Source organism: Ochotona curzoniae, unplaced genomic scaffold, assembly GCF_017591425.1.
Source record: "Ochotona curzoniae isolate NIBS_2020 unplaced genomic scaffold, NIBS_Ocur_1.0 contig_3037, whole genome shotgun sequence".
NCBI classification, from domain to species: Eukaryota; Metazoa; Chordata; class Mammalia; order Lagomorpha; family Ochotonidae; genus Ochotona; species Ochotona curzoniae.
In genome coordinates, this window is record NW_024465699.1 from 4622710 (window position 1) to 4911067 (window position 288358).

The 288358-nt window shown below is 41.1% G+C and overlaps 2 protein-coding genes across 2 annotated transcripts; both read left to right on the forward strand.

Moving 5' to 3' along the window:
* The first annotated feature begins 9549 nt into the window (after positions 1 to 9549).
* PTPN4 (protein tyrosine phosphatase non-receptor type 4) lies at positions 9550 to 180422 on the forward strand. Its single transcript, XM_040979127.1, has 27 exons — positions 9550 to 9658; positions 44612 to 44766; positions 61216 to 61323; positions 76852 to 76894; positions 76993 to 77071; positions 80484 to 80528; positions 80786 to 80838; positions 81178 to 81298; positions 83807 to 83894; positions 105675 to 105763; positions 116360 to 116423; positions 119238 to 119410; positions 127248 to 127316; positions 132804 to 132929; positions 133625 to 133783; positions 141129 to 141288; positions 144386 to 144469; positions 144550 to 144606; positions 151315 to 151471; positions 156735 to 156901; positions 157834 to 157924; positions 158002 to 158063; positions 161190 to 161336; positions 163599 to 163727; positions 166317 to 166465; positions 168167 to 168302; positions 172871 to 180422. The coding sequence occupies exons 2-27, from the start codon at positions 44629 to 44631 to the stop codon at positions 172952 to 172954; spliced, it is 2778 nt and encodes a 925-aa protein (XP_040835061.1). The 5' UTR covers positions 9550 to 9658; positions 44612 to 44628; the 3' UTR covers positions 172955 to 180422.
* A 21772-nt stretch (positions 180423 to 202194) lies between these two features.
* EPB41L5 (erythrocyte membrane protein band 4.1 like 5) lies at positions 202195 to 260308 on the forward strand. The gene is made up of 16 exons (XM_040979129.1): positions 202195 to 202374; positions 213947 to 214051; positions 229174 to 229216; positions 230056 to 230134; positions 230890 to 230934; positions 231119 to 231171; positions 234157 to 234277; positions 234435 to 234522; positions 239322 to 239410; positions 241523 to 241592; positions 245024 to 245193; positions 246768 to 246874; positions 248730 to 248757; positions 255359 to 255398; positions 255803 to 255918; positions 259348 to 260308. The coding sequence occupies exons 1-16, from the start codon at positions 202195 to 202197 to the stop codon at positions 259526 to 259528; spliced, it is 1515 nt and encodes a 504-aa protein (XP_040835063.1). The 3' UTR covers positions 259529 to 260308.
* The last annotated feature ends 28050 nt before the right edge of the window (positions 260309 to 288358 follow it).

Sequence of the window (288358 nt, forward strand, 5' to 3'; positions counted from 1 at the left end):
GCAGGAGCTGAGTAATGCACTCCAAAGTTGTGAAATTAATGAAGATTTTCCAACCTGATGAAAAGCCACTACGGACAAAGCCAACACATACCAAAGAAGAGCACACACCCATGACCCTATGGCATTCCCCTACAAATGAAGTGAAATTTATACACCAGGCAGGGATGCAGCCCATGTGTCCTTTTTCCTAAAACCATTATATCCAATAATACTTCATTTAATGGGAGATTATTCTGGCTAATGTCTCTGAGTTGATTAAAGAATCCACCCGATGCCTCAAAGTGTCCCCCAAGTCTAATGAACAAAATATAACCCACAAGAACTTTTTCCTGTCCAAAGTTTGTCTTCATGGTGAACATTCCTGTTAGAAGGTACAATAGGAGAAGTGCTGGTTGTCTGATCATCCACTGCTTTCCCTAGCACTCAGTGCCTACCCTATTCATTTACTCACCCAAGGACAACACTTGAGGGTGAATTCTGTCTGGGAAGGAATAAAGGTGAATGCAATTACAGCTGAATCTACATGTTACCCCTTCATTATATTCTGAATGATCTATGTATCTTCTAATTCTCACTGCAGATCAGAAACTCTCAAACTTTCCAGACCCAAAACTAAACAATAACAACAATATTTTACAGCACAATCCACATACACACAAGCACATAACCATACAATTTCATGATACAGCGCTTACCTTCACAGTGTGGAAAATTTTAACTCTATTCTTCTTCATTTTTCTTTTCAAAATGCTGATCATGATCTGTTCAAGTGACCTACAAGCCACTCACAAGCCATACTCCTAAAAATAAAAAAATGCTCACCTTAAGGGGGAAAGCTACCTGTATTTCCAATACCTAGCAAAGGGAAAATGAACCATACATGGTTTTTTAGATGCACTAAAATTATGAAAACCAACTTGCATTAACATTTAAGAAGACCTAGATGCAGGTTTAGTTGGTTAGCACATGCATACCCATATGCGAAGAACATACTTCTGTGCACAAGTTATATTCACATAAATTTACAGGGTAAGTTTCAGATAATATACAGATTCTGTGCTAGGCATAGCATATATGCTGACGACATCATGTGCTGCAGTTGCAATCTGGGGTTCGCATATTTTAAACTTCTATAATTAAAAATATGTTCATCTTAGAAAAAGATGAGGAACAAAGCACTCTTTTGGGTATGAAATGTTGCCTTACAAAGCAAAAGGTACTTTCCATGAAGGGTGATGTTGAGGATTCTGAGATGGAGATGTTGCCCTAGATTGAACAGATCCAATGTGCTCACAAGGATGATAAAAGCAGGGCGAGAGGCTCAGAGAAGATGAGAAAGAGATTTGAAGATGCTGCAGGGCTAGGTTTGAAGGAGGAAGGGATCATCAAGGAATTCAGAGACTTCCAAATGTTGAAAAAGTGGGGAAAGAGGTTTTCCATTTTACAGCCTCCAAGGAACACAGCCTCAACTCATTTGGGGCTTTTTCTTTTAAGATTTATTTTATTGGTTTGAAAGGCAGGGTGGGGGAAGAAATAAAACAGGGTGGAGAAAAAGAGAGAAGAGAGTGAGAAAGAGAGATACCATGTGCTGGTTCACTCCCCAAATGGCCTCAAAGACCACTCCTGGACCAGCCTGAAGCCAGAACCCCAGAGTTCCATGCTTGCCTCCCACGTGGATGGCAGGGGTCCAAGCACTTGGGCCATTCTCTGCTGCTTTCCCAGGCACATTAGCAGAGAGCTGGATCAGAAGCAGAGCAGTGCGAGTTGAATAGGTGTTAGGAGCTACGGGTTTACAGGCCTTAGACTTTGTATGCCTGACAACCTGCTGCACCGCAATGCCTACCTTGGGCAAGGAGGGCCACAGCAAGCAGGATATTGCAGCTAGAACATTCCATGCAAAGCAAGCAGAACAGAACATCCATCCTTTTTTCTGTTCAAATAATTAGTTCCTCCCCTGTTTCAATATAGATGATTAGTTCCTTCCCTGTTTCAATGAAGATAATTAGTTCCAGGAAACCCCCTCCTCATCTCCTCCTCCCCTAGAGAAGAAGGTATATATACATGAGGAGTAAAATAAAGGGCACTGGCACTCTCTTTCACCAAGTACGTGTGTCCGTGTGTTTCTTGGGCCAGCAGGCCTGGGGCTAGCAGCCTGGCATTCCCAGTCCACCCTCATGGTTTGTGCGTGGTATCCTGCAGGTCGGGACAAATAGGCACTCTGCCCACCATGTCACCACACCAGCTCCAATCTGGGCTCATAGTTTCAGCCTGGACTAGCCTTGGCTGTTGTGCGCATCTGGGTAGTGAACTAGCAAGTGGAAGATCTCTGTCTTTCCTTTCTCTCTCTCTCACTATACCTCTCAAATAAGTACATCCTTTAAAACTTTTGAGAATTTGGCATATGACAGTTATTCATCAGATAATTATATAAGTGTGATGGATTACTGAGTATTTTGAAATGAAGACAACTGTGTAGCTATTAAAAATTAATGTGGATCCTCATCCTTTTACACTAGAATTACTCTCAAATGGAACATAGATGTAAGATTTAAATAAAACAAACAGGCATGAGCATTTGACCTAGTAGTTGTCAGTTGGAATGCTACATCCTATATCGTAGGTTGGAATTTCAGCTGTGTTCATGATTCCAGCTCCCTGCTAATGTGCATCCTGGGAGGCAGCAAGTGTTGGCTCAGGTACTTGGGTTCCTGTTTCTCCTGTGCAATACCTGGAGTGAATTCTCAGTTCCTGGCTTCAGTTGCTTGCTCTTCCTTTCTTCCCTTTCTCCTTTCTAAAAGAAAGAGAGTGAAACAGAGAGAGATTTTTCCATTTGCTGGTTCACCTCCAGATGGCTGCAATAGCTAGAGCTGGGCCAAACCAGAAGCCATCTGGGTGTCCCATATGAGTGTAGGGAGCCCAAACACTTGCGGTCATCTTCTGTTGCTTTCTAAGGCACATCAGCAGACAAGTGAATCGGAAGCAGAGAAGTAGGAACAAACCTGCCTCTGTGGTATGGGATACCACTGTCACGGGCAGTAATAGTTTAACCTGCTGCATTACAGTGTCAGTACCACAGCCCTGGCTCCCATCAGCATCTGAGGAGTGAACCAGTGGATGGGAGCTCTTCCTATCTATTTCTCTCTCTCTCTCTCTCACACACACACAGGATTTTAAAATACCTAAAAGAACTAGAAGAGAATATGGATAGTTTCATGTTTTAAATTAAGCAGATCGTTAGAAGATTTATTTATTTTTTTGAAAGCAGAGTTACAAAGAGAGTAGGAGAGACAGAAAGATCTCTTCTGTCTACTGGTTCACTCCGTTAAGTGGCCACAACAAGCACAGCAGGGTCACACTGAGGCCAGAAGCCTGGGACCAGGAACCCAGTTTAAGGAAGTAGGGAGTTGGATTAGAAGTGAAACAACTATAACTCTGATCTGGGATATGGGGCTGGCTGCTGCACACTGTGACTTTACTGGCACAACATCTGATAGAGAAAAATGCAAAACTAGAAACGCTTTGAGGAAGAAGTGGATGAAAGAAGTTCACAACATTGTCATTCTGACAACGTTTATTAAAATTAAACATGCCCCTATACTTCAACCCTGCAAATTCATTTCCAGGAATTTATCTTGAAGAGATACTTTGTTCTGTCTAGAAAGCTTTATGATGAATGGCTGCAAACAGCCTAGGCACTCATTAATTAATTAGAGGAGGTCAAACACTTTACATGCAGAACTTTGGAAAGAATGGAGTCAAGGTTCGTGGTGCTAAGAATGATTTCACTGTGCATTTGCAAGTAAAATACGGTATGTAGAATGTGACTCTCTTGTGCAGGAAGAGACCTACAGGTAGCTTATAGGTACGGAGGAAATTCTGGGTGTGTTCAAGAACTGCTAATAGCGCTTCCCTTTGGCAGGTGGCACTGAGAGTGGGAGGAAGCCTAGATTTGAAAACATTTCCATTCTCTGTATAGTTCTCAATCTAGGATTGTTAACTTTGGTCTTCTGCTCCTGCGTGGGCAAAAAAAACCAAAAACCAAAAAACCAAAAAACAAAGGGGAACGAGCAAATCGCTGGCAATTGCTGAGGGAGACAGCCATGTTGACAGTGACAAATCGGGGTGTATGTCTCAGAAGTACACACTATCTGCTTTTAAGACAACCTGGGGATCACAGGAAGCCCAAGGTACAGAAATCTTAGCCTACTGCAAAGCAGGTAGGGCCCTTCTTGAAATTCTTTCAGTTTCCTTGCTTTTCTTTGCTCTGCTTTAACTTATGCATAAGGGTTCCAGTTTGGTAAAAACAGCCCATCTTCCCCCCCCCCCCCCCAGCCCCTCCACACCTCCGCCTTCGTTGTCTGATTAGCTCCCTTAAAGGTGGCTTTCAGCGACCAGTTTAAGACTGTATTCTTTGGATGGCCCACCTGGCCAGTTTAGGCAACTTAATCTCGTCCTTTTGACCAGGTGCTTTGTTCCAAGTTGAAATTCACACCACTCCGTGCCCCAGCAAGTGAGTGAAGGTGTGCAGCTTCCCCCAGAGGTTCTCTTTCCTGGATCGCCCCAGGGATTTCAGGGTTACTCACTTCTTCCTGCTGGGTCCTCCTTTCCAGGGGATGGTCCGGGTGATGAGTCACCCACAGGACTTCAGCAAAGTGTCTCCTGCTCAGACACTGTTGGGCTCATTGCCAAGACTTAGGCAGCTTGCCTTGGCTGCACAGGCTAGAACAAATCCTAGTCCCTCCTGGCTGTAGCTACCCTGGCTTATGAGAGGTTCTACCAGCAACCACATCATGGGAACAGGCCAGTCCCAGCCTGGCAACAGTCTCCCAGGACCAATACAACCCTTGCTCTTCCTTCCTAAAGCAGACCCAAGGGCAGGCTGCAGACAAGGGGAAAAAGTTAAAGGCAACAGTTCTGCCTGCCAACAGCTAACAACGTTTGAGGCTGTTTTTAAATGAAAAAGAGAAAAAAAAAATATGGCTACATCTCAACCGCTATACTATCTTAATTAAGTCTGTTAGATATGGATCAATAGTGGATTAGGTATAAATTTTTTATTCTTTACAGCTTTCCACATCTTAAGCAAAACAATTTTATTTTTTTCAGATTAAATTTGCAAAACCTAAAATTCAGTTGCTGTGATAGAAGCAATGTGGTGGATGAGGTTCGTGGGAGCAGTTAGATTTCTCTTGAGATGAGAATTTGAACCTTGACATTGTAGAATGGGCAATTTGGTTTCACATCCTTATGACTGACTTAATTTTCTCAACAATTTTCTCTGTCTGAACATCTAGTAAATTTTTTTTTAAAGATTTATTTTACAGGAGTGGTATGGTAGCCTAGCAGCTAAAGTCTTCGCTTTGCATGTGCCAGGATCCCATATGGGTGCTGGTTCAGGTAGTGCCAGCCCCGCTTCCCTTCCAGCTCCCTGCTTGTGGCCTGGGAAAACAGTGGAGGACGGCCCAAAGCCTTGGGACCCTGCACCCATGTGGGAGACCCAGAAAAGACTCTGGACTCCTTGCTTTGGATTGGTGCAGCTCCAGCCATTGCGGCCACTTGGGTAGTGAATCAATGAACAGAAGATCTTCCTTTCTGTGTCTCCTCCTCTCTATCTGACTGTTAAATAAAACTAACATAAATCTTAAAAAAAAAGATTTATTTTACTCGAAAGTCAGAGTTACAGTGAGAAAGAGAGACAAAGAGAGATCTTCCACTTACTGGCTCAGTCCCCAAATGGTCAAAATGGTGAGAGCTGGGCTTATGTAAAGCTGGGAGCCAGGAGCTTCTTCCAGGTCTCCCACAGAGTGCAGGGGCCCAAGGACTTGGACCATTTTCCACTGGTTTCCCATAATAAGCAGGGAGTTGGATCAGAAGTGAAATAACCAGGACTTGAACTGGTGCCCATATGGGGTGCTGGTGCAGCGAGTGCAGGATCAGCCTATTGACTATGCTGGCCCCTAAACTTTTTGCTTATTTATTTATTTAATTTGTTTGAGAGGCAGAAAGTTGGTGATGGGAGGGGCCAGTTTGACACAGATGGAGAGTGAGGTCTTCCATCTCCTCATGGCCACATGCTAAGGGCTGGGCCACACGGAAGTCAGGAGCCAGGAACTTCATTTTGACCACTCATATCCGTGGTGGGGGCCCTAGTACCTGTGCCATTTCCTGCTGCCTTCCCAGGCTCATGAGAAGTGGAAGGGTCATGACTCAAATCAAAACTCTAATTGGGATGCTAGTGTGGTTAGTGGCAGCTTAACTTGCTGTGCCATAGCCCCTCTTTAAATTTGTGCCATGAAGTCGTTGAATCTTCATGTGCATAGAACGCTGTCATCCACAAGAAGCATCCTACCCTTTTCCTTATAGCCCAAGAAAATTAGTTATGGTTGGTGCCAATGTAAAATTGAATATAACATTGAGTTGCAAGGTGGTCATCTCAGGATTTAGAAATTCCAAGTGAACATATTATTTTCTCATAAATATAACATACATGACAGCAAACATTCACATGCTTTTGTAGAGAACTTGCAAACAGATATTCTTAGACTCCAGTTTAAGACATAGTGGCCTATTTATGGGAGACTCCAATGTGATCCAGCCACCACGGAGCTTGTTAGAAACACATGATTTAGGCCCCTCTCCAGACCTAATGGATTAAGACCTGCATTTTCTTTTTCTTTTCTTTTTGCTTTTTAATGTGAAAGCCAGAGAAAGGGGTGGGAGGTGTGGGAGGAGAAACACGACTAACTCTTGTCAATCCTCAGCTGTCTACAATGACTAGGGCTCAGTTGGGCAGAAGCCAGGTACCAGTAACTCAATCTTAGCCTCTCTTATAGGTGGAAAGTGATCAAAATTTGGGTTATCATTGACTATAGTAAAAAGCCCAGGTATATAGAGTTCTTGACCACTACAGATCTTGCCTTTTTGGGGCCAGTACATTGGCTCAACAGACTAATCCTCAACCTGTAAGCGCTGGGACCCCGTATGGGTGCTGGTTTGTGTCCCAACTGCTTCACTTCCCATCCAGCTCCCTGCTTGTGGCCTGAGAAAGCAATGGACTGGCCCAAAGCCTTGGATACCTGAACCTCCATAGGAGACCTGGAAGAAGCTCCTGGCTCCTAGCTTCAGACCAGATCAGCTCTGGTTGTTACAGCCTTTGGGGGAATGAACCAAAAGATGGAAGATCATCTGCCTTTCCAATAAAAATAAATAAATAAATCTTAAAAAAAACTTGCTTTTTAAACAAGATCCTAAAGTAATCTGTAAGCATATGGAGGTTGAGTTCTACTTATTTCCTAGTTTATTCAGCTAGCCTGCAGGGATACGGGCAGAGTTTATAGTATATTTTTCTTTCTCTTCTAATTAAGATCGATTGATTTATTTGACAGAGTTATAGAGAGAGGAGAGAGAGAGTCCTATCCACTGGTTCACTCCTCAGTTCGTAGCAACAGCCAGGGCTGGCTGTGCCAGGAGGAAGCCAGGAACAGGACTTCTTCCAGGTCTCCCAAGGGGGTACAAGGGGCCCAATTACTTGGATCATCCTCTGCTGCTTTCCCAGGTCATCAGCAGGGAGCTGGATGGGAAACAGAGCAGCTGGGACTTGAATTGGCAGTCCCATGCGGATTTCTACAAAGAAAGTTCTATTTAGGCATTTTTGTGTCTGGCTTTACAAAAAGAAACCAAACATATTGTATGAAGTGTCCAAAATAGGCACATCCACAGGGAGTAGAAGGCAGGTTTAGTGGTTGTCAGGGGCCGGGTGAGGAGGGAATGGAGAATGACAACTAATGCGTACAGAATTTCTGTTTTGGTGTGGAATCAGAGGTGATCATCTTTGAGATTGAATAATATCGTGGTGCTGCTGCACAACTTCACACCTATGCTAAAAATCAGCAAATCTGTACAATTCAAGGGTGTATTTTATGGCATGTGAGTATATTTCAGCTGTTTGAAAAGCGACCTTCCCACAGTCTTCTGCAAGAAGATGGCTTTGAGGTTCAGATTTGTTTATCTCAAGAGTGCATCCTGCAGAGTTTCCCAAAACAAAGGACATCCCCTCCTCCAGCCGACACTCATGTGGAGACTCAAGTTGTATTTATGTTACATGTCAGATTTCTATTCTATAAAGGTCACTGTGGAAGACGGATGGGTGTGGAAGGAACAGACTGGAAAAGGGAGGAAGATTCCGGAGATGGAAAGATAGGTGAGTTGACTCCCTAGAGTTCAGTAGAGTTGGCTTGGACAAGATGAATCCCACTCTGGGACGTGGCTGAGTGTGAACCTGCTTCAAGTCCTCTTCCTGAACCCTGAGCCGTGAAAGGATTCAAGCATATTGCTCCAACAAACTTCTTTCTGACCAGGTGTCTTCTGGAGAAGGTGTGTATGGGGATGGGGGGAGGTGGACTCAAGGCCAGGCTCTTGCTTGCCAGAAGCTGTTAAGGCCAAGCGCATGAATGGCAGTTGCAATTACACAGGGCTAAGCATTGTATAACAAGATAGACACTGTGATAAGGACAGGGAGAAGGTACAGACCTTCCTAGCAGTGTCATCTTGACCTAGGGCAAAATTCTCACCGTGTCTTTGGTCGTCCGCACGGGCTGACAGGTGGCGGCGGATGAGGAAAAGGAAACAGCATGAACAAGGCCAGGCAGAATGGATGGCCCAGGGCAGCGGAGTGGGGGCGCTGGGGGAAGCCTGAAGCAAGTCCTGGCAGCCACATCCCAGCACCTCGTGCAGGCAGCGTCTCCCGACTCCTCGGTAACCCTCAGGCTTCTCGGCCCTTCCCGAGCGGGGGCGGGGTCTCCGTCCACGCAGCCAATCAGAAATTGAGGGCGGGGCCCGTCGCTCCACCTCGTCTCCGCCTCCACCGTCGTCTGCACCTGCGTGTGCCTCCGCGTTCGGGGCGCGAGCCGAGGGGGCGAGGGGGTGTGGCCTCGCCTCTCGCGAGACCGCCTCCTGGGGCTGGCGATGGGGCCCGGGTGCTGCCGCCGTCGCTGACTGGCCGCGCCTGCGCAGCCGCCATGTTCGGTTGCTATGCTGCGGCCTAGGAGACCGGGTTTACTGGCGGGAGGAGGAGACGGAGGAGGAGGAGGAGGAGGAAGGGGTGGAGGAGCAGGAGGGGGTTGACGGAGCGCCTACTGCACACTCTCACACACACAAACGCTGCTCAGGCTTCCCCGCCCGCTGCTGCCGCGCTGCGCGCTTTTCCGCTCCTCGCGGCTCCCCCACATTGTTCTCCCGGGACTTCTGGGTCCACAGGGGCTGACATCGGGCCTGAGCGGAGGGGACTCGGCGGTGGCCGGAGGGTCGGAGGCTTCGGCCCCCACCCCAGCCCCTCGCCTCGGGCTCCCCTCCCCCACGCCACTTTTTTTTTGGGGGGGCGGGTAGGTGTGGATTAGCTCATCCTCGCAGGGAGGTGGGAGCCGGCGCCGGCTGCCCGCCTCCCCGGCCCGCCGCAGCCCCGCAGGATGAGGTGGTGCCGGCGGCTCGGGACCGTGGCGCGGCCGCTGCGGCGGCGGCTGCTCGGGGGGCGCTGAGGGAGCCCCCCGGGGCGGCGCGGCGGACGCGCTTCTCTCCCCGGCGCGCGCCCGGGCCTCGAGGCTTTTTTATTTTTTATTATTTTTTTTTCTTCAGCCGAGAGGACGCGGCTGTGATAACGAAGGTAAGAGGCTCCTTCTCTTCCCCCAACCCCACGGCTTCCCCGGATACCCCCCAACCCCGCCACCTCCACCAGCCCGGGTTCCCTCCGGCCTCTGGGCCCTGCACGTTGCATGCCCCGCTGTTACCTGGGGCGCATGTGTGTGTGTCTTGGGAGGTGAGCCAGGTAGGGCAGGCGGAGACACCAGGTTGAATTTTTTTATTAAAAAAAGTGGGGGTGGGGGGCTAAGAAGACGGTTTTTCCCCTTTCTTCCTGGGACCACTGGAGTTCCTGGGGTTTAGATTCATTAAGGGGCTGGGATGGAACGGCGATGGAATGTTCTGCACCTGAACTCTGGGTGAGGCTTATAGAATCTCCCGAGTTTTCCATTGCCGGTGGAATTTCCTACTTTGTAAATAATAATAATAGGCTCGTATGAGCGCTTACACACTGCAGTTTGTATCCCTACCATGGAAGTTTTAAGCCCCTTAGGCTCCTGACAGTATAGACCCGTATTCAAGAATCCGTAAAAGGAGGGGGGGGTCCCCTTAAAAAGTTGTGTTGTAACTAAATACGAGTAGGGTTGCAAACCTCCCTCTCGCCGGGATTTCCTTCGAATGGAGCAGTTCACAGTTGGCACAGGTAGGTGTTTCTGTGGAAAACTTGCACGGAGACTTGATGTCGGGGCGTGCAGCCGGGGCTTGACATCAGTGTGTGCAAGGACGCTGGTAGGGTGCGCTTGTGGAAGGAGTAGAACCAGTGCAGCGCTCGCTAGCCGCTTTTCCAGTAGGCTTCGGTGAGACCTAGTTTATGGACCCAGATCTCAGGGCCCCGTTGGCACAGTTCAACCCAGTTGGCCACAATTTAGAACATGTGGCTAGAGAAAGCCAAAAAGCCAACATATCCGACTTGTACAAGATGATCTGAATGGAAAGAAGACAGTGAAAGCCACAGCTTTTGAAATCCTGGTTTTTCCTGAACCTTCTCATGATAAAAGGAGAAAATTATTTTTTCCCAAGGGGAGATGGGGTGACCCCCTAAAAAATATTCAGAGCTCTTAAGTGTGTCTGTGGAATAGTTGCATCAGTTGGAGCTTGAATTTGATGGAAAGAACAACTTCTAAAGGGAAGACTGTTTGTACACTGAGCAGAAACTCTTTTACTGATTCCTGTTAAAGAGTGCAATCATTTTGTGGACACCACCATTTTTTTTTGTCAGAATAGATTTATGCTCCAGTTAGCACAAAAGCCATTTTTCTGTTCTTTGTTACACTGCATTGAAACATGCACAAGGTTCTATAACATGATTTATAAGGAAGGGCGTCGTGATCGTTTTTGTATGTGAGAATATTGTGATTTAGTTAATCTGTTTTAAACATTTTGCAAGGGAATTAAAAAAAAAAACAAGGAGGTATCAGTAAAGTGTTTCTTAATAGTCATGGGGCAGGCTAAAGTTTAGGAAGTTGGAAAAGCACAGGTTCCTCGAAGGTGGTAGGAGATGAAGATGGAGACTCTTTGTACCTGCTTTCTGACATCTCAGCTTCTGGCCTGTGGCTCTTGAATTGTGTTAAACTTCTGTTTTTTTTCCCTATCTTCTAATTGAATGTGATAAGTCCCTAGTAACATTGTTACTTTAAATTTGTGACACCCAATTTCTAATTTAAGTAAGGCATAAAACCAGCATTGATTGAACACACTTACTAAAAATACTTTCTGGGTCGGATGTACTTACAATGCAGCCCCAGGAAGATTCATGGGAACTATTCTGTGACCAGTATATATTTTGTTGTTATTGAAGCATTTTTTAGCAATGCAGAGAATCTCACATTTTAGATTTGATTGGCACAGGCATAGATGTCAGACTTTCAGTAAGTGTATAAAGTGGGATAATAAATTATGTAAAGTGATAATGAAAAAACCTTTTTTGAAAATTTATGACCTGCAGATGCTGTTAATAACTATGGTTTTGTCCTCTAAACATAATTTGAGTTGTAAAGTGATAGTACAGTATGCATTGTTATCTGTTCAATATTTTAGGACTTCTCTTAAATTCTGTAAGGGGAAATCAGTGATCATGCTTTTAAGTAAATCATCTTTTAGGAACAAAATAAGCCCACCAGGTAATTTCAAAGAGACACTGAGAGTCTTTTTTTTTTTCCTGTTGTGATATTTAGTTAATATGGTCACTTTTAAACAATAACAAAACTTCTCAAAAGTATGTAGAAATCTTGTTTGGTTGATATTTAAGGGCAGGTGGTTAACAGATCCTGAATTCTAAGTTATTAGAAGTCAACTCAGCACAGTTAAGTATGAATTGTCTTCTCAAATAGAGTTTAACTATTGATAGAAATGCATTGCTTACCAACTGAGTTGTTTTATTTTGTGATTCGTGCATGTTATGAGATGTTATATATGTGTGTATGTATGTGTGTCATGAAATCTTATGTATGTATGCATATATATGTGCCATTCCCTGTCTGGATTTGTTGAATTTGCTGGTTTACTGAGATCAGCTATGAGGCCTTGAAGATGGGTGTAGCTAACTGGAAGTCCTTATTGTTTGCCAGACAAGTACTGTAGGAGGAAGGTGTTATTTCTTCATTTAATATTCAGTCAGTAGTACAGATGGTGAGAAGGAATTTAATGTAGAAGTACGGTAGACTTCTCTGTTGGTGTGGAAGTGCAGTCTGGGAATAGCATAAGTTAACACAGTGAAATATACACGGAATGGGGGAGAAGAGGAGAGAATGGTTACATTCTCTTCAGTTTCATTACCAGGACTTAACCTCACATTCATTCTTCCTTGCACTGTTTAAGTAAAGCTGTGGGAGAAAGGTGTGGATGAGGAAATTAGTGAGGGCACGATGAAATTAGATACTGTGGACTGTCTTCAGGTGAATGTATTAACTTGGTGGGTTGCTGTGTTTGAACTTTTTTTTTTTTGGACAAGGAAGCTTTCCAAAGTAGCAAAAACAGGCAAGGACTGTCTGTTAAGTGTCAGTCAGCCTACAAGGGCTTTTCACGTTATCCTGTTTAATCATCAAGTACACTTTGTGAGGCAGGCATTATTAATTCCCTGCCTCCCTTCCTTCCCCTTGAAATAGAAGCTAAGAGATATTCAGTAACCTGTCCAGGGTCATATTCCTAGTAAGTGCAATTCGAACCAGCCCTGTCTCATGCTGAAGCTTGTGCTTTGGATCAGTGCTGTCTAGTTGAACTCTCTGCAGTGATGGAACTACTTTTCTCCAACCTTTATTGAAGTATCATTGATAAATATGGTTGACAGGTTCCCCCCCCCCCCAACTGTTAGATATGCTAGCCATTAACCTTGTGTAGCTGTGGAGCAGTTGGCAGGCGACTTTAAAGTTGTGTTAAATCAGCTTCAATTTATAGCCTGACATGTCTGTCAGCTACACTACGGGACAGCAATAGCTTTTGATTTTGGTTCACCAACCCAGTCTTCCCCCCAACACTTATAATTGTTTGTAGAAAGGCAGTGCGTTAGGTTGAAACAGCATTAGAATCTTTAAGTGCCAGTATGCTACCTTCCCCTTTAAGAATATTTGGCAGTTCTCTGGCACTTTTCAAGTCAATTCCAAACCCAACCATTTGGCCTTGAAGACTTTCTACCACTTTAATCTCACCAACCTTGCTTCTCATTCTTGGCTTACAAAGGAAACATTGTTTTTTCTTTTCCTCTGCCCTTGTTTCTTTTTTATCCCCAACTCTTTCTAGTCTATGTGCCTCCTCTTTAATTCTTTAAAATTTATCTTTTTCTGAGAGAGAGAGAGAAAGTAAGTTAGTTTAATCCAATCACAGCTGATCAGACTTTGAGTTCTAGTGGTAAATGCTCTGGAGTTAGCATATGCTTATTTACATATGTTTTAGTACATCCTGTTCATGCATTTTCTTTTTATGTTGCTTACAAAAGGGATTGTCTGTTTAACCCATCGTTCAGCAGTACTTTAAAAAGTTGCTGGTTTTAAAAAAAATGCTGTAATAATATTTACCCTCTTATTACCACTTGAGTAGATATTTGTTTCCTTCTGGGCAGTTGTCTGTATTTCAAAAACAAAGTTTCTATATCTAGGTTTTAGGTTTATATAATAGCATACACACACAGTCTTGTGAACTTCTTGGCCTTGAATTGTGAAGATTCAGATCTAATGTTGTATCTAAAATACAAGAGCTGATGGATGAGTGGCACCTGGCATTACTATGCTTTCTGGTTCCCATCTTCATTAATATAATTTCATTGATTGTTTAAGCCTTGATCATTTACCATAAATTATTGGGTTACTTACCTTTTGTTGAGTTTTGTTATTGGTGGTAGTAGTTTGATTTTTTAGTCTAAAAGCCTATTGTATAATGCCCCAGAGTTATGAAAAAATTCTATATTAGATGTTATTAAAATCCTAGATTAATGTTTGTGTCTTAGAAAGTGATTAATTTTTCATATGTTTTGATTAATACATTTAAGAATTTTTGGTGTGTGGGAAGATGATGTATAGTGTCCTTTATGTTAATTAGACATTTGAGTGTCCATTAAACAACAGTGGCAAAAAGATAAATAGACATTCTTGTCCATGAACTAAAGTTCTAGGTTGGTAACATTTGAGTAAACAATTATATTTCCGAGAGACAGTGTAATAGGATCTGGGGGAAGTGAGAATCACATGTGAGGACAGTCTTGAAGGATGAGGTGGAATTGATCTTGGTAGAGAGAACAGGATGTTCCCAAAGCTAGAAGTATGAAAGGGTGCATAGTGTGCTTGGAGAAATGCAAGTTGTGTTTGTGTAGATTTGTCTCTGTGTGTGTATGTGCAAGCTCATGCACAGGCTGGCTCTGGTGGAAGATGAAACTTGTGAAGGGACTTGTGTTGTAGCAGTGAATGGGATCATGTTGAAGTTATTGACATACAGTTTCCTAACTGATATGCTAGTTTGGTACTGTTGGGCATATCTGAACATTCAGTATAGTTTCTTTTGGCTTTAAATAGTCTCTTTGGTTTGTCCCAGTATGCTCAAAAATTATTTTCTTTGGTGCAAAGTTGGGAAAAAGATTGAGAAAAAGCACTGTTTTAGGTACTCGTTAAAAAGTTTGTGGTAGCTGTTCATCCTTGGCATGCTGAGTAAGTAATGAAAAGGCATACTTACTCCTAAAGCATAAAGAAGGTCAAGTCAGTGTATCTCTTCTCCCCTTTGCCCATTCTCACTGTTCAGTACTTCATTGTTTTGTGTGTATATGAATGTGAGTGTGTATAAGAAATAGCTGTTTGGTGCTCTTATTTTCCAGTACCCTGAACCTGCTGTCAGTTTGCTTCTTGGGAAATCAGCATTCATGTTAGGGAGAAATTCTGGGTGTTTGTATAAGAGAAGAGTATGATTAGATGTATGCCCTCAAAGGCAACTTCTGACTTTTAAATAAGGATACAGGTTGTAAGGATGGTGCCAGGATGAAGTTAGAAGTAGAGCAGAGAAACCAGATAGAATGCTGTTTCACTAGACCAAGTGGGGAAGGAGAAGAGCTGGAAATGGAAAATAGAGATAAATCTGCAGTTTTAACTGAAAGCAGATTAGATGACTAGAACTGAGCATCCATTTGGATATAGGGGCAAGAGGAAAGTAATTGATGATGCTGGGATCTTCCTTTTTCAGCTTCCCTTCTTTGGGTAGGAAAAACTGAGTAACTTCTTTCCTGGAGCACCTTTGAGGAACCACAGATTGTGCCAGGCATGGCAATTATCATGGGTTCCTGCTGAATTGCCTTTAACCAGTGTTTGATTTTGAAATAATTTCAAATCTAATGAAAAGTCTCAGGAAAAGTACAAGGAGGTCGTCAGTCTTCCTCTGCGAAGCTTTTGCTTGATTTATTTGACAGGCAGACAGAGGGAGACACAGAGAGAAATAGGAAATGAAGGAAAGAGAGAAAACACTGTGGAATCTTCCATCTACTGGTTCGTTCCCGAGATGCCTGCAGCAGCGTGGACTGGGCCAGCCTGAAGCTGGAAGCCAGGAGGTGGGAGCTCACTCTGGGTCTCCCATGTTGGGTGGCAAGGATTTTACTACTCAGTCATCATCTGCGGTCTCTCAGGATACTCATTTGGCAGGAAGCTGGCATGGGGAGTGGAGTCAGGACTTGAATCCAGGCATCTTGCCTGCTACACCAATGTTCGCTCCTGAATCTTCAGCCAGTTTTTAATACCATATTGCGTACATTAATGCAATATATTTAAATAAATGTCTACAGTTGTATCCTGTGTGGATGCACGAGAGAGACGCCTAGAACATCACAGTGTGCCTGGCTGCCCATAGCAGACTCAGTAAGGCTCATGCCTGCATATCCTCAGAGGTAACCTTGACATTGTCTTTGAGCCTTTTGCTCTCTTTACTATGTCTAATTCTCAACTTTTGGTGAAATGATATAATCATCTCTCATTCTGTTCATTCACACCAGGGGAATATGCCTATCTAATCTTGCTAGATCTACTCAGAACCGTGTGAGAGCAAAATGTGGACATGCCTATTATCCCTAAATCATGGGTGTATTTACCCAAACCTAGCCAGTCTCCTACATAACCACCAAGTCAGAAACTCCCCATTGATCCAGCATTCCTTCAGACTCATAGATGATATTCAGATGTTTTCATCTGTCCCAGCATTATCTCTGTTTTCTTGTGTTCAAGATCCAGTTCAGAATCTTACACATTTAATTGTCTTGTCTCTTTAGTCTTCTGTTTGGAGGAGCTTCTCGATATTCCTGTTTTTTTTTTTTTTAATGACCTTGACAGTTTGAAACAGTACAGTCCTTTTACTCTGTAACATCTCTCTACTTAGATACAGCCCAGCCTTGCTCACATGCAGACTGAATGCATTGTTGGCAGGAACAGCATAGAAATGGTAGTGTGCTATTCTTAGTGCTTCATTAGGAGTTACATAGTAGTGTCCCTCCACAGGTGGTGTTTAACCTTGAACACCTTTTAAAGTAACGTCTGCTGGGTTGCTCTCCTGGAAAGTCATCCTTTTTGCTTCTCCAGTTGGTCAGTCTCAGGTGGGAAGATATCCTGCACTATGTGCCAGTGTTCCCCAGCACAGCTCCAGCTGCACCACGCCTTGGGTCCACTGCTGATCTTGCCCGAGTCTACCACCGCTGTGAAGGTTGCTACCTGCCTTTATCAGTGTTCTGAAAGATTTTTTCCTTGTTCTCCAGTTATCTATATATTACATTAATATCCTTGCAGGTTTCTCTCTTTCTTTTTTTTTTTTTTTATTCTAACTGTAGTTTGATGCTCTGATTGTCCCAGGTATGGCTGATGAGAACCCCTGTATCCCTATCCTTGGTGTACTGACCTGCTTTCAAGGCTTTCGGGTTTATCTTACACATTCCTGTCCCTCCTCTGGAATCATCCGTTTCTCCATCAAACCCTGATTTCTTCTAAAACCAGAGTTGTTATTTGGAACCCTAGATCTGGGTGGTTGGTATATTCATTTCTGCTAGAGTGCCATCGGCTTTGTCTGTATATGTATTCATATCTGGATCCATTTCTGTGTCAGACTGTGTAGACATTTTGGAAGTTTACCCTAACACAACCAATTGCAGTCAAACAGTTCAGGATTCTGTGTTTTTTGGTGTTTAGAGGTTGGCTCCCATCACTCTCTGCTTCCTTGCCCACTATGTCTCCTCGGTTGGGCCTGTCTTCCAACTGCACATTCAGTATCTCCTTGCCTGTCATCCCTGAGCTAAGTGGCATTTGGTCCTCAAGGCGTGTTGTCAGGTCCTTGCAGGGAAGGGACCTCCTCACTGAATAAAGACAATATTTTTTTTTCTTTAAGATTTATTTTTATTATTTTTTTATTGGAAAGGCGGATATACAGAGAGGAGAGACAGAGAGGAAGATCTTCCGTCCGATGATTCACTCCCCAAGTGAGCACAACGGGTCGATACTATGCTGATCCGAAGCCAGGAGCCTCTTTCGGGTCTCCCACGCGGGTGCAGGTTCCCAAAGCTTTGGGCCGTCCTCGACTGCTTTCCCAGGCCACAGGCAGGGAATTGGAAGGGAAGTGGGGCTGCCGGGATTAGAACTGGCGCCCATATGGGATCCCGGGCGTGCAAGGGGAGGACCTTTAACCACTTGCGCCACCGTGCCGGGCCCTAAAGACAATATTTTTTAGCACTGTGTCGTCCCCAGTTTCACGGGAGCACAAAGCTGAAATTCGGGAAGGTGTCATGTCTTTGGGCATGTTGCTGCATAAACAGCAGGGCAAATATGTTCAGTTGAGAAGCATCTTTCCTCTGCTTGTATAAAAATAGACTAGATCCCAAAGTGGAAGGATATGAAGTTAAATGTGTGTTAACTGAAGCAATGGGTGTGTTGGCCACTGTGGAATGTGTGTAAGTTAGGAAGAGGTTATACTGATGAAGTTCTTCCCTCTCCAGTCATTCTTGAATTACTAGTAACTTGATGAAAAAGCCATGGTGCGGCGTGGGTGTGGAGAGGAGGAAGTGTCTGGTTTGGTGGTAGAAGGCAATGAATGAAGTTGGGAATTTTAAGAAGATGTCAAATGCTGCAGAGAGAGAAGATCAAAAATGTTTTGAATTTGACTCTTAGAAAGTTACTGATGACCTCGGCCGGCTAGTGTTCAGATAAATCCCCACAGGCCATCCCTGTCAGAATCATTGAGACACTAATGAAAAGTATCAAGTCACAGGCCTCAGGCATTGCAGATTCTTAGGAGAAAGTGTGGAGCAAAGAGGTGGTGGCCCAGGAAATCTGAAACGTGATGGAAGTATCTTACCGTATAGGACAGGAGTCATAGTAGAGGAGTGTCCGGCAAAATGAAGCTAAGGAAACTGGACAGCTAATTCTTCAAGCAGTTTGGTCATTTAGAGAAGGAATGTCTGGGTCCCAGAGAGATAAGGGGCATTATCAAGAAACATGTCCTGGTTTATTTTTGTGTGTGTTTTTTTTAAAGATTTATTTATTTTGTTACAAAGTCAGATATACAGAGAGGAGGAGAGACAGAGAGGAAGATCTTCGTGCAATGATTCACTCCCCAAGTGAGCGCAACTGCCGGTGCTGTGCCAATCCGAAGCTGGGACCCAGGAACCTCTTCTGGGTCTCCCACGTAGGTGCAGGGTCCCAAGGCTTTGGGCCGTCCTCGACTGCTTTCCCAGGCCACAGGCAGGGAGCTGGATGGGAAGTGGAGCTGCTGGGATTAGAACCAGCATCCATATGGGATCCCAGGGTGTTCAAGGCGAGGACTTTAGCTGCTAGGCCACGCCATCGGGCCCTTATTTTCGTTTTTAAGCTTACTTGCACCCTAATATTTGTGATTATGGGTAGTTGTTTGAAATATATGTGACCAAATCTGTATAGCCACAACTATCAAAAAATGTCCTGCTGGCTGGCAAGGCATACTTATCTTCTGCTTGTGGTACCAACATCCCATGTGGGCACCAGTTTGAGCTCTAGCTGCTCTACTTCCTTTCCTAACTCCCTACTCATATGCCTGGGAAAGCAGTGGAGGGTGGCCCAAGTCCTTGGGTCCCTGCATCCATGTTGAAGACCCAGAAGATGCTCCTGGCTCCCTGCTTTGGAGTAGCCCAGCTCTGGCCATTGTGGCCATTTGAGGAGTAAACCAATGAATGGAAGTTATCTCTGTCTCCTCTCTCTGCAACTGTGCCTTTCAAATAGATAAAAATTGTAAAAAAAAAAAAAAAAATTAGGAAAAATAACCCTGAGTGAACTTCAGTAGATAGGTGAGGTAGACACCTGTCTCTGTTTCAAATGATTGCCATCTTAGGGGAAATCTTTGGAGTCATACAAGGTAAACGTTAATATTATTTTCTAGTTTTACTTACATGACACCTTTTTGTTGTACAACCAAGTGTTAAGAGCTTTTCTTAATCTTTTTTTTTTTTTTTTATAAAAACAGATTCTAAATATATTCTTGAATATGGACAAGACACCAACAATTAAATTAAAACTTATTACTGACATTGGAGATGACTTTTTTTTTTTTAATGGGTTTGAAAGGCAGAGTTAGAGAGAGAGAGGTAAAGCCTTCATCTGCTGATCCTCTTACCAAGTGGTTGTAATGGCCTGGGGCTGGTCCAGGCCAAAGCTGGGAACCAGGAACTAATTCAAGGTCTTGCCACATGTGGATGGATGCAGAGGCCCAAGCAGTTAGGCCATCTTCTGCTGCTTTCCCAGGTGCATTAGCAGGGAGCTAGATCCGAGGTAGAGCAGCCAGGACGAACCAACACCCATACTTGCACCACAGCATCAGCACTCTTATATAGTCTTTGAGAATCAGATAGGTATCAGGCATTGTACTTGGCACTGGGCATGCAGAATTGAACAAGACAAGATCTTTATACTGAAGGAAATTATTGTCCTTTTGTGAGAAAATTTAATATACGGTTAAATCATAATGTTAATATATAGGTAAAATATGTGCAGAGAAGTTGCAGTAAGTACAAGTAGTATATGCTACAAGAACTCTCCATGCTTCATGGTTATCTTTAAAAAGTTGAATTTTATTTCCAGTTATGATTTAACAATGTGGCTACTAGGTTCAGCTTTCAATTATTGGAGCAGGTGTATGGCTCAGCACTTTGATTTTGCTTGGGATGCCCACATCTCATTGTTGTGCCTTGATTCAGGTCCTATCTCTGCTTGCAAATCCCACTTCTTCCTGGTGTGCACTGTGGGAGGCAGCAGGTGATGGATCCCTGCCACCTGTGTGGGAGGATGGGCTCAGTTCTGGGCCCCAGGCTTTGGCCTGGCCCAGAGCTAGCTACTGCATTTGCGGAGCAAAACCAGCAGGTGGGAGATCTTCTTCGCCTGTTTCTGTCTCTGCCTTTCAAACAGAATAACTAGATTTTTAAATTTCAGTGTAATATATAATAGTGTATATTGTCCTTATCTATCCTTTTCTTCCCTGTTCTGTATAGGTAACCACTTTTATTTTTTATGTATTCTACAGTATTTATACACATGGATACAAGTACAAAGGAAGTTTACTATTTTACCTCTACCTTTCTAAGTAGAAGATAGCTTACTGTATTAATATTTTATACTATAATATTTTTGTTTAATTTGTACCTTAGAAATAAGTTGGCTTCAGTATATAGAGTCCTCCCTCCCTTTTCTTCTTTTTTTTGAACACTGTCATTCCGTTTGCAATAACCCTTTTGATCCTCTTACTGTGGATGTACTATTAAGTTAATTCTATTTGAACTTTTACTGTACTCAAATTTTGTAGGCCCTTTAACTTGTGTAACTCATTTGCCTTTACTTTGTTTTATGAACTCTTTCCCCCCCCATGAGACCTTTTGCATTAAAGACCTGCCTGGCTTTCTCAAGTCCTCTGATGGCCTAGTTGGATCAGCCTTTGAGTTTTTGTGACCAGGTCAAAGACTTCACCTTCATTTCAGTTGTGTAAAGGGGGGCACAAGAGAGAGAAAGAAAAAGAGAAGGGATGAAACGAATTTGGTTTGTTCAACTCTAAATGGATGTTTGTGCATATGTTGTCCCGTGAGTAGCTAGCAGTCATTCCCTTTTTAAATAAGAGGAAGTTCAGGCTCCCAGCTGAAGCTTGGCATGATTTAGGTTTTAAAAGCAGGTTTACTTAAGTTCAGAATCTCTGCTGCTGCTGTCCTGGTTTTCTGTGCTATCATGTCCTATTTTTGAATTCCTGAACTCTGGTCTTGTATCTGGCTCTCTCTGCCGTTTGCTTTTATGTCTTAGATCAAGAGCACAAAATTAGTCACGTTGTTTGCCGTTGTGTTTTCCTATTGTGATTTTCTTGACTGCTGGGTTACCACCTGCTTCTCTGAGCTGACACCACCACCTTGCTTGCCTGGGTCACTGCCTAATGCCTGTTCCTGTAGGCTCTGGATACCATCTTCTAACTGCCTGTCTGCATCGTCACTTGTCATCACTATCTAGTTTCCTCTCTACCCTAGTTTTCCCATAAGTACTTGAGCCTCAGTTTGTCAGTCTGAAGTCTGGGCAAAGTGTCTGAAATTATTTGGAATGACTGAATTGTTTCTTTGTGTTAATTATTAAATGTCTTAATATGTCTTGGAGGTGGATGTTGTGGACCAGTGGCTTAAGCGCCTTGTGTGCTGCCTGTGTCCTTTACAGGAATACCAGATCTGGTTCTGGCTACTCTGCTTGCAGTCCAGCTTCTTGCTAATGGGCCAAGTGTTTGGGACCCTTCCTCCCATTGGGAGACCCTGCTGGAGTCCTGGCTCCTGGATTTAGCCTAATCACCTTGGCCGCTACAGGCAGATGGGAGATCTCTCTTTGTCTCTCCTTTTTTGTCACCTGGCCTTTCAAACAAATAAGTAAATAAATCTGGAAGAAAGATATATTTTAAAAAATTCTGTCATATCTTGTCTGGACCTTGCAGTAGTCTCTGTAAAGTGCTTTCTATAATTAGTTTTGTCTTTTTTGATTTCCCTTGGACTGTAGCAAGAGTGATCTGACATGCATATTAAAGGCAAACTTCATCTGCCCATAGAATAAATGGAGTTTCCCAAGGAAATTAAAATTACTTAAATACAGTTTAACATGTTTTGATATCCTTTTTGTCTGTATGTTTCTTATTATGTTGCAGCAAAATATTACAAACTCTAGGAGTTTGTTCTTTTATTTGCATTGTAATATAATCTCTATAGTTCGCTTATTTACATTTCTAATTCATCTTTTTCTAATGCAATGTGTATTATAGTCTGTTATAGTGGGTTACTGAAGAATCTCTTTGGGAAATGGGACATCTTCACTGGGAAAGGTTTTGTGATTTGGAAAAATTCTCTTGGTTGATTCTGCTAATTGGTGACTCAGCTTATTTGACTTATTTATTTTTTTTATTTATCTGAAAGAGTTATGGAGAAAGAAACCGCGAGAGATAGAGATAATCTTCAGTCTGCCGATTTACTTCTCACAAGGCCACAATGGCTGGGATTGGGCTTGGCTGAAGCTGGAAGCCAGCAGCTTTTTCTAGGTCTCACATGTAGAATGGCGGGGACCCAAACACTTGGGCCATCCTTGACTGGTTTCCCAGGCCACAAGCAGGGGGCTGAATGGGAAGCAGGGCCGCTGGGGTTATTAGAACCTGCGCCCATATGGGATCCTGGCGCGTGCAAGGCAAGGACTTCAGCTGCTAGCTACCATGCCAGGCTTCATGTGCCTATTTTTATGGGTTCTAATGTGTGTTAGTATAATTGTTTACAAAAGAGTTGTATAGGTCAGCAGTCCTTTCTGTGCAATTTTGAAATCCCCCAATTTTTTTTTTTCACACAAAAAAATTTTTTTTTTAGTGTTACATTGATTTTATTAACTGATAAAATATAAAGATTTTATTTTGCTAACTCAATTTTTTACATACAAATTTTTTTGTAAAAAAATTACTATATGTGGGTAAGAGAATCTTTTTTTGGGGGGGGGGTAAGACTATTATTTTTTCCCATGTTGTTTCCTTCATGTTTAAAGGGGGGTATTAAGGGAGAAGGCCCACCCAATTTCCCACCCTCCCCAGGTCCTGGATGTAGGGCATGCTCCGAGGTTCTTGCTCAAGTGGTTTTGATATTTCAACAGTTATGAATCGCTGCCAGTCTTGCCACTCCAAGCACTATGAGGTCCTTGAAGAATCCACTTATTGACATAGTCCATCACAGAGTCTCTGCCCTGTATTTCATTGCCAAGATATAGCTGAGATGGTTGGTTGACCTGTCTTCTCTCTTTTCTTGGTTAGGGTTCTGAGTCCAGCATTTTGATTGGGGAGATCGCCAAAGAAACTTTGTCTGAGGTGTTCTCAAACCAGATTCTTGTATGTGCTAGCAAGTACAGGGCCCGGCACAGTCCATGGCCCCGATCAGCTGGTGGTTGCAATTGCTGGGTCGGTTCTGTTTTCACTCCCGACTTCCACTGGAACCAGTGGGTGTTACAGTCCAGCCTGGTTCTGTCCAGCACATACTTGGCCCTCGCATAAACCAGTGGGAGCTGCAGCCTAGTTGGAGTGACCTGCAGTAACCCCCACCAGGCCCGCCCCCTACCCTGGTTTGCCAGTATGTGTAGCAGTAGTTCAGTCTGTCCCACACCCCATTCCACCCCAGCCCCTGTCCTGGTTTTCATGCCCTCCCGTGGAAGTGATAACCCAAGAGGGAGGAGCCCGTCATTTCCCCTCCCAGGTCTCTCCCACTCGCAGATTATGCGCTCTCCGGGTAGTTCTGTGGTTTGACTTGACAGTACTAGCCCCCAGTGCCAGCTTCTGCCAGCTGATGCTGTGGCTAAGCCTAAACAACCCTCACCCACTCTAATTGTGCTTGCACCAGTAGGAATAATCAGCCCAGCCTGGCTTTTCCCTGACCTAGTCCACATGAGGCGTACAGGTGTTGTAGCCCTGCATAGTTTGGTCTGCCCCATCCCAGCCCATGCTCTTCAACGGGGGTAGCTGTCCAGCAAAGGAACCCTCCCTTATTCCCCTGCTGGCTCTGCCCCCTCCCTTCCTTGTTCTCACACTTACTGGTTGGGCACTGCGGTCCCTTCCGGTACAGGCAGCCTCACCTTGGCATTCCGTATTGTGCACTAGTCTTTTTTGTGACCAAACCCGGCTCGACCCACACTGTTCTGGTGTTTGGATTTGCCAGTGGATGACGTGGACAGATTCAGCCTGGTCTTCCTTCCCCCGACCCCTGCCAATTGTATGCCAGTGGGTAACTTTCCATAACCTGTTCTGGGCTGTTTCCTATCATGTTTCTTGCGCTTACCTGCCAGGTCTATGTCCTGCCAGAGGAGTTGCCCAGGCTCCTCCATCAGAACCTCTCCCAATGCCAGGTTTCACGCTTACCAGTGGGTCCATGTGCCAGCCCTACTCAGTTCACCTCCTGTCATAGCAGGAACAGTGACTTTTCCTGACTGGCTTTCAACCCAAACTGGTCCTTGCTGTTGGATGTTTCAGCCCAGCCATGAAATCTCCAAATTTTTAAGATAACAAGTCTTAGAGGCTAATTTGGCAGCCATACTTGGCTATATAGTCTTTGTTTATTCTGCTTTCAATGTGCCTTCTTTGGGTACTCTACTGATGCTTTAAATAGCAGTGAGATTGAATATAGGATGTTGACCTAGAACCAACCAAGTATGTTATTATCAACCCTCTGTTTCAGCTGTTCTGAACTTCAGATGGTTTAAAACTAAATGTTTTATATAGAAGATTGTAGGAGTCAAGCAGCAACAAGGCCAGGCGCAGGAGCTTAGTGGCTAAAGTTCTCACCTTGCATGTGCTGGGATCCCACATGGGCACTGGCTCATGTTCCAGCTGCTCTGCTTCCCTTCCATCTCCCTGCTTGTGGCCTGGGAAAGCAGTCAAGCACGGCCCAAAGCCTTGGGACCCTGCACCTATATGGGAGACGGGTCAGCTTGGATCAGCTTGGCTGTGGCCATTTGAAACTTTGGGGAGTGAAATAGCAGACAAGATCTTTCTCTCTCTGTCTCCTTTCCAATTAGAAAGGGAGATTTTCAGAGATGGAAAGGAAGACAGAGACAGAAAGATGAAGATATTTTAACCACTGGTTTACTCCCCACATGGCTGCAACAGCCAGAGCTGAGCCCATCTGATGCCAGGAGCTAAGAGCTTCTTCAAGGTCTCCCAAACCAGCAGCTTCTTATCAATAGGTAGTAGTGGTACTCTGTTTTATTTGTTTTGCTATTACTATTTTTAGTGATAATGTAGTTGGGATTTTTTTGTTTATTTATAAATTGTATTTCTTTGTGCAGTTCCAGATTATTTATTTAGATGCTAAGGTCATAGGGATATATATATATTTTTAACCAGTTTTTGGTATTATAGGTAGTAAGAGGTTTTTTGTTAACAGTGATATGCTTGAGACACTGTGTGTGTATGTATCTAATGTGTGAAAAAAAATGCTGCAAGTGGAAAATGCATCTACTTACATTGTAAAGGAGATGACCTTGTTGCTTTACTCCAATTCCTTTAATGACTTTCTGTCTTACTTGGAAAAGCTGTCGTTTTGCCATGGCCCCGAGGCCCCGCGAGCCGCAGAGCTGCTCTCTCTGATCTCATCTCCCACCACTCTCCTTGCTCTCACGGCACACTGACTTCCTTTCTCCTGGCACTGGCAGACATGCTCCCACTTCCGGTCTTTGTGTTTGTTCTTCCCTCTGTCTTGAACACCTTTTTCCTAAGCTTTGCAGGCAGATGGAGTGCCCACATGGCTCAGTGTCTTACTTCCTCTGAAGTTTCTGCTCGAAAATGAGTTTCTCAGGCATGCTTTTCCTGAGTATCCTATTTAAAACTGTATCCCTGCCTCCCACGTGCCCTATTTATATCCCTGCTTAGCACTTCCACACACACACACACACACACACACACACTTTTTCCCCCTAATTAAAATGGAAGCTTCATGAAAGTAGGGACCTTAATCTTGTTAGTCTGCTATTTTCACGTCATTTTCCTCTGTCCAGCACATTATGAGACCCTCAATTTGTTGACTGTGGAAAAAGTTGGAGAAAAGGAACAAGTGAATACGGTGAATACGTGTGCAGTTAACATGTAATTACTTGATTTAAAGCTTTAATAATACATACTCTGCTCATTCTGATTTCACTAGAATTTTTGAAAATATTTAGTTATTTGTATTGAAAGTCAGATATATGGAGAGGAGGAAACACAAAGAGGAAGATCTCCCATTTGACGATGACTCACTCCCCAGGAGGCTGCAAGGGCTGGAGCTGAGCCAGTCCAAAGCCAGGAGCCTGGAGCTTCTTCCAGCTATCCCGTGTGGGTGCAGGGTCCCAAGCACTTGGACCATCTTGTGCTGCTTTTCCCAGGACATTTGCAGGAACAAGAATCACACCCATAAGGAATGCTGGCATCACAGGTTTTGGCTTTACCCACTGTTATGCTGGCCCCTCACTGGAGAATCATAATAAAAACAATGTATATTTCCATGTTTTCCTCCTCCTGAAGTCAGTTTTGAATACCTGGAAAGGAGTAATAATGATGGTGAGACGAATGGCTAGTACTTAGTAGGTTCTTTTGTTTTTGAGAGACAGATCTCATATCTATATGCATAGGTACGTAGATAAAGTGTGCAAGCATGCATGCCCTTTTCCATTCGTTGGTTCACTCCCCAAATGCCTGCAACAGCTGGGGCTGGATCTCAATCCAGGTCCCTTCTTGGGTGTCAAGACCAACTACTTGAGCCATCGGTACTGCCTCCCAGACTCTGCATGTATCTAGTAGCTGGAGGTGGGATTCGAACTCACACACGCCAATATGGGGCACCCACTTAGGGCAAGTGCTGGTCCCACTAGATATTTTTAAAGACCCTGTGTTAAGGACTTCTCATAGATAAGCTCACTTAATCTGTATGACAACTGATTTTTGCTGATTTACAGGCAAGCTTAGGTCCTGTGAAGAATAAAGATTTGAACCCGCAGTCTGATTCCGAAACCCCCATCTTAATTGTTAAGTATTGTCTCTTCCCACTTACTCTCTTAGTTTGTGTTTCTATAGTTTTGGCTCCTTTGCAGAGCTCCTTCTCTTTTGCTTTGTGAAGATTAATATTTTTTTTTTCCCCAACAACTATAAGATCTTAGGAAAATACATATGAGATAATAGAATTGTGTTTTATTACCAACATGTTAAAAAGCAACTGGCTTGTGGCCAGCCTTGTGTTACAGCAGTGCCAGCTGGCTTGAGACTCAGCTGCTCCACTTCGCATCGAGCTCCCTGCTAGTTCACCTGGGAAAGCAGCCCTGGAGGCCTAAGTGTTTGGGTCACTGACCCACATGGGAGACTCAGCTGGAGTTCCTGACTCCTGGCTTCAGTCTGTTCCAGTCCCCACCATTGCAGCCATTTGGGGAGCAAATCAGCAAATGAGTGGATGGAAAATACTCTCTCACTCAGTCTCTTTGTCTATCTCCAGTCTCTTCTCTCTGTATACCTGCTTCAAATATATTAAAAAAAAAAAAAGACTGATATTCCCATTGCTAGTTCTTACCCCACCATCATGGTGCAGTTATGCTCTTGAATAACTTTCTATTTTGTGTAGATTTACTAAATTGATTTCATAGTCAATCTTGATCTGCAGTTTGCCACAGTCTGTTAACCAATAGATGATAACTTACATAGAACAGTCACTTTCTAAAGGAAGAGTGAAAAGCTTTGAGGCTAGCTTTCTGGGGTTTTTGCCCCATATCCCTTAACTAAGAAGAAAGTTCTTTCTGCTGGAGAAGAAAAACATGAAAGCCCAAAAAAGTGGTAACATACACATTATCTGCCTGGTTCATTTTATTTATATATATTGAGATGAAGCGAGAAATAGGACAGGGTTTAGGTTTGTCAACAGACACAAATACGGAAGGAGCTGCTATCAGCTGTTTACTCCCCAGTTACAGTCAATAGCTGGGACTGCTCCAGGTTGAAGCTTGTAGCCACCAGTAATGCAACCCAGGTCTCCTGCATTGGTGGCAGGAGTTCAGTTACTTGGGCCATCACTGCAGGAGCTGGTGCTGGGTCCCAAGCCCAGGCATCCTCTGAGAGGAGACATGGATGTCTCAGCTGGTATTTGAACTGCCAGGCTAAACACCCACTGCACGATTGGTACTTTCTAAGACAAGAATGAGAAAGAACAAGTCTCACTAACTGGTTCTGCTGGTGAAAGGCCGGCTTTATCACTGCAATCTCATGAAACAGCCCTAAGAATAGAAACTTAGGAAACTTAGAAAAGGAGAAGAGGACTAAATGGCTGCTTAAACTGTTTGTAGTTCTTTGGTAATGAGCTACAGATAGCAGAAAGGGTAGTTCTTGGACTGCTAAAACAGTTAATTTATTTTCTAGTATATAATTTCACTGAATTATTTTAGTTCCCCCGTATGAATTCCTTGACAGAGATACAAATGCATGCATATTTTTACCTCCAGAACACAGTACTGTGTCTAGCAACTTATAAAAAAAATACTTTTTTATAAGCAAACAAGTATCTTTGAAGATACAGGTTGAGGGAATTCTGTGTGTACCTTCGTGGATATGAAGGTCTCTGTTGTGTAGGAAAGCATTCATACACAGAATAAATTAAACATTATAATGTATAAATAAGCACTTAATGCGATGTAAGAGATTAAAATACATAGGAAAAAGGAAATTCCTAAGGCATACAGATTCAGTTCAAGACATGATCTAGATTAGAGCTCTAAATTTAATATGAAATCTGTTTTGACATTATAATTCAGAATTCTCAGCAGGTCAGTAACAGGTGAATAGGTGATAGGCAAAGGCTTTTTGAAAAGTGCAGTCTATTTCTGAGAATCATTGTGCGGGTCAGGACTGTTTACATTCATGTGTCAGCTGATTGATCGGATTCATAATTACCTGGGAAACTTTTAGTTGTGGCTTTTTGTACTGTGGTTTGTTTTGTTTTTAACTTGAAAGGGAGAAAAAGAAAGGCAGAAGCATCTTCTAGCCTGCAATAGCTAGGGCTAGATGAGGTTGAAGCCAGGAACTCCATCTGGGTCTCCCATGTGCAGGAACCCAAGTACTGGGCCACCACCTGGTGCCTCTCAGGCACATTAGTAGGAAGCTGGATAGGAAGTGGAGGAGCTGGGACTCAACCTGGCACTCCAGGGCTTGATACAGTGTTGCAAACACTGAGGTGACCTGCTGCAGAGTAACTTCCACAAGATGGAAAGCATTTTGGTTGTTGTGTGCTATTTTGTAAATAAGTTGTTGCTGCTTTTCCTTCTCCTTTTATAATTTTATTTATGTGTTGGAAAGCCAGGGTGATATGCAGAGAACACACAAAGATCTTCCACCCACTGGTTTACTCTCCAAATGGCTGCAAGGGGACAAAAGCCAGAGATTCTATTTAGGTCTCCCCCATTGGGTGGTAGGGATTCAAGCATTTGGATCAGGATCTGCTGCTTCCCAGGCAGATAGCAGGGAACTGGATTCCAAGAGGGCAACTGAAGACTCAAACCAGCCCTCTTATATAGAATGCTGTTGTTGCACCTACCCCATTGTGCTGTAATGCTAGCCCCACTTAGAAGCTTATTTAATTTATTGCATCATTACTACTGTATAAAAGTTTTGTAAATGAGTATAGAGAGGTAATTTTTTTCCCCCTTCCACGGGAAGCCTATAACTCTCACAGAGTCGCTAGCGCTAGGGAATCTGGCCCATTCTTTTATATTGGCAACTTCACCGAAGAAGGCTTGAGGGAGCCTTGTACCTATTGCTATAGCAGCCCACTAAGTTAGTCTAGCATCTTATAGCATCATTTCAACTCGTTGTTAAATCCAAAGCATTGTATAACAAATTAAGATTATCGCAGAGCATATGGTTCATTTAAGAACATTTCATATGAAATAAGTGTAAAGCAGTGTTGGTATTTTGGTGTAGGGCATAAGATGCCACTCGGGATGCACACATTCCCTATCAGGGTGCCAGCTTCCTACTAATGTACACCCTGGGAGGCAGCAGTGGATGCCTTAGTGCTTGGGTCCCTGCTGCCCATCTGAGAGACCCAGATGGAGGTCCTGACTTTGACATGGTGCAGCTGGCTCTTGAGTTCATTTGAGGAGTGAGCAGCTGCTGGAATATCTGTTTCCCCATCCCAGCCTCCTGAAGGAATCTTTAGAGTGTTAATATCAGGCAGTGTATCTTGTTTCCCAGCAAACTTTTAACTCAGTGATTTCATTTTTATTTATTAGATGTATTTATTTCAAAGTTAGAGTTACAAAGATGGAGAGACAGAGTGATACCTTTTATCCATTGGTTCACTCAAATGGCCTCAATAATCAGGGCTAGGTCAACCTGAAGTTAGAGTCAGGAATATCATTCCAGTGTCCTGCCTGGCTAGTAGGAGCCCAAGCACCAGGACCATTTTCTTTCCCAGGCATATTAACAAGGAGCTGGATCTGAAGTGGAGCAAGTGGGACTTGAAATGGGCACTCCAGGATGTCAGCTTCGTGGGCAGTGGCTTAACTCGCTGCATCAGGATGCTGGCCCCTCACTCACTGATTTTAACATTGGTAGATGAACTTGCCTGTCTCAATTGTCATAATTGCAAAATAGCAGTTTCCTGTTTCTGTGATTCCTAAAATATTTGTCTTTGACATTCCTTCTTTTTTAAAAAAAATGTTGTTTGTTTGTTTGTTTAAAAGAGTTACAGAGAGGGAGAAAGAGAGAGAGTTCTTCTATTCACTGGTCGATCTCCAAGTGGCTACAATGGCCAGGGCTGGGGCCAAATCAAAGCTGAAAGACAGGAACTTCGTCCAGGTTTCCCTTGTGAGCCACAGGAACTCATGCACTTGGGCCATCTTCCATTGCTTTTTCCCAGGCCATTAACAGGGAGATGGATTGAAAGTAGAACAGCTGGGGTGCAAATCAGTGCCCATATGGATGTCTGCATCAAAGCCTTACCCAGTGTGCCACACCGCCAGTCCCAGCATTATTCTTTCAACAGGAGTTATTCCTCTTCCTCATTTAAAAAAAAACATTATGTTGGACTTGTGAATTCTTCTTTTCCCAAGTGTTACAACCTGTCTTTGATTTTGGAACTTAAATGATCTCCTGTTTGGTAGGAATCTAAACTGCCTCTCACACGTCCTTGACTTCTTGCTTAATGCAACAAGATATTTACCTTCATCTTTAGTTTCTGTTCTCCAGCTCTGGAGTAAACTATTTCTCCTATTTATTATTATTATTGGAGACTAGTATGTAGGGGGTTGAGCATTTTCAGTGTTATTGGAGTATTTTTGCTTCTAGGTTTTGGCAGCAGACGGATAGCAAATATACTTTTTTTTTTTTTTTAAACTAAGGCATCATGTCAGTATTTCCCATTCTAACTGTAGCAGCTGTATCCCATCTGACCCCTTTTCTCCTAGAATCACACTCTTGATTCCCAACAATATTAACATTTATTCATTTGCTCAGCCATATAACAGACAAAATGGCTTCAGAATGCTGCACCAAGCACTATTATTCATAAACTTACTAAGTAAATTGAGAGGTTTTTTTTTTCCCCTCTATATTTCTTTTGATTTACTCTCATAATATATTCTGCTGTAGTTACATAATCAAGAGTAGGGGCAGCAGACTGTGGTCTGTTGTTCAAATCTGATAGGCATTGAATTTTGTATGGCCTGTGACCAAAGAATGCTTTTTGTACTTCATTTAAAAAAATCAAAAGAAGGGCCCGGTGGCGTGGCCCAGCGGCTAAAGTCCTCGCCTTGCACGCACCAGGATCCCATATGGGCGCTGGTTCTAATCCCGGCAGCTCCACTTCCCATCCAGCTCCCTGCCTGTGGCCTGGGAAAGCAGTCGAGGATGGCCCAAAGCTTTGGGACCCTGCACCCGCGTGGGAGACCCGGAAGAAGTTCCTGGATCCTGGCTTCGGATTGGCATAGCATCGGCTGTTGCACTCATTTGGGGAGTGAATCATCAGACGGAAGATCTTCCTCTCTGTCTCTCCTCCTCTCTGTATATCTCACTTTCCAATAAATAAATAAATCTTTAAAAAAATACTTCAGGACATATGCAAATTATATACAGCCTCAAATTTAGTATCCATAATGTTGAAACCTAGCTGTCCTTATTTGTTTATATATTGTTTGTAGCTACTTCTATACTTTCAAGACAGAATTGTTTGCAATAGAGTTTATATTCCTGGTAAGCCCTGAAATATTTTTTATGTAACTGCTTCCCAAAAAAGTCTTAACCAATGTTGGTAGAGAGTATTAGTCAACTTGATGAACAGTGTTGCCTTTGTTTCAGTGATACCTACAATTTATACTGTCGTGGTTGACTTTGAAAGAACAGTCAACAAGAATAATTGTGTGAGGAAGTAGGAATCATGTGATGGAGTGTCATCTGTCTGGATTCAAGTGCTTCTCTCCTGCTAATGTCTGTGTATAAACTGGGCAGGCCACTTAATCATTCTGAGATTAAAACTGTGGACTGTCATTGTTTTGGGAATGAAGTGACAGAGTGCGGGAGTTCCAGTTGTTACTGCTGTGTAAAAACCATACCAATCCTTAGTAGCACAGAACAACTGCTGCTTTATTATCTCCAGAATCTATGAATGAGGAATTCAGAGCGAACATAGGAATGGTGACTCTGCTCTGCTCCACAGCGTGTGCTTGCTCAGCTGGGAATGGCAAGGACTTGGAACCTCTGGGGGCTGGAGGTTCTCCAGCCAAGATTGCTTAGTAATGTGTTTGCTGACTGAAGGCCAGTTCCAGCCTCTGGGAGGCTGATCCCAGCGCGTAGAGACTTGGGCTTTCTGCAGCGTGTTAGCTCTGTCCTGAAAGGAAGTGGCCAAGCCCCAAGGAAACCAGAAGCTTTGTCTGGGCTAGCTGTGGAGGTTGTATGGCATCACATCTTCTGTTTTCTGCAACCACAAGTCTTAAGACTCCTCAGCCTGCAGGTTCTAGAGTTGACATGGACCTCACTTTAGATTGGAGGTGTGACTGTGCCAAGTTGGGGAAAAAGCAACATCATCAGTCAATTCCTAGTAATGTTGATCTGATTTTCTCATCATGCTCATTTTCTTCTATTATATTTAATGATGTTCAGGGAAAAGGCATCGTTACACTCCTTTTATTAGTTAAAATGATTTATCTGGATCAGAGTTTCTCAGCTTTGGCACTATTGGCATTTTGGACCAGATAATTTAATAATTCTTTGTTGTATTTTGTGGGACTGCTGTCCTTAGCAGTGTATAGCAATTGCAGGAAACTTTGTTTTATAATAATTTTATTAGTAAAAAGTTGGGGCTTGGTTTTAGTACAGTTTTCACAGTTTATTTTCTAGTCACTTGTATTTCCAAAAGCACTTTGGTCTATGTTGTAGCTAGCCACTGATATATACCAAGTCATCTGCATTCTTAGTGGTTTAAAACAATTTAACAGCTATTTATTTTGTAAGTGAAACTGTCATTTGGGCAGATCTTGGCAAGGAAGATGGGGCTTTTTTTCCATGCAGAGTTAGTTTGGGCAGTGGGGCTGAACTTGGCATGTTCACATAGCTGGCAAGTCGGTGCTGAGTGTCAGCTGGGACACTTGTAGGGCTCAGGGCTGGGAACCTTAGTTCCTTTCCACACATGGCCTGGACTTCCTCAGTGATATGTGGCTAGGTTCCAAGAATAACTGGCCCCATGACCAGCACCAGTGAAAGTTGTATCTCTTTTTTTTTTAAAGATTTATTTTATTTTTATTGGAAAGTCAGATATACAGAGATGAGGAAATACAGAGAGGAAGATCTTTTGTTCATTGAATCACTCCCCAAACAGCCGCAATGGCTGGAGCTACACCTATCCAAAGCCAGGAGCCTGGAGTTTCTTCCAAGTCTCACATGTGGGTGCAGGGTCTCAAAGTTTTGAGACTGCATTCCCATGCCGCAAGCAGGAGCTGGATGGAAAGTGGGGGCACTGGGGTTAGAACCCATGCCCATACGGAATCCCAGCACATACAAGGCGAGGACTTTAGCTCTAGGCTACTGCGTCAGGCCCAGTTGTGTCTCCTTTTATGATCCAATCTCAGAAGTCACTGGGTCAGTTTTGCTGAACCTGTACTCACTGAGGCAGCCACAGAGGTATTTCTGGATTAATTGGTGGGGGCGAGGGTGGCGGTGCATAGACTCTACATCTTGATGTAGTAGTAAAGTTATAGAAATACTGTTGCTGCCAGTTTTGGAAAATGTTGTCTGCCACAGTGTGTGATAAACTGGAAATAGGGAGTATTTAGCTAGGCTAAAATAGCTGGGCTACAATATCCATGTCACATTGGAGTGCTTTAGTTTGATTCCTGGATCTGATTCCTGATCCCAGCTTCCTCCAGTGCTGACCTGGACAGCAGCAGTGCTGGCTCAAGCAGCTGGCTCCCTACTACCCACACGGGAGACCTGGACGCTCAAGGTCTCGGTCTAGCCCAGCCCTGGCTATTTCAGACATCTGAGGAATGAGCCAGTTGATGGGGGTGGGCTCTCTCCTTTCCTCTTTCTCCCTTCTCCCACCCATTTGCTTCTTAAATAAATAAATTTTGGAAAGATTGAAAATGAACCCTTTTCAAGGATAACCTTCTCTTGGGTTATCAATGTACAGTAGAACACTGATTAATGTTTATAGCCTCCCTGTCTGGCTCACCAATTCTTAGACTTTGTAGCAGAATGACATTGGCAGGGTTATTTAGCCTCTGTCAGTCTCTTTCTTTGTAGACAAAATATATATTTGATCTTGAAAAATAAAACTCTCAGGAGCTCAAGTCCAGTGTTTGTGACAAGTATGGAGTTTTTTAAAAACAGCATGCTGCCCCCTAGGGGCAGTGTAGTACTGTTGAAACTTTTAAGCTCCCTCATGCAACATAAACGTACTTGAAGTGTTAAGTGGAACATATTAAGCAGAATTGAAGTTTTCTTTGACTTGTTTTAATTTTTATCCCTTCATGCTTCCACTGATATATATTGATAAGAAAAGTTTGGATTTTCTTTTGTTCCCCAAATTAACCTGTTGATCTTCTATTACTCTTCTGAACGTTTTCCAGGGATTTTACAAAGAAATGCACATTCTTTAAAAAAGATCACAGAAAAAGAACTCCAGTTGAACATGCTTATTTGCAGTAAGAGATTACAAGTGATAAGAAATATCATAGATTTCACGAAATTCAAAGATTTTTTTCATGAATTAACTGCTGAACAAACTGTTAAAAGAACTTTTTTTTAACTACAGAAATGTTTATCATCTTTTCCTATGGTATTTTTCTGAAAAATTCTTCAAGAGACACAGGGACGAAGATGTATACGTGTCAGAGAGACAGAGAATTCTGATTCACTGGTTCACTGCCAAATGTGGCAGCGGCTAGGTCTGCGCTAAGCTAGGAGCTCATTCCAGGTCTTCCCACGTGGGTGTTGGGGACCCAGCTGCCTGAGCCATCTCCTGCTACCTTTAGGACTGCCCCTGAGCAGGAAGCTTGAATCAGGAATGGATCTGGGATTTGAACCCACACTCTCTGACAGGGAGTCTGGGCATGTAAACGTGTCATATGTCTTCTAGGCCAAATGCTTATTATCACCCTCAAAAGATGTATTTTTAATTATGGTAAATAAATCATATATAACAAAGTTTAATGTTTTAACTGTTTTTACATTAATAATTCAGTGGTATTGGGTATATTCATTACCAGTATCCATTTCCAGTAATGTTTTAGTTATTACTTTTACTTGTTTGGGAAGCAGAAAGAAACAGAAAAAAATATCTCCGACTCACTCCCCAGATGCCCATAACAGTTGATGTTGAGCCAGGCTCGAGATGGAAACTGGGAACCCAAGACCCATGTGGGTGGCAGGGACCCAACTCCTGAGCCATCACTTGCCTCCCAGGGTGCACAGCAGCAGGAAATTGGATTGTGAGCAAAGTTGGGACTAGAACCCAGGCATTCTGATAGTGGGTGTGAGTGTCTTAACCGTTGTGCCTAACACCTGCCCTTACAGACTGCAGTTCTGCGTCCATTAAACATCACATCCACGTTCCTCACTGTGCTTTGTGTCTTACTTTGACCACAGTGGACACCGCATGTAAATGAAAGCTGCAAGTGGTTAGCGTTGTGTGACCAGCGTATATCCTTCGGCACAGCATCTCCAGGTCCTTTTGGTTTGCAGTGTGTGCCAGAATTTCATTCCTTTTTAAGGCTGAATAAAGTCCACTGTATAGGTGTACCACATTGTGCTTATCCCTTAACTGGTCACTTGATTTGTTTCCCCCCTTTGGCTGCTGTAATATTACCGAGAACATCCTGCTGTGAATGTGGCTGTGTAGATGTCTCTTTGAGACCTAGCTTTCCCTCTTTTAGTGTATATATCCAGAGGTGGAAATGTTGGATCCTCTGATGATTCTTTGAGTATTTTTCATCTTTTGGGGGAACTGCCATACTGTTCTTCACAGTGGCTACACTATTTGCATCAACAGTGCACTTCCAATCTTTTCCCCGCCAAGGACAACGCTTGTTATCTCTCTTTAATAGCATCCAATGGATATGAAGTTATATCTCATTATTAGTTTTAATGTTTCTCTACTGAGTAATAATTTTTAAAAGATTTATTTGTTTTTATTGGAAAGTCAGATATACAGAAAAGATCCTCCATCCGCTGATGCACTTCCCAAGTGGCCACAGTGGCCTGGGGTGAGCAGATCCAAAGCCAGGAGCTGGGAGCTTCTTCCAGGTCTCCCACATGGATGCAGGATCCCAAGGATTTAGACTTGTTGACTGCTTTCCCATGCCACGAGCAGGGAACTGGATGGAAAGTGGAGCAGATAGGACATGAACCTGCGCCCGTATGGAATTCCAGCACATGCAAGGCAAGGACTTTAGCCACTAGGCTACTGTCCTGGGCCCATTCTGGTTAATAATTTTTGAAAGATTTGTTCAATTTTACTGGAAAAGCAGATCTACAGACAGAAGGAGAGAGAAAGATCTGTCTGCTGGTTCACTCTCCAAATGACTGTAGTGGTCAGAACTAAGCCAGTCCGGGGCCAGGATCCGGGAGCTTCTTCTAGATCTCTCACATGGGTGCAAGGTCCCAGGCTTTGGGCCATCATCCTCTGCTTTCCCAGACTACAGGCAGGGAGCAGGATGGAAGTGGAGCAACTTGGACATGACCCAACACCCATATGGGATGCCAGTGCTTTGAGGTGGAGGATTAGCCTATTGAGCAATAGCACTAGCCCCACTCCTTAATAATTTTGAACATCTTGTGTTTGTTGGACAATGGTATAGCTTCTTTAGAGAAATGTCTGTTCAAGCCTGTGCCATGGCTAAGCTTATGGGTGCCAGTTTGAGTTCTGGCTGCAGGATTTCCAATCCAACTCTCTGCTAATGGCTTGGAATAGCAGTGAGGATGGCTCAAGTCCTTGGGCCCCTGCACCACGTCATAAATCCAAAAGGTGCTCCTGGCTTAGGACTGGGTTAGGTGTGGCCGTTGCAGCTGTTTGCGGAGTGAGCCAGTGCGTGGAAAATGTCTCTCCCTCTGTCCCTTTATCCTTTCCTTTTCTCTGTAACTCTGCCTTTCAAAAATAAGTTTGTTCAAATTCGATGTCCATTAATTTTTTTAAGCTTTTTTTTTTTTAAAGATTTATTTATTATTTTTTATTGGAAAGGCGGATATATAGAGAGGAGAGACAGAGGAAGATCTTCCGTCCGATGATTCACTCCCCAAGTGAGCGCAACGGCCGATGCTATGCTGATCCGAAGCCAGGAGCCTCTTCTGGGTCTTCCCCGCGGGTGCAGGGTCCTCGACTGCTTTCCCAGGCCACAAGCAGGGAGCTGGAAGGGAAGCGGGGCCGCCAGGATTAGAACCGGCGTGCACATGGGATCCCGGGCGTGCAAGGCGAGGACCTCAACCACTTGTGCCACCGCGCCTGGCGCCCATCCATTTTTTAAAAGATTGGTTTATTGAAAGAGTTATGGAGGAGGAGGGGCATATATTTGTATCTGTTGGTTCATTCAGTGATCTCGATGACCAGAGCTGGGCCATGCCGCAGCCAGGAGCCAGCAACTTAACTTGCTAAGCCACAGTGCAGGACCCTGGTTTTTGTGTGTGTACATTTATATTCTACAAGATCCTTGATATCATTTATTAGATGCAAATTATTTTTCATGGATTTCTTAGAGTGTGTATGTGTGTTTTTGTCATTTATTACGAGAAGAGTGTTACTCTTCTCTTTAATTTTTATAGACCCTTCAGGACAGTGTTGAATAGAAGTGACAAACATGCACATTTTAGATTTGTTCCTGGTATTAGCGGGAATAAAATTCGTCATTCACTGTTATATGTGATATTCCCTGATGTTTTTTTGGCTTGCTTATTTGTTTGTTTTTTTGGATTGTCTCTGTGAGATTGAGAAATTTCCCTTTTGTTCCTGAACTATTGTGTATTTTTACCAGAAAGAGTTTGTCAGATGCTTTTCCTTTATTAGTATTTTAGTATGATCAAGCCTTTTCCAGTCTATAATTTTATTTTATGGTTTTGGTTTTTGGATTTTAAACTCAGTAGGGTTCTTGCTATAAAGCCCAGTTGGTCATGGTATATAATTCCTTTTATGTTTTTCTGGGTTTATAGTGTACAGTCTGTTTTTATATATTACTGGATTCAGTTGTCTAATACTTGGTTGATGATTTTGCATATTCATATTCATAAAACATTAGTTCGAGGTTTTGCTTTGATAACATAGTCTGATTTTGCTATGTAGGTTATATAAGGCCTCATAGAATTAAATGAGAAGGTTTTTTTTCTTCTGTTTTTGGAATAATTTGTGCAATATTATTATTTGTTTAACTATTTGGTTCAATTCATTAGTGAAGACATCTGTACCTAATGTTTTGTCTGTGTGAATTTTTAAAATTATTCGTTTTCTTGTTGCATATCTTCAGATTTTGTATGTCTTATTTCCTCTGAAGTAGTTTATGCATTTCTTGGAATTTATCCATCTCATCTAGGCCATGCAATTTATCGGTGTATAGTTGATCATTGCATTGCCTTGTAATTCATCCCATTTCTTGAAGATTAAAGTTTCTTGTTTCCTTTCTGGCTTTAATTATTTCTTGGTCATTGTGGCTAATGGTTTTCTTTCCATCTAATGCTTTTGCATTTAGTTTGATTTTTAAAAATCTTTTGTTATTAAACTGAAAACATCATTGGCTTAATGTCTTTCTTTTTTAAAAGATTTTTATTTATTTTTATTGTAAAGGCAGATTTACAGAGAGACAGAGGGAAAGATCTTCCATTCACAGATTCACTCTTCAGGTGGCTGCAGTGGCTGGAGCCGAGCTGATCTGGAGCTTCTCCCTGGTCTCTCACATGGGTGCAGGCTTAGGGCCATCCTCCTGCTTTCCCAGGCCACAAGCAGGGAGCTGATGAAAAGTAGAGCAGCTGGGATACAAACCAGCGCCCACATGGGATCCTGGTACTTGCAAGGCCCGGATTTATCCTCTCGACTATCACGCCAGACCCAATGCCTTTCTTCTAATGAGGTTCTCTGTGAGCTCTGTTGAACTGCATTTCATCTGTATTAAATATTGTATGTTTGCTTTCATTTATCTGTCTCACAGTGTTTTCTAATTTTCTTGATATTTTTCTAATTTTATTCCACTGTGATCAGATAACATACTTTTCATGGCTTTAATCTTTTATAGTGTATTGTTGCTTGCTTTGTGGCCTCATAGTTCTCTGCTTTGGGGAAGGCACCATGTTTTGTTTTTGGATACAATGTGTTAAGCCTGATTTGTTTATAATACTGTTCCTGACACCTGATTTCTTTTTCGTTTTTCTGCTTATTTATTCTGTCTCCAACTACTGTTGAATTCTCTTTATCCATCCAGTTTTGTCACTTCTTGATCTTAATTGGTGTATTTTGGAATATTGTATTTGCACATATTTGTGTTTTTTGTCTTGCTAATATTTTGGCCCATTTTGGTTACAAGGCATCCTTTCCTAGTAACATGTTTGCTACAAAATCTAATTTGTCTGATATTAATTCAGTACTCTATTGTTAATATCTTTTGTAATACAGATTTATACATTTACATTCAGTTTTGTCTTTTTGAGCCTGAAATGTGTCTATAAGAAAGCATATAATTAGAGCAGATCATTTAAGAAATCATTCTGCTACTTTCAGTCTTTTTTTTTTCCAAGTTTTTTGTTTGTTTGTTTTTAATTTGAAAGGCAAGAGTTACTCAGACCTCTTGCATCTGTTGGTTCACTCCCCAAATAGCCACAAGGGCCGGGGTTTGTTCGGGCCAGCCCTGGAAGCTTGGAACTCCGTCTGTGTGCTGTGTGACTAACTGGGGCCCAGGTATTCAGGGTATTATCTCCTGCTTTCCCAGGCACTAGCAAGGAGCTGGTTTGTGAGTGAAACAGCCACAGGTGGAACTGGGGCTCACAAGTGATGTGCTGGAAAGGCAAGGTAGCTGAAGGTGCTGTGCCATAACAATCCCCTTCAGTCCCTGCGTTTTGATTTTGGGTGTCTTGTTTATTTAATGTTTTATTAATTGGTTTCTACATATTTTGTCTCTTCTCTATTTTTGTTTGTTTTTGTTTTTATGCAGCTGTTTTTTACTGTCTCATTTTAATTCTCTTTACTACATATTGTTTGAGTTCATTTCTTGGTGACTATTGGAGAAGGACATTGCTTATAAGCATATAGCTAGTGATAATTGCTACTTTATATTGATAGAATACAGAGATTTTGCTGTATATAAATTACCTTCTTTTGTACTGTTGTCATACCATCATTGTAAGCCTGTCAGTTGTACAGTTTTATAAGTATAGCTTTATGCAATTGTGTGTTAAACCAAATGGGAAAAAGGTCGCAAGCACTAAGTATATTTAATTTGTTTATATGGTAGCTGTCTAATAATCACTTTTACAAGTGCTCTGTATTCTTTTGGATTTGAGTTGCTGTCTAGTGTCCTTTGATTTTAGCTTTTGATACTTGGTTTCTAGGGCAGATCTGCTGTGTGTTGAACTCTAGTTTTTGTTTGTATGTGAAATTTTTATAATTATTATTATTTTTAAAAGTTCATACATTTTGAAAGAGTTACAGAGAAAGAGAGATCCTACATCCCCTGGCTCACTCTTCAGATGCCTGCAACAGCCAGCCCTTGGTCAGGTTGTAGCCAGGAGCCAACAGCTGCATCCCAGCCTCCCATCTGGGCCACCTTTCACTGCTTTTCATAGGCCTTTAACGGGGAGCTGGCTTAAAAGTGGAACAGAAAAGCACAGACTGATGGCATTGTTGGAATGCCCACCAGGCTGCAGTACTGGCCCCTGAGTTCAAGTTTTAGAATACTTAACAGGGCTTTTTAAATGATCGATTTTATATTGATTAAATTCTGATAGGTTTTGCCTTTTGTAGGATTGTTTCATTTAATTTGGCAAATTTGATGTTTGCAAGGTCTGAGTGGTATCATCTATTCATTCCTTACAGTAATAATTTGCATTTTCTTTGAAAGTCTTGCTAGAGATTTATCATATTTATTAATCATTTTGTTCATTCCCCACTTTTTCTGTTTTTTTTTTTTTTTCTCATTTTCATTGATTTCTGTCTATCATTTCCTTCCTTTTTGTGTTGTATGTTTATCTGGCTCTTTTCTATCTAAGTTATTTAGGAGAGAAATTATATTGATTTGTTTGAGACATTTCCTATTTTCCATCACATGCATATAGTGGTGTAAATGTCCCTATCCTCACTGCTTTAGCTGTGCCCCATCAATTCTGATATATTGTATTTTCATCTTAATTTAATCCAGTTGTATCTTTTTATTTCCCTTGAGCTTTTCCTTCCTGCTGTGGATTATTTAGAAGCCAGGTGTCTAGTTTCCATGTGTTTGAGGGCTTCATGGTATCTTTCTGTTCTTAGAGAATACACTTTGTGTAATTTGAATTCTTTAAATGTGTTTAGATTTGATTTTTAATTCTAGAGTATGGACCTCCTTGGCAAATATTTGGTCGGAATTTGAAAATAATATGCATTCTGTTATCAGTACAATGTTTTCCTAATATTAATTAGATCTTATTGACTAATGTTATAATTTAATTCCATAGTCACACTATATTATTTTTCAAATTAATTAATGAGAAATGTACTGTTTCATGACTATGGGTTTGTCTTTTAATTTCCTCTTTGCAGTTTTGCTCTCACATCATTTACATCCGTGTTGGCACATTCACATTTAGGATCGCTGTGTATATCCTTGATGGATTGGCTCTTGTATCATTATGTGGTATCTCTCCCCTGTTCCTGCTAATTTTCTTTGCTCTGAAGCCTGCTTAATCTGATCTTACTGTAATCACTCCTCTATCTGTTGAATGTTGTTTCCATGGTAAATATTTTGCATCACTATTTTTTAGCTGTCTATATTGTTATATGAGTATACTTTAAAAAGTTCATTGAAACTGAAAGATAAGATTACTTTGGTGCAAATTTCTTTGAAATTCATGTATAATTTTTCTGTAATATCTTCCATAAACATTATGAAGAGCTTTTGTATGAATTGAAAAAGTAGTTTTGCACCCAAGTAAATATATGTATGTGTGTATGCTAAGCTACATGTAGATATGCAAATATATTTTTTTAAAGATTTATTTTTTATTTTTATTACAAAGTCAGATATACTGAGAGGAGGAGAGATAGAGAGGAAGATCTTCTGTCCAATGATTCACTCTCTAAGAGAGTGCAACGGCCGGTGCTGTGCCAATCCAAAGCCAGCATCCAGGATCCAGGAACTTCTTCCTCCAGGTCTCCCACACGGGTGTAGGGTCCCAAGGCTTTGGGCCTCCCTTGACTGCTTTCCCAGGCCACAAGCAGGGAGTTAGATAGGAAGTGGAGCTGCCGGGATTAGAACCGGCGCGCATATGGGATCCTGGCACGTTCAAGGCAAGGACTTTAGCCACTAGGCCACGGCGCCTGGCCCTAGATATGCAAATATATGTGTAAATGCGTAAATATATATCCTGTTTTTTTGTGTGTGTTTATTTGAAGGGCAGAGAGAAAGAAACTAAGAAAGAGAGCTCTGGTCATTGCCTTCTTGCTCAGATCGGGCCACGCTGATTCCAGGATCCCAAAACTTAATCCATGTCTCCCACATAGGTTACAGGGACCCATGTGCTTAAGCCATCATCTGCTGTGGCACCAGTAGGAAGTTGGATCAGAAATAGAGCTGGGACTCAAAAGCAGGCTCTCTAATATGGGGCATCGATATCCCAGGTTCTATTGCCTTACCCTCTGCATCAGATACTTGCCTTTAAACTTTTTGTTCTAGTTTTACATGAAATTATTGAAGCACCTCATGTTTTAGGAGACTGTAAATTATTTTCCTACTCTGCCAGTTACTGTCTTTTATTTAAATTGTTTATCTTACTTGGCTAGCCCCCTCCTTATAAAAAACTGTTTTAATATTTCTATAACATTGACTTTTACTTTCAGCTTGGAGTCTGTTGAAATGAGAGCAGCTTCAGACCTTGACCATCACTGGTTGACATGCTGTTTCTTGTAGTCTTTATTACTGTTTCACTTACGTTTGGCAATCTTCAATAATTGTGACTGTTTCTATTTGAGTTTGTTTCTTTTATCAAGTTGTCCATAAAATACAAGCTTGTGGGAGTTAAACTTTGAATTCTTTGATTCTGATAGCTGCTTTGAATTCTTAAGTTCTAATAGCTTCCGGTTTTGTTTCTTAATTTTTTTTCTGCCATCTGAGTGTTGATTTTCTGTATATATAACTGTTTCACTTTTTATCTACAGCTTTAAAGCTACAACTTCATTGTCACTTAATATCTGATATTGATAGTGGTGCCATATTCTTTCTTCAGTAGGCAGTCTATTTTTTAATTTCTTAGGTTAAAAATTCAGAAGCAAAGATTGGTTAGTTACAGGTTTTATTTTCTTAAGAATAAGAATACAATTTGGAGTTTGAAGGTAATTTATGTATTAAAAACAAAAAGAATCCTGTATTTCTTGAAACACTTAAGTTACAAAAAAAAAATGAGTAGGGCCCACCAAAGTTAAACTTTTAATATGGTTTGTTATTCCATGATGATTTACAGTACTTTTATCAATGGGTAGTATCCCACTTCCGTAGACAGCACCCTTCTGTCTCCTTTTTGGCTGCTTTTCAATTTGTATTTTTTTGAATTGGAGCTTGAATTCCTAAAAAACCAGTGTGTTAATTCTTCTCAGTAGAACAGCTCGAACTATCGCTCTTCTTCAAAATAGTTTGTAATTTTCGCTTCAATGGCTGTCATATCTGCCACATACTTATGATTTTTACCCTGATGTTTTGAAATTTATAACTATTTTCTACCAGTTTTAATTTAAAAATATGTAAATAACTTTGTCTTTTACATTATGTCGTATCCTACACTGCCCTTTAGTTAGCAGCTTTTTCTTCTAACTTAGATCTAGTGTGGACAGTAATGACCTCACGTTTCCGGTTGCCTGCTGGCAGAACCTACAATGTACGAGCATCGGAGTTGGCCCGAGACAGACAGCACACGGAGGTGGTTTGCAACGTCCTTCTGCTGGATAACACTGTACAAGCTTTCAAAGTTAATGTAAGTATTTCTTGCCTTTAGAAAAAGATGATCTGTCTTCTAAATTTAAGACAAAGAGGTATACATTTATATGAGTCTAGATAGAATTTGAGCACTAGGACTTTAAGTTATATTACAGTTTGAACAGTCCTCTTTAGTTAAGAGAACCTTTGATGTGGGTTTGCTTTTTAGGTGCCTGTCCTCCTTCACTCTGAATCTTTTTCAAGAGTTGCACATTTGATAGCAATGGCAAACACGAGCGGTGCACTGTGATTAGTAAGGCAGATCGACAGTGTGTGGGTGGTTTTTATAAATATTCTGGAAGGCGTTTAAAAAGAATGCATTAAATAATTTATGCATTTTCATTATAGTCTTGCTTGTGCTGTCTGTGGATAAGACTTTTGTCAAACAAAGGTAGATGACAGCCCCGATCTTTTCTGAGTAATATATCAAGTGTGTATTCAATAAATATTTGTTCATCCTGTTTGTGACACTAGCTTCCAAAGAAGTTGGCAGCATCCTAAGAATTGCCTGAATTATCATAGTGCCATTATGATACCCCATAAATTTAGCATCATGAAAATAATAGTATCTAATAAGTAGAGCCTGTTTGAGCTGAAATTCCACATTCCTTATTTCCAAATCTCTGTGTTGGTATCTCTCCGCTGTTGTATTAATTATATTTTGAAATCTTTAGATAATGCATTCTGTTTATACCAGCTTCTTAAGCTTAAAATTTTTCTGTATATTGTATAGTAGGATTACTGATTTATCTTTTTTATGGCAGAATTCATGGCATTATATGTTGGAGAAAGGGACTTCAGAGTTTTGAAAGTTGCATCAAAGAAAGTATCTTTGAGTTTATCTAACTTTCCCACAAGTTCATTGTCAAACTTAATTTCTTTCATATCTTAGAGTTGGAGTATGCATTGCCAAGGCAAAATAGCATGAAATGAAGAGAAATGTGCTTCATAAAAATTTCTGTTTAAAATGCACTCTCATGTATTAAACATTGACATAAGAAAATACTCTTTTTCTGTTGCTGACACATTAGAATCTGGGGATAGTCATGGGTAAACTTAATAATTCTCAGCTTAATTAATATTAATATTTGCTATTTGTTTAAACTTAGAATTCTGCACATGTTTTAAAATATTACAAATGAATTTTCTGTGGTTCCTATCCAGCATAATTTGTTAGGCATCTGAGTTGATAATAATGATTTGTATTTTTCAATTTAGTAATCTACTATTAATTGCTTTTTGAACAGATGTGAACATATAATATTTTTGCATGTTCATGTTTTTAGCGAATTTAAGGGAACTTAAAACATCATGAAAAGTGGGATTTTCCCAGAGGCTTTTTGAAGTACCCTTATATATTTACCTGCCAGTTTCAATAAACCCAGGTATAATTGTAATATGATAAGTATTCTGGTACTGGAAAAATTCTTTGCCATTATCTCAAGTAATCCAAAAACTTACTTTGGAATAATAGTTTATGAGAATGATTCCTCTAAGTATTTGGACCCAAGTTGTTCAAACTATGTTTTTCTGCAGATTGTGTGTATTTAATTTGTCTGATTGGCTGCTCATTAACACATTTTATAAGCTATATGGCATGTATTAGCAACCAGTAACCTAGTTCCATATTTATAAGCTCTGATAATTGTTTTTTGGTGTCTATTAAGTCTCAGAAATCTTGGTGTGCACAGCTGCTAGGTTCATCAGCATGTTTGTTTTCACTGGAAAGGAAGGAAGAACCATTCATTCTTCATTGAAGATTACCTAGAGAGATTTGCCAGTTATCTTAGAGTCTTAGCTTTTCCTGACCTTAAAGATTTTTTGCATCATAGGTGAAATATTCGTTGTTGGCAAAGATTGCTTTCTTCCATGTGGAAGTCATCCTGTCAGAGCCATATCTGAATCTCTTCCTGAGGGAAATGGATAAAATAATGAAGTTCAGACATAATGTAATCTAATTATACTTGCTTTTTCTCTGCCGTGTGCATAGAAATGAGATAAATGTTTTAGTGTTAATCTAGTTTAAGTCTTGTTTTTTGGTTTGGGTTTTTTTTTTTTTTTAAGACATTTTTTATTTGAAAGATTTACAGAGATAAAGATCTTCCATTATCTGGTTTACTCCCTAAATGGCCACAGCGGCAAGAGCTGAGCTGATCTGGAGCCAGGAGCCAGGAACTTCTTCCAGGTTTCCCACACAGGTGCAAGGTCCTAAGGCTATGGGCCATCCTCTATTGCTTTCTCAGCCCAAAAGCAGGAGCTGGATGAAAAGTGGAGCAGCTGAACCAGTGCCCACTTGCATGTGGAGGATTAGCCAGTTGAGTCATTGCACCAGCCCCTCAAGTCCTATTTTCACTGTGGCTTTGACACAATAATTTGTTTACTATAGCCAGTCTGTGGAATGTGTTATCCTCTTTCCCTAAATTCATTGTCAATTCACTGAAGCATGTTTCCATTAAACGCTTAAAAATGCATGCTCTCTGTTTTATTTGGATTGATTTCTATAACTAGTGAAGGTTTTTTTCCTCCTTAGTTTTTGGTCTCAACGTTGATTTTGGAACACTCATTTTCAGAAATTTTGGGGGGGAAGTATTATTTAGGTAGCATTTATTAAATATTATTTCTAACCCAACTTAGGTTTAATTGGTTAACTCCTTTTCAAGTATTATTTATACTTACCACTCAGATTTTATCTAACTTTTTGTTAACGTTTGGTGGTTTGTTTGTACTTGCTATTTAAAAAGGTAAATAATTCTGCAAGTCATATAACAACTAGCAGGTCCTTACCTGCTACTCCTTAGAAATAATCATGTATTATTTGTTATTATATGTTACCGTAGTTCTGAGAAATAGTCCACGTGTTGTTTTTGGTTCTGTCTTTGTTTGGTGGTTACGCATATTACGTATTGACTTTGGAGGATGAGAATTTAAGTCTCTGGTAACTCACTTCTCCATATACAAATGCTTCCTCTTGTCATCTTCCTCGTAAACGTAGAAGCTGTCTGATAATATTTGGTTAGTTCAGGGTTTGTTTTCCCAAGAGAAGATTCCTGCCGTCATCTGTGCTGCTGATGTAGCGTGTCCCTGCTGCTGCTGTTAGAGCTGATGGAGAAGAACCGACTACAGAGCTCTCTCCTTGGCAGTGTGTAGACTTTCTGCTGGCTGCAGGCTCTGCCTGTCTTCTGCACTGTACAGATGAGTCATTGTACCTGGTGGCCCTGAGGCCAGAGTCCTTCTGGTTCATTTTCTTCAGAGAGTAAGTTTACTTCTGGAGTCCCAGGAGGGAGGGGAAAGGGAGAATGTTCATGTAGGAAGGTGTTCCTTCAGTAGACTCGACACAGCCTTTTTTACACTCCCATTCAGGTTTGGTTTTTCAAAGTTCTTTTATACCTCAATTTTCTGGACCTTGTGGGGTTCCAGAACTTGCTCCTGGGTCTTTCTCACAGAAACTGTTTAAAATTTTCATCATTATTATTTTTTAGCTTTCTTCTGGCTGTTAGTTGGTGACTGTTTAAGTTGCTTTTCCTAGAAGTTTGTTAGTGTAACTCTTTTATTTCTTCTTTCACTGTTGGTTTCTGTGTGCCTTAAGCAAACATTGTGTTCCGTCATGTTTAACCTTGAAAACTCTAATTGATTTTTGAAAGTGACACATGCACATTATACATGCAGGATCAATATAGACAGATAGATGTTCTACCCACTGGTGTACTCATACCTTTCCACCTTTTCTGTGTTTTAGTTTAATTTGTTAAGGTAATAATACCTACCTTTCTTGGTATGTTTAGCATTAAATTAGATTATTGGGAATATCTGGCTCATATTTATGCAGTTAAAAAGGCTGACTTTCTAGAGTGTTATGACAGAATGCTGTGCTCTCATCCCACACTGGAGCCCCAGTTTTTCATTGCTTTGTCTCAGGCTTCCTGCCGATGTACATGAGGGGCAGTAGATTTTAGTCCAGGAACTTGGATTCTTCCCATCCCTGTGGGAATCCTGGCTTTGGCCTGGTCTGACCATAGCTATTGTGGGCATTTGGGGAGTGGACCAGCAGATGGACAATTTCTGTCTGTCTCTCTCCCCCACCCAATCTCTGTCCCTCAGCCTTTCAAATAGATAAAAAATATTTAAAAAAAAAAAAAAAAGAAACTTACCTGTATATACCTACTGTGCTTGTGATGCTAGTACTAACTTTTTGGTTTTAGGCATCATTATTAATTTCCAATTAACACAGATGAGATTTAGTTGTCTCTTATTTCTGACCCCTACTCCTCATCCAAGCACCATTATTGATTTATGGAATGTGTTTAATGAGTATTCTGTGTACATTATTATATCTTTGTTAATCTTAATCATGGTTGAGATGCATTGCCCAACTGTGATTTTTTTCTTTTGTGTAAAACTTTACTTTTCATAGAAGTGGCAATTTTCTTTCCTTTCTCTTTTTACATAGTATTTTTTAACACCCGTATATAATTGCTCCCCAAATTCTTTAATAATGGTTTAAATCGCCTCTTGGTATAATCTTATCATCAAATAGTCTATCAAATTCTTCTTGAAGAGATCTCTCAGGTATCTTCTGCAGCACTCCTTTTTTTGCTGTGTACATTTGATGCACAACTAGACTAACTCATTGCTATCATTTTGACCATTCCTTTCTCTCAGGCATTAATGTGTTCTGTTTCCCATCTTTGTCAGACAGTTTCTGCTGCTATGACAAAATACCTTAGACTGAGTGATTTGTAAATGGCATAGGTTTATTGTTCACAGGGCTGGGAAGTCCTCAGTCGAGATCCTGGTGAGGACCAATCCTTGCTTCCTGGATGTCACGCTTTGTCCTCATGTAGCAGAAGAGAGGGAAGTATTAGTTCCCTTTTGCACTTTTAGCTTGCATTTTGTCTTAAGATTTTTTGTTTATGTGCTTTCATGTACTTGAAAGGCTGTGCGACAGTTCTGCTGGGACTATTTGGTAGCTTTTCCTTGAGGGTTGTTATAAAAGCCTGAGCTAGCCCACCCAGTTCTCTCTGGTTTCCTTTACTGTGATAGAGCCTCTTCTTGTACACATGCCTCCACTGGTGCCATCTTGTATCATAACCGAGCCCACTCCAGTGACAAATTCCTGAGCCTCCAAAGCTTTGAGCTAAATACACCTCTTTTCATATACAATTGGCCCATACCCAAATTTGTTACTATAGAAATGCAAAGCTGACTAGTACATTGGGCAAATCGTCTATGTATTCCTTTTTTTGTTTGTTTTGTTTTGTTTTTGCTGATTCACTCCCCAGAGAGCTACCACAGCCAGCACTGGACCAGGCCAAAGCCAGGATCTTTTTTTTTTTTTTTTTAACAATTTTTGTTTTGAATTTTGAATTTTATGGTACAGTTCCATAGAGTCTAGGATTCCTCCCCTCCAAAAAAAATTTCCCACCCCTCAACTCATTTTTCCCATAATGTTATAATAGTATATTCCTTCATACAGAGTTATAATTCTACTACTCTGTTATTTAAGTGTGATTCAACGTTATTGGTACAATGTCAGATAGTCCAGCATCCCATTGTCTAGATATGTCCAAGTTTCATTGGGAGTCCATCTTTGATTTGGAAGTAGGCATGCATATTGCATTGTATCTTCACATCCAGACATGGTAGCCTGTATTACTCTATCACTACACATTCCGTTAAGTGAGAAGCCACAAAATAAGGTCAACAGCAGGTACGAATTTGAAATAATAACAGCAACAAAAATTACAGCATCATGGAGTCAAAAAAATACACCACTGAATAACCAACACATGGGTGATGAAAAGAAAACGTAAAAACCTAATTTGCATGATGGTTTCCTTCTGTTAGAGAGAACATACTGTATTTGTTCTTTTGGGATTGACATTTCACTGAGCATAATGGTATCTAGTTGGGACCATCATGTCATCTGCAAAAAGCGATAATTTTAGTTCCTTATTTCCAATTTATATTCCTTTAATTTCTTTTTCTTGCCTAATAGCTCTGATAGGGACTTCCAGTACTATATTGAAGAGTAATGTTGACATTGGACATCCCTGTCTAGTTCCATATCTTAGTGGAAAAGCTTCCAGTCTTTCACCAATTAGAATCATGCTGGCATTGGGTTTTTCTTAAATTGCTTTGATTGTGTTGTGTGTTGTAGAATGTTCCTTCTATGGCTATCTTGCTTAGGGTTTTAAGCATGAAGTGGTGTTAGGTTTTATAGATGCACTCTCTGCATCTATTGAGATGATCATATGGTTTTTATTTTTCAATTTGTTGATGTGGTATATCATTTATTGATCTGTGAATGTTGAACCATCCCTGCATGCCTGGGACGAATCTCACCGTGTCTGGGTGAATGATCTGCCTGATGTGCTGTTGGATCCTGTTGGCTAGTATTTTGTTGAGGATCTTTCCATCTGTGTTCATCAAGGATATTGGTCTGTAGTTCTCTTTTTCTGTTGTGTTTGTCTGGCTTTGGTATTAAGGTGATATTGGCTTCATAGAAAGAGTTTGGAAGGATTGCCTCTCTTTCTGTTCTTTGGAAAAGCTTGTGGGAGATTTGGGTAAGTTCTTAAAATGCTTGGTAGATTTCAGCTGTCTGGTCTAGGACTTTTCTTGGTTGGGAGGGCTTTAGTTGCCAATTCCATCTTAGTCCATCTTAGTCTGTTTAGATTGTTAATTGCCTTATGATTCAATTTTGGTGGATTGTATGTGTCCAAAAATCTATCCATCTCTTCTAGATTATCTGATTTGTTCGCATATAATTGCTCGAAATAGTTCGCGATGATTCTCTGCATGTTTGAGGTATATTGTTATATTTCTTTTCTCGTCTCTGATGCTATTGATGTGTTTTTCCCCCTCCTTTTTTTGATTAGTTGGGATAGTGGGGAGTCTATTTTGTTGATTTTCTCAAAGAATCTGCTCTTTGATTCATTGAACTTTTGTGTAGTTCTTTTCGTCTCTATTTGTTTTTTTTCTCCCTTGTTTTGATTATTTCTTTTGCCTAGTAATCTTGGGATTGCTTTGCTATTGTTTTTCTAGTTCCTTTTACTGTAAGGTTAACTGATTTACTTGGTGCTTTTCTAGTTTCTTGACATGAGCATTGATTGAAATGAACTTTCCTCTTAACACTGCCTTGATTGTGTCCCATAAGTTTTGATATGTGCGCTGATGCCTTCATTTGTTTCAAACAAGTTTTTAATTTTCCCTTTGATTTCCTCTCTGACTCATTGCTCATTTAGTAACATATTATTCAGTTTCCATATGTTTACAAGTCTTTTCTTGGTGTTTCAACTTCTTGGTTTCTAGCTTCACTCCATGATGTTATGAGAAGATGGTATAACTTTGATTTTTTTAAAGTTTGCTAAGGCTTGTTTTGTGGCCTATAACATGGTCAATTCTGGAGAAGGCATGTACTGATGAAAAAAAATATATATTCTGTATCTGTAGGATGAAAGATTCAGTAGATACCAACTAAATCAATTTGTACTAGAGTTTGGGTGAGTTCTGTTCTTTCTTTGCTGAGTTTCTGTCTTTTCGATCTGCCCATTGATGGTAATAGGGTATTAAGGTCTCCCAGTGTGATTGTATTAGAGTCTATTTCTCCCTTTAAATCCATTAATATTTGTTTTATGTAGCTAGATACCTTGGCATTTGGCGCATATACATTTATTATGGTGATCTCTTCTTGCTCATGTATCCTTTGAATATTATGTGGTGACCTCCTTCATCTCTTAATGTTTTCACATCAAAGTTTATATTATCTGATATAAGAATGACTACACTGCGGATTTTTTGTTACTATTTGCTTGGAATGTCTTTTTCCTTCCTTTTACTTTCAGTTTCCTCTGATCTTTGTTGGGCCTTTCTCTGTGGGCTCAGCTCATTGAGATCAGCCCCCTCACAAAAAGCCCACTCCAAGCCACCCCTTGTAATTCACACTCTCCATCCCACTGTGCTAGATGGTGCCAGGAAGGGCACTGCTGGAGCATCGGAGCTGCTGGCTTTCATATCCAGGGACAACATAGACCCTGCAGTATGCAAAGCTGGCACTGACTGCCCTCCCCATGGGATCAGTTCTGAGCAATCAGTCAGAAACAAACCCACTCTGAGCCATCCACCTCAACTCCGCACTCACTGCCCCACCACACAAGACAGTGCCCAATCTCCAAGCTGTGGGTCCTGCCCTGCCACTGGTCTACTTCCTGAAGTTCACAGCTCTTCCTCTGAATCCAACTATTCAGTTGGATTGGCAAGTCTCAGACTGCATTCGCCTGCTGATATCTCCACATGAACCCAGGCTCCTCCCTCCTGGCTGCCACAGAGCTCAGCCGCACATGGCTCTGGATCCCTGGCTATTGCTGGTGTCCAGATCCCCACTTGCTGGCAGCTGGTGGGTCACTGCCACACTGCTCTGCCGCTTCCCTGTGTCCTGGGGGTCTCCAGGTAACCCTCTGCCAGCTGCCTGACCCCTATCTTTTCCTGTAATCTGCTGCTTGTGCTTCACCCTGTTTAATGATTCTCTTTCTTCCCAAATGTATCTGCACCCTATGATGCCATCTTGCCTCTCCACGTCTGTATACTCTTGAATATTCTGCATTGGGGTGGAGAATGTTAGAAATATTAGCTAATTTAATCGTTATTGTTTTTACATCCTTAAAAGATTTCCTCTTTGTTCTGTTTCCATCAGTTATTGACAGAAGTCTTCAAGTGCAGTAGTGCATTTGGGGGAGGAAAGGGGATGGAAGAGATGATTAGATCACAGGTAAAAAAGTCATAATGAGATGAAAATGGTTAAATTCCAGTGTTTCGCACCATAGTGGAGCAACTGTAGTTCATAGTGATATATTCCATACCACATGAAGAACTAGAAGAGAGGTGCTGGTAGGCTCCAAACATATAGGAAAAAATAAGGATGCTAATTACCTGATTTGACCAGTGATTATAAATGTGCAAGGATTACATGTTCATCAGTATTTTAAAATGTTGTGCATTTGTCTATTTTGTCTGTCATTTGTATGTCCTGTATTTTGGAGATTTATCATTAGATACCTATACTGGTGATTTGATTCATCATTATGTAAAGAGTTGAATGCAAACTTCAAAAAAATTATAAAAGGTTTATGTGTTTTAAAGGCAGAGTTACAAAGTGAGAGTAGGAGACAGAAATCCTCCATCTGTTGGTTCACTCCCCAAATGGTCACAAAGGACAGGATTGGACCAGACTGAAGCCAGGAGCTTCTTCCAGGTCTCCCATGTATTTAGGGGCCAAGTATTTAGGTCACATCCTCTGCTGTGTTTTTGGGAGCCCTAGCAGTGAGGTGTTTGGGAAAATGGTGCAGGCAAAACTTGAACTGTCCTAGGTGGCAGTTTTACTTGCCAGCCCGGAGTACAAACATCTTTAAACCATGTAAAATTGAAGCAAGATTTATTTTCTGCTCACATGCTTTATTTGTTTGTTTGTTTGTAAGAATTAGACATCCTCTTTCTATTGCTTTACTCCCCAGGTGGCCCTAACGGTCAGGATGGGTTAGGCTGAAGCCAGCAGCTAGGAGCTTCTTCCAGGGTACCACTTGAGTTTGGGGATCCAAGTGCTTGACTATCTTCTGTTGCTTTTCCTGGACTATTAGTAGAGAGCTGGATCGTAAGCAAACCAACTGGAACTGGTGTTCATGTGGGATGCTGGTGTCCTAGACAGCAGTGTCATTAATTATACCATGACTGCACATACTTCATTCCATAAAATGGTATCTGAATAAATTCTCTCTTCTCTTAGCTTCTTATCCGTAGAAATTCTGTTTGTCAGATGAGTTTTCCCAAATGTCCTGTTACTGTGCTTTACTCTTTGTAGTTTTGAGTAATACTTGACTATGTTTCTGCCAAAACAACGTTGTTTGCTTTGGGTGTGTGTGTGTATGTATCCAAGTTCATGCTATCCTAGAAAATTATACTAAAGTATGTCTGTCTACTCAGGTGTGGGTTTGTTTTCTAATCTATTTAGCAATATCTGTCACATTGGTACTTCATTTACACAGTTTCTATGTTTGATTTTTGTTTCTTTTTACCACTGTGTAAAAAGCTGATTATTTGTTTTAACAGAGAAATGAAACCTTAGGGATTTTGTGGCTTGCACATAGCCACATGCCAAATAAGTGACAGAGCTAAGACTAAAACTCAGTACCTTGCCCTTCAAATTGGTGTTTTATTTTCTGCACCATTTCCTATGAGTTAGACGTTCCACTGCTCCATCTCGGTGTCCCTTTGTTTCTGTGTAATTGGTGACACATAAAACGTGTAGCCATGAAGGACTGCAGATACATGGGGGTCTAATGGTGCTTTGCTCACCAGTTTATGAGCATAAAGCTATAATGATGGCTTTTTAGGGAAAGCTTATCTGAAGTTTGCATGGCTGCCTCTGTTGCTCAGTTTCAGGGTCTTTGTTGGGACCTGAGAATGAATATTTTACATGACTATACAAAGATGACTTGGTTGCACCCATTCTCTGGTTATGTAGAGAGGCGGAGGCTGCCATGGCCTCATTAACATTTTATAATTAGCTGTTATTTATAGAGCACATTTTCCTGTTTCAATGCATGTACTAAATGGAATCAAAACGCCATGTTAAATTCCAGCTGTACTCCTTGTTCTCTGTATCTCTGGAGTAGGATTTTCTGTTTTGCCTAATGCCGAATGAGAAAGCAGTCTGTAGTTTTGTGAAGGTTTTTGTTTGTTTGTTTGTTTGCTTGCTTAGTTTTTGAGCCCATTAGTGAAGTTCTGCATACACTTCTAAAATGGTGCTTCTCAGAGGGGCTGGTTTGGAGCTTCTCCCTTTCCTCACTGTCTCTCTCTCCATCCCAAAGATATTTGGCAATGTCTGTAAACACTTGTGGTTTTCGTGTTGAGTGGGGATGCCTCTGGCATCAGCTAAGTAGGAGCCAAGTATGAGGCTAAATATCTTACACAGTGCAGCCTTCCCTACCACCCACAATGGAGATTGCATTATAAAAAATGAAGATAGTGCCAAGGTTGTTTGAAAAATTGTGATCTAAGGCTAATATTCAATAATTTTTTTGGTGAATAAAATTTTTTAAAAATTCTTTCCTTTTAATCTTGATTATTAGGAACTTCTTAGTCAGAAGAATCAATCCAGAGATTTCGTTTTGCCCCTAACCATATGCCCATCTATACACACATTAGCTTTTGCATGTTTGATGGCTTGCATTGTGAAGATACTTGAATGCTGATTGAACAAAATATTATTACACACTAGATAAATAGGAATGATTAAATTGACAAGCAACCACACAGATTTTTTTGTCTTCATGGGGAAAAATATCTATTTGAGTTCATCTTTTAAAGGAATGCAAAGTGGAAAGTAGAGTGTTTTTACAAAATTACTTATTTTTATTTGAAAGGCAGAATTTGCTAAGCAAGCAGAGACAGAAAGATTTTCCATCCAGCTTCACTCTTCAGACAGCTGCAAAGGCCAGAGCTGAGCTGATCCAAAACCCAGAGCCAGGATCTGCCTCACCCGTCCCCTACATGGCTACAGGGACTAACGGCCCTAAACAATTCTCCACTGCTTTCTCAGGCCATAAGCAGGGAGCTGGATGGAAAGTGGAACAGCCAGGACATGAACCTATGCCCATAAGGGATGCCCTGTGCTACAGGTGAAAAATTCGTTTTAAAGTAGAATGGGCCCGGCGGCGTGGTCTAGTGGCTAACGTCCTTGCCTTGCACGTGCCAGGATCCCATATGGGCGCAGGTTCTAATCCTGGCAGCCTCACTTCCCATCCAGCTCCCTGCTTGTGGCCTGGGAAAGCAGTCAAGGACGGCCCAAAGCTTTGGGACCCTGCACCTGTGTAGGAGACCTGGAAAGAAGTTCCTGATTCCCGGCTTCGGATTGGCACAGCTCCGGCCATTGTGGTCACTTGAGGAGTGAATCATCGGAGGAAAGATCTTCTTTGTTTTTTCTCCTCTCTGTATATCTGACTTTGTAATAAAAATAAATAAATCTTTAAAAATAAAACAGTAGAATGTGTTAGCTGCTAATTTTGAAGCAAGTGGCTTCAAATAGACAAAGTAAAATCTGCGAATTTCATTTTCTGGTATCTTAAGGTAAAAGAGTTAATTCTTCATCTGAGGACCCATGTATATGTATATTTGACAGTTAGATGGGGGAGAGGAGAGAGATTGAGAGAGATTTTGCATCTTGTAGTTTACTTTCCAAATGGCTGCCATAATAGCCATTAGTATCTTTGTCTTCCCCTTTTTTTGTTGAAGATATGCTGGATAAAGAAAGATTTTTTTTTTTTGAGACAGTTTAGTCTTTTAGTGCTTTGAATATATCAACCAATGCTCTCTGGCTTTTATTATTTCTTTCTTATGGCAGCTCAGCTACTTATTGAGATTTCCTTGTATGAGAATAGTCATTTTTTACTTCCTGCTTTGGAGTTGCTTTTTTCCCCCTTCCCCATTTCCATACTTTCTTAGTGTGATTCATTATATTCTTTGTACTTGGATTTTCACTAAACTTTTCATGTGAATAAAAGTGCTTTCATTAATCAAATTGGGAGTATTTACACACATATTTCATTGAATATATTTTTTCCTGTCTTTTGTCATTACACATACATTAGTGTGTTTAATAATGCCCTACATTTTTCTGAGGACCTTAATAATATTTTTCTTCCTTTTTTTCTCCATGTTATTCAGGTTATATTGCCTTTTTATTTGCTTTGAAGTTTACTTTTTTGTTGTTGTTTTTCAGTTTATCTGTGCTGTTGTGCCACATTGGTACTGTTGAGTCCTACGGGTACATTTTCCATTCCAGTCATTTTTCTTAAGTGTGTAGTGATTTCCCCAGTTTCAATTATGTAATGGATGGTTTCTGTCTCCTTTTCTTTGTTAGTCTTGTTAGATGTTGGCAATTTTATTATTTTAAAAGAATCAAATTTTTGTTTCTCTAATTCTGTTTTCTGTGTGCAATGTATAGATTTCTACTCTAACTGGTATTACTGCTTTTCTCTGATTTATTCTTAGAGGAGTGCTTACATGGCTGCTTTGAAACTTTTCCTTTTCTGTTAATGTAAGCATTGAGGTGTATAAGTTTACCTTTTAACACTGCTTTGGCTGCATCCTGCAGATATGTTCACTTCTATATTTTATATGTACTTTAAAATTTTTTGTTGAGTCTTCTTTGTTGTTCAGTTTCCGAAATTTTCCTCCTTTTTCTCACTGTTTTATTTTTTTATTTCATTTCGTTACAGAGCACAATATATGGTTTCAGTTCTTTCTGATAAGGTTTATCTTATGCTGTAGGAGTTAGTCTGTATGACTATTTCGTGGACACTCTGAGGAGATTACTCTATGTTTGAGATTACTCAAAGTGTCACGTTGATCCTGCATATACCTATATTGGTATATAGTTGAGTTTACCTTTATCTTGAAGATTTTCTGTTTCATAATTATAGCTGATTGCAGAGAATGGAATGTATGATATGCCTAATTATTTGTGCCTTTTTGTCTCCTATTTTTCCTCTAGTTGTATTAAATTTTGTTCGTTCATTTTCTAAATGAACATTATGTAATGTCTTTCTTTGTTCTGGGTAAAATTATTTGCTTTCTTGTCTTGTTTCAAAAATTATGCTTGCGTGACATTTTTTCTCATCCCATTGCTGTCAGTTGTCATAAATGATTGTATTTTAAATGAGGCTCTTTTAGTACCTGTATGATTGAGTTATTCCTTCCTCTCCATGCTGCATATTCCATGTATTTCTCTGTATTTATTGACTTTAATATAATTATTGATTTGTTAAAGTTTAGCATTTTAGTACTTGTGTTATTGACTTGTTTTTTTTCCCTTTTCTTTTTCCTACTTTTCTGAGATATAATTTCTGAAATTCTGTTCACATTTATTACCAAGTTTTTTTAAAGTATCTCTTTTTCATTTATTTTCATTTGTTTGAAAAGCAGAGTCCCAGAGACAGACAGAGACACATCTTCCATCTGCTGTTTTTCTCCCCAAGTGACTACAATAGTCAGAATTGGGCCAGTTCAAAATCAAGAGCCTGGAAGTACACTCAGGCTTTTCATATGAGTAGCCAGGATCCATGCACTGAATCATCATCCAAATCAGGAAACTGGATTGGAAGCGGAGCAGCCATCCCAAACTGGCACTCCAGATTGTGCAAGTGGTGGCGTAACTTGCTGAGCCACAGTGCTCACCTGTGATAGTGTCTGTAGGGCTACTTTTTAGTGGTTGCTATTGGTACTACAATGTTTATTTACAAAGGTTCATAGTATTTTCTGTCATGTTGTCCCACTTTGAGTGAAGTAATTCAGACATCTACTTTCAGGAATCCTTATTGATTTTTTTTTTATGTATACCTAAGTGGTATTTCAGATAATTATAATTTTTTTAAAAGCATCAAGCAATTTTTTTGGCTGTTTATTTTGAAGTACTTCAAATATTATGGAAAAGCTTAGAGAAGAGTTTAGTCAACATACATGGATTTAATGTTTAATGACTATAACATTTTGCCATGCTCACTTCATATGAAAAGAATATTTAGATAACATTTTTTCTTTAAATATTCATTTATTTGTTTAAAAAGCAAACAGAGAGAGGAGACAGAAAGGTGTATTCCCTCAACTGGTTCACTTCTTAATTGCCTGCCAAATCCAGGGTTTTCCCAGCTGTATTAGCAGGGAGTTGGACTGAAAGTTGTGCAGCTGGTTATCAAACCAGCACCCATACGGGATGCCAGTGTTTGCAGGTGGTGGCTTAAACTGCTGTGCTACAACACTGGCCTCTGCTATACAGCTTTTCTTGAAAGCAGGGATAGGACCATCACATAATATGGGCTTACTGATAAGGATCATAAAGTGAGAAATGAGGTGGGTATTACTATGTAAACAGTAAAAATCAGTGAGAATAACATTATAGAGACTATATACCAAATAATACAGCATATGCAAACATTGTTTGCACTATTTATGTATTAACTTCCCCATATGATAGAAAGCATGTGGAATTTTTCTTTCTATCTAGTTTATTTTCTTTAGCATCCATGATCTTTAGTTCCATTCATTTTGTTGCAAATTTCAGGATTTCATTCTTTTTGGTGGCTGAATAGTATTCCATCATGTACATATACCACATTTTCTTTACTGGTCATTAGTTGATGGACATTTAAATTGATTTCATATCCTTGTTACTGTGAATTGGGCTGTACTAAACATGGAGGTGCAGGTATTTCTTTCATATGATTTTGTTTCCTTTGGATATATTCTATGAAATGGCAGGGTCATGTATTAATTCTGTTTTTATAATGTTGGGCAGTTTTCATATTGTTTTGTATAATGATTGCACTAATTTTTATAGCTCCCACAATGTACTAGAGATCCCTGACCCCTTTATTTTAAAATTGATTTATTTTTATTGGAAAGACAAATATAAAGAAAGATCTTCCATCTACTGGTTCATTCCTCAAAGTAGCTGCAATGACCAGGGCTGAGCCGACCTAAAATCAGTAGCCAGGTATCTCACATAGTTACAGGTTTCCAAGGATTTGGGCCATCCTCTACTGCTTTTCCAGGCCACAAGCAGGGAAGATGGGAAATAGGGCAGCCGGGGCACAAACTAGTGCCCATATGGGATTGTAGCACCTGCAAGATGAAGATTTAGTCACTTAGTCTGTCACGCTGGGCCTTGGAGTTGGTCCCTTTTTGTCTGTGTAACCTACATTTGTTAATACCAGGTAGCAGTATGTGTTTTGTTCAATATTAATCATTGGATTTTTTTTGTCATTGTTTGCTTGTGGCATTCATTGTAATTTTCCATTTACATTTCTTTTGTCACTGTGTTTGTATTTATTTGTATTACTTTTTTAAAGGAATTACTGAATTATGTCTTTGCTGTCACAGAGTGGAAATTAATGACTAGATTTTGGTGATGTTGCAGTGATTATGACAGAGGATTACGATAGGGGAATATAATAGGGGAACATAATGATGGTGAGATTAAAATGTGACACTTTGAATACTTTGTAACTCAAGTATTAGTCCTTTATCAAATTTGCTTCAAATAAATGTCATCATCTTTGTTTCCCTTTTTGTGGCATTATTTTATGCATAGTTGTATTTTATCAAATGTGTTCTGTTCATAGTTTAAATATAATAATTGAAAACCTAGGAAAATAATATGAATAGGTGAATGAGTTAATGCAATAATGATATGAAAGAACAAAATACCGTAATAGCCTGAAGGTAAAAATTGTCTTATCTTCATGTTTGCGTAAAGTAAGTTTTTTAAGTACTCTATCACATGTAAAATCTTCATTTTCAAGTTACTCATACGGAAACAAGTTCCAGTGTAATTGAGGAGGATGAAAATGTGTCAGGTGTGCAGCCTATCCGATGTGAGTTGTTCTTTCTTCCCTTTCAGAAACATGATCAAGGGCAAGTTCTGTTGGATATAGTCTTCAAGCATCTTGATTTGACTGAGCGAGACTATTTTGGTTTACAGTTGGCTGATGATTCCACAGATAACCCAGTAAGTTTAAGCTTTTGTCTTTATTTTCATCTTAGTTTTTTGTTTTGTTCATAACATAAAGCCATTTTGATATATTATTCACTGAGTAGGTTTTTTATTTGACTTTTACAATGAAAGGTAAATCTTTTCTCTTTGGTTTTTCTTCCTGATGTTTTGATCTGCTGGAGGTTTTTACCTAGTGCCAGTTTAATTAACTGTGTTTCTCAGACAACTGAAAAATACACACTTATGAAAAGCTTGACATAAAAGTATTTGAGACTTATTTTTCAAGTAGGAATATTCAAAAGAAACCCAACCAAGAGACTGAGGTTGAATTTTGGTACTGCACAATTCTTTAGCATTAAGCTTCATGATTTTTTTAATGTACTCTTGAGAAATTAGTTATGATTGGTTTGATCAGAAAGATCAAAGAAATAGAAGCTAATGTGTCATAACTAATGTAAATGTTTGCTATGACAGCCAAGTGTTATAAAACACACATGAACAAGAAAATTTATTGTGAATCTAGATGACGGGTACATTCGCAAATTCTGATTGAATCTTTAATAAATTTACAGATTACACAATGAGAGATTTTTAAGAAACTGCCTTTTGCTTATTTTGAGAGCATATTTAATGCTGCAGAAAATACTTTGTGCAGGTTAGAAAAATTGGGAGGCTGAAGAAATGGTTCTTTGTCAGTGTTTTATTAGTTAGCTATAGAAAAATCCAAATATCATTTATAGAAGGTAGTTTTCCTCTCTCACCCTCTAACTCAACTGTAGTTGACATGCTAGATTGCTGAGCATATAGGTAATGAGAAACAAATGTGCAATGTTAAATGCTCATACTAATTTTCATGGAATCCCATACTGACTTGGTATTTCAGTGTAGCTGTTGTAAATTATGAGGATACAGTGGATGTGATGCATACAAACAAACCAATGGCAGATAGTCTCAGTGAAAATACACGCTCTTATCCTAGGCTAAAACTAAACTTTTACTCATATTTTGATGCTTTTGCCAGATCTCTTGGTCTTCCATAAGGAACTAGAGTAATACTGTTATTTCCTAATTAATAAACCCCATCTGAAAATGAAAGTAAGTAAAAATATTTGTACTGCAGCCTTCCTTGGAAAGAGAAATGGTTAGCCAAGTGTATTGTCTGAAAGCTGTTACAATTCACTGTGTGACATGAGGGAAACGAGAAAGTTGTTTAGATTATCTTGTTAACCCTCATAAATCAGACTCTAACCATAGACATGACTTAGATTGGTAGAAATAACACTTCTACAAACTATGAAGATAATAGCCACCCACCACCGTAGTCATTATCGTGAGTGTGAAAGCAACTTAAGATTTATTTATTTTTATTTGAGAGGCAGATTTACAGAGAGAAAAGAAGAGAGAATGAGAGAACTCTTTCATCCACTGTTTCATTCTCCAAATAGCCACAATGGAGGGAACTGAGCTGAGCTGATCTAAACGCAGGAGACAGGTGATTCTTCCATGTCACCATGTGGGTTTAGGAACCCATCTTCTGCTGTTTTCCCAGCCAATGAACAGGGAGCCAGATTGGACATGAATCAGCTGGGACACAAACCAGCACCCTAAAGGCTCCTGGCACAACAGGTAGAGGCTCAACATACTACACCATTGTACCAGTCCCAGGAAACTGTCATTCTTGAGCAGGTATTCCAGAAGGACTAAGATTGAGGTCATATTTGCTACCAAAGATAAAAATCCTGTTGCAAATATTTATACACAAGAGAACATTTTTGGACACAATTGTACCAGAACTACATGGGTAACGAATGGTAGTTTTGAGCTAGATTACTCATTTGCTGTTCCCTAATTTTCTTGTTAATTTGTCTTTTCTATCTTGAGCATTCCTTCTCAAATTCAGTTTATTCCTAAGCCTGAGCATCCAAACCAATTCTTCAAAAGTTGAAGTTATAGAATTATAAAGTCCCAAGAGGCCATTTATAGATTATCTATTCTAACACCCTTGTTTTACCCAGTCCAAGGAGATCAAGGCCAAGCTACTGCCTGAAATTAGTAAAACTAGAACCTTAGTCTCCTGTTTTCCTATTCCAGTCGCTTCTATGGCACTGGAATTTCAAGTATTTGAAAATGTTCAGGGCCCGGCATGGTAGCCTAGCTGCTAAATCCTTACATTTCAAATGCCCAGGATCCCATAGCGGCTCCAGTTTGTGTCCTGGCTGCTCCACATCCTATCCAGCTCCCATCTTGTGGTCTGGGAGAGCGGAGGAGGATAGCCCAAAGCTTTGGGATCCTGCACCCATGTGGGCCACCCAGAGGAAGCTCTTGGCTGCTGGCTCTGGATCGGCTCAGCTTCAGCTGTTGCAGCCACTTGGGAAGTAAACCAGTGGACAGAAGATCTTTCTGTCTGTCCTTCTTTCTGTAAATCTTTCTTTTCAATAAAAATTGAAAATTCTGAAAAAAGTTCAGAAAAATACATGAGATGCAAATGTGTTCCAGGGAAAGGTCTTTAGGTTGCCAAATCTTGTAAATAGTATCCCATTTTTAGTTAATAAATGTGAAATTATATTAAAGCTTTAAGAAAAATCAGTGAACTGAAGGAAGGGGCTGTTATTACTCAGAAGAGTGGCAAAAGAGTGAGACTTATGGTTAGACTTAACAGGACTGCTATCTTAGACCTGGCATTCCAAATATTTCATGAATTAGTGTCTTTTTTTATTTGATTTTCAAAATACTCATGATGAAAGTGTCATTGAATTTCTTTAAAGGATGTGAAACTGAAGCTCCTAAAAGTCAGTTTGCTTAATGACACACTAATCAATTAAAAGCTGAAATGATTTATATTCAGATTTGACTCCAAAGCCTCTGTTCTCTTTATCGAAACTGTTGCTTTCCATGTGGATGTACAATTTACTCCCAAAATAAATGTATTAAAGAGAAGAGGGAACGTGTAACTTTGTCATCAGTGGTCAAAGGGAATTTGATTAGATTCTGTGAGAATTAATTCTCTTCTATCTTTAGTTCAGAAATCTTAAAGCTTGTTTAAATTATAAATGCTTATGTTTACATGTTATATATATTTTATATTTATTTAGTTTTAGAGCTTTAGCTCTAATTTGCTTTAGACTGTATTCCTTGAAATAAATGTAACGTAAAATCGGTAAAAAAAAATTAGCTTTTTCTTTTTTTCTCATGAGTTATAAATATACAATTGTAGCTAACTACTTTAGAAACTTTCTTTTTCAGTTCTAGTGCAATAGAAAGCATTACTGAAGAGTGTTGGCTTTCTGTAATTTCTTATGCTTTCATTTAAACTCACAACTTGCCTGTTTGTATATGTTTTATATAAATGGTAATTTTCAGTAAATGTGTAAGGAGAGTAATGAACAATGAACTTGTACATCACATGCACAAATTCTGTTGGTTCTAAGAGCAGTTTTGGTGTTGCTGCCCACAGTCCTTACATGGTGTGGTTCCTGTGTGTTTCCTTCTTTCTATCCTAAATTGGAGTAGCATGCTGTGTAGTAGGGTCGCTACTGTCAGGTACTATTAGCTTCATCTTTCTTGGCTTCTTTTTTCCTGAGAGTTTGTGGCTTTTTGCTTGGGATATTTTACTGGCTTACTCCTCTTTCCATTTCTTCTAACCTTTTGATTTTCATTTTGAGCCTATAGGAGAATCACCTGGAAGGCTTATTAGAGATTTGTGGGCCAAACACCTAGAGTTTTTGTTTCAGTCTGGTGTGATCTGACAAATCTGCCTTTGCAGCAAGTTTCCTGTAGTGCCAATTCTGTGAGTTCAAGCAAATAACATTTTAAAAAGCAGTGCTATAACCTTATAGACAGTTAAGATGGCTGAAGCACGACCATTTTGGAATAGTTTCATTCAACCTTTGAAAACTGTTGAACATGGAAATAAGCAAGAGTATTGAGCAACATGAAAAAATATAGAACTGTACAGGAAGATATAATGGAAGTTATAAATAAATAGAGACATTTCATGTTCATGATGAGAAAGACTCAGTTTTACAAAGAGCTCAATACTACTTCCAATTTCATTGTTAAATTCAGTACAATCCTAATTTGAATCTAAACTTTTTAACAGGCATAAATGAGTAGATTGAATGATATGACTCCCAAGTTTATCGTGCTAGAAATAACTATGGGTAAATGGCTAAATCTTATAGTGTGGATAAATGGCTAAACCAACAATAGATCTTTATCTGTGGGAAATTTTAATAATGTCACAATGATGACATTTACATCAGTTAAGTTGTCTGAACTTTTTATTGAAGCTGGAAAAATTATATTTAGATTCCTTTTTTATTTTCTAAATTTTTATTTTCTTCTTAATTTGTTTTCATAACTGAGAGGATTAGGCCCCTGTGTGCGGGATTTTAGAGTAGGGAGAGTCAAAGTATGGAGGAAGGTGGGTGGGACAAATGTTTCAATTTTTTTCCTATTATGCTGGCAATGGAGGAGGAGGAGGGGATCTTGCTGTGAGCTGTGAGGCTGAGTCATACCCTGGGATGGGGGAAGTCTTTGATGACACCCTAGAGACCCCAAGGAGGAGGGGAGTGTTCAAGGGTGCTAACTTGAGTGGGTTTGATAGTTCTGATAGTTTGATAATTGTTGGTTTTATTGCTTCAGGGTGAGAAGATCTTTACAAGATCTGTTGGTTGGTACAGTCAACTTTAGTGCATCCACAGGTTCAGGAATGTGCTGCAAAGCTTGGCCAGGAGAGTGGTCCAACTTGTGCTTTTCATCCTCTGACAAGGCAATTGACCTTCCTTGCTGCAATGAATTGGCCATGATATTCCCGATGTGTTTCTGGGCATGCTGTCCATCACACAGGCATCAGCAACTGAGCAGGCCCAGCCCCGATATAAGCACTGTAAGGTCGGACAACACATCCTGTGTTTTTTGTCCTGTGGGCAAGGTCTGAGTCCAGGATCCAGTTAGAGTCCTCCAAGAAACCTCATCTGGGGTGACCTCAGACTTAACTGTTGTGTGTGTGCCAGCCAGTTCAGGGCCAGGTTCAGTATGTCACATGAACCAGTTGAATATGTATGGATGCAGCTGCCTGGTCAATTCTGCCCCAGCACCATACCTCACATTAACTGATGGGTACTACAGCCTACCACAGACCTGGTCCTCAAATACACCAGCAAGTGCCATGACCTAGTTTGGGTGACTTCTGTAACTGCCATCAGGCCTTTCCTCAGCCCCAGTTTTTGTGCATGCCAAACTCTGCTGTGGCCTAGCCCATGGCACATCTCATCTGGCTCTCATGCACACACATGAGTGCTGCGGCTTAGCTCAGCCCACCTAACCTCCTAGAGACCCATGCTGATCGGTGCTGCTGCGTTGTCCAGGCTGGCTTGCTCTCAGTCCTGGTTCTCATGCTCACTAGTGGGAGGTACAGCCAAATGGGGCAGTGTTCAGCTGTTACCCTGCCAGGCATGTTCCCAGCCCAAAATCTTGCTTCTGCCAAGGGGTACTGTGGTGAAGCCTTACATGAAACACCCAGTCCTAGTACTTGTCAGCTGGTCCTGCAGCCTAACCCAGCTAATCCGCACTTCTGGCTCTCATGCATGCCAGAGGGTACAACAGCCTCACCCAACCTGGCCTGCCCTCAGTCCCAGTGGAAGCATTGACCCAGCAGGGAAATCCCAAAAGTCCCACTAACTAAGCTTACTCCCAGCCCTGGCCCTTGCACATGTCAGTGGATGCTGCTCCCCAATCCGAAACGGCCTGCTCCTGATCTCAGCATTCAACAACAGGTGCAACAGTCTGGCTCAGCCAACCCAGCCCTGTCCAGCTCTTACCAGCAGCAGCAGTCTAGCCTACTCCCAGCACCAGCCCTCATGAGAACTGGCCCAGCCTGCACACCATCCTGATTCTCACTCCTACCAGTGAGTGCTGTGGACTGGCTCAACAGACCTGCCCCCGACCCAACCTACACCTATGTTGGCAGGGGCTGTAGCCTAGCCTATTCTGCCCCAGCCTCGGCTCTTGCACTCAGCAACAGAAGCTGGTGCCTAGCAGGGGAGTTCCCTAAGTTTCCCTATTAGGCTTGCTTCCAGTAATGGATCTCAGGTGTGCCAGTGGGTTCTGCTGCCCAAACTTACATGGCCAGCCTCCAGTCCTGGCACACAACAGCAGGTACTACAGTCTAGCCTGACTGGCCCACACCTATTCTGGCTCTTGCCGATGGGTGCTACAGCCTAGCCCAGCCTGGCCAACTCCCAAACCTGGCTCTCATGTGACCCACAGGTGCTGAAGCCTAACTTGGTGTGTCCCATACCCTTTCTGGTTCTTGCAAAAACCAGTAGGTGCTGAAGCCTAATCCAGTTTGACCCACCCCCATACCCAGCCCACACATGTGCCATTGGGTTCTACAACCTTACCCAGCCTGGTCTGCCTGCAACTCCAGCTCTCACACTCACCAGTGGAAGCTGCATCCCAGCAGGGGAATCCCCTGAGTTCTGCTACTAGGCTTATTCCCAGCCCTGGGTCTTTTCCTATGCTGGCAGGTGCTTCAACTTAGCCTGGTATGGCCCACCTTTGGTCTGAGCTGGGTGTTGCAGCTTAGTCCAGCCGAGCTTGGCTCACACTTTGTCATGGCTGTCACACATACCAGGCGAGTGCTACAGTGCTGCAGCCTGGCCCAGCCCAGGCTGTCCTCAGATGCAGCTCACACAAACCCAGCCTAGCCTGGCTGGCCTACCCCCAGCCCTGGTTCTTGTGCTTTTCTGCAGGAGCAACAGCCTAGTAGGGAAGTTCCCCAAGTTCTCCTACGAGGCCTGCTCCCAGTCCCAGATTTCAAGTGGGCCTGTTCACCATGGTCTGCCCTCAGTTTTGGCCTTTATATGTGCCAGTGGGTACTCCAGTCTGTTTTCAATAAGAAAATAATTTGTTAGTATAAATATTCTTCAGTGTTACAAGAAATAGGTCAGTTATTTTCAGCTAGGACATCATTAGTGAAGAGAAAGGATTTCATTTGGTAATTTAATTTTTCATAGGAAAGTATTATTTGGATGTTATGGTGTATTAAAAAGTTGAAAGATTCTTAAAAGCAGCAGGATGAAAGCTACTTGCCACTACAAGTTCTCTTCAGATAGCTAATTTCTTAGTTGAAACTTTAAAGATCAGAGGCAGTGGGATAATTTTAAAATACTGAAAGGAAAATTGCCAATTGAGAACTCTGTATCCATCTTCAAAAAATGAGGGAGAGGAGCAAATGTTTGGTACCATAGTTACAACACTGCTTGGGATGCCCACATCTCATACCAAGTGCCTAGGTCTAAGTCTCAGCATCACTTCTGATTTCAGCTGGCATCCAGGATGCTCTCTGGGAGACAGGAGGTGATAGCTTTCGTGCTGTGCTCCTGCCACTTATGTGGGAGACTCACATAAGTTGAGTTTCATGCTCTTGCCTTTGGCCTGGTTCAACCCCAGGTGTTGTGGGCAATAGAGGAATGAACCCATGGATAGGCCGTGTCTGTGTGGCTCTCTATCTCTGTCTTTCTACCTTTCAAGGGGGAAAAATGACAAGAAATCTATTTTTAAAAATTAAGAGATTATTTCTGTTTGAAAGGCACAGTTACAGGGAGAGAAGGAGAGACAGAGACCCACCCTCCATCTGCTGGTCCATTCCCCAGATGGCTGAAGTGGCCAAACCTAGACCAAAGATTGGGCCCTCCTTCACTACGTTCCCAGGTCATTAGGGAACTGGATTGGAAGGTGTTCTGCAGGCACTCGAACTGGAACCTTTATGGGATGCTGGCACAGAGATGGAAGCTCTACTTACAGTGCCACACGTCAGCTACAGTAAATTTATTTTCTTAACAAGAGAAGAATTAAATATTCTGGATAAATAAAACCTAAGAAGTTCATTACCACTATACCTGCTCTAAAACAAGTGCTCAAAAGTATTCACTTTGAAGTGAGGAGACAGTAAATCAAATCAAAACCATTCAAAAATAAAACATTCTTCTGTAAAGGTAATTACATGAATATTTATAAAAACAGCAAGGTTTGTTTTTTTTTTTTTTTAAAGATTTACTCATTTTTGTTTGAAAGGTAGATTTATGGAGAGCAGTAGAAACAGAGAGAGGTCTTCTATCTGCTGGTTCACTCCCCCAGGCCATACAGAGCTGAATAAGAAGTGGAGCAGCCAGGATATGAACTGGTGCCCAAATGGGATACTGGCATTCGCAGGTGGAGGATTAGCTTCTTGAGCCATGATGCCGCCTCCAAAAGCAGAAGTATTCTAATTTTGGTCTCCAGCTTCACTTTATTTTCTAAAGGACTTACAAGAACTGAAACGATTTATGAAATCCATGTTAAAATACACAATATGTAGTGTTGTAATTTTTGGCGTCTGTAACAGAGTGAAGGTAAGCTTTAAAGGAGTGAAGTTTTTTTGTTTGCCCTTAAGATTAATATCAGTTTATTATCTTGTCATATCTTTAGAATACCGTGCATGTGTTCCCCATGGAGCAAATAGTAAGTATCTGTAGAATGTACACAAAGGAAATGAGCAGGGAATGTAAAAGTATACAACAAGAGTGAGAAATTAAAACGTCAATGGAACAATGAAGCACAGACAAGGCAGTAATGTAGGAAATGGGGAGGTATGACACTCAGAAAAAAATGACAAAATCGCATAGTGTGTGCTTCTCCATCAGTCACTTGAGTGCAAATGACATAGGTTGATAAAAAGAGTAAAAAGCAGTAGGATCCAACCACATACCCACCACATAATTGAGATCTCAGGACACACAAAGGGTAACAAGCCTTTCTCCAGCTTCGGTAAGCTCCACACAGCAGCCACCTCCTTTCTGAGTAACTAGAGGAGAGACTGTTCTTGCTGTCCAGTTTCTTGCTTCTGGTTTCCCGACTCTGAGTTTTTTCTTTCATTTTTATTTGTTTGTGGGTGTCTTTTTTTTTTTTTTGTCATTTTTATGTTTCAAAGGCAACCTTACTGAACTATGACCTAAGAATCTTACTGGGAATTAAGTATTAAGCAAAATAGATACCAACATTTGAGGGGAGTCATCACTGTGAAAGAGATGCCTCCAAGTGAGGAAGGTGCTTTCTTCCCTCCCTCCCTCCCTCCCTTCATAGCTTTTATCCCTTCCTCTCTCTTTCCTCTCTCCCTCCCTCTCTACCACTCTCCTTTTCTTCTTCCATCCTGCCTTTCTTCTTCACTGTAAAGACAGATCAGAGTTACAGAGAGAAGGAGATGTAGATCTTCCATCGCTGATTCACTCCTCAAATGGCTGCAACAGCTTGGAACTGAGCCGATTAGGAGCCAAGAGCTTTTTCCAGGTCTCCCACATAGGTACAGATTCCCAAGACTTTAGACCATCCTCCTTTCCTAGTCCATAAGCAAGGAGCTGGATTGGAAGTGGAGGTGGTTGCAAGGTGAGGATTTAGCTATCCAGCCATCATGCCAGGCCCAAGCAAAGCAGTTTCTTTGCTGGAGGAAATAAAACAGTCTGTAAATGTAAAAGTGCTAGAGCCAGTTTTGGTGTTAATAAGTATATGAAGTAATTTTTTACAAGTGCATTTCGTAAAACAATACTTAAAACATAATAAGTGCTACACAGATATTAAAGTAAACAAAAAAGGATTGTAATTTAAATTGGCATGAATACAGAAGAATATTGCAGGAAAACATGAAGGTTTTTGAAATTGAAAATAGAATTGTCACCAAAAAAATCATGCAGTGGAATACTTAATTCTTTCATGTTAACAGATGCAGGAAATAATAATACAGAATGTAAAATATTTAATAACCATGCCACTGTTAGACAGCAGTATGTAATCTACATTTTTGTTTCAAATAAGCACAATGCTTCAAGAAATTGAGCGTCATTATTATGTTTTGGGAGATAAATAGAAAAAACTAACTTGGTGTCATGCAGAAGTTTTGTGGAGTAAACATGTTTTTCCAAAGGAGAAAAATGGAAATTGGTTTTGAGAAAAGTGGAAATGGAGCTTTGAGAAAAGTGGAAATGTCTAAAAGAATACACTCCTGTGTGAATTGGTGGAGCTGATGAAGTACTATCCTTTTTTAGTTAATAGCTACTAATATTAATTACACTAGATACTAAAATCTTATTGTGTTTAGTACCTATATATTCAGCACGCTAGACAGTGAAGACTTCACTTGGATACAACACAGAGTGGTTTGTACAGTTATTGGCATAACAGATTAGTCTGATAAAATGTAGTGATGTGATCTCATTGCCCATTTATATGTGAAATTGGGGAGTTTATTAAATGTATTTTCAAGATGTACCTAGATAAAAATAAAAACCCAAGATTGAAAATATATGCCATACATAAAAATTTGTGCTAAGTGGTTATTGCAGCGTTGTTCATGAAATGGAAATGACCCAAATGTCCACCAGGTGGTGAACAGGTAAACCAAATGGTGCATCTTTGTGGTGGAAGGTTAAAAGAAATGATATATTTCTGCACTCACTAGGAAGACCATGTTTTTAAAGAGCTAATGTAGATAAGGATGTGAGCCAAAGATGGGGCTGTAAGATGACACAGTCACTTTGGAAATAAATTAGGTAGTTCTTAAAAATATTAAATAAAGTAGAGTTACATACAATCCAGTAACACTACCTCTAGGCATATACCCAAGAGAATAGGAAACATGTGCATGCAAGAACTTGCAGAGATATTGACAGCAGAGTTATTCCTAATCAAAGACACGTGTAACCAAAAGGTTGGTAGTTGGCCAGGAACTGTCATGTGGGGCACATTGAGAATGATTGCTAATGAGCATTGAATTTCTTTTAGAAGTGATAGAAATAATCTAAAATTAGTAATGTTTATACAACATGGTGAATCTATTAAAGTACACACTGATATGTAGACAGCATATTTTATGATGTGTGTGATATATCTTAATAAAATGCTATATATATACACATATATAGTGTGTGAGCAGATGCATTTTATATTTTCATAAATATTGCTGTTTTTCTCCATTGAAGTGGTAATTTGTATTCTCACAAGCTATGCATAAGAGTGCCTGTTTTCTCACATTTTTGCTATTGTGCAATGTTGTCAAAATTTTGTAGTTTTTCCTATTATTACTGTTGGAAAGTAGTAAGGTAATAGGGATTCTTTTTTTATGTCTAATGATCAGTGTTGAATGTTTTTTCATAAACAATGCCATTCATATCTCTTTGGCTGCACTCCTATTCTTATCCACTGCCTCTTTTTCTTTTTAAAATTTCATTTATTTATCTAAAAGATGGGGAGAGAGAGAGGTTGATCTTCCATCTGCCTATTCACAGTTGGAAGTTGAAACTAGCACTCATGGCATGCTGGCAGTGCAGGAAGCAGCCTAACCACTGTTGCTGGCCCCCCCATTGCTTGTTTTTTGTATTAGTGTTGGCTTACTGATATTTAAAACTTCTTTTTTCTCAGTTTGCATTTATCTCAGCCTGATGGATTTTACTGTAAATGCTGTTTTTGCTGTCCAGTTGTTTACTGTAGCATGTTCCACTTCATGATTTAAACCAAAAACCTAACTCATTATCATAATTGATAAAGGACTATCAGAGTTGCCTAATGCTTATTGTATTCTAAAGTGTGTCCGTTTAAAGCATGTTTATGTGTGTGAATGTATGATTTCTGACTCAAGTATTAGTTTTATGTTGTTAGAGTGAGCTCTCATATGCTGGTTCATTCTTCCAGTTCCTAACAGGTGCCTGCTTGGATCATAGCCAGTAGTGAGGAATGCAGTGAGGACTCCCACTTGAGATCTCACTCCCAGGATCTGCATTAGCAAGAAGCTGGAATCAGTAGCAGAGCCAGATACCAAACCCAGGCATTAAGACAAAGGAGAACTGAATGAAAGGGGCACAAGTTTGCATAGAGTAATTATTTCTTGCATTTGTAACTTAGACAGCAGTTAAGCTAAATGTGTGGTGTTTTCTTAAAAATCTGAAGGAAAAAAGATTGACCAGTGCTAGAAAAATAATGAACAACAAATCTGTTTCCTCATTATGGAATGGGCCAATCCTTGTTCACCACACAGATACATGGAGAAATGTCACACAGAATCGTGACATTCCAGCCAAACGCCACAAAGTCTGTCCTGTAGAATAAACTTCGTAGAAACTATTTCTTTTCTATTTCTTTTGGAAAGCAATCTGTCCAAAATGGAGCACATCTCAGACGCGGGTGCGTCAGTTGTATTTAAAATATTCTGTGCAAAAAAATACTTATATTTATATTAATTATATTTACATTAATATATATTGTATATATTATATATATATTATAGACCACCAGGAATGAACAAAATTTACACTAGGATCAATCAGCTTGCAAATGCAAAGAGTGCTTTACACCTAACGGCACATTATAAATAGCAGTAGGATCGCCAAAGCTGGAACACTCGAGATGTCCCACAACCTTCCCATGTGGAAGAAGAGAGAGAACTTGTAGTGGGGGAGGGGAGGTGGTGGAGACTGGGTTTTCTATCTGTTTGAAAGTTTAATGTTTTCTGTGAGCGCCTCAGCAAGGATTCTGTCCTCTGGCTATTTTCAGAGCGGGTTGTCTGATGCTGTCAGGTTGTCTGTTGCTGTCGGTTGCCTTATTTACAGTCGTGGTCATTTTGTTACCCAAGGAATTTAACTCCTGGATTATAACTTTGTGACCGGATAAACTTTCCTGCTTTATCACTTCTGTTTAAAAGAGAGATTGGAAGGAAAAGGAGAGTTTGAAAAGCATATAGCTGGAACCAACCTTGGCAGGAATTTACTTTTTAAACAAGGAAATACTGTCTTCATGTTGTGTATTCAAAAGGCAAAATAAGATTTCCCCGTTTTTTATAAACAAAGGTTGTAAACAGAGCTTCTGTAGTTTGCTGGGTCAAACACTGTTTCCAACCTAAGAATCTTATCTCATTGCCACTATAACTATTTTTAGTTATATTTATTAAGTAATGCAGTTTGTAGTTTTTTAATTTTGTAACATTTTGTGATTTTTTTTGTACTACACTGTATATTTATACGATAGAGCAATTATCAGCCAATGGAATTAATAAAATGGCATAATTTTACTTTAAAAAATATGAAGGAAAAAATCATTGGATCAATACTTACGTGATTGAGTAGATACATAACTAGGTAGATAGGATCAACAAAGTTATTAAATTATACTGAAAACTAACTAGTTATTGGCAAAGAAAATATGCTCCCACCTCCAGTTTTGCTTTTTTTTTTTTTAAAAAAAAAAAAAGATTTAGTTGACCCTTCAATATGTGTGAATGTGTTTGTGTGTGTGTGTGTGTGTGTCAAGGATTTGTTTCTTTGGGAAAGATAAAGAGAGATCTTCTATCTGCTGGATCATCCCCCAAATGGCCACAGTAACCAGGGCTCAGCCAGGCAGAAGCCAGGAGCCCAGAATTCCATCCAGCTCTCCCACATGGATGATAGGCTCCCAAGCACTTGAGCCATCTTCTGCTGCTTTCCAAGACACATTAGCAGGGAGCTTGATTAAAAGTGGAGAGCTGAAACTTGAACCAGCAGTCTGATGTGTGCATGACAGATAGTGGGTTGACTGGCTGTGCCACAATGCTGGTTTTGCATCCACTTGACCTCTAAAACAGAATGTTGCGTACACCAGTGACAGTCACAACAAAGTTTTATTACAGTGAGAGGCAATGCAACTGGCCAACCTGCTAGCTGGGAACACCACTTAGCAGATATGGCCCTGAACAGCACATTCACAGAGTTTTTATAGGGGCAATCCACAATGTCCTGCAAAGTGAGGGAGGAAATGGCACACATTCCCTGCCTATCTCGGATTCATGAACTTGAGGCCCATCTGTGCCAAACTGAGTAGCTCACAGCTTCTTAAGCAAGCAAGCAAAGCAGAAGCTGAAACACAAAAAGTATTGCCATTATCAATGAGCTTTGCTTACTCCGTTTTGTTTCAACTCTACATTGGCTCCCCAATAACTATTTTAATATGTGATATACCAAACCCTATGGTAGATGCTGCTTATCCTGTATTGACTAAAAGAGACTTTAATACTTTCATGAGTCTGTAATCTACTGGAGACAGATGTTAAAGTAATTGAGAAAATGTTATAAAGGAATTTATTACTTGCTTGTTTATAGAAAACAAATAACTAGGACATAACATGTGACATATTATTGGTTATGTGATTGGTTAAGGTCTTTGTAAGGTGGGAGCATTTGGGCTGAGAATTAGAGATAAAAGAAACTAGCCGTAAGGAAGGAAGCAAAAGGCCTTTCTCCTAGGAAAGGGAACTTGAAATCAATGGCCCAGAAGTAGCATCATAGAGAAGCAGAAAGGCTTTTTGTTATGGAACTGTTGAGTTACAAGACGTAAGAAGGTGCCCTGCAAGCCATAGTGAAGACTTTGGGCATAGCACCAAGAAATGATCAAGTGTGAAAAAATTATCAAGAGTGACATAGTCATGTTTATATTGTAAAAGACTACTCCAGCTTCCAGACGGTGGGTGAAGAGAACAGTTATAAAAGGAGGTGGGAAATAATTAAGTGGCTGATATCAGAGTGTAGCCCAGGAACAAGGATGGGTGACCGAGTAGAAAAAGAAGGATTGATCAATGTTAGTCATAGTCTGTAGATAGAGACTCAAATGAGTGTAATGTGTTGAATGTTATGGATAATTGAAAGGAAGGTCTCATGGATTTTGTCTAGCCATTTGTTATTAAAATCCTTGTTGTTTTTATTTATGTGGAGTGGTATACAGGATAGTAGAGTCAGGTTTATTGAAGTACTTCTATTTGTGTATTCCTTTAAAAATACTATCATATATTAGCCCTTATATCTTCATTTTTAACTGAAAATATTGTAGCATTTGAAATATTTTCTGAATTTATTCATAATCTTCCAGAAATAGAGTTTGATTGGTGTTCAAAGTACTGAGAGTGCTTAAAACTTTCACACACAAAAATATGTATGACATGCTTCCTAAAAGTAAGCATTATCTCATAAAATTACTAGTTTGGGGGGAGGGTAGGAGTGTATTTTTTTTTTTTTTAAGGAATAGGGTAAAAGTTAAAAAAAATTCACCTGATAGTGAATTTTCAATTTCTGTATTTGGATTTTATCTAAATCCAGAGTATAAATCCCCAAATTTTATTCTATGAAAGGTGAACCAAATTTAAAATTTTTTTCGCTAAAATATAATTCAATTAATGCAAATTACTTTACATTGCTGCAGTTATTATAAGCATCTTGACTTCTGAAACAGCAGTTGTTAACACATTGTATAACTTGATAGGAGATTCAGCTCTTAAAGCTATTGCACATTCTTTCCATAGTTTCCAGCATAAGTTTTGTGTTATATTTGATATGAACAATGTTGTGTGTAACTTAGTGAATTTTTTATATCCTAATCCTTTTCAGAAATGCAGTTTTTTAGCACTAATCTTCAAGTGGAACAGATTTGCAAGAATTGATATATTAATTCTTATGGAAAAAAAGCTATCAGTTTTATTTATTTATTTTTCAGAGGTGGCTGGATCCAAACAAACCAATAAGGAAGCAGCTAAAGAGTGAGCATACATATTTACTTGATGTTTTAAAAGTATACATTTCAAACATAAACAATTAATATAATCTGATTAATTAGAACTACTTTTATTAATTCTAGGAGGATCTCCTTACAGTTTGAACTTTAGAGTCAAATTTTTTGTAAGTGACCCCAACAAGTTACAAGAAGAATACACAAGGTGGGTTTATGAAGCGTGTTTTTCTTGAACATATTGTCAGAGTTCAAATATGAGATTTTTAAATGGGTTAGGCAAAAACAGACTACCACACTGCGATTTTGTTTCCCAACCAGTACCTAGACTAAGTTAAATTTATTCAAAGGTAATTATTTCTGCCCTTTTCGTTGGCTGTGGGCTTTAAGGCCTCAGAGCCAGCCCATCCAGCCATGGGCAAACTCCTAAGCCACACAAACGCTACTGTGAATAAAGGAGTAAACACATCACACAGAATTTGTATCCAATGAATGCTACAAGGTGAGGATTTTTTTTTTTTAAAGTATATTCTACGTATAGTTTCATTGAGGACATCACATTTGTAAAATGTATTGCAGCATCGTATTGTGAGCATATAAGTACCTTTGTATTTCCCGGTGATTTTTTTTTTTTTAATCTTTGCTCCTAAAAAAAAAAGTGTACTTTGTGAAGGGTGTTAAAAGGAGTACTGTAGCTTGTTCAGACCTTTCCATGCCCCTTTCCTGCCCAGTTCTAGTCTGAGCTTATGTTGCAGTGTTGTTTTATTGTCATTTAACTGGACACCATGTGCCAAGGATGATCCAAGTAAACATTCTGATAGCTTTTTTGAATATTAGGGTAGACATAAATAGAAATGACAGTGTGATAGCTGATACTAAAATAATGTGAATGGTACCCCCGTGTGTTGTTTGAAAGACAGAATTAGTAGCTTAAGAAACAGAATGACAAAATAAAACACTAGCAGTCTATATCTTCGGTAAAATCTTCAGATATAAAAATATATTGGCTATATTCAGAATTATCTAAAAGAAAAATACCAAATTAAAAATCTGTACCTAAATCTGCCTATAGATGTCAGCTTTCAGTGAATTTATAATTGACTAGCATACTGTGTTGGAGTGGAAAAACAAAAGGGTAAATTAAAAATATTTAACTTAAACTGACAGTTCTCAGCTGTAGAGTCTTCATTAGTAAAACAAGTATAGAAAGTAAGATTGACATTTTTGATGATTCTTTTCTTCTGATGAGAAGGAAAGGGTGTGATGGCTTACAGGTTCTGGCTTAGACAGTGCTAACGTTTGAAAGTAATGGTGGTATCCACACTGATTTATTTTGAAAAGCAAAGTTGTGTTATGTGAATACCTTAATACAACATTGTAACCTTTAATCTGTCAGGTTTTGGAGTTGTTGTTGTTAATTAAAATGGCAGTGTTGTATCTTTTACTTAAATAATTTTCTTTTACAAAACTTCCCCTAATTTTGCATGTATTCCAAGATTGCTGCTACTAGGAATCAATGAAAACTTTCAATTATAAAACAATATTAAGTGCAGTTTACTATTTGTAGGATTGTACAGTTACAAATGAAGTATCAGCGTCTGCTATAATTTTTGTTTTATGGAATCAGATTTTAAATGCATAAGAAATATTTAACTAAAATAAAAGTGACTTGAAATTGGATTTCTATGTGTTTAATGTTTATGAAAAATTTGTTAATGTAACAGTAAAAATGTTATCATCTATATAGCCAGGTTTGTAATGTACTCAGAAAATTGAATTTCTGAATGGGTTTTAATGTATTAATTCTTTTATAGCTGGTTGAAAACATAAGAACGCAATGAATTAGTGTGTCTCACAATAACAGTCAAAATAACTTCCAGAAATAGAAGAAAGTGAAATGAAGTTTGATAGCAGTTGAGGAATTGTGTGTTCAGTTCATGGGTCTGGAAGATTGTTTTCACTAGCAATAATGCTTTATTCAAAAACATGAAATGTTATAGAATGTATTATTAGATAAAAAGAGTAAATGACTAGTTTTTAATGATTTTCTGCCCTGACTTTGAGTTAGAACGACTTGGGGGAGCTTTAAACTGATGTCATGGCTACCCTCCTAGACTTGAGATTAACAGGTCTCACATGGAACAAACTTCCCCAAGTGGTTCTAATATACAGCCTAGGTTCATAGGTACTCTCTTAAAACTTTAGCACTTGGTATTCTTAATGTGATTAGTAACAAGACAGTCTTGGCAGTATTTTCAGGACTGTTGTAGACTAGACCCACAGAACAAAAGATCTACTTCGAGATTTCAGTTTGAATTCACGGGGAAAAATAGTCTATTTGCATCAGTTTGCCAGTATTAGCAGATACTGGCATAATTATAATTGGATTTTTCCAATTCCTGAGCTATATTCCCTTGGTAACTGTTATTACTCTCTATATCCAGATGCAGAATCTGAGGTCCAGCCAAAATATAAGTAACTTATTCAATAGCAAGGAAGCTGATTAGCCTGGGTCCAGGCTTTTGGTTCCCGCTCTGACCCTCCTAAATGTGTAGGAGTTAGGATATTATGTCAAAGGCATTAAGGACCTTTAAATCATAACTGTAAGATTGCTTTGTATCAGGAAGCTGTCACTTTAAATTAGGAAACCAAATGGAAATATGCTGTCTTGGATTAAGTCAGTAATATTTATGATAACGATGCATTAGGCTTCACAGGGAGTTTACATCATTAATATATGAAGTAGGGTATTTATAACATGTCCTTTTTTTTCAAGTAGTGAATATCTGGTTTTCTAAAAATCTTATGTTCTTTGGTAATTTGTGTTTGGTCAGGAAGCTCTTTAATGATTTTACTTTGCTGTACTGGATTTTTTTTTTTTTTTGCTTTTGACTCTTTAATTGGGTAAAGCAAGAGTTTAAAAATTCTCCTTTACCATTTAAAACTACAAAATCTGGTCTTCTCTGAACATTATATAGCACAGGTGGTGCCTGGGCATTTTGATCATTTTGAATAAGTGGTGTACCTACTGTGGGGTGATAGTCTTATTATGAAGTATTTCTGCTTTTGCTGGTTTTAAAGGACATGTGGTATTCGACAGTTCCAATTATAATCAATGATAAGGAAAGGAACTAATGGTGGAAGCACACTTGGGTGCCACAGGAGGTAGGAAAGGGCTGCTCTACAACAAGCTGCATGCTAACATAGCACCAAGGCTTGTTCTTTCAGTCAGCTTCTTTTAATGGAGTAAAGAGTGTGATTTTCTTTTAATGGTCTTAGTGTCTTATCGGCATCATCTCTCCTGTGTTTCTGGCACTTTAATTAAGTTTCTCTGCTTCCCAGTTCTTTCTGCACATGTCAGTCCTCAAAGTGCATCTTCCTGAACCGTGCAAGTCTTTTATTCTTGAGCAGTTTTAAAAGGAAAGTTAATGAAAATTAAGTGTTTGAAAAATAAAATTTGATTCATCAAGGAATTTTTGAAAGATTTGTTTTTGTGAATTTATGAAAGCTTTATATGTGCTACTGTGTATATGGTAAAGATGTCTCAGTCTTATAAGCACACAGTCTCTCTTATACCTGAAGTTGTTAAAAGTATAATAACTGTTATCTTTCTTTTAAAGGTACCAGTACTTTTTGCAAATTAAGCAAGACATTCTCACTGGAAGGTGGGCTATTTAATTTTTTTAATGTGTAATGGACTTTTAAAATAATATCTAATTCTATATTTTTAAAGTAATTTGTATAACTGCCAACAAATTTGTCAAAAAATATCTACATGTACTATGAATTCCTTTCACGAGATAAGCTGATTTCTTAATCATTTAAAAAACAGAAACTTCATGTATAATATTAAAGTTAGTAGTACTTTTGGGGGTTAGTATTTAAGATTGAGTTATGTTTTCTGTGTGTTTTTTTTTTTCAGACTGTCCTGTCCTTGCAACACTGCTGCCCTTTTAGCTTCATTTGCTGTTCAGTGTAAGTATCAGCTCACATGCAGTATGTTATTTTGGCTCTGCATTGATAGTGCTTCATCTTTCACGTGGGAACACTTTAGACATGTCACCAAGCAGAAGATAGTAACTGTAGAGGAAATACATTGCAGTGTCTGAGTAGTTAGTAAGAGCTTGTGGATCTTAAAAAAAAAAGTTGTGTCTGAGATTATTTAAATTTAGAAGAGTTTTGTTTCAGTTTGCTTACTTTAGATGCATATTTTATTTCCAAAAATAAAAGGAACTTAATGACACTTCTGATTTGCTATAATAGTAACTGATAAAATTACTTATTAAAATGTGAATATTTTCTTCTCATTATTAGCTGAACTTGGAGACTACAATCAGTCAGAGAACTTGCCAGGCTACCTCTCAGATTATTATTTCATTCCTAATCAACCTCAAGATTTTGAAAAGGAAATTGCAAAATTACATCAACAGCATATGTAAGGATTGATTTGATTTTCTATGTATTTGATGAACTTCTTAGTGGCATTTTTCCTAGAGAACTTAAAAATACTCCTGATTTCCTTGATTGTTACATACAATAACATTATTAGGAAGAAATGTTAATAATTACCTTAAAAAAATTCCTGGAGTGGGCATTTAATATAGTGGCTATGATACCTGCATCCCAAATCAGAGACCTGCGCTTAATTTCCTATAACTCCAGCTTCCGCAAATGCAGACCCAGGGGCTGGAAATGATGGCTCATTGGGTTCCTACTACAAACATGGAAGAGCATTGCCAGCTCCTGACAACAGCCCCAACCAAGGAATAAACCAATGAGTAAGAGCCCTTTGTCTTTCTCAAATAAATAAAAACAAGCATTTACATGTCATTGTTTAGTTTATGACTATATATGCTTGTATTCATTTCTTTCTTTTTTAAAGATTTATTTATTTTTATTGGAGAAGGAGATGCAGAAGCTCTTTTATCCACTGGCTAACTCCCTGTGTGGACACAACAACCAGAGCTGCGCTGGTGCACAGCCAGAAGCCAGAAGCAAGGAGCTTCTTCTGGGTCTCCCACATGGGTGCAGGATCCCAAGGCTTTGGGTTATCCTCTACTGCTTTCCCAGGCCGCAAGCAGGGAGCTGGATGGGAAGTGGAACAGCCAGGACACGAACCAGTGCCCATATAGGATACTGGCACTGCAAGGCAAGGATTTAGCCAGTGAGCCATTGTGCCAGACCTTGTGTTCGTTTCTGTTAGGAACCACAGAGGCATACATAAACTCATTTATTTGCTACTCTATGAGGTTATTACTTAAGCATATTATTAGGTTATTAATAGTAGATATATCAATCTGTGTAGTAATTCGTTCAAGTTTTTAGCTCTGTGAAAGGAGTTAGTTTTGTTTGGTGATGATCTAAGAGAAGAATGGAAATGTTAAATAACACTAAAATTTCATTGTGGCATGGACCATTTATCTAAAACAAAGTGTTAAGTGATAGCCCATTACATATGTTGTACAGTCCATAAGCTAGACTAATTTGTGCATTTTAAATGGTTGAGAAACAAAAACAAAAAGCATGTGTGGCCTGTGAAATTTTTATGAATTTCAGTGTTATCTAAGACTTACTAGGACATGGATACCCTCATTTGTTTTTATGTCATTTGTGACTGATTTCATAGTGTGTCACAGTGACCATATAGAAGGAAATCCTGAAATACTACTCTTCCCCGGGACATCTATTCTGACCCCTAACAAGTTGCTAAGAGTTTTAATAAGAATGGCGTAATGCAGGGGGGATAATCTTGTTTTAAAAGTATTTATCGTTTACAATTAAAGGTCTGCATATATACAGCACATCTGAATCAGATGGTTTGGGGATAAACCAAATTTTTAAAGTATACCAATAATAAAATTCTCTTATGTATAATACCAAAAAAATTTGTGTATTTAACGAGATATTAATTCTATATTTCTATTTTGTTTTTAAAATGATTTATCAAATTCTTCTAACAATGAAAAATAGAAATATGCAGTTTGACTAAGGGAACCTTTATTTAATAGCATTAACCTTGTATTTATAGTTGAGTTTATAGAAATGGAAAGCATGTCTGCTTTTAGAGGATTCGTATTATGAACATTCATTGGCAGCTTGTTGGCTGCTTTGCTTCTATAGGTTACTGCTTTTCTTTGCTCAGGTGTGATAATGAAGTTGCTTCTGGAACCATGTATGAAATAAGAATAAATTATTTTTAAAGGCTTTACATTTAGACCATCGTTTTCGAACTTATTAAGAATTATTTGAGACTCTTGCTAAATGTGAACAATTCAGACATGATTCTTTCACATCAAACTTTAAGAAACTCGGCTTCAGAAACTGATGGAAGACCAGTTCTTCCCCAACCTGTCGTCATTTCATTTTTATAAGATATTTGGGGAGAGAAGAAAAAAAGTAAATTGCTGTTGAAATAAAATGGAGAAATAAACTATAGGCATTAAAAGAAAAACCAAGCGCAATATTTTGGAGGTTGCAGTCCGTATACATAAAATTACTTGATAGTTATCAGAGGCATTAGTGCTGTCAGTTGCTGTGCTTGTGAGTCAGCACCTGTCTGCATCATACTCTGAGCGGCTGGTCTGGAGGTTGCCCTAGAATCTTCTTCCTTTTAGAAGCATACTGAGTGATTTCGATGCAGATATGGAGTATGAACCAAACTTTAAGAAATACAGATTTCAGCTTATATCTTAAAGTGAGTGGTTTTGTTATACTCATAAGAACATCTACCATTTTTTTTAAATTACTGTTTTAACTGTAATTTTTGAAAATAATCATTGGATTACTAAAAGTGTCCCCTTTGTTTATTACTGTAGAGTAGTAGCTCTATATGTGCTTTATGGAGGATTTAATTAGACTGCTTACATTTTTCTAGGTCCATGACATTTTAAAATTTGGCCATATTTGTGACTGATCTAATATTTAATGATTGATTCCTTTACAGAGGCTTAACTCCTGCAGAAGCAGAATTTAATTACCTAAATACAGCACGTACCTTAGAACTCTATGGAGTTGAATTCCACTATGCAAGGGTAAGTGAAGAAGACTTATTTTGATGTTTTGAGTGTGCTTCCATTGAAGCACAAGCTAGTTTTGTTTTGTTTTGTTTTGTTTTGGCTTTTTAATGCCTTGATAGGATTAAGTGGTGATTGAAGTTGTTTCTATCTGCTACCTACATAATTGTATGAAGTTTCTCTCTAAATATTTTCACAGTAACTTAAGATTCAGTACTTGAGAAGGATGTTTCTTATATTTCATCAAGATGCTGCTTCATGTTCTGAATATAATGTTTTCATATCATAAGAAATAGTACCTTTAGATCAGTTTACAAAATACAGGTTAAGTTATAGCAAAGGTGGTGTATAATACATTTGGTTCAAAGATGCTCTCATACCATTTAGTGCCATCATGATAATTTTCATTCAAAAAGCACAAAATAGAGCATTAAGTTTTTCTCACATCTTCTTGTTAAAATAGAATTCATAATTACTGGCTTTTCTTGTATAGCATTCTAAACTTCTTGCTGGTATCAAACTTGGCACCTCTTGAAAAACTATTGTTCTCTCTGCCTGTCAATATAATTGTGGGTGGCAATCCATTTGTACCTCTCTCTCTTCACTTATATTCTTTCTGCTGAGTTTTTTTTAAATCTGGATAGGGGTGTGTGTGTGTGTGTGTGTGTGTGTGTGTGTGTTTCAGAAATGCCTGGACTACAACTGTTCTCTATCACTCATGAAAAGTGGGATTACAAGTCATCTTTAATTGGGTTAGCTATAGCATTTATTCTCCTGGGAAAGTGTTGAGCCAGTTAAGGATATCAGTCTAATTGCAATTGAAGGACTAAACTTTTCCTTAGGTAATTATTTTGACTTTATCTCAGTGTGCAGAAAAATAAGCTTTATGTAGAAATTCTACTCCCTGTAATGGTTTGATCCCTTTGACTGTGTTCTGGGAGAGGAGCTTTATTCTCCTGTTTTATGTTGGTCTGCCTTTAAAAGGACAAGATGAAAAGCTTTCCTTAACTGACTGTGTCTTGTGATTCTATGTTAGTATTAGGAAGGGCAGACATATGATATGGTTTTTGTAATGCCTGTATTCCTTATCCTTCAAGCAGCAGATGATGGCTCAAGTACTTGAATCCCTGTCACCCCATAGAATACCTTGCCTTCAGGCCCAGCCCTAGCTTTTAGCCCCTTGGAGAGTTAACGGGGCTCTTTCACTCTCTGCCTCTCAAATAAAAAGAAAGTAAGTCAATAAAAAGTAAAAACAAGTTAATAAAACATGTGGGAAATTCTGTTGAACTTTTGTTTTGGGGGCTATTACTTTGAACACAATTCTCCAAAATGTAATTTAAGTAAACTTTACTACTAATGGAATTTGTCCATTATTATTATTATTGTTATTATTATTATTATTTTATGATGTAGTTCTGTAGGCCATAAGCAGCCATAAGTCCATCATTGTGGGCATAGACAATGACAGAGAGTCCAGCATCCTATTATCAAGATATAGTCAACAGTTTCATTGGGAGTCCATCTTTGATCTGGAAGTAGAGATGCATGCTGTATTGTATCCTCACATCTGGATTTGATACTCTTCATTACACAGTTACTATACATCCACTTAAATAAAAAGCCACAAAACAAAATCAACAACAGGAAGAAAATTGGAAATTTACAACACCATGAAGTTAATTATCATGCTACTGAATGACTAATATGTTATTTAATAAGTCAAAAAGAAAATCAAGAACCTTCTTGCAGACAATGATGCTACTGTTTGACCTGTGAGTCAGTGAAGAATTTATTATGAGAAAAAAAAAAAACTATTTTGAAGAAATGAAAAATAAAAGCATCAGAATCTATGAGACATAGTTTCTGCTGATCTGTTTGGCGAGATATGTCTCCTGTAGGCAACAGATAGTTGGGTTTTGTTTTTTAATACGGTCTATCAAACTATGATATTTAATTGGTGTGTTTAAGCCATTTACATTCAGGGTTAATATGAATGGGTGGTCATTTGGTCCTGTCATTTTAGCAATGGATTGTTTATTGTTTGATTTAGTCTTTTTTTTGTCGTTGTTTTACTGGGATGGTTTTCACATTTGCTTTTGGTATTGGTAGATGCTATTTTTCTCTGTTAAGAGAGCGTATCATTTATAGGGCAGGTGTGAAGAGGTGTATTTTTTAAAGCTTTTCTTTACTGTGGAAGAATTCTGTTTCCTTTTCAAAGACAAAGGAAAATTTTTCTGGGTACATTACTCTGGGACTGACAATATTTTGCTTTTAGAGTCTGAAATATGTTGCTTCATTCTCTTCTGGCCTGTAGAATTTCCTGTGAGACATCAGCTATAAGTCTGATTCCCATTCCTATATAGGTCAGTTGATATTTTTTTTTCTCATGTATATTTAAGGAGCTTTTCTTTATGTTCAGTTAAAGAGAGCTTGATTATCATATGTCATGGTGAAGACTGCTTTTTGTCAACCCTGTTGGAAGTTCTTTGCCCCTCCTTTAATATTGTTTACCGATTCTTTCTCCAGATTAGAGAAGTTTTCATTTATTATTTCATTGAATACAGCTTTAAACCCAGCTTCTCTTTCTGTGCCTTCTGGAACTCCCGTAACTCTTTTATTTGACCATTGTACAGTGTCTTAATTCTTGAACACTTTTTTTTTTTAGCTTGACCCAGCTCTGCTTCCAGCTTTTCGATCATTTAGCCACTGTGACAAGAAATATCTTTCAATTCTGAGATTCTTTCTTCTGCCTCATTCCTTCATTCTATTATGGAGACTTTCCACAGAATTTTTAATTTGCTCTATTTTGTCCTTCATTTCCAATAACTCAGCTTGATTTTGTTTCACTATTGCTGTTTCCTTTTTGACATACTCCTTAATTCCTTGAACTCCTGTATGTGTTTCTCATTGTTGATAAGAAGCTTTATAATGAGTTTTCTGAATTCTCTATCCCCCATTTCTTTGATAGATTCCTCAGTTAACCCCGAGGTTGTCAAAGGCTTTTGCTCCTTTGCAGGAGAGTCTTTAGTGATATTCATTGTGCCTCTGTCTCTTTTTTTCCTCTTGGTGATTGTACTTCTGGTTAGCAGGCTCTTTTCCTTAGTGCAGCTTTCTAAGCTGTCTCACGCACTGGTTACAGTTCGATTTTATTGATTATGGTTGGTACCTGGCTCTTTGCAGTCACTTGTGCCACTCCTTCCAGCAAGTTTCAGATCTGGGCTCTTATGTTAGGCTTCCAACATGGTCTCCATAGCCCCTGCTCCTGGCATGGGCACTCTCCTCCTCCTGGGATCTCATGCTGAGGCTGTACTGTTGTCTGTACAATCTTTTTCCCACTTCCAGTTCAAGCAGTTCCCAGAGAGACACCAGGTGTCCCAAATATTTTGGTTGTTGTTGGCACTGATCTTGCCAGAACCTGCTTGCTGTTAGGGCTGAGGGCCACCTGGACCTCTTTTGACCCGTAGAATGCCAAAGTCAGCATTGTTTTCCCTGTCGGACCAGTGCAATGCACTGAGCTTAGTGGGTTCACTCCCAGTGCAGCACATGCACACAGCCTTTGCCACAGTAGCAACTGGTAGAGTTCTGGATCTGCTGGCCATTAGGTCTGGTGGTTACATGGGCCTATTTTAGGTGGAACCTGTAGTTTGCTATGTCAGTACAATGCACTAAGCTGAGATAAGTTTGCTGCAAGCTCAGTGCTTGCGCCATCCTGTCCTATAGACTTTGTCTTCCTATATAAAATGGCACCCATGAGGCTCTTGTGAGTTTCTTGACTGTGACCCTGTTCCTGCGCCTGTTTGGAATCTGCTACTCTGTCTCTGTTCCTGGTTGAATCAAACAAATCAGCAGGACGGGCAATTCTTTGGGTTCACTTCCTGAGTTCCTGGTGGACTCCTCTTCCCACCAGGCTGCTGGTGGAGCTCTGTTTGCTGCTCACTGACTGCTGCTCGGTTATCGGGTCACTGCAATGGCATGCCTTTATCTTCACTGCTTTCCCATGTCCATCCATCTCCAGGTGCCTCTCTGCTTTCAGCCTGTCCTCTCCTACTTCCTGGAATGTGCCCTCTCTGCTTCACCCTGACTAATGATTCTCTGTTTAGATGTGTGCTTACCCTGCCATATTGATTATCCCGACATACTGTCTTACACTAATGGAATTTTTAAAATGTAGATTGTGGTAAAAAAATGAAAATGAGCTCCCAAATTTGTGATTTTACTCCTTAGCTGTTTTCTAAATGCAACTTTAAATTTAGAGACTGTTTTCAGTTGAAGTATGGAGCATGTTGATTTATCTTTTTTTTAAATTAATCTTACTTAGTTGTTTAGGGTACAAAGGGTCAAGGGTTACAGGAAAGTGGGTAAGACCATTGTTTCCACACTGATATCATTCTTTTCCCCTGGATCTGAGGTCAAGGGAGAAACAAAGGGAAAATCCCCACCTAGCCTCCTTCCCATCCCAGGTCCCCATTGCAAGGCACTCTCCAAGGGTCCTGCTCAAGCAGTTTTGATAGTTTAACAGTTCTGAATTGCTGCCAGTCTCACTGTTCGATTTATCTTTTCTCTAATTTAAATGACAAGGCTAGCTTTTGTATATAAACTATATTATAATAATTTTATTAAGATAATTTTTAATTTCTAAGGTTATACAGAGATTGTAAGGCCACGTCTTATCCCGAAATATAGTGTTAGAGTACAAGAATTTAAATGTTTTTACAGTTTTATTTCATTTTTGTTTTTGTCACGTAGTTGACAAGAATTCATGCCCATAAGGACCACTAAATAGGTTGGGGAGGGTTAAGGTATGGGGGAAGGTATGTGAGACAAATGCTTCTAATTTTCCCTTTCTTCACTTTTTTCCTGTATGTGGGAGGGGGGGCTACTCCCACCTGCCAAACTGTATCAGTACCTGGAGGTGGTATATCCACTTGATGTCATCTTGGATACCGCAGTATGGAGAAGAACGTACCAGGGATCTTGCTTGAGTAGTTTTGAGAGTTCTGAACTGTTGGTTTTGCTGCTCCAAGGTTGAGAAAATCCTTCCAAGATCCATTGACTGAGAATCCATCCTAGTGCTCCAGTAACCCAGACATTGGCTGCATAGCTCAGTCAGGAAAGTTGTCCAACCTGTTCTGCTCTCCGTCTTCTTACATGGCACAGTGTTCTCTGTAGGCCCAGATGAGCTGGCCATCATGTCCTCCTTAAGCACATGGGCATTCTGTCCACTGCACAGACATCAGCAATTGAGGAGGCACAGTCCTGAAATGTATTCCAAGGCAGGACCACAAATTCTATGGTTCTCATTGTTTCTGGAGTTTTGAGTCAGTGATCAGTTGAGGTTCTTCCCAAGAGACTTCACTGGGGGTGACCGCAGACCTGGTTCTTGTATATGCGAGCCAGTACAGGGTCTGTTTCAGTCTATCACCACCCATATCAGCCTATGCACACACTGCTGATTTTACTTGCCTATGAATTCCATTCCCAGCCGCATGTCAAAAGCAAACTGAATGTTGCGGCCCAGACCAATCCAGCATGCAGAAGACCTGGCCCATGCACACCAGCAAGAACTGCAGAGTAATTGGGCCAACCTCTATAACCCCCACCATGCCTGCTCCCAACCTCAGTTCCTGTGCTTGCCATTATGTGCAACAAACTAGTCTGGTCAGTGCAACATCCCTGTTGGTCTGTTTTATGTAACTATGGACGTTGCAGCTTAGCACCCCACAACTCTAAAACACAGTTCTGGACCATTCCCAGCCCTGGCTGTCATGCACACAAATGGGAGCTTAGCCCAGCAGAGGAATGTCCACAGTTTCCCTACTAGGCCCAATCCCAGTTTCAGATCTTACACTTTCCAGGGAATGTCGATTGAGTCTGATAGGACTTGCTGGCAGATGCTGTGGCAAAAACCCAGTCAGTCAGCACTTATTCTGGCTCTTGTATGCACCAGCAGATGCAGTGGCCTGGTCTACCCTATCCCTCCACAAAACCCAGCTAACAAGCATGTCAGAGGTTTTTGCAGCTGCAACCCTACCAAGGTCTGGTGCAGTCTAGTCTGCCCCCAGTCTCAGCTGTTAACATTCACCATTTGGAGCAATGGCCCAGCTGGGAAATTCCCATAGCCCCCCAACTAGGTTCACTCCCAATCTATGGTCTTAGGTATACTCGTGGATGCTGCATCTCAATCTGGCATGGCCCATCTCAGCTTGACATTTGCCCACAGGTACTACAGGTATTATAGCCTGACTTAGCTCTGCCTGCCTCTAGTTCCAGCTCATGCTGTAACATACACTGCAGCCTACCCCAGCCCACCCCAGCCAGTCCCTAGTATCGGCCCTAATGTGAACTGGTTGTGTTGCCACCCAACCAGCCTGTCCCAAACCCCGTCCTGGTTCTCAAATACATCTGCAGTGGGTGCTGTGAACTGGCCCAGCCTGACCCTCCCCAACAGACCTGAGCCACACAAGTGCTGGCTGGTACTGTAACTTGGCCTCTCTGGGCCACTCCCAGCCTCAGTTCTTGCACTTACCAGCAGGGACTGCATCCTGACAGAGTTCCTCAAGCTGCTGTATCAGGTCACCTCTCAGTTACAGATCTCGTGTACACTGATGGGGTGCTTGGCCCAGACTGACTTGACCCAATTCCTGCCCTGGCCTAATCCTTGTCTTGGCCCTTGCTGTTAGATGCTGTGTCCTCGCCTGGGTCAGTTGGACCCCAGTTCCTTTGGTGAGTGCTAAGCCTAAGCCTACACAGCCTGGCTCCATTCCTGCCTCTCATGAAAACCGGTGGGTGTGATAGCCTAGCCCGATATGACCCACACCCTGTTTTGTCTCCTGTACATACCAGTATACTATGGCTTGGCCAAGCCCTGCCAATCTACCCCAAGCCAGCCCACACAACAGCCAACAAGTGGAGCATTCTTGTCTGATCTGGCCCACATCCAGCCCTGACTCTCGTGCTCACCAGTGGAAGCTACAGCCCACCAGGGGAGTTTCCCAAATTCCCCCACCAGCCCACTCCCAAATCTGGATCACACATGTATCAGTGTGTGCTAGGGCTCTGCCCAGCATAATCCGTCTTACTCCATGTCAGTCTTTGTGTGTGCTGGTGGATGTTGTGGCCCGGCCTGCCCTACACCCAATTCTTGGGTACACCTGTGGTTGTTGCAGCTCGGATCAGCCTGGCCTGTTCCCAGCCCCTGTTCCCATGAGCATTAGTGAGTTTTATGTTCATGACTAGCTCAGACCATCACCACCCCCAGCTCTTGAGCAAACCAGTGGATATTGCACTTCCCTCAGGGGTGAGCCCACAGATCCCCTACAGAATCTGCCCACAACACCCATCTCTCATGTATCAGTTAATGTCTTAGCTCAGCCTAACATGGCACACCTCTTGCCACAGCACTCTTTGATGGGTACTATGTTCTAGCCCTGTGAGGCAGTCCCCCAGCCCTAACAAGGGGCAGTAGGTAATACCAACTAGCACAGTTCATGTCACCCATGTGGACAGGTGCATGATCTTACCCAGAAAGGCCCTCTGTTTTCCCTCCTCTAAACCCCAGTCTCAGCTCTCTAGCTTACCTACAAGTGCAATAGCCTGTTTGGTGGAAGTCCCCCAGAAGTCATTCCTCACCTGTAACATGCTCCTTCAGCAGTCCTCCCTCCCATACATCCCCATACGCCCTTCCTTGAGCAATCCACAGCCCCTTTGGCCACAAGCGCTCTGGTCCCACAGCCCAGTTTTCCAGCAGTGTGGTATGCCAGCCTATCTGTGCGCAGGTTCCCAGACCACATCTGCCCCCCAACTTATCTTGAAAAAAAAGGAGCAGGCGGCATGGCCTGGCAGCTAAAGTCATCGCCGGGATCCCATATGGATGCTGGTTCTAATCCCAGTAGACCCGCTTCCCATCCAGCTCCCTGCTTGTGGCCTGGAAAAGCAATTGAGGACGGCTCAAAGCTTTGGGACCCTGCACCCACCCATGTGGGAGTCCTGGAGGAAGTTCCTGGCTCCTGGCTCCTGGCTCCTGATCAGCACAGCACTGGCCATTGTGCTCGCTTGGGGAGTGAATCATTGGACGGAAGATCTTCCTCTCTGTCTCTCCTCCTCTCTGTATATCGGACTTTGTAATAAAAATAAATAAATCTTAGAGAGAGGGAATAGGTAACTGTACTGGTACTGGTATTGTTACATTAATCAGGCCCAAAATGCCCACCAGCTACTAGCTGCTTTTCTCCCAGCAGTGTAACATTTGCCTAAGTACAAGACAACCTAGGCAAGGAATTTAAATTTTAAGTGATCAGTGTTATTTAGAAACATATTTCATACACATACAAAGACTTAGGGAAGGATATTTTGCTTATGTATGGTTATTGAGGGCTTAAGAAGAGAATAACATGTTCTATGAACTTGAAGGTTATGTTGTAGCATTAAGACCAAAAATATATAAGGTGGATAGAAGAGGAAGTATAGTATAAAAATATTTGATTTTAAATTGAATATCACAGCAAAAATGTACTTGAAATATTTTATTTTTACAAGCAAGTTGTTTTCTTTGTGTCTTTAGATGTAGCTTTAAAAAGTCAGAGTATAGGGCCAATCTATACTTCACAAACTCCAAAATACAGTAAAGTCTGAGAGCAGTCATTTTGGTGGATCTGTTGTGTGCTTACGTAGTGTTGCTTGGCACTAAGTATTACCTCATGATCAAAACGTCAATTATCTGTGCCCTCGTGGAGCTCACAGGATAGTGAGGGAGGAAGAAATGGAACACAAAGTAAAAATTAAACATGTGAAAATAGCAGGGAGCAAATGGAGAGAGCTGTGAAACTTATAGCAGTAAAATCAAATCCAGCCTACAAATAAGGGATAGTAAAACTTCTTAGAAGTAATATATTTACTTTTAAGTATATAATGCAAAGTATTAAATAGAAAAGAATAATCAAGAGACTGATTTTCACTACAGACCCATCAGCGTGACTGAAAATCTAAAATTAAGAGGAAAGCTGCATATTGGGAAAAGAAATAGTATGGCTAGAAGATTATATAAATAAATAGGAAATGGTAAAAGGAAAAAAAAAGAAAAATGACAACTGCAGAATTTAAAGAAAATGAAAAAAGGCTTGAGGGTAGGGAACGATGGAATATGTAACATAGTAAATGAGTTAGGCGCGGGGTGAGTAGTGGTAAGGTTCAGTTCTGTTAGTTTTACCACATGAATAAAGTTGACCTCTGGCACAGTTAGAATAACCTCAGAGAACACATGCTGTGCCCTTGTAATTGACCTTGATGTCTGGCAGCTACCTTTCTAGTCACTGAACCATACTTTTGTCTTTTCAAAAGTCAAATGAATGGAATCTTCTCCCTTACCTTTTGAGAATGACTTTTTAAATGTATTTGAGATTATATTGAGATATATTTGAGATTGTTGAACATAATGTGTGTTTTCAATAGGTCATTGCTTTTTATCACTGGATAGCAGACTGCTGTGTGGCTGTACAGTGGTTTGTCCATTCACCTTCAAGGACATCTACAGTGTTTCTAGCTTTGTGGTGGTGTTTGTGTTTTATTTGATTTAAATAGCTGCTGCAAACACTCACGGGTTTTTGTGTTGCTTGTACTTTTTCATTTCTTTGGGGTCAATCCTGAAGAATGGGATTGCTGGATCATAGGGTAAGGACTTCCATGTGTTTACCTCTTGGTAATATTATAAAACTGGCATGGGGGTTGTGGCACTGCTCTTCAGCCACTACTTGGAATGCACCTGGGAAGCAGCAGATAGTGCTCAAGTGCTTGACTCTGCCCACACACACGGGAAACACAAGTGGTGTGGCCTAGGATATGGGCCACCATTTGGAGGAATGAATTGGAGATTGGAAATCAATCAGTGAGTATTTCCCTCTGCTCTCCTCCCCCACCCCCTTTCAAATAGAGAAGTAAATAAATAAATCTTTGCAAAGCAACTGCTAAGCCTTTTTCTAGAGGGACTGTCACTTTGCTTCTTCACCAGCAGTGGCAAGTTCCATTTGATTCACAACCCTCCGGCCCATGTTATTTTCAGTTTTTTATAAAGTGTACTTAAAAGGTGAGAAAATCACAGACACAGATGGCTATGTTCAGGGATGGAGTGGACTGGGAGGGGTCTTGCATTCTGTATCTGTGGAAAGAGTGCCCCCTCCCTGTTACCTCACTTCTTACAACAATGGGAGAGAAGAGTGGTTGCCTGATTTCACCTCCAGGCCCCAAATGAAGGGAAGTATGTTCTTGGGGAAGGTTATTTGATTGACACATAGGTAGGTGGAATTACATGGGGGGGTATAGATAGCTGCTTGTTTGTTTCATTTCATTCACCATTCAGAGATTCCTGACCCATAGTCTTAAGGATTGCTGACAGATGTAGATTCATCACATCTGTAGCTGCTTTCTTCTGATAAAGGGGTATAGGGCTTGCCTGTCTTGCATTCAGGAATCTCTCCCTATCTCATCTAATGAGTCTATCTCATGAGCCGGATAATTTCCAGTCAGTGTCATTGGCTGGAATGTGTCAATGTTAATGATCTCTGCATCATTAACATTACTCTGAGAAGTTGTTGGCTTCTGAAATAGGCAAGTTTATCAATCAGCAAGAGGAAAATTGGGAAGAACCCAAATGTTGGTAAAGTATTCTTTGAAAAGGGAGATTGCATTTTATTATTTCCCGAATAGTGGATGATGACATATTGTCCCTATGCAGATTATAAAACCACCTATATTGAGTGTAAAGATTTTTAATATCCTTTTAAGTGAGCACACTACCAGTGGAGCAGAGGTGAAAGATTCCATTAATCACTGCACAGACTCCTCGTGGTGCTGTAAATATATATTCTAAAGCCTCTTGGTTGTCCAAAATTACTTTAGATAGTGTCCACAGATTTGGGGAAATTGGCCTGAAGAATAGGCAAAATTACCTAACACAGTAGTGGTCAAGTTTTTAGTATTTACACCAATACCCTACTCACTAAGGAGGTTTCTTTCCAGTAGTAGTTTCCAGAGAGGATCAAGAAAAGCAATAGGAAAAAAACATTTCTGCCTTTAAAGCGCAGTAGCCTTGGTATGTCAGAGTGAAGGCTTTACTTTTCACCTCAAAAGAGGTATTTGAAGTCATTGGTTGGTTTATGTGAGTAGGCAGACTTATGTTTCATGTGCGCATGGGTATCTTCCTTTCCTTTGCACAAGAGTTAGCAACAGAAGTGGCCAAACATGCAATATGTGCAAGAGCTAGGCCACATTCCCACAGGATCTGGTTCCTAAGATCAGAGATCCTAACGTGGCTCAGTTTGTCGAGACAGGAAAGCATGGGCTGTTTGCCAATACCCAAAGTCAACAGGTCCCTGTGCCCTGCCATTTCCAGCATGATGGGTGTGGTCTAGGAACAGTGTACAACCCCCAAGCTGCTTTTTAAATGGTATGTTTTATCTCGTCATTGCATGTCCCTAATATCATTAATCATTGAGTATCATATCTTTTATGAATTATCTTTTATGAATTATCTTTTTTTGGCTATTTTTACTTATTTTCTTAATGTTGGGTTTTGTGTTTATATATTCTAGGCACAGTTTTGTTGAATATGTGACTTACAAATATTTTTCCCAATCATTAATTGATCCTTTTATTCTCAACACTGTATTTCACAGAGTAGAACAAAGGTTTATAGATTCTAATTCCCTTATTGCTAGAATGGGTATTCAGAAATTCAGCAAAGTGTAGAAAATTGTAACAATGAATTTATAATCCTGATTTAATTATCTAGATCATTATAGTCAGCAATTTCAGACTATAAATTCTTTTCAAATGCCCAAAATATGATTTCTGACCACAGTAGAGAAAGAACAGTAACAAAATACAACTTTTAAAAAAAATCTTCAATTAGGACAGCAAGTAGTTGATGTAGCTGATAAAACCACTACCTGCAGCACTGCGTCCCACATGTGTGCCAGATTATGTCTTGGCCATTCCAGTTGTAATCTAGCTTCCTGCTAATGTGCTCAAGAGAGCAAAATGGCCCAAGTGCTCAAGCCCCTGCCACCCAGATGGGGGGCCAGGTTGGACCTCCTTACTCTTGGCTGAGTCTAGCCTAACTCTGGCCAGTGTGGCCATTTGGGGAGTGAATCAGTACGTGGAGGATCTTTGTCTCTCCATCCTTCTCTTTATGTATAATCCTGCCTTTCAAATATATAAATAAATAATTTAAAAACAAATATACTTTGAATAAGCCATAAATAAAACTGATTTGTTTTTTAATCAACACTCTACACTCTGCTTTCCTCTCAAAACAGTCACTTAGAAAAAATGACAATTTGTTACCTGTGGGCCCGGCAGTGTGGTCTAGTGGCTGAAGTCCTCACCTTGAACGCGCCGGGATCCTATATGGGTGCTGGTTCTATCCCGGCAGCTCCACTGCCCATCCAGCTCCCTGCTTGTGGCCTGGGAAAGCAGTTGAGGATGGCCCAGAGCTTAGGGACCCTGCACCCGCGTGGGAGACCTGGAAGAGGTTCTGGGTTCCCAGCTTTGGATCGGCACAGCACCGGCCATTGCGCTCACTTGGGGAGTGAATCATTGGTCGGAAAATCTTCCTCTCTGTATATCTGACTTTGTAATAAAAATAAATAAGTAAATCTTTAAAAAAAATTGTTACCTGTAAGATTGGTTAAAATCAGTTGAACTAATCTGTGAAGTAATCTGAAAGATAATAAACAAATTTATATGAAGGAACATTGCGGAAACTGAATTTAATTCGCTATAAAGGATTTCTGATCACCTAAAACAGGAAAGGGATGATCTGAAAAATAATTACTGGTTAAAACACCAATCACCTTTACTAGAAAACTAAAACACTGAGATTAGAATAAGTACATTGAGATATTAGAATAAAAATATAGAGCTGTGAGGTATCTAAACCATTGGTCCTCACTTCAATCCCTATTTTATAAGAATGCTTACCCAGTATTAACTGTTAACATGTTAACTTTGAGCCTAGTTATCTAGATGCAAATGTAATCACGGATGGCTTATGTTTAGGTTATTAACTAGGTGTAGGTTGGTCTAAATTAGCCCTAGAACTTCTGACCAAATTTTAGGCTTATTTGTGAATATCTTATTTTCATAGGTATTTGTAAAATAGTGATGAAGATAATTCTACTGAAAAATAGCTTTTGCCCTTCAAAGTTTCAAGAAAAGGAAGGCTTAACGATGCTATTTTGATTATTCATTCATTCAGTGAATATTTTTTGAACACCTACTATGTTTCAAGCCCCGTTTATAGACACCGTGGATACAGCAGTGAGTAAAGTAGATAAATTCCCACTCTCATGAAGCTTCCATTCTGGTGGACAAGAGTATAAACAATTCTGAGTGGTTCAGAGTGCATAGTTTGAGTCCATGGAAGTGAAATTTAGTCATAGTCAAAATACTAACTAGTGTTGCTCAGAGTCAGAGTAGCAATCATCTGTGAAGTGGAGACTCATAAAGGGTCACCACTGGTTTTGGAAAATGTTCTCTGTATTGTGGTTGTTACCTGGTAATGTATTCATATATATTTATGTGTAAAGTTGTTGACTTGCATAATTAGGATTTGTACATTTTGCAGTATGTACATTATACTTCAGTTTAAAAATTAGATGTTGTATCTGTTTCTTATAGAAGCTGTGATAAAAATACAGCTGAGAAAGGAAATTGGGACAATGATAATGGGATATCAGGGGAAGATTTATTCAGAAGGTTAACAGATTGAAAAGCGCCATGCAAACATCTCTCTGAGGGAGAGAACTTTATTCTAAGCAGAAGAAACAGCAATGAAAGACCATGAAATAATAGAATATAGCAGTTCAGGTAATAGCAGCGAGGCCAGTATGGCTGGCGTGATATGAGCCACAAGAGGAGTTTGTTAACAGACAAAGATAAGGCAGACAGGGCTTTGTAGGACATTTGAAGAACTTTGGCCTTTGTTGCAGTTACTTAGTTATTTAAAAGTCAGGGAGAGGAAAAGACAGAGAACTTCCAACTGCTGATTCATTCCCCAAGTGAACACTGACCAGCCACATATTGGGCCATGCCAAAGTCAGCAGTTATCCAGGTCTCCAGTGTGGGTGCATGACCCTAGATACTTGGGCCATCTGCAGCTGCTTTTGCTAGGACATTAGCAGTGAGCTGGGTTAGAAGTGGAGCAGCTTGGACATGAACCAGTTCTCATGTGTTTTTTAATGGTAACGCCTTTAGACGGCATTGAAGTAAAAGTTATTTACTTTTTTGGTTTTTAAAAAATATTTGTATTGGATAGTAACGGCTGCTTTTTGAAAGCGGACTGTAAGACACTGAGGGTGAAAGCCGTTAGGCTAAGGTAGCAGTATTACATACCAGAGTGCTTGGATTGAGTTCCTGAAGTTGATTTCTGATTCTGGTTTCTTGCTATTGCCAAAACTAGGAGACAATAGCAAGGGTTCAAGTTGTGGGAGACTAAGATTGAGTTCCCAGTGTTAGCCCCTTCCCAGCCATAGCCTTATGGGCATCTGTAATATGAACCTTCACATAAAATCTCACTCACTCTGTCTCTTTCTATATAGAGACATACATATACATAAATAAGCATATCTGCCTTTCAAAACAAATATTTTGTTTTCTCAAAAAAGAAACTGTTATCTGTGATGGTGGTTGGAGCAGAGGGTGGTGAAAAGTAATGAGATTTTGAAAATAGTTTGAATGTCAAAGTGGCATCTTCTGTTGATGGGCTGGCTCTGGGATCTGAGAGAAAAAGGATTCATGACTAATTATAATGTTTTGGCTATACTTTCACTAAGTTGAGAAGGACCAGGGAGAAGCAGGTTTGGAAGAATGGTTCAAGAATTAGTCTTGTAATATGTTAAATTTGCAGAGACAGATGGAGGAGCTAGGCAGTTCATATAGGTATGAGTTCTGAGCGAAGGTCTGACTGAGAGATGGACATTGGAGAATTGTCAGCTTAGAGAGAATATTCAAAGCTGTGAGGTGAGAGCGAATCTGGTAGATTCTGAAAAGCACCCAAAGCCAGGACATTGCAAAGGTTGGAAGTTTGAGTGGTAAGGAAGACCAGTAAATAGGAGATCAAGGAAGATCAGCCGAAAGGTTGATGGCCATAGGCCCAAGAAAGTAATTTTGAGGGATTTTGCTCTATAGGACAGAAGTAATAATAATACAGAACACCCATGTAGCATTTCCTCAGTATTGCATACTCTTCCTACTGCTTTCTGTGTGCTTTATCCTTACAACAGTTCTGTGACTTACAGGCTACACTTAACAAATGGAAGAAAAGAAGACGGAACAGTTAACTTAGCCATTTGGTACTTGCTTCTATTCATAGCTTTTGCCAAAATCTTGATTTTGACCTGTGATAGTTTAAAGACGTTTCGACAGCTTGGTTATAGTAATTGGACAATTTCAGAATACCGTCCCTTAGCACAGAGAAAAAACAAAATCTCTCTCTCTCTCTTTTTTTTTTTCAGATAGAACTTTGTATTACTTCATCCGTGACACTCTAGAGTTTTCAAACCACACAGTAAAATCCCCTGATTGTTGTGTGGGCTTGACTCATTGTGACCTGCATAGACATAGCATTATTTTATTTTTTGCCAACCATCTTTCTGTGTCAGGCATCTTCAGGAGGTCATTACTTGTTTTAATTTTCACAGAGTAATTTTTTTACATTCACAAATACTATGAGGCACACAAATAGTTTTGAAAAATCATACCGTGGGCTAGGAAATTTTAAAGAGAAGTCTATGTGTTTCTGGTTTCCACAGGCTAGGAAGTACAAGATATCATCAAGATCTACTCAGCATCCAGTGAAGGCCTTGTTGCTGCATCATCATGTGGCAAGACAGAGCTAGCCTGCCAGGGAGAGCTTGTGTCTGTAACAAGGACATGCTCAGTAGCCCAATACTTCAGGAATGGATTGATCCGTTTATGATGGCAGAGTCTGTATGACCCAGTTACTCCCCAGAGCTGCTACCTCCAAGTACATGAGTTTGAAAATCCCATATCTAGCATGTGAAATTTGGGGGACACATTGAGACTATAGTGGTAAATATATAAGCACAGTGTTTTTACTCCTAGCTTCTTTAAAAATATAGTGAAAAAATCTAATGATGTGGGGAAAAAAAATTACTTAATTAAAGCCAAAGGAAAAAGAGAAAATAATTTCGAAATGTATTGCAGAAAAAAATTCATATTTTATTAATTTAAAAGACAGAGCGACACAGAGAGAGCTTCTGCGGTTGACTCCCACTCCCAATATGGTTGCAGCAGCCAAAGGTGGGCCAGCTGAAGCCCAGAACCAAAAACTCCATCTGATTTCTCATATGGGTAGCAATGGCCCAAGCGCTCAGACCATCTTCTGCTGCTTACCCAGGTGTAAAAGCAGAGAACTAGATGGGAAGTAGAGCAGCCAAGACTCAAACCAGTGCTCATGTGCAGTGCTGGCATTGGAGCTAATGCCCTAACATTTTGCACTATAGCACCAGTCCCATAAGAATTAATAATTCATAAAGAGTTTTCATTTATGTTACATTGATAAAAATTTTCCATTTACTGACCCCCTCTCCAGATGCCAGCAAAAGCCAGGTGTGGGCTAGATTGAAACCTGGCATGCAGAACTCAATCTGGGTCTCATATGGGTGGCAGAAACTCAAGGATTCAGTTCATTATTTGTTGCCTTGTAGACACGTTGGCAGGAGATTATTGGACACTTACAACCTAAGTCAGAGTTCCTGAGTTTAAACCTTGTCTTCCCTCCTGACTCTAGCGCCTGCTAATGTGGGAAGGGAGCAGCAGATAATGGTTCAAGTACTTGAGACCATGCCACCCATGTTGGAAATTCAGCTTGAGTTCCTGACTCCTGGCTTTGACCTAATCCGACTCCAAATTGTAATGTAGTGAATTGCTGGCATCCCATATGAGTGCCAATTTGAATCCCAGCTGCTCCACTTCCCATCCAGCTCCCTGTCAGTATACCTGTGAAAGGCCCTTCCACCCACATGGGACCTGGATGAAGTTCCTGGCTCCTGGCTTCGGCCTGCTCCAGTTCTGGTTGTGGCAACCATTTGAGGAGTGCACCAGCAGATTGAATTTCTTGCTCTGTCTCCCCCCTCTCCACCTCATAACTCTTTCAAATAGACTAGTAGTAATAATAGTAATAATAGGTGATTAAGTGGAAATATTGTTTAGAAAAATGGTAACAGTCCAATAATGGTTAGTGGTTTAACTTATACTCTTTCAATGTATCATATAGAGGTTTACTAATTAATTTTTTCTGTAAAGCAGAGGAAAAGGGAAATGAGCTTAGAAATCATAAGAGAAAAGTAAAACATGATCTAGAAAATATTAGAAATATATAAAAATATTAGAACATTAATTCGAATTCATACTAGGTTTCCTGTTTTAAAACTTGCTTTTACAAAATCATAGGAACAGATGTGTATATTTCAGTAAATTATTTTAAGCTCTATATCCTTGTAGCTGCCACACACACCAAGCAGTAGAACTTTTGCTTGTGACTCTACTTTTCCCAAGAATAACATCTTCCCAGTTAGTATTTTTTCTTCTGTGTTGTTTTTATCACCCAACTGTGCCTTCCTGTCCACTATGGTACAGCTTTTCTGTTTTGTTTTTTGAGCGTGTGTTTTCTAAGCATATCATTTTAAATCTCTTTTACTCTACAGATTCCCTTGTTCCCTTGCTCATCCTTTTTCTTATAGCCTGGTTGCTGAGCCCATGTTCATGATACAGTTCACCTGTTTCTGCTGTCCTCTGTGTGTGTTCGCAGTAGACAGCTCAACCTAGGCAGGAGTGAGCAGTTTAAGTACCTCTTCATTGTGTTCTTTTTTTCTGGAAGGATCATCCTGACTGCTTTCTGCTCTTCTTTGATGTTAATAACTGCTTTTATTCAGTGCTTAGATTATTAATTTTTTGGAGGCTGTAAAATGACATACCTTAATTCTATATTTTTATTTCTTTGTTGGAATTGATTTTGTAAATCACTTTTTTTTTTCATCCAGTGGTTTAGTTCATATAGCATGGAAAATGATGTTTGACTTTTTAATGATTTTATTACTGTCACAAAGTTACTCTTTTTGGTGTAAATTTGTTTGTTTTATTTGAAAGGCAAATACAGAATTGAGATCTGTCAGATGTTAGTTCACTTCAGGAATTCTAGCATTCTTGTATCCCATAACCCTTTGTTATATTCCATATTACACTAAAAACAGTGGTTGTAATATATTGCTTATTGTGGAAACAAACTTCTAAAAGTTTAATATCCTTCCCGCCCTCATTTTTTTACTGTGTCTCTGAATTTATACTGTCAGGCCATATTGTCACTACATGTTACAATATCTGTTTCAGTTACCATTTAATCTTAGTTCCACAAGTAATTCTGTATTTAAAAGGTAACTTTATTTCAAAGTTTCTAGTTTGAAGGAGACTTCAACCCTTTTGTAGCTGACAGCAAATATTTCGTGTAGGTGATATGAGGCAGATTTTGAAAGAAACATGTCAGAGTTTTCTGTCCTTTTTAAAAATATATATATGTAGATTTATTTTTATATGCAAGTCATATATACAGAGAAGGGAGACACAGAGGAAGATCTTCCAGCTGATGATTCATTTCCCAAGTGGCTGCAACAGCCAGAGCTGAGTTGATCAGAAGCCAGGAGCCTCTTCCCGGTCTCCCACTTAGGTGCAGGGTCCCAAGGCTTTGGGTCGTCTGCCCTCGACTGCTTTCCCAGGCCACAAGCAAAGAGCTGGATGGGCAGTGGGGCTGTCAGGATTAGAACCAGCACCCAAATGGGATTCTGGTGTGTGCAGGGCTAGGAGTTTAGCCGTTAGGCTACTGTACCAGGCCCTCTTTTGTCCTTTTTAAGTGTGTTTTAAAATTTTATTTTCATTTGCTTGAAAGGCAGAGTGAGTGAGTGACTAAGTTAAGAGAGAGTGGAAAAGAGAAATTCTTCATCTACATTTTCAGTCTGTAAAGGTCCACAACATCTAAGCATGGGCCAGCCTGAAGCCACGAGACTGCAGCTCTATCCAGGTCTCTTACACAGGAGGCAGGGCCCAAATACTTGAGCCATAATGTGTTGCCTTGCTGGATGCATTGTCAGGAAAATGGGTAGGAAATGTAATAGCCAGGACTCAAACTAGGAACTCCGAAATGGGATACCAGCATCCCAAACTGTGGCTTAATGTGCTAAACCACACCATCTACCCTTTATTTTTGTGCTTGGCACTGTAGTCTAGTGGCTAAAGTCCTTGCCTCACACACGCAGGGATCCCATATTGGTGCCAGTTTGTGTCCCGGCAGCCCCACTTCCCATTCTGCTCCCTGTTACCGGCCTGGGAAGGCAGCAGAGGACGGCCCAAAGCGTTGGAACCCTGCACCCATGTGGGAAACCTGGAAGAAACTCCTGGCTCCTGGCTTTGGATAGGTGCAGCTCCAGCCATTGTGGCCACTTGGGGAGTAAATCATCAGATGGAAGCTCTTTCTGTCTCTCTCTCCTCCTTTCTATATATCTGACTTTCCAACAAAAATAAATGAATCTTTTCAAAAATATATTTTTTCAAGAGAGGGAGTGTACTCCCATCTGCTGGCTCATTTCTCAAGTACCTGCAAATACTGACAAAGACTGGGCTGCTGGTGGGAGCTGAAAATTCGATCCAGTTGTACCACAGGGGTGGCAGGGACTGCCACACTTGAGCCACTCTAGGGCCTCCCAGACAGCTGTAGTTAGGAACCTGAACCAGATCCTCCGCTGTGGAGATTCGTATTCTGATCAGGGACTCACCTGCTAGGCCGAATGACCACCCCTCATAATCTATAATTGAATTACCTATATTCCTACATATCCTAAGCATTTGTTATGATGTATTTTCCTTCTGATATAACAATTGAGTTATCTGTTGAGTGGTGCATCTCTTTAATGATATTCCTTAAATGATTGGTGGTCTTGCCTTGTATACTTGGTGTTATGCTTGTGATTCCTAGTTGACTTTGTTACTGGTGCTATTTTATTTATTTATTTATTTACTTATTTATTAGGATTGTATAGTCCGATATTTTCTAACTGCAGTTTGCCTTTTTCAATTTGAGCTTCTCCATTCCTCTGGGATCACTCTTAATTCTAATTCCCTCTTCCTAGTGGCCCCGGTTGCTGGATTTAGATAGGCTGTGCACTCTTCTATCTCCCAATCATGTTGAGGAGGGATTGGTAGGTACTGACTACCTTAGCTGTTCCCTACCTCACTGTCCTGAGAGTAATTTGGAAGCCCTTGCTGTTTCTTTTACCACGGCCTCTGAACGTGTGTCTGCTGACTATTTCTGTGTCTGATGTCGATAGAACTCAGAATTGGGCTGTAATTGCACTTTTTTTTCCCTCTGTATAAGCTTTATTTTACCTTCTTTGTGTCTTTAAGGTTTTCTAAAATGTTTGAAATAGTGAAAACAGTGAAGGGATGAATATTATTTTAAGGCCTTATATATTCATCATTTATTTTCTCTGGTGCTTTATGGAGTTGGAAGTCATAGTGAAGTAAATGAAGACATCGTGATAAGAACGCTAGTTTTCCATCTTTTAGTCTGCCACTTTCATCCATAAACATCTTTTTAAAAGCAATTTTGATACTCTAATAATTATGAAGAATTGGCAGTAGAAAATGGCAGCCAAATTAATATATATTATTGCATATAATCTTTTAGGCATTAATAAGATTTTATTTAAGAAGGACTTTTTGGAACCATTTCTTAATGATTTGTTCTTGTTCTAGGGGAATTAATGATAACTTCATATTTATATTAACATGAATTAATTCTGTCTTCTCAGCAAATGCATGATTGGGGTAAAACATTCTTGCTGTGCTAGGTTGCCTGTAAAATGTTCCAAGTGAAGCAAAACTGTTTAAGGATTGACTAGTATCTAAGAAAAGTATTTTAATCCTGTTCATTCTGTTGATAATAAAGGTTCTCTGTTCAAATTGAATCAGATTTAAAAATCTCATTCATTCTGGCCTGGTGTAATGACCTAGTGGCTAATCCTCGCCTTGCATACACCAGGATCACATGGGCCAGTTCATGTCCCAGCTGCTCCACTTCCTTCAGCTCCCTGTTTGTGGCCTGGAAAGGCAGTGGGGGATGGCCCAAGGCCTTGGGACCCTGTGCCTGTGTAGTGAGACCCGGAAGAAGCTCCTGGCTTCTGGCTTCAGATTGAATTAGTTCTGTCTGTTGTGGCCACTTGTGAGCCAGTGGACGGAAGATCCTTCTCTCTGCCTCTCCTTGTCTCTGTAAATCTGCCTTTCAAATAAAAATACATGCATGCATACATACATTTTAAAAATCTGATTCATTCTTCAAGGCATAATTGAAATGCTATTCTCTGGAAATTATCCAAATTCAAGAATAATTCTGTGATGTTTCTGATGTGTTAACGTTATTTTAATAGATCTTCTCATATATTATCAATATTGTTCTATTACAGGTTCTCCTTCACCAAAAAGTCAAACCCAGTCATAAGTTTAGGAAAATTCTGGAGTTATTTTTGCTAAATGAATGAGTTTCATTAATGCAACACCTAGGCTTGTTTTGAAATCTGTTCTTTATTTTTATGAATAACAGTTGACACTTGGACTTATAAATATTTTGTGAATCTGTATCACTTCTGAAAATGTCAGTTTTTAAAAAACTACTAAATAAGTGTATTTTTAAAACATATTTTCTGCAACAGAAGTGCCTTATTTTTTTTTTTTTTTAAGGATCAAAGTAACAATGAAATTACAATTGGAGTGATGTCAGGAGGAATTCTGATTTATAAGAACAGGGTACGAATGAATACCTTTCCATGGTAAGAACATATTTCAATACTTTTAATTTCATCACTGCATTACCAAATATGATACTTGGTATTAAAAAAAATAGCTGTTCAGCTACTTTAATGCTGTAAATTATCATGTGATATGACTTGAACGTTATTCCATTTATTTGTAACCTTCCAGAATTATTTCATATTCTCTTATTAAAGATACTATGAATTGTTCTGTTAGAGAACCTCTAAATATTCACTGTAGTAATAACATTGGTGTTCATGTCTTCCGCCATGACGGTGCTGTAAGTACAGTAACTCACTTAAGTGCGTTACTAGAATGCTCATTGATTGCTACTTTATAGAGTAAGTGCTGTAAAAGACTCAGTATTATGTTGTTTTACATAGGTGCAAGGAAGATCTCTCTGGGGTTTAACATTCATTGTTTCTTGTCCCGTCAGTCTGTAATCCCTTCACCATGTTACCCTGGTCCTCATTGTTCAGAATGACTTGCCAACTCATTTTTGTGTTCCGCAATTGGGAAAATAGAAAAATAATGTCTTCCACTTGCTTTAAAGGGATAAAATCACTTAAAAATTTAAAAATCACTTTGTGGTCATATCTTATGTATATCTAATATTTTATATTTGTGTCTGTTTTTATGTGAAGTTTTAAAATTTTTGCTAACTAGTTATTGTCTTTAAGAATCAAATATCAAAGAAATGTTAATTTATTCCTCTTTTATTCCTCCTGAAAATTTTCAGTATTCATTATTGATATTTAATAAATTTACTTTTTAATTTTCTATCTGGCTAAAATCAAATTATTTTTTAAAAATCCCTTTTTGTATATTCACGTTTTAGACAGAGACAGACAGACATCATCCGTGTGCTGATTTATTCCTCTTCTGGCTGCAGCAGTTGAGATTGGGCCAGAATAAAGCCAGGGCCTAGAACCCCAAAGTGCTGACAAGAACCTTATCACTGCGTTCCAGGGACACATTAACCAGAAGCTGGAATTGAGAGCTGGGTCTTGGACTCCAGCCAAAGTCTTCCAGTATGGAATGTGCATGTGTGAATTGACTATAGTCATTTTACTAATTTATAGGAAACCTAGCAGGAGCAAATATTTCAGCAAGCTACTACAACCTTGCTAAAAAATAAAGATCAGTTTCCTGGAGAAGTCACAAAACATGAAAAATGAAATGTAAATTCAGTGAATAATTGACAAAATAGTCTTCATTTAATTTCAGTTTAAAGTGTTCCTTAAAAAAACACTCTTTGGAAAATGATAGGACAAAACACAATCTTCTTGGAAATGAATATCTGGTACGAGAGTTGGAAGTTGAGTATGTGAGAACTTGCACGGCTCATAGAGAGAGCCTGCTTAAAAGCAATTGGCAAGATATGTGAATGACTACTTCCACTGAAGAAAAAACGCAAATGGGAAATAAGCACATGAAGATTATCTTCACTAATAAAATTTAAACTGAGGTGACTGTAGTTCAAAAACTTACAGAGTGATGCCAAGAAAATGGGAAACTAGAAATTTCATACATTTCTGATGGAATGCAAAATAATACACCACTTTGGAAAGCAGTTTGGCAACCTCTTTAAAGTTAATCATGATTTCTTTTTTACCATATTATTTAGCCAAGTCTGGTCCTAGTTATCTATTCAGGAAAACCTAAATTTGTGTGAGGATGTGTGCATTAGTATTCATAGCTACAGTATTCATCATCACAACATAAAAGCGAAATCCAAATGTCTAGCACCCGAAAGAATAAACAAGTGATCTTACAGCCAGTGCAGTTATGTTCATCATTGGAAATAAATGAACCATGTGGATGATCCTACTCTGAAAAACATTATGATAAGTACAAGCTAGTAGGCACTGGAGATGTTTCTGGTTGTTTCCAATTTATGAGAAATACTTGGGAACAAATTATGGACACAAAAATGTCAGTGTTAGCCAGGGACTAAAAATTAGCAGAGCTCATTCACTGCCTAAAGGTACCAAGAGCCCTTCTGAGGCTGATGGATCTGTGATATGACTGTTGTGGGTAGTCATTGTACCACCAGGTACATTTGCAAAACTCACTGAATTATTTGCTTGGAGTTTATGCATTTTATGGATTATACATGTTGTTCCTCTGTAAGTTCATCTGTAAAAACTGGAATCATTTAATGTTTTCATCTCAGACCTTTTTTTTTTATTATTTCCTATGTAATTAAAATGCTGAAAATTTAAGTACAGAAAACAAACCAATTGAAGATACAGCTCTTGCCTTTAAGTGTAGATACTATGACATACAGAAATTAAGTACAAAATGCAGTAAGAAAATATATTTTGGGTACTTCAGAGAAGAGAATTCTTTTGAATTTTTGTAATGACAAGTTTGCATCTTACATGCGAAAAAATTTCTGAATTAATACAAGTATATTCTATAAATACCTACCTTTTTTTTTCTTCTTCTTTTAAACCTACTTAAAATTACTTATTTATTTGAGCAAGAGAAGAGAACTTTTACCTGCTTGTTCTCTCCCTAAATGCCCATATCTAGGTCTGAGCCAGGCTGACCCTTAGAGCCAGAAATTCAGTCCTAATTTCCCTACATGGGTGGCAGGGACCCAGCCATTCTATCAGCTGCTGTCCCCAGGGTGGATAGTTACCAGACACTGGAATCATGAGCTGAACTGGAGCTTGAACCCAGGTACTCCCATATGTGATGCAGGGATCCCAGGTGACATCTCAGCTACCACATCAGATGGCCACACCAGTTTTATGTTTTTATTTATTTCATATTTTATATAAATGACAAAGTCAGGAATAAATTATTTTCAGATGAGATTGTTTTAAAAGCAGCCTTGGTTTATGCTTTTAAAATTCTATAACACATGAGTATATGTTTGTTACTAAGAGATTCTGGAATAGTTATTGACTGCTCTGGAAAGAAAAAAGAATAAAATCTCTTTGTACTGGGTATTTCACTGGCTCTAGCCAAAATGCCATTTTTTGTTTGTTTTTAATGAATCATTTATTTGGACCTGGTGTGATGGCTCAGTGGCTAAATCCTTGGCCCTGCACATGCCAGGATTCCATATTGTCCCGGCTGTTCCACTTCCCATCCAGCTCCTTACTTGTGGCCTGGGAAAGCAGTCGAGGATGGCCCAAAGCCTTGTGACCCTGCACCTATGTAGGAGACCCAAAAGAAGTTCCTGGCTTCTGGCTTTGGATCGGCTAAGCTCCAGCCATTTGGCCACTTGGGGAGTGAACCAACAGACAGAAGATCTTTCTCTATGTAAATCTGCCTTTCTAATAAAAATAAATAAATCTTTAAAAATTTATTTTAGAAAAGATTCATTTATAACTGAATTTGCAAAGGAGAGAGACAGAGATCTTTCATCCTCTGGTTCATGCCCCACATGACTGCAATAGCTAGAGCTAAGCCAATCTGAACCCAAGAGTGAGGAGCTTCCTCCAGGTCTGCAACATGGGTGCAGGAGCTCTGGGAACTTGAATCATACTATACTGCTTTCCTAGGCCTTTAGCTTGGAGCTGAATCAGAAGTGGAGCAGCATGTACAAGAATTGGTGTCCATATGGGATGCTGGTACCGGAAACAGGATCAGCTTGCTCTGCTGCTGCACCAGCCCTGGAGATGGCTTTTAGAGGAATAGAAATTTCCTCCTTTGAAAGGGGAAAATGAAACTGAGCATATAAATCATATAAATAGCATGATCGGGGTTAGAAGTATGAAAAATTTACACAGATATAATGAGTTTTAAAATGGCAAATTAAATGTGAGATGGTGGGATGCTTGGTTTACATTTTCCTTCTGTTTTTCTTGTTTAGGAAAGACAGAAAAGCAAGAATTTAGGAAGAAGTGGCTTGGGGGAAAAATTGGATTTAGATAATGAACAATCTTGAACATTATATGCTGAAAAGTTGGTGTTTTATAGGTAAATATTCTTAGAGGAAGTTTAGAATTACAAAATAGAACTCAGGAATATTCAACAAGTTTGCAGAAAATGGAATTTTAGATTTATTTTTTTTATTATTTTTTCATTGGAAAGGCGAATATACAGAGAGGAGAGACAGAGGAAGGTCTTCCGTCCGATGATTCACTCCCCAAGTGAGCGCAACGGGCCGATACTATGCCGATCCGAAGCCAGGAGCCTCTTCCGGGTCTCCCACGCGGGTGCAGGTTCCCAAAGCTTTGGGCCGTCCTCAACTGCTTTCCCAGGCCACAGGCAGGGAGCTGGAAGGGAAGCGGGGCTGCCGGGATTAGAACCGGCGCCCATATGGGATCCCGGGCGTGCAAGGCGAGGACCTTTAACCACTTGCGCCACCGCGCCGGGCCCAGAAAATGGAATTTTAAAAGGTGATGTGCTGGGCAGCCGTTTATTTGGTCAAGTAGTTAAGACCCCTGCATCTCATATATCAGAGTATTTGAATTCAAGTTCAAATTCTAGCTCTAGTACCTGATTCCAGCTTCCTACTAATTTGCAACCTGAGTAGAATCAGATGATGCAATTCACAAGGGCGACCTGAATTGAGTGTTCAGCTCCCATCTTCAGTCTGGCTCATCCCTGACTTTTCCTGAAAGTTTTCTTGCATTTCTTGGTACTTAATATATGAGTTAGGCTTTAAAAAAAAAAAAGATGTGAGCACTTATTGATTATAAACTCCTGAATAATAGCATTTTAAGTTTTTATTTTCAGGTATTAAAGTAAAATGGGCCAAATGTTGTGACACTGCAGATTAAGGCATTGCTTGTAATGCTGATATCCCGCATCCAATCACCAATTTAAATTCTGGGTACTCCGTTTCACATCCAGCTTCCTGTTGATGTTTCTGGAAAGGCAGTGCAGGTGACCCAGGTACTTGAGCTCTTGCTACTCACTAAGGAGACCAGGATAGAATTCTGGCTCATGATTTTGATATGGCCCAGCTCTAGCTATTGCAACTGTCAGGGTGGGTAGTGAACCCATGAGATGGACTATCTCTCTGACTCTGTCTTTCTGTTCTGCCTTTCAAATAAATAAATAAATCTTCAAAGTAATTTAAATAGATTTGATGTTATTAAGCTAGAAAATTCACATCATTATGAAATAATAGGATTTATTCTAATCCTAACTATTCATTGCATTACGTATTACCACATTAATGTTTTATAAATGGCTCACCAGGACTTAAGGCCAAGTATCTGCTGATTTGCAAAGAAATTAATAGTTTATTGATCATCAAATGTATGCTTTATTTTACTTCTTAAAATATGGAATTATAAAGGCAACTTATTTCTTAAATGTCTTTTCTATAACTTCCTCTTCCCTCTAAGTGGCCTCAGGTGATCCAGAAAATTCCACCAAAATCATGCCAATCAGGAGGTTCAGTCTTCATATTCTCTTTAAGAATACCTTGAAATTCCCAGGCCTTCAAGGATGTGCATGCACAAGAAGCCAACAAGTACCTGAAAGACATCGTTTGAAAGAGGCAACATAGGCCATTTTGTTAAGTATGGTTATACCAAACAGTGGGGCCGGACACAAAATTAGTGGCCCCAAAAGAGTACTGTGTTCTTGCTGCCCACCGTTAAAAATGCAGCAGGTGCTACTGGATTTATTTGATGGTTTCAAAGTGAATTGTCAGGCCATTGAACATACACAGATGACAAAGCCCTGCTCCCCGACCACACTGACATCATCCTCATGGTGGGGGCCTCCTGTACAGGCATCCCAAGTGTTGTCTAGCCCCTGACCACTGAGCCACATGCTTTCTCTCCTCTTTAAGAAAGGCCTTCTCTCAAGGAAAACTATTTGACCAGTACTTAACCCACAAAGATTTTAGCAGAGGGCAAAATCCTCTGCCAAAGGTAGAAACTATCCAATCTAGACTCCAGTTTCTGCTGCCCCACCCTGAGCCCCACTTCTAAGGAGGGAATGACAAGAATCCTGAAGGTCACAACCAAGGGCCACCTCTAGATGGCTAAGATCTAATCCTATGGTTAAAGAATTATTCCTGTGGTAGACATCTAGTGCAGAGTTTAAGGCCTGTTAGGCTGCCCACATCTCATCAGAGTGCCTGGATTCAAGTCAGTTCTGTTTCCAGTTCCACCTTACTGAAAATGGGCAGCAGGCAGCAAGTGACAACACGAGTGCATGTCCATGTCACGACTTGGTAGACTCAGATTGAGTTCCAGACTCCTGAATTTGGTTTGGCCCCAGCCACAACTACTGTAACCATGTGCAGAGCAAACCAAAAAGATAAGAGTTTGTAGGGATTCAAAAATAAGACTATAGGGGAAATTATAGCTTACTGTGACACCTACGATGTGTTTACCACAGTGAAGATTGCCTTACCCCTGCCAGATAAACAAAACCTCAACATAAAACCCTATTTCCTATTTTTCTTTTGCTTGTATATTTTACAATGAGCATGCAGCAGAGCATTACTAGCAGGCAAAAGATAAGAAAGTTAAAACAAGCATCAGAACCAGACTCAGATGGCAGAGGTTTGTAAGTCTAATATCAGGAATTTTGAGTAGCAATTTATAAGTGAAGACTCCTAAGGGAAAATTGCACAGTATGCATGAATAAATGAGTAATATAGGCAGAGAAATAGGAATCCTATGAGAGTCGAACAGAGGCTAGAAATCAGAAACATTGCGTCGGAGACAAAGAATGACTTCAACGATCTTAGCAATTGTACACAGCCAAGAAAGAACCTGGAGCTTTAGGATGTGCCCTATAGATTTTGGAAACTGAAAAGCAAAGAGAAAAATCAAATCACATAAAATATTTAACTAATTTAATGAGAATAACAGAAAAAATAGTAAGGGAACAGAAGTATTTACAGATATTTTCCAAAATTAATTACCAAACCAAAGACCTTGAAGTTCAGAAATTATCCAAATAGATTAAGCACTGAAAACATCTACAGCCATATAGCGTATAACTAGAGAAATGTAAGGAGGAAAAAAAATCTTGAAAGAAGCAAAATGGAAAATAAATAAGTAAATAAGTAAGTAAAAGCAGTGCCTTCCCCCAGAAGAAGATGGAATGAAATGCTTTAAAATGTTGGAAGAAAAATCATCAACCTAGAAGTCTGTGTCTAGAAGAGTTATCCTTCAGAGATCAAAGAGAATTTTTCACAAACATGCTAAGATTGGGGAGATTTGTTGCTTATAGATCTGCTTTGTGAGCATTAAAAGTTCCTCAGAGGAGAAGCTGGCTCTGGCACAATTAATTAAGCCACCACTTGCATAGCTGGCATTCCAGACATACACCATTTTTACTAAGGCATCAAGTGTTTGACCATAGTTTAAAATGTTAGCACAAAAATAATAATATATGAGCAAACAAAAAAATGAATAGCATAGCAGTGTAGAAGATCTTCAAATAATTGAGTTAATGACAGTCAAGAGTACGTAGTGACTTCGTTTATATGAAGTTTAGAAGATGCAGCCTAATCTGTGACAGAAAGTACATCATTGGTTGTCTGGAAGGTGAGGATTGGAGTGGTGAAATTCCAAAGGATTACTGAGATTCAAGAAGGATCTTTACGAATGATAAATACTCTGACTTTGTTGATTGTGACGATGAGCTGATACGTTTATTTATATGTCAAACTGACAAATCATGATTCAACCATATAACTTTCATGTCAGTCATGAGCAGTAAAGTGATTAAAAATAAGGAAGAAAATGGACAATGTCAAAGATCATGACTGAAGCAATGCAAAATGACGCATATTTTTGAGTTCCTTTAGAAACATGGAAAACTTTGGACAGTTAGCAGAAAATAGTGTGCTAGAGAAAAATCCAGATAGATCACCTATTGCCAAAACTATGTTGGACTTTCAAACTGAAAGATTTTCAAACTGGTATTTTAAAAATGACTATTCATATCATATGTACTACATATTATATGTAAAATGATATAATTCAGTGGTTTTTAAATTTGTATGCAGAGTGCAAAACCACCGTATTTTATTTTTCAAATATTTACATTACTCCCAAATGTATCTTGTACCTTTGGGTGTGATTCCCCATCCCTTGCTCTGCCTTCCACCCACCCCACACCTAGGTAATCACTAAGCACTTTGTCTATGGATATACCCGTTCTGGGTAGTTTATTGAATAAAGTCATTCATTATGCAGTCTTTTGTGATTGCCCTCTTTTGTTTAATGTTGTTTTGAGATTCATATGTAACATATGTTGTTAAGGCATTTCATTTTGTTGCTGAGTGATACTCTATTCTGTGATTATACGGCATTTTGTTTATCACTTCATTGACTGTTCCACTTTTAGTCTATTAAGAAAACTATCAGGGCCAGAGTTATTATGTAATGAGTTAAAACCTGTTGCTTGCGACACCAGCATACCGTTAGTGCCCTGAACCGAGTCCTGGCTGCTTCACTTCTGATCCAGCTCCCTGCTAATATTCTGGGAGTAATAGGGGAAAATGGCTCAAGTGCTTGGGTCCTTGCAGTCCTCATGGGAGACAGGAAAAGCTCCAAAACTAGTTTTATCCTAGACCAACCCTGGCCACGGGGACCTTGTGGGAAAAGAACCAGCGAATGGAAGATCTGTCCCTCTGCCTCAAACTGTAACGCTTTCAAATAAATAAATGTATGTTTTTTTTAAGAAGAGCATGCTAGTAGGAACATTTGGGGCAAATTTTTATATGAACCTGTTTTCATTTCTCATGGGGATATAATTAGGAGTGACATTGCTCAATTTGCCAAATTTTTCAAACATAGCTACATTATCTCACCTTTACATTACAAATCATTCTGATTTGAAGTTCTCATTGTCCTTTTTATTTGCATTTCCTGAATGGCTGAAAATATTGGACATTTCTTCATTTGCCTATGGTTCTTTACTCTGTCTTTGGATTATTAAAAACGTATTTTAAAGATCAATCTTTATACTATTTACAAGAGACTTAAAGACTAAAGAGAGAACAGTTGAAAGTAAAAGCGTTGAACAGATAGAACAGGCTTGTTGAGATAAGAGGAAACGTACAGCTATGTTGTTATTGTACAAAATGGATAGCATTTCAATGCTTATATTTGCTTTTTTTCTGAAAAATGCACTATTATATATTAACAGGATATATGTGAGAAAATGCAAGTTACACAAAATAGGTTTTGTGCAAAGAATACCTAGTTCTTATAAAAAATTCTTATTCCTTGTTTGGTGTTTTTCTAGGATTTTTGACCTTGAGATAATTTGAAACTCAGTTTTTCCTAGTCTTTTGGAAGAGTAATTTTTTTTGTTTGTTTGTATGTGTCACTTGTTTGATGACTCTTCTTAACATGTAACTTCTTAAATGTGTTTAGAACTTTATTTGGTGATTTTTGGATTGTGGCATGTGACTTTCTTGCTTCCCATAAACAGTCTGCATTTTATTCAGTCTTGCCGCTTCCCAGAAAAATGCCCTCTGTCATGTAACAGAAAAGTTACCTCATGCTGCTAAGTTGCCATGAAAACTCAGGATAAAAAAGTAAAATGTCTCATTCTGAAACCTAAGCCATTTTAAATGATTTATTTCTTCTAAAGATTTGCTTATTATTTTTATTGGAAGAAACCTAAGCCACTTTAAATGAACATGCTTTGCATCTGACTCATGCATTTGTTGCCTCGAGTGATTGAGGAATGAGAAGTTGATCATAGCTAGTGCTTAAAGTTTCTTGGATAAAGCCATGTGTTAAGATCCAAACTTAGAACTACCAGGAAGAGGTCAAGTTAGTAGATGAGGAGATGATCTCAAAGCAAGATTGCTAAGTAAGATCAAAACTTAATTTTTATGCTTATTAGATATTTGAGAACTCTTATGCCCTATGGGATGCAAATAAGAAAAACAATGTAGAAATGTATAAAATTTTTAAATCAAATACATTTTAGTCATTGCCATAAAATCTAAAATCTTACATTTTTCCTCAAGTATTACCTTAAATAGAAACATTTTAAGTAAATAATTTTTTTGTTTAAAGTTTTATTTATTCTTACTTGGAAAGGCAATTTCACGGAAAGAAGTAGATACATCTGCTGGCTTAGTCCCCAAATGCCTGAGAAGGCCAAAGCTGAGCCAGTGCGTGAGCTAGGATCCAGGAAACTCCTCTGGGTGTCCCAAGTGGGTTCAGGGTCACAAGGCTTTGGGCCATCCTTTACTGCTTTTTTCCAGACTTCAGGCAGGGAGTTGAAAGGGAAGTGAAAGAGTTGGGATACGAACAAGCATCTATATGGAATACTGGCCACTGAAAGGCAGAGGATTAGTTAATTGAACTATTGCACCAGACCCATTAAAAAATTATGTGAATGTTATTCTTTTTAAAAAATATTTTGGTTTTGGGATGCATTTTTAATTATTCCTGAAGATATTAAATTGGGAGATATATAGTCCACACTAGTTATTATGAGGAGATTTTCCTTGTTTAAGCATATAGATTCTGATCATTTTCCCATGAAGCACCCAAAACTTGAAATTTTTATGTACTGTGTGAGTGATAATAGTAGTATATCATAAAATAACTGTTACTAAGCTATACTCACATCAGTTTGTAATTATTCTGAAAGCTTGCACAATTTTCATCTTTATTCAGTATTTAAGTACTCTGTTCTTTCTTGCTCAGGTTGAAGATTGTAAAAATTTCATTTAAGTGCAAACAGTTTTTTATTCAACTTAGAAAAGAATTGGTGAGTATTGTTCTAATAAGTGATATAAATGGAGTCTTAAGAGTCTTTAGTCATTCATTAGAGAACTTTTTCTTCACAAGCAAGTGAAAGTGCAAATACCAGTTTTGGTAACAACCTACTTTGACTAGATGTGCTTGTTTCTCTGATGCACCTGTGATTCTTTTATTCATCTGCTATCTCTTTAACTTAGAAATGGATTTGTCGTACTTAATGTTCATTGTTGGTCTCCAGCATCCATTCATGAGAATAGTAACTGGGCATTTTATGTCTTTTTCTTTTCTACTGATTTTATAGCACTTGCTTTAATGAATTAGCTTGTTTCATTTGAGGGAAACTGAGTGTCCAGCCTCTAGTTCATGAACTTAGAGAACATTTTCTCCATATGCTAGAGTAGTAATGGTCTTTATATGTGAAGGACAATTAATTGTAATGGTAAGTACAGTATCAACAGTAATTTCATCTTGTAAGTTATCTTTCATCAAATTTCACTGGTTTTATCATTTGATTTATGTTCTAAAAATTTGAAAAATCTTGTGATATTAATGCAGATTTCAATATGGTTGTGCACACAAAATGTTTGAATCAGTTGCATTTTATGAATAATATGGTTTATCCTTTATAAAACATGGAAGGTTTTATCCAAAGAGACATTTTATTAAAATGAAATATATCTTGGAGAAGTACAGATTTTAAATATACAATTTGATAAAGTGAATATGCCGAGTCGACACTTCACAGATGAGCATGTAAAATGTTACCTCTCCCCATAGGCTGATGTCACTGATTTCCACTTCGGTCATTAGTCCTCCCAAAAGAGAAATGTTATTCTCATTTGTATTCTCATGATTTTCTTTTAGTTATTAGCATATTTTTAGTTACTAGAATAACATTGGCACTGTGGAAGTCACTTTAGATTAGTATTATTATAAATAATGATATTATAATATCTGACACTTATTTAGAACTTACTATAATGCTTGGTAATATACCAACTATATCACTTGGGTTATACACTCATTGTTTAGGTAGTGTGTCAGTTTGGAATGTGTTTAACCATAGTTAACAGCATCGATAAGATTTAAATGACTACAGATAGTGTATAGATAATCTCTGCAGAAGGCCACCCTTTTTCTCTCTAAAGCATTTCTTTGTTTTTAAGTACATGAACCTTATAGAATAGGAGACAGACGTTTTGCTCAACTGTTAGGATACTACATGGGATGCCCATATTTCATATCAGAGTGCTTGGGTTGGAATCCCATCTTCGCTCTCTATTCCTGCTTCCTGCTAATGTGCCTGGCAGGCCACATATGGTACACAGCTAGCTTCGGTTGGCTAAGCCCCAACTATTGATAGGAATTTAGAACCAGGAGATGACAAATCTCTGTCTCTCTTTCCCTTCCAAAAAATAAAGAAAATGCCTTTTTTGGAGAGTAACCTGTCAAAACAAGTTTGTAAAGAATTTATAATTTCATGGAATCTGTTTATCTCCTAATACATTTTGGCTCATTGTTTACAAACTGGGGGAAGATTGTCACATTCCAAATGCAATTCATGGAATGTCAAAATCACGTATGGACATTTTTGAAGGTATCCCAGCTATCAGAGAGGGGAGGAGGTATATATATTCAAGATGTTGCTGACTAGCATTACCGCAACATAGTCACCATGGGACACTTCATTGTTCCACATGATGTAGAATGTTTTGCATGTAAAACAGTTGTTAGCTGTAACTCAGAGTTGATTTCCTGGTGCTCAAGATTCAAAGTTTTAAACACATTGCCTTCTCATATGACAGTTGATTGCTTACACGTTGACAGTTTTTTCTGATTTATCTATGGACAGCATTTTCATGACTGTATGATGGGCAGAGATTTCATTAATAAGATACGGAAGTAACCCTTCTTAACCTTAAATGTAAAAATAATTGATCATTAAAAGACATTATTTTAACAGTGAAGAAATACATATATATGTAATATACATATTATAGAAATCCTTAGTGTTATGTGTATAGCCTGTATGTTAGTAACTTGACCCTACACTTCACACATGAGGGTTTCCTCATGACCACCAACATGAAAAGATGTTAACCCTGTTAGTCCTCATGAAGTTACAAATTATAACCATAGTATGCTACGTGTATGTAGGCAACAAAGCAGTAACAGAAAGATGATAGTGGTTGTGAGTATGTAGCACACACATTGCTGCAATGAAGGAATATGTTTTCATCTAACCATTCTAGAAAACTATGGAGTTTTTTGTACTAAAGGTAAACATATGCATATCATAGGACTCAATGGCAAAAGCATATGTTCATGTATCCCAGACAACATATAGAAATATAGATTTAAAACATGATTATTCTCTACTCAAGTGGGTAAATAAGCAGTGATGTATTTAAATAAGTGAGTTACTGCTTTATACCCATATGTGTACATACCAGAAACATCATATTGAGTAATACAAGGTAGACCTTAAAGCATTTTTGTGAATCCACGTATGTAGTGGTGAAAGTGAGAATGGTAATTCACTTTGTATCCTGCTTCAGTGAAATTATTTAGCAATGCATGCTAAATGTCTAAACTTTTAAACCTCTCACTGTGATCTAATGTAAAAGTTTCTGATTTGTAATATTGCTTAATAAGGGTCACATTTAATAAGCCTTTCCATTTCTTTCACTACTTTTTAATTGGGTAACAAAAAAAGATCTTAGGGGGATCACTAAGAACAACTTGTCTGCCAAAAGGAAACCTAGTGGAACTGCATGCTGACGCGCTCTTGGTGTTCTCTGCATCTTGTGATTTATTACAGCATGAATCCAGAGAAACGTTGTTGGGATTTAACATGGTGAATTACCGAGCTTGTAAAAACTTATGGAAAGCGTGTGTAGAACATCACACATTCTTCCGTTTGGACAGACCACTTCCACCTCAGAAGAACTTTTTTGCACATTATTTTACACTGGGTTCAAAATTCCGGTACTGGTAAGTATCACTTCAGTATTGGTTAATTTTTTTTTTCCTACCTTGTAGTTTTAGGATATGAAACCATGGAATTTTTTTTACTCACATGCCTAGTGGGTCAAAAATCCCAATGGACTATAGTATCTTAAATCTTTATCAGTATATGGGGAACTCATTGGGAGAAAGAGTATGAGGAGGGGGGTAGCAGAGATCTCAGGGCCTGTGCAACTGTATCATAAAATGATAATAATAATTTTAAAATGAAAAAAAAAATTAGTAAAAAGTTATGTAAGCTGTGTGGTGCAATCAGTTCAAGAATCCTGTCCTGCTTATTATATTTCAGGTCATTATTTTCTCATGTAAATTAACAACATTTACTAATAACATAGGCAGATGTTACCATTTACTTTTTTATTGGAAAGTCAGAAATACAGAGAGAGGAAGAAAGAGAGAAAGAGCTTCCGTTTGCTGATTCACTCCCCAAGTGGCCACAGTGTCCAGAGCTGAGCTGATCCAAAACCAGGAGCCTGGAACCTCTTCTGGGTCTCCCACCTGGGTTGCAGGGTGCCAAGGCTGTGGGGCCGTCCTCGACTGCTTTCCCAGGCCACAAGCAGGGAGCTGGATGGGAAGCGGGGCCGAGACAGGAACCAGTGTCCATATGGGACCCTGGCGTGTGCAAGGTGAGAAGTTTAGCCATTAGGCTACTGCACCAGGCCCCAGATGTTAGCATTTTCTTTTTTCTTTCTTTCTTTTTTTTTTTTTTTACTAAATACATAAAACTTTTTTTGTTCTGACACATTTATTTATAAAGAAAAAATATCTTCTGCATGAGTAGCCAATTATTTTAGTTTTTATCTAGAATTTGGCAATTTTGAGTCGTCAAATTCCTTTATTGTAAGGAGTTCAAAACAGCCTTCTGGTAAGCTCAGATTTAATTATTGAAATTGTTTCTAAAATATCCTTATTCTTGACAGCTTTTATCTTTTTCTAAAGGCCTCAGCTTTCGGAGTATAACTAAATTTGAAGAATTTAGCTGATTATTTTACTTATGGAAATCTTACAGGGTCTAAGAAATCCGTTTTTTAAACTTATGTCTGATAGATTAAAAAATTATATAGAAAAAGTTATTCATAGTGCTCTAGTAAGACAGATGCTACTCATTTTTATTTGTTCTTGCTTCATAAAATAAGAGAAAAATTTTTCATCTTGAGTAAATCAAAGCCTTACCATAATGTATTAGATTAACTCATATGATATGTACTTGAGAAAAATGTTTACATGTAGCCCAGAAAATATTTATGTTTAGGCTCCAAACATTTATAAAAACCCAGTTTGTAATCTCAATCCAAGTAACATTATAAAGCTTGCTACAAAATGTGTGATTAAAACTACATCCTTCCCCCCCCACATCAAGAAAAATAGTAAAAATGTATAAAAAATCCACAGGAATAAATAAACATAATTAGGGAAAAAAGGCATAGCAGATTCTCACATTCCTTGATATTTAACTCTTTTCTCACCATCATAAAAGCAATATTGAACAAAATAAAAGAGAGCAGTAGATAGTGGAAAAAAAAGGAAAGAGCCTTACGGAGCAGGGAGGGGAAAAAGATTGTAAAACAGGAGAACAGTGGCTGTCATTCAGGCCATTACTGCCATAAGCAAAGATTGGACTGATATTAGCAAATTTTACATATTTCTCAGCAGAAATGATAGGGGCTGCTATATGGTAACTGCATGCTTTTAAGAGCTGTTACATATCTTAATGGCTTTAATGGTGTAATTAACATAATAAAGTACGATGGGGTTTTAACCTTATGTTTAGATATACATACATATAGCAGTGAGTCCTTTCCCGTGATTGAGATAATAAGCATCTCCATCACTCCTAAAACTTTGCTTGGGTCTCTTCTAATGCTTTTCTGTCAGTCTTTTGTCATCAGGCAACAACTTATTTCTGTCACTATAGATTCCTTTGAATTTCCTAGGGTTTAATAGAAATTGAGATGAATGTGAAGTATTCTCTCTAGTCACAGTTACTTGTACTGAGCATCATAATTTAAGCATTCATTTATGTGGACTGTGTTGATAATTCTTTTTTATTGTGAAATAGTATTTGTATTGTACAGATGAACTACAATTTGTTCATACACTCATTTGATGATATTGTAACTTGTTTCCAGGTTAAACTATCAAACTGTTAAGCTCATGCATGTGAAAATCTTTGAGTAGATACTTGTTTTGATTTTTTCTGGGGTAAATAATTAGGAATAGAATGACCAGGTCATATCATAGATGTATGTTTTAACCTTGTTAAGAAACTGACATTTTTTTTTTTCAGCACCATTGTACCATATGTATTCTCACTAGCAGTGTATAAGACTTCTGGATTGTTTTCAATATTCTTGTCAAAGAGTAGTTGGCTGTACATGTCTGGGCTCCCTTCTGATGTTTCTATTCTGTTCACTGATCTTCTTTTCTGTTTCTCTACCATTACCAGACTGTTTTGATGATCATTGCTCTGCAGTATGTCTTCCGGCCTCAAATTCTGATTCCTCCAGCTTGATTTTTATTCTTCAGGCTAGCTCTGGCTATTCGTGATCTCTTGTTTCCAGATGAATTTGTGTATCTTCTTTTCTATTTCTGAGATGACCGTTGTTGGGGTTTTGATTGAGATTGTGTTGAATCTCTAGTTTACTTGTGGTAATGTAGTTTACATTTTGATAATGTTGATCCTGCCGAACCAGGAACATATAAGTTTCTCCATCTTATGTTTTGTAGTTTTCATCATAGAGGTGTCCCACATGTTTGGTTAGATTGCTCTCCACTGTTTTATTTTTTTTTTAAGATTTAAAAAAAATTTGTATTGGAAAGTTAGTTATACAGAAGGGAGGAGGGACAGAGGAAGATCCTCCACCTGTTGATTCATTCCGCAAGTGGCGCAGTGGCCAGAGCTGAGCTGATCCAAAGCCAGGAGCCTGGAGCCTCCTCTGGGTCTCCCACATGGATGCAAGGTCCCAAGTTTTGGGCCATCCTGCTTTCCCAGGCCACAAGCAGGGAGCTGGATGGAAAGCAGAGCATCTGGGATACAAACTGGTGCCCATATGGGATCCCAGTATGCTAGGCAATGATCTCAACCCCTAGGCTACTGCACTGGGCTGTCCAGTATTTTAAAGGAGACTGTGCTTAACAATTTCTTTCTCAGTCATGGAGTTATTTGTGCATACTAGTGCCATGGATTTGTGTTCATTAATTTTTTTTATCTTGCTACCTTGCCAAAGTCTCTTTAAGGGTTCCAGTAGTCTCTTGACTGAGTCTTTTGGTTCTCCGATATAGAGATTCGTGTCATGTGCAAGCAGAGATTATTTCAATCCCTCGTTTCCTATGTAAATGCCTTTAATTTGTTTTTCTTACTTCATAACTCTGTAGACTTCCAGTGCTTCACTGAATAGCAGTGGAAAATGAACAACTTTCTCTAGTTGCAGATCTTAGTGGAAAAGCTTGCATTCAGTATGATGTAAACATTGGGGTTTTCATATATTGCTTTGATTGTGTTATACATTGTTCCTTCTATGCCTTTCTTCTTAAGGTTTTCAGTATGAAGTGGTGGTATATTTTATTAAATCCCTTCTCTGCATCTATTGAGTGACTTTATGGTTTTTGTTTTTCTATTTGTTGGTGTGGTGTATCACTGCAAATGTTGAACCATCTCTGCATGCTTGGGATAAATCCCGCCTGGTCCGGGTGAATGATCTGCCTGATGTACTGCTGGATCCTGTTGGCTAGTATCTTGATGAGGATCTTTGTGTCAATGTTCATCAGAGGTATCTGTCTGTAGTTCTCTTTTTGTTGTGTCTCTATCTGGCTTTGGTATTAAGGTGATATTGGCTTCATAGAAAGGGTTTGGTAGGATTGCCTCTTTTCTAGTGTTTGGAATAGCTTGTGGAAGATTTGGGTAGGTTCCTCTTGAAATGTTTGATAAAATTCAGGAGTGAATCCTAAATTTGGTGCAAGGCTTTTCTTGGTAGGGAGGGCTTTAGTTGCCGATTCCATCTTAGTCCATGTTATAGGTCTATTTAGATTATTAATTGCCTCATGATTGAATTTTAGTAGATTGTATGTGTCCAAAAATTTATCCATTTCTTCTAGGTCTTCTAATTTGTTGGCATATAGCTGCTTGTAATAGTTCTGAACCATTCTATGTGTGTCTGTTGTCATACTTTCTTTTTTGCCTGTGATGCTTTTGGTTCATATCTTCTCCCTCCTTTATTGATTAGTTGGGCTAGTGAGGAATCTCTTTCATTGATTTTCTCAAAGAACTAGCTCTTTGATACATTGATCTTATGTATTGTTCTTTTGGTCTCTATTTGGTTTATTTACTTCCTTATTTTGTTTATTTCTTTTTCCTGCTAATCTTGGGATTGCTTGGCTATTGTTTTCGTAGCTCCTTCAACTATAGTGTTAGCTCATTTACTTGGTGCTTTTCTACCTGTTAACATAGACATTGATTGAAATGAACTTTCCTCTTTAATACTGCCTTGATCATGCAGCATAAGTTTTGATATGTTGTGTTGATGCCTTCATTTTAATTTCCCCTTTTGATTTTCTCTCTAACCCATTGCTCATTTAGTAACATATTATTTAGATTCCATGTTTTTGGATGTCTTCTGGGGTATTTTGACTTATTGGTCTCTAGTTTCACTCCATGATGGTTTGAGAACATGCATGGTATTATTGCATTCTTTTTAAATGAGCAGTATTTTTTAAATATATAATTTGGTGGAAATTGGATGTTCTTCATTAGTGCAGTGTCTATACACTTGCTATATAATAAAATTAAGTCTAACAATTTGTGTATGCAAGACATTTCAGAATGAATTCTAATTGTTCATTCATTATGGTGACTGATTTCTTAGGGATAGACTAGCTAAAGATATGTAAGGTTTTTTTTTTTTTGTTTGCTGTGCTTTTTTGTATTTAAACCACCGTAAGTACATGTATACATCCACATATTTTTTTTAACAATTGATACTTTCTCAGTAGTGAAAATATATATCTTCCTGGCAAAAGTGAGTGTTGTGAGATGAGCACTTTGTATTTTATTCTTGTAACAGTACTATTGGGTCCCAAATAGCACATGGAAATGTGCAGTGTGAAAAAAACTGAGTGAATTTCAGGACTTTTGCACCAACATAAACTTATCATTTCCTTTTCCACCTTTGATATTAAGAAATTTCTCCCATTATTGTTTAATTACTCCTTTATTGTGAAAATCACCGTATTCACCCGGTAGAGTAGTAATGTTCCACTGAATCTATATGAATACTGACATTTGGAAGTGTCAGTAATTGTTTAGTTAGGAAAACGGAATTGGCTCTATAGCAATTGGAAAATCTAGGACAGCAAAAGAAGAGGTCTAGAGAGAAACAAGCAGGAAGAAATGGGTATTGCACAAGCATCAGAACCTGTGACATGTCCAGGCCAGTCCTGCCTGCTACACTATCAGAGCCACTGGATCCTGCAGACAAGTATTGGAGCCATCTCCAAGATGCCTGATCTCACTTGACCTTATCCCCATGACCATTAAAGCGAATGGCCATGCCTGCCAGCTTAGTCCCACTCTGCCTGTCTCCACTTTCTAATCTTCCACCAGTGCCTTCTAAAAAGCAGTGCTATCTAGAGAATGGAGTTGGTTGACCTATAGCTGCTTACAAAGCGTAGCAGAGACAGTCCATGAAGACCTGCAGTGGCTCAATTCACATTAATTGTGTGTGTGTGTGTGTGTGTGTGTGTGTGTGTGTGTTGTATTTATAATTTTAGAAGTTTTGTGTTTGTAGTCCTTAAAATATTTTAAAATATAAATGAAGCACATTAAAATTCAAAATGACTAATAAACTTTAGGGCTCAGTGCAATGGCTCAGTTGGCTAAAACCTGCATCTGCAAGCTCAAGGATCCCATACAGTACCGGTTCATGTCCCAGCTGCTCCACTTCCCATCCAACTCCCTGCTTGTGGCCTGGGAAAGCAGTAGAGGATGGCTCAAAGCCTTGGGACCCTGCACCTATGTAGGAGTCCTTGAAGAAGCTCCTGGCTCCTGGCTTTGGATCCTCTCAGCTCCAGCAGTTGCGGCCATTTGGGGAGTGAAGTAACAGATGGAAGATCTTTCTGCCTGTCCTTCTCTCTGTAAATCTGCCTTTCCAACAAAAATAAATAAATCTTTAAATTTGAAATGAACTAGGAATAGCAGCATGACAAAGTTTCATTTGGACACAGGCCTACCTCCAGTAAGTGTGCTGTAAATAAGCAATTTATTTTTACTTTTAAGCAAAGGCCAGGAAAGCTAGAACTGTGTCACTCTTGTTAGAATGTTATTTCAAAGGAAAGGTAGAACTGGATATGTCAGAGAAATTCATTGGTTTCACCACTAACTTTCTCATTTACATATCTTTATTTCATTATTAAGTATCCAAGGAGTTGAAATCACTAATACACAATATAACATAATGATGAGCCTTAATTTGTTGCCTTCTTAGATGGAATATATTTTTTAAGGAAACTTCAACTTACCAGTATTTGAAAGTCATGCTGGTATGGGCATTTGGGCTAGCAGTTAAGATGCTGGTTGGACACCTGTGTTATATACCAGAATGCTGGATTTCATAACCATCCCTGGCCCCTAACTCTGGCTTCCAGTAAGTGCTATGCTGAAAGGCAGCAGTGAAGGCTTAAATAGTTGGATGTCTGCCACCCATGGGGTAGAACTTGATTGAGCTCCTAACTCCCAACTCTGGCCTGACCCAGCCTTGATCCTCCTTCAGGGCATTTGGGAAGTTCATCAGCTAGGATGTCTATCTGTCCTTCCACCCTCTCCACACACACCTATTTCTACCTCCCTCTCCCTGTCCTATACCTCAAGTGAAAAAAAAAAGTACTGGTTTTTATTTCCCCATTAAAAAGTCTCAGGTGTACCATTCAACTCTTATTTATATTTGTGTGTGGATGATGGTTTTAAAATCACTTATTTAGTCTTGGAAATCTGCGTTTGACTGCTTTTATATGCATTAGATGTCTGCATTTGTGATGGTTGTATCTGATGTACTAGAAATTTATGCTCACTGACATTTAAGTAATGAGCTTCCACCAACAAATCATTTGAGATCCAAGTTTTTATTAAGAAAACGAATGTGAACATATTGTTATGCCACAAAGGAGACTCTATTCCCCTGCACAGACTGCTTGCTACACAAATAATCTTCAAGACACATCTCCCAGTGCCCAACCCTCACAGTATTTCTAGCCCGCCTGCCTTTTCCATATGCGGAAACCTGGAGTGGCCATATATGTAGACATGGAAGGAGTAGAGAGTGTAAGCAGTCCTCATGCTTTGATCCTTAGCAATAGAAAAGGAAAAAGAGCTTACCCGGAGAGTTTCTCCAATACTCATTAAAGAATGATGAGACTGGAAAGTTCCAGGCTTGGAAAGGGAGGCCCGGGCCGACAGAGACTTACTTGAGTTAGAGTGTGATGATCTGACTCTAGACAGACTGTCTATGGCGTTTAGAGAGAATTCCTCTCGTGCAAAATTAATTCCTCCCGTGTTGATTCAAGTAAAAAAGAGGACCAGAAAATGAAATGTCTGTAAAGAATGTGTTTGTTTCTAATGGAGGGCTATAATTAAACCTGACCCATCCAAGTAGAACTGGAATGTCGTCCAGTGTTTGCTTCTTATTTTGCTTCCTTTTCTCTGCTAGAAATGTCTTGTCTCTTATGAAATGGTAATGTAATTATGTTATGTGTTGTCATTTTATCTTGTAGTTCTCTTTAAGATATTATTGTTGTCCGTATTTGTGTATTTCAGTGGGAGAACTGAAGTCCAGTCAGTTCAATATGGCAAAGAAAAGGCAAATAAAGACAGGGTATTTGCAAGGTAAGCCAATTTTGTTTTAGTGTCTGATTTTTTTACAAGGAAGTAAAAAAATTAACCTTTTCTAAATGATTATACAATGACCACATCCTTTCTTACATTATGCTGATGAAATGATGCATTTATTGATTTTTTTTCTAATGTGAGCATTACTCTATGCCAAGCAATAAAGCTCTGAATAAGCTAAATCAAGCATCATGTTATGAATATAATATTTTGTTGGAGGATTAGTTCTCTATGTTAATACATTTTTTTGAGAAATTTAGCGACTGACTTGTTATCCAGCTCACTTCTCTGTTCATTTCAGTAATATTAAGAGGTAGATAAGTTGCTTTGCATTTGTTTGCCATGTTTCTTCTTTTTTTTTTTTTTTCCTAAGAGTCTATTAGAGCCAGTTTGGCTTTTAGCTAGAGAAATGACATGATTAGAGTTAGGTCTTAAAGAATAGTTTTGTGAACAGGGTTAGGGAGTGGGCACCCAGGGACAAGCTGGAGGTTTGCTGCAGCCGTCCAAGGGAGAACAGGAAGGCATGGTGCTGGAATGGAGCGTAGAGAACAGAGAGTTCTAACCGAGGCTGACAAGCTGACGCCCAGCCACATAGAGGGATGCTAGAGAGGGGTGTGCTTTCAGTGCAGACGACTTACACACAGTAAGTCCTTCAATAATAACTGTGTGCCTGATGTCCACTGTTCCTGGAGGTTTTAAAGGTGTTAATAAAAGAGAACTATGGAGTGTTGCTTTTGATTTTACTTTAAATTTTGCTTTTAGTATTTATCCAGATAACTCTCCTGCTTTGTTCATGGAGGGAAAAGAGTGTTGTGCTTTCAGAGATTTTTCCCTTCCCTCCAAAAGATTTTCCCTTCCACTCCTTTTTTTTGTAGTAATGTAAATGATGGTTTATTGTGAAACCCCAACAGTGTCCAAAAATACCCTGACATTCTGAGGTAACCACTTAAAACTGGGGAGGAGGTTAGATTAGTTTGAGGTTTGTCTGAACATACATTGACAAAGATATATGCATGTGTATATTTGATCTAAAATAGTTTTCATTTATTTTATTGCTTGCTTTTATCACTTAATATATATCACGCAAATGTTCTTTACTGTTGAGACTTTTAGTAATTTATGGTGGCAATAAATCTAGGAGCAGTTGAATACTCTTACCGTAATCTGTAGATATAACTTAATAATTCCCGCCTTGACCCTGCCTTGTCCCTTACTCCAGAGCACTTACTGCTAGCACCATCTGAGGCTCTCACAGTATCAGGTCCTGAAAGCTTGTGGAAATAAATCATAAATATCTTGAGCTCCTTGAAGTAAGAACATTGTGAAGAAAAAAATTACTGAAGCATGCTTTTAGTTTGTTTGGATGATAAAGCCTGCTTCCTCCCCCAGCCCCCACCTGCATTCTGGGGTTGCTTTCATCCTGATTGTCTGTGATTAATCTACTGAACAGGAAAACAGTCAGTGTCTTGATGTGGTAAGCGTTCAGCTGGTCAGGGCTACAGTGTTTGTGATCAGCTTACTTGAATTTGAATGACATAATTTATTTTGGTATTTGATCAAAATGTTTTAACAAATCTTTCTAGAATATTTTAAAATTAGCTTTGTTTTTCAATTTGAGTGAAATACTGTCTTTTTTGCCTATTAAATAGGCAATAGAAGTCCTAATGCCACATTCCTGTTTTGGAAGGGAAATAAAAAAATGCACAGAGGCTAATAGACATGACCACAGAAATTATTCAAAAGTTTCTCCTTTGCTCTGTTAGATCCCATTGTACCCAGTTAGAAGTGTAAATACCTGTACAAAGATGAAACGTACAATAAAATGTTAATATGAAATGATTTTCCTTGTAGTTACTCTTGAGAAAATGTTATTTTTTCTTAATCATAGTGATACTATATAAGTATATACTTAAACCTTTTTTATTCCTTTTCTAACAATACATTTCACCTTTTTCTTACTTGATAATTTATTCTAAAAAGATACAACATGTGATTTGATGACTAGTTGTGTGATATCCTATTGTAAGTACTAAATCATAGTTGCATTTATGTATTAAAGCTTAGTATTACATACAGTTTCTTACTTTAAATGTTATTTCAACACTTTTGATCATTTGCGATTTTAGTATATGCAGTTACACCTACTACTTAGTTATTCATTTTATATGTATATTAGTTAAATGTACAGTTAGCAGGTTATTTTGTAAAATATACATTTTGCAATGTCACCTGTGTAACATTTGCAAAAGGAAAGCCTTTTGTGGCTCTCCTGTTCATTTTGTTTGGCAGATGTTTTAGCAGTACTGAGCTGTTTAATTACCTCTTATCGTTTTGTTGTGATGGCCTGATTCATAGCTACTAAAATTTTCTTATGCTTTTAGCAATTATTAAGTTACTTATTTAATGTGTTAGGGAATTCTAGAGTTTGTGTCTTTCTTGGAATTTGAGTTGGCAGTGTGAAAACTCATAGATAGAAAAGATTTCTCTTTATAAGCTTCGTATGAAAGTTTTTTTTAAATTTTTTTACACATCAGTTGAATTGCTGTCATGCTTTTTCATTTTTCATATAATAATCAAGCAGGGAACAAGCCAGTGTTTTTATACAATAGAAAAATAAGGTGCCATGTTGAAAAAATAAATTTACCACATTGCAAACACAATGATCAGTGTGGTATTTTTTTCTTTGAAATTTCCACACTTAACAGGAAACATAGACAACAAGCTTGAGTGGGTGGGTCTCTGAGGTTAAAACTGTTAATAAAAGAAAATACTTGAAATCGGGTTTTACATTCAAAACATTCCCAAATGTACTCAGTCCATCAACGAAGATAACTTGTCCTGATGCTTTATAGTGGGTGAGTGTGCTGAATTTTTTCCCTTCTAGTAACTTTCTTTTTCTTTTAGAAAATGAAACTAGTTCTCTCTTTACTTTAGATAGTAAACCCTCTCTTAACTTACTGTAATATATAAGAAAGAGTAGTTTATTAAAATTAAGAATTAACATGAATAGAAGAGCCACAGTTGGTAAGTTTATAAGTCCACTTTAAACATTGCGTGTATAATGTCATACTAGATCACCATTTTGTTGTGACTGATAGGCTTGTTTTTGCACTAGAGTTGAGAACGTTGAACCAGATGGTGTCCTAAAGTTGTCAGAAAGTCCTCTAATTTAGGTTCACAGTAATGGTCAGTGTTCATATCTACCTACTTCAGTTAAGTAAAGTAAAATGAGGTCAGTGTCTTTTTCAGCTAATAACATTACACATCTTTAGAAAATGTCCATTAGCTTTTAAATTAAAAATAAATCATTATGTGAAACTTCAAGGTGTTTGGCTATAATTCCTGAAATGATAGGCCACTTTGTGTAGTTTTGATTCTTCAGTTAGCTAGGTCAAGTTATTCATGATTTACTGAAATTTATAGGTTAAAACATTACATTAAAATCTAGTTGCTCCTAAATCATAAAATTTAAGAGATAGAGAGGGATTTAATAATCATATTGTAGCAGTAAATTTAGATATTTAGATGTACAGGCTTAAATGATTTGTCTAATAGAAGGCCAAAACTAGGCTTTGTTGTATCTGCTCATTACTTTTATCTTCCTGCTATCTACATAACACTCTAACAAGTATCCTTTGATCAGTATTATCGTGCTTTTTGTAGTTCTTTTTTTTTTTTTTGTATGTTTAACTTACACAAAAGGATATTTTAAATAGCAAGACAACTGCAAACTCAGTAACAATTAGAATTTCAGTGATGGTCTCAAATTTATTTTCACTGTGTATGAAATAGAAACAGAGAACTTCTATCTATTCTTGTTCACTCCCCAAACACCCACTACAATTAGGACTGGGCCAGGTGAAAACAGGAGATCCGAACTCAATTTGGTTCTTCCATATGGTGATAGGGACCCAAGCAGTGTACACAGGTGGGAAGCTAGATCGAAGCAGGGTAGTTGGTGACTGAAACCAGGCCGTCTAATACACAGTGTGGGTGTCCCAAGTGCCAGTTTGAGTACTGCACCAAATTTGCCTGCCCTAAATCTTAACATATTGGCTTGCTTAATATTAGATTTACTTTATCCTTTGATTGAAGAGAGGGAAAAAGTGATGACCAGGTTTAAGGGAAAGAAATCTTGATTAGCTAAGAAGTAGGTATGGTGTTAAGTATAATTCCTTATTATTCAAAAGTATGAAACTAAATCTTGACCTGTGAATTCTATGAACTGTTACCAGAAATAGTTTCAGTTTTTTAACTTTACACAAGTAGGTAATTCATCTAAATTTCTCTATCTGGTTTTTGTAGCTGACTATCAGGATCTATTTGTATTTTTCTTGTGATATAATGGAAAACAAAGTAATTTTTATATGTGTCAGTGAATTTATTACTGAAATATAGAACTGGCTACACAATGATTTATTATATTCTATAGAGTAGCTTAACTTATTAAACCAGCAAACATGTTAAAGCATAATATCAAAAAGCTAGGTATATATTTTTTATGAATTTTGGCCAGTATTTGAACTTCTATATAAAACAACTTCGTTGTTAACATTCCTGAACTTCTAAAGGTTTATGATCACTGCATGTATTAGTATCTTTTGTGTTGATTGATGTGAAAATCTTCTCCTTAAAGGAACACTTAGCAGTCATCTTTATCACTGTGATACATTACAGCATATAGATGGGTAATAAAACATGCATTCTTTTATTCCTTACTTTATGACAGAGTAGATAACCTTTCAAAATGCATTTGTAAAAATAAAAACCCAACTGATGGACCCAGTGCAATAGCCTACCTGCTAAAGCCTTTGCATGCACCGGGATCCCATGTGGGTACAGTTCTAATCCTGGCAGCCCCACTTCCCATCCAGCTCCCTGCTTGTGGCCTGGGAAAGCAGGTGAGGACCCTGCATCTGCATGGGAGACCCAGAGGCAGCTCCTGGCTTCCGGCTTCGGTTTGGCTCATCTCCAGACATTCGGCTCTGCTCCAGCAGATGAAAGATCTTTCTCTCTGTAAATCTGCCTAAGAGAAAAAAATAATAAAGCATAATATGCATTCTTATCTTCCTTACGTGGAACCAGGGGATTTAAATTTCTACTAAAAACATTTTCAGAAGATAATATTGTAGGAATTGTTTAATATATTCCAAGATAAGCTAGATTTCCAGAAACTGTGCCATAATAGACAATATTAAGATTGATAACATCTGAGAAAGTGTTTAACAGCAAACTACTCATATTTTTCATTTTTCTTGTTCCTTCTTTTTTTGTCCGGTACCCTAGTTTCTGTTCTACTTTTACTGGCATTTCTTCCTATTCAGCAAATGTATTTTTTATAAAAATTATTTATTAAATAACCTTTAAATGAATTCGTTATTAAGGAAACTGTTGGCTCAACTAGAATATAATCTATGAAACTTAGAATTTTTTTTTGTAGTTTAGGATATCAAATAATGAATGGTATTTCAATTATTTCTCCAGATCTCCAAGTAAGCCCTTAGCACGAAAATTGATGGATTGGGAAGTGGTAAGCAGAAACTCAGTATCTGATGACAGATTAGAAACACAGAGCCTTCCCTCACGATCTCCACCTGGAACTCCTAATCAGTAAGTAGAAACCCGATACCCAAAGGTGGCCTTTTGCTGTTTTCTGAATCACTGACCTTATGTTTCTGTTGCCTGGAAAGGAGGCTACATGAAGATTCACTCCTTCGGTCAAACGTGTTCTTCTTTACTCTAGGACACTATTTCCTCTTCACCTGCTCCTTACCCTTAGAAAATAAGGAAGTGCAGCAGTGAACAAAGGAGCCCTAGGTTCTTCCACAGTTGACTTTCTCAGTATGGTTCCTAATAAATAATTCAGAATCTGTTAGTAGACTTGAAAATCTTTTGCATTTTATACTTGATACTGACATGTCATTTGGATCCCCAGCAGCATTTTCAAGAGAGCACATGCTGTTTAAAAATGATTTCCCAAGCGGTGGTGGTTGTCTTCAACTCCCATCCAGATCATCTTTTCTAATCAATCTTCTCTGTGCTGAACAAGGTAATAAAGTATAGAGACTAAAAAAGTATAGGGGTAGTTAGAGATGATGGATCCTGAGTGGGAGAAGTCCTGCGGCAGCCTGTTGAGTGCAGCTCAGGTTCTGACTTCTTCCCTGCTCTGTACCCTTTCTGTTTGCAGCAGAGTCTTGGCCAAAGGCTACCCTTAGCAAAGTCATAAATCATACATCCACTTTCTCACACACCCATTTCATTAGTTAAGATTGTTTGTTTTTATTGTTTTCTTCCTTTTCATTTAGTCGAAATTCTGCATTCACACAAGAGGGAACTCGATTGCGACCATCTTCCGTTGGTCATTTAGTAGACCATGTGGTTCATACTTCCACCAGTGAAATATCTGTGAGTCAGAGATCTCCATCATCAACTCAGGCTAATAGCATCGTTCTGGAATCATCACCGTAAGAGCCCTTTGTTTCATTTTGCTTCCTAACTTTGTATTTTTAAACATGCAAAATTGCTTCATTTTATATAATCTGAAATCAGGGTACTTGGTGCAAAGTTTTATTTATGCAGTTTTAAAGAATGTCGGGTTTTTTTAGTGTGCTTACTTATTCCCTGGAATTCTTGAGACACTCCCTCTCTCCCATCTAGTCGCTAACTGTTCATTTTTGGTGCTTGCATTCAACAATTTCTACAGATACTGTAGCAGTGTGGCCAAAGAATAGAGTAAGAAAATGCAGAGATCTCTTTATATTTCTTGAAAGATAATAATAATAACTAGACAGTGCTGAGAGGATTAACAAAAGTTGAGTACCTCATTGGATAAGTCATAGAAAACATGTACGCGTAATTTCTTTCTTTTTTCCCTTTTTTTTTCAATTTTATTTAGGTGAAAGAGATAGTGTATGTAATGAGAGAGGGGGAACTTGCATGCACTGGTTCACTCTCTAAATGGCTGCAAAGCCAGGGCTAGGCTAAGCTGAAGTGAGTCTAGGTGTCTACCGTGTGCAGCAGATACTCAAATACTGTGTCATCATCTCCTGCCTTCGCAGAATAGTGCCAGATAGCTAGATGAAAAATAAAATAAGATTCCAAGTACTATGAAATGTGATTCAAGCATCCCAGGCAGCACAAAACAGTGGCTTAACCAGCTGTGCCAGAGTCCACCCTGCGTGAATCATTTCTAAAATGTATTCCCAGCATTGGAGTTGTGGCACAGAGAAGCCACTGTTTTTGAGACACCCACATCCTGTATTGGAGTGACTGGCTTGAATCTCAGCTATTCTGCATTTCCAATCCAGATTCCTGCTAATACACCAAGGAGGCAAGAGCTGATAACCCAAGTAACTGATAGGGGTTGCTGCCAGTCATATGGGAAAACAGGATGAAGTTCCTGGCTCCTGGCTTTGGCCTGGCCCAGCACCAGATGTTGTGAGCAGCTGGAAAATGAATCAACAGGTGGAAGATTGAGTTCTCTCCTTTTGTTTCCTTCTCTCTCTCCCCATTCCCGCTGTCCCACATTTCAAATAAATGAATGAAGAAATAGTCTTTAAAATAATTAGAATGCTTTCCTACCTGTAATAGGTAATCTCTGTATATATTGGTTTATTGGGTTATATAATACAACTTATGTCAAACAAAAACATGGTATGAGAGTTTGGATAACTACTTACAAGGTAAATAAGTAGCAAAACTGATTAATTGTTGAAAAGGAGAAAGAATATAACACAGTAGAGAATGTGATCAGGTTATCGCTTCTCGGCCTTTTGGCTAAGATCAAGTGGAGAATGTGATCAGGTTTAAAGAAAGTACGGCTGTGAGAGTGATGGCTGGAAGAAAGGAGGGTTGGTTGGGAGAGCAGTTAGACTCAGGAAAAACATGAGAAGACTATGAGCCCTGGTGAGCCATCAGGTGGAAGATCAGCTTGTGTGGATATTATAAAGAATGGAGAAACACAATAGAGAAGCCACTGCTCCAGGACCCATGTGGAAAGAGTTCGTAAGAGATAGATCAAATGGGCATTTAGAATTTCTTTACTTTAATGTTTCTAAACCTTCAGTATTTTTGATAAATGGATTTTCTAATTCTAAAACTTTAAGTTGGTTCACTCACCAACTGGCTATTATGGCCTGGGTCTGAACCATGGCAAAGCCAGAAGGCAGAAACTCCATCTGGGTCTCCAACATGGGTGGTAGGAGTCCGGGCACATGAGCCATCTTCTGCTACCTTCCCAAGCACATTAGCAGGGAGGTGGACCAGAAGTGGAGCAGCCGACTCAAAACCTGTGTTCACAGGAGATGCCAGAGTTATCAGCAACAGCTTACCCACTGTGCCATAATGCTGGCCCTATTTATTCCTTTAACTCAAAGCCAAAGAGATCTCTTGCATCTTTTGGTTAACTTCCCAGGTGCACACAACTAAAGCTGGACTAAATCAGAACAGGAAATTGGAGCTCAGTCTGGATCTTCCAAGTGGGTAGCAGGGACCCAGCCACTCAAGTTATCATTTACTGCTTTTCCCAGTGTACATTAGCAGAAGGCTGAAATCGGTGGCAGAGCCAAAATTTGAGCCCATGCACTCCAATGTTGGATGTGACTTTCTTAAGCAACACTTTAGCTGCCATGCCAAACACTCTCCCCTGAATATTTTTAATTTTTTAATTTCTGATAGCTTCTAATCTTGCTTACAACTCATTATTTCAAAATGCAGTTAGCTTCTACTGGAATTTAAAACATTAGCACTATAACCAAAATGGAGTGATTTAAAATAGCAGTGTTCTAGAAAGTCCCATGAAGTAGGATTAGTGCTTAGCTTTAGTATATTAATTGGGTTCGGAGATACATTTTGTTTGAAAGTTTCACTGCTTTAAAAACCTTGTAATCCTTTTCTTTAAGATAGCTTTCCTACTACTTCTTGCAGTTAACTTTTAGAACTATAAACATAGTAGTAAGAGCATGAGCTCTGGATTCAGACGGGCTTTAAAACTTGGTCCCGCTGCTTCAAATTATATGACTTTAGTAAGTTGCTTTTAAGTCTCAATTTCCTCACTTGTTAGAAACAAGACTGATCATGTCCACCTCATAGTTTTTCCGCTGAACTGTTTTCATTTTTTTTTGAAAGACAAAGATATTAAAATTAAGGTGTGTGATTGAACATAATGAGGAATTCTCAGTTCTTTAAATTTATCCTTACGTCCTTAATTCCAAGAATCTTTGCAGACTTCATAATCATCAAGTATTAAATCCTTTTCCCTGAGCTATCGTTATGGCTTTCCTGGCCTTGGGCACTCTAGTCTTTTCTGTGAGTCCCTATAGCTTTGCCCACACATAATTAAGACCTTTGCTTAAGGCATCAGAGCTTGGCCTTTCCACGGTTCCTCTCTGCAGTGGGTTCCTCTCCGCAGCGGACGCTGTTGACTTCCATCTGCAAACTGCTTTGCTCAATCCCCATTCCAGTCTTGATCTAGTGTAGGAGTGTTATGAACCCTGCAGATACTGGGCTACTCAAGCAAAAGGAAATGAAAGAATGAAAGAGATTGTATGTAGAGGAGGTATCAAGCATATAGGTACAAAGGATACACTACATTAAATACTTTATTTGTGACAGGAGGTTGATGATAGGTCCCCGAGGAGCTGTCACTACAGCATGTTTACCTGTACCTCCTGTAGGGCTGAAATCTCTATAACTTGACTTTGGGAGCTAAGATCAAAGACTTTGACTGTGGTTAAAACCAGAAACCTCAAGTGTTAGAGCTTCATTCTGGAACAAATGCCTAAAAATAACACAATTAACCCTATTTCTATAAATTAACTTTATTTGTGTGTGTTTATAATCATTCGTTAAAAGGGGAAAGTGATATTAAAGTTGCTATTTTTTATGTTATACATGGATTCATTTGTTTTTATTGGAAAGACAGGGAAAGAAAGGTGGAGAGAGACAGAGATCTCCTGTTCTCTGGTTCACGTTAAGAATGCCCACAGCAACCAAGAGACTCAGTGGAAGCTCAGTCTAAGTCACTCATGGGGTTGGCAGAGATCCAGGTGCTTGAAGCATCACCTGCCAACGAGGGTACCACATGAACAGGAAGCTGGAGTCAAGAATGAAGCCGACAGGAACTCAGGGACTCCTGTGTGGATGTAGGCACCACGAGTGGCATCCTGACCTCTCTGCCAAATGCCTGCCCCGATATGTACTTGGACTTCAGCGTTAATTAGCAAATACCTAAAATGGGTTTGCTTTGAAATACTCTTAAGTATCAATGAAAATTAGCCAAATGGTGAAGTCTGAATTTTATTTATTTCTAAAGTATTGTAAGGAGAATCTAAGCCTAGTGAACACTGAGGTGTCTCCTGTGATTACAGTTAAATAAAACATGATCTCTACTCGTGCAGTTTTTGGAGTGCCAAAAAATACACTTTGTTTTCTGATCTTACAGTGAACTTTTTGCTTAATTACTAAGTATAAATAGTTGAACCTTTAGTATTGTTTCTTCAAATTCAAAACTTTCAATTCCTTGTGTATGTTTTTCCTTTTTTAAGTAATTAACATTATATCTTCAAAGTTTGAATTTCTTTCTGCCTTTCTCTGTGGCATGTCTTCTTCTGCTCCCATGTTTGAACCGATTGCTTCTGCTTACAAAACTGTAACCATAGGGGCCCAGTGCGGTAGCTCAAGTGGTTAAGGTCCTCACCTTGCACGCCCAGGGTCCCATATGGGCGCCGGTTCTATCCCGGCAGCCCCACTTCCCATCCAGCTCCCTGCCTGTGGCCCGGGAAAGCAGTCGAGGATGGCCCAAAGCTTTGGGAACCTGTACCCGCGTGGGAGACCCGGAGGAGGCTCCTGGCTTCGGATCGGCATAGCATCGGCCGTTGCGGCTCACTTGGGGAGTGAATCATCGGACGGAAGATCTTCCTCTCTGTCTCTCCTCTCTGTATATCTGCCTTTCTAATAAAATAATAATAATAATAAGACTGAGTGCTTCCTAGGAATGGGAGCTATATGCAAAATCAGAAAAAAAAAATCTGATCACCTTAGCTAAGTATTTACACTGTGATCTAAGGAAGGAACCTGACTTGCCTGATTAGTATGTGTGGAACCCTGTGTCATCTGCTTTTTATTAAAATTCTGGAGATGATTTGGCAAGCACTTTTTGAACTCTGCAGTTCTGCCGAGAGATGTCCATCTTTATGTGCCCATGCACTAGGCCAGAATTGAGGCAGCATGTCTGTTCCAGACGGTGCACACATTTCCCTGCACTAGTAACATGTGAATGCATTGGCCCTTACAGACTTGGGTTCTTGGCCATTGGAAGTAGCACAATGGAAACTAGTTTTGCAATCTGAAATCCTTGCCCACCAAAGCATACCTCAGGGACAACTTCTGCTGGGAATAGGAGGATATGCTGTGACTCTGTCCTTTACCGACTTGGAATTTAGAATGTTTGTCTCTTAAAATTTCCTTGAGGCTGTCTGGGCTGAGTATCATTATTGTCTACTTGGTTATTTAGTAGTTCCATTGTGTAGCAGATTACAGATGCTGGACTCTCTTCCCTCTTAGAAGAAACTTACCTGGAAGACCACTCAGTCACATTATTCGTTTATCAAGCTCAGCTCATCCTGAGCTCTTATTTATGGTTTCATCTTCACTGCTGTTACCTACCAGGTTTCTAGTAATCTATCCTAGATGCATTTTAAGATATCTTTAGCATTGGAGGTTGTAGCCAACAGTCACTATGATAATTATCTACCAGTTATTCTGAGTTCAATTAAGTTGTGCTAACAGATGAGTCCACTCTACTGTAACTTACAGGAAAGGCCATGTCTGAGACACCCATCATGGGTCATTTGTGACTCGGCTCTGCATTTCTGTAGTCCCAGGGCCCAGACTGACATCAGTCCCCATTTGGGACTTGGCCAGTCTCCCAAGGGGGAAAAAGGAAGCGTGGTGAAATGTTTCATAAAACTTCCTTTCCAGTGTGACACCTGTCACTTCTTCCCACATTTCTTTGACCAAAACCATGTCGTATGGCCAAGCTGAATGTTAGAGAGCATACATATTTTGACTAACAGTATATTTGAATGAAGTTCATGTTCTTAAAGCCTCACAATGAAGTTGTTAGGCATCTGATGTCAGTTAATAAAAATGAGTAGAAGGGCCTGGCATCGTGGCCTAGCGGTTTAAGTCCTCACCTTGAACGTGCCGGAATCCCATATGGGTGCTGGTTCTAATCCCAATAGCTTCACTTCCCATCCAGCTCCCTGTGTGTGGCCTGGGAAAGCAGTCAAGAAAAACCCAAAGCCTTGGGACCCTGTACCCATGTGGGAGATCTGGAGGAAGTTTCTGGCTCCTGGCTTCAGATCAGCACAGCACAGGTTGTTGTGCTCACTTGGGGAAGGAATCATCAGACGAAAGATCTTTCTCTCTGTTTCTCCTATTCTCTGTATATCTGCCTTTCCAATAAAAATAAATAAGTCTTTTTAAAAAATGAGTAGAAACTGGCTGAAGTCTGTACCCATATGAACTGATACAGAGGTGTCAACTCATCATTGCTTAGGCATTACAATGAGGAATGAGTCTTTTTTAAATAAGTACATTTTATGTATCCAAATATGCCTACAGTAAGAGGTGGTGATTCTCTTTCCACAGAGGACCTTCTGCTTCCTTATAGGCAGTTGTTCCAATCATGGTCAGTGCTGTTATCCAGAACCCTTTTCTCTTTCCTGTTCTGTTACTTTCTCCCAACTCCACAACCTCCATGGATGCGTATTCCCTGGGACAAAAATTGAACTATGGGTCCCCCTTCTGGCCTTTGTGGGAATGCTTGTCCTTAAAAGCCTCTGGAGCTGGATTTCTGGTTTTCTGGATTTCTGGAGCAGGCTCTGTGGTGAGGTCTTTAAGACTCTGCCTGAGTTGCAGGCATCCCGCAGGGCACAGACCCATTCAGAGTCCTGGCTGCTCCACTTCCAATCTGGCTCCCTGCAAAAGCATGTGGAAAAGCAGCAGAAGATAGTCCAAGTACTCGGACCTCTGCTACCCATGTGAGTGATCCTGATGGAATTCCAGGCTCTTGGCTTTGTTGGGGTTTTTGGGGGAATGAGCTGCCCTTGGAAGATCTCCCTGTCTTTGTGTAACTCTGCCTTTCAAATAAGTAAGTAAATTTTAAAAATAATACAGTTCTACCTTAAAATCTCCTTTAGTACTTCCCTTTTCTTACCAATTTCTGCTGCCACAAATGGAGCCTTATTCTCTCCAATATTCATTGAATTTTTGCTTTCTCACCTAAATTATATACTCTGATTAATGCCATCTTGTCTCTTCAGTGATGATCTCAACACCCCGCTATCTGTCATGTTTACGTTCGTTGCTCCTGTCACTGTGTTTTATTTTTAAATAAAATAAGCTAATGCCTTCAGTTCTTTAAACTGTACCAAGCTCTTTTTTTTTTTCCTGTGGAAAAGCCTACTTTTCAGTTTGGGATTTCTGTTTACTTGCTTTTATTCTTTGGCTACTCATGACTCCACTGCAAATCTTCAAATATTTTTTGCAGACGGTATGTATAGAAAATTAATAACTGTAAGAATACCTTTGGAATGTATTTTATTATAATTATTTACAGACTGAAGGAGATGTCAAACTAGATTTATTATTTCCAGGGTAATATAAAAAAAATTTAAATAGGCTCTTGTTTAAGACCTTCCTCCTATTAAACTTTTTCAATATCTTTGTCACTTGACTCTACCTTTTTTAAGAAGTTGTGCAAGACAACTTCCAAAATACTCATTTCCCCCCTTTTTTCTTGTCTAGATCACAAGAGACCCCTGAAGATGGACAGCCTCCAGCTTTACCACCTAAACAATCTAAAAAAAATAGTTGGAACCAAATTTATTATTCACATTCTCAACAAGATCTGGAGAACCATATTAATGAAACATTTGATGTTCCATCTTCCCCTGAAAAGTCTACTGTAAGTAGCTTCTGCTGATGTCACTTTTCTTTGAATTATTTTATATCATAAATTTATTTTTAGTGTGGTATATTTTTCTTATAAATTGTGTTACAGTAATTCTATTTCTCCTCAATCTTTGGTCATGAATTCTGCCATGATATAACTCAATACTGGAGTTTGCTATTACAATAATGTATTAAATGCTTAATATTCAAGACTCTAAGTGTTACACAGATTTCTGTTAAGTCAATCTTCTAAGACATGCTAATGCTTTTAAACAACTGCTTAATAACTCATTACATACTAACTTTTGTATATAATTGTTTAATGTACAGACTTAAGATTTCATGAGCCTTTTAAAATTGAGCACAGCTTTGTGAAATATAAGATCACTCTCAAATTTACAAAGTAAGTTCCAATTACTTTAGTTCTTTTGCTTTAGAGAAGATGCTTTACCACAGTAAAATGGTAAGTTACAGTTCTTCCACTCATGAATTTTCAGGGCTTTCTTAAGCCATAAAAAAGATAATCAGTAATTTTAAAGGTCACACTGTGTCCCCGAAGAAGTATGAAGTCAGACAATATAGATGTGTTTCAGAAAATGTCACGGGGTGTTAGAGAGCAAAATAAAGCAGAGAGAGGAGCAGGCCTGGGCAGGTACTGACCTGAGCAGGTACTGACCTGGGCAGGTACTGACGGGTAATGCCAGGATCTCCGGCCACCACCTTCATTGCCCCCTCAGCTCTTTATTTGTCCTCCTCATTAGCTAAAGTTGAAAATCAAAAGATAAGCATTTTATCCTGCTGTGAGTATTGTTTGTTTTCTTTTCACTGCTATGAACATGTCAAAAAGAGATTAAAATGCTACCTATGGGGTCACCTGCTATGTTCATTCATTCATGATGTGGTTACTGGGTTGTTATAGGATATTCTGCACGTTAATATTGATGTGCATCAAAAATAAGTTTTATCATTGCTGTCATATAATTTATAGTCTGTTTTCCATTTTATTTTTTTTCTTTTTTTTTTTTTTTTTTTTTTTTTTTTTTTACTTTTTTTTTTTTTTTTTATTGTTGCTTACATTGTATTATGTAGTACAGTTTTATAGGCGCTGGGGATTCCCCCCACCCCTCCCATAACCCTCCCCCCATGGTGGATTCCTCCCATTACTATGTCAATTAATTCCATAATGTTGTATATTGATACTGAGGCCTTGTTGGAGCTTTTAACTGACCGGATCTTTACTCTGTTAGACCTATCTTCAGACCATAGAAGGTCTCCCCAAGAGGCCACTGAACTTATCTGGACAATAAGACGCTGAACTTTATGCTAGGCATGTGTTTGCAAGCAATGAATCTCTACCCATTACTGTTTTCCATTTTAAAAATTGAATACCTTGCTGTTTACTGCATTGTTCTGATCTCTGGAGATGCAAAATAAGGAAAGAAAAAGGACAATGTGAGTGTTGCGAGGAAAGATGAAGCAGAAAGAGAATCAAGGAGTTTCAGAAGTAGTATTGTAGTTTTAGGTAGTGTGAGCTAGGGAAGAGCTTAGTGTTAAGTAAAAGAGCAGGTGAGTCAAGGAGGCAGCAGGTCTGGAGACAGATGGCATTCTGTTTTCTGTTGCTATAACCTAACCCCTCAGATGGGTAATGTATAGAAAACAGTTTTGTTGAACTCCTGGTGTCAAGCTGGACAGTCCCAGAGCATGATCCTGGCTTCTGGTGCAGGCCTGCTCGCCACACCATAATGTGTAGACAGAGCGGTCTAGCAGCCCCAGTCTCTCTTCTGTTTCTTGTGAAGTGATTGTTGCCCGTAGGAGGTTCTCCACCTTCAGATCTCATCTAGTCCTTCTGTGTCCCAAAGATACCGTCACCAGCTCCATTAACATGGGTCTGTAGGAGTTGAGTTTGCAACCCATGTGGGGACACATTCAAACCGTTGTACCAGGAATATGACTTAAATGATGAAAAAACAAGTTGTCAGTTTAGCTGGAGAAAAGTGAGTAAATGAAGAGGAAATAGGCTTAGACCCTTAATTCCTTCAATTGTAAGGAATTTGGTTTTTAACCCCAAGTGAACCTGTCTTACTTTTATTTAACTGTATGTAAACACTTGTTTAATCAACCTTTCCTCATCCCTCCCTCCACTCTTGCTTCCCTAGCCTCTGACAACTTTTTATAGTTTTAACTTATGTGAAATCACCTTTTCTGTTAGATTTCACAAATTGAGGGCAATCTTCCACTACGTGATTTTACTTAACAAACTGAAATCAGTTTCGTTCATGACATTTCAGATGATCAGCTTTTGCCCTTTTTAAACAGAATAGTGTTTTGTTGTGTAGATGTCGTTCTTCATTCATCATTTGAGTCCACATTTAAGTTCTTTATTTCTCTTGAATATTGTGAATACTCCTGCAATAAACGGGGGTGTGTAAATTTTCTTCAAAGGGTACATTTCATTTCCCTTGGAAACTACTGCTTAGTAGGATTGCTGGATCACATGATAGTATTTTTTTTTAAAGATTTATTTATTTATTGGAAAGTCAGATATACAGAGAGGAGGAGAGACAGAGAAGAAGATCCCCCCTCCGATGATTCACTCCCCAGGTGAGCGCAACGGCCAGTGCTGCACCGATCCGAAGCCAGGAGCCGGGAACTTCTTTCTGGGTCTCCCACACGGGTGCAGGGTCCCAAAGCTTTGGGCCGTCCTTGACTGCTTTCCCAGGCCACAAGCAGGGAGCTAGATAGATAGGAAGTAGAGCTGCCGGGATTAGAACCAGCGTGCATATGGGATCCTGGTGTGTTCAAGGCGAGGACTTAAACTGCTAGGCCACGCCACTGGACCCGATAGTATTATTTTTGTTTTCTTTTAAGGAACCTCTTTTCTACTTTATACAGTGGCAATACTTATTTACATTTCCACCAACAGTATCCAAAGCACCAAATCTTGTAACAGTCCTTGCTATGTGTCTGGATTGTAGGAGGGATGGTAATCAACTAGTTGTTTTGATTAGAATTATGGTTCCTTACATACAGAGGCTTACAAAAAGTATGCTTTGTATGTCTCTTATTATAAATGACAAAAATAACACATTATTTACTTTTGTCTTTTTAAGCCTAATGGTGGTATTCCACATGATAATCTTGTTCTGATTAAAATGAAACCTGATGAAAATGGGAGGTTTGGATTCAATGTAAAGGTAATCCAGAATTTATGTTGCATTTGGATTTTAAATTCCTGTCTTCCAGCTTTGACAGTAATTGACTTGTTCTCTTTAAGGGAGGATACGATCAGAAGATGCCTGTGATCGTGTCCCGAGTAGCACCAGGAACACCTGTAAGTTATTTGAGCTTTCCAAATAAAGCCTTCAATGTTGGATTTATTTTATTGAAAAACTCTTTTTTACGTTTTCGTTTATTTTTGTGTATCTTCCATCCTCTGGTTCCGTAAATGCTCACCATAGCCAAGGTTGGGCCAAGCCAAAGCCAGGAGGCACGAAGTGCATGTAGGTGTCCCACATGAGTGGCAAGGACCCAGTTAGTTGGGCTGTCATTGTGGCCTCTAAGTGTTCACACAGGCAGAAAGCTGGGTTGGAAGCAGAGCTGGGTCGGTCTCCAGTCACACGATCCGATATGGAATGCAGACATCTCAAGTGGCATCTCATCAACTGTGCCAGATGCCTACCCCCTCACCCTCTGTGTCTGAAAATATTTTTTAAATACAGGAAAAAATTTCTTTTGTCAACTATCAAATGTCAAATAAATGTACTAATTTGCAGGAAAGTTAGCTTTTATTCTGTCTTACAGGACATTTTAAAATATTTGTTTTTATGAACAAGGTGTATAAGACTTTTAGTGCTTCCAAAAAAATTGTTCAATTTTTTGATTTTTATTGCAAAGTCAGATATACAGAGAGGAAGATCTTCCGTCCATTGATTTACTCCCCAGGTGACCGCAATGGCTGAAGCTGAGCCATTCCAAAGCCAGGAGCCAGGAGCTTCTTCCGGGTCTCCCACTTGGGTGCAGGGTCCCAAGACTGAGCCGTCTTTGACTGCTTTCCCAGGCCACAAGCAGGGAGCTAGATGGGAAGCGGGGCCGCCGGGATTAGAACCAGCGCCCATATGGGATCCTGGCACATGTGCAAGGCTAGGACTTTAACTGCTAAGCCATTGCTCCGGGCCCAGTGCTTCCAAAAACTTCAACAGGGGCTTCCAGAGCACTCTCCAGAAACAAAACACAGTCAGAGGTACAGTTTTGGGAAGGGATGGGAGTGGGTTGTTCACTTATTTAGTTTTTTATTTAGGAAAATAGCAGTTCAGCACCTTTCATTTGCCTGCTTTCTCTTTAAAACATTTTAAATAGAAATGGTATTATTGCAACGATTGTGTAACCTCTATTATAAATATTCAAAAACAATATTCAAATACTCAAAAACCCTGCTGCTCATCATTTGGTTCAGCAATTACAAACTTTCTCTCCAAAATAGGACACTGGATTTGAGTGTGTTATCTTTATTGCTGTTATAACAAAGACTGCTTTCAGATTCCATCTTACATTGCTCTCTGATCAGCTAATTTCATTTCTATTATTAAATGTTCTCTAAACACTCTTTATTATTTAACTACGTGAACCAAATGTCTGAGAAAAAGAGGCTGCCTACGTGGGTTTTGTTGTTGTTACTTTGTAGCAACCTCAAAGTTAACTAGAAAACCATTATTATTGATTTTCATATATAATAACATTGACAGATACTCCTGGGATATGTCCCCTGGCGTAAGAATACATGCAAAATTTATTATATAGCTGTTCATTGTCCTGCAGCTATGGTGTTGATGCATGGAGCTGATAATAATATACATGGACAACTCACTGATGGTCAATAGCCAAAGTTTATTAACAGCATCAGACCTTTAAAAGAAGGTTGTCGCATAGGCATCCAGGGAGGAGGGGCTTGATGCATTTACATCTCAAAAGGGAGAGACAGTCCCCCAATATACAACTTGTTCCTGTAGCAGGTCCTTTATGTAAACCTGCCAGCCAGGAGGTTTCCTGTTTATCCATCTCCTTCTGGGACCTTTCAGAGGAGATTGACCTGGCTCTGTCTCCCTCAATAGCAAAGATTCTGAATGTCCTTCTACATATAGCCACCTAGGTGTTGCCCAAGATTAAAGCACCAGAGTGCAGACAACCAAAAGGAACTTTAAATGTCATTGGTACTCTGCTTCTTGTCATTGTTCTATTCTTTTTTGGTTCAAACCAGTTGTCATACTGAATCAACTTTATATTCAAGCCACTGCAGATAAGCTACAGTTTAAATAAAGTGTGCTTATTAGCAGATTCAACACAAGTCCTATAGCATCGTCACCACACACGCAAACAGATCCAGTTGTGACTCTAAATTGTCGCTCAACAGATGTGTAATCACCCACCAGTACCTACCGCATTTCTGATCCTTAGTGTCGGAATAGGATATGAGTACCAGTACCTTCCAGTTGTACAGATTTAACCCAAAGCCACTGAACACCTCAGCCTAACAACTCAGCAGCTTTATCCAGGTCTCCCATGTAGGTTCATGGGTCATCCTGTGCTGTTTTCCCAGACAGATACCCTAGCAGGGAGCTGGTTCCAAAAGTGAAACAGCCTGATCTGGAACTGGCACTGGTATGGAATGCTGCTTTTACGGGTGGAAGCTTTACTTGCTACGCCACAGTACCAGCATTTGGACAGTCCAGATTTTAAAGCCTTGGATTGAATGTCTCATCTTTGTCTTCACAACTGTATCAAATAATTAGGACATATGACTGCTCCATTTTTCACAGTTTCAGGTGTCTTAGATCACACATTTTATAACCATTAGAGAAATGTAAGTCAGTGTGCTTCCTGCTGGTGATGCTGCCTTGTTGGGTTTTGTTGAATTTTGTGTTTATAATGACTGAATGGCTGTGCCTTCATTTTGTCATGCCTTCACCCCAGTTGGTCCTCCTCTTTTTTTTTGAGAGCAACCTTCATCATTTGTTTCTCTCCCTGGCATTGCATCCTTCCAGCCTAACTGTTTTCATTGTGACACCCCTGGAACATGCTGGCCATATTTCTGTTCCTTGTTTCTCTTTTACCTTAATCACAAGTTTGTTTCCTCAGTAAAGCACAAGGAATTCACTTTGCTTAATAGCAGAGGACCTGAAAAAATAAACATGCGAGATAAACTGTGTAGGGTTACTAATAATCAACTGGAAAAAAATAGAGCTTTTCCTATGACTTCTAAATGTTTTGTTAACATGAAAATCTTTTTTTTTGCTATCTCTTAGTAAAGTATAGAAAAGTTTGAAAAAGAATAAATCTAAGATTGATCTAGTATCCTATAACTGATATTAGGAGTATCAGTAATTGTTTCCTTTGTGGAAACATGGGTAATTTAAACTGTGCTTGTTGCTTGTTTCAGAACTTAACACATTGTCATAATGCTCATAAGTGGGTTCACTTCTAACATTTTGTTGTTGAGACTTTGGTTATTGTGAGAAATCTCGAATTTCTTTGGCTATATATCATTTTATCACATTTTTCATTTTATTATTATTATTATTTTATGATACAGCTCCATACGCTCCTGGTATTTCCCTTATCCCAGCCCCAATTACACCCTCCCCCCAACCTAGTTCCTCTAGATCATTACTAAAGTATAGTTCTTCATACACAGTCATATGTCGATCATTGCGGGCATGGACAATGGCAGAGAGTCTAGCATCCTATTGTCAAGATATAATAAAGAGTTTCATTGTAAGTCCATCTTTGTCTGGAAGTAGAAATGCATACTACATTGTATCCTCATATCTGGATGTTAGTCTCCATTTCACAACTACTGTACATCCCCTCAAATGAAAAGACACAATACAAAATCAACAGTAGAAAGAAAAATAGAAATTTACAATGCCATGAAGTCAAATAAAATGTTACTAGATATGATATCCTCCATTACACAGCTACTATACATCCCCTTAAATGAAAAGCCACAAGACAAAATCAACATCAGGAAGAAAAATAACAATACCATGAAGTTAAATAACATGCTACTAAATGACTAATGTGTAGCTGAAGAAATGAAAATCAAGAACCTTCTTGAAGAAAATGATGCTACTGTATGATCTATGGGTCATTGAAGAATTTAATCAGAAGAAAGTGTTTTGAAGAGGTGAAACTATCAGAAAATATCAAAACCCATGCGATATAGTTTCCACTGATTTTTGTGGGTGAAATGTGTCTCTTCTGGACAGCAAATATATGGGTTTTATTTTTTAATCCAGTCTACTAATCTATGATGTTTGTTTGACCTTAAACCATTTACATTCAGGGTTAATAAGTATGGGTGGTGCTTTGGTCCTGTCATTTTAGGAATGGGTTGTTCATTGGTTTAGTCTTCTGTTGTCATTTTATTGGGATGTTCTTCCCATTTGCCTTTGGTTTTGTTTGGTGCTATTCCTCTTCTCTGTCAAGAGAACATCTTGAAGTATCATTTGTAGGGCAGGTTTGGAAGAGGCAAATTCTTTTAACTTTTCTTTACTCTGGAAGAATTTTATTTCATTTTCAAAGATAAAAGAAAGCTTTGCTGGATATGTTATCCTAGGCCGATTTTTTTCTTTTAGAATCTAAAATGTGTCACTTCATTCTCTTCTTGCCTGTAGAGTTTCCTGTGAGAGATCTCATGGCATTCCTTTATTTGTCAATTGATTTTTTTCACGTGCACATTTAAGGCTTTTCCTTATGTTCAATTGAAGAGAGCTTGATGATCATTTGTCTTGGTGAAGATTGCTTTTGATCAGGCCCCTCCTGGATGTTGCTTCCCAATTCTTTCTCTAGGTTAGGGAAATGTTCCTTTATTATTTCATTAAATATATTTGTAAAACCAGTTTCCCATTCTGCACCTTCTGGGATTCCCATAACTCTTATATTTGGCCTCTTAATAGTGTCTTTCAATTCTTGAATACTTTTTTTGGCCTGATCCAGCTCTGCTTCCAGCTTTTTGTTTGTTTCCCCCTGATGACAGGAAATATCTTCCAATTCTGAGATTCTTTCTTCTGCTTGCTTCATTCTATTTTGGAAACTCTCCACTGTACTTTTAATAATTTGCTCTACTGTGTTCTTAATATCTGATATATCAGCCTTGATTTGCTTTATTGCTGCTATTGCTTGTGTAAAATATTCCTTAAATTATTTGTGCTTGTATGTGCTTCTCATTGTTGATCAGAAGCTTTAAAATGAGTTTTCTGAATTCTGTGTCCCCCATTTTCTCGATGTCTCCCTCAGTTAACTCTGAGGTTGGCACAAGGTTTTGCTCCTTTGCAGGGGAGTTTTCAGTAATATTCATTGTGCCTTTCTCTCTTCTTTTGCTCTTGGTCATTGTACTTCTGGTGAGCAGAGTCTTCTCCTTAGGGCAGGTTTCTCAGCTGTGTCACCCATAGGTCTACAGTTCAATTTTACTTATTGCAATTGGTACACAACTCTTTGCTTGCAGCCAGTTGTGCCACTCCCTCAGTGAGTTTCAGGTCTGGGTTCTTATGTTAGATTTCCACCATGGTCTCCATAGCCCCAACTCCTGGATCACGAATCTCCACCTCCTGTGATACCGTGCTGAGGCTGCACTATTATCTGTACAGCCTTTCTCCCACTTTCAATTGGAGCAGGTCCCAGGATTAGAGAGACACCTGGTATCCTATATAGCTAGGTTGTTGGTGGCGCTGATCTTGCTGGAACCTGTTGGACATTAGGTCTGGGTGCCACACAGACCTATTTTGACCCGTATGATGCCTCAGTTGGTATTATTTTCCTGCAGGACCAGTGCAATCCATGGAACTCTGAGTTCTCGCAAGCTCAGCACATAAGCAGTTCACTGTTGTCCTCTGCAGTCCTAAAGCTTTTGCCACAGTGTACAAAATGGTACCTGACATAACACTACTAGAGTTCTTGATCTGCTAGCCAACAGGTCTACCCAGACCGGTCTTGGGTGGAACTGTAGAATGCCACGTTGCTGCAGTTCACTGGCCAGAAATGAGTTCACTCCCAGCTCAGCATATGCTCAGTGCTTTCCCTTGCCTTTGCCTCCTTAAGCAAAATGGTGCCCAGTTCGGCTCTAGGGGGCTGACTGGGCTGTGAAATCTACCCTGTTTTCGCACTGCCTGTCTGGGATCTGCTGCTCTGTCTCTGCTCCTGGTCAGATCAAACGGACCAGCAGGACGGGCAGTACTTTGTCTGGGTTCACCTCCCGAGCCCCCAGTGTAAGTCCCTTCCCACCTGGTTGCTGGTGGAGTTCAGATGGCTGTTAGCTGAATGCCGCGGGAGTATCAGTCACTGCAGCACCACACCATTGTGTCCGCTGCTTTCCTGTGTCTGTCAGTCTCCAGGTACCCCTCTGCTGTTGTTCTGCTGATCTTTCCCTCTCTCTTGGCTTCTCTCTGTAAATCTGCTTTTCCAATAAAACTAAATATTTTTTTAAAATGCATATTAAAAAGGAAATGGTGGGTACCTGATCATCATATGTGTCTGTCATTTATGTAGTCATTGGACTAAAGGGTTGGCTGTAAAGCTTTAGTTAATACATCTGGGAAACTAAAATTTTAAGTTATTGTTGAGGGACTGATGTTACTTCAACTATGATAATTGAAATTTGTATCTAAACAGTGCAGAGTGAGAGAGGGCTTCCTGAAGCTGTGCATCATCAGTCTTACTTGTATGTTTGCACATATATATTGTCAGGAAAGAATTTTATGAATAAAAAGAGAAAAAGAAAGATAATGTCTTCCTGGGAAAGCTGGATTTCTCCTTTTTTTTTTTTTAATTATTGCTTGTTATTGTTTTATTACACAGTTCCGCAGGCCCTGGGATTTTCTGTCCCCCGGCCCTGTATTTCTCTACACCTTAAAAATAGGTGAATGACTGACTAGATGCTGCTCTATACACAGTTTTCGTTCTGCAACTGTAGAATGTGTAAGAATGAGTCCTTGTACTTCGAACAAACTACATACAATGTTGTAACCTTACCTGCATTATGTTTCAGGCTGACCTCTGTGTCCCTCGATTGAATGAAGGGGATCAAGTTGTACTGATCAATGGTCAGGACATCGCAGAACACACTCATGATCAGGTGGTGCTGTTTATTAAAGCTAGCTGTGAGAGACATTCTGGGGAACTCGTGCTTCTTGTGAGACCTAATGGTAAGTACTGTCTGTACCCAACACTACATATTTCTTACAGCTCAAGACTGTTTATTACCACGGGAGCCATAGTGAGCCTTTAAAATGTACGTCATACCAAAGGAGATGAAATCCACCTGCAGAGATATCTCCCTCACGTGTTCATTGCAGCTTAATGGAAACCAGTGTATCCATCCCCTGATATTAGAGCAAGAAAATGTAGTACATACACACAACAGAATATCTCTTAGCCATTAAAAAAAGATGACATTTCCTCATTTTCAACAACATGGTTGGAAATGAAAGTTACTGTGTTACATGAAATAAGCCCCGTACAGAAAGATTAATATCTGGCAGGCATTGTGGCATCCACTTCCAATTCAGCTTCCTGCTAACGCTCCTGGGAAAGCAGTAGAAGATGGCCCAAGTACTTGGGCCCTTGTACCTACCTGATAAGAAACTTGAAATTGCACACTGCTGGCTTAGATTGACCTGGCCCCAGCCTTTTGCAGCCATTTGGAAAGTGAACTAATAGGTGAAAGATTACAGCCTCTCTTTCAAATAAATAAAAAGAAAATTTTTCACAAATTAAATATTACATGATTTCATTCACATATACAGTCTTAATTAAAATCTCATAAAAGTTGATGGTGATTGACCCGGCACAATGGATCAGTGGCCTTGCACATGCTGGGGTCCCATGTAGATGCTGGTTTATGTCCTGGCTGCTCCTGTCTCATCCTGCTTGTAGCCTGGGAAAGCAGTTAAGGATGCCCTAAAACTTGGGACCCTGCACCTACATGGGGGAACTGGAAGTAACACCTATCTCTTGGCTTCCGATCAGCTTAGCTCAGGCCATTGCAGCCACTTGGCGCAAGAACCAGTAGATGGATCTTTCTCTCTGTCTTCTCTGTAAACCTGCATTTCCAATAAAAGTTTTAAAAATAAATAAAAAGTTGATGTGGTTATCGGATGCTGGGGAGTAAAGTGGAGCAGGAAGGCTAGGAATAGGGTAATTGATTAGTACAGGTTCTAACTAGGAAGTAGGAAATTCTGGGGTTCTGCACAGTAACAATTGATAATCTGTTTTTCTCTTAATGAAAAACTGATAGGATTTAAAATCTTTTCACTTCAATATTAAATTCTAAGAACAAATGTATTTTCTGATTGAACATTATTTTTTTTTTTAAGAATCGATTGTTCTTTTTTTATTATTATTATTTCACAATCAGTGCGATGAGTTTTTTTTTTTTTTAAGAATCGATTGTTCTTTTTTTATTATTATTATTTCACAATCAGTGCGATGAGTTTTTTTTTTTTTTTTTTTATTGTTGCTTACATTATATTATGTAGTACAGTTTTATAGGCGCTGGGAATCCCCCCCACCCCTCCCATACCCCTCCCCCCATGGTGGATTCCTCCACCTTGTTGCATAACCATAGTTCAAGTTCAGTTGAGATTCATTGCTTGCAAACACCTGCCTAGCATAAAGTTCAGCGTCTTATTGTCCAGATAAGTTCAGTGGCCTCTTGGGGAGACCTTCTATGGTCTGAAGATAGGTCTAACAGTTATGTAGTATTTTTTGAATGTAAGTCATGTCAGTATTTTGCTCAAAGTACAGTGACTTCACACAGGGAGTAGAATCTAAACTCTTGGTCCCCTTTCGTTCTACACAGCTTTGCTCTCTGTTTTACGTGGGTTGTTGGTGTTCCTCAGATGTTCCAGCTTTATCTACCTCACTGTCTTTGTACTTGCTGTTTCCTCCATCTGGTACATCCTAGATTTTCATATGCCTTGTACAGTCGCTTCATTTATGTCCCTGCTAAAGGCTCATTCCAAGAAAGGATTTCCCTTCTCCTGACCTCATAGCTTAAAAGATCTTCCCCTTCCCCCTGTTGTTGTACCAGTAGCAATAACATACTTGCCGAATGAGTGAGTAAATTTTGAGCTCTGGTAAATCTCACCTATGTTTTCAGTAGATGATGTCCACTGACCTGATTGTGTCGTTGCTTGCCCTGTCATGTCTGAACAGCTGCCTTGACAGTTTATAACGTTAAACAGCAGAAGCTCTGGCGTCTTTGCTGATTGCAGGAGTTTTCTCCACAACAACCTCAAGAGCATCTTGCCACGATCTCCCCAGTGATACCTGGAGCTGCTCACCCCAGTTCCAGTTATTAGTTGAGCTGAAAATGCATGTTGACTCAAGCCTGTTGTTTTCTCTTCTCTAAATTTGTAGAATGCAGAGTAAGCCCTCTTCCTTCACTGGTTTAATCATACCTGGTGTTACCAGAGGCCCCCTCCCTTCTCCATTTTGTGGATCCCAGCGCCCGTGCTCATGCGCCCTAATGTTCACATTCCCATAATACTGTCAGTTCTATCTAAGGAAAAACTACCTATATGGCAGCCTTAGGCATATTGTTCTAGTTTTGTTGTGGAGAGTATACTGTTAATCATGGTTTTAGCCACAAAGTAATTCATAGCTACTATCATGTTATTATTTGCTAAATACCGCAGGAAAGTGACATGTAATTAGAATTCTACCTAATGCACCACCACAATCAATCCAACAAAAATTTTTAAAGAATTTTTTTTTTTGCATTAGAAACAAACAAGAAAAATTGTATCTCTTGGGTACAAGCACGCATTTTTCATTTTATCTTTGTGTTCTCTATGTCTTTGAATTCCTGGAAAGATTAAATGAACTTTAATAATACAAATTCTGTTTCAACTTTTCAAGGAACTTTTTCTTAAGACTTGATACTGGGGTGATTGGTTGAGAACTGTATGTTTTCTGTCACAAAAAGCAACAAACATTTTGTAACAAAAATAATTTCTCTGAATTTTACGTATTTTCTCTTGGTAAAAGAAATAAGCATTAAAAGCTTTTTATGCACCTGGACTTTCTTGCATATTCTCATTAAATCCTTGTTGCCTTCCAACATGTTGAATAAATTATCCGCATTTTAAAATTGAAGCCACGTTGATACCAGAAGTTTAATTTTCATTTCACACGTTCATGACCACTATTGAGCTGTAACTTATTTAAAAAAAAAAAAAAAAAAAAAAAAAGGCTTGGCATTTTAGCCATACCAGATTTCCTTGTTACACTTAAAATTAAGAAAGGAACTCACCGGGGGCCTCCTTCCTGCAAAAGATCTTCCTGAAGTCATCATACCTTTTGTCTTTTCATCCTTCAGTTCAGAAACTTGTTATCCAAAACACATAAATCAGGAGAAGCAAACCTCTAAGACGGTCCTTGGTTGCCCATCTGCACACATCTGAGGCTGCTTGCTGGACTGTCTTCCCAAGGGCGGGTACAGGGTGTGTGTACCCATGGTCATCAGTATGGCAAAGAGCAGTTTTCATGTAGATTGAGCTCACAATTGGCCTTGGATGTACACTTCAATGTTTATCGATTCTAGTGTTAAAAACAAAAGAACATGTAGCTGGAACCCGGCCCGATAGCCTAGTGGCTGGAGTCCTCGCCTTGCATGCACCTGGATCTCATAGGAGCACAGATTCGTGTCCCAATGACCTTGCTTTCCATCCAGCTTCCTGCCTGTGGCCTGGGAAAGCAGTCAAGAACAGTGCAAGGCCTTGGGACCCTGCACCTGCGTGGGAAACCTGGAAGAGGCTCCTGGCCCCTGGCTTCAGATTGGCTCAGCGCCAGCTGTTATAGCCACTTGAGGAATGAACCAACAGACAAAAGATCTTACTCTCTGCCTCTTCCTCTCTGTATTTCTGACTTTCCAATAAAAATAAGTCTTCTTTTAAAAGATGTAGCTGACAGGCCCAACAGAGCCTTGCGGCTAAAGCCCTTGTCTTGCACATGCCAGGATTCCATATGGGCACCGGTTCTAATCTCAATGGCCCTGCTTCCCATCCACCTCCCTGCTTGTGGCCTGAGAAGGTGGTTGAGGATGGCCCAAAGCCTTGGGACCCTGCACCCACATGGGATACCCGAAAGTGGCTCCAGACTCCTGGCTTCGGATCAGTGCAGCTCCGGCTGTTGGGGCCACTGGAGGAGTGAATCGTCTCTGCTCTTCTGTGTTTATCTGACTTTGCAATAAAAATAAATACATATTTTTTACAAATGTAGCTGACAAGATGTAAAATTGGGGCCAGCATTATGAGTTAAGCTGAACGTTACAATGTTGGCAGCCCATATTTGAGTGCCAGGTCGAGTCCCTTCTTCCTCACTTCCTATCCAGCCCTTCAGTGAGCCTGGGAAGATAGCAAATCCTGCCCCAAGTGATCGGGCTTTCCCTAAATGGAGTTCCAATCTCCTGGCTTCAACCTACCTCAGCCCAGGCTGTTACAGCCATGTGAGGAGGGGACATTCAGCTGGAAGATCTCTGTCTTTCTCTCCCTCTTTCCCTCTCAGCTCCTCCTGTGTCTCTTTCTCATTTGTTTTAAAATAGTAAATCTTTAAAAATAAATAAAAGGGGACCCAGCGCAGTAGCCTAGCAGCTGAAGTCTTTACTTTGCATGCTCCTGGATCCCATATGGGTGCCGGTTGTTATGCGGGCAGCTCTGCTTCTCATCCAGCTCCCTGCTTGTGGCCTGGGAAAGCAATTGAAGACAGCCCAAAGCCTTGGGTTCCTGCACCCGCGTGGGAGACTTGTAAAAGGCTCCAGCCTGCTGACTTCAGATCGACTCATCTCTGGCCATTGTGGCTACTTGGGGAGTGACTCAATGGACAGAAAATCTTCCTCTCTGTTTCTCCTCCTCTCTGTATATCTGACTTTGCAATTAAAAAAAATAAATATTTTTAAATAAATAAATAAAAGAAAGATTGGATATGGATCTAGGGTTTGACTTTCCTTATACTACTCTTGACAGAGAATTGTGGGCTAGAATTCTCATTTGAAATCTGACTGCCCAGATGACTTTGTAGACACTCCCAATTGAAGTAAGGAGCATAGAGCATTTCTTAGTTAGCATGTTTGATTTCCTTCCACTTCTCCATATTTAGCCATTTGACTATAAGTGCCTATTGGTCCCCTTGCTGGAGGTCCAGCAGAGCAAGGGCAGGTGGGTTCAGAAAGGACTTTCAGCAGCTGCTCTGAATGTGTCCGCAGGTTATAGACAGGCTCGCTCAGAGGGCCGAGAAGCTTTTTACCTCAGCCGTTCTCTTCATCACTGCTTAGCACCATCCCCATCCCCAGACCAGAATCTACTACAATTATTCATAAATGAATTCTTTTCTGAGATAGAAGCGATGAATGTTATCTGGTACATTCCTGTGGTGAATGCCACATGTTTCTGTTTTGTTTTATTTTAGCTGTATATGATGTAGTGGAAGAAAAGCTGGAAAACGAGCCGGACTTCCAGTACATTCCTGAGAAAGCCCCACTGGATGGTGGCCATCAGGATGACCATTCCCTCCGTGAGTCAATGATTCAGCTAGCTGAGGGGCTTCTCACTGGAACAGTCCTGACACAGTTTGATGTAAGCAACACTGTTACTGTGGAGAGAGGGTGTTTGCCTTTGTTTTCTCTAGTTGGTCTCTGGGTTTCTTAGCTACCTAATCTGCATCATAACATACAAACTAAAGTGATATACTGAGAAGTTTGACATAAAATGTTCTGAAATGCATAGTTTTTAAAATTGCTCCAAAAATACTATGCCAATAAGTGTCTTAAAACAAATTAAGGAATTTTACATGTATGTCATCAAATTAATTTTTTTTCTGTTTAAATAGCTGTTTTTGTTAAAGGGAACAGACAAGGATAGGCTGTTTAAGACTTGAAAGTCCTGATTTATACTTTGTCATCTGAAATCTGTCTGTAATTTTTGTCAGTGCAGTTTCCAAAAACTGTCAGACAAATCACCATACTGGAAGAATGAAATATTTCTTGAATACTTATAACCTGCATTTTGACCACAAATCATACTGTTGATTTTAAAGTGTTTTATTTCAATTATGTGCACTTAGTTTAACTTAAATTATTTTTAACAATTTTTTTTAAATGTCCATCATTAATGTTTGTTGCTCTGAAGTATATGGTATTATATGTAAGTTTTCATTGTAAATTATTTTGGACATATGCCTAATAAGTTCTTTCCTCTTACTATGTGAGCGCCTCCAAACTAAATGAAAATCAAAAAGTTTGTGCGGGTTTGCTGTTTAGAACTTGGGGGCATGTACACAGTAAGCAAAATTGGTTTCACTTTGCTTTATCATTTTTCAAAACATAATACATAATTAATACCAGAAACTACAGAGTTCGTCTTTGCAAGCATAGTTCAATAATCTGCTAACCTGAGGTACATCATCGTGTAGATGAAGTGTTCAAAGGAAAAAGTCTGTTTCCTGTTAGTGTAGAAACAGGTCTGAAAAACAAAACAGAAATTGTTGATGGTTTGCTTTCTTTTTTTAGCAACTATATCGGAAAAAACCTGGAATGACAATGACTTGTGCCAAATTACCTCAGAACATTTCCAAAAATAGATACAGAGATATTTCGCCTTGTAAGTATCTGTCCTCTTTTGTTAGATTTTATGTTTTTAACATAACTTCATTAACACATTGTTTTAAATTTTTTCAGATGATGCTACACGGGTTATTTTAAAAGGTAGTGAAGACTACATCAATGCAAACTATATAAATGTAAGTTTCTTTTATTATGTCTTTTTGTTAAAAGCCTAATATATTATGAAAACTTTCAAATATTTTAAAAAAACTAAAAATCATACTAAAGGAAAGAAGAGATTGGTACATGATAGCCTAGTGGCTAATCCTCCCCTTGCATGCGTTGGAATCCCATATGGGTGCCTGTTCGTGTTCTGTCTGGTCCACTTCCCTTCCAGGTCCTTGCTTGTGGTCCTGGAAAGCAGTAGAGGATGGCCAAAGCCTTGGGACCTTGCAGTTGCATGGAAGACCAGGAAGAAGCTCCTGGCTTCAGATTGGCTCAGTTCTGTCCATTGCGGCCACTTGGTCGCAAAAGCCAAGCTGGAGCCAGGAACTCCATCTGGATCTCCAGCGTGTGTGGTAAGAACTTGTGCACTTGGGCCACATCCACTGCTTGCCAGGCACAGTGGTAGGAAGTAGGAGCAGAAGGCTGGAGTAGCCACTCTGATTTGCATTACCGGTCCTCCGAATAGCACTCACTTCATTATACCAGTACATCAGCCCCTGGGACCAGCTTTAGGAGTTCACAAGAATTGGTCCATGCTGTTTCAGCTAAGATATCTCTCCCCAAATTATTTTCTAAACCAAATATCTCACTTCTAAATACAATCAGTCTTCAGTATTTCAGATAGTTCTAGAAAGTCTTTCAACACTGAGTCAGCAAATACTGAGTGATTTTTGAGGAGATACAGATTTGGTTCCTACGTGCCACCATTCACGACGTTTTCATCAGCTGATCGATACAAAAGTTTATTTCTATTTAAAGTGCATTTACTTAACATACAATGTATTGCTGAGTCATTAACCAGTAGCACTGACACTCACATTTATTTAGCCCAATAAAACACCTCACAGCCTTATGCCTAGGAACACTAGCCAGTACTTTAGCAATACACTTGGGTGTATTGTAGCAGTAAGTCACCAGCAGAAAGCACAAAAGTGTGAAAACAAAGCACTGTATAGAGCATAAAACATAGACTTGTTTAAAGTGCAGAAGCTGGGAAAGGAAGGCATGAGGTCTCCTTGTTTGTCCTCCACTGGAAGTCAGGTTCTCAGATCTTTCACTACTCCTAAGCACATCTCAATGACCATGGAAGTTCCACAACTGTTTGGGGGTTGTGGAAAAATCTTAACAAGTAGTCAGACTTGTAAACACAGTACCTGTGGCATAACTCCTTCCTTCAGTGCGTACCTGTGACATATACTTTTTGAAGTACAATGTAATATACTAAGAACAGGCAGGAAATTCCAAGCACTGTTAAATGAAATAAGAATGAAGAATGGAATTTTTATTTTTGCCTCTTAGATTGAAGGATCAAAAAATGGAGTAAAACCTTAGAGCAAAATATGCTTTGGGAACTAAAATTGTAATTTCAGTTCCTTCCCAACTAACCGGAGGACAAGTATCCTGTAATCAGCATGTTGATATTCAGCAGCAAATTATAAATACTTCAACTAAGTAGAACTGATAAAGAATATCAATCGCCTTAAGTCAATGAATATTAGATTTTTCTGTCACATGATCCCAGTCAGATCAAGTTTACTAAATAAAGAAACAGCTCCAACATTTGAGGGCATTTGGATCATATTTGGATTATATTAACAAGCATTTTTTCTTTATTCTTGATAGAAGTTTGAGTTGGTGGAACCTTCTTGGAGGTTGCTACCATCTGTCCACCCTCAGCCCTGGTTCTCATTTTCACAGGTGGGAGCTACAGCCATCAGAGGGGTGCCTGTAGTTTCCTTAGTAGGTTCTCTCTCAGCCCCAGATCTTACACTTTCCAGGTGGTATTGCAGTGTAGCCTGACAGGATTTGTCCCCAGTCCCAGCACTTGCCAGCTAATGCTACTGCAAAGCCCAACCAGCTTGCATTTTACTCTGGCCCATGCATGCACAGGGGATACGATTGCTTAGCCCAGCCTGGCTCCCCCTAACCCAGCTCACATGCAGGCCAATGGGTGTTGTACTCTGCACAGCCTGGTCTTCCCCGGTTCCAGTTTTCAGGCTCGGGAGCCCAGCAGGGGACCCCATGCCTCACTACCGGGCCTTCCCCACCTTCCTTACCATCCCCAGGGTCTTACATGTTCTGCTGGGGGCTTGCCTCACCTCGGCATTTGCCAGCAGGTGCTGCAGTCTGGCGTAGCCCTGCCTGTCCCCAGTTCCAACTCATTCTGTCAGGTACTGCAGCTTAGCTCACCCTGGACTGCCCCTAGACCTGGCTCAAATGTAAACTATAAAGCTGTTGTTAAAACCTTAAGAAATGGTTTGGAATCTATTTGTATTTAAATAGCTTTTTTCACTAATTGAAAGATACTTAACTATGGGACAACACCAAGGAATTTCTTACACAGATTAAATAGGAAAGCAGCAGTTACGGTGCTATTGAAGATGCCCACTTTGGTATCAAAGTACCTGGGTTTGAGTCTCAGCTTCACTTTCAGTTCCAGCTTCCTACTGATGCAAACTCAGGGAAGCAGCAGTGACAGTTGAAGTAGTTCATTACCTGGTACCTACTTAGGAGAACCAAATTTGTAGGCTCCCGACTTCAGCGTGTTTCAACCCTGGCTGTTGGCACTTGAGGAGTGAACCAGGGATTTTCTCTCTCTCTCTCTCTGCCTTTTAACTAAATGAAAAGGTTTAAAAATTTATTAAAATGAAATCATTGGGGACAGCACTGCGGCTCAATGAGCTAATCCACCACCTTCAAGTGCCAGCATCCCATATGTATACCAGTTCTTGCCCCTCTGACGCAGCTCCTTGCTTATGGCCTGCGAAGGCATTAGAGGATGGTCCAAGTCCTTGGGACCCTGCACCTATGTGGAAAACCTGGAAGAGGCTCTTGGTTCCTGGCTTCAGATCACCTTAGCTCCAGCCACTGCAGCCGTTTTGGGAGTGAGCCAGCAGATAGAGGATCTTTGTTTCTCCTTCTCTCTTTAATTCTGCCTTTCTAATAAAAAGACATAATTGATAATGATTGTTTTACTGATTATAGTTTATTAGAGTTAGATGTCTTCCATTTGTCAATTAATGAATGGTTTTTACATTCATGATCATGATATAAAACAACATTGCAATAGATTTTACTTTTGTATCTCTCCCCGTCAGATGGAAATTCCTTCTTCAAGCATTATCAATCAATACATTGCTTGCCAAGGGCCTCTTCCACACACTTGTACAGATTTTTGGCAGATGACTTGGGAACAAGGCTCCTCCATGGTTGTAATGTTGACCACACAAGTGGAACGTGGCAGAGTAAGTTGTACTTGAATTTTACACATTGAACCTCATTGAGGTTACATTGAATATAGAGTAAAGATATTTGTGTTAGTGTAATCTTATTTTTAAGCTACTTTTCTTGTGGTCTCCTGATTTCAGCCATCATGATTAAATGCATATAGCTTTGACTAACTCATCATAAATATGGCTTAAGTGCTGGCTGTGTTGTTGCATTATTTGAAAGGATTGATAGACATATACGGGGCAGGTGCTATGGCATAGCCTTTTGGGACACATATCTGGGATCTTGTCTCAGAGTTGCTTCCCATCTGACTTTCGGCTAGCGTTCACTCTGGATGCTGCAGATGATGGCTCATGTGTCTGCATCTTGCCACCCACATGGGAACCCCACATTGCATTTCCAGGCTCTTGGTTTCACCCTAACTTGGCCCCTAATGTTGCAGGCATTTGGAGAGTGAGCTAGTAAATGCAAAATCAATTCATGTGTGTGTGTTTCGTTTGCCCTGCCTTTCAGATTTAAAATATATAAATTAATTTTCATTTTATTTTCCGTGCACTTTTTATAGTACTCTACTTTGCTTATCTAGCTTATGTATAAAGAACTCTGACAAACAACTCAACTTAAAAATGGACAAAAGATCTAAGTATGCAGTTCACAGAGATATGCCACTCAGAAATGCAACAGAGGCCAGAGGGGAAAGGGTAGATAATGAAGTGTGGCTGATTTGGAGAAAAACAGAACCATCCTATACTGAGTTTGTAAATAGTGTGGCCATGTTGAAAACAGTGTTACAGTTCCTCGAAATACTTAAACATACTAAACCTGTTTCATTTCTGGAATATACCCAAGAGAATTGAAAACCTACCCTCACACTATTTGTACACAACCATTCAATCCTGCAATATTTTAATGTTAAAAAAGGGAAATAAGGGCCCAGCGGCATGGCCTAGTGGCTAAAAGTCCTCACCTTGAATGCGCAGGGATCCCATATGGGCGCTGGTTCTAATCCCGGCAGCTCCACTTCCCATCCAGCTCCCTGCTTGTGGTCTGGGAAAGCAGTTGAGGACGGCCCAAAGCTTTGGGACCCTGCACCCGTGTGGGATACCCAGAAGAAGTTCCTGGATCCTGGCTTCGGATCGGCATAGCATCGGCCGTTGCAGTCGCTTGGGGAGTGAATCATCGGAGGGGGGATCTTCCTCTCTGTATATCTGACTTTCCAATAAATAAATAAAATCTTTAAAAAGGGGGGTGGATAACTCAAATGTACCAAGTAAAATGTTGGATATTCTTACAATTAACTATGATGTGGCAATAAACAGAATGAAATATTGATATGTACTTCAGCATGACTAATCCTAGAAAATATGCCAACTGAAAGACAAAAAAGGGCACGTATTACATAATTTCATTTATGTGAAATATTTACACTAATCAGATCTGTAGCCCCAGAGAATAAATTGGTGGTTGTTTAAGAAGTTGAGGGAAGAGGAATGAGACTTGGTAAAATATACAGTGACTGTTAGTGGGTATAGGGTTTCTTTTGATTGTCGTAAAAATGTTCTAAATAGGATTTTGGTGATGATTTCAAAGCTCTTAAACATAACAGAAACAATTGTGTACTTTAAGTGACTCAGCCATATAGTACATAAACTATGTGTGATTAAAGCTGTTTAAAAAATCTTTAAAAATTAATCAGAGTATTTTTAGTCTACAAATGTACCTATGGATAGTTGTGGTGTGTGGGTTAAGCTGCACTTAGGATGCCAGTGTGCCATATCAAAGTGCAGTTTTGAGTCCTGGTTCCTCTGCTTCCACTCCATCTTTCTGCTGAAGTGCATAGGAAAACAACAGATTAGGGCCCAACAGATTAGGATCCAACAACAGATTGGGTCTCTGCCAACCATGAGGGAGATGGAGTTCCTCAGTCCTGGCTTTAGTGTGACCTACCGCTAGCTAAGCCCTAGCTATTGCAACCGTTTGAGGAGTGGACCAACAAATGGAAGATATAGCTCTGTCACTCTGCTTTTATAGAATAATCTGTTTTCTTAAAAAATAAATAAATAAATAGCTAGACAAATTTTTTGTTGCTACAAAAGGGAAAAAAGTGACCAAAAAGTTCAATAGTTGACAGATCTATATAAAGTATGTATGAATTCATTAAATTATTCTTATTCCTTATCTATAAGACGGAAAGTTATTAAAAATCAAAACATTTTAAAAATTGTAGAGTTTGATTCATATATGTAGATAATTTTATTTAATTTTACTGATGTCAGGTTAAATGTCACCAGTATTGGCCAGAACCCACAGGAAGTTTATCCTATGGATGCTACCAAGTCACCTGCCACTCAGAAGAAGGGAACACTGCCTACATCTTCAGGAAGATGACATTATTTAACCAAGAGGTAAGAAGACAGGCTCTCCATGCATTAGAGCCATTGTGGTCAAGGTAAAGACTTTGAAATCTTAAAATATTTTGTAACAGACCAAGAGCATGCTTTGTTATAAGAAATTTTTAGGGCCTAGCATAGTGGCTGGAGTCCTTGCCTTGTGTGCCCTGGGATCCCAGGGGGGCGCAGGTTCATATACTAGCTGTTCCATTTCCCTTCCAGCTCTAGGAAAGCAGTTGAGGACGATCCAAAGCCTTGTGACCCTGCACCCATGTGGGAGACCTGGAGGAAGTTCCTGGTTCCTGGCTTCGGATTGACTCTGCTCTGGCCTTTGTGGGCATTTAGGGAGTGAATCAGCAGATGGAAGAACTTTTCTCTCCTTATCTCCATAGATCTGCCTTTCCAATAAAAACAAATATTTGCAAAAATCATTACATCCATAAAATTTGCACATTGATTACTGTTGGTTGAATAGCAGTTGGCCGGACCAGGCTGAAAGCAGGAACTGGGAGCTCTGATCTCCCACATGTGTGATAGTGCCCCAGGTACTTCTCCCTTCCCAAACACATTAGAGGGAGCAGGATTGGAAATGGAACACCTGAGACAAGAGGCAGTGCTCTAGTATGGGATGCCAGCTTTGGAGGCAGCAGTTTAACCCACTATGTCACAACACTAGCCCCCAATTGTAGCTTTTTAATAGCTGGCTCTTCTTGGGTTGCTCATCTTGTCCTCTGAATTCAGCCAGAAATAGAAACTGATCAAGAAGTATATCCTAATAAGAAAGTGTCATACTGCCCATCTTCTCAGGCTGCTAACAGTTATATGTGCAGCTTCTTGAAAGTTGATTCATTTTTCAAAGTGACAGGGAGAGACTGCAGGTTACTCCCCAGCTATCCCTATGAGCCGGGACTGGGCCTGAGTGAAGCCAGAACACAGGAATGCCATCCTGGTCTCCCACATAGGTGGCAGGATTCCCAAGTACAAAGACCATCATGTGCTGCCTTCCCAGGCTCACTAGCAGAAAGCTTCATCAGAAGCTGAGTCCCTAGGACTCATACTTGCATTCTGACATGGGTTACATGCATTCTAAGCAGTCCATTAAGCCTTTGGAAATGTCACTCGTGAAACAATTAAAGAAAGTATAGACATTTAGCCTAGTAGCCATGTCCCATATCATAATACCTGGATTCACATTTAGTATTTGACTCCAGTTCCTGATTCTAACATTCTGCTAATGGAGACCCTGGGAGGCAATGGCTTGAGAGGTTGTGTTTATGCCGTAACCTGGGACTTGGCTCCAGCTTTGTAAGATGAAACCAGTTTGGAGCATGTACCAATAGTTGGAAGTGTATATTCACTCACCTGCTATCTTTCTCAAATACATATGGTATAAAAAGTAAGGTTAAAAGAGTCTGAAGTGACAGGGCCTTACTGACCAGAATGAAAGGAGCCACAAATTTTACTAATTTATAGAAAAAAAAATCTAGTATTGACTAAAACTGAAGTTATAGAGGATTTAAAAATTATACTTCAGTATCTTACAGGCCAGAGATTCAATCAGAATCAATTTAGGGTCTGAGGGCAAATACTGTGTACTTCATTGTCTAATGTAATAAAACAAGCCAAAAGAACAGTTAGCTTTCCCAAACAGATAATGAAAGAAAACCTTTATATAGAATACCCATCTTCAGTGTAGCCAGTTATACTCTGCCTGTGGATTATGGACTACAGTGACATTTCTTTACACAACCTGAGTTCCTCAGAACAATGCTAAGACACAAACTAGTTTCCAGAATTTGAGCTAAATATAACTGAGAAATTGCTACCATCAGTACATACATACATGGATTAAAGGGGAACAGGTACTACCCCAAGTCTTGATTGCCTTTTGTTTTCATGGTCTTTTCAGGAAGCTGTGTTTAATGTAAATGGCAATAAACGGATTCCTAGTCTTGAATGACTGGCTTGCAGTTACTGTTCATGTGGTGCCAAGGAGCAGAATAGGGGAGTTACTGGTCCTCTTTCAAACTCCTTTCAACATAAGACTGTCCTTTAGCTATGCAGATTGCCTTCATATTGACAAAGTCAAGATTTGAACCATTTGAACAAAAATTAGCTCCTCCAAAAAGAGTGAATCTTTGTTCTGCATTTGTGGTAGTATGATATCTAATTATAGCCTACATTGTCTTTGTGATTTTACTGTTTAATTTCCATGAGTTTACCTGTGTTTTAGCAGGATCCACCTAAATTCATTCACCAAGAATATCTTCATGTTAAGATTTTTGCACACTTAACACTTCATAGTTTTCATTAAACATTTCTCTAGTTATTAATTTCTTTAATAATAATCCTAAAAATATTTCACAAATGCCAAAACTGAATTGTTATAAAAAGTAGTAATGCATGTAGGCAATACTTAAGTGGAAACATCTATTTTTGTAATTTTTTTTTCCTTCTGCTGTTTTGAGTTTTACTGAGTTTATACAGTACTTTCCTGGCTAGTGGAAAGCAGTTTTCTTTCCTTCTAAAATTGAAGTGGAATTAACATTTATATTTAAAGATAATTTCTAAGTTAAGGTACATTAAGTTTTCATTTTCACTTAGAAAAATGAGAGTCGTCAAGTCACTCAGATCCAGTACATAGCCTGGCCTGACCACGGAGTCCCCGATGATTCAAGTGACTTCTTGGATTTTGTTTGTCATGTCCGAAATAAAAGGGCTGGCAAGGAAGAACCTATTGTTGTTCATTGCAGGTATTCTGTTCTTGTCTTTTATGAATGAGTAACTGACTAAGTCAGTATGCCATGCTTAAAACAGAATCTATTTTATTTTGCTCGTATGCTGTACTTCTCATTACAAAAGTTGGTGAGGACTTAAAATCTCAGCTTAAAGGTAAAGACAAGGTATGTTCCAATACATGATTAGCAGAAACTCAGATAAAAGACTTATTGTGCCAACTCTTAGAGGTATATCCTTCCTATATTTAAACATCTCTGAAATTGCAATGTGTCCTGTAATTCATAGTAACTTAGATTTGCTGGAAGTACAGTATTGCTGCTATAACAAAATGCCTGAGCCTGGACATTTACACAAATGCCAATTTGTTGCTGAGAATCGTGAGGCTGAGAAGTCTGAGATCAGAAAACCTGTAAATCTAGTTTAGGTGGTGTCGCTCTCTCTGCTTCCAAGATGGTGCCTTGTTACATCCCCCCAGAGAAGACAGATGCTGTGTTCCTAGACAGCACAAAGGGTGTCCTAATCTCATCGACGAGGATTCTAAGCTGGTGACTTACTCATCTTGTTCGTGTCCATGTCTTCATTAGTAATCAGGATTCCATATATGAATGCGGCAGGCGGGAGGAGGGCAGGTTCAGACCACAGCACAGGCATTAAATAGCAGTCTGAGATTTACATTCCTTTCCTCCCAACAGGGTACTCCTTCCTTATCTGAGGCCTCTCTTACGTTATTTACTTGGTACTCATTCATTCCTTTTTTAGGGCCAGGCTACTCATGTGATCTAAGGGAAATGTTTATTTCTCTACACATTCTTGCACCCAGACAAGCATTCTAAGTGGAAGCACATACAGTGTGCAAAAACACAATTCAAATTTTTGTGTAAAAGGTGAGCCAGTGGAGACATGCACATTTGTAAACAAGTTGCTCCACACAGAGAAATACCACTGCCCATGGGAGAGAGGGAAAAAGAGAGAACATGCAAGACCCCTGGTTGTTGGCCTCTTAATTAATAAGGAAGGAGGGTGCCTCTCCAGGCATGAAACAACCTGGGAATTATATAGCACCTTCAGAAATTCCACAGGCAGAAAACAATATCCATGTTTTCAGGTCATGATCCACCCAACCCTGCAAACACACACACTGTTTAGGTCCCATATAGAACAAGATGCCATCTTGGAAAAGGGGACATTTTGATGGACTAATGGCCATCGGCTCAGCAGACCTGCCTACCCCACTGCCAAATGTCCTTATAGACTGCAGGCGAACAGAGGCAGATACCATTCCTTCCTTTCAGCCCCACATGCCTTTCTGCCTTCAAAGGGCCAAATACAGTGATTGCCCCTGACTCAGGGTAAAGGGGAGAGTCTGCTCTTGTTACGACCGTCGTTGTGAAGTGGTTCATTGAGAATATATTGAAATATCTCTTAGCCTTAAAATTTCTAACATTTTAAGAGGAAATCTGAAAGCTTCAAAACATTGTAGACAAAATATCTGAGATAACAAAGTGGCAAAAATTCGTGAAACATATTTGCTCATTTCATATCTTAAGTCTCCCATAGCTTCTACATTCATGTTCAAAACTCAGTGCTTAAAAAAAAAAAAGACTCAGTGCTAAAATTTAATGCAAATTAAATTTTGTTTTAAAAACTAACTTGATTGTTGCAAGAAGTTTAACAGAATAGTATCACCAAGACCTTGTCCACGTTTGTCTCTTCAGTGCTGGAATTGGAAGAACTGGAGTTCTTATCACTATGGAAACAGCCATGTGTCTCATTGAATGCAATCAGCCAGTTTATCCATTAGACATTGTGAGAACAATGAGAGATCAACGAGCCATGATGATCCAAACACCTGTAAGTGCTTTGTTTCATGTCCACGTGTGTCCTGAATGACCACTTACGTTCTAAATCCTATTTTTATCTTTTTAATTCCTTACCAGGAGCTTTTAACCCTTAGCACAGAGGCCAGCAAACTGGTGCCCACCAACCAAATCTGGCCTGCCACTGTCTTTGCAAATAAAGTTATAGTGGAACACAGACATGTTTATTTGTTTATGGATTACTCATGTCTACATTCACACCAGAACAGCAGACTGTGATGGCTAATAATCAGAGTATAACAAAATGTAATCTGCAGGAATAAGAGTGACACTCAATTGGTCATGGTGGATAGCCTTTGTTTATACTCCTAAGGAATAGTAGGTATTTTGATCATTTTTTTGTTTGCTTTTTTTTCCTGTTGTTTATTATTCCTACTCTATTTAGTGGTTTCATTACCTAAGGAAAATTTAATATGTAAAAATCTGAAATAGTCATAATCCATCCCATCATAAAAAATTTACAGCAAATAGCATATGCCCTGTAATTTCTTAGTGTCCGACCTTTCACAGAGAAAGGTTTCCTAGCATGCAAGTTGCCTAGCACATTATATCTTGAGTACTCAAACAGGTAAAGAGGAATTTGCCTATTACTTAGGCAAGAGGAATGCTGAAAATGATAACCTCCCTGCACTGGGGAATCCTGACAAACCTGCTTTCAGAAATGAAACAGCTCTGTGGAATTGCCTTTCTTTTTACGTAAGGACTTGAGTTGCAACAACAAAAGCAACAGACACTAGAAATTAAGGATTTACTTACTTTTTAAATTCTTCACTGATTTATAATTATGTTCTAGGAGTGAATGTGTGTGAAGAGAGAGATGGACAGATGTTAGGCATCCTAGTGGATATGAAGTGATATCTCACTATGGCTTGATTTACACTTCTCCAATAACTGATGATATCTAACATATTGTTATGTGATAAATGGCCATTTACTTGTGTATCTCCTTTGGACTTCTGTCTCTTTGAGTCTCTTGCCTGTTTTTAAATTGGGTTGTCATTTCAGAGTTTAGGTGTAAGACTTTCTTTATTTTTAGTATACAGTCTCTTCCCAGATTTGTGATTTACAAGTGTTTTCTTCCTTTCTGATTTCTCACTATATCAGCTGTGTCATTTGAAGGACAAAATATTAATGATATATGCTTCCCTTTTTAAAAAATTTTGTTTAAAACTTACTTTATAAAATGAACAGATTTCACATATTTCACAGTATAAAGGAGAGGCTAATGATCTTTCCTACCTGCCCCCCCCCCCGCCCTCATTATTCCTTTTTTTTTTTTAGCTTGTAAAATGGCATACTTTGATTTCACTTCACAATCACAGGCTTATCATTCCATTGAGTAGAATTTTCAAAAGGTAGCAAGTATTTAAAAAAAACTGTTCCACAGTAATGTAGACAGACTAATCTGTGATTAAATTACTGCATGTCAATATATAGATTACATATTTTTTACTTTATGTATTAGAGATCAGAGAAAACATCTTTGTCTTTTGGGGACTGGCTTATCTCATTAAGCTTAATGGGTTCCAATTGTACCCATTTTGTTGCATTTTGTTCTTTTTTGTGGCTGAGTAGATTTCATAGTTTATACGTATCAAATTTTCTTTACCCAGTCATCAGTTGATAGACATCTGGGTTGATTCTGATTCTTAATTACTGTTAATTGAGTTACAGTGAGCATGGAGTACAGCTAACTCAATCTTGCCTTCATTTATTTTGATAAATGCCCAGAGTAATGGGATGGTTAGGTCATAGGGTAAGTCTGTTTTCAGATCTCTGAGTAATCTCCAGACTGTCCCCTTTTAATGGTTCTACTAGTTCCCACCTAGAGTGGAATATAGTACCTTTTTGTCATCTCATCCTGCCAGCACTCACTGTTTTCTTAATTTTCAGATGATAGCCATTCTAACTGGGGTGAGGTGGTTTTTATTTGCATTTTCATGATGGCTAAAGATCTTGAGTATTTTTTTTTGTCATTTGTTTATTGGCCATTTGTGTTTCATCCTTTGAAAATTGCCTGTTTTATGTCCTTTGCCCATTATATAACTTGATTATTTTGTTGTTCTTAAGTTTGTTGAGCTATTTATAGTTGCATAATTTGCAAATTATTTTCTCACATTCTGTTGGTTATTTCTTCATTTTGTTGAGTATTTCCTTTGTAGCACAGAAGTTTCTTGGCTTAATATAATCCTGTATGTTTATCTTTGGTATAACTGCCTATGCTTCTAAGGTCTTTTCCAAGAAATCTTTAATTATGCTTGTGCCCTGCAGTTTCCCCAATGTTTTTCTCTAGTAATTTCATGTTATCAGGTCATAGATTTAGTTCCTTGATCCATTTTGATTTTGAATAAGCTATACGATAGGGGTTTTGTTTTGTACTTCTACACACATAGATCCCAATTTTCTCAGCACCATTTGTTGAAGAAACTGCCCTTTTCCGGGATTGATGTCCATTCTTTTGTCAAAAATTAGCTAGCTGCTTTAAGTTTATTTCTGGGATTTCTATTCTATTCCATTGATTAGAAGTCACATTTTGTATCAGTACTAGTCTGTTAAAATAAACTTCCCTTATAGGACATCTTGAAATCTGCTATTGTGATGCCTCCAGCTTGTTGTTGTTGTTCTGTTTTGTTTCAATTGTTTTGGAATGTTGGACCTCCTATGTTTGCATATGAATTATAACATCATCTTTTCTAGATCTGAGAAGAGTGTTGTAGGTGTTTTAATTGGAGTCACATTGAATCTGTAAATTGCTTTCATTATAGTGGACATTTTGATTATATTAATTCTGCCAGTCCACGTGTATGGCAGTGTGTGTGTGTGTTGGTGTCATCTTCTATTTTTTTCTTTAATGTTTTAGAATTTTTAACATAAATACATCTTGGTTAAATTTATTCCAAAGTATTAGGGCTTTTTTGCAGCTATTGTGAATGGGACTGATTTTACATGCATATAAAAGTTGTTGGTTTTTGTGTATTAATCTTATGTCTTACAACTTTACCAAACTCTTATGAGTTCCAGTATTCTCTTAGTAGAGTCTTTTGGTTTCTCATGCAGACAATCCTGTCATCTGCAAACAGGAATAATTTGACTTCCGCCTTTCCATCTTCTATCCCCTTGATTTCGTTATCTTGCCTAATGGCTTTGGCTAAAACTTCCACCACTATATGGAATAGCAGTGATTAGAATGTGCATCCTTGTCTGGTTCTGGATCATAGTGGAAATGCTTCCAACTTTACCCCATTTAATATGATGTTGGCTTTGGGTTTTTCATACATATCATTAATTGTATTGAGGAATGTACCTTCTTTACCTGCTTTGCCTAAGGGTTTTTTTTTTTTATCATTATCATGAAAGGATGCTGTGTTTGCCAAATGCTTCTTCTACATCTATTGAAATAATCATATGATTTTTATTCTTCAGCTTGTTAAAAGGATGTATCATAGTTACTGATTTGTATTATATTCAATAAGGGATAAATCCCATTTGATCAAGGTGAATGATCTTTCTAATATTTTATTGAATTCAGTTAACTAGTAATTTGTTGAGGATGTTTGCATCTGTTCATCAAGGATATTGGTCTATACTTTTCTTTCTTTATTGTATCTTTTTATGGTTTTGAAGTTAAGGTGATCCTGACTTCATGAGGATTTCCCTACTTTCCTTAGTTTGGAATAGTTTGAGAATTGGAAAGTTTGGTTGCGTTCAATAGTGCCATCTAGTCCTACACTTTTCTTTCTTTTGAAGGTCTTTATTACTAATTCAATCTCCACATTAGTATTGGTCTATTTAGGTTTTCTGTCATTATACTCGATTTCAGTAGATTATGTGTGTCCATTTCTTCCAGATTTTCCAATTTGTTAGCATTTGGCTGTTTGTAGTAATTCTGCAGCTGTAGAGTTAGTTTTCTGTAGATACCAGTTAGGTCCATTTATGGATTTTTTTTGTCTAGGTGATCTGCCCATTGATGAAAGTGGAGTGTTAAAGTCCCCCATTATTTATATCTCCTTGCTTTTTAAAATTATGCATACATTTATCTGTCTTAAATTTTTTTTTATTTGACAGAATATCCTGGAATCATTCTATAGTGATCTGTAGACTTGTTCTTTGTTTTTTATTGTTTTGTTTGTTTTTACCAGCTAGCAGTATTTTGTTATTTTGATGAACCAGTATATGTTTCGGTTTCTCTTTCCAGCTTATCTTTTAGATATTTTCCTATAAGAAGGAGTACTAGGTCAACAAATAAATATGATTTTGCTAGAAGCTGCTCAATTCTTCTTCTTAGGAGTTGCAGGATTTTACCGTCCCTACCAGCAGTGTGTCAGTGCATTTTTATCAACAAAATGTTATCATTGTTTTACTTTTTGTCAGTATATTAGGTTGTTAGGTGAAAACAGTATGCCTATACTGTTTGACTTTGCATTTCTTTTGTAAGTAAGCCTAATGAGTTTGGGGTGGTGTTTTTTGTTTTTTTGGTTTTTTTTATTTTTTTGTACACTGATTTTTCTGATCAATTCTGTTTTATATACTTTTATTTTTCAGAGTCAGTACAGATTTGTGTGTGAAGCTATTTTGAAAGTTTATGAAGAAGGCTTTATTAAACCCTTAACATCAACAAATAAATGAGAAAGCAAAAGATTTGGAATATGTGTTGGAAAACTGCTTTTCATTATATTCACTGTGCCATAATACCGCTCACAGGAAATGGCATCTAACAAAAGAAAAAAATGAAGAACTCAAAAAAACTTTTGAAAACTTCAGCACTGTTGCACTTTATGTTTAAAAAAAAAAGTCACTCTTTCAAAATCTGTAACTCATGTGTTTGAAGACTATTTCATGCTTTGCTCCGAACAGAAAGTGAATAACTGAGTATGTTCAGGGTAATGTATGAAATTCTGTGGTGGTGCCATGCAGTCCCTTTCTGGTAGAATTGCCACAAACAAGGCTCTGAATTCTCATCATCTCTGCTACACGTCTGTATTTTGAAAGCAAAAAGAAGCAAACGTCAGGAGTCAGCTCTGGTCTTTTCCAGCAGTTCATGTACTTATACTGATAACCAGATTTTATTTTTTGAATTTTAGCAATATCATTCTCAATATTAGCCAGTACACTGCCTATGGATGCAGCACATCTTTCCCTACACGTCCCCTGTAGAGACCTGCTGTTCAAAAGAAGAAAGGCGGGATTTGCTGTTCCCAGGAAATGCTGCACATTGTCCATTTACCAGCATCTTCTAGAAAGTATAAATATGAATCTACACATTTTCTTGGATTTAATAATGTAACCTATATTTATCATAAGGTTGGCTTATTCCAAATCATGTGACTTCACATACTTGATGTAAAGGAATGCATGCATTGTGTCTTAACCCCTTAAGTGCCTTGAGACATCTTTGTATGTCTAATGAAAAGGCACTCATTTGACCCTACTAGGAGGTATGTGTGTATATTGTACATTCTTACATTTTTATGCATTTTGAGTGAGTTAACATTTTTAAAAACAGCTTCTTGTATTGAGAGTTATGCAGTCAAAGAAGAGTGAGGAAATTCTTCTTAGTACTTGTATTTTGCTGTAAGAAGCAAAGATAATTTGTGCTACTGAGTGTGTGCTCTGCTGCTATGGAATGATTCAGAATCTGCACATTCCGTCACTGAGGGACAGGGATTACAGCTTATCAGCTCAGCTTAAAAAGATGCTTTATTCAGATGCCATATTTATTTTACTCCCAACTTCACAAATGTCTGACCTACAAAGTAGGGTTAAACTTGGTAATACCCTCAGCTAAAGTTAAGGAACGATTAGTTCATTATGATTCATTCCCATCTATAATGAAATGGTTAATCTGAAATTGATGTCAGTGCTGTCAACATTCTTTACACTGTTTGGGATTCTCTTAAGTGAGGAATGAAATGGCTGAATAATTTATAATGTTCATCCCTCAATAACTAAAATTAAGATTTTCTTGTCATGTATACCTGCCAGATTGTAAGCATTATGGGAAAGAGATTGGACGATCCAGTGTGATCAGGACCTGCTGAACAAGGATCTGATCCCATCAACAGTGTGTATATTTTCCTCTTTGGGCTTTTTTGTTTTTAAGTTGAGAGAGAACTTTTACATGGCCCAGTTTAACCTAAGCGAAAATCTCATCACCTCGTCAAAGTTGCTTACACAGTCGCTTTACATGGATTGTGCTTAAAATTGATTGATTTTTTTAATGGTTTCTGAATGGTTCTGTATAGTCTTGCTAAAGTTTAGAATGAAATGGTAGTTCTTTTGGAATGGTTTTTAGTATAAGGGGAAAATGTATATTTACAAATCTTCAGTGTAATCTAAATGACATCATTTCATATGGCCAAAATCCATAAGGGAAAATTTCAGGAAGTTAAGCTCCTAAACATTAACAGCCACAATACCAAATAAATTATTATATTAAAATATTTTGTATTTTTTAAAGAAAGATGGAAATATAATTCCATTGTTTCCTTTTATCTATTTCATAATCAACTCAATATAAGATAGTAAATTAAATGTAGTCTTATTTGAACATCCCATTCTCTTCCAACAGATAAATGTAATTTAGGCTGCTATAAACTGACACATTAAAAAGCGAAAAAGCAAAATTCTGTTGAGGCCTATATATTAAATAGTAACTGTTTGGGCAGTTTTTCATCTGATTAAATGTCTGTAACTGGAAGGAAAATATGACAGCCATAGGTAAAAAGATGATGGTGATGTAATTGTAAACAGATGACCTGACTGGGAAGTTCTTCAGGGCTTTGTTTCCCATGCTGAAGTTAGCTCAAATTGTTGGCAACGAGCACTGCTCCCTTAATGCTTGTCTTTCAATGATAATGTATTAGAAGTGTAGACATATATTTAAATGTCTCCAATGTGGATTTTTAATCTCAGAGCCACTTCTTTATCAGTATTCTTGTGTATAGAAAAGATCCTTTATTAGAAGTATTATTATTGGGATCTTAGTTAAATTTAAGGTATCCTTCACAACTGCTTAAGCTAAATATGCTACATACATGTTTCACTATTTCCCCAACAGGTAAGACTATCTATTACAGTTTAGAGGGTTTTCGTTTTGTTTTTTGCCTGCTTACTAATTTAAATGCATTTCATATACAAAGTACTTTTCAACTCCATTCTTACCAATGTGTTGTTGTGTAATTGAATACCAAAATTGTTAGGCTACTCACCTGATCCACTAGCTGTCCTTACCCATCTCCAGCCCTGTGGCCCCACCCCTACCCCATCCCACTGAGGAAATCAGTGTTGACTTTAGTGGAAATTAATCAAGGAGTTAATCAAGGAGCTTTAGCCAATTAAATGTTTAAGGCATCCTTCCCTCTGATTTAGGAGGGGTTCTTTGCGTTTTCATTCAAGTTGTTAGAGCATTGGATTTCTGGCAGCCCTGTGTGGATAGGATGAGGGATAATTTGGATTAGACTTTACATTCACAAGAAAACTTGTTGTGCTTGTTCAACCGGTGCACCCATTCAAACAGAAGCAGTTGGCAAAAGAACTTCTTTTATCTGAGCTGCTAGGACAAGGTTGGGGAAGGGAATTTGATGATTTGGATTAAGAGTGAAAAGAACATTTATTGTTATGTGAAAGCTGACTGCAAAAGTTAAAAGGTGTGTAGAACCACTGAGGAAGCTGCTTGAAGGTTTCAACTAATACCTAATATTTCAGTGCATTACTTAAGTGTGTAGTCACGAAAGCAGGTGCCCATAGAGCAAGAGGATTTGTCAGTCTGGTCTTCTACCATCTAGGATTTTTTTCATTCTCAGTATGGTATTCTTTGCATCAGACTAGACCTTCAGCAAATTGTAACCTAGTTACTATTGTTAAGTTTTTGTGAATTTGAGTCTCTTTCAGCTTGAGAAGCATACTTCGGCAGTGTTGTCACTTCATAACTATGACAACCTTAGGGGACATCACTTACGTTACAAATAAGTAGGCTTCGAAAGTGGTCCCAATTGGGACCCTGATTCGGTTTCCTAGTTGTGTTTGACCAGTGAACCATAATTTTCTGCAGTGTATTTAGGCTGACACACATACAGTATGAAAACATTCTGGACTGCAATTAGGAGACTAGGTTTTACAAGCATTAAAATAGAGACTATATATCCAATGTAACCTGAAATAATTTCTGTTCATAATGTGAACATGTAACAGAATTAAAACATTACTTGTTTTATAATATTAGGAGGGGAGAAGGAAACCTGAATTTATAACGATGTGCTATTTAATATCTGTATTTTGAGTAGTTAAAGTATTCTGATGGTAAAGTTGCCAAAGTGATTTTGAATTCACTAAAGATATTTATACCACAATAATGTGAGGAATGTTTACAGGCTCTTTTCTTTTTTCATAATTATTTTGTAGTACAGGTGGATTTTTGTTGAATTCACTTATAGTAAATACTTTATGGTGAATATGTATTGAAATAAACTTCTCAGTAAGATGATAAGCTGTAGATAAGCAATGACACTGCCTGCTTTTACGTAAGCTACCGCATCAACAAAGTATTTTGTCTTGAGATTGCTTACTGCCCACACTGGCTTCAATACAGTATCTAAATCGTTTTTAGGTAGTGCTTCCTCCAAATGAAACAGCTGTGTTACTTAAATCCGACTTGGGTTCTTATCTGAATGATTGATCTGGTGGCAAAGACTTTGTGATGTCTTAGTCACAGTTCAGCTGTTGTTGCAGCAGCTGTTTTATAAAATTATCAGAGAATTGTGTACATGTAAAGAAATTTATATAATCCTAATACACTTTTGAAGGCTAATTGCTATGAGATAATTTGAACAATTTTAGCAAAAAAAACCCCACAAAAGATTAACCCCTGAATTATGTGGTTTTGGTCTGCAACTGTTATGAACACAATATTCCATTATATGTAGACTTCTTTTTTCTAAGCAGCAGTTGCTAACTAATGAGCCTTTCAGTGTTGTCAAAGACAAAAACCGATGCCTCTTTCTGCCATGATTAGACATTTATTTGCACAGTCTTGATTAGTTTGTGCTTGGTAGATACCCAAAAGTTGTTTCTGTCTCCATGTATAAATTTGTTGCTGTTATTTCTATGTATTTCCACTGCAGTGTACAGTCTGTGTTTTGTACTCATGATTGTCTTGACTTTGGTAATCCAAACTAAATGGAAAGGTAGAAATGATAGCTGCTGAGGGGTGGTCATCAGTATGGGCTAGACTTGGTTTGGTATATCAATAAGTGAGCTAAGTCTGTCCTTATTTCCAAAGTTAAAGATATGGAGTATTGAAAACTAAAGACTACAGTTTTGAGGGAGGAGTTCAAACACTTAACTTCCTGAAACCTTTTTATAAAGATTTCACCTACAATAAGGAAAATATTTGAAAGCCTTGTTAAGTTCATTAAAATTTTTCTGTTAAATGCTGTAGAATTTTTGCTAAGTATTGTGTAGATAATATAGCAAATATTTTTCTATGGACAAAAAGTTGAAACTGTTAACTTTCATTCTTTAAAAGGGATAAAATGATACTTGTGTGTCTTTCATGCTGTAAAGAAATTGAATGTATCTTGCAAATTATGACTTGAGTCAAAACGATAGTTCTTAAAATCTGGAGAGGATTGAAGAAAGAAAAGGAAGATGATTGTGCTTCCTTTCACAAAAGGTAGTGTTAGGAGACAAGTCATTTTCATGGTAAGCAAGAGCGGTCATTATCAAAGATGCATATTTCAAAAAGGAGATGCATTCTTTGTCATTTTGATTTTGTTTTAGCTCTAACTGAAACTTTCCAGAAGCTTTGCACACACTGTTTTTAAGCATAAAATAACCGGATTTTAGCTGCCTGCCATGTGGAAGGATGTTTTTGTGTGCAGATCAATACACAACTGCATGTGTTTACTGTGGAGGAAAGTCTCCAGGCTGGGTCACTGTGGTAGCTCCAAGAGAGGACATGGCTGTAAGGATGACTTTGTGAAGCCAGAAAATTGTGCCTACGATTCACTGCAGTAATTCTGTGTGGAAGCCCCGACCCCAATAAATGGTTTTGCCTTTCTCTCATCAGTGCCCTGGACATGTAAGAACTTTGGACCCATCTCTAACTTGTAACAGTGGAGTTATTTATATGCTTCAGGATTCAGTAGTTCACCTGGTTGGTGGGGTAGGGGAAACTTATTGTTAAACAACTTCTGTAGGCATGATTAATTTGTTGGACAGCTTCTTTTGAAAGTTTTATTTATTATTTATCATTCACGCTTGAATTGAAGCAGACTTCCATTGATTCCCACTTCCAACCCCCCACCTTTCTACAGATCACTAATTTCACTCTTTGGAAAGTAAAGATCCTGAAAACTGTGAAGTGATAGCCTCAACTTCACTAAAGATGTTAAAGGACTAGTGTTGAGTGCCGTCCACCCTAGGAGTATGCAAAATTTGGCAAATTTTATTTGTACTAACCTTACATGAAGTGCCATATTGCCAAATAAAATTATTTCTGGCAAGCTATCTGGAGATAGCCCTGTGCAACTCTGAGATCCATCGTTGGTAATTTGTGATTTCCCACATCCACTGCAGTCACGGTTGAGCTCATTTTACCTTTTATTTAAAGAAACTTTTTTGTTTGTTTTCTTACAGTTTCTACTCCAAAATGTAGTGTTCCAGCATTAGTTGCCTTCCTGGACAAAAATGTTTCAGCCTAGTTTTGGGATTCTCTGATGCACCACCCATTTTTTCCCATCCTTCAGTGAGTTGGCAAGATGTTTTCATTCTTGTATTCTGTAGAGTGGGTCAAATTTCAATGGTAAAATTAATTTCTTGAATTTCAAATAGTAGCACTTTATTTCATGCTTACTACTGACCTAATTTATACAGTTACAAATAGAACCTATCTTAGGAGTTTTGTAAATATGGGGGGTGGGGAGGGACACATTAGTACTAGAGATCATTAGATTGGTCCTGGGTTTGAATGCTTTATAATGATCTCTTGATAGCTTATTTGATATTTAAGAGATGACTTCTATGATCTTAGCCTTGCCACTTTTATGTAATTTATATAGTACACAAAGGCTACCCAGTTGGCTGTGCGCCTGGACCCGGAGTTGTCTCAGCTAGTTTTTAAACCGAGCTTGATTAACACTCATCATTTCCACTTTGCAGCTTTTGTACATCACATGAATACTTGGAAACCCATTTTTCAGTGTAGTACCTGAGGGTTGAATACATATTGCACCACAAGAAAGTAAGGAGGCAGAAGTCCTGATGCTTTTTGTATATATGTTGAAGGCAGGATTTTAGAAGCTGAAACAGTTTATATTAAGCTGTTTGCCATTTCTGCCAGTAGAATCTGTCTGCTTAAATAATGAAAACTGTCCAGCCTCATGTTGTGCAGCATCAGGACCTTGATTAGTCATCATCTATGCTGTGGACTTTTCAAATTAAAAAAGCTAGTCTTTATTTTCTACAGTGTAGGCTTCATTTTAGGACTAATAGTTTATACTCATCAATGATATTTTTAAGCAGTAATTTTAAAATTATTTCTATGTAGAGGATGTTTTAATTTGGGATTTTTTTTTAAAGGTGCTAAATGTAAATACAAAGGGGGCAAGTCAAAAGTCTATTTTGTTTCCTACTTAAAAGATAATTTTTCATTTCTGTCACCATTCATTGTTTGATTCTACTTCACCTAGTGGCAAAATGGAATTAACTAGCCCTTTAATTGTTTTCGGCAAACTCCCGGCCCATTTCATGAAACTCTCTTTTCCCATATGATTTCTTCTCATACATAAGAGAAAAGCTAAGGAGTCATTTAAAGTGTGTAAGCTTGAATTTAGTGAACACTGGATAGTTTGAAAATTGTCCTGTGTGTGCGAACACAGCTTGAAAGGCCTTGTGCACATCTTCATCTCAGCAAAAACTTAAGACTCCTACCATTAATTGGAGTTTAAAGTAGCTACAAATACTAACGACAGATGGGTTAAAAATGCCAATTGCATCAAAACTGTTGTAGTCTAAGGAACAGTTTATATTATGTGAAATGGTGTTACATGTATTTTGTTGGCCATATTTCATTTTGATTGAAACTCGTGTTCAGGTACAAACATGAAAACAACTCTAGCTATGACTCTTCATGTTCAGTTGCAAAATAAAAATGTGCTTTAGTAACCTCAAATATAAGACTTTTGCATATTATTTTATGGGACTATTGTTGGATTTTCTGACATTTGTATTTGGGAATGGGTGATCAATTAGAAGGAATCAGAGAAAGCTAAGCAAGGAATTTATTTCTAGAATTTAAGGCTCACATATTGGCTATAACTGAGGAAAAGAAAGTTAGCAGGGAACTAACAGATTGAGATGAAAGCAGGCTTAAAGACAACACTGCTTACCTCCTCTCCTGTCCCAGCACCAGCCCCTACATGAAGGTAAGTAAAAGGACCTCTCTGGTAAGGCCTGAAAGCTGGCCTCACAGCTTCCCCAAGTACATCCAGGTGTGCCATTTTTCAGCTGTAAGAGTGGTTTTGTGGAAAAGTAAAAAAGTGAACACAAAGATCTGTGGTGATGCCTGAGCTCTTAGGCACATGGTAAGGATTCCAGCAGCATGAGGAAGGTCCAGGAGGAGTTGTGATGGCCTCGTCCCATGCTACACTCCCGCAGAAATTCCTGTCAAGTCAACAACTCTTTGACTCTTGTATTTTCTCCTGTGTCTGTGCATACATGCACATTTGGTTGATGCCAGCAGATACGGCACAGTCTACAATTGCTTTTGCATCTTGGAAGATTTTCTTATCATTTATTCTGGCCTACTTCGTTTTTTTCATCACTCTGCACATGGATGTACCATGATTTGGTTTATTGGTGGACATGTGGATGTGCAATCAGTGATGTACAAGCAGTGCTGCAATGAGAATTGTTATGCAGATATTTTCATTACTCATTGCCAGTATATGCATAGGATATGTTTCCTATCAGTAGGATTGTTAGGTCATAGGGCACCTGCATATTCAGGGGGAAAAAAATGTCATTCCTGTTCTTGGAGGAAATTAGTTTATGCTTCAAAGTGTGGGAGAATATTTTTCCCATGTATTTATTAAAACTTTATAGGCTTAATTTCTTTATCTTATACATGAAATATTTCATATAGCCTCTCTAAGGTTAATAGTTTTTCATAACTTTCTTGATTACTTCTGAGTTTTTTTCCCTATGGAGTCCTGGAGTGCATTTTGATAACCTCACTCACTTTCATATCAAGATGCATAGGATTTTTGCTTGTTTTTTTGTTTTTACTTATTTGTAGTAAAAAGGCAAATGTACAGAGAGAAGGAGAGAACGAAAGATATTCCATCTGCTGATTCATTCCCCAAATGACTGTGACAGCCAGAACCTAGCCAAATGGAGCCAGAACTTTGTTCTAGGTCTCCCACATGGGCGCTGGCTCCCAAGGCCTTTGGGCCATCCTCTACCGCTTTCCCAGACTACAGGCAGGGAGCCAGATCAAAAATGTTATAATCACTATGTCAATACATCTTTATTAGTGTATTTACACCCATCATCAAGGTTTAGAATGAGCATTGTTTAAATTAGGAAGAGTATCAAGATGGCAGAATAGGGTGAGGACATGTTTAAACATTAGCCAGGGTGAAGCAGAGAAGGCACATTCCAGGAAACAGGAGAGGACAAACAGCAGAGGGATACCTGGAGACTGAGGGACATAGGAAAGCAGAGGAAACAACAGGGTGGTGTTGGAGTAACCAGACATTCCAGCATCATTCAGCCAGTGGCAATCTGAACTGCACCAGCAGCCAGAACTCCACCAGCAACCAAGTGGGAAGGGAATTCATCAGGATCTCAGGAGGTCGTTCAGCTCGTTTGTTGGATTTGACCAGGAGCAGAGACAAAGCAACAGATCCGAAACAGGCGGTGCGAGAACAGGGTTGATTTCAAAGCCCAAACACAAAGTAGAGCCAAATTGTGAACCATCTTGTGTAGAGAGGCAAAGGCTGTGGAACAGGACTGTGAATGCACTAAGCTGGGAGAAAACTCATTTCAGGTGCAGTGAATTGTAATGATGAGCAAACTACAGGTTCCTCCCAAAATAGATCCGGGTAGCACCCAGACCTAATAGCCAGCAGATCCAGAACTCCACCAGTGGCACGTCAGGTGCCATTTTATACAGTTTGGCAAAGGCTTTGACACTGGAGGTACAACAATGAGCTGATGCATGCACCGAGCTGGTAGCAAACTCCCCAAGCTCAGTGCATTGCACTAGTCCCACATCAAACATAATACCAACTTCAGTATCTTATGATTCAAAATAAGTCCATGTGGCCCTCAGACCTAAAAGCCAGCAGGTTTCAGTAAGATCACCTCCACCAGTAACCTACTTATTTGGGACACCTGGTGTCTCCCTAATCCTGGAACTGCTCAAACCAGAAGTGGAAGAACTGTACAGGCAATGGTGCAACAACAGTACGGGATCAGAGGAGGCGAGAGTGCTGAGCCAGGAGCTGGGGCTGCAGAGACCACAATGGAAGTCTAACGTCAGCCCAGACCTGAAGCTTGCTGGAGGGAGTAGCACAAGTGACTGCAAACTAAGAATTGTGTACCAATAAGTGTTCGATAAGTAAAATTGAACTGTAGACCTGTGGGTAACAGCTTAGAAACCCGCCCTAAGGAGAAGAACTTGCTAACCAAAAGTACAATGACCAAGAGCAAAAGAAGAGACAAAGGCACGATGAATGTTACTAAAGACTTCCCAGCAAAGGAGGAAAAGCCCTTGCCAACCTGATTTAACTGAGGAATACATCGAGAAAATGGGGCATAGAGAATTCAAAATACTTATAAAGCTTCTTTTCAACAACAAGAAAGCATAACCAGGGATTTGAGGAATAAGGAATTAAAAAATACCAACACTGAAACAAAATCAAGCCGAATTATAATTTAAAATGAAGGACACAACGGGGCCAATTAAAACGTCAGTGGATATTTCTTGTCACAATGGGGAAACAATCAAAAAGCTAGAAGCAGAGCTGGGTCAAGCTGAAAAAATATTCAAGAATTAAGAGACACTATTCAAAGGCCAAATATAAGAGTTATTGGAGTCCCAGAAAGTGCAAAAAGAGAAGCTGGGTTTTAAAATGTATTTAATGAGATAATAAAGGAAATTTTTCCTAATCTGGAGAAAGCTGGGAAAGCAGTCAAGGAATGCCCAAAGCTTTGGGACCCTGCACCCATGTGGGGGACCTGGAAGAGCTCCTGGCTCCTGGCTCCAGATTGCCTCAGCTTTGGCTACTTAGACCACTTGGGGAGTGAACTTGCAGATGAAATATCTTTCTGTGTAATTCTGCCTTAAAAAATTCAGGAAAGTAGACAAATAGAAAATGATAATGAACAATGGCAACAAGAAACCATAAAGAAGTGAACAATGTGGCAGGGTTGTCATAGTGCACCATTTGTTTTGAGAAACATCTTTTTCTGGTTGTGCCCGTTACTTTGTCAAAGTCTCCTTCCAGATAAAGATGTCAGTCATTCCAAATTAGAGTCCTGTCTTGATGGTGTTTAACTTAGCAAACAGGGCATGGAAAGCTAGATCCCACTGAGAAGATTTCACCATGTCTTTTAGGGAACACATTTGAACCTCTTGCAGTGTCACACAGAACCCTGGCAGTTCTATTCCTTGCTCTTTATTCTTTTTTCTTTTCAGTTCCTCAGACTAGATCATTTCAACTGACCTTTATTCAGATTCACAGATTTTTCTGCTAGTTCAAGATTGCTCTTGGGCCACTTTAGTGAATTCTTCATTCCATTTATATTTGTCAAACTCAGAATTACTATTTGCTCTTTAAAATATAATTTCTGCCTCTTTACTGATATTCTCTGGTAAGACATAGTGCTTTTTTAAGATTTATTTTTTATTGCAGAGACAGATTTATAAAGAGAAGGAGATATAGGGGGAAAGATATTCCAGCTGCCGTTTCACTCCTCAAGTGGCCATAACAGTCAGAGCTGAGCCAATCCGAAGCCAGGATCCAGGAGATTCTTCCCAGTCTCCCATGTGAGTGCAGGGTCCCAAGACCTTGGGCCATCCCCCTCTGCTTTTCCTAGGTCACAAGCAGGGAGCTGAATGGGAAGTGGAGGAGCCAGCATATGAATGAGCACTCATATTGAGCACTCATATGGGTTCCTGGCATGTGCAAGGTGAGGATTTAGCCACTGAGCCGTTGTACCAGACCCAAAAACGTAGTCCTTATACTTACTTTAGTTGTTTAGATATGGTTTCCAACAGCATATGAGTGACAGTGTTTGTGTAGCTTTTATGTCTGAACTTCCTTTGAATAGTTTTTTAAATAGTTCTTCCTTTAAATAGTTTCTATTTACTGCTTTTCAAAAATATTTATTTGAAAACCAGAGTTTACTAAAAGAGGGAAATTTCCATCTGCTTGTTTACTTAGCAAATGGCTAGAATGACCAGGAGCTGGATCTGTCTGAAGCCTGGGCAACAGGAGCTTCATCTGGGTCTCCCACATGCATAAAGGGACCTAACACTTGGGCAATCTGATGCTGCTTTCCAAGGCACATTAGCAGGGAACTGAGTCAACAGTGGAGCAGCTTGGGGCCTCATGCAATGACTCAATGGCTAAATCTTCCCCTTGCAGGTGCTATTATACCAAATGGGTACTGGTTTGTGTCCCAGCTACTCCACCTTCAGCTCCCACTCAGCTCCTTGCCTGTGGCCTGGGGAAGAGCAGTAAGGTTGGCCCAAAGCCTTGGGACCCTGCACCTGTGTGGGAGATCCAGAAGAAGTTCCTGGCTCCTGGCTTCGGATCAGATCAGCTCTGCCTGTTGCAGCGTTTTGGGGGAATGAATCCGTGCATGGAAGCTCGCTCTCTCTCCTTCTCCATAAATCTGAACTGCCTTTCCAGTGGAACAGCTGAAACTGAAACTGACACCCAAATAAGACATCATTGCAGGCAGTGATTTCACTGGTTACATCATCACTGTGGTCATCTATTCACTGCTTTTTGTCCTGCCAGTATGTCATAGTTTCTTGTTTCTTGGTGTAATTTTCGTTTTGAAAATTGGTCATTTTAAATAGAACACTATGACAACCCTGCCAGATTGTTCCCTTCTTTACGGTTTCCTGTTGCCATTGCTCATTGTCATTTTTTATTTGTCTACTTTCCCGAACTAATTTTTTAAAAAGATTTATTTATTTTTATTACAAAGTCAGATATACAGAGAGGAGGAGAGACAGAGAGGAAGATCTTCCATCCGATGATTCACTCCCCAAGTGAGTGCAACGGCCGGTGCTGTGCCGATCTGGAGTCAGGAGCCAGGAACTTCTTCCGGGTATCCCACGCAGGTGCAGAGTCCCAAAGCTTTGGGCCGTCCTCAACTGCTTTCCTGGGCCACAGGCAGGGAGCTGGATGGGAAGTGGAGCTGCCGGGATTAGAACCAGAGTGCATATGGAATCCTGGCATGTTCAAGGTGAGGACTTTAGCCTCCAGGCCATGGCGCTGGGCCCTCCTGAACTAATTTTTAAAGGCAGATTTACAGACAGAAAGATCTTCCATCTGCAAGTTTACTCCCCAAGTGGTCTAAGTAGCCAAAACTGAGGCGATCTGAATCCAGAAAGCAGGAGCTTCTCTCAGGTCTCCCACACTGGCGTAGCGTCCTAAGGCTTTGGGCCGTCTTTGACTGCTTTTCCAGGGCACAAGCAGGGAGCTGAATAGGAAGTGGAGCGCAGCCAGACATGAACTGGCACTCATATAAGATCCCAGTGTATGCAAGGTGAGAATTTAGTCACTGAACCTTTGTGCCAAGTCCATGAACTAACTTTTGTAAGTTTTTAGTTTTTTATCCATTTCTGTCCTATACGAATATAGAAGTTTTTGTTTAATTGGCCTAGTAGTCACTCTGTGTTTGTATGTGTGTGAGTTGAGCATATCCTTAACACTTAGCCAGGTAATTTACAAACTCTGCCTTAACCCTCACTTCCTGTTTGGCTAGAATTTCAAATTAGCCAAAAGTCAGAGCTAAGAACTTGAAGATGTTCATCTTTGTAGCTTGATGAAAGTAGTTTCTAGAGTCCCAGAAATAGAGATTTTCTACAATCTCTACAGTTATCCTACTTCCCAGCTTTTCATTTTGATCTCTTTTTGTCAACCTATTGTTTATTCAATTGCAATATAAATGAAGTTTTAAAAATTATATGTGAAAAAAAATTATATGTGGATTTATATAGAATTAACTAGAACCTCTTTATAGGACTTTTTTTTAAAAAAGATTTATTTTTATTATTTTTTTTTTTTATTGGAAAGGCGGATATACAGAGAGGAGAGACAGAGAGGAAGATCTTCCGTCCGATGATTCACTCCCTAAGTGAGCGCAACGGCCAATGCTATGCCGATCCAAAGCCAGGAGCCTCTTCCGGGTCTCCCACGCGGGTGCAGGTTCCCAAAGCCTTGGGCTGTCCTCGACTGCTTTCCTGGGCCACAGGCAGGGAGCTGGAAGGGAAGCAGGGCTGCCGGGATAGAACCGGCGCCCATATGGGATCCCGGGCGTGCAAGGTGAGGACCTTAACCACTTGCGCCACCGTGCCGGGCCCTATAGGACTAAGTTTAAATTTTAGTTTTTGACATTAGGAAGAGATCTCAGAATCTTCTTTATTTAAAAAAAAAAAAAAAGATTTATTTGAAAAGCAGAGTGACAGAAAGAGATTTTCCATCTGCTCGTTCACACATCAGGGTTGGACCAGGCCAAAGCCAGAAACTTAGAACTCCATCTGGATCCCCCATGTGGGTGGCAGAGATCCGAGCATCTGGCCCATCTGCTGCTGCTTTTCCAGGTGCAGAAGCAGGGAGCTGGAGAATCTTCTAATTACCTCATCTCATAGAGGAGAACCTGCTGCCAGGATAGATGAAGCTGTATCTAAGTGGGACAGGAGCAAGGTGGTCACCACTGCCCTCTCTATTGTGTGATGTGATACTTTGCAAGCCCTGGTGTCAAGGAACAGTCACAGATGTGGCTCGGGCCTCCAAAGAACTGGTTATTCAGTGTGTAGGCCACTAATGAGCAGCAGCAATGGGCCGCCAGCTGGTTTGTCAGGACTCTGAGGCCCCATCCCAGACCCTCTCACTCTTTAGTAAGATCCCCAGGTGAGCCACCTGCACATGCCCATCTAGAAACATTGGACTGTCTCTCTCTCAGTCTTACCAAGGTTTCGCCACTAGCCAAAGCTGATGGCAAAACCTTCTCACTTCTTCCTCTCTATTGCCCAATACCGTGAACTCACCTGGAGCCATGCAAGCTGTTCTGAATTCCTTCCCAGCCCAGGACCGGAAGGAGCATGGCCATGGGCCACCACGTGAGTCAAGCCCTGTTTCAGGTCACTCAGAGCCGAGGGATGCAGGAAGTAAGGATTCACGCAACAGGAGTGTCAGAGTTTTTGCCTCACAATGCAAAAAAAGTAGAGAAAGGCCTGCTTGCTTCTGTAAAACGGCTTACTTTTCCCTGCCTCTTCTCTGTATGTTGCCACCCCCGCCCCACCACACCCCATCCTTTTGTTAGTGGGTGGAACTTTTGCTCCACCATTCTCCTGCCGGGTGTACTTGCAAGAAGCAGGTGGGCCTGCAAACATGGGATTCTGGCTCAAGGAAGCTTCAGCTGCCTGAGGGAGCTACCTGTGACCTGAAAGCAGGCCCCAGCCCAACCCTGGACCTCACTAATGCCCCACCCAAGGACTTTTCTTTATCTGAAAGTCACATGATCTTCTGTGTGAAACTATATGCTGATAAAAACATTTTCAGGTAACTTGTTTTAATGCAGTTAACCTCTCTGCTTTATGAGAAAGGTGCTTTCATTGTCATTTCATACACCTGACAGGTGTTTGTGGATTTTAAGCAGATTCATGGAGAGAAGGAGGAACAGAAATAGCTCTTACATCAACTGGTTCACTCTCCAGATGGCCACAGTGGCCAGAGCTGAGCCAATCTGAAGATCCAGGAACTTCTTCCGGGTCTCCCATGTGGATATTGGGGCCCAAGAACTCGAGCCATCCTGCACTGCTTTCCAGGCCATAAGCAGAGAACTGGATTGGAGCAGCCAGGACACCAACTGGTACCCTTATGAGGTGTTGGAGCTCTCAGGCAGAGAATTAACCTGCTGCTCCAACCCCAATCTCTTAGCTTCTTATATTCATTAGTGACATCTTCCCTCTCACATGGGTGTATGTGATATTTTTTTAAACTTTGAGGAGGGGTGATGTGGGCATGTCATTTAAAATTTTATTTAATATTAGTTTTACTTTTTGAGACACAAAGCACCCATTCATTGGTTGATTCCTCAGATACTTGCAACCCAGGCTGAAGTCCAGAGCTGGAATCCAATCCAGATTTCACATGTGGGTGCTGAGGACCCAAATTCCTGATCCTAGCATCTGTTACCAGGAAACTGGAGTCAAGAGCCGAAGCTGGGACTTGAACCTTGGGTCTCTGAACCACTCAGCGAAATGGCTGCCGCTCCCTCTCCTGGGTGTTTCTTGGTGACTTTTTTTGGCCTGGCTCTATCTGTGTGCATTTTTGGAAAGGGCTGTGACCTCTTAGATCTGGGTCTGATAGGCCTTCTTGATTGTACTCTCCTGAGGGCGTTTTCTTTGCAGCATGGAGCCTTTGGAATGCAGGGCCCTTGGGTCCTTCGGAGGACCTCATCGCAGATTGTAACTATCTCCGCTCCCATCTGTCGGGACTTCCTTGGAAGAAACGACTGCAACAATGAGGACCAGGTCACAGCAGGCTGGCCAAGAAAGCCAAGAGACGGAAAATCAAGACCAGAGAAGATTCTGCAGGCTGGGGACACATGTCCTCCATGACTTAAAGGGTTGTCATGCAAAAGAGGGATTATGTTTTTGCTGTGCTTAGAGGTGGCTGTATTGTGCAGATAAGCAGGTTTAAGCTTCAGGATTCTTTCCAATACCTTAGACCTAATTTGAATTTTTACATTTGTGTTATATCACATACACCTTCAAATTACATATGCACTGCTAATCAAAGACACAGCACATTTGTAATGTAATGAAACAATCACATCTTATCACATTAACAGTAATCATTATGTATGTATGATGTATATATTTCAATTTTCATATTTTTCTATTTGAAAGAGTGACAATGAGAGGGAGAGAGATACACAGACAGATCTTTTTGCTGGTTCACTGCCCAATTGGCCACAACAGCCAGTTGTGGGCCAGCCTGAATCCAGGAGCTAGGAACTCCAGCTGTGAGGACTTGGTCATCTTCCCCTGCCTTCCCAGGAACGTTAGCGGAGAGCTGGATCAGACACGGAACAGCCAGGACTCGATCTAGCACTCCAGTAGGAGATCTGCGATGCTGGGGCTGCAGGTGGTACAACAAGGGTGTCCTATCAGATACAGATATTTAAATGTCAGATGATGGAATGTGTTCTGTCTCCTCCCCCCACCGCCTGTGACCTGCGTTGCTTTAAGTTTGAGCAGGTGATGTCATTGGGTCATCAACAGGGTGCTGGGACTTTCTCTCCTTGAATCAAAGACAAAAGATTGAGGAAGAGAAGGTTTCGTGCCCCTCTTTCCATTTCTCCCTGCTATTCAGGAGAGCTGGCAGCACAGCAGCCAGAAGCACACAAGCCCAAAGTTGACGAGCGAGGGAGGCAGAGCAGGACCAGCGAGGAACCGGATCTGCCCTGCCTCTAATTTTGCCAATGCCACAATATTAGTTTAAGCTGCGGTTGACTGCATCTTCTTTTCCTTGCAACGCAGTGCAGTTTTACTGAATACGGCTGTTGTTTGAAGAAAGGGACTTCCTGGTCTCTGGTGGAAGTCCATTTTCAGACTAATGTACCACAAGTTATGGATGTTGCAGCTAGCGTTTGAGTCTGGGGGAGAAGGAGATAACACGGCTATAGGAATAATTTAGGAGGCACAAACATCTTTCTGTAATGTAGGTCTTTAGCTTCCATTGCCCCTCTCCTAAGTCTTCCTGTTGCCTTCACCATCTTAATCTGTCTCTCACACCTCATCCACAGTCTCCTTCAAACACATGCTTGACAGGCAGTAGAGAAAAGGAGAAGCAAAAGCAGAGGGCAGGAGAAGCAAGGCGGCTGCTCTCTCCAAACGGGAGTTGTTATCCCAGTTTCAATGGAATACTGCCAGAACAGGAATTACTTAAGAGGTGAATGGCAGGGGGTAGGGGTGGGGTGGGAATGGCAGAGAGGGTGAAGCCACCACCTGCAGTGCCAACATCCCTTATGGATGCTACCTCAAGTCCTGGCTGTCGCACTTCCAGTCCAGCTGTCTGCCCCAGGTGCACCTGGAAAAGCAGTGGAAATGGCCCAAATGTTTAGGCTCTTTTAGCCATGTGGGAGATGTCCCCTGGGCAGAACATGGTCTTTCCAAGGGGCACACAGACCAAGCGATATTTTAAAGATTCTATTACGGGGGCCCGGTGCGGTGGCGCAGTGGTTAAGGTCCTCGCCTTGAACGCCCGGGATCCCATATGGGCGCCGGTTCTAATCCCAGCAGCCCCGCTTCCCTTCCAGCTCCCTGCCTGTGGCCCGGGAAAGCAGTCGAGGATGGCCCAAGGCTTTGGGACCCTGCACCCGTGTGGGAGACCCAGAAGAGGCTCCTGGCTTTGGATCAGCATAGTATCGGCCCGTTGTGCTCACTTGGGGAGTGAATCATCGGACGGAAGATCTTCCTCTCTGTCTCTCCTCTCTGTATATCCGCCTTTCCAATAAAAAAATAATAAAAAAATCTTTAAAAAAATAAAAAGATTCTATTACGGGAAATTTTAAACTCATCCAAAAAAAAATATAGAATAAGGTATCCACTAACCAGCTTTACTTCATGGCTTACTGTTGGTTCATTTACATCTGCTCTGCTTCCCCCTCACCATCATCACCATCATCATCACCATTCATCACTTGTTTAAAAACACTTATTTTTATTGGAAAGGACGAGCTACAGAGAGAAGGAGCTACAGACATATCTTCTATCTGCTGGTTCACTCCCAAAATGGCTGCAACAGCTAGAGGTGAGCTGATCTGAAGCCAGGAGCCGGGAGCTTCTTTAGGTTTCAAAGGCGGGTGCAGGGTCCCAAGGCTTTGGGCCATCCTCTACTGCTTTCCTGGGCCACAAGCAGGGATCTGGATGGGAAGTAGAGCAGCAGGGACAGAAACTGGCATCCATATGGGATGCTGGCACTTACAGGTTGAACATTAGCCAATTGAGCCATTGCATCAATCCCCATCCATCACTTTTCTTATTTTTATGATAAAGTGAGATATACAGAGAGGAGAGATAGAGACGAAGAACTTCCATCCATTGATTCACTCTCCAAGTGGCTGCAACGGCTGGAGCTGAGCTGAGCTGAGCTGAAGCCAGGAGTCCAGAGCCTCTTCCAGGTCTCCCACGTGGGTACAGGGGCTTTTCCTCGACTGCTTTCCCAGGCCACAAGCAGGGAGCTAGATGAGAAGTGGGGCTGTCAGGATTAGAACTGGTACTCATATGGGATCACAGCACATATAAGGCAAGGGTTTTAGCCACTAGGCTATTGCATCAGGCCCTATGCATCACTTTTAAAATGAGCTAAGTTAAAGCTGTGACCTCTATGTCTTCCCCTGCCATGGGCTCCAGCCGTTTCCCCTAGAAGATGTGATGTAATTGTTCTACAATTAGAGTAGAGCAAAATGTTCACAACTTTGGAAACACTCAGACACCCAAGTGTACACTTTTAAGAACACTTTTTTTTCTGCCTTTTATCTGAAAGGCTGAGAGGGAGACACATACACAGACACTGCCCGAGGGCTTCCCTCTGCTGGTTCACTCCCCAGATGGCCAAAGCAGTAGGGGCCAGGTTGAAGCTGGAGCTTGGAACTTCACCTAGGTCTCCCACACAGTGGCAGCAGTCCCAGCACCTGGGCCACCTGCTGTTGCCTTCACTGGCACATTAGCAGAGAGCTGGATCAGTGGCAGGGCAGCTGGGACTCAAGTTGGCATGCTGGTATGGAATGCCTGACTCACAGGCAGCAGTACAACTTGTTGCCCCACAAACACTGGCCCAAGAAGGCTGCATTTAAGTGGATTAATTCTATAAAGGTCTCTCAAGAAGTTGGCAGGAAACTTGAGACATGTTCATTCTACTGCAAAACATTTTTGAAATTCCTACATTGTTTTTTTCATAATGTATATTTGCATGAATTTTTGAAGAATCTTCCTATTCATAGATTTCTTTTTGTGCCAAATCTTTGAATTCAGTGTTTCCATGAACTTCCTCAAGGACTTTCACAGCTCAATAAAACTAGTTTTTAAAAAGTAGAATTAGAAGCATTTCAGCCCAGGGGTTAGGCTTCTGACCAAAGTGCCTGCAACCTTATTAGAGTGCCTGGGGCTGACACCCAGCTCTAATTACCCACTCCAGCTTCCTGCTAAACAGACCCCAAGAGACAGCAGGTGGTGGCTGAGTGACTGGCTCCCAGACACCAATGTGGCAGACCCTGCTTGAGCTCCTGTCTCTGCCCAGCCTTACAGTTGCTGACATTCAGGAAGTGAACCGGCTAATGACAGATGTCTCTCCTGTCTAAAACTCTGACTTTAAATAAATAATCTTTTTTTTTTTAAAGCATTTTAGGGGCAACCACGATGGCTCAGTTAATCCTCAGTCTGCAAGTACTGGTACCCCACATGGGTGCCAGTTTGAATCTTGGCTGCTCCACTTCCCAACCAGCCTCCTGCTTGTGGCCTGGGAAAGCAGTAGATAATGACCCAAAGTCTTAGCATCCTGCATTAGCGGGGGAAACCAGCTCAGCTCTGGCCATTGTGGCCATTTAGGAAGTGAACCAGCGGATGGAAGATCTTTCTCTGTCTCCCCTTCTCTCTGTAAATCTGCCTTTTCACAACACAGCAAAAGAAAAAAACAAAGTTTTTTTTTTTTTCAATCCAGCTAGTTAAAGCTGGTCTGCCTCTGTGGTTTGGGTAACAGGAGTCCCATGGTATAACTTTTGGGCATCACCCTTGCCAGGTTTGCTCCGTTTTCCACCTTTGTCCAGCCCAGCTAGCTGACCCTGCCAGAGAGGGTCCCGTGGCAGATGTGGGCTTTCCTGGAGCCAGAAATGAAGCAGGCCAGCTAGAGCACCACAGTCCTACGTTTTGGGGGTGGCAGAGGAATGTGCAGCACCGGTGCCCAACAAGAGCTGCAGGTGCCTGTGTCTCTTTGCGAGTTCGCCCAGAACCCCCTCAGTTCACATTTCCTCGGTGGCGACCCTGCACACCTACCTGGGAACATTCCGGCACCTCCTCCCCCCCTGGGCAGGCGGACACCCATCAGTCCTTGTCTCCCCGACACTGGTCAATGTTTGGCCCAGGACTGCACGTCGCTGCGTTATCTCGCTCGCTTCGTGCTAAGCCCTACGAGGCGCTCCTAGTCAGTCTCGCCAGCCGGCCACTCCCCAAGAACACAGTGTGCAATGCAAAGCAACGACAAGCGACCCTGCCCCCGTCTATCTCACTCTCCCCCAGCTCTATTTTGCTTCCAGATCCCGATCACCACGTGACACCTGTTGGTTCCTGGTCCCTCGCGCGAAGGCTGCAAAAGTCACCTGTAATCGCGGGGCTATCGCTGCCAATCAGTCATTACAGAAAGCATGAATTTCCTGGGCCAAGGCAAGGACGAATTCACCGACGGGATTTGCAGGTGTCCCGCGGTGTCGCCACCTACAGCTAGCCCCTGGGGCAAGAAGACGGACTCTGGAACCGGCTCCCAGGCTGCGCGGCCCGTGCTCACCCTCCGGGTCCCAGCCCAGCCTGGCCCTGGCGCGGCCGGTTTAACCCGAGCCCCAGCGCCGCGCGCCCATTTCCGGGGCGGCGTCATTGCCCATTTAAGAGCCGGACGGCCCGCCCCTCCAGGGGCGGAGCTTGCGCGCGGGGGGCTTTAAGGCGGGGTGGGGGGCCGCCCGGGTCCGGCCGGGGGATTAACGCCGGTGGGCGCGCGCCGCGGGCCGCCATTTCCGGCGTCTCCGGAGGAGCCGCCCCCTCTGGTGTCCGGAGCTCGGCGCGCCGCGGTGCGCGGCTCAGGTATGCGCGAGGCGGGCCGGCGCGGGTTGTGGTGGGGGGCCGCGGGGGGCGCCTCCACTGGCCCCCCGACGTGCGCTTCGCGGCCCCGGGAGCCGGCGCGGTGTCCGTGGAAGCCCGCCCGAGGGGAGGGGAGGGGCGGCGGCGGCTGCAGAGCCTGTGCGGCGAGTTTCGGGCGGTGGTTGTTGTTGTCCGGGCTGGCGGGTGGCGTTTGCGGGGCTCGCGCCGGGCGTCCCACCTGCGCTGGGCGCTGAGGGAGGGGAGCGTGGCAGGTGGGAGGCCGGCGGCCCGGGACGCGGGGGTCGCGGCCTCGGCCAGGCTGGCCCGGGGCGCGCTGGGCAGTTGGCGCTGCCCGAGGCAGGTGCGTTCCCGAGGGGGGGTACGGAGGGGAGGGTGGCCCAGGCACCCTGATCTTCCCGGCCTCCACCTGCGGCTCTTTGGCCCCGGGGTGCAGGTCTGGGTGCACCCCGTTCCTGCTGGCTCTCTGCTCGGCCTCCGCGGGTGGGCAGGGTCCGAATGCCGGGGAAACACCCAGCTCTCCGCGTCCCCCATGTAAACTGCCCCCTGCGTCACCTCCATTTCTAAGGCACCCAGCCCCGGCTGTCCTCACTCCGGGAGTGCTCTTCATGCACGCTCGCTCGCTCCTGTTTCCACAGGTGGTTGCACGGGAGGCGATCCCTGCAATGCTCCGTTTCCTTGCTGGGGGGTCAGGGGGACATCACACCCCACTGTCTCGGGGTCCTTTGGCTGTATTGAAAGGCCACTAGCTTGCCGGGCGGGAGGGCGGTGGTTCCTAGTGACATGAGAGCTCTCACGTTTCCCGACGAACTTTGGAATTTGGGATATGGATTTGAGTAGAAAAAAAAAAAAGCCACTTTCTGTGCTTTTAGGCAGGAAGCCGACGGCTGGAGTTTGCCTGCCTGTGATTGTAAAGGGAACAGTGGTTAGGTTAAAAAGTTAGAAATGATATGTTCTATACAACTTTTTGTTGTTTTGAAGCCACAGACCTGCCACCCGCTTGTTCGTTGTGGGTCACTTTGGTGTGGCTGGGAATTTCCATATGCCCCAGTCAGACTGGATCAGGGTCCTTGTGTGCTAATGGGACACTTAGTCATTATAAAGAAAAGAAAAAGAAAAAGAAAGGTGGGGAGTCCCAGCGTGATAGCCTAGTGGGTAAAGTTCTTGCCTTGCATGTGCTGGGATCCCATATGGACACTGATTCCTGTGTAGCCCCGTTTGCTTTGCATCCAGCTCCCTGCTAGTGACCACGGAAAGCAGTCGAGGACGGCCCAAAGCCTTGGGACCCTGCACTGGCAAGGGAGACCCGGAAGAGGCTCCTGGCTTCTGACTTTAGATCAGCTCAGCTCAAGCCATTGTGGTCGCTTTGGGAGTGAATCAACAGATGGAAAATCTTTCTCTCTATCTCTCCTCCTGTATATTTGACTTTTCAATAAAAATAAATCTTTAAAAATTGTCAGTGTTAATATCTAGTCCAATAAAAATAATTGAAAATATTAAAAAAAAAAAAAAGACAGGTGGGGGTTTTCATTACAGTTTGTTAAAGTGTTACAAGAAGGAAAAGGCCGGGTTGCCCAGATGGGTACTGCTTCTCACCTGGAAATTAGAAGGTGCTTTCCTGAGTGCAGGGCATTAAGGTTAGGCATATGGAGGGGGAGAGGATGAGAAAAAGAGGTTTTGTTTTGTTTTTTGTTTTTGCAGAAAGTTGGAGCACCTTCTAGAAGAAAGGTTCAGGGTTGAGCTTGTGGGAGAGTGGGAAGAGGACTGGAGCAGTGGGGAGTGTGGGAGGTGCCCTGTGGTCACTGGGTCCTCAGAGGCTGTGCAAGGCTGAGAAGTCAGCTTGCCACTGGCTGCAGTAGGAGGACCAGAAATGAGGGGGTGCTGGGAGGATGGAACATTTTGATTGTTTTTTTAAACAGTTGAACTCTTTTTTTTTAAAAAAAGATTTATTTATTTTTATTACAAAGTCAGATATACAGAGAGGAGGAGAAATAGAAAAATCTTCCGTCCAATGATTCATACCCCAAGTGACCACAACGGCCAGTGCTGTGCCGATCTGGAGCCAGGAGCCAGGAACTTCCTCCAGGTCTCCCACACAGGTGCAGGGTCCCAAAGCTTTGGGCTGTCCTCGACTGCTCTCCCAGGCTACAAGCAGGGAGCTGGATGGGCAGTGGAGCTGCTGGGATTAGAACCAGCGCCTGAATGGGATCCTGGCGTGTTCAAGGCGAGACCTTTAGCCGCTAGGCCACCATGCTGGGCCCTACATGTGTGTTTTAAAAAGAATTTTTTGGAAGGCAGAATTAAAGAGAGGGAAAGACAGAGAAAGATCTTCCATCCACTGGTTCACTTTTCAAATAGCCACAGCAGCCATAGCTGAGCCAGTCTGAAGCCAGAAGCTTTTTCCGGGTCTCCCGTGTGTGCAGGGACCCAAGGACTGACCGTCCTCTGCTGCCTTCCCAGGCACCTTACTAGGAGCTGCGTCAGAAGGGAACAGCTGGGACTTGAACTGGCTCCCTTAGGGTGCTGGAGTCACATCCGGTGGCTCTGCATTGCAGCGCCAGCCCGTACAAATATCTTTTTTTGTGAATTTATGTACTCATTTCACACCATTTTTTTCAAATCTTGCCCATTTTTGACTTTCCTAAAAGATGTGCAATTTTTTTTTATTAAACTGCATAGAAATCCTTAAAAAAATTTTTTTTTGGAAACTTATTTAAAAGCTCTTCGCTGTACCATTTGTCCTTTGAGTAATTTTTTCGTTTCTTTTTCGGTTTAAATCTTCGGTCTCTCTGCAGTTTGTGGTTGTGGAGCGTTTTCCTATTTCTGTGATAAGAACTGCTAGACTTTTGTGACATTATGTGTCCCACATCGAAGTGCACTTGAAGTCGGAAAAATTGTTTTATAATATTTGCTTCCTAGGAACCACAAAATTATACATTTTAAACATTTTTCCTTGACCAAGAAAATCCTCTTGTTTGGTGGAAGAATTTAGCATAGATAAAAATGGTGACGGGTCTGTGATGAGCACCCGGGTACCTGGCACCCCATGGGTAGTTTTGCCACTGAGGAGAGACGATTTGATCTGTGTCACCACTCACCTCCCTTTCTTGTGTTAATTTGATGTGAATACCGGATACACATGTTTTCATCTGAGTATTCCAGTGTGTATTTCCAAAGAGTAAGGATCCTTGAAGAAACAAAGTAACTTCTAGGCCACTGCTTTTTCCTGGAGTGGCAGTGGCGGCTTGGCTTCCCTAAATAATCCTGTCAGTGCTGAGACCTGTGTGTGTGGACTTTTAGTTCCTCCGAAGTTCAAATGACAGCTCTCACGGCTTGCCTTTTTGTAATGACCCAGGTGCGTGCAGGCTTGTTAAAAAGCAAGATGATACTCTTCATCGCTACTCAGTATTACTGTTTTGACATTGACTTGCTTTGATATTGTAGGTTTTGTTTTTATGAGGTTTTTAGATGCGGGCTAAAGAGTAGCTGGTTGTGTAGGGCTTCTTTTAAGCTGTGTATATGAGAAGCAATTGTGATCCCCCAAAATTTGGGACATAGCTTTTGACTTATGTAGGAGCTTCCCCTAGTGATATATATTTTTTTTTTTTCATTTTTTTAAAGTTTGTTTGAATCAGAATCAAAAATAGTAAACATTATTTTTTTTTGGTACGTATTTTAAAGTCATTTTTACAAATTTTCTTGGTTATTGGTGACAGAGTAACAGAGGAAAAGAGAATGAGCGAGCAAGACATCTATATGCTCGTTTACACCCCAGATATCCCCAACGGCTGGGCTGGGGTGAACCTGGGAGCCAGGGCTGCCCTCTGGGTCTCCCACGTGGGTCGCAGGGACCCAAGTACCTAGTGTCTAGGGTGTGCATGAGCAGGGTACTGGGTGTGAAGAGAGGCCAGATTATTATTTTTAAAGATTCATTTATTTTTATTGCAAAGTTAGATATACAGAGAGGAAGAGCTTCTGTCCAGTAATTCACTCCCCAATCAGCTGCAACAGCCAGAACTGCACCAATCCAAAGCCAGGAGTTAGGCCCCGCTCCGGGTCCCCCATGCAGGTGCAGAATCCCAAGGCCCTGGACCATCTGTGACTGCTTTCTCAGGCCACAGGCAGGGAACTAGATGGGAAGCGGGGGCGTCCAGACACGAATCAACGTCCATGTGGGATCCTGGCGTGTACAAGGCAAGGACTTTAGCCATTAGGCTATCACGCTGGGACCGAGAGGCCAGATTCTGTCCCAGGCATTCTTCTGTGGGATGAGGAAGTCTCGGTTCCTAAATCACTTTTTGCAAGTTAATGCATTTAAAGGGAGTGTGGGAGAGAGGAAGGGAGAGGTTGTCTATCATTTGGTTACTTAGCAAATGGCCACTTCAGCCAGAGCTGGACCAGGCTAAAGCCAGGAGCTGAGAACTCCGTGTGGGTGGTGCAGCAAAGACATGGGCCATTCTCTCAGGCACACAGCAGGAAGCTGGATCAGAAGCAGAGCAGCTGAGACCTCAGTGTGGGATGCTGAGGATGGAAGCTGGTTCTCCACCCACTGCCCACAGTGTGGGCCCACCTGGATCACTTTTAATAAAGTGTTTTTTTTTCCTTAAGATTTAATTTATTTTTATTGGAAAGCAGATTTGCAGAGAGGAGAGATGGAAAGATCTGACATCTGCTGGTTTGCTCCCCCAAATGGCCATGGCAGCTAGATCTGAGCTGGTCGAAGCTAGGAGTTTCTTCTGGGTCTCCCCCATGAGTGCAGGGGTCCACGAACCTGCTCCATCCTTCACCATTTTCCCAGGCCACCAGCAGGGAGCTGGATGGGAAGTGGAGCAGCCAGGACATGAACTGGTGCCCCTACGGGATGCTAACACTTAGCCAGTTGAGCTAGCATGCTTTCTGTGTTTGTGATTTCATTCAGCTTCTTTTCAAATCTGTGCTTTTTAAAAATTTCTTTGTGTTGAAGTGTTTTATATGATTGTTTCTATGGCACAAAGATACCAACTTGTAGAGTCAGAACCTTGGCTTGAACCCCTGTTTTTGCCACTTACTAAAATACAGACTTGGCCAGTGGTTTCACTTCTCTGACCCTTCCTTTACGGCTCATCAAAATGAGACAGTGCTTAGGGAATTTTTGTTAGGAAAAGATAAGATTGTTTACTTAACGTTTATTGTTGGGATTATGAATTATGCCAGGTGGCTAAGCTATTCTTGCTAACAAGAAGTGAGATATGTCGATGAGCAATTCTGATTAATGAAGCAATAAAATGTTCTTTTTATTTATTTGTTTTTATTTTACTTTAAAAAAAAATTGGGAGCAGTGAAATGTTCTGCAGGCTCAGTGAGGTACCTGGACGGAAGTACCTGGCTTAGAAATGAAAGACTTAATTGTCAGAGATGTTGGGGAGGAGCTGAGTTAAATGGAGTTAAGTAGGGGTTCTTTGTCCTCGTAGCTTTAGAATTCCGGGGTGACAGCAACAGGGGGACCTAGGCAGCCAAAGTGAGCCTGTGCAGGCGGAGCCGTGCCCTGGAACTCTCAGTCCAGCTGGAGAGCTACCCACTGTTGCAGTTTTTTGGTGGGGATTACACAGGACTATGCCTCTAGATACATACGGGTGTTGCCTGGTCTTAGATCTGTCCTATAGCAATTTCCCCGAATTGCCCTGGTCTCAGAGAACCTCTTCTGTAGTTCGAGTCACGTGCAGGTGCCGCACATAGCCATTGTTATGTGCAAGGTCGGAAAGCAGAGGAGAGATGATGTCTCATGTGCTGATTTGTGACCCAAATGTGTGCAACAGCCAGGGCTGAAGCAGGCGGAAGGCAGCAGCCCAGGAATCCAGCTGGGTCTCCCACAGGGATGACTTGATTGAGTCATCCTCTGGTGCCTCCCAAAGCACAGGCAGCCTTGGTGTTCGAGCCAGGACTCATGGTGGTGTTCTGACCACTTGTGCCAATCTCCCCACTCCTTATGGTTTTTCCTTGTATTTGAGACTTTCCTGTTAGGTTGCTGGTAGGTAAGATGAGGTAACTCTCTTCCGGACTCGTTGTTCTCAGCCCCTGCTGTTCCTTGCCTCTCATTGTAGTTTCTGTGTATTTCTGGTTAGATCAGTGTTTGGTGTTGGTAGTATTACGGCCGTTTAAACTATTGGCTGCGCTGTGGAGTCTGTGATTTCTCTCCCATTTTCAGACCTCTGTTTTCTCGGGAGTGAACATTGTCTTTTTTTGATGTTGGCTTAGCTATATGAACTGTGCTTACTCTGAAACTGTTAGCTGTGTGAATTAAACCCATGAGGTTAGCAGGGCACCTTAGGGCGTTTTCCATGTCATTTGTTTCCAACACTGTACTGGGTGTTTCTGAATGTAGTACGAGAATTTATATTATTACTATCTATGTTAGCCATTTTGATTAGCTTTAATGTTCTTGATGGAGATGAGGAATAAAGTGGCATTTAAAACAATTTGATGCTATAAAGGTTTATCTTAGACAGTAATTAAAACCTGTAAATACTAGAATATTTGAGGGAACTTATGACCTTTGCATTGTATTTTGATTGAAGAACATGATTGTCTTTGTAGCAAATACTGAGAATAGACCTGCAACTTCAGCATCATTTTATTTTTTAAGATTTATTTGTTTTTATTGCAAAGTCAGGTATACAGAGAGAAGGAGAGACAGAGAGGAGATCTTCTGTCCAATGATTCATACCCCAAGTGACCACAACAGCCAGAACTGCACCAATCTGAAGCCAGGAGCCAGGAGCTTCCTCCAGGTCTCCCAAGCGGGTGCAGGGTCCCAAGGTGTTGGGCCGTACTCTGCTGCTTTCCCAGGCCACAAGCAGGGAGCTGGATGGCAAGTGGAGCTGCTGGGATTAGAACTGGCGTGCATATGGGATCCCGGCACGTTCAAGGCGAGGACTTTAGCCGCTAGGTCGCCGTGCCAGGCCTCAGCATCATCCTGATCGTTGGAATACATCTTAGTGTGTAACATCTTCGAATGTTTGTAGGGATATCCAACTTTGTACAGCTAATTTATTGTTCTAGAAGATGTGATGAACTTCCTGAATGTTCACTCCTCTCCCTTGTATATCAGCTTCTGGTAAAATTGCCCAGTAGGTTTAGGAAGCTGCAGGCTGTGGCTCTGTTTTAGATATAACACTCTTTAAAAACTTTGAATTAGGGGGCTGGCATGGTGGCACAGCATGGTAGTCATCTGCCTTGTGGCACCGACATCCCATATCAGCGCTGGTTTGTGTCCTTTCTTTTTCTCTTCTAATCCAGCTGCCAGCTTAGGGTCAGGGAGACCTGCCAGGAGACTTGAGTCCTTGGGACCTTGCACTCTTGTGGGAAACCTAGAAGCTCCTGGCTACTGGCTTCTGATCAGCTCAACTCCAGCTGTTGTGGCCATTTGGGGAGTGAACCAGCAGACGGAAGACCTTCTTTCTTTTTCTCTCCTCTTTGTAAAATCTGCCTTTCAAAGGAAAATGAATCAGCCTTTTAAAAAAAACCTTTGAATTGAAGTAGCACGTTTCTAAAATTTATTTTTAGTTGACAGATGAAAATTGTTTATTAAATGAAACACATTTGAAAATATGTGTAAGAACTGAGTTTTAGTTCTTGTTTTCAAATATGTTGACTGTTTTTATAGCACGCCTGCTCGGGTCTACAGGATTTACCTAATACTGTCACTTATCTGGCCGACACTGTCTTCCTCTCTGATGTCATCTTTTTCCACTCTGATTTTACAGTGGCAGAAATGCTGCGGTTCCTGCGTAGAACCCTCGGGCGTCGGTCCATGCGGAAACATGCTGAGAAGGAGCGACTCCGAGAGGCACAGCGCGCTCCCACTCACATTCCTGCCGCCGGAGATGCCAAGTCCATCATCACGTGTCGGGTGTCCCTGCTGGACGGCACCGACGTGAGCGTGGACTTGCCGGTATGTAGGTTTTGCTGAGATGCTTCTTCTCAGAGATTCATGTGTTTATTTGAGCTTTTCACTGGGAAACATGGACTGTGTATCAAGCATGGTAATAGGCAGGGCCGTGGTAGGGAACCTTGGCCCCGGAATTAACAGCAGTTAACTTAAACAGGTGAACAGTAGGGCTGCTTTGGCCTGATGCTGGCTAGCACGCGTACCTGGGCAGGCCATTGTGTAATAATCTAGTAGATTCTCACAGTCCCTGTTGAACAGCTCTTGAAGCAAAGAGAACCATAATAGAACTTTCATATGTGCTGGAAGACGTTTAGTTGTTTGTTTTCTTCTGTGTTTTTCAAAACTCCTCAATTTGGTGTGTTTGCGGAAGTTCTAATGAAACAAAATGAGAAACAAGACTAAGTGTTTGCCCTGCTCAGGTCTGACTACCTCCTTGGGCCCAGAGTCGTTTGTGCTATGGATTGCTGTCATACCCTGTACTCTTTATTTCAAGACAGGCTGTTGTGATGACATTTGCAATTTGGATCAATCGATTCTTTGTGTGTATGTCAAACAGTGTAAGCTGTTTGAAAGAGGATAGCTTATTCCTTACAAATTTTTTTGAGGAAGTCAACTATTTGCTTTGGGGCACGAGTTCCCTTTGTGTAAATTACATTTATTTATCCTACATCTCCAGTGGTCCGTCTCCTGTCTGCTTGTAAGTTGTGTAATACAGTGGAAGCTTCCTTGGATGTTCTGCAGTAGTTTCCCTCTCCATAGACTCCTTAGTGTGGACCTGCTTGCCCAAAATTATATTGAAAAGTTGCTGCAGTATGCAGTTAAGCCTTCAACTCAAAGTGAGAGTTTCAGCAATTAGCTAGTGTGTCTAACTGAATATTCTGGTCAGTTGAATGATGTGCAATGTACCGGGTGTTGTAATGATTTGGGGTGCTGAGTGTTTTGTTATTTGAAGAGGTTGGAGGTTAGACTGCATATTTCTGGGGATGCAGGCGTCTTAATTTTCTTCTGGTAAGAGCTTCTGAAGGGTTGCCAGACCTTCCAGGGGGAGCTGCCTGGGAGGCTAGTTTTTGTATTTGTGTCTTACTTGATAAGCATCTTGACTTGTGTGCTGTTCCTCAGATATCACTAGGTATGTGGTGAAGAGCCCCAGACTGCTGTGTTAAAGTCCGGGAGGAAGTTTCTTGTTACCTAATGGTTGAAGTATGAAGTCTCAGGCTGTGTGGATGATGCCACGTGAGCAGAATTTTTAAGGAGGCTTAAAAAAGAGGGGGGATGCCGGCACGTAGCCTAGTGGCTGAGGTCCTCGCCTTGAATGCTCTGGGATCTCTTGTGAACACCAGTTCATGTCCCGGTAGCCTTGCTTCCCGACCAGCTCCCTGCTTCTGACCTGGGAAAGCAGTTGAGTATGGCCCAAAGCTTTGGGACCCTGCACCCGCGTGAGAGACCTGGAAGAAGCTCCTGGCTCCTGACTTCAGATTGGCTCAGCTTTGGCTATTGTGGCCACTTGGGGAGTGAATCATCATCGGACTGAAGATCTTCCTCTCCATCTCTCTTCCTCTCTGTATATCTGCCTTTCCAATAAAAATAAATAAATCTTTATTAGTATTTTTTTAAGCCACATAATGGGCCTGGTGCTGTGGCTAAGTGGCTAAAGTCCTTGCCTTGAATGTGCCGGGATCCCATGTGGGCGCTGGTTCTAGTCCTGTCTGCTCCACTTGCCATCCAGCTCCCTGATTGTGGCCTGGGAAAGCAGTCGAGGATGGCCCAATGCTTTGGGACCCTGCACCCGCGTGGGAAACCTGGAAGAGCTCCTGGCTTCTTCCGGCTTCAGATCAGCACAGCACCAGCCATTGTGCTCACTTGGGGAGTGAATCAATAGACAAAAGATCTTCCTCTCTTCTCTCTTCCTCTCTGTATTTTTGACTTTGCAATAAAAATAAATAAATCTTTTTTTTAAAAAAAAAAAAAACATATAACATGGAGGAGAGACAGCCTGAGGTTTTCAACTTAGAGGGCAGATGGTGAGTGGCTGGCTGAGCTAGAACAGTTTCCTAAGCTTGGTCTGCCTGGTGAGGGTGTGTGATACCCGATCAGGCCTGGGAGTGTAGGCTGGGTGGGGACAGAGGCCGGGAAGCAGCCAGTTTGAGATTTGATTCACTGGAGCGAGAAGAATGGCCTTCTCAACCCCGCAGGTGAAATCTTAGCTATAGTAACCAAACTCCAGAGGTTTTCAGGGCCAGGAAAGGAACATTGGCTGATTTTTGACTAGAGTAAAAATGTAGGTCAATGGAATCTTAACTTCTTTACAAAAAACAATGTCCATTTTCTAGTATGACTGCAGGAGAAGACCAAGACTTGATCTTGGTAATTAAATGAATCACATATTCATTTTCCCTTAGGATCAGGGTCACTGTTGGTGTTACTAGCCAATATGAAACTAAGATGATTACTCCTAGGTAATACGTAAAGGATTATCTGTGGTTACATAGAGTAATGTGTCTGGACTTCAGATATACATGTATCAGTTGTCATGGTCGTTCTCTTGCTCCTCCTCTCCTTTGATTATGCAGGAGGCTTTTTTGATTTTTTTTTCCCCTTTTTTCTTTTGCGAGGCAGAGGAAGAGCTCTCCTCGGATGGCTGACCCTCCCAAAGGCCCCCAGGCAGCTGGGGCTCACTCAGGTTGAAGCCACAAGTCAGGAACTTAGTTTGGGTCCTCCTTGTGGGTGGCAGGCACCCAAGAACTTGTGCCATTCATTACCTGCTGCTGCTTCCCAGGGTGGCCCTTCACAGGAGAGCTGGAGTTAGTTGGGACGTGAGCCCAGGCACTCTGAGACCAAATACTCAGGCCTCTGGTTATATTTTTAAGACTGTGTCACCCCCTTATCCCTGATTTTGCTTCTGTGGTTTTAGTTCTCTGCATTCAACTGCAATCTGACCTGCTAATGGGAAGTTCTAGAAATATTCTGTGATTCTTAATTATTTTGGTCTGATTGTTCTCTTATTATGTACTGTTCATCACTTATAGCACCTCATTTGTTTAAAGATTTATTTATTTTTATTGCAAAGTCAGATATACATAGAGGAGGAGAGACAAAGAGAAAGAGCTTCAGTCCGATGATTCACTCTCCAAGTGACTGCAACGGCCGGTGCTGCACTGATCCGAAGCCAGGAACCAGGAACCTCTTCTAGGTCTCTCACGCGGGTGCAGGGTTCCAAAGCTTTGGGCCGTCCTTGACTGCTTTTCCTGGTCACAAGCAGGAAGCTGGATGGGAAGAGGAGCTACTGGGATTAGAACTGGCGCCCATATGGGATCTCGGTGCATTCAAGGCGAGGACTTTAGCCACTAGGCCACGCTGCCGGGTCCCATAGCACTTCATTTGTAAATAAAACCTTCTCAAGGGTGTGGTTGTATGGGAAGAAACAGTACATACATATGGTGTGGATCGGGCTGGGTGCTGTCTGTGGTTTCAGGTACCCTCTGGAAACCTTGGAGGGTGGAGGAGGGACTGCTGCAAGTGGAAACCATCCCTCATGATGGATTTGTAGTTGTTAGGATAGTAGTGGTCCAAATGGTAATACAGTTTGAATGTAATCCCTGCCTCATTCCTCCTGGCCTATTTATGGGAATTGACAAACTGAGTCTTGTAGACAGACTCTCAAGGGACCCTGAATCACCAGAGCAGTCCTTGGAAAGAACAACCTAGTGGTTGCTCTCATTTTTACAGTGTGACAACAAAGCAGCAGTAATAGGGACAGTGTGCTGCTGGGTGCAAAGGTACAGGTGGGTCAGTCCATAGAATGGGGAACCCATGGGCCCGGCACAGAGTGGCTCAGTGGTGGACACCTCACCTTACAAGTGCTGGGATCCCATACAGGTGCCGGTGTGGGTCCTGGCTGCTCCACTTCCATGCCAACTTCCAGCTTAGGGCCAGGTAAAATGGTGGAGAATGGCCCAAAGCCTTGGGATCCTGCACCTGTGTGGGAGACCTGAAAGAAGCTTTGGATTGGCTCAGCTGCAGCCGTTGTGGCCACTAGGAAAAGATCTTTCTGTCTCTTCTTTCTCCTGTAAATCTGCCTTTCCAATAAAAAAAAAATAAATCTTTTAAAAAAAAAAAAAAGGATGGGGAACCCAGTCAGAAATTACAGTTTGCGGTCAGTTGATATATTTGGGGGGGGGGGGGGGACAAGAGTGTTAAGGCCATTCAACGAGGAAACAGCAGTCTTTTTTCACATAAAAGCTAGACCTATAAAACCTTTAGAGGAAAATACAGGGTAAATATGGCCTTGGGCTCAGTGTGCTTGTTAGGTATGTCATCCAAAATGTGAGTTACAGGGGGCTGATGTGGTGCAGTGAGCTCAGCTGCCACTTGTCATGCTGGTGTCTCATACTGCAGCGCCAGTTCAAGTCCCAGCTGTGGCAGTTCTGATCTGACTGTGCTAATGCAGCTGGGAAGGCAACAGAAGATGGCCCAAGTGCTTGGGCCCCTTCCAGCTGTGGGCAGCCCAGAAAGAGTTTGTGGTGCCTGGCTTCACCCTGGCCTCACTCTGGCTGTTTTAGCCAGTTTGAGGAGAGAACCATCAGATAGGAGAGTGCTCTGTCTCTTCCCTGCCTTTCTCTGTTAGTGTACATTTTAAATCCATTCATTCATTCACACATACATAGATACATACAGATATGTAGTTGGACTCTCTGTAATCGCTTTCCCAGGTACATTAGCAGGGAACTGGCTTGGATATGGAACTCACTTGGGGTGATGGCATTGTGTGCTGACCTAGGGGTACTGCAGCCGGAGTGGCAGTGGATTGCACAGGAAGGAATGCTTGTGCATGGGTGTGGCAGGGAGGGACTGAAGGCTGGCAGGGAGCAGGACACAATTCCAACTGGGGATGAGTTTTTGGATGGTGTGCCAGGTTGTAAGAGAGCAGACAGGTGTTGTGAAGAAAGGGGAATATGAGTGCAAGTGGCCAAAGGGCTTGAGGGGGCCTGTGTGTTTGGAACTGGGTTCTGTGGAGCTAAAGGAATTGTCCGGGTTGGTGCTAGTCCTTGGGCCTCCTGCAGCTCTTTGCTAATAGTGGGTGCTTTACTGATACTGGCAGATTGTCTGAGGGAATACCTGATGGGAAAATGGGGGGATTGCCCTCACATCCGGCTCTCAAAGAAAGGAGGAGATGGCATAGTGGTTTAGGGAATGAATGAGTGGGGAAGTTACAAGTTTGCTTAACTGAATAGGAAGAATGTTGCTTGGGAATTGGTGATATAAACACAGGGAGAAAAGACAAGCATCTTGCTAATCTTCAGAAGAGACTGTGAAGTGAGGACTGGGTTTGAGAGAGATGGAAAAAGTTGTTGCTGTTGGGGCCAAAGAAGGTAAGTAGCAGGTGTGCTGAAAAGTGACGGGCGGGGAGGGCAGCACTGGAGCTTGAGTAGGTCTGGGCTTTTTTCCTTTTTTATATGGTTCATTTGCAGTAGGTTCCAGGCAGGGACTTGGAGTCCAGAGCCTGCCTTCCATGGTGTCCACACTGGCCACACCAGAGCATGCTGTTTACTCAGCCTGGCTAAACCTGTTCTAGTTCTGTTCCCTTTTGCACAGGAACCTGTCAGAGGGAGAAAGGCTCCCTGGGAGACCCAAATAGAGAGTTAGTGAGAGGCACAAAGACCATTCTACAGGGCTAAGGCCCAGAGGCATGACTTGGGAAATTATAAGCCGATAAGAATGCTGGAGTGAGGGAGATAAGGCTGGAAAGGCGAGGGAAGGACCAGTTAGGAAAGCCCGTTTTGTTCCCTGGGAATAATGCAAGGCTTTGAAAGAACAGAGTGACATTGTTTGGCAGTTTTGGGAAGATGATGTTGGCAGCTTCTGCTTCCAACTTTGTCTACTTCCCTAACAGCCTCCCGCCCGCGTTCCCTTCCTCCCTGAAATTGTGAGGATCCCGCTCCCTGTTCACTTTACCTTCACCGGAAGTGGCAGTGTTCTCTTCACACTTCCAGGCACAGTTTCAACCTCCAAAGCCTCTGCAGCCGTCAGTTACCTGCACTCAGTGCCAGCAGGTCACTCGACAACTTTTACATTTTGTTTATGCTACAACAATTGACATTAACACTTGCACCAACTTTAAACTAGTGTATGCCTGTATTCTTGGCCAAGACCCTTGTGAGTGCTTGACAACCAATAGAAATGTTTTCATCTACGCATGTAACCCATAATAGGTGACTGTACAGCAGAAGTTGACTGTATTACATCAGGAATGTTCCTGCTAGAGCTGGTGTTTGGGGGCAGTGGCTAGGTCCATGCTTGGGTTACCTGCATTCCACATTGGCGTGCCTGGGTTCCTGTTTGCCTGCTTCCTGGTAACAGACACCCTGAGAGGAACCAGGTCATGACTCCAGTAACTGGAACCGTGCCGCCCATTTGGGAGACCCAGATTGAGTTTCTGGCTCCCCTTTTCAAATTGACCCATTTCTAACTGTTAGGAAAATCTGCAGAGTGGATTAGCATATGGGAGATACCTCTTTTATCTTTTATCCTCTCTCTGTCTTTCAAAAAAATAAGTACATAAGTAAATAGTTTTAAGACACTTTTTTCCATAAGGTATTAATAAGTGCAAAACAGAATAAAAAAGAATGCAGAATAGGACAGAGCCTGATGATTTAAGATACTATTTCCAAAGTCCCTTCCAAGATTGATGGTTATTTTCCCCAAACAAGCTTGATTTCAGTGTCCATAGACCTACAATAATATTAGCAAAGCCTGCTCTTCTACGTTGTCAGTGATAACACGTGGGATTTCTGGATTAGACCCAGAAAATTTTCTGAAACCAAAGTACTGTTATTGTTGCACATTTTGTCTGGGACTCATTTCTTGTAGTGGTGTAGTTCTTTGTCTTGCAGATAAGACCTTGGATGAAAGTTTTAAAAATATCTATGCTACTTATAAACATCAGACTGAGGTGTTTGGGGAAGCCACGGCTATGTTGCTGTGGATTATTAACTTGCGGGAACTGCAGAGGTCTGGCGTTTGCTGTGGGTTGGCCTGGAGCTGGCCCCCATTCAGAGCGCATCAATAGATAACCTTGAGAGTGTTTTAATCAGAGAACGCAACTGAGCAGTTGGCAGAAGACCATCCTGTGTCTTCTTAGGACACAACTATCATGCACATGGGGCTGGAAGTGACATTTGGGCACAGCAAGGAGAAGAGATTTTTTTAAGACTATGCTTCTCCTTGGTGTTTGAAACAAAAATGGGATGTTGATGGAATATGAAATTCACTCTGGAAGTGGCACCTTAGAAGTTAAGTCATAGAAATGTGTTAATGTTTGGTACAAGCTAAAGGACTCATCAGAAGACTTCTGTGCTTCCCACTGTGATGGAGAGGAATGTTTTGGTTTCTGTAGGTGATTGCTGTTAGCAGAGGTTAGTGTAATTGCTACTTTCTGTCTGTTAGCAGTGTTTTGGGTCTTTGTAGTTAAACATGTATTAGCAGTGGATGTTTAAAACCAATACTTTTCTTTGTCTTTTCTAATAGTGACTGTCTCTTCCTTTCCCATGTATTGACAGAACAAATAAGCTCTCAGTGTTCAATTGCTTTGTTACTTGTCTGTGTGGATTTTCATGTTGTGGTCCTCTGCAGACTTCCATCCACATTGGTGACCATTCTTTTCCTTTGCTTACTCGGTTAGCTGCCTTGGACATGCTTTCTCTGCCACATGCTTTATTGTGCTCTGCGCCCACACCCCTACATGCACCCACACATCTGGGAACTTCACATTCTGCCTGAGATGTGCTTTCTCTGGGCACATAGGTCATGCTGTTACTTCATCCAGTCTCTTTTCAAGTTGCTCCTTTATAACAGGTCTTTCTGTTTGAAGGTTATTTCCCATCCTTGATTCCCTTTATCTTGATAACTTTTACTTATAACTTAGCTTGTTATTTTCTTTCTTTCCTAGAATGTTATCTTCTTGGGGAACAGGGGCTCACCTGATGCTCCTGCTTAGGACAGTGATGCAGCATGGCATAGAGTATAGGGTCTTTGCTACACTACCGGCATCCACATGGTTGCCAGTTCATGTTCCAGCTGCTCCACTTCTGGTGCATCTGAGAGAGCAGCAGAAGATGGCTGAATTCCTTGGTCTCCTGTACCCTGCGGGAGACCCGGAATAAGATGCTGGCTTCGGATCTGCCCAGCTGCAGCCATTGTAGTCATTTGGGGATTGAATTGGTGGCAGAAGATTCTCTTTCTCTAGCCTCCCTTCCCTACAGCTCCACCTTTCAGATAAATAAATAATCTGGGTGTTTGTATGTGTAAAGAACTACAAGTCAATAACAGCACCAGAATAATCCAATTAAGAAATGGGAAAATAATATAAGTAGATATACTTCTGAAGACAATGTGCAAAGCAAAGTGACCAGTGAGCACAGGAAAAGGTCCTGAGTGTCGCTCGTCCTCAGGAAATACAGGCATTGTTGCAGTGAGGCAGTCACTGGCACCTGTTCAGAAAGCCTCTGTGGAGCCCAGAGATTTGGTGTAGCTGGTTGTGCTGCCTCCTGGGCGCCTGCAGCCCATATTGGAGTGCCTGTTTTCCTGCTGGCTGCTACACTTCCAACCAACCTTCATGCTAAGTGCATTTGAGAAGGCACTAGAACCTAGCCTACATACATGGGCCCCCGCATGTGTGAGACAGGCCGGGGTTACTGGCTTCTGTCTGGCTTACACTTGACTGTTAATGGCCATTTATGCAGAAAGCCAGTAGGTGGACAGTCTGTCTATCCTCTCTCTCTGTATTGTACTGCTTCTGCCTTTCAGATATATAAATAAGGGCCAGCTTTGTGGCACAGTGGGTTAAGTTGCCACTTGTTAGCACCAGTCTCCCAAATAACCAGGAGCTTGGCTTCCAGCTGTCCCACTTCCAATCCAGCTGGCAACAGATGGCTGATGACGGAAGCAGTGGGCAACACCGTCGATAGCTCAGCTGGGTCCCCTCACGTGGCTCTGACTGAATGAGCATGGAGCCAACTTTGAGGTCAGTGAGGCCCATGCTGCTGTAGCCAGATGGGCACTAGACCAGCAGAACTTTCATGGAAAATGTCAACAAGACCTCGGAGCATTTCTCTGCAGTGCTAATAAGAGGTGGAGGTGCTCCTGGCAAAAGCAGCAGTGGATTGATCAGAAGCGAAGGTCAGGGTTGTTTTTGTTTTTGTTTTTCCATTTGTTTTTCCTTGACATTCGAGATATTTTGTTTGTTAGCCTTCTGGGGAGGGTGGGGTTCAGATCATCACAGCACCTGATTTTTATGGAAGGGTTTAGAGAAAGCTTCCTCTGGCGGACACTTCTGCTTGTGCATCTTATCCAGTGTTGCCAATTTTTGTTGGGAATTTTGGTGGGAAGTTGTTAAGGACACAGCCTGATTTTTCTCCGTCTGACTGATTTTTGTTCCCTGATTTCAAAAAGAAAAAAAAAAAAAAAGACAAGAGACAAGAAATCATTAAAGGGCACTCATTCACCCATTGCCTTATTTAACGTAAAAGTCTCGACTGACATGGCTAGATTCCCAAGACATTCAGCTCTTTAGGATGAAAAAGTTTCTCAGAATATGTGGAAAATGTGTATTATGAAAAAGCTGTTTGCACCCAAGTAAACTCATACTTGTAATATCTGTCTTCCACACTTTTTTAAGAAGTATTTTAAGCAGAGGTATACTTAAACAAAGTAGCAGTCCTGAAGTAGAAGTGGCAGCACTTGATAAGAAACTTAACATTGACAAAGATAGAGAAAATGTTTGAGGACAAAGTAGTGATTGATTTTCCAGAACTGAAAAAAGCGGAAGAACTCAGATTGGAAGAGAACATCATGGAAGGTTAAGGAAAAGTCCAGATCTCTGCCCGGTGCAATGAAGGTTAAGACTATCAGAGATGAGATCTAAAAGCGAATAGATTACACACCAAGGAACACAAGTGAATACGGACAACGCATGTTTCACTCTGTAGCATTGACTGCAACAAAACAATGGGATGATACTTTTTGAGTGTTGGAGAAAATGTTGAAGTAGCTTTGAACCTTGAACTTTTTTAAAAGCTGTTTTTATTGGACAGTCCGATATACAGAGAGGAGGAGAGACAGAGAAAGAGCTTCCGTCTGATTCACTGCCCAAGTGACCACCATGGCTGGAGCTGAGCCAATCTGAAGGCAGGAACCTGAAGCTTCTTCCGGTCTCCCGCGCAGGTGCAGGGTCCCAAGGCTTTGAGCCATCCTCAACTGCTTCCCCAGGCCACAAGCAGGAAGCTGGATGGGAAGCAGGGCTGCCGGGATTAGAACTGGCACCCATATGTGATCCCGGTGCATTCAAGGCAAGGACTTTAACCACTATGCTATTGCACCGGGCCTCTTAATGTCTATTTAATGAAAGGTTATTGGATTCTCTTTCTTTTTTCTATTTCTTTTATTTGTTTTTAAGAAAGGTTAATTATATTTGAAAGGCAAAGTTACAGAGAGCTTTTTAATTTGTTAGTTTACTCCCCGAGTGGCTGCAGCAGCTGCAACTGGGCCTGGCCTAAGCCAGATGCAGCTTCTAGGTCTCCCATGGAAGTGCAGGGCACCCAAGCACTTGGGCAATCCTCTGCTGCTTTCCCAGGCCATTAGCAGGGAAGTGAGGCAGCCAGGGTATGAAGCAGTACCCACATGAAATGCCAGCTCCTACATAAGCCTTGTTTTTTTGTTGTTGTTGTTTTTTTGTTTTTTTTTTTTGTTTTGTTTTTTTGATTGAGCTAATGAGAATCTTTGGACCTCTTGCCTCTTTGGAAAGGGTCTGATTGCAGGTGGAGAGTGAAGGAGTGGTTGGTGAATGGTTGGGCCAGTGGTTAAGACACCTGTACCCCACAGTGGGGTGGCTGGGTTCAGGGCCCAGCACTGGCGCCTGGCCTGCTTCTAGCTTCTTGCTCATGCAGATTCGGGGAGGTAGCAGTGATTGCACAGTTGGCTCCCTGCCACCTGTGTGGGAGACCTGGCTCCAATTCCTGACTCTTGTTTCTGCCCTGGCTCACGCTGGACGTTCTGAATATTTGGGAATTCTCAGTATTTGTTTCTTTCTTCTCTCTCTTACTTTTTCAAATAAATTAGAATAAATTGACCAAAAAAGGGGGTGCCCCGTGACCCTGAGACCACTCTGTGGGAACTCTTTCCAAGTGTGGCTAGTTCCATATGAATATGAAGTGCTCCGAATTTTCGTGTTCTTTCTTCTCAGTTACATCATGGGCTCCTTTAAGAAGGAAACTCTAACATAAGAATTTCTCCTTAATCCATATATTGTGTTTGGTTTTTTAAAAAAAGGCTTTTTTACCTCTGAATAGTTAATATTTATTGGCTAATTCAAACTAATAATCTTCAAGAAGATAAGGAAAAGTTGCACCTTTTTTTTTGGCCTTACAAGGTTTGTTGAGTGATTGTTTACTGTATGACAATGTTTGTGTTATTATATGTCATATTTTCTTTAAGAGTTTATGTATCATTGAAACTACTTTTTACTCAGGTGTGTTGATCTTATAAGGAATGGAATGATGAGTTTATTTTCTTGCTGTTTCAGAAAAAAGCCAAAGGACAGGAGCTGTTTGATCAGATTATGTATCACCTGGACCTTATTGAGAGTGACTATTTTGGCCTGAGATTCATGGATTCAGCTCAAGTTGCAGTAAGTAACTTTTTTTTTTGAAAGTTCTGGTGTGGGGGCAGAAATGGAACATTTCAGATCCTGTGCCAAGTACTAGAAGATGACCATATCTTCATCTCATATATGGACTGCTTACTTTAGAATCATCTGACTCCTTTTACAAAGTATGAGTTCTGGTCTTGACTTCACTTACTTGAGCAAAATCTGAGAGGACGGGAATCTGTGTGTTGTTTACGTAGTTGAGAAGGATGCACACCCATGTAGACCACTAACTAGAGTGAGGAGAGCCATGGTATGGGAGAAAGTGGATGAGACAGCTGCTTTCAGTTTTTTCTTTTCTTTCTGACTGGGGAAGGGGAGGAAAGAAGGTCACTTCCAGCAGCCTAACCACATCAGTACCCAGGGATGGAGACGGCCACTTGGTGTTATCCTAGTATCCCCGATGTGGAACATATTGCAAGGATGCTGTTTAAGTGGCTTCAGTAGTTCTAAGATGCTGCCATTTATGTTGCTCCGAGGTTGAGGAAACCTTTCTAAGTTCCATTGGCTGGTATAGTCTACCTTGGAGTCTCCATTTCCCAGATACTTTCTGTCGAAACTTGGCCAGGAGAGCTCTCCAATTGGTTCTGCTCTCCATTTTCTGACGTGGTTCTAGATGTCCTCTTTAGGCCTCAATGAGCTGTCATGTCCCCCATGTGCATCTGGCCGTGCCATCCACTGCACAGGCTTCCACCTAGGAGGCCCAGTTTTGATACATGCATTGAAAGGTCAGACCACAACTCCTGTAATTTTCCCTGTGATTGGAGTTTTTAGTCCAGTGGTCCAGTTGGTCACCTCACCAGAGGTGACTATAGACCTGACTCCTGTGTGTGGTACACTTGATCTTAGCCAAAAGGCCAAGAAGCAATCCTGTGTGTGCAGGATGTGGCTCAGTCTGTCATCCCCAATAGCCTACACTCACTGATCCACAAAAGAGCTGACTATGGGAGGGCTGGATTGTAGCACCCAATAGTAATAGCCAGAAGGGGTAGGTTCAGTGAGTGCCAATATCTAGCCCATTCTAGCACACTCCCAGACCTAGCCCCATGTATGCTGAGGGATGCTGCAGCCATGCACAGCCCAGCTCGCTGCTCCCATTTCAGCTCTTGCACTCACGAGTGGGAACCGCAGCCCAGCAGAGTCGTCCCTTTAGATCTTTGACCAAGCCCACCCCAGCCACACACCTTGCATATGCTAGGGATTGCTCTGACCCAGTCTGACATAGCCTATCCCATCTTGCCTTTTGCCATGGGACGCTGTGGCCTGGCCCAGCCTGGCCTGCCCTCAGTCCCAACTCTCCGTGCTGGGTACTCAGGTAAACAGGCAAGTGTGAAAACCTAGCCTGGAGTGGCCCACACCCTGTCCTGACTCCCATGCATGCCAGTGTGCGTGCTAAACTTGGCCTGGCCTTTCTGGTCTAGCCCACACCCAACCCTAGCTCTTGTGCTTACCAGCAGAACCTGCAGCCGAGTACAGGGTTTCCCCAGTTCTTGTACCAGGCCTGCTCCCAGTATTGGATTCATATGTGTCAGTGGGGCTAGGGCCATACCTAACATTGTCAACTCCCTGGTCTTAGTCTTTTTGAGTGCTGGTCAATACTGCATCCCAACCTGGCCCCACATCCAATTCTTGGGTGTGCCAATGGGTGCTACAGCCTGAACCAATCCAGCCTACTCTGAGTCCCAGTTCCCATTAGTGTTGCTGACTTCCAAGGTCATGCCTAGTGTGGCTGTCACCACCCTCAGCTCTCACACAAACCAGAGGGTATTGCAGTCCTACAGGGATGAGCACACAAATTCCCCACAGCATCTGCCTCCAGACCCAGTTTTCTCACATGTCAGTGTCATGGCCCATCCTAACATGGCCTACCTCCTGCCCCAACAGTGTGCCATAGTCCTTAGCATTCGTGTTTGCAAGTGGACTGTGATCAATTCCAGCTAGCCTAACTTAGGTCTTACATGTGGGCAGGTATCCTGGTCTGATCCAGACATGTCCTCCAGCTTCCTGCACTGCAAACCAGCTGGTCTCAGTCCCTTGTTTACCTGTGATTGTAGTGGCCTGGTCCATGGAAGTCCCCCAGAAGTCATTCATCACCTGTAAAATACTTCCTCAGCAGTTCTCCAACCCTGCATCCCCACACCTCCTTGCTGGCATAGTCACAGCTGCCATATCTGCAGTCGGCCCAGGCTCCAGGACTGATTTTCTGGTGGCCTGGGGCACTGCCCACCTGCCCATGGTCCGCCACTGATTCCAGAATCTGTGTTTTTAATAAGCTTGGATGTTGGACACATAAGACTTTTGAGAACCCATGTGCAGTGGAAAGATGCTAGGCTGGAAGTCATGTGGGCTGTTGAGTAAATGACTGAAGTTTCTCATTTGCAAAGATAGGTGAGTAGATTCCTCGTCTCAGTTGGTGAGCCCATGTCTAGACGGCTGTTGTTGGACGTGCGCTTCAGATAGAACATGTGCAGCAGGGATGTTGGAGGCTGTTGAGGGAGCTGAGAACTGTCCTGGAATGTGAAGGAAAGCTGTGGAGCTAAAAGTAGTCCTGAGGCCTGGACAGTAGCAGGCAGAGGGAGGAGCAGGATGATAAGGACCCTGGGAGGTTAAGCCCTGGTTTCTGGAAGCCTGTGATTGCTAAGATAAACTCGTCAGCTGCCTTCCCAGAGCAGCTTGGCCGCATTTACAGCAGGTAATAATTTTAGCTACTGGTTTGGTTTTTTTTTTTTTCCTAAATTTTTTTTTTGCCTAAATTTTAAAAAATATGAAGCAAGGACATTTAGTAACCAAGTATTGATTAGGTAAGTTTAGGTACAGCCTTATAATAATATTATACTGAAGATGAGGGATTTTAAGTATAGTAGTTGATATGGAGTGATAGAAATAGACTGATTACGATGCAGTCTAATTGGATTTTCTGATTTTAAAAAGATTTAGATATCTGCACACACATACAGCTGAAAAAAATTTTGTGCAGCTATTTCTCCCAATTTGAGAGTTCTGTTCTCTTGGTAGTGTTAGTTTAGGAGAAATTTGTTTTCTGTTTTTCTGAATTTTTTAAAAGATATATTTTACTTGAAAGACTTAAAGAGCAGGCGATTGCCCACCATCTGGTTCACTTCCTAAATGACCGCAACGACCAGCACAGAGCTGGGCCAAAGCAAAGAGCCAGGAGCTTCTTCAGGGTCTCCCACACGGGTGCAAGATCCCTAGGATTTGGGCCATCCTCCACTGCTTTCCTAGGTGATAATCAGGGAACTAAATGGAAGTAGAGCAGCTGAGACTCAAAAGAGTACCCAGGATTAGTGTGCTGTACCACTGTAGCAGCCCCATTCTTTTTTCTCATGTATTTGAGAGGCAGTGAAGGAAAGCAAGCACTCATATGCTGGCTCGTCTCTAAGTGCTTGCACTAGCCAGCACCAAAGCTGGGAATGCAATCCAGGTCCTTCCCGTCAGTGGCAGGAGCCTAAAAACTTGGGCCATCACTGCTGCCCATCAAGGTCCACGTTGGCCAGGAGCTCCTGGGAATCGGGCCCAGGAACTCTGCCAGGGGATGTAGCACCTTAACCAGGCTAGATGCTCACTGCTGGGAGATGCATCTTTTAATTTTCTTTTACATATTCTCTTTTCTCTTCTATGAGGCTAAACGCACTAAAGGCAGAGAACAAGTCTCCCTAAGCTGTCATTTATTTGACGGGCAACAGAGATTGTGTATTGGATTCAGTTCTGAACTACCACATATGTTGATAAAAGCTTGGTTGGTCGTTAACTTAAAAAATTGGTTCTGTTACAAGTGCCCGTATTTGCAGCACTGGGCCAGGCTTAAGGCAGGAACCCATTGCTCCATCCGGGTCACCCATGTGGGATGACAGAGACCCAGGTAGTTGAGCTGTGGTCTGCTGTGGCTTCCAGGGCATGCGTGGGAAGGAAGCGGAGCAGAACCATGGCAACCGAAACTCAAGCTAGGCACTGATGCAGAAGGACGACGTTCCATGGAGCAGTTTCAACCATTGTGCCACACATCCGCTCCCCTGGATTTATTACTTGGCTTTCACTTTTGGAGTAACTGACAGACTGAGCTCCTGGCTTAGGCCCGGGGAGGTGGTTACAGGCACATGGAGGGTGAACCCAGAGACACATCTCCCTTTGTCTCTGCTTGTCCTGCCCTTCAAATAAACGTAAAAATAAATGGAGTCTCGCAGTCATATGTGGAAATAGATGATATTACGGAAAGACAACGGCTTTTTTCATTTCAGGGAAAGTAGGGGAAAAGAAACAAATAATGCCAGCGTTAGGCGTTAGTTACTTTTTTCAATTTCTCACAATAATTGTGGAAAGAAATAGATATACAGCCAGTACTAAGTGGTATTATTTTGTCTTCACTGTTATCAGCAATGACCGAGTTATTCTATAGTGACATTTCATTCCCCCTTTTGGCATGGGTGAAGTGTAGTTATGATCGTAACAGCTTTTCATAGGTCCAGGATTGCAACTTTTATCTCGTGCTCTTCTTAGTTATAGTGTATGCATCTCAGTAACCATTAATCTAAGCAACGATGTTAAGTGTGTAGGCTTCCTCCATCTTAGTTTTCCTCTCACTAAAATCCTGAGTTGAGCCGAGAAAACAATTGGTAGATGAAATGTATTCAAGATGAAAGAGAATTCTAGATAAAACTTAAAAGCTTAGCTTTTCACTCCTTTTAATATGTTGTTGGAATTTTGTTGAGGATTTTCATTCTTTCTCTTTTTATTTTTCTGTTTTTATTTTGGGAAGTTTATTCCAGAGGGGAAAGAATAGGGGAAGTGGGGGGGAGGGAAGGGAGGCCAGAGGGAAGAGCAAGGAAGAAGGCCAAGAAGAGGAGAGGAGAGAGAGAGACAGAGAGAGAGAGAGAGAGAGAGAGAACCGCACCTGAGGGCCTTAGTGGGACAGGAACAGGGGAAGGGGAAGGGGAAGGGGAAGGGGAGGGGGAGAAGGGAGGCCAGATGGAGGAGAGAGGGGAAGAGCAAGGAAGGGAAGGCCAAGAAGAAAAAGAGCTGTTGAGGATTTTAGCATGTGTTTTGACCTAGGTTTCTTGTACCAGCTCTGTCTGGTTTGGGTGTTAGGGTAACATTGGCCTAGAGAATGGGCTGGGAAGCATCCACTCCTGTTGTTTCTGGAAGATCATGTATACATTCTGTATTCATTATTTGGTGGGATTCATCAGTAGAGCCATCTGCTCCGGTGCTTTTCCTTGAGAGATCTTGGTCATTGTCTCGATCCGCTTGTTACAGATGTAATCAGATTTGTTGCTTGAATCAATTTTTAAACCAGGCCACTTTGGAGAGTGAAAGGTGAACCTCCTTGAATGAAGAAAGGAGTACAGGCAGAAGCCAGCATTGTTCTGAGAAACTAGCCGTGAATATCTGTCCTCGTGTGGTGGACCTCAGAATACTGCTGCCCCATCCTTTATGTTGAAATCGAAACTTAGCTTATACGTCATATAAAGCATTTTTTGCATAGTCTGGTGGTGATCTTAGATTTGGAGTTACTACGATAAAATCACCATAAGGTGAAAATGGAGTGTACAAATAACCCTTGGTCTACATTTTTCAGGTATCCCTGAGGCCTGTCTGTGAACTCCAGTTTAATAACCCTGTGTTAGCAAATGAATAACCTGTAGATTCAGGGGAAGCTGATAATTGTATTAATTTGTGTATTTTTGTCTTTGTGTCTTTATGGCAACATGACTAATATTTCCCAATCTTTATAATCTCTTCATACAGCTAGGGCACCTCTGCTCTTATGGTTTTATGCTATTATGCTATAATTATGCTGTTATGAAAATGTTTATGGCAGTACAGTCTCTTTCGAAGAGGCATTTAGGGCAGTACCGTGCCCCCTTTGCTGTCATAAAGTCGACACAGGAGTGTGGGCCTGCCACTGCGTGGGACACCTGCGTCACACGTTGGCTCCCAGAGTTGAGCGCTGTGCTCCGTGTCTCATCCAGCTTGCCACTAATGCACACCGTGCGAGGCATCAGGTGATGACTCTCCGTAGTGGTCTCTGTGTCCATGTGCAAGACCCAGATGGTATTCTAAATTGACACACAGATCGGTAGAACAGAGAACTCAGAAGTCATCATCGGCCTGTATGTATGCGTACTGGTTGTTTACAAAGGTGTGAAGGGCAGTGTTAGCAAAGAAGCTGAAGCAGCTGGGTGTGTGTAGGCAGAAAAATGAACCTTGATGTACCTACCCTTAGAGCTCTTCAAAAATGAGCTCGCATTTATACAGAAATGCAAAATACGAAACTTAGAGAAAAAGGCACAGAAAATCTGTGGGTGCCACAGTTGGTGGGAATTCAGGAATCTTAGTAAAATTTGTAAAAATTGGTGGTGTGCCTTTGTAAAATTCAAAGCTTTTACTGTAAAAAAAGTCTCTGATAGGAAACCGGAAAGCCATGCTACAGATTGGGGGAAGTCTTTATGCCGCCTATGTGACAGAAACTCACTTGGGGCATTTATAAGGAACTCCTAGATTCCTCTGCTTGGAGGGTGGAGGACATGCAGAGAGTACACAGATGGCAGGTGAGCACACGAGGTGTGAAGCAGCACTCGTGTCAGGGAAATGCAGGTGATGGTGTTAATAACACGTCAGCATTACACATCTATTAGCATGACTAAAATAAAAATAGTGGCAATCCCAGATTCTGATGAGGATGTGGAGAAACTGAACTCGCCAAAGTTGGTGTGTTGGGAATGTAAACTGGCACAGCCACACTGGCAGTGTCATGAAGTAAACATGTGTCTCATGCGTGACTTGGCAGTGGCATGCCAGGCTGTTTATCCCAGAGGATTCAAGACTTACTGCCACACAGGGACTTGTGCGCAGTGGTTCATGGCAGCTTTATTTATAGTGGGAAACAACCAGATTTTCCTACAATAGGTGAATGATTAAATGCTGTGGTAGCCATACACGTAATGCCATACGGCAATAGAAAGTACAGCAGCTTGGGTCTCAAGGTCTTTGTGTCGAGTGCTAAAAAGCCGGAATCACCAGGTTACACACTGCATTTCTATGACATGGTTGAATGACGAAATTACAGCGATGGGGGTGAAGGATGCTGGGGTGGGAGGGCTGGATGGTGACTGTAAAGGAGCAATGTGAGGGAAATGGTTGTGAAAATGGAGTGTTCCTGTGCTTTGATTATGAGGTCATTTGAGGGATAAAAATGTGGTAACTGACAGAGCTGTGCCTATTGGACCCACGCCAGTTTCCTGAATTCAGTTGAGTCCTGCAATTAATGAGTGAGAGGGGTCATTGGAGAAGGGAACCCTGGGCCTCTTGCTAGTATTGCAGCTTTCTGTGGATGGAGTCATATAATCATATATACATTTACAGTATGTGTACACTGTGGATTAAACAAAGCATTTCTCAAACAGAGTTAAACTTTCTGACTTATATATTATTTGGTGAAATTTGAAAAGGTCATGTTTAGATCTTAGACTGTCAACTTGCTTGGTTATATTGATAAAGAAAAACTAGGCCATCTATAAAGCAGGTATGCTATATAATACAGCATTGTATATCGTTCTTTCAGAATAAAAGGAAACATAAGTAACATCTTTTAAGGCCTATTTATTTAAAGGCACAATATATGAGGAGAGAGAGAAAATGAGAATGAATGAATGAGAGAGGAATGTCTTCCATTCGCTGATCTCCTGACATGGCCACAGTGGCCAGAGCTGGGCTGATCCAAATCCAGCAGCCAGGTGCTGCTTTTTCTTTCAGATGTCTCACATGGGTGTCTGGGTCCAAGGACTCAGACTGTTCTCCACTGTTCTCCCAAGCCCTAGCAGGGAGCTGGGACTGAATTTAGCACCTATATGATGTGTGGGCGCCACTGATGGGCAGTTTTATTTTTTACCTGCCATGCCACCGTGATGGCCCCCTAAGTAGTATTTCTAATAAATACTTTTTTAAAAAGGAAAAAACAAACTTTAAAATGTCAGTGCTAATTTTTTTAAGATTTATTGATTTTATTGGAAAGTCAGATTTATAGAGAGGAGAGACAGAAAAAAATCTTTTATCTACTGGTTCACTCCCCAAGTGGCTGCAATGGCTAAAACTGAGCTGATCTGAAGCCAGGAACCAGGACCTTCTTCTGGGTCTCCCACATGGGAGGCATGGTCCAAGACTTTGGGCTGTCTTTGACTACTTTCCCAGGCCACAAGCAGGGAGCTGGGTGGGAAGTGGGTCAGGTGGAACATGAACTGGCACCCATATGAGGTCGTGGAACATACAAGGTGAGGACTTTAGCCACTATGCTTCTGCACTGGGCCCAGTGCTAATGATTTAAATGTAAAATTTTCCTGGCTCTTTGTTGCAATCTCAGGTCAAATACTTGTACATTCATTGTATTCATCATCCTATTAAAAGTACCAGGAGGTGTGGATGTTTAGTCTGCTGGTTAAAACTCTGGTTTAAGGGCCTAGTGCAATAGCCTCATGGCTAAATCCTCGCCTTGTATGTGTCAGAATCCCATAGGGGTGCTGGTTTGAGTTATGGCTGCACCATTTCCCATCCAGCTCCCTGCTTGTGGCCTAGAAAAGCAGTCGAGGACAGCCCAGAGCCTTGGGACCTTGCACACTGGAAGGCCTGGAAGAAGCTCCTAGCCTCAAATCTGCTCAGTTTCAGCTCTTGTTGCTGCTTGGGGAGTGAGCCTGCAGGTGAAGATATTTCTGTCTCTCCTTCTCTATGTGAATGTGACTTTCCAATAAAAATAAAGAAATCTAAAAAAAAAAAAAAAATCTGGTTTAAGATGTCCATATCCCACACCAGACTGGCTGGATGATTTGCCGCTTGACTCTGATCCCGGACTGACTCCCTGATGCTGCGCACCTTGGGTGGGAGAAGCCATGGGAGAGAACCAGGTTGAGCTCCTGGCTCAGCTGTGGCCCAGCTCAGACCCTGACATTGTGGACACTGGGAAGAGTGAACCAAGGGGGAGCTCGCTCTCACCAGGGGTTGCTCTCACGCCTGCTTTCACACTCTGCAATAAATCATTACGCGTGTATAGAATACACTGTTGTCATGTAGAGTTTACTTTTAGAATACAAGAATGGGTCAGTACTGGTAGGCGGAGTTCATCACACATGGTATTTTATATTGTTATTGTCTATCCTTGCTGTAATAGACTTATTATTTTTTTAACAGCATGATGTCAGGCTTGCAACATGATTTGCTTTTGATAATGAGAAGTGAGTTGATGTGATGTGTTCTCCTTTTTAATTTGTTAATCTTTCATTTGTGCTGCATTAAAAAAAATACCAGCGCCCATGTGGGATCCAAGTGCTTACAAGACGAGGATTTAGCCACTGAGCCAACGTGTCAGGCTCAGGAGGTTTGACTGCTGATTGATGTCAAAACCCAACAAGAACAAACCTTGAGTACCACGAAATTATGTACTGATTGCCACGAGATTCTGGTAAAAACAATGGGAATGGAACCGTGTGGTTACATATCAGGCTAATCCTCTGCCTGCATTGTGGAATCCTACATTGGTGCCAGTTTGAGTACCAGCTGTTCCCATCCAGCTTCCTGCTTACGGCATGGGAAAGTAGCAGAGGGTCACCCAAAGTCCTGGGACCCTGCACCCATGTAGGAGTCCTGGAAGAAGCTCCTGGCTCCCAGCTTCGGATTGGTACACTTCTGCCTGTTGCTACCATTTGGGGAGCAAACCAGTGGATAGAAGATCTCTCTCTGTCTTTCTCTGTAACCCTGATTGCTCTGTCAGGTAAAATAAATAAATCTTAAAAACAGAAAGCAGTGGGCCAATATTATGGTGTAAAGGGTTAAGCTGCTGCCCACAGCCTGAGCGACTTGTAACGCAGCTCCTTACTGATGTGCCTGGGAAAGCAGTGGAGACAAGTCCTTGGGCCCTGAACCCACCGGGGAGGTCGGGATGAGATGCCTGACTCCTGGCAGTCCTGGCCTTTGCAACCATTTGGGAGTGAAACAGCAAATAGACATATTCTCTCTCTCCCTCTCCCTTCTTCCTCCCTCGTCCTTTCCCTCTCCCTCTCTGTCTTTACCCTCTCACTGTAACTCTATAATTTTTTTAATAAAACATTTATACTTGAAAGCACTTTCAAGTACTCATTTGTGCTTGGAAGTCAGAGTTGCACAGAGAGATCATTCATCTGCTGCTTCATTCCCCACGTGTCTGCAACGGGCAGAGCTGGGATCCAGAAACTTCTTCCAGGCCTCCCTCATGCAAAGGCCTTGGGCCATTCTCTGGTGCTTTCCCATTAGCTGGGAGGTGGATTGAAGTGGAGCAGCCTGGCCTGGGACCTGCGCCCATGTGGAATGCTGGAGCCACAGGTGGAGGGATAGCTTGCCGTATACAACTGTGCCACTCCAATAAAACAAATCTTAAACAACATCAACAACAAAAATAGCCGAGTAAATGAACTGCACAGAAGTAATCACTAGGAAAAATTTATAATGGAATTTAGATAAAATTTTGAAGTGTTTTCAGTTAGATTGTAACAGTACTGTATGTGTTGGTCCTCTGTTAGCATAGATTTTTAATGTTTTCTGAAAAACTGTTAAATTGTTGAATTTTATTTTAGTATCATTTTAACAGAGTAGAACATAAACCTCTTCACAGAACGGTGTCTTGCAGAGGCACTTGTTTGGAGAGCTGGTTCCCGTTCCTCTGCTTTGAGCTGTTTGTCCCAGAGCAAGACGGGGTCCGTTCCTGTGTGACAGCCTTGTGGGTGGGTTGCAAGCAGGCAGCACTGGACAGCTGAGTCTGTACTGGCTGTGGAGCCCGGGACCAGGGTGTGTGCGTGTTCTGGAAACTTGCTAGTTGATTTTTTGGGTTAGTTAAGTCTGTTCTGTTTGTGATTCTGTATTGTATTTTAACACACATCAGCAAATGTGCTTTGATACCCAGCTCAACAGGATGGAAAAATGTGGTTTCCTGTATCCTTTTATATCTAAGTTTATCAGCTCAAGTTCCAAAGTAGGAAACCAGAAGGGAATTTGTTTTCTTTTTTTAAAGTTACAGTGAGAAAAAAAGAGGGCCATCCTGGTTTCTCACTAAGAGTTCAACCCAGATCCGTGTCTGCGCACTCTTCGTTTTATCTCCAAGTGCAATTTGCCCTCAACTGCTGAAGACTCAGATTCAAGGAAGACACTCCGTGCCTGTCTCGGAGCTCTGAGTTTTCCAGTCCCTGCTCCTGGAATGTGGAGGAGATGAAAGAAAACAGACTGGAGAATATGCAAGCATGAACTTAGACCTTCCCCAGCAGCACATCCCCAGACTCCCCAGCTCCTAAATCTTACTGCATAGTGTTACTTGATGCTGTCTCGGCGTTTCTGGCCATCCCAGAGAAGGCAGATATTAGAGGCTGTTACAGGCTGAAAGGAGACTGCTGTGCCTGCTCGCTAGACAATTCTTTTCTCACTGAGCGATCGGACGTTTAATATGCTTTCTTAGTGGCATGGTAGAGTAAGAATTAGAGCAGAAAGTTGTATTTATGAGACTAGTCCTAAAGAGAACTTAAAGTTATAACTAAGAAAGATGATTTTTGCAAGTGGTCTTTCATTGCTGTTTCGTTTTATAGTCTTCAAATCGATTTGGTCAGAATTCCTTATTAGCCTGTGAGTTTTCAGTTCACTGATAATGTTCTTTTCTTTACCAGTGCTTTCTCTCTCTCTCTGTCTCTCTCTTTGTCTCTCTTTCTCACACACATACACACTGGAGTTTTTTTTCCTGTTCTGGAAAGAACCAAGAGAAGCCAGAATCTAGAGGATGGGCTGCATGTGGTGTGGCCAGAGGCTTGGAGGAGCACTGCTGACCATGTACTCTTAAGGATGACCAAAAACATCACCAGTAATATATATAAATATTAAACTGATATATAAAAATAAATACATATGAAATATTAAAGGGGATCCATGGTCATTGTTTGTGGCGTGGATTTTATATAGAAAATAGAGGAATATGCAAGAAACAAAGTTACTGTTACTGGAGACATCTGCTACTGTTATAGATCGGCTCCATCTGAGAGAAAATACACATTTTCATATGTAAACTTTTTTTAAAAAGATTTATTTATTTTTATTGGAAAGGTGGATGTACAGAGAGGAGGAGAGACAGAGAGGAAGATCTTCCGTCTGATGGTTCACTCCCCAAGTGATCTCAATGGCTAGAGCTGAGCCATTCCAAAGCCAGGAGCCAGGAACTTCTTCCGGGTCTCCCACTGCTTTCCCAGGCCACAAGCAGGGAGCTGGATGGGAAGTGGGGCCACCGGGATTAGAACCAGCGCCCATATGGGATCCTGGCACATGCAAGGCGAGGACTTTAACCACTATGCTATCATGCCAGGCTCATATGTAAATTTTTTAAAGATTTATTTAGTTTTTATTAGAAAGTCAGAATTACTGAGAAAAGGAGAGACAGAGAGAAAGATCTTCCATCTGCTGGCTCACTCTCCCAGTAGTCACAATGGCCAGAGCTGAGCCAATCCACAGTCAGGAGCCAGGAGCTTCCCGGTCTCCCATGCAGGTACAGAGTCCTGTGGTGTTGACTGCCCTTTACTGCTTTCCCAGGCCACAAGCATGGAGCTAGATGAGAAGTGGAGCAACTGGGATAGGGACTGGTGCTCGTATGTTATCCTCACACATGCAAGGTGAGGGCTTTAGCCACTAGGCTACTGTGCCGGGCCCTTCATATGTAAATCTCTGCCTTTTTAAAAAAAAGGTGTATTTATTTTTATTGGACAGTCTGATATACAGAGAGGAGGAGAGACAGAGAAAGAGCTTCCGTCTGCTGATTCACTCCCCAAGTGACCACAGCGGCTGGAGCCAATCCGAAGCCAGGAGCTCTTCTGGGTCTTCCGCATTGGTGCAGGGTCCCAAGCCTTTGGGCCATCCTCAACTGCTTTCCCAGGCCACAAGCAGGGAGCTGGATGGGAAGCAGGGCTGCTGGGATTAGAACCAGTGACCATATGGCATCCTGGCGCGTTCAAGGCAAGGACTTTAACCACTACGCTTTCGAGCCAGCCCCTCCTCCCCTTTTTAACACAACAAGCTATACTGTTTTGTGACCAGCCTTGTACAGTTTCACAGTATTCCTATGTGCAATCTAAAATACTTTGTTGTAAGCAGTTCACTGGGTCTAATACAGAGTTCTTTTAGCATCTTCTGATGTCCTTTGCGGGTAAATCTGCTCACAGCTATAATGGTTTTTGGATGTGAAATGAGGAGATCAAAAACACAGTTCTTGTTGAGGTCTTAGCAATACCTTGTCAGATGGCCTCCTGGCTGAGCCTAGCTCATTCCCGCTCATTAGGGCGTCCAAGAGTGTCACAATACTGGGGCACCAGCCATCCGCTTGCTGTTTTATTGCAGTGCAATAGATAAAACCTGGAGACGAGCATCATCCAGGCTCTTGGATCTGGGGAGAAAGCAAGCTAGCTGTGAGAACTGCTTTTATCTCTATTCAGTCTGTGAGTAGGTGTCCGGGACAGTTAAGCCTGCAAAGTGGCGATGTTGGATTTCTGGGCCAGGCAGAGGCAGATGGACTGTGCTGTCTTAAAGTGACTTCGGCTGCATTGTGTTGTGCCTCCTAGCCGGGCTAGTGTTTCATTGATCGTGAACATTTGCAGTGGCCGTTCCACTTGAATGCATTAAAAGATGGGAGCTGGCTGAGCAACTGCTTAGAGTTGAGGGCAGGCATTGTAAAGAGTTTCTTTGCCTTTGGAAAGGTTGAGCATCTTACTTCAACCTGCCGCTGTGCCAACAGTCCCAGGAGTTTCGCTTGGGGATCTTGGGACAGAGAGGGGAGGAAAGGCTGAGTGAATAATTGGCAAGCCTGTGCACAATGCAGCCTTGTTTGCCCTCTCCTTCCTATCTGGACTTTTGAAAGTAGATTCCTCAGCTCTGTGAGCCAGTCGGCACAAGAGCACTCCTCTCCTCTGGCGGGGGCTTGGGGGTGCTTGGAATGGAAAGCATGCTGGAGCCCGGTCCCAGCCTGCAGCCCGTCCCTGTGAGGATTTGGTGGTGTGAAGGGATTAACGGGGAGCAACCTGGAAACCGGTTATCAGGGCAGGATCTGGAGTTGTTTTTCAGGTCTGTTTGTTGCACGAAGTTTCACTGTAAAGAAGTTACATAAATCAGAAGGCTCTTGCTCTTGAGACTCAAAGTCTGCCAGTCCCAGTGTTAACATCCTTTATTTGTAAAGGAGCGAAGACTGCCTCATTCTGTAGGTTGAGCCTTGATTGCAAGGAAGAGCTTCATTTTACACCCCCAGGACACTTTGAAATAGACCAGTTCCTCGGTTGTACCTCTTTGTTAAAAGTTAGATGACACTGATATTGCCTAACAGTTTTTCCATAGAGATCCAGGTAACAAATCTTTTGTTTTTTATTATAAGAATGAACACATGAGAAGAACTAAAATAGGAGGATTCTTCTCTTATTTTAATGGCTGTGAAAGAGTAATTGACTTGGGAACGCCAAGGAAACCAAGGTCAGATTTGAACTATCAGCATTACCAAGAGCCAGAGAAATTTTAATTCATTCATTCATTATATGGGAAAGTCAGATTTACGCAGGGAAGGAGGCAGAGACAAGGAGCTTTTGTCCACTGGTTCACTCCTCACGTGGCTGCAATGACCAGGAGCTGATCCAAAGCCAGGAGCCAGGAGTTTCTTCCAAGCCTCCCATACAGGTGCAGGGTCCCAAGACCTTGGCCATCTTCCACTACTTTTCCAGGCCACAAGCAGGAACTGAATGCATTGTGGAGCAGCTGAAACACGATCCAGTGCCCGAATGGGATCCTGGCGTGCTGGGCCTAAGAGGAAATGTTTTAACTAGCCATGGATCAATTTTAGGTCTTTCTCCTTCACATGTGTCTGAAACCTGCCATGGGTATTGGGTCTCTCTTTTCTCTTTCTCCCTCCCTCTGTTTCACCGACACTCACTCACTTTGGCTTCACTTTTGTGACTATTTCCTTGTGGTTTGCAATAAAGATATGATGAAAATAACATTTAGTGATTAAAATGCCAAAATTCTATTAAGGACTTAACTGCTGACTGTTGTTTCATTTTCAGCATTGGTTGGATGGCACAAAAAGCATCAAGAAACAAGTGAAAAGTAAGTGCTGCAAAGATTGCTTGGGGGAAAAATGGAAATCAAGTGTATTAAAAATTTAATTCCTGGTAGTAAGGACATGAGAAGTCAGGTTTGGGGTGACTTTTGTCAAGTGCCGCAGGTCTGGTACTGATGTAAACACAAGGGCCTTGTAAGCTGGTGTGCAGCAGAAGGCCCTGCCCCTCGCCAGTGGAGCTGGCGTCTTAGGAAAGGCATGTTCAGCTTTTATCTAGTAATTGTATTGGAAGTCTCCTGTTTGGGTTTTGTTTGGCATTTTAAACCATGTTAGCACTTTCTAAAGTTTAAAGATCTGCTCCTTTAAAATTAAAGATTGAAAATGAAGCAGCTCACATAAAATGTCAGTGTTGTTCCTGGCCATGCTCAGGGCTAGGAATATCGTGTCCAGCTCCTCATACAGCTTATCCTCTGGCATGGCTGAGAACTTCAGGGCAGCTCAGCTCAGGTCTTTACAGACTAAGGGGACACATGTGCCCACTACCGGGGCCTAGGAGGTTGGTGTGTGGAGGAGTTGCCGGGAGCAGGTGGCAACAGTGAGATCAAGAAGTGAATCCGTAGGTATGGACTGCAAGCAGGGTGTCTGTTCCATGCTTCAGGCCCTGCCAGGGAAAAGGCGATTGTGATAGGAATACAGAGAAGAGAGAGAGAGAGAAAATGAATTTACTGATTGATCTTTCTGTGTCAAGTTTCAGCCTGTAATCCACCCTGAACCGGTTCTTCCATAACCTTGAATCTTTGTCCTGGCAGGAAATCTGTGACACATTAACTCCTGTTTAGACCATTAAATTAACTTAACAGCTGCTGTTTTCTGTTTTTAATGGCAGTTGGTTCACCATATTGTCTGCATCTTCGAGTTAAGTTTTATTCCTCAGAACCGAATAATCTTCGTGAAGAGCTGACGCGGTAAGCCCCGCTACCCCGCTCCAGAGCTGTGCTGAGGGATTTTTGGAATGTTGTCAAAAGGTTTCCAAGTGACAGGCAGCTGATGGAACAGATCTCTTGCTTCTGGGAACAGGCCCTGGCAGAATAGAGTTTTTTCCTAGGACAGCAGTTTTCAAATGTTTGACTCTTGCCCTTGGTGAGGTTTTAGAATAAAGAGTAAAGGATTGGTTCCTTGGCCTTTCTCCAAAGGGGACCAGTGGGCTGCTCCTGCCCCCTTCCCGCCATGGGCTTTGTACTGAGCTGATGTGTTTCCATGTTTCTCAGTCTTGTGTCTTGGGCCAAGTTTGTTGAGGTCGGCTCCCCGCCCCCTACACCCGCCCTGTCCCCGCTTTCTTGGCTCATGTGGGTGCACTGATGGATGAAAACTGTTTGATCCCGGTGCGGTGTGTATCAACTTCAGGTCATATGCATTTGTGTTTATACTATCCCGCCTCCTGGGATATTGACTCAGTGACTCCGTATTGCAAGGCCATCTCTCCGTGTGCATGTCTTGTTTGTGAAGTGAAGGAGGAGGGTGCCGTCAGAGCCCCGTCAGCTTAGATCCTGGAGCGCTTCCCCAGGAGTGTCTTCTCAGCGGTTTCCTTTGAGGCTGGCTGTCATTCCTCGCTGGGAACTTCCTGATGTTGATTTACTTTATTGTCTGTGAGGTGAGCACGTTTTTCTTTGTGTAGTAAACGGCACTCCTGAGTTACATTTATATCGTTTACTTTTCCCAGGTATTTATTTGTTCTGCAGTTAAAACAAGATATTCTCAGTGGAAAGTAAGTATTAGCTTATTTAATAAATGTACATTCTCTTCTGAGGCTGAAAATAATTTTGAAAATAACCTCATAGCTATGAGGAAATAAATGATCACCAGAAAGGATATATTTGGTTTTTGTTTTTTCATTTATTCTAAATTGCAGGTTGTGAAATTGACTTAACAACTTTGTGTTTTGGTCTCAGATTAGAATGCCCCTTCGATACAGCGGTGCAGTTGGCAGCGTATAACCTGCAAGGTGAGCGGCGGCTGTGCTGACTGGAGACTGAGTGGATTCTCCTTCTGTCCTTAGTTAAAGAATTTCTGGACCAAGTGAGGTGTGAGAAAACAACGCTGTCTGTGTAAGCGTGTGCCTGTGTCCAGCTCTGACTGTTTCTCTGACTTCCTGCGGAACTCTGTGTTCTTTCGTGTTCTCTCTCTCTTCCCCCTTTTGTTTCTTTGCTCCTTTTTTCTCTGTGATGTTTGTGCACTAAAATTGCAGTCTTTCTGATGATTCACTATATATTGTGATTGAGCCCCCTGAGCTAAAGTTTTCCCTTAAAATGAGCGCTGTGATTTTTGGGTAAATTACTGCTGTTTTGTGAATTTAGTCTTATTCTTAAGTATGAATCCAGGAAGGAGTCACAAAAAGCATGTCTTCAAGTTCTTGAGGATCATAGTAACGTGGTCTCTAATAAGGGAGGTGAATGAAAACCTCACTTCTGTACTTTCTAATATGGATAGTCTACTATTAAACTTTGGAATTTTATAATAAAAATGGATTTTTAAAGGGAGACTTTTCAATTATGGTTGCAAAATGAAACGAAATATTCTGATGGAAGTGTTTGTATAATATGCCATCTGGCACCCATATGGGATACTGGCACTGCAGGCTGAGGCGTAGCATGATATGCCACGGTGCTGGCCCCTAAATCCTGCTTGTTCTTAAGATTCTTGGTAATAAACCTGTTGGCCCATTGCAAAAGGCTGTTGGCTAAATTCTCACCTTCAAACCACAAGGAACCAATGTGGGTACCAGTTCTTGATCAGGCAGCACCGCTTCCCATCCAGCTCCCTGCTTGTAGCCTGGGAAAACCATTGAGGACGGCCCAAAGCCTTGGGACCCTGCACCCACGTGGTAGACCAGGAGGAAGTTCCTGGCTCCTATCTTCAGAACAGTTCATCTCATCTCATCTCTTGCCATTGTGACCATGTAGGGGAGTGAACCAGTACATGGAAGATGTTTCTCTTTGTCTCTCCTTTTCTCTGAAATTCTGACTTTCCAATAAAAAAAGAAAAATAATTTTTAAAAAGAATAAATATGAAAGGCAGAGGGAGAGATAGAGGGGGAGAAGTCTCCCACCTGCTGATTTATTCTACAAACGTCCACAACATCTGGGACTGCACTGAGCCAAGGCCAGGATGTGAGAACTCTGTCAGGGTCTCTCATGTGGGTGCTAGGAACCCAGGTCTTTTTAGCACTCACCTGCTGCCTCCTGGGATACATGATAGCAGAAAGTTAGAATGCCCAGAGAATTAACTTCCAGTAACCGATGCAAGTGCTCCGGGGGCCTCTGAACAGCCCTTCTAAGTGCCCTCCCTTCATGCTCCCATCTAGGTACAGCATTAGATAGCAGACTCGGTTTGATGCATCTTAGGATTGAAGAACAATTTCCTTATTAATAACGTGAGGCTTAAAAAAAAAAAACATGTTTTCCAAGGTTGGAAACGATATACATGCATTAAACGATATACATGCATGGTATTTAAAAGTTTCTGCACTGAAACAAGATGGTTTCTAAATTTCACTTCCTGCAAACTTTTAAGTCCATGGAAGAACATAAAAACTGAGAAGCAGAAGACCTGTGAGAAAGAGGGAGCCAGGGCTGTCCTCATCTACTGCTTGCTCCCCAAATGGCCTGCCTTGGCTTGGGTTGAACCAGAAAATTCCAGATTTCCCATGTGAGTGGAGGGATCCCAATTCCTGGAACCTTCTAGCTGCTCTTAGGAGCTCAGAGCTAGACTCAGGGACCAGAGCCAGATGTTCAAGCCAGACTTTCCACTGTGGTTTGTGGACATCCCACCCAGCACCGTGACCAGCAGGCCAAAATGCCCACCCAGGACCTTTGGAAGTACCCTCTATCATGCTTTTAACATAACTGTATAAAGTACTCAATATATAAATGCAATGATTATTACTTATTGATACAAGTGTTGTTTTCTTCCCCAACTTTATAAAAAAGATTTCAATTTTTAATATGAGTGATATGTTCTCTTAAAGGAATTTTTTAATTAAAGACTTTTAAACTTTTTATTGGAAAGGCAGATTTAAAAATTTTATTTAAACTTTATTTTTTGTGGAAAGGCAGATTTACAGAGAGAAGGAAAGACATAGAGAAAGATCTTCCATCTGCTGGTTCACTCTCCAAGTGGTCACAGTGACTGCAGCTGAGCTGAGCTAAAGCCAGGAGCCTTTTCTGGATCACCCATGCAGATGCAGGATCCCAAAGCTTTGGACCATCCTCTACTGCTTTCTGAGACCATAAGCAGGGAATTTGATGAGAAGTGGAGCAGCTGGAGCACCAGCTGGTGCCCATATGGGTTCCTGGCGCACGCAAGGCGAGGATTAGGCACTTTGCCCATCACCCTGTGCCCGGGAAATGATTTTTAAAGTATTGAAAATTGGTGGCACTGTGTTCCCCAATCCCACAGTTCAAGAATAAGTATAGATGACTGTGCAGATGTTTGTGTGCTATTCATTTCTTTCCTTGTGGCCTTTTTCCTCGGTGTTTTTCAATAATTTTCAGTTAATTGGAATTAATAATATTAGAAATTAGGAAATTATCTTGCAATGTTCCTGGCATTATGATGTGTGTATTAAATTCTTTATAGAAAATGACTAATTGTGTTTAAAGAATTCATGAATTTCTCACTCATTTATTATGTCAGCAAGTATTTCTCAGTGGAAATCCACAAAGTGATTTTCAAAAGCTACCCACTAAGGTATGAGTAAATGAAGAGATACATATTCAACTAAAAATATATGTGTAAGTTATAGTGTGAATAGACACATTGTAATTCTAAGCCAGATTTATTTTGAGGAATTCTGTGTGTTAGAATTCTTGACAGATTAAGAAAGTGTCTTTAATCCTCCTAATGATTTTTATTAGTGCTGTGGATTGTGAAGATAGATTCCATAGGGATTAAGTATATTCATGTTAACACAATATAACTTTGTTTGTAGCTGAACTTGGTGACTATGATCTTGCAGAGCACAGTCCTGAACTTGTGTCGGAGTTCAGGTTTGTGCCTGTTCAGACGGAAGAGATGGAACTGGCTATATTTGAAAAATGGAAAGAATACAGGTACTTGGCATTTGAGTTTTTATTTTTTTGTTTTATTTTGCTTTGACTTCATCATTCATTCATCACTGTCATTCATTTTCTTCTGTTTCTCTCTTTGATATAGAATTTATATTATTCAAAAGTATTATATTCAAAAATATTATGTGTTATATTTCAGAGGTCAGACACCAGCACAAGCTGAAACCAATTATTTGAATAAAGCCAAATGGCTAGAAATGTATGGGGTTGACATGCACGTGGTCAAGGTAAGTTTTATGCTGTGGCGACTTTGGGATGTTCTTTGTGTCGGGTCGTGTGGTAGGTTTTACCGTATAGGGAGCTCACGGTGGGCAGTCTTGTGTAAGATCCTTTGGATGTGTGGTAAGGAAAAAAAAAAGATTAAATACTGAATGACTAGAATCTATTGACATTTGTTATGTAAGAAGAGGAACAATCCAATTTCCAAAAAGGTACACCATGGCTTTTATATAGTTCTAGACTACTTTCTGTTCTTTTCACTTCTTAGTGTTCTGCATTATTTCAGCTGAACCAACTTTCATTCATTTATTTTTTAATTAGAATGAATGTATTTGAAAGGTTGGATGGCACAGAGTAGGAGAGACAGTGAAAGAGATCAGTCTGCGAGTTCACTCCCCACATTATTGGGTTTGGGTAGACCAAAACCAAGAGCCAGGAACTCTATCCAGTTCTCTTATATGGGTGGCAGAGGCCCAAATAATCAGGCAGGCTTGCAGTGCTTTCCTAGATACATAAGCAAGAAGCTGGATTAGAAGCAAAGCAGCCAGGACACAGGAGACACAGGATGCTGGTGTCATCATGGGCAGCTTAACTGGCTTCACAGCAGTGTTAGCCATTGAGTAGGCTTTTCTTTTTTTAGATTTTTTATTGGAGAGAGGGAAATCTGTCTGCTAGTTCCCTCCCCAAGGGACCCAACAGCCTGAGCACAGCTGATCTGGAGCCAGGAGCTAGGAGCCTCCTCCAGGTCTCCCAGGGTCCCAAAGCCTTGTGCCATCCTCGAGTGCTTTCCCAGGTCATAGGCAGAGAACTTTAGCAGGCAGGGCATGAACCAGAGCCCACGTGGGATCCCAGCATGTACAAGGTAAGGATTAGCCACTGGGCCACCTCACAGGACCCCTAAATAGATCTTTTTAAAGTTAAGGTAATTCAAGAGGTAAAGCTGAAAATGTATAGCTTGTGTAGTGATTTCAGTTATTTCCAGTAGAAGTAGCAGCATTATTCTTAGAAAGTTTTTTTTTTTAACTTGTGGTTTAAGAGGTATAAGGAACATGGAAAAGGCATTCCTTGAACAACAGCTGTCTTCCCTTATCCATGGCTTTTCTTTTTTTTTTTTTTTTTTCTGATACTATACTCTTTTATTATTATTATTAGATACAGTTCCATAGGTTCTGGGATTTCCTTTATCCCCCTCCCCAAGTCCCTACCCTCCACACACTGATTTCCCCCATATTATTATTATAGTACAGCTCTTCATAAACAGTCATAAGTCCATCATTGCAGGCATGGACATAGGGAGAAAGTCCAGCATCCTTTTGTCAAGGTATATTTAACAGTTTCATTGTGGGGGCAAGTCCATCTTTGATCTGGAAGTAGAGATGCATACTGCATTGTATCCTCATGTCTGAACATAATACTCTCCGTTACATAGTTACTATACATCCCCTTAAAAGTCACAAAACAAACAACAGGAAGAAAAATAGAAATTTACAATGTCATGAAATTAAATAACAAGCTGCTGAATGACTAATGCATTGCTGAAGAAAGGAAGAAATCAAGAACCTTCGTACAGAAAATGATGCTTCTGTATGACCTATGATTCAGTGAAGAATTTAATATGAGAAAAAAAACTATTTTGAAGAAATGAAAATAAAAACAAAAACATCAAAATCTGTGAGATATAGTTTCCGCTGATCTTTGTGGGTGAGATGTGTCTCCTGTAGGCAAAAGATAGATGGGTTTTGTTTTTTAATCCATTCTACTAATCTTTGACATTTTTTGATGATTTAAGCTATTTATGTTCAGTTTTAATATGAATAGGTAGCAATTTGGACCTGTTATTTTAGCAATGGATTTTTCATTATTTGCTTTTGTCATCTTTTGTTGCTTTTTGAGATGTTGTCTATATTTGCCTTTGGTTTTGGTAAGTGCTACTACTTTTCCCTGTCAAAAGATCATCTTTAACTATCATTTATATGGCAGGTTTGAAGAGGTGTATTCTTTGAGCTTTTCCTTACTATGGAAGAATTTTATTTCCCTTTCAAAGACAAAGGAAAGTTTTGCTGGGTACATTATTCTGGGCTGACAATTTTTTTCTGTTAGAATCTGAAATATGTTGTTCCATTCTCTTCTGACCTGTAGAATTTCCTGTGAGAGGTCAGTTGTAAGTCTGATTGGCATTCTTTTATTGGTCAATTGATTTTTTTCACATGTACATTTAAGGATCTTTTCCTTATGTTTGATTGAAGCGAGCTTGATTATCATGTGTCATGGTGAAGATCACTTTTCGTCAACCCTCTAGGGAGTTCTGTGCCCTCTTGTATTCTGTTTCCCAATTCTTTCTCCAGATTAAGGAAATTTTCCTCTATTATTTCACTGAATACATTTTTAAACCCAACTTCTCTTTCTGCTCCTTGTAAAACTCCCATAACTCTTATATTTGGCCTTTTAATAGTGTCCCGTAACTCTTGAATACTTTTCTTAGTTTGACTCAGTTGCTCCTCCAGCTTTCGGATTGTTTCATCATCATTGTAGAAAGGAATATCTTCCACTTATGAGAGTTTTTTCTTCTGCCTCTTTCGTTCTATTGTGGAGACTTTCCGTTGAATTTTTAATTTGCTCTATTCTGTCCTTCATTTCTAATAATTTTGCTTGGCTTTGTTGCAGTGTTGTCATTTCCTGTGTGACATATTCCTTAGATTCCTTGAACTCCTGTATGTGTTTCTTGTTGTTGATAAGAAGCTTTATAATAAGTGTTTTGAATTCTTTTTTTTAATTTTGTTTCTTTTTATTATTATCATTTTATGATACAGTTCCACAGATCATGGGATTTCCCTTATTACCTACCCAATTCCCTCCCCCCTCACTGAGTTCCCCTATCTCATTACTGTAGTATAGTTCTTCATACACAATCATATATGCATCATACACAATCATATGCATCATGGACAATGAGAGTTCAGCATCCTAGTGTCAAGATATAGTAAACAGTTTCATTGGGAGTCCATCTTTATCTGGAAGTAGGGATGCATACTGCATTGTATCCTCACATCTGGATATGATAGTCTCCACTACACAGTTACTTTATATCCCCTTAAATGAAAAGCCACAATACAAAATCAACAACAGGAAGAAAAATAGAAATTGATGGTGCTACAAAGTTAAATAACATGTTGCTAGATATGATAGTCTCCATTACACAGTTACTGTACATCCCCTTAAATGAAAAGCTACAAAATAAAATCAACAACAGGAAGAAAAAAAAAGAAATTAACAACACCATGAAGTTAAATAACATGCTACTGAATGATTAATGTGTCACTGAAGAAATGAAAAAGAAAATCAAGAAGCTTCTTGAAGAAAATGATGCTGAGTCATTGAATAATATAATCAAAAGAAGTGTTTTGAAGAGGTGAAACAAAAAAAAAATCGAAATCCATGAGATATAGTTTCCACTGATCTTTGTTGGTGAAATGTGTCTCCTATTGGCAACAAATAGATGGTTTTGTTTTTTTAACCCAGTCTACTCATCTATGACGTTTGATTGATGAGGTATCCTATGTGGCTAGGTTATTGGTGGTTCTGATCTTGCTGGAACCTGCTGGCAGTTAGGTCTGAGGGCCACATGGACCTATTTTGACCCATAGGATGCCTAAGTCAGTGTGATTTTCTCTATGGGACCAGTGCAATGCACTAAGCTTAGTGAGTTCACTTCCAGCTCAGTGCATGCACAGCTCGCTTGTCTCTCCAGTCTCAAAGCCTTTGCCACACTGTACAAAATGGCACCTGATGTGCCACTGGTGGAGTTCTGAATCTGCTGGCTGTTAGTTCTGGGGGCTAACTGGGCTATTTTGGTTGGAAGCTGTAGGATACAATATCGATACAGTACACTGAGCGGGCTAGAGATGAGTTCTCTCCCAGCTTAGTGTATGTATAGTCCTGTCCCACAGCCTTTGCTCTGTCTCTGCTCCTGGTCGAGTCAAACAGATCAGCGGGCCGGACAGTTCTCTGCTGCGTTCACCTCCTGAGCTCTCGGTGAACTCCCCTTCCCACCTGGCTACTGGTAGAGCTCAGTTCGCTGCTCGTTGACTGCTGCTGGGTTATATGTTTGCTGTAACACCACACCATTGTCTGCTGCTTTCCCATGTCCGTCATTCTCCAGATGCCGCTCTGCCGTTGGCCTGCCCTTTCCTGTTTCCTGGAATGTGCCCTCTCTCCTTCACCCTGTCTAATGATTTTTCATCTATTTAAACATGTCCTTATCTTATTCCACCATCTTGATTCTCTATGACTCTCTTCTTTCTGAGGTCCCAGCTACCATGGACAGCTGTGGTAGTCTGAAGCATTAAAAGGAGGATTCCAAAAATGAACAAGCTGTTTTGAGAGACAGAGACTACTTTCAAAGAACTCTGATTACAGTGTATTTTATAATGGCTTGATTTTACTATTGCATCTAATTTGTGAATTCAACTTTACGTGCATACATGTAAGCATATGAATGTATGTGAATACAGTGATTATGGGGATTGTTCCTGTCTGTGGCTTCAGAAAGCCCCTGGGGTCTTTGATTGTGTGCCCCGTGGGTTACGGGAACCAGTGTGCAGTGTTGCACTGGCTGCAAATACAAATACATGCATGGATTTTCTTGAGGAGGTTATTTTTGATATACTGAAACATCTTTGCATATTAGTATTAGCCATAAGAATATGTAATCACAACTCAGTATGAAAAGAAAATTGAACAGTTGGGTGAAAATAGAACACTTGTTTTATATAAATGATACTAATATGTTTTTCACTTCTTAAATCAGGCTAGAGATGGGAATGACTACAGCTTGGGACTAACCCCCACAGGAGTCCTCGTTTTTGAAGGAGAGACCAAAATCGGCTTATTTTTTTGGTAAGCAGAGTTAAATGCCAACGATGGTACTTACTTTTTTTTTCTTTGAAGTGTTTATTTATTTAAAAGAGGAGAAAGTCAGAAAGAGGCCTTCCATTCACTTGCTGGATCATTTCAGAAATGGCAGCTAAAGGGCTTGGGCTGGGCCATGCTGAAGCTCGGAGCCTGGAGTTCCATCTGGGTCTCCCACATGGCTGGCAGGGCTCCTACCACCTGTTCTTTCCTGCACGGCTTGCACAGGTTCATTGGAAGGGAGCTGTATCTGAGGCAGAGCAGCTTAACCGTGGTACCATGATGCCAGCCCCTGTCATTTTATTTCTGGCAAAGTAAAGAAAACAAAAGTTTGGAAATCAAGTTGTCACCTGTCCTGTTTTAAAGATTTATTTATTTTTATTGGAAAGGCAGATTTGCAGAGAAGAGGAGAAACAAAGAAAGATCTTGCATCTGCTCATCCACTCCCTAAATGGCTGCAGTAGCCCAAACGGAGCCGATCCAAAGCCAGGAGCCAGAGTTTCTCCTGGGTTTCCCACATGGATGCAGAGTTCCAGGGCTTTGGGCCATCCTCTACTGCTTTCCCAGGCCACAAGCAGGGAGCTGGATGGGAAATGGAGCATTCAGGACATGAGCCAGTGTGCATATGGGATGCCAGGCTTGGAGGTGGAGGATTAGCCGGTTGAGCCAATTTCCCAGCCTCCACCTGTACTGTTCATCCTCCCTGTGCAGAGCTAATTTCCAAACCTCTCTGTTGCCATTAGTTTCAAGGTATGTTGAAATATGCCTTGCATATTTTCCCTAGGTGTTGAGGGACTGCATGGCACTGCCTTCCTCCTACTTTCTTTCATGTATCTCTCGTCTGGGTGACTGACACTGTGGCCTTCTAGCATAGGAAGAGATGTCATGTCTGTGCTTCCCCTCCATGTTGGCTGGCTCCCTTCTCTCCGTTTTGATTTCTGTCACCCAACCTTTGAGATCTTGTTCACCTTTCATGTTTACATTGAGAGCAAGTTTGTTTTACTTGGGTTATAAAGCTGTTTTGGTCTTTCTCGTTCTGTGTGGGTTCAGAAGCTGAGACTTCGAGAGCATGTTTACGTTACTTTGTGCACATCAGAACCAGTAAGAGCTTAGCATGGGATTGTGTGGATGTAAGCCAGGCATGACCTTTCACAGCAGGCCAGGAATGTAAGAGCCCTACAGGGCCAAAGTCCAGTTGATAGCCCCATGTTTCTGTTAGGGACCTTGTTAGTGTTTGGAGTGGTGTGCTTTTCCAGTGGCCACCCAGTGGATGGAGCTGGACCCTGAGAGGGAATCCCATGGCACATCCAGCATGCCCACTGGTGAAACATACTAGGCTGACATAAAGAAAGCCTTTATTTATGTTTTCTCATAAGAGTGTGAGAATTAGTTATTCTAAGACTACCTGGCACTTGCAAGCAGTATGTACATGTTTGTTAGAAAAATAAATGCTATTGCCTTCACCCTCTCCAAATATTATTTACTTATGACTTAACTGTTTTAGTATAGCTCTTATAAGCAAGTCATGTTTACAGTTATTTTATACAACTTACAATGAAAGATTAGTGGGAGGGAGAATCACGTCTTGGGATCGACAGTTTGTGAAAGTACACAGTTCAAATGTGGTAGGTAGTACAGAATTTTGGTACAGGAATGTGCTATGAAGTGAAGCTTAATTTTTTTAAATATGTATTTCCTTACACTAAAATCACTGTAGAAAATCAAGGTAAAGATTCTAGGCATTAGTGATGCCTGTTATTAAATGCTTGCTATTCTTTGCTGTATGCAGGAATTTAACCAAGGCTGGAGAATCTTGTGTGCCTTAACTAGGATCTGCAAAATACTTAAATTTCTTTCAATTTTTAAAAATATTTTTAGCGTCAAATGTATGTACAATATCAACTTTTTCAGAAATCTGGCTTTGGAATGATGCGTTTTCCTGTTTTCTGTTATTAGCTTTTTTTTTTGATAGAGCAAGTTACGTTTCAGGCTTTAAGTGATGAAATGTGCTTCAAGTAAAAGTTTTTGTTTGTTTGTTTTGTTTTTTTAATGTAGAGGACACTTATTTTTAAACTGACTGTTGGTCTCATGTTGTTGTAGGCCCAAGATAACCAGATTGGATTTCAAGAAGAATAAATTAACATTGGTGGTTGTAGAAGATGATGATCAGGTAGGAATTGTCTCGTGTTACTTGTTTAACAATGGTTATATTATAAGGTAAGTTAACGTCTTTCAAAAGGGGAATGTGTCTTGTTTTAGAGAGCCATGAAGCAAAAGCTTGCTCTATAATATTTTTTTATTTATCTATTTTTAATTCTATAGTTATTTTTTTATTTATTTGGAAGATAGCTAGTTGAATGCATAAATGCCCTCAACAGCTGGGGATGAAGCCATAGGTTGAAGCCCAAAGCCAAGAACCCAATTGGAGTCTCCTACCCGGGTAACAGGGACCCAGCTACTTGTTGCCTGCAGGAAGTTAAACCTGGAAGCAGCTGGCACTTGAATGCAGACACTGTGGTAGAGCGTGGAGGTGTCCTAGGATCATTTCCTGATTCAGTGCACACCACTGTAAAAATAGTTTTCTGCCTTTAAGATTAAGGGCAAGGGACTACAATGGCTAAGGCTGGACCACGTCAAAACCAGGTGCTAGCAACTCCATCCAGCTCTCCTACATGGGTGACAGCGGACCAGGGGCTGGGGCCGGCTTCTGCCTTCACAGGTAGCTGGATTGGAAGCAGAGTATCTCGCATTCCTGTATGAGATGCCGGTGTTACCAAGGAATGACTTAACTCGTGCGTGACGACACTGGCCCTGTAGCCTGACTGTACATCCGGAATAATGCTTCTGTCTGCAGTGAGTGCATATTAGGGCAGACATTTCAGATAAATAAGACAGATTAGGCAACAGACTAATTGTTGGCTGAATCTGGTGGTTTGATACGGGTTTTCAGATTTTTTTCCTTGTTTAAATATTCTTATGATGGAAACTGAAGAGATTTAAAGAGGTGCTGCTCTTCAATTTTCCTTTCCTACATATGTTACTGTTGTACTTTATCACTCTTAAAAGTACTGCCTGTGTTACTCTGCTAGCTTTTGTGAATGCAAGCCAAGTTTTATATATCTGTAGTCTGTTTTTTCTACTTACTGTTAGCAGTAGCAGTGGGTATATATCCCTTGGTTGTGCCATCATGAAGTGTGACAAGCAGTAGGAAAAAGTAAAAATGAGTTTTGATGAAACTTTACCACGATTGGATTCTGGTTTGTTTTCATAAATACATATATTTATACATAAATATAACAATGGAATCTTTCTTCTTTTTTTTAAATCATTATGGTTGTTAACCTCTGGTCATGTTTGTTTATTCTTGCATTTCTTCTTGGTGGTTCATCTTCTTTCCAGTTGGTCTGGTAAAGGTGCTATATGAAAATGTCAGTGTAAATTCCAACATAAATATCAGCAAATAAAAAGCTGAGATCAGCTGAATATTATTCTGCTTCAAGGTAGTAGCCCTCTAATGATTTGCCATGGTTATTCTGGATGTGTGAAGATCTAATTGAGATATAATAACTGGATAAAATATATGACACCATATGGTAACTGGGTCTTAAAGGTTCCTTTATTTAAAGAGTCTTTCAAACACTTGCATACTGGTGTTAAACTAGTTACTTTTTTCTAATAGAGGCAACTCTGTTAGAAAGCGGTCTTTGAATTCACACATTTAGGTCAGTATTAGTGGAATTTAGTTTAGCAGAAGCTTGCGTTATATTGGCCTGCTGCTGCTTGCTCGGAGTCAGTGCTAACGGTCAGTCTAAAGAGCTGCTGAATGTTTATGTGCTTGGTACAGTGCAAGGCGTTTTACTTGTCAGGGTGAATGAGAAAAAGTCCTGTTCTCAGGGAAGTTTTAATGTCGTGGGAGTAAGTGGATAAGCTATCGCAAGGGTCTCACCAGCAGCATATGTCGAGTCCTGTGGGCATAAAGCTCGTGGCATCATTTATACAATATAAAGCCACAGCCATGCTTTAGCATGCCAGGAAAGCTCTGGAGAAGAAAATGCATGTAATAAGTGACTGTTCTGCACAGTAGTGTTTTATGTCTAGATTTTTAAAACTACAACAGTATTTTGCTTAGAGAAAAGTTTGTGGAACTTACAGACTGTGATTGTTACTTCAGAATGATTGCAGCTTTACATGCTTTTCATTCTTTTATGGTTTCCTAAATATTTATTTTTTACAAAGTAAAGGAGAGAGGATGGGAGATAAGATGGCTGTTGGTACTGTTTATTAGGTTCTGTCTTAAATACATAGTTTGCTTAGGCAGAAAGACTTTTCAGAGTTGTTTGTATCTTTGGGTGAGGCTCTGAATTTTTCTTGTTAAAAAAAACCCAAAAAGCAAAAACCAGGAAAAACATCCAGATTAACCGCCTCACTGTGTGCTGGTATGGGAAACTGGGAAGCTGTGGAGGAGACATCTGGTCTCTGTCTTCATAGAGCGCGTTGGCCATTGAGTGTTGATGTCAAGTCAGAATGTATTTTTGCTGTATGATTTGACCTCTTCATTTCAAGGACTTTAAAAAGATGCCTGCCATGAATTGGCTGGCATACAATAGTGTCAGAAATATAATTTTTTTTTAAATAAAAGCCTAAAAACAGCTGGACTGAATCAACTACATTTCTGCATGTAAATTTTAGTAATCTGCATACACATTTATGAGATTTAATAATTGAAAATATAAAATGGCATAAGTGACAAAAAAAGACCATACTTTCAATTTTCTTTTATGTAAGTCACCAGTGTCATATATTTCAACAATTTGAAGACCTGTACATTTGAAGCTTTTAAATGTCCGTGAGAAGATTGGCATGTGTCCTACATAGGTGGTGGTGCTTAAAATCGTTGTTAAGTGTGTAGTTGTGATGTAATCAGCACTGATAGAGAGCATGAAAATGGCCCCGCAAGCTGGGCTGGATTGCATTCATTGCTAGTGTTGCAGGTGTTCAGTTTCAGATGGCATCAGGATGGTGGCACTGATTCGGCACTGAGCTGTGTACTTCTACCATGAGTATGGAAGGAACACTCAGATCTCTGAATGTGGTGCTAGCAGAGTGCATTCATGTTACTGCAGAACGACTGAACATTTCTATTTTCTGTCACAGCAACAGCCTCCTGTGGCACTTACATATTTGGTCTCACCTACTTTGCCCTCCACCCTAAACTGTTTAGCCAAAAAAAGTACAGTGAACTATCCACCAGATCTGTGTCCATGAGAAAGTGTGAGGAACACTATTTAAACAGGTGTTTTTTTTTTTTAATAAAATTTATTTATTTGAGAGGTAGATTTACAAGATCGAGGAGAGGTAGAGAAGGACATAAGCTTGTTCCCATAAAAGATGCTAGAGCCATATGGTGGAGAGTTAGCATGCTGTATCAGCACGCTGGTCCCTATTTAGTTGTAATGTGTTTCAGTTGCTGGAAGTAAACTATGTACTTTTTATTTGCATCTTGATATTACTGTGGTTGTATTTGGGTCTTGGAATTACGATACAGGACTGTTTGATCTGATGACTGTACCCCCCTTCACTCTTTTCCATCCTTTTGCTCAGGGTAAAGAGCAGGAGCACACGTTTGTCTTTAGACTGGATCATCCCAAAGCGTGCAAGCATCTGTGGAAGTGCGCTGTGGAGCACCACGCCTTCTTCCGCCTACGCGGACCCGTGCAAAAGAGTTCTCACCGGTCGGGCTTCATTCGGCTGGGATCACGATTTAGATACAGGTTGATTTAATTTTAACTTTGGATTGACTTATCTACGTGACAAGGTGTATGCTTGTGTGTGTCTGAGAGAGAGAAAAAGAGAGAGAGAGAGCTCTTCTCTCTGGGGCTTTACTCCAAATGGCTGAGACTGACGCCAGGAGACTTGAACTTCACCTGGGTCTCCTCTATGTGTGGCAGTTACATTAAGGGACAGCTGGATTGGCAGCAGAGTAGACAGGAATTGACCCAGCGCTTTGATACAGGATGCTGGTGTCACAGTCAGCAGCTTGTTCTGCTGGGCCATAATGCTGGGTGGGTCCTGAATACAAGTTAATTTGAACAGTTGCTTTCTGTATTTTCCATTCTCACATAGACACCCCAAAAGCCAACCCTCTCATTTTCAGGTGTGGAAATTAAGGGCTGCAGACATAAGTGTTTTGCCAAAGTCCTCAGTTGGCCAAAATTAAAAAGATGTGGTGGTACTGTTGATTGTCATTTCTTGTAAAGATGGGAAAACATAGCAACTGTGTAATGGATTTTGTGTCCTGCTTTATCTTTATGTTGACCAGCTCCTAATTTAAGTATGTTTAACAAGTCATTGATTTTCCATCCGGTGTCTGCATACCAGATAGAAAGGTATCTTGCCCTGAGTGTGATGTTCATCTGATTGATGTTTATGGTTCTTTATAAACCTAAAGTTCCATTGTTCTTTCAAACAAATAAATCTCTCATTATCTATTCAAAGAGACAGACAGAATCTTGCATCTGCTAGTTGACTTTCCAAATGGCTGCAACAGCCAAGTCTGGACCAGCTGAAGCTGGGAGCCAGGACCTTCATCAAGGGTAGCAGGGGCCTGAGTACTTGGACCAGCTTCTGCTGCCTTCAAGGTAGTAGGGAGCTGGATAGGAAGTGGAGCAGGTGGGTTCAAACTGATGTTCTGGTACAGAATGCTAGTGTGGCTGTGGTGGCTTCCTCACTGCACTATAATGCTGTCCCCGGTTACATTGTTCTTACCAGCTACTGGTTTGTTTGTCACAAGTCAGAGATGTTGTGTTTACATTATGATGGATTATTGATATTGAATTGTCAGCAGAACTGGAGCTTCTCATGGTTGAAAGAGGTGGATGGTTCCAAAGTTGTGGCTGATCAATTGTTTTGAGTTCATGGAATAGAACTTGTATTGTACCTATGTTAAGAGTAGGGCGCATTCTCTTAAAATAGTTTTTTAAAGAAGTATTTCAGCAAAATTATTCTGAACAGTATGTCACAATTAGGAAAAGACTGAACATTTTGTGCAATTTCTATTGAGGGATGTGAATGAGGAAGAAGAGGCCCATAAAAGCGCAGCTGCTCCACGGTTCACAGGATCTTAGGGATGTGCAAGGGGGAAAACCAATATCACCTCCTGCATGTTTCTGAAGCCAAGAGAAAAGGGGATCTGGTATGGTACAGAGAGGCCTCACACTGCAGTAGGAGTGTTAAGAGGGATGTTTGTTTTACAGAGAACCTACATACAGACTGTGCCTTATTTATGTGCACATCTTGTTACCATAGGTCCTAACTCATTCTTGTTGCTATACCTTGTTTATTTTAGTGGGAAAACGGAGTATCAGACCACAAAAACCAGCAAAGCAAGAAGATCCACATCCTTTGAAAGGAGGCCCAGCAAACGATATTCTCGACGAACTCTGCAAATGAAAGGTGACGTGCGGGCTGTTCTGCCCCGACAGCTGAGCATGAGCGGTTCTGGTTGGTTTGGGAGGAGGATACCCTGACAGTCCTTAGTTATAGCCCGATCACCCAGAGTTCACGTCTGGTATAGTCAGTCTCATAAAATAACCTGGGGGAAATGGCTGCTGCCATTAGCTGACATGAAACCTGCTCTTGATCCTAGTGCAGATGGTGTCTGAGGTTGTGTTTAGCTGGTGCTTTGAGCAGGCACTGAACATTCTAGCATTTCTCCAGACAGCAGTCCCTCCTCTCCCTTTTGTTAACTCCTGTACAGAATTTGCTCCCTTCTAGTTTCTTGAAGGAATAAGTCAGAGAACATTTGCCACCGTGATGTCTGGCAAGCTGGCTGGTTGTGACATCTCCAACACCACCTTTACCTCTCTTATACTTATTCTTGTAGTAAGTACTTTTTAAGACAACTTCTTAGCACGTCCTAACTCAAGATGAAGAGAGGACTCCTTTTAAAAGTTATAGCTTCACCCTCTACCATCCAGTTACCTGTTAGTGAAGATGGGTGGAATTCCTTCCTTTTCTGGGATCCTTACCTTCACACTTTGCTGTTGTATGCAAGGATTCAACCTCCAGAGTGCTAGTCTTTCCTGTGTGCAGTTTACCAGAATACAGCTGGTGGCCCCACTGCAGGTAGCCGACAGGAAAACTCTCCCTTTCTGACTAACATCTCATAACAAAGCATCTCAATCCCCTCAGAGATGATGCCATGTGATGAATAGATTTTAGGTAAAATTTATCTCCTGTGGTGTAACATTAGTATATAATTGTAATGCCGGCCATCATGCTTAGTGACATAAGCCAGTCTCAGAAAAACAGATCTCGTATACTTCCTCTGATATGTGGCAGCTAACAGAACACACAGAAAGGGCAGAAATGAAACCCTCACTTTGGGATATGACTGTCGATTTTAGTTCATATTTATACTGCATAGGAAATATGATCTTGCAGTCTTCTTACTTTGTACTTGTTGAATATTATGATTAGCAGCAAATTAAGCCTAGGAATATAGAGCAAATTAAAATTATGTCTATGTAAATAGTGTATGAGCAAGGGAAGGGAGAGAGGGTCCTGGGGGAGCAGGGAAAAGGGAACTGTGGGCGTGACTGTCTTCTTGCCGCAGTACCTGTGGGACAGTTAACATCTGTTCTCTTCATATTAGTGAAAAAAGAGAACCCTGTTAACTAGTGTCTTGATATTTGGTGTCCAGTATATACCATTCATAAACATCCAAATTCATATATATTGCTTGCTATTTAAGGTACCTCAATTATATAAGAAATTGCATGTTTTACTTTGATGAGGTAAAGCTCGTGATGGGTTTCAGTCTGAATTTGTATTAAAACAAATTGAATTTTAAGTGTGTGCAATATCAGGAGCATCACTGGTGTCCAAATAAATATAGATTCCATCATTAAATGTTTCATAGTCCTTATTTTTCTTAAAATACTGACAATTCACTATTTTTGGTGTTACCATGAATTAAACATGTAGTTGTCAGTGAAGCCATTCAAATTTCTGATAACTTAAAACTTGGTTCTTGTTTTCCACCAACAGTGAGTCAAAATCAGTCAGCTTGTGCTGGCAGACTTGCAGGTGGCTCTTTTTAAAGGAAAACTATGTTCTTATTGCCTCCCATAAAAATAAATAAATAAAAATTGACATCATTGACTCCAGTAGTAGTATAAACTCCCGAACACTTTTGTAAAGAGGTTTTACATCTCTCGCTTACGAAGCAACGAATCAGGATTTTGCTTTGATGAATTTGTCATGTAAGATGAGACTAATGAGATGTTGTCTTTTTTTCTTTTGACAGCAGATACAGCAAAATCTGAAGCGTTCAGGTGAGTAATGTAACTTAGGAACTGATAGGAAATGTTTTGGAATTATGGAGTTGTGGTTAATTCAGCAAATGTTGAGGATGTAGCAGTGTCAAGTTGACCCTCGGTACTGGGTATGGAGCAAGGAACACATAGATACGTAATGGTAGTTGCAGTTCTGACCTGAAAGAATAAAGCAGTGCTGAAAGCACAGGTGCCGCTGTTGGAGAGGACATCATACTTGTAATTGGCAGCTGATCCAGGATGCACAGGTGACTAAATTGTGATCTTTGAGTGAACCCAAAGAATGGAGGTCTTTATTTTGGCAATAATTCCCACTTGATCCTGGTATATAATGCTTTTTGATATTACATGTAATGTTGTTGGATTTTATTTTGTAAGATTTATTTATTTGAAGAGCAGAAATTAGGGAGAAGGGATGTTTCATCCACTGATTAGTCCTCCTGTGGCCACAGTGGTCAGGGCTGAGCCAGGCAGAAGCCGGGAACATCATCTAGGTCTCCTACCTGGATACAGGGGCCCAAGGACCCGGGCCGTCTTCCCCTGCTGTCTCAGGTACATTAGCAGGAAGCTGGGCTGGAAGTGGAGCAGCCGGGTCACAAACAGGCATGACGCCACTCCCCCCTTTTATCTAATAATTTTCATAGCTATAGATTTTAACTGTTGCTTAATTAGGTTCCGTAAGTTTTGATAGGTTTTATTTTCTAGTATCTTGTGTTTCCTCCTTTGACGTCTTGGTTACTTCAGAGTGTGAGATTTAATTAACATACTCTTGTGAATGTCTTGGATTATTTTGTTCTGGCTCTATTCTGTGGTGGTTAGATGAGGCACTTTGTGGCATCTGGTTTCCCATTTCTGCACTCATGTTAACAGTTAACAGCCATGGTGCTGTGTGCAGCCCCACATGGTGCGTGCCATGTTGGCTGAGGCTCTGGGTTAGTCTCCCAAGTGTTCATGGAAGGATCTGAGCCAGACCAGCTTAAAGTCTTTGTCAATTTCTCTGTCTTGAGCTCTTTAGGAGATATTGATTTCTCTTCTGTATCGAGTTTGACCTGGCTCTTAGAACGCTGTTAAAGCCCAGGCTTCCAAACCCTCAATGCCCCCTGAGCTATCAGTTGACTGTTACCGATAGAGAGAGAGCAGGAAGAGCACAAGGGAATCTGTCCGTGGGGAGGTGTTCATTTGGTTACAAAGTCAGGTATCCCTTTTCTGGATTGGACACTGTTAACTTTCCCTGGGGTTATTTATAAGCTGTGCTTTTTAAGAAAAATGGCAGACATGTTAGAGCTGCTGTGTGTTTTTAAAACTGTGTTTGCTCACTTAACCAGTCATGGCTGCTTTCCTCCAAGGGAGGTGGGGGCCGAGTGTTCGAGCCCCAAGTGAGGTGTGAATACCCAGGAAAGTTAGCAGAAAGGCAAACAAAATGTTGAAGCTGTGATATGAGGTCCTCCCTAACTAGTTTGAAATTCTCATTTCAGTCAGAAAGTAGATGTAAATGTATAGTCTCAGATCAAGAATTAAGATTACCTTTTTTTTTTTTTTTTGAAGATTTATTTTTTTGGAAAGAGATTTACAGAGAGAAGGAGATACAGAGAGAAAGATCTTCTGTCTGCTGGTTCACTCCCTGAAATGGCCACAATGGCTGGAGCCGAGCTAATCTGAAGGCAGGAGCTTTTTCAGGGTCTCCCGTGAAAGTGCAGGGACCCAAGGCATTGGGCCATCTTCTGCTGATTCCCAAGCCATAAGCAGGGAGCTGGATGGGAAGTGAGGCAGTCACGATACAGAACTGCATCCATATGAGATGCCAGGGTTTTAAGGTAAAGGAATAGCCAGTGCTGACCCCACTTAATTTTAAAAATGGCCCCACCCACCTCAGATTAACTTAATTTTAATGGCTAAACATTACTGTATTTTCCTTAGTGATGCATTTGGCTCTGAAAAACACAGAGGACAGAGGAGTAACTTGTTACTGTTTATGTTTTTAGGAATACGGTCTGGGCAAAGAGGGTGAGAGAGCACTGGCTCCCCTGGGGCTCATGAGCGGCCCTGACACCCAGGCTTAGAGACCTGAAGCAGGTCTGGTGCGCGGGGCCCTCTCACGCCTGCTGGGAACTTATGTTTGTGTGAACAGCTTTGCTCCAGTGAGCTGTGGAAAACTGCGCTGTTTGAAAGGATGCAACTATTTGACCTAATGAGCTTTTGACCTTGTGGACTTTAAAATTGGCTGATGTCAGTTATTTTCCTTATTATATTTTGTCTTCCAACTGCTTCTCTGTTATTCTTGACTAATAGGAGTGCATTAAGGGCCCATCGGCGTGGCCTAGCGGCTAAAGTCCTCACCTTGAACACACTGGGATCCCATATGGGCACCGGTTCTAATCCCAGCAGCCCCACTTCCCATCCAGCCCCCTGTTTGTGGCCTGAGAAAATAGTTGAGGATGGCCCAAAGCTTTGGGATCCTGCACCCGTGTGGGAGACTTGGAAAAATCTCGTAGCTTCGGATGGCTCAGCTCCAGCCATTGTGCTCACTTGGGCAGTGAACCATTGGACGGAAGATCTCTGTCTCTCCTCCTCTCTGTATATCTGCATTTCCAATAAAAATAAGTAAATCTTTTTTTAAAAAAAGTATATTAAGAGGGAACATTTTAGAGGATGGTTGATATTTAAGTTATTAGCAATTTTTTGTCAGGGCGAAGTGGGCATTCTAGATGATAGGAAAGAGGAAAGGACAAAAGGTAGAAGAAATGGTGGTTTAAGAGTAAAAGGTTTGGGCCTGGCCCGGTAGCCTTGTGGCTAAAGTCCTCGCCTTACATGTGCTGGGATCCCATATGGGCGCTGGTTCATATGCCAGCTGCTCCATTTCCCTTCCAGCTCCCTGATTGTGGTCTGCGAAAGCAGTGAGGACAGCCCAAAGCCTTGGGACTCTGCCCCACGTGGGAGACCTGGAAGAAGCTCCTAGCTCCTGGCTTCAGATTGTCTTAGCTCTGGCCATTGCCAGCCACTTGGGGAGTAAGCCAGCAGATTGAAGATCTTTATATCTCCTCCTGTCTGTGTGATTTTCCAATAAAAAAAAAATAAATTACTCTTAAAAAATAGAGTTAAAGGATTTAGTTACTGCCTGCAATTCCTTGATCTAGGTGAGTAATGACAGGTAGTTCTCTCATACTCCTGCAAGTAAGAGAGTGTATTTAGTTATGAGAAAACAGTGCTGTCTGCGTGGCAAGTGATTTGAAGGACATTGTGATCCAGTTAGTAGCGCTCACCATAAACACTGCTTTTTATGTTACTCATTACCTCCTGAAATGACTCCCAGTAGAGAAGCTTCAGAGAGTAACTGCCAGCCTGTGCCCTTGTGTACCAGGCAGGCGGGATGAAACATTCATGTTTGGGATTGTGGTTATATTTCCAGCCTTGCTGTGTCCTGGAAGAGCCAGGTGAGTGGTAAAAGAAATAGTGCCTGACATGCCTGCTGTACATTTGCTGTGGTGATGGATCTGTGCAAAAGAGTATTTAAAAATTTTTCGTTGATTTGAGAGGCAGAGAGATACAGAGGGAGCTCCAATCTGCTGGTTCACTTTCCAGATACCTGAGATGCACCCCCGCTTGGGTCTGCCATGTGTATGGCAGGGACTCAGTCCCTTTGCCCATCACCGCTGTCTCCTTGTCTCCCCTGGGGTCCACATCAGCAGGAAGCAGAGGTTCACATTCTGGGTGTGGAACCCAGATACCGAGATGGGGGTACAACTATCCCAACTGGAATCTTCTTTTTAACCATTTGTTTAATTTATTCAAATGACAATATTACAGAGAGAGGGATGGGGGAAAGAAATCTTCTCATGTACTGCCTCACTCTCCAAATGGCCACAATGGCTGGGCGAGGCTAGGCTGAAGCCTGAAGCCAGGAGCTTCATCTGGGTTTCCCACAGGAATACAGAGGCCCAAAGAAGTGGTTCGTCTTCCCCTGCTTTCCCAGGCCACCAGCAAGGAGCTAGATTGGAAGCTGGAACTTATTGGCACCCACATAGGATGCTGGTGTTGCTAATGGTAGCGTGATGTGTTAAGGCACAACACTAGCCCCCCTAACTAGTGTCTGTAACCACAAGGACATCACCTGCCCCTAACAAGGTTTTGTGTTCTGTTTTTTGTTTGGGTTTGGTTTGATTTGGTTTGGTTTGGTTTTAGTGTTTTGGCTTCTTTTAGGGGATTTTTATTTTTATACCTGTTTATTTTATTTTTATTTGAAAGGCCAAGAAAATCTCAGACCTTCTATTTGCTGATTTTCTCCCCAAATGCGCACAACACCAAGGGCAGGGTGAGGTCCAAGTTAGGAGCCTAGGACTCAGTCTGGATCTCCCACATGAATGACAGGTACCTAAGCACTTGAACTATCACATACTGCCTCCTGAGAAGTTGGTATCTGAATTGGAAATGGAGACAGGACTCAAAAGCAGACATTGTGTAAGGAATGAGGATTTAACTGCTCAGCCAAACTCCCATCCCTTGTTTTCTTTAGTTGTTTTACCTATCCTTGTTCCTAGCACTTTGCGGATACTCATTCACTTAATCCTACCAGTCTCATGTGGATGAGGACTTCCTCCTGTCCCCCCTCTTCCTCTGTGCCATTGGGTGCAGAGAGCAAAGTTATTGGTATAACTGGGTTTGGCCCCAGAAAGTGGTGGTGCAAATTGTGGTGACTCAGCTTGCAATAGGAGGATTATTAGTTTAAAAAAAAAAAAGACATAGAATGGGTTCACTCTTAATCACCTGGCCTTTTGACAAGGCCTCATCATTCTTAAATTCTGTGTTAATTCGTTGGCTCCCATCAGTAGATAGCTTTTGTTTGTTTAAGATTTATTTTTATTTTTGTTGGAAAGGCACATATATAGAGAAGGAAGTACAGAAAGAAAGATCTGTCTGCTGGTTCACTCTTCAAGTGGCTGCAACAGCCAGAGCTGACCTGATCTGAAGCCATGAGCTTCTTCTTGGTCTCCCACGTGGGTGCAGGGTCCCAAAGCTTTGGACCATCCTCGACTGCTTTGCCAGATGACAGACAGGGAGCTGGAAGGGAAGTAGAGCAGACAGGATATTAACCAGCACCCACATGGGATCCCAGCATATGCAAGGCGAGAAATTTAACCACAAGGGTACAGTGCCAGGCAAGGTAGAGGGTTTGCTCTCACTCTCTTTAGAAAGGCTTCTGGCTGCTGGATTCTGAGTTTGTGGTATTTGCCCATTTCCATGTGCTGGCATGACACTGCAGCTGGGTATAAGATTTTTTGAGTATGCTGTGGAGAGCCTGTGCTAATCCATTTTTGCAATGTATACTTTTATATCTTCATGGAACATTGAGATGTTGTTTGCTGATACGTGAAGGTCAGAAATTTACTAGGAATTTGTCATATTTCATTCTGCATCTCATTTTTCTGAAACATGGTGCTTTTATTAAATCTGTATTTTCTCACTCTCATGGATTTCACTGTATAAATTTAAATATACTTTTTAAAGATCATATGCATTCGGGCTTTATGCAATAGCATAGGGGTTAAGGTCCTCACCTTGAACGTGCCGGGATCCCATATGGGCTCTGGTTCTAATCCCAGCAGCTCCACTTCCCATCCAGCTTCCTGCTTGTGGCCTGGGAAAGCAGTCAAGGAAAGCCCAAAACCTTGGGATCCTGCACCCGCATGGGAGACCAGAAAGAAGTTCCTGGCTCCTAGCTTTGGATTGGCGCAGCACTGGCTGCTGAGGCCGCTTGGGGAGTGAATCATCAAATAAAAGATCTTCCTTCCTGTCTCTCCTCCTCTCTGTGCATCTGCTTTTCCAATAACATTAAATGAATCTTTTTTAAAAATCATATGAATTTGTTACTTCAGAGACTCTAGTTTATCTATATGTTAGAATTCTGAAGTCAGCGAACTTTGTCTTAGCGTTCTGTTGTGGTAACATCTCATTTTTCAGTTCATATTTAACCAAACATTTGTAATTTTTCTATATTCTGTAGTTTGTTCCTAGTTTCTGTATTATAGATTGAGATTTTTGAAAGTGTTTTGAAGGTAGGAATGAGTAGGAAGATGGATAAAATCTAAACTAAAAATTTGAAATTATTTATCAGTTATTTAGAGGAGAGGTTTCTAATCTTAAGTTTATTTTGAGTCCTTTTTATTATGAGTATTATGAATTTTAAAGTGCCGAGCCCTTGTTGGCACCGGAAAATCTGGAGAGGGTAGGAGTATACAAAAGAAGAGATAGACAAGCATGCGGCCATTTGAGTTGGGTACTGTGCGCTTAAAAAATCATTTGTGCTGCTGTTTTGGTTTTTCTATCTTTGTCTAGCGATTAGGCAAGACTAAGATTTAAATATCTGTCTCAGGCAGAATCAAAATCAAGATATGTGGAAATGTCAGGTGAGAAGATGCTGTTGTTGCCTGTGATTTTCCATGCATCTAACGTTCTCAGTTTTAGATAACATACTTAGCTTTCTTTATTTAAAATAAAACATTAATGCCTTCAGTGTTGCTTTCATTAGTTTCAGTTAGGGCACTAAAAAATGAAGCACTTGAATTTTATAACTAACTTCTTACTTGGTATTTCCCCCCCATTACAGCGTTAATAATGTTTCATCGCAGAGCAATGGTTCCCAACAGGTAAGAAGGCATGACGCTCTCAGACTCTGGAACACCTTGGTTAACTTGAGTCAATAGTAGTGTTACCCGGATTTTCAGAGTGCTGGAACCTTGCACAAGTTTTGTGCAGTTCTCTTTTCCCTGTGCCTTGAGTGACTCATTAATGCCTAAGTTCTGTTGCTTTACTCTCTCAGATGATATAAATAGGGCAAATGTTTTATAGAACATATCTGTCCCTATCCGTTCAGAAAAATGAATAAAATGTTAACGTTTGGTTAAAGTATGTATCTGTAAGGTGATATATAAGCTTCAAGCATTGGTTGCAATTGTTTTGTTTCATTCTGTAATGGTCTTCATCTTAGTGTTCTGCTATAGACAGCTATTATCGGAGCAAAATCGATGATGCTTATAATTTCTGTGCAAAGGCTTGGGGTGCGAGATCTGCCGTGCCTGTGGTTCCTTCCACTACCTCTGGGCCTGTGCTGGTGGAGATTGAGAATCTTCCACAGAATCCTGGGACCGAGCAACACAACAGGAAATGGTTTGTTCACTCCTTAAACTAAAGTATTGCTTGCTGATTGGATGCTGAATCACTAGCCAATGATCTCAAGTGCCCTTAATATACTTGAAAGCAAATTATTCATATTTGTGAGCTAGAGAGCGGCATGTTCCCATTCGGTGAGGCAGGCTGGAGATGAGGAAGGGAATGCAGTTGTCTGAAGGAACAGTGCCAGAGAGCTGCCACCATTTGCACAAGCATGGTCTGCGAGCAGTGGGGGGCTCTCTGCCAGTCAGTGGAAACCTTCCCAGTTGGGCAAGGAAAATATGTGTTTATGTTACTCCACACAACAAGATGTTACTACTATGGGTATGTTTTCTTCTTTAAAGACTAAAAATAGAGCCAGAAAGGAAATATGACTCAAGTTCAATAAACACCATAAAATATTCTGTTGTTTGGAGATTTAAACAATACTGCACTGGGAATGAAGAAATTGATTTAGCTTTCTAAGGTTTTGCTCTAGATTAACAATACATACACAAATATGAATACTTTGTGACTTGTTGAAGTAAATCAGTTGAGTTCATTATTTCCCAAATCAACCTGTGTGATTCAGGCTCGGGAGGGGTCGGGGGTTTCTGGAGAATGATTGGTTGGGTGGTCTATTCGGCATGTCATCCACTCGCATTCTATGCCTCTTTGGAACAAACTTAGGTAATTCATGAGCTTTTTCTTTGTCTCTCACTCTCCATTTGTTTAGTACCTGAAATCTAATGAGTTTCTGTGGTGATCACAAGGGTTTGGTCAGCTTTCTGTGCAGCCCGTTCTTCCTGCCTGGTGGTGGTCGGTGATGTTCCTTCTCTGCCGTGTGATTGGTTTTCACTCTCATTTTGGCATAACTAACTGCAAGGTGCTTTGCTTTGGATGGTTGGGAATCTTTGTAACTTCAGTTCCAAGTGACTCAGAGCTAGGATTGAGGATCTTTCCTGGTTTCCTCCCCCCATATTCTCCTTTTAGCATTTTTATTTCACTTGGGAGTGTATTGGGAGTCCTCTGTATGTGCATGTGAGCACATGGCTAAAGGCATAAATAATGAGTCTTATCCATGTCAGATTGTAAAATTTCATTCCTGAAGCCTTTCAAAGAAAGTCTTGCTTGGTTCCTTACGGAAAGTGCTGCTCCGGCAGATAGCCAGGTTCCCACCATGCCCTCCTGACAAGGAGGGGTAATGTCGAGACTTGGATTATAAAAGAACTCCATTAATAGATGGGTGCCTTTCACATGAATGTGGGATGAGAATCTGAGTCCTCTGTGGTGACACTAAATCTTTAGAGCTTTTTTATTTTGATCAGTATATGTTGGAGTCTGTTGAATTTGATGTGTTGGGTACTACTTGGTTCCTTTGGAACAGCCTCTTATAGACTTGTTTTTATTTATTTATTTATTTTTTATTGTTAAGGCAGATTTACAGAGAGAAGGAGAGACAGTGAGAAAATCTGCCTGCTGGTTCACTCCCCAAGTGGCCACAATGGCCAAAGCTGAGCCATTCCAAAGCTAGGAACCTGGAGCTTCTTCTGGGTCTCCCATGTGGGTGCAGAGTCCCAAGGCTTTGGGCCATCCTCTACTGCTTTCCCAGGCCACAAGCAGGGAGGTAGATGGGAAGTTCAGCAGCTGGGACATGAACCGGTGCCTATATGGGATCCCAGTGCATGCAAGGCAAACATTTAGTCACTGAGTCATCGCACTGGTCCTGGGATGGCCTTTTTAAAAAGAGAGCATTAGACTGGATTGAATCTTAAGCAAAATGAGCCACTCAGAGCTGTATGTCCTTCTCCATTGAGTGGTTGTGCTGAGACTGCTTTTGTTGCAGTGGGGTAAAGCCCTGATCCCCAAAGCCGAAGGAACCTCAGAGTAGGCCAGCAAGGATGTGGAACTGAGTGGGCCAAGCTGACATGCGTAGGACTAGTAGATTCTCTGGCCTGAACTTCAATGCATCTTGCCTTTCATTCTGTTTCTGCATGCTCTAATCATGAGAACAGCAGTCCTCCCTTAGAAGGTAACCAGTTAATTTGGAAATGCTCCCTAAGTTTGAGCAATTGGTTGGAAAAATGAGCTTAATTTTGGCAGACAACCAGTTTAAGTTAAATCTACATCCTGTTCAAGTCATTTTTTTCTACCACCTTTTAAATGTCACCTTATTTAGGTAAAGGATTTGTTATAACAGAAACCTAGAATTATCAAGTATTATAAGAATCATCAAGTATATATACTCAAAAGAGTATCACCTTTTGAGAAACAATTCATGTAATTATATTATGTGAATAGTTTATAAATAACAAAACCAAAACTGAGTCATATTTAGAACTCTTGTGTCTGTAGAGGAAAGCATCAGCCTAATTTAATTTCCTAAATATTTAGAGACTGAGGATTGTGATTTTTGTGAGTTAGAGTTAATGAACATAGTTGAAAGAAGATGTTTTTAATATTCCACATTTGTTCTGAACGTTCCTGTTGGTTTCCCCAATGGGAAAAAAAAAAAATGAAAGCAGTTATTTTGGTTGAATTAGGAAGAAAATTATAGTTTTACAAGTCTAGTTTTTTGGTAAGTGATGTGATTTTTTCTTCTTTGTAATTATTTTAAACACAGGCTGCCCCTTTGTCACAGATTTCTTTGTTGCTGAACTTTGGCAGCTACTGGCTTTCTATTGGAGGACTGGCCCGTTCTGGAATGGCCTGCCCGATGCCTGGCTCACTCCTGCCCTGCTCGGGGCCTGCTGGACTGCACTGTGCTAACGGATGTCTCCTGTGCTTAGTAATCAGTTTCCCTGGGGGAGCTTAATAATCTAGTCACATCTGTGCTTGTTGGATTTTACCTGGAGATGCTGTGACTTCAGATTCTAGAAGGAGCAATGATCCTCTATTGTTAATTGGGAACGTGGGGGGAATGACATGGCCTGTAATGGGTCCAAGATTTTTTTTAATGTCCTTTCTAAATTTTGCTCCCTGAATTTTGGCTTTGTGTAACCATTTGACTTGGAGGTTAAATTACAGTATTGCCGTTCTGCCCGTATGTACCTTTGGCTTTAACACAGAATTTTCACCTTAAATTTGAATTAAGTCAATTGTGAATATATGTTTTTTCTTTTTCATTAGAATGCTGAATACCATTTTTTGGCAGCATCAGGGACAGATCCAATGTTTGCGCTCTGTGACATCTCCTCTAATTAATCTGCTAAACCAGTTCTGATTACTTACATGCATTTCCATATTGACCTTTCCGTTACATTTAACCCTGAACACCTGGCCTCTGTTGTTGCTCCAACATGCTCTTATTGCATGAAGTAGCATTGATAATTGCTCGTAGCAGTGGTGCATGTCACTCACTCGCTTCCCTTCCTTCTGACTCTTACACACCCATTTTCTCCTGTTCCTGTTGACTAACTGTCTCCCCTCCCACTCCCAACCATCCAGGCTCTCTGCTGCCAGTGACTGCTGTCAACGTGGTGGAGACCAATGGAGCACCAGGGCCCTGCCCCCACCCCAGACCGCACACAGAAACTACACTGATTTTGTCCATGAGCACAATGTGAAGAATGCAGGCGGCCATCACGGTGTCCATATTCCTGGCCACGCAGCCATGACCGAGATATGAGGCTCAGTACCCTTAGGACATGGGACTCTGTCATACAAGTTGATGGTTGAACGTTTCCTGGGGTTTGTAAAAGACTGATCACAATAGGAATGTCTTGGAGAACTTAACTTTATACTGAGTCACTAGTTTTATAGTGCTGGTGCGATTCAATCCCTCTGAAAGAGAAAAGGCTCTGAAATAGCCTTGTGTGACCAGGCATGGTGACCTGTGTCCCCATATGGAGGGCTGTGCATGCTGCTAGAGTCTGGCAAGGGTGTTTGTGATGTTAGCATGTTGGGACTTCAGTTGGTTTGTCTCAGGAGGAGGTTTATGTTTGTGAGCTCTCACTTCAAATCAGGTAGCGGAGAAGCCAGACCCTGAAGGCAGAGCCCAAAGAAAGTGTGTTCTGGCCTGGCACATGCACCTCTCGTGGGATATTTGCATAGTTGTTACCCATTACTTCCTAAGCTTGTCCATGCTTACTATCAGCTAAGTGCCTGCAATTTTAATTAATGTAATTTTTAATTAAAAGCACTTCTACTTTTTGAAGAATACAACTCTTTAAAATTACTAAAATCATGGCAATGTCATACGCTGGGACAGGTCTGTCCGGCTTCTGTTGGATGGCTAACTGAATGGTTACATTACTACTGGATGTTTATACAAGGTGGAAGGTGTATTCACTTTTGTCTTTTCATTTTACTCTTTTTCACCTTATACACCCAACAGATGACCATGGTTTGCAACAGCCTCAAGTTCTAGCCTTGTACAACCTTTAAAATAAATTTCAAAACCAAAACCGTATCAATTGTAGAAGGATTGCTGTTTTTGGTCTCTTTCAAAGTTCAGTATGCAACTGTCCTTGCTTTTCGAAAAGATCTGTTGCTGCTGGACTGGGAGCTGATGGGAGGAAAACATTTCTATTCCTTCCCATTCAAGGAGGTTGAAATCAAGAGTGCATAGAATTGAGGATATTTCGTACTCTGAGGATTCGTTGAGGTAGCGAAGCATTGTGCCATAAAAGCTAACCTGTCCAACTTGTCTGGCTCACCTCAGACTGGTTTTATCAAGATGCTGTCTGCCAGACAAAGAGGAAGGCTGCAGTGGGCTTTCACTCCAGACCATTGGTTGCACCTACAACACAGCTTGTTAGTAGATGTAAATCAGCTAAACAAATTTGAAGAATTAGAGACTCACACCCTGCTTTTTCTTTCTTTAAAAACCTTGATATAGGGCCCGGTGCCATGGTCCCATTTAGGTGCTGCTTCTAATCCCGGCGGCACCGCTGCCCATCCAGCTCCCTGCTTGCAACCTGGGCAGGCAGTTGAGGACGGCCCAACGCCTTGGGACCCTGCACCCATGTGGGAGACCTGGAAGAAGCTCCAGGCTCCTGGCTTTGGAATGGCTCAGCTTCGGCCATTGCAGCCACTTGGGGTTCTTCCTCTGTGAGTCTCCTTTTCTCTGTATATCTGACTTTGCAATGAAAATAAATAAATCTTTAAAAAAAAAAAAAACTTGCTATATAATAATCCATTTGTAAATTCCTGGCGAGAACACCTGAGTGGAGGAATGTGGGCGGGAGCAGGTATAAAGGCTGAGTGGCACAGATCAGATTGTCTGCCTTCTAGAAGTCCCCACAAGCTCCTGAGTTTTTGATCACATTCAGATGAAGCATCATCTATCTGAAAGTCTTAAATCCAAACACTTTAGAATCAGAAATGTTTCACGCCCTGACAGGAGAATGCAGGTGGAAAATTCCACACCTGATCTTGTGCAACCAAAACCCAGGTACACTAAACCATTGCATGAAGCTCCCTTCAGGCTATTTGGAGAAAGGTATGTGGGAAACATAATGAATTCCGTGTTTAGGCTTCAAGTCCCATCTCCCACGGTGTATTGCATAGTGCATATACCAGTATTCCCAAACATTTCTGAAATGTTTAAGGAAAACACTTCTGGCCCCAGCATTTCTGATAAAGGATACTCGGACTGTGTTATGAATAATTGTTCTTGTCACAAATATTTTTAAGAGGGATGGACATGTTTTTTCTAGAACTTTTGCCATTGGCAGTTACTTCAACCTACATTTAAATGGCCACAGGCAGTGTATGCCATGCATTGTTAGATCTAAAGCTCAAGAATTCTGAATCCTGGACTAGGGAAAAGATGTTGCCCAGCAGTACCTCACTGGGGCACCCCACTTCTGAGCACCCGGAGTCGTCGGCACAGGACTCCAGGCTCAAAACATTCAGCCTAGAGCACTCCGCTTGGGAGTTAGGTTAATGTCTACCTGCATTTTTGTCTGTGATGATGTTTACACCTTGACACATGAAAGGTAGACGAATGGTGAATTGTTTGTAAGGTGAAAACTTTGCTTTTGCCCCTTTGTGTGTCAGTTCTAGCCTTTTCTGACCTTGACTCAGACACACTTTTAAATGACTTCACAGAGAAAACCAGACATTTGATTTGCCCAACGATGCGTATGTCTATTTTGAAAAGCCTAGAGTTTGGGCATTCTAATAACATTTCAAGATGTTAATATCAGTGTAATTCAAATTGTGTTCTTTTGGAGTGGAGTTTATTTAACATGTTGAGGAAAGGAAATATTATTTGTAATACTGATGTGAGTCTCTGTCAGACTGTTTTTCAGTACATGAAAGATATTGAAACAGAAGTCCTAAGCAGAGGTTGAGAGGTGGCTTGTCTCACAGGATGAAACTATCAGGCGGGTCCTGGATTGCGTTAGTTTTGCTTTTCACCTGGGCACCTGGCTGGCATCACTGCTAGTCATGAGTCAGTTTACCAGCCTTGCTGGATCACCTTGGTGTGTCCTTTCCGGTGTTTCGCTCTCACACCTTTTGTCCCAACAGTGAACTGAATGAAGGAGGTGGGGAGCAGAGGGACTGGGCCAATGCAGGTGGCTGGCTTCCCAGGCGTAAGAGGAATCCCGTAGCGTTGGTGTGTAACTGCCGTTGTGTTCACAAATGAGTGTGAACTGAGAACAGGAGGCCATGGTTGTGCAGGGGACTTCAGTGTCGTCTTTAAACCATGATGGTTGGAGGAGGCACTCTTCATTTATTAACCATAGGTCATTGCTTAAAAGGTTATTATTTCCTTTAAGAGGTTTTGACTGTTCACTTCGAGAATAACAACACATCAAGTTGGAGTCATGCATTGTTTGTTCTTGGCATTGTGCCTTGTCATTTGGATTAATGTCAGCTTGTGCCGGTAACACTCTCAAGTCCTCTATTTTAAGATAAATTTTGCCATCATCAGCTATATCTGTCCAGAATTACTGTGAATGCCTCTGCAAGTGCTGCTTTCAGTAAACTGACCAATTCTTCACGCCCTCTCTTCTCTCTCCAGTGCTCTTTCCCAACCCCCATATGATTCATCAGCTGCTTTGTAGGGATATCGAATCCTGTGGACTTGGGTACAGTGTTCTTTCTCTGCTCCCTGTTTTGCAGAGCCAAAGAAACTTACTATTCTCTGATAATGTAATTTTGTGCTTGCATCATGTGAAATCATAGTGAGAATTGAACATTACTCAGTTAACATTAACCTTGGTGTTGTAGAAATTAGGATATAGGGCAGTGCTCAGGGAACGGGTGTCCCAGGCATATCAGAATGCCTAGGTTTGTGCCACAGCTGTGCTTAACATCCCAGTTTCTTGCTAGTGTGCACTTGGGAGGTGACAGGAAATGGCTCAAGCAAGTGCTTGGATCTCTGCCACCCATGTGGGAGACCAGGATGGGGTTCCCGGCCCTAGCTGTTGCGGGCCTTTTGGGAGTGAACCAGCGGTGGAAGATGCCTGCTCCACCCCTTTTCTCTGCATTTCAAATAAAACACTGATTTTTAAAAAGAAGGAAATTGAGTCGTGAACCGTGCTACTCAATGCAAATGTGAAGTAGCTGCATTTCCTTCATAGTTCTTGGCCACTGGCAATGCAGTCAGAGCTTTAAGCACTTTGACCTGGTGGGAAGGGCCTTATGTACTAGGCTGCTTCCAATAGGGAAGAGAAAATGATGCAGGAAATCAGTGAAAGGAAAAGAAGCTCCCAGGGCCTCTTCTGACTGATGCTTTCTATTTTTGAACTAAAGCTGAAAAACAAATGTCCCCATCCTTCCTGAAGCCATTGTTCTCACAATTTTTTTGAATGGTTAGGTCATTACCGCGGCCCCTGTGTCCCTAAGCTGCAGCTGTGGCACTGGAGTGAGCTTTGTCATGCTTGTCCTGACAGCCAGCCAGCTGTGTGTGTGTGTTGGCGTGGGGAAGGCAGATCTGACTGGGAGAACCACATTCTCAGGACGGTGACCCAGACTGCCTCAGTGGGGCCATGAGCCTGTAACTCCTCTTCAGAACAGGTTCAGCAGCTATAGCTCTTTTGTTAATGTTAGTGGAAGCTTTCATTTGTTTCACTGTTAATTAACTTTCTGTAAGAACTGAGATAGTGTGGTAAGGATTTGCAAGAAATGGCTTGTCATCTACAGGCATGGCAAATCATTGTTGGTAATGAATGTAGAATGTTTTAAAAGATTAGAGGTGAAAAGTGTGATTCCTGGCTTGACTGATCTTACAGAATTCGGTTAGAGGAGGATTTGGAATAATTGTGCAAAATGACACCAAATTAGGTGCCCTTTTCACTAGGCAAAAGGGTTTCCCCTCCCCCAAAAAACGTAGCCCGTGGCTTTGGGAATTGTGTAACTGTAAACCCTATAGGAGTTTAGATACGTAAGACCTGTGTTTAGCAGCTCGAATTGTTCCTTGCTGGGGCACCATCAGCAGAACTCCGGGAAGCTTGACAGTGACCCTCCACGGGTTGGTGCTCTGGAATATCCAGAATATCATTTTGAAATTTCACAATCAGAGCAATAATAAGGAAAGATAGTTTAGAAGATTGAGGAGACATTGAGTTGTCTGAATTTCATAAGGACACCTATGAATTCCTTGCAATGTTTAGAAAGTTTTGTTTATTTGAAAGGCAGAGAGAGATCTGCCTGTTCGCTCCTCAAATGGCTGCATGGGTGGGGTTGGGCTAGGCTGAAGCCAGAAGTCTAAAACTCCACCCAGGCCCCCTATGTGAGTGACGAGAACCCAAACACTTGGGCCATCTTCCTTCCCAGCATCATTAGCAGGGAGCTGGGTGGGAACTGGAGCACTTGGGACTTGAACCTGGCACTCTTGTGGGATGCTCATGTTGCAGGCAGTAGTTCAGCCTGCTACGTCAGTGCGCCAGCCCCTCCTGAACTTTTCAGTGAAAGATTTGGAGCATGATATACTAATGCTTCTTTGTTTGAACTCATCTCATTCATGGAATACCTGCCAGAGAACCTGTGTGATCCCTTTGCCCTTGCACATTATCATTTAGGAAGTATCCCTGGGCATGTGCCCTCCATTCCTGACCCTTCTCCCGTTCCATGCGTCTAGTGTATTCCTAGTGAAATTGAACTCTGTCCTGTGCAGGCAGGCGGTGAATGGGAAATGCGTACACTCTTGTGGAATAGACCTACTTTAAATTTGACCACCAGACTCAGGAGGGCCATCAGTGCTGGCTTGGGGATGTGTCACATTTCCTCTACTTGTCAAATCTTCCACAGTGCTGGCCAGCTTCTTCCTCCATTTTTTTCCCCTAAGATTTATTTCTTTTTATTGGAAAGGCAGATATACAGAGAGAAGAAAGAGAAAGATCTTCCATCCGATGGTTTACTCCCCAGGCAGTCACAACAGCTGGAGCTGAGCCAATCTGAAGCCAGGAGCTTCCTTCACAGCTCCCACATGGATGCAGGATCCCAAGCACTCGGGATATCTTCTGCCACTTTCCCAGGCCACTAGACTAACAAGGAGCTGGATCCAAAGCGAAGCAGCCCGCATGGATTGCCAGCATCGCGGACTCTGCCTGCTGCACCATTACACTGACCATTTCATTTCTCATTCTTCACTCTCAGTTACTGGCTTTCTGTCTTAGGAAGAAAATAAGCAGCCGGAAGAATCTGCTCTGCACTGTCACTCTCTCTGCATTTGGGCACGTTTCCTTAGCTTCCTCTGCTGCTGCACCGAGTGGACACCCGCACCCGCACCCATTTTGCAATGCACTGCTGGATCCTGACTCTGGATGAGTCGGGAGCATCGTTTCATCCGTTCTCCCTTCTGTCACGTCTCACCCATGTTCCCTGCATACTGGATGAACCTGTAGCATCTGATAGCATTAAAAGAGAATCCCTCCTTCGCTCCATCTTTGTCTCCCACCACCCCCATCCGTTCGTTCTACCATTAGCTGCACTCTTTGCCCTGGAAGAAATCGTTTCTGTTCACTCTCTTCTGACTTCTTACCCATCCTGAATAGAATTTGTCCCTGACACAAAGGGCCTGGGAATGCTGTCACGGTTATGTCCTACACGAGGGTCACATTGGAGAAGACAGTGTCCTTGGTATGAATGGCAGAGGTTTTCCAGCAGTGGCACCTACTGTTATCAGTTTGACAGTTTGTCAAGAGGTGAGGGGCATTGTTGAAGTACCTGAGACAGCTCTGCCTGTGTTAGCAGCGTCACACTCTGACTTCAGTGAAACAGCTCCCAGCACTCTGTTAGTGTGCAGAGCACCGGCTCACTTCCTGCTTTGTGAACTACCTGCTTCACCCCTTCCTCATCTCTTGTTTTACTGCTTGCTTAAGGATGTCACTGTCATGATTGTCTAATCTCCCTAGTCATTGCTAGCCTGTTCTCAAACTAAGAAATCGATATTGGTGCCATACCATTGAGGTTTCCTGGTCCCACAGATGATCTGGCATGTAACCTGAAGTCCCATGTTACAGCCAGTCTGTGGCCCTCGGGCATTCCGTGTCTTGGGTTATATATTTTTAAAAATACTTATTTTTATTGGAAAGGCAGATTTACAGAGAAGGAGAGACAGAGCATCTTCTATCTGCTGATGGCCTCAAATGGCCTCAGTGGCCAGAGGTGAGCCAATCCGAAGCTGGGAGCCAGGAGCCTCTTTTGGGTCTCCCATGTGGGTGCAGAGTCCCAGGAACTGGAGCCATCCTGTGCTGCTTTTCCAGGCCATAAGCAGGAAACGGAATCAGAAGTGGAGCAGTGGGGACAATAGCTGGCAAGTAGAAGATTAGCTTGTTGAGCCATCACTCCAAAGCACCGGCTCAGATTTTGTAGAATGCCTCTCAGGTCAGGGTTGTGTGGTGTTTTCACGTGATGAGACACCTGGGGAAGAATATTGTACAGTCGGGTTATTCCAAATGTCCTGTGTTCAAGATCATACAGTTGTGTCTCCCGCCCCTGAAGATTGTGCCACCTGTGGTTTCTCCTGTTGGTAGGCTCTGTGTCTTGGGCTTTTTGATAGCCTAGCTGCTGACAAGTTCTGGAGGTGATGTGCAGCGGTCAGAACGTGCCAGCCCCTTCTGGGACGCAGCTGCACACTCTGGGGTATGAGCAGCATCTACTGAGAGTGTGCCGCCTTGTGGGCACCTTGCACTCTCTTTGTGTCTCATACTCACATCCTGTCTTCAGAACATATCCAGAGTCGGTCTCTTGACTGTCTCTCCCTCTCCCAGGTCCCTCCTGCTTGTTCCTCCGTGTCACATTGCAACTTTATTCATGCCATTCTGCTAAGACCTGAGTTCTCTGCTCATTCAGACTAAAACTGGAATTGTAGATTCTTACATTGATACGAACAAGATTTTTTTCAGTACCCTACATTCTTCCTGCTACTTTGCTTTGAAATACTCATCCTCTAGCACTTGTTCGAACTTTCCGAGAACAAAGAATCTTCATTAACTTTGTGAAAAGGCCTAGTTTAAAAAAACCTATGCGTGGATTTCAAAGGTTTTTGTTTGTTTGTTTTCCTTCTTTCACCAAAATAAACCTGTCTGGGGCTCAGTCAGACAGACTGGGAGCTGGCTACCCCCCTAGCCCAGGGTTTTCCTTGTTAGGACTCCAGAATCAAGACTGGGACCATAACGCAAACCCAGGCACTCTGATACACGATGCAGGCATCTAAGCTGATGGCTTAGCTGCCAGGCCAGACATCCACCATCCAGCATAGCTTTTGTTGTCGGTAATTTTCTTTTCGTTTCATTGGAGAGACAGGAATCTTGCATCTTCGGATTTGATCTCCAAATGCTGGTATAACAGTCAGCACTGAGCCAGGCTGAATCAGAAACTCAGTCAGGGCTCCCTTGTGCGTGTTCTTGCTGCAGCTGTCACTTGCTGCCTCCTCAGGTGCTACATTCACAGGAAATTGGATCGGAAGCAGAGCTGGAACTCGAACCAGGCACTTGGATATGCGATGTAGACATCCCAGCCAGCACTTTAACTGCTGCACAAAATGTTTGCTTACCTTTTATTTTTTTACATACACTTTTGTATAAAAATTTTTTATATAGTGATTAAATGGTTGATCAGGATGGGAAGGATCAAAGGTTAGGGAAAATTGGGTGAACTCATTGTTTACAACATGGATTTGGCATGAGCCAGGCCCAGAATGTCCACCAGCTATTAGCTGCTTTATTTCCCAGCAGTGTAATACTTGCCTAAGTACAGTACAAACTAAGCCATTGCCCACAGTTGGCATGGTAAAATAAATCGTAAAAAATTATTTGTTTTTATTGAAAAGGCAGATTTACAGAGAAGAAGAGATAGAGAGAGAGATCTTCTCTCTGCTGGCTCAGAAGCCAAGAACTAGGAACTGCTTCTGGGTCTGCCACTTGGGGTAGGGGCCCAAGGTCCTGGGCCATTCTCCACTGCTTTCCCAGTTGCATAAAAGGGAGCTGGACTGGAAATGGAGTAGCCAGGACTTGCAAGTGGAGGATTAGCCTGGAAAGTCATGGCTCTAAACTTCAAAGATGTAACTTTTTTTTTCTTTTTGTGAAGACAGAAAAGTTTATTTGCAAAGGGACCAGGTAAGCAGGAAACGGAGAGGGAAGGGGAGGTATCTCCGGGGAGAAAGCCGGGAGGTGGGGTGCCTCTCCAAAGTTGAAGGAGCGAGAAAGACACCAAAGAAAAAATGTACTTTTTTAGAGAATCATTTACTTATCTGAAAGGCAGAGTTACAGAGAAAAAGACAGAAAAATCTTCCATCCACTGGTTCACTCTCCAAATGGCTTCATCTGGGTCTCCCATGTGGGTGGCAGAAACCCAAGGACTTGGACTATCCTCCTCTGCTTTCCTAGACCACCAGCAAGGAGCTGGATCAGAAGCAGAGCAGCCAGGACACAAACTGGTTCCCATATAGGATGCTGTCCCTGCAGGAAGAGGCTCAGCCCGCATACCACAGCGTCGGCCCCCTTCAGTACTGTTTTTAAAGTTTACCTGTTTGAAAAGCAGAGTAATTTCCATTTGCTGATTTACTCCCTAAATGCCCAAAACCACTGGAGCTAGGCCAGACCAAAGCTGGAAGGCAGAACTATATCTGAGTTGGCCATGTGGATGGAAGGAGGGCACCCATCACCTGCTTCCTTCTCAAGTACATACTGGCATGAAACTGGATCAGCCACAAGTGAAATTTAAATCCAGGCACTCCAGTATGGGATGCAGGCTTCACAAACTGTGGCTTAAGTTCTGGCACCACAGTACCTGTCACTCCACAATTCTGTTCCCTTGGAGAATCTTTGTGCCTTAATGAATATTATCCTCACTTCCCCCCACTGCAAGTAATTTTATGCTTCATTCAACACATGCAATTCTTTTTTTTTTTTAAGATTTATTTATTTATTTGTTGGAAAGTCAGATATAGAGAGAGGAAGAGAAACAGAGAGGAAGATTTTCCGTCTGATGATTCACTCCCCGAGTGAGCGCAATGGCTGGTGCTATGCCGATCTGAAGCCAGGATCCAGGAACTCCTTCCGGGTCTTCCACGCAGGTGCAGGGTACCAAGGCTTTGGGCCATCCTCAACTGCTTTCCCAGGCCACAAACAAGGAGCTGGATGGGAAGTGGAGCAGCCAGGATTAGAACCGGTGCCCATATGGGATCCTGGCATGTTCAAGGCGAGGCCTTTAGCCGCTAGGCCACGGCGCCATGCCCAACACATGCAATTCTTGACCCCTCTAAAATATGGGCGTGCTTCCCCTTACCCATCCGGAGCATCCTCTGCCCTACTTACCTTGTGGATTGTTTTCTCATTTTGATTTGCGTTGTCATCTGTTCATTGCTTGCTGTTTGTATTCCTTACAGAAGGTAAGGGAGAGGAGTTGCTTTCTGGGTGCCCAGCACAGGTGCTCCATATGTCCTAATTGAGTGATGGAGGCCAAGCACATGCTGGCACACATGGTGATGTAACCACAGTCAAAAAGCTGTCCTCTGCTTCTAAAATATTGATACTCAAATAACAGATACAGGTGTGGATCCATATATAAGTGAGGTTCTGGAAAAAATGAAAGAGGTGAAGTTAAAGCAGCTTCTTGGTCCTAGAGCAATAGCACAATGGCTAAAGTCCTCACCTTGGATGCGTCGGAATCCCATATGGGCACCACTTCCCATCCAGCTCCCTGCCTGTGGCCTGGGAAAGTTGTAGAGGATGATCCCTTGGGACCCTAAACCTGCGTGGAAGTCCCAGAAGAAGCTCCTGGCTCCTGGCTTCAGATCAGCTGAAATCTGGTTGTTGTGGCCACTTGGGGCGTGAACCAGAAAACAGAAGATCTTTTTCTCTGTCTCTCCTTCTCTCTGTAATCTGACTTTCCAGTAAAAAATAAATTTTTAAAAAAAGGAAAATAATTGGTTTTTAAAAATTAAAAAGGCTTCATTGGTTTCCTATTTCAATTGATACATAGCATCAGGAGCCTTGGGTGGATAAATCTCTTCTGGATAAAATACTGATGGGAAAAGGAATGTTTTTAAAAGATTTATTTTTATTGGAAAGGCAAATGAGATTTATGGAGAGGAGACACAGAAAGATCTCCCATCTGCTGGTTCACACCCCAGATGGCCACAATAGCAAGAGCTGAAGTGATCTGAAGCCAGGAGGCTCCTCTGGATCTCATATGTGGCTGCAGGGTCCCAAGGCTTTGCGCCATCCTCTGCTGCTTTCTCAGGCCACAAGCAGGGAACTGGGTGAGAAGTAGAGCATGCAGGACACAAACTGACACCCATATAGGATCTTGGAAGCTTGCAAAGTGAGGATTTAGCCATTAAACTGTCCTGCCAGGCTGAAAAGGAAATCGTAAATTGTAGAGTGTAAGGTGGAATTAAGGAGTGCGGAACTGAGTCTGAGTTCCCAAGTTAGGAATTAATGGGGAGGCACAAGTAGTGGTGACAGCTGCTGCTCAGGTGCCTTACTGGCCTTCTGGAGACGCAGCCCCAAATACCTAGTCCAGTGAAGCACCCCATCCAGGGACCTGGTGATAGTAAGGCACACAGAAGCTGTGCAGCTCACCCAAAGCTGCGTTGCTAGCACACGGGAAGGCTGGGTCTTAGACTCAGATTGGTCCTAGAGCCTGGCTAGCGTCTGTGAGGTGGGGTGCCGCCTCCAGCCTGGAGGAGAAGGGAGTGTTAGTAGCAGTGCTGCTTTAGAAAGATAACTTGAAGGATGGCAGCCAGGTGGGGAATGACTGGATAATCAAAGTTGGCTACATCCGTAATACGTAACTGCTGAAGAATGAGGAGGGGCCGCGGGTGCCCACTGGAAGATGTCAGCCACACACTGTGGAGTTAGAAGTTGTGAAATGGCTGAGGTTTGTTTTCATTTTCATCTTCAAAAAAATTGTCAGAAATGCTTGTAAATGGACACACACACAGAAAGCCTTAATAATTCAGGGACTGTAGGTCAAAGGTATTGCTTTACCTAATTAGCATGTGGGAAGGCTCTTGAAAAAATCATGGAAACAGCGTTTTGGGGAAAGTATGCACGGAGAACATTCCTACATATTCCTTCCCACACTTCTGAGAGGTCTCTATCTGCTGGCGCATTGCCACACAGAAATTGGGTGTTTTTTTTTTAAGTTTAAAGTATTTTGCTTATAGATTATCTTCTCTGGAATAAAAAGTGCATTCATTTTTTTAAAAAACAAGATTTATTTATATTTATTGGAAAGGCAGCTATACAGAGAGGAGGAGAAACAAGATTATCTTCCATGCATTGATTCACTCCCCAAGTGACCACAACAGCCAGAACTGAGCCATTCCGAGGCCAGGAGCCAGAACTTCTTCCAGGTCAGGGGTGCAGGGTCCCAAGGCTTTGGGCTGTCCTTGACTGTTTCCCAGGCCTCAAGCAGGGAGCTGGATGGGAAGCGGGACCACCAGCCCATATGGAATCTCAGTGCATGCAGGACAAGGCACCAGGCCCAAATGTATTCATTTTTAAAATGATCTTCTGATAAGGAACATCTTAAACATCTTTCTGTAAAATGTTATTGATGTTTTAAAATATGTTTTTATAACCTCATTTTCCAGAACCATAGGAAGAGGGAAGAAGCTCGATCATTACTGGTCCAACTGAGTCCTGTCAGGCAAAAGGTTCATATAAGAACTTGTAGAAGGTGGCATCTATAACTCTGACACAATTTTTAAAGTAAAATAAAAAATGGTATCTTTTACAAACATTTATTTACAAATCAGTCCTATGCACTGCTTCGTTTTCCAGGTGCCTAAACAGGCAAAACTGAGCCATTGGACTTGGGGTGCAGTTCAGGTCTCCCAGAAGCGCTAGTTGAGCCATCATCATTGCCACTTAGGGTCTGCACTGGCAGGCCGCTGCTTTTACAGAAGATGGGGCTTGGAATAAAACCCAGAGACCCCATTGTGGGACGTGAGCATCTTCACCATTAAGCTAAATGCATCCTCTTGGGAAAAATATTATTACGTTTTTTTGTTACTGTTGCAAAGTGTACAGTTTGGTGTGTACTCAAAGCTGTATAGTCATCACTGCTGTCTAATTTGTATCATTCCTAAGCAAAGCCACTTACCAATAAGCACTTCTTCCCTTTACCCCATTCTTCCAGCCCCAGGAAGACATGCATTTACTTTCTGTCTACGGACTTACCCGGTCTGGGAGTTTGCTGTCAAGAGTAAAACAGTGTGTGGTGTTTTTAGTCTTCTTTCACTTCGTGTAATAATTTACAGTTTTATTCACGTTATAGCATGTTTGAGTACTTCATTCTTTTAATGGTTCAATAGTATACCTTTGTGTAATGAACAACAATTTATCAGCCATTGGAGTTGCCAGTGTGTGTGATGCTGTCATGGACATTCATATACAGGTTTTTGTAGGGACATGTGTTTTCAGTTCAGTTCTGTTGCGTAGTAGATAACCTATGTAGATAAGAGTAAAATTACTGTTACATAGTACCTCATTATAATATCTTAAGGATTGCTTTATTGTTTTCTACAGTACTGTACTGTTTTTTGTTCATCAGCAGTGTATAGAAGTTTTAGTAATGCAATGACTTTGACAATGCTTTTTACTCTTTTACTCATAGCCATCCTAATTGTTACAACAATTTACAAAGAATTATCATAGGAGCTAATCATGATTAGATGTTTGTTTCTTTGTTTTAGCACTTGTTGGACAGTTGTGTAAAAACTTACCTAAATCAGGCCTGGCACGATGGCGCAGTGGTTAAGGTCCTCGCCTTGCATGCCCCGGGATCCCATATGGGCGCCGGTTCTAATCCCGGCAGCCCCACTTCCCTTCCAGCTCCCTGCCTGTGGCCTGGGGAAGCAGTTGAGGACGGCCCAAAGCCTTGGGACCCTGCACCCGCATGGAAGACCCAGAAGAGGCTCCTGGCTTTGGATCAGCATAGTATCGGCCGTTGCACTCACTTGGGGAGTGAATCATCAGATGGAAGATCTTCCTCTCTGTCTCTCCTCTCTGTATATCTGCCTTTCCAATAAAAAAATAATAATAATAAAAATAAATCTTTAAAAAAAAAACTTACCTAAATCCCTCTCTTAATTTAAAAGTTGGGTTATCTGTTGCTCTGTTTTGTAAGAGTTCTTTATATATACCTACGACTCATCCTTTATGAGATGTGTGATTTTTAAAAATATGTCTTGATGAATGCCATTTGCGCTTGAGAACAATGTGTATTATGCAGTTGTGAAAGAAGTATTCTATATGCATCTGTTAAGTCTTATTCTTCGTCTTCTAACTCTTTTCTGGCCTGTTGAAATTCATGATGAAAGCTGAATAACTCTTATTATTGAGTTGTTTATTGCTCCCATCCATTGTGTTTTAGCTTTATGAATTCTAAGGCTCTGTTTTTGGGTTTATACATGTTTATAATTGTATAAGTGTGTTCCTAATAGATTGGCCACTTTCTCATTATGAAACTCTTCTTTTTATGTCCCACAGCAATTTCTGTAGTCTCTTTTGCCTGATAGCATACCACCCTTTTTGGGTCCTTTTATGGTGTGTTTTTTCCTTTTTTTTTTTTTAATTTAAAAGAATGTTAATCATTTTCCTTTACTTAAAAGTCTGAGTGATAGAGAAGGAGAGACTTTTAAAAATGTTGTTGGGTGGTTCTGTGTTCAGGGACTGTCCTGGGTCCTGGAAATACCTTGGTGTTCAAGACATGAGGTCCTCACTCATGCCGCATGCATTCTGTTGAAGGAAATAACTGTTAGGATCTCTAAGCATAAAAGTTGCTATGAAGAGAGCCAGGGAGACGTCAGTCAGAGCCTACAGAGTAAGGAGTGAACCTCAGGAGAGGTTGAGCTAAGGCGTCATCCCCGGCCAGAGTGCCTGGTTTCATGTCTGGCTCTGTTCCCTACTCCAGCTCCCTCCAGTGTGCACCCTGGTAGACAGTAGGTGATGGCGCAAGTACTTGGGTACCTGACATCCATGTGGGGAGATTAACTTCCGTGCTCCGGTTTCAGCCAGTTCTTGAGGGGATTGAACCAGCAGATGATATCTGTCTTTCAGATAAATGGGGGAAAAAATAGAGGGAAGAGTGCTACAGGCAGAACAGGTGGAGGGAGTGTGATGGTATTTGGGGTGCAGAATGTAAACCCTTGGGTGGAGCTTAAAGCAGGAAGAAGGTGAACAGGCCTTGCGTACCCTGGAGGGGGCAGGATTTGGGTTTTACCAGCTTGGTAAGGGTCTGTGGTAGGCTTTAAGTAAGGGAGTACTATGTTCTTGGTGCACTCCAATGACTTTGATGTATGGGAGGAAGAAGCCAAGAGCGGATCTTCTCCCTGAGTGGGTTGAGGATCATCTGCAGGGATTGTAGCCTTCACGTTCAAGTCCTTCAGCAGGTGTCTTAGAAAAAGAAGACATGCCCTGGTATTTCCACAGTGGCAGAGAATCAAATATGAAACGAAGGTTCTTCAAAAAATGTACAAAATGAAATTCAGAGAGAAGTTTTTCTTGGTTCAAAAACAGTTAATCTCTGCAGTTTTTTTTTTCATACTAGGCAGTTTCCATGAGCTTTTTCAAAGATGGCTTATGTGTATGAATTTCTAATTATTATATCAAAATGATCTTCTATTCCATTTTCTGAAAACGTTTGGGAATATCCCGCGAATTACTTTCTGATGTGTACTTTTTCTACATTCAGGTTTTGTAAGTGTCCTAATACAGAGTCAAGAGTCAAACCCAGGTGCCCCACCCAGGACTTAACTGCTCAGCTAAACGCCTGCCCAAGCATCCCAAGTTTAGATCTCTGTGCTCTGGGAAGAAACAGCTCAGATTTGTAGATTCATCGTCAGAGTTCCCCAAGACCCTGTCTTTGCCACCACACCAGATACAGACCTGGTAGTTTTTGATGCTCCACAGTCCACACAACCACCCTTTTTTTTCAGGGGTTCTCAGAGCGCCTCTGCTTGCTTGATGTGAGGCCTTCCTCACCTGGGGAGGGGATGAGGAGGAACTGTTTTCTGGCTGTTTGAATTCCCTTGCCAGGTATGTGTCCAGATTACTTGATGATGTGGCGTCCTCAGATCCTGGGCCAGCCGAGTTCTGCTCAGTTCTTCAGGATATGAGACATGTTTGTTTGCTAGGACACTGGGTGGCTAGGCGCATTTTGTCTCACACTTGGAGAGGCCCTGAGTGTGAGGTCAGGGATCAGCAGGATTGCTTCCTCTTGGAGGCTTTGAGAAGGAGTCCCCTCCTGCCTCTGCTCAACTGGCGGCTTTCCTTGTTCATGGGCTTATATGCTCATCACCTGGACTTCTGCCTTCCTCGTTACCGTGTGTGTGTGTGTGTTGTACGTATGTCTGTGTCTGTCTGTCAAGATCAAACAAACACAGAGATGGATTTCCCATGTGGCAAGCAAGCGCATTAGTCTCACAGAAAGTGATGTTTTTTCCAGCAGCCTTTCCCGGAGCAATATGTTTTCTGGAATCATCGATGCTGTGGTCTGTATCTGTGCTTTGTTCCTTTTTCTGCTAAGGAATAACTGCTTGTCCTGACACAGCTTTGCTTCCCTGTTGTGTGTTGACAGGTGTCTGGGCTGTCAGGAACAGTGCTGTTGTGAATGCTCAGGGACATGCTTTTGTGTGGGTTTTCTTTCTCCTGCTTATGTACCAAGGGTCACTTCTGGGTTTGAAAGCCATGTTTGCACAGCAGAAAATTTGTTAGTGTTTTTTTTTTTTCTCACACAGTGAAAGGACGTTTTCGAAGAGTCCTTCCACTGCCCTTATGTCATGCTTTCTTCTGTTTCTTTGAGCACTTTTCTCCGGCTGCTTTAAAGATTTTTTAATCACCTTTTCAAAGCAGTATGTTGTGCTTTGTATAAATTTTCTCATATTTCTTGTGTTTTGGTTTATTGAGATTCTTAAGTTTTGTGAATGTATCATTTTCATCCATTATGTATTGGAGTATTTGCTCTGTATTACGTCTTTTTGAGACTGGTTTTCCACACAGTAGGCTGTTTGAAGTTGTCCACAACAAACGGATGTTGTTTTTATTGTTTTGTTTCAATAGTTTCTGCTACTACGTCTTTGAATTTGTTCTTTCCTAATGACTGCTGTGTGATTATAGTGTCTAATCTGTATTCCAAAAAATTTTTTTTCTTTTTTAAGATTAATTTATTATTTTCATTGAAAAGACAGATTTAACAGAGAAAGAAAGAGAGAGAGATCTTCCATCAGCAGGTTCACTCCCCCAGATGGTTGTAGGAGCTGGAGCTGGGAGCCAGGAGCCAGGAGCTTCTTGTGGGTCTCCCACATTGGTGTAGGGTTCAAGGACTTGGGACAACCTCTGCTGTCTTCCCAGGGCATAAATAGGTAGCTGAAGTGGAGTAGCCGGGACATGAACTGGTGCCCGTGTGGGCTGTAGGTGCTGCAGGTAGAGGCTTTGCTTCCACACTGAGCTTCTTTTTCTGTTGTTTGTTTTTTCAAGATTAACTTATTTGAAAGACTAAGTAACAGAGATAGAAAAAGCAGAAGAGAGAGAGATCGTCCATGCTGTGTTTCACTCTGCAAATGGTTACATCATCCAGGACTGGGCCAGGAGCAGAAGCCGGGAGCCTGGAACCTTGTCCTTGTCTCATCATATGAGTGAAGACAGTTCCATGCACTTAGGCCGTCTTCCACTGCTTTTCCAGGTGCATTAGTAGGGAGCTGGATTGGAAGTAGAGCAACACTTGAACCAGCACTCATAAAGGGTGCTGGCATCATAGATGATTTAACCCACCGTGCTACAATGCTGGCCCCTGTGTGTTTGTTTTTTTTTTTTTAAAGATTTATTTTTATTATTATTTTTTTTATTATTGGAAAGACGGATATACAGAGAGGAGAGACAGAGAGGAAGATCTTCCGACCGATGATTCACTCCCCAAGTGAGCGCAACGGCCAATACTATGCTGATCCAAAGCCAGGAGCCTGGGTCTCCCACGCGGGTGCAGGGTCCCAAAGCTTTGGGCCGTCCTCAACTGCTTTCCCGGGCCACAGGCAGGGAGCTGGAAGGGAAGCGGGGCTGCCAGGATTAGAACCAGTGCCCATATGGGATCCCGGGCATGCAAGGCGAGGACCTTAACCACTTGCGCCACCGCCACTGCGCCGGGCCCTGTGTTTGTTTTTCTTTGTAAATTTTTAATTGCTTTATTGGTTTTAAAGACAGAAATGCAGGGCAAAACAGAGAACTTCCATTGCTGGCTTATTCTTCAAGTGTCTATCCTGGTCTCCCACATGGGGCCCAGGTACTTAAAGCCATCACCTGCTACCTCCCAGAGTACACATTAGTGAGCCGGAATCAGGGCTGACCTGGGATCAAACCTGGGCATTCTGAAACAGGAAGCAGGCATCCCAAAGCAGTGTCTTTAACTGTTATGCCAAACATGCCTTCCCCTTCCTGTTGTTCATCTTGGATAATGTAGCTTTTTTCTCTAGAAGTTTGATTTGGATTTTTTTTTTTTTAATCTTCCATGCTTCTACTTAGTATTTATAACATGTGGGGGCCCAGGGTGATGGCCTCGTGGCTGAACCTCATCTTGTATGTGCCAGGATCCCATATGGAATGTGGCTAAAAGTTCTAATGTCATCATCTGCTCATTCTGACATCTGGTTAGTTCTAGATCAGTTTCCATAGCTTTTGGTTAATTGGTTAGGTAATCCTGGAGCAGATGTTTAACACTGACTTCACTCTCTTGGGTGCCAGAGGTGTTCGTCCTGAATTCCCATGAATCTCAAGCTTTGTTGGTGAATGTAGTGAATTTATGTGGTGCCAGTATGATCTTTGCAGGTTCTGCTTTTAACAGCCCCTCAGGCGGGTCTGAGGCAGAGTGCTCAGAGCTCCACAGCTCCGTGCGTGTGCTTGGAGCCCTGCTCGAGGTGAGTGCTCCTGGTCCCCTCTGGTCTGTCTGCTGACCTCCTTCCGGGACCTCTGGCAGCATTCCCACACAAGGACTCCCTTCGGTAGTGTTGGGGGACTGGCATGTGTGGTGCTCTTTTCTCTCCTTGACACTCTCCTGGCTGCCATGGTTCCTCTGCTCTCCTGGTCCCATCTTCTCGAACATGGGAATGTGCGGTTCTCTGCCTCGCTTCCCCATCTCTGCACCATGGCCGGGAGATTCTCGTAGGTTGCTTGGTCCTAGGGCTCAGCTCAGCTATTGGTTCCAGTTCTTGGGATCTCTGTCTTCTGTTGCTTCATGCCTGGTGTCTTGGAAATAGCTCAGTGTGTTCCTCCTTAGGTTGGGGATCCAGGCCTGTCCCTTTTTCACCACCTGTCTTGGAAAGAATTTGCCCAAAAAGGTTTTGAGAGAGAAATGAAGTCAGTTAGGGTTTAAACTCTCAACCTTTTTTCTGCAAACAACTGTGTGTGTGTGTGTGTTTCACAATAACCCTCTTGATCTAAGTAACTTTTCTGCTACTTTTACAGCTTGCCTGTGAGTACCAATTTGCTAGAAAGCCCAGATTTGCTGGAAACGGCCATAGACAGTGCTGTGGATACTTCTGACAATGTGGAAACATCCCATGCACTGGATGATAATTCGGCTGCGAGACACACGGGATCTGAGGAGCCTGCTGTCGAATGCGGGAGTAAGTCAGTGTTCTGTAATGCACTGGTGACACCTTTTAGTAGTATGTATCATCTTCCTATGAAGAACTAACCAGATGTCAGAATGAGCTAGATCAGTTCCTCCCAAGAATGTTGTGAGAGTTGAGTTTTAAAATTTCATTGGGAATAGCTATGTCTTCTTGCCTTTTTTTTTTAACTTAAAGAATCTTTTAGGATTATTTGAAATCTTTAGGATCGTTTAATTGAGGCTGTTAAGCTTGTGTTGTTTATAAATCATTAAACATATACAGGATTTGAAACTTGATCTGTACTTTGCTTCTTGAGCACAAAGGAGAAAGAAAAGAATATCCCCAAAAAGGTTTTCTCAGGGCACGGGACTGCATGGGTGTCTCAACATTCTGTGAACTTCTAAATGGGTATGAGGTTTATGCAAAAATGGAATTTAAAGAGAAGTTTGTGTTGGTGCAGAAAAATTGAAACCCATGTATACAAGTAGTATCTCAAAAGCTCATGGAAAATAAATATCATGAATAAACTTCATGCAGTTCAGAAGTATTTTCCATCAAAATTTTTTCATTATCCACAAATGTCTAAAGTACTTGACAGTTTTTTATTCATGGGGAACATTGCTGCCTGGTCTCAGTGGCTGCTCCCCTTAACTTTCTTGAAGGAAAATTGCTCGTGGAGAACGTGTGTGAGTCTGGCTGGGTGTGAAAACATAAGCAGTGTTTAAACAGGAGACTCCTGATGACTCAGTGCACAACGTGCTCATTGTAATCAGCTTGTGTTTACGCAGCTCTACCCTGCATTGATTAGACACCACTGAGTACACTGTTGGGTCTGAAGGGCACATAACAGTGATAGGACTTGGTAGTTGGGGGCAAGCATCCATGGAAAGCCACACAGTGCTGAGTGCTGATATGCATGGTGCTAACAGCGTGCTCTTCTGTTCCCTGAGTAACCAAGGCAGGTCCACAGCTGAACAAACGTGCTAATTCATCACGGTTACTGCTGCTACTGCCAGCTGCCATGTTCAGATTGGGCTTTTTTGTTGGTCTAGGTTTGAGAAACAAGAATTAACTTTTTACTGATTATTCGTTTTCTGTGTTAGAAGTTTCAGAAGAATGCTCTGGTTTGATTCTTTTAAAGGTAGCAGTCAGTAGACGGTTAAGACTCTTCCCTTTCTATTTCTCATGCACTTTGTCTGCAGTGATTTCTTTTGGTCTAGCCCAGTTTTGACAGCCCTGCCCTGAACTCCACTTCTCCTTACAATTGCCTGCTCTTTGTCACCAGAGAGATGGGAGGCGTAGGAGAGCCAAGGCACCAGGATTTAAACTGAGAAGCAGGACTGGGTAATACAGTGTGTATCCAGGGTTAAAGTAAAAGCGGACTGTTGATTTAACTTACATTTCATTCTTATATACTTTACATGAATTTTTAAAAAGATTTGTTTATTTGAAAAAGTGACAGAGGAAGAAGTAGGGAGAGGGTAAGAAGGACCGAGATAGAGAGAGACTCTTTCTGCTGGTTTACTCCCCAAATGCCCACACCAGCTGAGCTGGGCCAGCCTAAAGCCAGCAGCCTGGAACTCCATCTGGGTCTCCCACACGTGCAGCAGGAATCCAAGAGCGTGGGCCGTGCCTGTTTCCTTCCTGGTTGCATTAACAGGAAGCTGGATCAGAAGCAGAGTGGCAGGTGCTGAAACCTGCACTATGGTATGGGCTACGGGCATCACAAGACCCACTCTCATTCTGTAAATTCATAAAGTTTCAATCCTTCACTATGTTTTGTTAGCACTTATTGAACACTCAATTTTTAGCAAAGGTCAGCATGGTGAAATGAACAAGCAATACCTAGGAAAGTAAAGATTAAATGAGGTATGATAACTGCAAATATTTTCAAGTCTGGTAAATCAGAGAGTTATTTTAATTCACTTTATTGGGCACTCTTGGGTGAACCATTTCTGCCATACAATAAAAGCAGATACTTCAGCATAAGTGACTCCTTCATCCAGGGAGTACTTCCGCACGGCTGTGGAGGTTGGAGGAGAACGACATGCATAGTGCAGGGCTTTCACTAACTCAGATGGATGCTCAGCCAGAATAATCGCATGTTAACATCTGTTACTCTGTATGTAGTTTATCGTGTATCTTATTTTAGTTGTGATATCAAAATCTTCATTGGTATAAATAAGCAGTTACAGAGAGTGTGAAAAATAGATTATCCTGTATCTCAGAACGTTCCTCAGCTAAACAGAAGTAGCTGAAGAAACTGTTTCAACCAAAACAAAAAAGCAACAACAACAAAGTGTTATCTTAGCACCATGTACCACAGCGTCTGTGATCTTAGCATTATCATGTTAAAATTGCAGTATCGAATGATTGGAAACCAAGAGATGGCAAGTAGTTAAGTGGGAAGGGAAGGTTTTTAGCTCTGGTGGCATGTCCTTGTTTCCCCTGGAGTTGTCAGAGCTGCCGTGGCGGGACCCTACCTCCAGGGACTGTGATGTGGCTGCTTTGGGGGAGTGCCCAAAAGTCAGCATTTCTGGCAAAGCCCCCAGGTGGTTCTAACGTGCAGTCAGAGAATTCCCTGGGATAATCGATGGATGCTTCTAGAAGATCACTCTACCCAGAGGACATCCTGTCAGTAGTCCCCTCCTTTCTCCTACATAATTAAATAGAAATTATCTAGCAATCAACAAACTTTTTCAACAAGTAACTGAAAATTCAAACTTCAAATTAGTCTCTGCAAATTAAGATAACTTGAGAGTCGTTAATTAGAGTTTATTTGAAAAGGAATTTTGTTTAAAATCATTATCTCTTCAGTGGTTAGATGGTTTTATGTTTATCTTTTGCACCTTGAAAAATAAGTGTGGAGAGAAATGGTTCCCTGTAACATATCCGAGGGTACCGATATGTAATATAATGTGTGAATCAGTTGGTTAAGTTATATCCCTCATCAGAACGCCCAACACAAGTTTAGTTTCAGTCAGTGTGTTCTTAGGGCCAAGGAACAAAGGTGGCAAAGTACTGAAGTCTGATGTGTGCTTGTGTTATCCGCAGGGAAGAAGAAGATCCACCTGGATCACCATGAGGTGGCAGAGGCCTAAGGATTGGGGTTATCATCCGTAGCTTTTCCAGGCACTTTATCAGGGAGCTGGATCAGTACTGGAGCAGCCAGGACTTAAACCAGCACGGATATGGGATGCCAGTATTGTAGGCAGTAGTTCAACGCACTGTGCCGCAGCGCCAGCCCTGTGTAAAATTTAACGACGCATGTTACTGAGCTCGTATGTCAGTTGCTTTTCAGGAATGGTACAGAAAGAACAATTGTTGTATTAAGGATTACTTTTTAAAAAATATTGCAGCCACCCCCCACTCTTTTTTTTAAGGATTTATTTATTTGAAAGTCACAGTTACAGGGATGGAGAGACAACACAGGCAGGTCTTCCAATCACTGGTTCAACTGTGCAGCAGCCAGGAGCTTCTTCCACATCTGCACATGGATGGCAGGGGCCCAGGCACTGCTTTTCCCTGGGCATCAGCAGAGAGCTGGATGGGAAGTGGAGCTGCCAGGACTCAATCTGGTACTCATGGGTTGCCAGCTTTACCCACTATACCATAGCACCAGCCCCAGAATTAATGAAAAATCACTTGGTTATAGAGAGGAATTATCTGTTTTTGTGCATTCACTTGGAGTAATAATTTTTTAAAAGATTTACTTATTTTTATTGGAAAGTCAGGTCTACAGAGAGGAAGAGAGACAAAGAGGAAGATCTTCCATGTACTAATTCACTCCCCAAATGGCTGCAATGGCTGGAGCTGAGCTGATCCAAAGCCAGGAGCTTCTTCCAGGTCTACCACGCAGGTGCAGGGTCCCAAGGCTTTGAGTCAGCCTCTTCTTCCTCCCCAGGCCATAAGCAGGGAGCTGAATGGGAAGTAGAGTGGCCAGGACATGAACCAGCACCCACATAGGATCCTGGCACTTATCAGACAAGGGTTTAGCCACTGAGACATCTCACTAGGCCCAGATTAATAATTTTAATTAATGATGGTGGTATTGAGGGACAAAAAAGACAAAGCTTAAATCTGTATGCTTACATAGCTGTACCAGCTAGCAGGCTAATGGGCCGTCTTGCCATGCTTTTCAGCCCTGGAAGAACCTTCAGAGAAGCTGAAACAGCTGGCGTTGGAGAGCAGCCCTTTGCCATCGCCCCGCCCCAGCGTCAACGTGAACGTGAATGTCAACAGCCCGGTATGTGTGCACATTGCTTCCATATCCATCTCCGCAGTCCACAGGGAGTTTGTTCTTTTCAAAGTTAATACTTTGCTCTTCCTGGGAAATCTTTACACAGCTCTCTTACAGCTTGGAACATCCAGAATGCTCCAAAATCCAAAAAATGTCCTATGCTGACACGACACCTGTGGAAAATTCCACACCTGACTTCATGTGACAATCTCAAGCAAAATATAAGTGCACACAACAAAATGTGCATAGATGCTTTCAGGAATACATGAAACATAAATGAACTCTGTATTTAGACTTGGGTCTCAAGATAACTCATTGTCTATATGTCAATATTTCAAAACCTAAACACCTAGGAATTCCAAAATACTTCCGGTCCCAAGCATTGTTTTGATTGTAGAAAAATTATTTTTATTTATTTCAGAGGGAGACAGAGGAAGGAAGAAAGAGGGAGAAAAACAGAATTTTTTATCCATTGATTTACTCCCCCAAAGCCTATAAAAGCTAGACTTGGCCAGGCAAAAGTCACAAGTCTGGAACTCAGTTCACGTCTCCATTTGGTTGACCAAAACCCAAGTACTTGAGCCACCGCTGCTGTCTCCACATTAGCAGGGGGCACGGTTGGAAGTGGAACTAAGACCCACAGTGAAAGGTGGCCTGCTCTTAAGACTTTTCTTTTCATGTAACCTGTCCTGTTGAAGGACTTGCTGACAGCCTTTTGTTTCTTAAAGATTTATTTATTTGAAAGGCTGAGTTACAGATAGAGAGAGGGGAGCTGGGATTGTTGTCTGTACTAGAAGGAGTTGGTGGAAACCTATGGAACAGCTCTTTGTTGCTTTTTTAAAACTCTGCATGTTTCCCGCTACCGCATAATGGACTCTGAGCCGGAGTCTGTTAAGCTAGACTGGAAGCTTCGGAAAGAGGATGAAGAGGAACGTGAGCTAGGATAGGAAGAGGGGATGCTGGGGTCGGTGAAGGACAGTTGGTCATCACCTGGGGATCACGAGGCTGACACTTGGGAAGAATTCAGTGTTGTCCCACTAAGTAAGGCTACTGTGCCTTAACTCTAGTCAGCTGGAGTATTGTGAAAAAGTTTTGCTCGTGTGCATGTTAATGTTTAGTATGTTGCATTTGTAACCCAGACTACCTCTGCTATCATCACGATTGCTTATGTAGGGCCAGCTAACCGTGATGTCAGACTTCCCAACACTAGGAATTTGGGGAAACAGAGACTGCTGCAGGTATACTGCATCCTCTCGGGCTGCCCCGCTGAGGTCTGAGTGGGCCACACAGCTGTACCAATAGTGGAGTCGCATGTGGTGAGAACCCACTGTGGAGGAATCCTGGGCCACATGGGACCCGTGTCACTCTGGGCTCATAGGGTCACCTGAGATCTCACATGCCGTTGAATCTGACCCTCTGTTTATTTTCTGCTCTTTGTAAGGTAGCACCCCCTATGACATCCATAGGTGGATGGCAGGCTGTAACCCTCAGGGAACTTTAGACTCATCCCACCAAGCTCCACAGAAGCTAGTGTCACAAGTATCCATCTCCAGTGACCTCTTCCTGGCCGCCATTGTGCTGGTGGAACACTCCCATGGTGACAGCTGGGGAGTACCGAGAAAGGCAGAACCAAGACCAGGAAGACTAGAGTTTCTTACATAAACCGGTGCTACAAATGGTGGCCAGAGTGATGCTAACTAATGATCAGCATTACCATTAGTGATTCTTAGTCATTTTCAATATTAGGTATACAAATAATTTACACTTCTTTTAAGCTTATTTCTTACTTTATTCCTTCCCCTGTCTTTATTTTCATAGTTATTTCTATTTCTACAACTGTGGTCTTTGTTGTCTAGATGTGTGTGTGTTTTCATATTTCTGTTTCTGAGAAGGACCTATTTGTGCCACCGTTCCAGCGAATCCCAGATCCCAGGCACAGTCGTTTTGCTGGTGACCACTCTAGACTATGGATTGGTAGAGATCTTTAAAAACCGCTGAGGCCAGCTGCACGTCTTTCAGATGACTGTGCCGTCTGGGACAGGTGCCTGAGTTAGTGGCCCATGTGAAGAACCCTGACTTGGGCCTTTTTTTGGCTAGGTTTAGGTGGTGCCCCACAGACACTGAGACCCATGAGGCCGCAGCTGCTTTAGGCATCGGTTATGTTTGCCACGGAGCAGGACGGATTAGTTGACGCTTGAGCTCTTGGCTGCCTGAGTATGAACCTCCTTCAGGTCCTTTCTTGTTTACGTGTGACTGTGATCTTGTTAGCATTGATGACGGCGTATTTTTAACCTCTAGGGGGAGGTTGTGAAGTTGACCGAGAAGTGTCTTAATAACGTCATCGAGAGCCCAGGACTGAGTGCCGCGAGGGTCCCTCCCGACTTCAAGAGTAACATTCTGAAGGCTCAAGTAGAAGCAGTGCACAAGGTAGGCTGTCTTGACTAGACACAGTAGTGTTTTTAAGGACTAGATTCATTTATTTGAAAGATAAAATGACAGAGACAATTAGAAAGAAGTGTCTTCTATCTGCTGGTTCACGCACGCCCCAAATACACATGCCTACCAGTGCTAGACCAGGCCAAAGCCGGGAGCCGGGAACAGTGTCCTGGCCTACCACTTGGGAAATTAAGCACTTGGGCCACCGTCTGTGGCTTCTGAGTCTCATTAGCAGGAAGGTGGATTAGAAGCACTGAGCAGCCAGGACTCAAAACCATGTGCTCCAATACAGAATACTGGCATCTCAGGTGGTGGCTTAACTTGCTGCATCACAATGCTTGTCCTGTGAGCTGTCAGATTTCTTCTAAATTCATATCTGTCTCAGTCTGTCTTTATCCGGGCACTACTCACTTTCTGTCTACCCTCAATTTGACCGATTGCTTATGTAGTTAGTAACAACACCGGGATTGCAAAGGATGTCGTAAGAACAGACCAGCCTCATAGGACTGTGTCACCCTGCTGTCAAAGGCATGGCATCTTTTCAATCTGATTAGTACATCTGAACTCATCTGCCACTGACACCCTGCTTCACAGTGAAGACACAGACACCGAATGAATCGTACTGAAGACCATCCCTGGGCTGGGTGGTGACAGACTGCGGTTTTGCATATGTTGCTGGTATCAGTAAGTGGTGGTAAATACAGCCATATATGCAGCTGTACCTGCGGTGTTATGTAGAGTGCCAAGAACACTCCAGAAAAGAGCTTTGGAATCGGACTCAGAGTCTCATTCTTAGGTATTTTTATACTTAAGGGAAATGAAAACAGCAGTTCACACAGATAATAGTACAGGACTGTTCATTACAGCTGTATTCATAGTAACTTAAAACTACAGGAGCTCAGATGTCTACCAACAGATAATCACAGTGACATGTCCACACAGTGTGATGCTACTTAGCAAATAAAAAAAAAATGAATTAGTAATACATGGGACAAACATGGGTGAACTTCAAAAACATCACGCTGCTCAGAAGAGGCAGACCCAAGGGGCTGATGCTGTAACGATGTGGTGCTGCTTACCATGTGGGTGCTGGTTCATGCCTACCTGCTCCATTTCCAACTCCCTGCTTCTGGCTTGGGAAAACAACAAAAGATGGCCCAAGTCCTTGGGTCCCTACAGAAGACCCAGAAGAAGCTCCTGGCTCCTGACTTCAGATCAGCTCAGCTCTAGCCATTGCGGCCATTTGGGAAATGAACCAACAGATGGAATACCTTTCTCTCTGTCTCTCCTCTTCTCTGTATAGATCTGCCCTTCAAATAAAAAAATACATATATATATATAATATATATTTATATATTGAGATTCATTTATTTTTATCGGAACGGCAGATATACAGAGAGGAAGATCTTCCATCTGATGGTTCAGTCCCCAAGTGGCCGCAACAGCTGGAGCTGAGCCAATCCGAAGCCAGGAGCTTCCTCCAGGTCTCCCACACGGGTGCAGGGTCCCAAAGTCTTGGGCTGTCCTCAGTTGCATTCCCAGGCCACAGGCAGGGAGCTGGATGAGAAGCAGGGCCACCAGAATTAGAACCGGTGCCCATATGGGATCCAGGCACGAGCAAGGTAAGGAACTTAACCACTATGCTATTGCGCTGGGCCCAAAAGTATATATTTTTAAAAGAGGCAGATCCAAAAGATAACTGTTATTATATGATTCCAAGTATACCAAATTATAGGAAGCATTGTTTATGCTATAAGTGCTTTGGATGGATTATATGAGAAGCCTCAAGAGAATATTTGGGGACCCAGCATGGTAACCTATGTGATAAATCCTTGCATGTGCCAGGATCCCATATGGGCACCATTTCATGTCCCAGTCACTCCACTTCCTTCCAGCTCTCTGCTATGGCCTGGGAAAACAGTGGAGAATGGCACAGAACCTTGGGACCTTGTACCCATGTGACTCCCAAGGAGGCACCTGGCTCCTGGCTTCAGATTGACTCAGCACCGGGCATTGTGGACATTTGGGCAATGAACCAATGAACGGAAGATCTTTTTCTCTGTCTCTCCTTCTCTCTATAGGTCTACCTTTCCAATAAAAATTTTAAAGTATTTAAATAAATATAAAAATATATAATATATAAGTATATATATATTTGGGAAGGGCAGCTGGAGAAATTACACATGGTGGCTCTATGTAAGTATGTATATTTCAAATTTCAATAAAGCAGTGTTTAAAAAGTTTTCATCCCATTATATGTAAATATAAAGGCTCTCCACCAAGCTCATGAAAAGATGTATCATGAAGAAACTATATGGATTTCAAAATAATTGTGCAGCCATTTAGTTCCAGTTTTCTGTGGACTTTTTGAATGCAGAAGTAACAGTCCGTGCCTTAGACAGTTGAGAGCCATATGACAAATGCATATAAATGAGTATTCCAAACACATGGTCATCAAATCACAGGATGACCCCAGGAGCAGTACTAGTAAGATGTAAGGAACCTCTTGTTTGAAGAGAAGCAAGCTAGTACTTGTATTTTTACTGGAAAGAAAAGTTAATTTGTTGTTACTTTAGTAACAAGATTAATTTTTTAATGATTTCGTTTTCTTAGGTTCCAAGAGAAGATGGCTTAAGTCATAAAAATGCCAGTATTCAGGAGCCTCCTGCTAACAGGTACTGCAAACAGGGCCAGAGTGAGACGAAAGCGTTATTTTTTTTCCCTGCAGTCTTTTGATCTTTCTGTCTTCTTTCTCGATCTACCACCAT

Bases quoted from the DNA above. Each gene is read 5' to 3' on its own strand.
- EPB41L5 (XM_040979129.1), top strand. From the start codon at position 202,195: ATGCTGCGGTTCCTGCGTAGAACCCTCGGGCGTCGGTCCATGCGGAAA. The intron at 214,052-229,173 runs GTAAGTAACTTT...TTTCATTTTCAG, and splicing joins TGGATTCAGCTCAAGTTGCA to CATTGGTTGGATGGCACAAA. The intron at 248,758-255,358 runs GTGAGTAATGTA...CCCCCATTACAG, and splicing joins GCAAAATCTGAAGCGTTCAG to CGTTAATAATGTTTCATCGC.
- PTPN4 (XM_040979127.1), top strand. From the start codon at position 44,629: ATGACCTCACGTTTCCGGTTGCCTGCTGGCAGAACCTACAATGTACGA. The intron at 80,529-80,785 runs GTGGGCTATTTA...TTTTTTTTTCAG, and splicing joins CAAGACATTCTCACTGGAAG to ACTGTCCTGTCCTTGCAACA. The intron at 158,064-161,189 runs GTAAGTTTCTTT...TCTCCCCGTCAG, and splicing joins TCAATGCAAACTATATAAAT to ATGGAAATTCCTTCTTCAAG.